The 238,139-nt window shown below is 45.1% G+C and overlaps 7 protein-coding genes across 14 annotated transcripts; 4 read left to right on the top strand and 3 right to left on the bottom strand.

The window, feature by feature from the left end:
* Positions 1-4,044: 4,044 nt before the first annotated feature.
* On the bottom strand, positions 4,045-59,964 carry LOC127585669 (GRB2-related adaptor protein 2-like). Of its 2 annotated transcripts, XM_052043321.1 has the most exons (7): positions 59,620-59,964; positions 59,323-59,441; positions 15,839-15,930; positions 14,050-14,169; positions 12,231-12,399; positions 9,028-9,546; positions 4,045-4,303 (listed from the first exon to the last, which is right to left on the bottom strand). In XM_052043321.1, exons 2-7 carry the CDS (start codon positions 59,398-59,400, stop codon positions 4,124-4,126), a joined length of 1,158 nt encoding a protein of 385 aa, XP_051899281.1. In that variant the 5' UTR covers positions 59,401-59,441; positions 59,620-59,964; the 3' UTR covers positions 4,045-4,123. The 2 variants fall into 2 exon arrangements, with proteins under 2 accessions (XP_051899281.1, XP_051899280.1); XM_052043320.1 differs by having other exon boundaries at positions 59,323-59,964.
* A 2,181-nt stretch (positions 59,965-62,145) lies between these two features.
* Positions 62,146-98,983, top strand: LOC127585668 (epsin-2-like). Of its 6 annotated transcripts, XM_052043316.1 has the most exons (12): positions 62,199-62,259; positions 69,113-69,652; positions 73,311-73,547; positions 74,235-74,347; positions 75,342-75,407; positions 83,736-83,837; positions 85,748-85,901; positions 88,026-88,175; positions 90,003-90,113; positions 92,083-92,337; positions 92,561-92,712; positions 93,938-98,983. In XM_052043316.1, the coding sequence occupies exons 2-12, from the start codon at positions 69,295-69,297 to the stop codon at positions 94,040-94,042; spliced, it is 1,803 nt and encodes a 600-aa protein (XP_051899276.1). In that variant the 5' UTR covers positions 62,199-62,259; positions 69,113-69,294; the 3' UTR covers positions 94,043-98,983. The 6 variants fall into 6 exon arrangements, with proteins under 6 accessions (XP_051899274.1, XP_051899276.1, XP_051899273.1 ...); XM_052043314.1 differs by having other exon boundaries at positions 62,146-62,219; positions 92,561-98,983; XM_052043313.1 differs by having other exon boundaries at positions 92,561-98,983.
* Positions 98,984-99,126: 143 nt separating this feature from the next.
* LOC127585667 (GTP-binding protein 1-like) lies at positions 99,127-129,505 on the bottom strand. Of its 2 annotated transcripts, XM_052043311.1 has the most exons (13): positions 128,804-129,505; positions 124,003-124,114; positions 120,228-120,408; positions 118,845-119,193; positions 116,075-116,198; positions 110,923-111,037; positions 110,140-110,284; positions 107,917-108,099; positions 105,479-105,614; positions 104,767-104,945; positions 103,205-103,384; positions 102,847-102,897; positions 99,127-102,086 (listed from the first exon to the last, which is right to left on the bottom strand). In XM_052043311.1, exons 1-13 carry the CDS (start codon positions 128,939-128,941, stop codon positions 101,997-101,999), a joined length of 1,983 nt encoding a protein of 660 aa, XP_051899271.1. In that variant the 5' UTR covers positions 128,942-129,505; the 3' UTR covers positions 99,127-101,996. The 2 variants fall into 2 exon arrangements, with proteins under 2 accessions (XP_051899271.1, XP_051899272.1); XM_052043312.1 differs by lacking the exon at positions 102,847-102,897 and having other exon boundaries at positions 128,804-129,502.
* A 3,917-nt stretch (positions 129,506-133,422) lies between these two features.
* On the top strand, positions 133,423-163,541 carry josd1 (Josephin domain containing 1). Its single transcript, XM_052043322.1, has 4 exons — positions 133,423-133,896; positions 148,553-148,681; positions 156,362-156,556; positions 158,693-163,541. The coding sequence occupies exons 1-4, from the start codon at positions 133,721-133,723 to the stop codon at positions 158,790-158,792; spliced, it is 600 nt and encodes a 199-aa protein (XP_051899282.1). The 5' UTR covers positions 133,423-133,720; the 3' UTR covers positions 158,793-163,541.
* Positions 163,542-179,575: 16,034 nt separating this feature from the next.
* LOC127585589 (chromobox protein homolog 7-like) lies at positions 179,576-198,398 on the top strand. The gene is made up of 6 exons (XM_052043176.1): positions 179,576-179,713; positions 186,782-186,825; positions 190,073-190,138; positions 193,517-193,583; positions 194,824-195,160; positions 197,185-198,398. Exons 1-6 carry the CDS (start codon positions 179,645-179,647, stop codon positions 197,352-197,354), a joined length of 753 nt encoding a protein of 250 aa, XP_051899136.1. The 5' UTR covers positions 179,576-179,644; the 3' UTR covers positions 197,355-198,398.
* Positions 198,399-205,765: 7,367 nt separating this feature from the next.
* LOC127585659 (chromobox protein homolog 6-like) lies at positions 205,766-222,626 on the top strand. The gene is made up of 5 exons (XM_052043293.1): positions 205,766-206,057; positions 206,167-206,210; positions 206,292-206,357; positions 206,507-206,573; positions 210,720-222,626. Exons 1-5 carry the CDS (start codon positions 205,989-205,991, stop codon positions 211,605-211,607), a joined length of 1,134 nt encoding a protein of 377 aa, XP_051899253.1. The 5' UTR covers positions 205,766-205,988; the 3' UTR covers positions 211,608-222,626.
* A 6,158-nt stretch (positions 222,627-228,784) lies between these two features.
* On the bottom strand, positions 228,785-231,607 carry LOC127585417 (toll-like receptor 13). Its single transcript, XM_052042841.1, is given in 4 exon segments — positions 228,785-229,220; positions 229,222-230,661; positions 230,710-231,229; positions 231,232-231,607. Coding segments are annotated over 4 exon segments (2,772 nt in total).
* Between the last annotated feature and the right edge of the window lie 6,532 nt (positions 231,608-238,139).

A 238,139-nucleotide genomic window follows, 5' to 3' on the forward strand; every position in this document is an offset into this window, starting at 1 on the left:
TTGGAAGAACAGTGTGATGATGATGTAGGTGTACGGTGGAGAGCATTCTGACTGGTTGCATCACCGCCTGGTATGGAGGCTGCAATGCACAGGATTGCAGAAGGCTGCAGAGGGTTGCAGACTCAGCCAGCTCCATCACGGGCACAACCCTCCCCGCCATTGAGGACATCTTCAAGAGGTGGTGCCCCAAGAAGGCAGCATCCATCACTAAGGACCCTCACCACCTGGGACATGCCCTCTTCTCGTTACTACCATTGGGGAGGAGGTACAGGAGCCTGAAGACCCACACTCAATGATTCAGAAACAGCTTCTTCCCCTCCGCCATCAGATTTCTGAACGGTCCACGAACCCATGAACACTACCTCGTTGTTCTTCCTTTTTGCACTATTTATTTATTTTCGTAATTTATTGTAATTTTACGTCTTTGCACTGTACTCTTGCCACAAAAAACAACAAATTTCACGTCATTGTCAGTGATAATAAATCTGATTCTGATTGAGGTGGAGGGATCCCTAGTGGAACAGGGTGGCATCATTAGTATTCACCCTCTTCATTGGGAAGAGTTTAGAATCTTTACTGTCCGGAAGGGCCAATAGGCACTCTCTTTTGTCCCGCTATATCTTCAAGGACACGCAGATCATTTCCTTCTGGAGGCTATCCATTTTGCTTTTGAATTGGTATTGGTTTATTATTGTCACTTGTACCGAGGTACAGTGAAAAACTTGTCTTGCATACCGATCGTACAGGTCAATTCATTACACGGTGCAGTTATATTGAGTTAGTACAGAATGCATTGATGTAGTACAGGTAAAAACAATAACAGTACAGAGTAAAATGTCACAGGTACAAAGAAAGTGCAGTGCTATAAGGTGCAAAGTCACAACAAGGTAGATTGTGAGGTCAGAGTCCATCTCATTGTATAAGGGAATCATTCAATAGTCTTATCACAGTGGGATAGAAGCTGTTCTTGAGCCTGGTGGTACGTGCCCTCAGGCTCCTGTATCTTCTACCCGATGGAAGAGGAGAGAATAGAGAATGATCTGGGTGAGTGGGGTCTTTGATTCTGCTGGCTGCTTCGTCAAGGCAGCGAGAGGTATAGACAAGAGTCCATGGAGGGGAGGCTGGTTTCCGTGACACGCTGGGCTGTGTCCACAACTCTCAGCAGTTTCTTGTGGTCCTGGGCAAAGCAGTTGCTGTACCAAGCCGTGAAGCGCTCAGATAGGATGCTTTCTATGGTGCATTGATAAAAGTTGGTGAGTGTCAAAGGAACAAACCGAATTTCTTCAGCCTCCTGAGGAAGTAGAGGTGCTGGTGAGCTTTTTTGGCTGTGGCATCTATGTGATTTGACCAGGACAGGCTGTTGATGATGTATGCTGGGGTAGTGGGAACACTCAAAGGCAGACATGACTATCTGCTCATTATCAATACCAGGATTCTGATCTCGATTCCCTGGGTCTGGCCGGGTTGGAATTCAAACCCCATGTCTGACTGACATGAAGGTGGGAAGTTTACCACAAGGGCCCAGCTTGGTCCCAGGCGCTACTTGCAAAGGTGACACAGTGGCACAGCTGGTAGTACCACTGCCTCACAGCTCCAGTGACCCAGGTTCAATCCTAACCTCCGGTGCTGCCTGTGTGGAGTTTGCATGTTCCACCTGCGACTGTGAGGTTTTCCCCCGGGTGCTCCAGTTTCCTCCCACATCCCAAAGATGTGCAGGTATAAAGGTTAATTGGCCATCGCAATTTGCCCAGTGTGTGTCGGTGAGTAGTAGAATCCAGGGAGGGGAGTTGATGGGAATGTGGGGAGAATGAATAAATGGGATTCATGTAGGTTTAGTGTAAATGAGTCATCGTTGATCAACATGAACCTGATGCGCCAAGTGGCCTGTTTCTGCATTGTATGACATTATACTTGAAGTGTACCTTGACCCTCTCATTGGACAGGGTTCTATAGCACTTGCCTCCTTCCTACTGGAAGCTGTTAGCTTAAGACCCCTGCTCTTTGTGATTTTTATAAATGACTTGGATGAGGATGTGGAAGGGTGGGTTACTAAGTTTGCTGATGATACAAAAGTTGGTGGTGTTGTGGATAGTGTAGAAGGTTGCTGTAGATTACAACAGGATATTGATAGAATGCAGAGCTGGGCTGAGAAGTGGCAGATGGAGTTCAACCCGGAAAAGTGTGAAGTGATACACTTCAGAAGATCGAATTTGAAGGCAGAGTACAAGGTTAATGGCAGGACTCTTAGCAGTGTGGAGGAACAGAGGGATCTTGAGGTCCACGTCCATGGATCCTTCAAGGTTGCCGCGCAGGTCTATAGGGTTGTTAAGAAGGAGTATGGTGTGTTGGCCTTCATTAGTTGGGGTACTGAGTTCAAGAGCCGCGAGGTAATGTTGCAGCTCTATAAAACCATACTTGGAGTATTGTGTTCAGTTCTGGTTGCCTCATTATAGGAAGGATGTGGAAGCTTTAGAGAGGGTGCATATACCAAGATGCTGCCTGGATTGGAGAGCATGTCTTCTGAGGATAGGTTGAGTGAGCTAGGGCTTTTCTCTTTGGAGAGAAGGAGGATGAGAGGGGACTTGATAGAGGTGTACAAGATGATAAGAGGCATAGATCGAGTGGACAGTCAGAGACTTTTTCCCAAGGTGACAACGTGAGGGGGCATCATTTTAAGGTGATTGGAGGAAAGTATAAGGGAGATGTCAGGGGTAAATTTTTTTACACAGACTGGTGGGTGCATGGAACGCACTGCCAGCAGAGGTTGTGGAGGCAGATACATTAGGGACATTTAAGAGACTTTTAGATAGCCCTCCATTTCTCAATCATTCACGTGGCTATGTGGGAGGGAAGGGTAAGATAGATCTTAGAGCAGGATAAAATGTTGGCACAACGTTGTGGGCTGAAGGGCCTGTACTGTGCTGTAGTGTTCTATGTTCTAATCTGAGTATGTGTTGGGCATGCATGTGACACTTCCCAGTGCTGGGGGAGTGACAGAGTGTTTATTTGGAGCAGCTTTCACACACAGCAAGATCCCACAACATCCACCTGAAGGCCAGATCAATGTTACAGCTCAGTAACTGCATAGTTCTCTCTATACTGGGAGTCCCAGCCTGGACTTGTTTAAAATTGTTTAGGGATTGCTATCTGTTGCTATCAAGGTCACTATTTAATACCTGATGAAAGGTCTCGATCCCTTTGCCTCCATAGGTAGTGCTTGACCGTTGAGTTCCTCCAGCAGATTACAGCATCACCATTTAATGCCTTTGGGAAAGTGGTGGTGATCCTCTCTGGAACCGTGCAGGTTAAGGTATTCTCAGTGCTCTTGAGTAGGCAGTTTCAGATTTAGACCCAGCGATGATGAAGGGAGGGTGATGTATTTCCAAGTCAAGATAAGTCATAGAGGGATCCAACTTGGAAACAGGCCTTTCAGTCCCTGCAGACCACCAACCATTCATATACACTAATCCTACAATAATCCCTGTTTTATTCTCCCCACTACCCAAATTCTACCACTCACTTGCACGCAAGGGGCAATTTACAGTGGCCAATTAATGTACCAATCCACATCATTGGGATGTGGGCAGAAACTGGAGCACCTGGAGGAAACCCATGTGGTAACAGGGAGAACATGCAAACTCCACAAAGGTAGCACCCGAGGTCAGGATTGAACCCGGGTCTCTGGCGCTGTAATGCTCTATTGTGTAGCTTTTGAGTTGAAGTCTCCAGAGTGGGTCTTGAACCCATGATGTCCCAACTCAGAGGCAATCAACTTGGTTCACCAGCAGTTGGCTCTATATTTATGGGTTGGAGATTCCCAACAGAGAACTGAGATTCCTTGCAAGGTTCCCTCACAATATCTGGCTGAATCCATCACAATCTTTTTCCAGGATTGGTAGATTAAACCCACATGTGTGGGATTGACCAGCCCTAGTTAAGGATTCCCAACTCTAAAAAAATAATTGACTTAAGTAGGGAAATTGTCAACATGAACCGGTTCTATGATTCAGAGACATCAGACACCAAAACACTGTACAAAGTCTATTAAAGCGCAAATATTTTATTGACTGCTGTCTTGATGGAGGGAAAAGGAAAGGACGATCTTCCAGGGTATGGTGGGATGTCACCGGTTGATTGACGACACATAGTTACTTGGGAACAAGCCGACCCGTCCCCATAAACTCCCCTTCCACCACGAGGGGTCTGCAGAGTCCAGGACCTCGATGATGTCACCGCATTTGAACTCCAGCTCATCATCGGCCTCGGCTGTGAAATCAAACATGGCCCGAACACGCCTGATTTTCTGCAGAGAGGAAACATAGAAACTTAGAAAACCTACAGCACAGTACAGGCCCTTTGGCCCACAAAGTTGTGCCGAACAGGTCCCTACCTTAGAAATTACCAGGCTTACCCATAGCCCTCTATTTTTCTAAGCTCCATGTACCTATCCAAAAATCTCTTAAAAGATCCTATCGTATCCGCCTCCACCACCGTTGCTGGCAGCCCATTCCATGCACTCACTACTCTCTGAGTAAAAAACTTACCCCTGACATCTCCTCTATACCTACTCCCCAGCACCTTAAACCTGTGTCCTCTTGTGGCAACCATTTCAGCCCTGGGGAAAAGCCTTTGACTATCCACACGATCAACGCCTCTTATCATCTTATATCTCCATCAGGTCACCTCTCATCCTCCATCGCTCCAAGGAGAAAAGGCCCAGTTCCCTCAACCTGTCTTCATAAGGCATGCTCCCCAATCCAGGCTACATCCTTGTAGATCTCCTCTGCACCCTTCCTATGGCTTCCACATCCTTCTTGTAGTGAGGTGACCAGAACTGAGCACAGTGCTCCAAGTGGGGTCTTGAGTGAGAAACCTTGAGTGAGAAGCTGTGTCAAGGGGCCAACATGCCGTGTCTCCTTTACCCATCCTCCCTGCACTCGTCGCCCTACAGCTGCACCCCGTTCACCAATGCCATGTATTAAAATTCTCATCCTCTCTCCATGGCCTTCCCATCTCTTGTTCCCCCTATCTCTGTCACCTTCTCCAGCCTATGACATTCCCGGATCTCCAATTCCGACCTCCTGGACTTTCTCTGTTTTAATCATTCCGCCACTGGAGGCCATGCCTTCAGCTCCCCTTTCCTTTCCTCCCCTCTCCCACTCCCCCCCCCCCCCCCGTCCCTCCTCTTTCCGGATGTTCTTTAAACTTGCACCACCATGGACTTGACTTCGATTGTATCTTTGATTTTTTTTTGCACTAAGATCTTGCTTTTGCACAGTTTTTTTTTCACTGAATGGTATAATTTTATGTATAACTTACATATAATTTATGGTCTGTGTGTTGTCTGTACCCCCGTGCCTGTGATGCTGCTGAAAGCAAGTTTTTCATTGTACCTGTACCTCACCGTACTTTTGCACATGACAATAAACTTGACTTGATATGACTTGACCTGACCTCTTGACCAACATCACCTTCACTAATGCCTCCCTCTGTGGCTCAGCATCAAATATTATCGTAAGACACTTGTGTTAAATAGCTTGAGATGTTTTATTGCATGAAAGTTGCTTGTTCTTGTAAATGAGGTTGTGTATATCATTTGTAACATGATTGGAGAATGGATCAGGAATGGCCTCTTCCTTCTCCTCTTGTTATTGAACTATTTTTAACCACCCATGAACCTCCTGGACCTTGTTGCTACCACACTGCTCGCACTTAGTCCTGAAGCTCAGATGGTTGGATTGAACTGGAGGAGGAGGCCATTTGGCTGATCATGCCTGTGCTGGCTCTTTGAAAGATCTCAGTGACTGTCCCACCGACCTGCTCTTTGCACACAGCCCTGCATATGAGTTCTTTCCATATCTCTTCAAATCTCTTTAGGAAGTTCCTACTCCTTCCCCTCTTCAGGCAGGGCACTCCACATCATGACAAGTCCCTGGGTCAGACAAAGTTTCCCCATATCACCAGTGGTTCTTAAAGCATCGAAAATATGCATTCGGACTTATTTACTGGCGAGAAGGATGTGTGTAGGCACATTGCATTGTTGACAGTATCTGTTAAATACTGGAACAGCAACAGACTTGTTTGAACATGAATGTACACTCATTGTGTCTGTTGTGGACCCACCATTAGAACCTATAATATCATGCTCCCTATTGGGGTAATGGGAGAGGCAGAGTGGAAGGATGCAGGATCTGAGGGAGCGGTTATATTGGTATTGGTGTTGCCTTATTATTGTCACACGTACCGAGATACAGTGAAAAGCTTTTGTTTGCCATCCAGACAAATCATGCCATACAAAAGTACATCGAGGTAGTAAAAAGGAAAGCAGAATGCAGAATATAGTGTTACAGTTACAGAGAAGGTGCAGAGCATGTAAACAAATAAAGTGCAAGGGCCACGATGAGGTATATTGGGAGATCAAGAGTTCATTTTTTAGTGTATGAGTGGTCCGTTCAAGAGTCTGATAACAGTGGGATAGAGGCTGTCCTTGAGTCTGGTGGTACGAGTTTTCAAGCTTTTGTACCTTCAGCCTGACGGGAGAAGGGAGAAGAGAGAATGACCAGCGTGAGAAGTGTCCTTCATTATGTTGGCTGCTTTCCCAAGGCAGTGGGAAGTGTGGACAGGGTCAATGGAGGGGAAGCTGGTTTGCGTGACGGACTGGGTTGTGTTCACATCTCTCTGTTTCCCCAGATTTGATCACTTCCCCCAGATTCGATCACTAGGGGCAATTTACAGTGGCCAATTACAACGTACATGTCTTTGGGCGGTGTTGTGAAAGGGAAAGAGATGGAGACAGATAACAAGCAGGACACACGTGCAAAATACACAGAGGAGAGAAAGATCGCAAGGGATGGAAATATGAAGCATGAATATGTGGAGGTGGTACCGAGAACATAAGAAGTGGGAGGAATCAGATACCAGGTACTTGAGCTTGCTCCACCATTTGATAAAATGATGGGAATGTGGGGAGAATAAAAATGGATTAAAGTAGGATTAGTGTAAATGGGTGCTCGACAGTCAGCATGGACTTGTTGGGCCCAGGGCCTGTTTCTATGCTGTATAAATCTGTGAAGATCACGGCTGCTCTGACTTTGACCTCAGCTTGGCCACTTGATCCTTGTAACCCTTGGCTCCCCTACAGTCCAAAACGCTGCCCATTTCAGCCTCTTAAATTTTTTCTTTTGGGGGGAGGTGTTACAAGCCAGGTTGCTATTTGGTGAATGTCCCTTTAAGGCACCTGGACAGCAGAGTAGTGGTGTGTGTGTGGTATTATCTCCAAGACAGCAAGACTATAACAACGTGCTGACTGTTTTGCACAGAGTTGAGGAGAGAGGGAGAGAGAGAGACACTGACTGACGGTCTCTCTATCAATGGATGAAGAACAATAGCTGCGTCTGTCACTACAATCCACGTATGGATTTTTGGAGCAATTAAGTGAAGTCCACTTTGTTGTTAACCTGTAGTGGGAAACAGGTATTTCTGTGGGCCGCCACATATTGAATGCCTTCGGGGTGGCAGATACTTCGGAACAAAGCAGTGGAGATCATCAGAGATTGAGGTGTCATATGGGTCCCATCGTGGAACATGTGGATTTTGCGATTTCTCTCTACATTCTCTCTAAATTTTCTCTTCAGTCAACGGTGGTTTTGCAAAAGCCTTTGCTCACGTTTCACCTTATGACTTGCTGAACTGAACTTTGAGAACTATTCCTGGACTTGGGGTTTGGGAACTTGCCACACACACACTTCGAGTTTATTAGTTTTGGGGTTAATGTTTAACATCTAACGTTTTTGCTTTTCTTATTATTACAAGTAGTTATTAATAAAGTAGTTTCTAACACATACATTGTGTTTCCATTGTTGCTGGTACATAACAATATATTTAATAAATCGGACTCTATAGCTCTTGGGGAGAGAGAATTCCAAAGATTCACAACTCTGTGAGAGGAGAAATTCCTTCCCCATAAATGGGCCACTTCCCTTTTTCCGAAACTGTACACCCCCACTCCTTCTGGAGTCGGAGACAGAAAGAGAGAGCAACAAAGAGATGGAAAGAAAAAGAGGCAGAGGGGAAAATGTAGGAAGAGAGGAAGGCAGTAGTGAGAGAATAAAGAGAGCGAGAGAGTGCGCGGAGATGAATAGGCAGGAGAGAATGGCAGGATTTTGGTTTTGGAAGGAAGGGAAAGGATTTTCCTAGACTGAGACTTGGGGTCAGACCAGGTCCTTAACTGGTATTGGGGTGTTCTGGCTGACTTTAACAGTCTGGTCTTCAACAGTTCACAGACTCTGGACATCCCACACAATTTTTCCATTTTTCTGAAGCCCTCCACCCTGATATTTAAATAGCAGTTTTGGCTCCATGGTGGCTCCTTCACCTCTGAGTAAGAAGAGCATGAGGGAGTGCTGCACTGTTGGAGGGGCAGTACTGAGGGAGTGCGGCACTGTCAGAGGGGCAGTACTGAGGGAGTGCTGCAGTGTCAGAGGGGCAGTACTGAGGGAGTGCAGCACTGTCAGTGGGGCAGTACTGAAGGAGTGCTCATGACCTTGGCTAATTCAACACTGCAGCACTGAGGGAGTGCTGGACTGGTAGAGTACAGGCTGTCTTTCATATGCAAGTTGCACCTGACCTGACAGGTGGTCATTAGTATTCCACCATTTTGAAGAGCAATAGGGTTCACACTGGTGTGCTGGACAATATTTCCCTCCTCAATGAACATTTCTGAAGCAAGTAACCTGGTCACCATTAAATTGCATTCTTCGAGAGCTTGCTGTGCTTGAGAACTAGGATCACAAGTAGGACCTTCAGCCCCTCATGCTTGCTTCTTTCATCTCTGCAGCACTTTCCTGCACTAACCTCAAAATTTGCTGCTGTGTTTCCTGCATTACACAGCGACCAATCTTCAATTAGTACTCCACTGGATCTGAAGTGCTCTGGGGTCATGTGAAAGACTGAAACAAATGCATGTCTATCTTTTTGCTCCACTAGTTCTTAATGGGGATCTGATTTGTGGCCTTGACTCTGACATACCTGCATGGGTGGGCAATCACTGGCCTTCCTGGCTACTGGTGGGCCCTCTTGGAAGGGAGGCTGTGGGCTACAGGATTGCCTGAACCGTGGTGGTCCTTCGTTGAACGATGGCTGAGGGTGGCAGCCTCTTCGAATTGAAGGCTCGTTGAAATGTGCGCCGGGGCCCAGTGAGGGTGCCAGCCGGGGCTCTGGCATTCGGGAATCCGGGATCCGGGATTCCAGCATTCGAGAATTTGACATCCGGGAATCTGGCACCCGGGTATTTGGTAATCGGCAATCTGACCGAGGATCCGGCAGTCGGGGGGCCATCATTCGTGATTCCAGCATTCGGGAATCCGGCATTCCGGAATCCATCATTCGGGAACCTAGCATTCGGGAACCTGACATTCGGGAGTCTGGGATTCGGGGTTCAGGCATTCGGGGTTCAGGCATTCGGGGTTCGGGCATTCGGGGTTCGGGCATTCGGGGTTCGGGCATTCGTGCTCCCATCATCCGTGCATCGGGATTGCCGAAACCTCCCTGTAAGATAAATAAAAATCCTGAAAATTCCATCCTGAAAATTCCGTCATCTAAATGTGTCATAGAAATGATGAAAAATCCGACGCACAGTTCCAGTCCCTCATTCTCCCCCAAGTCTCTGATTCCCTCAGTACTCACTCCCCTCCGACAGTGTGGCACTCCCTCAGTACTGCCCCTCCGACAGTGTGGCACTCACTCAGTACTGCCCCTCTGACAGTGCGGCACTGTTTTGTTCCTTGATCCTATCACACCCTGATGTTGAAAATGCCTTTGTAAGAGTTACGTACTGAGGAAGCCTGTGAAAGAGAAGTACTGGAGTGCTGCACTGCTGGGGACTCAGAACAGTGTGGGAGCACTGCACTATTGCAGCGACAGGACTTTGGAATGCTGCACTGTCAGAAGACAATGTAAAACTGTTGGAAAGTCAGTATTTCAGTGTTGGAGATGTTGCCTTTGTTAAGCCAAAGCTCTCGGTTCCCTGTTCAGGTGGATGTGAAAGATTCTCTGACTCTACTTCATATTGGAAGAACTCCCCACTCACACTTCCCCCCATCCACCAGTAGGAGGTGATGTGGAGGGAGATGACTTTCCTCTTCCAGCTCCTCACCATTAAAACTAAGCAGCTCATCAAGTGACATGGTTCGATATAAGAGCAGTTTACTGCTTTTATCCTCTGTCCAAAACAACCTACATTAGTTCCCAGTTCAACCAACCCTTATACTTTAAGGTTTTGTTCATGGTTTTGAATCCCTTCTGTTCCCTCTCTGTAGGTTCCTCTAGCTGGACAATCCTACAAGATCTTGGCAGTCCTCCAATTTTAGCCACTGGACCATCGCCCATTTCCCATTGTTCCATCATTGGCAGCCAAGCCTTCAGCGGCCTGGATCCTGAGCTCTGGAATTCCTTCCCTAAACGTCTGCCTCTCTCTCCTTTTACGATACTTCTTTAAACTTCTTTGACCATGCAGTGGGATTAGGAATCACCTGCCCAACTATCACCTTATATAGCTCAGTTTCAAGTCTTGATTGATCATAGTGTTAGGAAGCATCCAATTATGTTCAATGTTCCACATAAGTAGTGTTTATTATTATATGAGATACTCAAAAGTGTCAGTTAGGGGCTGCCTTTGTTTCACTATTATCTATAGTGGTTCAGATGACAGAGCCGCTGCCTCACAGCTCCAGAGACCAGGGTTCAATCCTGACCTCCGGTATTGTCTGTGTGGAGTTTGCACGTTCTTCTTGTGACCACATGGGTTTTCTCCAGGCACTCTGGTTTCCTCCTACCTCCCAAAGGTGCAAGTTGGTAAGTTAGTTGGCCGCTGTAAATTGCCCCGTGTGTGTGGGTGAGTGGTAGAATCTGGGGGGAGGGGGAGATGATGGGGATGTGGAGAGAATTAAATGAGTTAGGGTAGGATTAATATAACGATGGTCAATGCAGACTCAAGTGGGCCAAAGAGTGTGTGCTGTATCTCTCTATCACACCAATGTGCACCTACTCTCTATCTTGCACCAGACTCCTTCTCCCCCACAGCCTCCCCCACCCTCCACCTGCACCCAGAACCACAGGTTGGGGATTCAGTTGAAAAACACGACGATGCTGGAGGAACTCAGCAAGCCAGGCAGCATCCGCGGAGAAAAGCAGGCGGTCAGCGTTTCGGGTCAGGACCCTTCTTCAGGACTGAAGATAGGAAAAGGGGAAGCCCAATATATAGGAGGGGAAAGCAGAGCAGTGGTAGGTGGACAAAAGAGGGGAGGCGGGGTGGGCACAAGGTGGTGATAGGTAGATGCAGGTAAGAAATAGTGATAGACAGGTGTGGGGGAGGAGGGGAGAGCAGATCCACCAGGGGATGGGTCAAAGGTAAGGAGAGAGATGCTGCCTGACCTGCTGAGTTCCTCCTGCATCATTGTGTTTGTCATCCAGATTCCAGCATCCACAGTCCTTTCTTCCTCTGGGGATTCATTTCCTTGGGTCTGATCTGCAGTACTACCTGACACTAAAAGTCCATCTAGTGTCCATCTAGTCCATCTAACAGGCAAATGGGTCACAGAAATTGCTCCAAAGCCAACATTTACTTGGTACTAATTTGAATGTAACAGAGCAAGTCTCACCAGTTCCGCGGCTTCACAACTGAACTTGCATTTGCAGCTGTCCTGGCACAGACTGGATCCTTCCATGTTCACAAACTATCGTTTCCCAAATGTCTCGCTTCCCAACACTACTGACTCTTTTTGGGTACCTCTCACCGGGACGAGAAACGTCCATGAGTGACATGCATCTGCAAGATGCCTGTGTGTGTTCGGGGGACTGTGGAGGGGAGATCCTCCAATGTGAAGTAGTGTCAGGGAATCTTTTATGTTGAAGTGGGAGTGGGAACCAGGAGCCTTGGTTTAACGCCACAAAGGCAACCCTTCAAACACAGCAGCATTCACTCTCCAACAGTGCAGTGTTAGTCTCCAATAGTGCCTCACTCTATAGTCCTGCCCCTCCAACAGTGCAGCATTGCCCCTCTGACAGTGCAGCACCCCTACATACTGGCCCTCCAACAGTGCAGCAGTAGTACTGGTCAGAAATGACAGATTAAATTATCCATCCAAGTCTTTGTCTTGACATTTGAGCCCACCACCTCATGACTCCAAACCACAAGCGCTACATGTCAAAACACAAACAACTGATTTATTCACCTTTGCTTCCTTCTTGCCGTCCCTCAGGTAGATTTGTGTTGCTTTGGAGATTGAGCTGACTTTATAATATTCCACCAGCTTGTTCAGGGACTCAAATTTCTCTGACCACAGGAAATAGTGACCTTTGCCATCGCGCAGGACCTTAAAATGCTGGACGTCTTCCTGGTGCCTGAAAAAAGATCCGCTTTGTAACTGAGACGCCATCAACGATGCGATTATAATTCCGGAATTCTGGAGCCACCCAAGTTTGAGAACCTAGGTCTGCTAAAGGCATAGGACAAGGTTTGGGTCCAATCTGAGGGAAAAGATTTGGAATCACTCTTGAGTAGAACACTAGATGGTACAACCTTTCACCATGTTGCGACAACTCTCTCTCTGTTTCTTGCCATTGGGATTGGTTCCATTACTGATTCCATTAGAGTATGGCTGAGTAAAACAAGCCTAAGTTACTAAGAAATCCATAGCACTATGTGTCAAGACTGTCAAAGGACAGGAGGAGCCCATTCACCTTATTGATTCGGTACAATTATTCAACAGGGTCTTGGCTGATCTATAGTTAATTCCATTTGCCTACCTTGGTTCCATAGTGGTTCCCTAATGCTTCCTTGCATGGAACTTCTATCTCTTGACCAAGCTGCGTTAGAATATATCATTCCCAAATCCTTGCATCCTGGATATTTCTCTCAACCAAGTCATCTCTGTACTTGGTACACCTGGCAAGTCAACTTTGCTCATGTTCCAATGCTCAGATTCATATTGGGATAATCATTGCATTATGAAATCTTGCCTTTGACTTTAGAAGAATGTGTTCAGCTTTTCGAACCTGTTTAATTTCCCAAAAACAATGCAGATGGAGGACAATCAACTCTCAGGGGAACCCTCCCATTAGTCCAAATTCACTTCCTATTTCCCTGTACCCCTGGAACTTATTCTCTCTCACATCTCCACCAACTCCCCTTTCATTTTTTTGCCAGTAACCTACACCAGGGATAGTTTACAGTATCCAGTTAACCCGACCAGTACATCCTTAGAAACCAGAGCACCTCGGGAAACCCACATGGTCACGGGGAGAATACACTAATTCCATAGAGAGAGCAAGCTCGAGCCTAGGTCTCTGGAGTTGGAGGAACAGCACTATCTGCTGCATCACCATCCAATTCCAGTGTTCAAATCTCATTCCAATCTTCCTGATACTCTTGAATAACATTGCCTTCTTCACGCAAATGTATAATCCAAATGTTGCACTCCTCACTTACATTTTGGTTACTTTGCAAATATGTTTCAGATGTTGCTATGAAGTTAATGGCATTGTTGAATCTAATTGATTAAATTTATGCTTAAAATCTATTGATCCATCCACCAATCTGTCTATTTATCCATTCTTCAAGCTATTCTTCAAGCTATCATCAATCAGCTGTGATCCACTGGTGCATCAGTCAATCTTTATCTCTATTCATCAATCAAACAATCAATTACTATCCATCAATTGGTCTAACCATGCTTTGATCAGTGCGTCCTGCATACAGCACACATCAGACCCCAATTCTAATCTTAATTCAGGTCTTCGACTCTCAGTGATTCATCTGAGCTCCCAATGTCCTCACAATATTGCTGGGAGAGTTCAGAATCTTTAAGCCAACGTCACTCAGACCTGTTCATTCCAAGTTGCTCTGCCTCTGAGTGCTGAGGTGAGGCTGGGGTAAGACACACTCAGTGGGCCGAATGGCCTGTTTCTCTGCTGTATAAGCTGTCCAAGCCGAGAGCAAGTGGACAATGCCCCTCTCTAGGGGGAGTTTGTGCTTCCCACCATGTAACCTACCTGACCGAGATAGAGAACTCATTCTTGGAGCTCTGGCTGGCTCTGATAAGGAAGAATCCCACATCTTGCTCCAAAAGAATGTTCTCTGCTTCACTCCGGCCAATCCCACCGTAGAACCAGCTGTTGGAGAAAATAAATCAGTATTAAGATACATTCATGAGTTAAGGTGAAAGAAGCTCACTGCCCCAGACTGGTGTTCCTCTCAGCCTTGTCATCCAACACCACCACAAACCAGTGACTCCACCACCTCACCTGGTAGATGAGAACTCAGAGAGTGGTGAGTGTGTGGAATGGGCTGCCGGCAACGGTGGTGGATGCGGATACGATAGGGTCTTTTAAGAGGCTTTTGGATAGGTACATGGATAGGTACATGGCTCTTGAGTATTTTATAGCAAGTGACAGTGCTATATGCCTACAACATGCATCTTGACTGCCACTTGCTATAAAATACTCAAGAGCAGCTATTCCCAATATCATAGATAGTGCTGCTATCCTCTGTTATATGAACAAGAAATACTGTTCCCTGTATGTATGGAGGCCCTGCTAATTTCTGTGACGTAGACAGGAAATGCTGCTGCTTATAACACAGGAGGAGCTGCTATTTATGGTACACGCAGAAACTACCATGGTATACAGTGGAGCTGCTACACTTACAATTTATTATTGATTATTGCCTCATGTACCAAGACACAGTGAAAATCTTTGCTTTGCATGCCATCCATACAGATCATTTCATCACATCAGTACTTTGAGGTAGTACAATGGAGACATAGAACATAGAACATTACAGCACAGTACAGGCCCTTCGGCCCACGATGTTGTGCCGACATTTTATCCTGCTCTAAGATCTATCTAACCCTTCCCTCCCACGTAGCCCTCCATTTCTCTATCATTCATGCGGCTATCTAAGAGTCTCTTAAATGTCCCGAATGTATCTGCCCCCACAATCTCTGCTGGCAGTGCGTTCCACACACCCACCACTCTCTGTGTAAAAAACTTACCCCTCACATCCCCCTTATACCTTCCTCCAATCACCTTAAAATTATGTCCCCTCGTGTTAGTCATTTTCGCCCTGGGAAAAAGTCTCTGACTGTCCACTCGATCTATGCCTCTTATCATCTTGTACACCTCTATCAAGTCCCCTCTCATCCCCCTTCTCTCCAAAGAGAAAAACCCTAGCTCGCTCAACCTATCCTCATAAGACAATACAGAATGCAGAATAAAGTGTTACAGTTACAGATTAAGTGCAGTGCAGGCAGACAATAAGGTGCAAGGCTATAATGAGGTAGATTGTGAGGTCAAGAGTCCATTTTATTGTGCTAGGGGACCATTCAATAGTCTTATAACAGCGGGATAGAAGTTGTCCTTGAGCCTGGTGGTACGTGCTTTCAGGCTTTTGTATCTTCTGCCTGATGGGAGGGGGGAGAAGAGAGAATGTCCGGGGTGGGTGGGGTCTTTGATTATGTTGGCCGCTTTACCGAGGCAGCCAGAAGTGTAGACAGAGTCCATGGAGGGGAGGCTGGTTTCCATGATGTGCTGGGCTGTGTCCACAATTCTCTGCAGTTTCTTGTGGTCTCGGGCAGAGTAGTTGCTGTACCAAGCCGTGATGCATCCGGATTGGTGCATGGTGAGCGTTGAAGGGGACATACCAAATTTTTCTCATATACAGAGAGGCTGCTCTTTCCTACATGCTGCTTTAAGTCCATTTAGCAAGGAGTCGCATTGACTTAGAGCTGGGGTGTGTGACCCGCCAGGGATCAGAGTCATGTGCTGTATTGCCGACACTAACCTGGGAAAGTTAATTTCTATGTAGTTCTTCGGCACAAATCCCTCACGTCCATGAAGTTCAGCCTTGTACCAGTCTTCCTCGGTGCTCAGAACCTGGAGGACAAGATGGACAAAGTTAAGAAGGAAAGGCTCTGGGAAGGATACTGACGGTTCAACCTCCCATCTATTCCCGACTGGACAAAGACAAGGATGAATCAGGAGCAGCTCGACCCCTAGAACCAGGTCTGCCATTCATTAAGATCATAACTGCTCTGACTGTAACCTCAGCCTACCCCTCTGTAACCTCTCCCCTTCTTGCCTTAAGAATATTCAAAGGCTCTGTTTCCACCACAATGAGAGTTCCAAAGACTCGTGCCCCTCTGAGAGAGAACTGGGACAGAGGACTGTTGAGGGGGGTATCAGCATAAATGGGTTAAACCAGCAGTGTTAGAGACACAACCATACTGGTGAGAAGTTTAAGATACTTTCCCCCCCTTTGTGTTTGGGTCCTTATGAAATTCTTCTTGCAGAGGGTGCTGAACCTCTGAATTCTCTATCCCAGAGGGTTGAGGAGCCTGGATTATTATTTAAAGAGGAGGTAGATAGATTTTTGGAAGATTGGGAGATTGAGCTCCTTGGGGAACTGGCACAGAGGAGGAGATGGCGCCTAGGGCAGATCAGCCTTGATCATATTGAATGGTGGTACAGGTTTGAGGGGCCGAGTGGCCTTCTCCTGCTCCTGTTTTCTTATGTATTTATGTTCATTTGAATTACATAGAACATAGAACACTACAGCACGGTACAGGCCCTTCGGCCCACAATGTTGTGCTGACATTTTATCCTGCTCTAAGATCTATCTAACCCTTCCCTCCCACATAGCCCACTATTTTTCTATCATTCATGTGTCTATCTAAATGTCTCTCAAATGTCCCTAATGTATCTGCCCCCACAGCCTCTGCAGGCAGTGCTTTCCACACACCCACCGCTCTCTGTGTAAAAAAACTTACCCCTGACATCCCCCTTATACCTTCCTCCAATCACCTTAAAATTATGTCCCCTCGTGTTAGCCATTGTCGCCCTAGGAAAAAGTCTCTGACTGTCCACTCGATCTATGCCTCTTATTAGGAGCAGGTTCAGAGCATTCAGCCCCTCAAACCTGCCCTGCTATTCAGTAAGATCATGGACAATCTGATTGTTACCTTAATGCCACTTCCTACCCCTTTACTTATTGAGAATCGGTCTAATTTTGACCCTGCTTCCAGCACCCTCTGGGGAAGAGAGTTTCAAAGACTCTTGAACCTCTGAGAGAAAATTTTGCTTCTTAAATGGGCGATCCCGTATTTTTAAACATTGACACCCTGGTTCTAGATTATCCCACAAGAGGAAACATCTTCATACCCATGCTGTCAAGACCCCATGGAATCAGTGCCCTGACTAGCAGCAGACGATTTGTTTGCTGGTTAGACATCGATGTGGTTAAGCGTCCCAGGGTGTTTCTCAGGAGCAATTTCAGAATTGACAGGTGATATTGGTATTGATTTATTATTGTCACATGTACCGAGAAACTGAAAAGCTTTTGTTTGCATACCATCCAGACAATTCATTCCACACGTAAGTACATTGAGGTGGTAAAAATAAAAACAGAATGAAGAATATAGTGTTGCAGTTGCAAAGAAAATGCAGTGCAGGTAAACAAATAACATGCAAGGACCACAGCGAGGTAGATCAGTAGGTTAAGAGTACATCTTTAACATATGAGAGGTCTGTTCAATAGTCTTATAACAGTGGGATAGAAATTGTCCTTGAGCTTGGTGGTACATGTTCTCAAGCTTTTGTATCTTCTTCCCAGTGGGAAAGGGGAGAAGAGACAATGACTGAGGTTGGGAGAGGCAGCAGGAAGTGTAGACAGATTCAGTGGAGGGGAGGCTGGTTTGCGCGATGGATTGGGCTGTGTTCACAACTCTTGTGGTGTTGGGCAGAGCATCTGTGGACTGTGATATGTCTGGATAGGATGCCTTCTATGGTGCATCTGTAAAGATTGGTAGGAGTCATTGGGGACATGCTGAATTTCCTTAGCCTTCTGAGGAAGTAGATGCATGGGTGTGCTTTCTTGGCCGTAGCGTCAATGTGGCCGGACCAGGACAAATTGCTGGTGATATTTACACAAGTGATCCAAAACCTGGTGAAACTTTAGGGGCAAAAAATTGTGGGACCATGCAAGACAAACTGGAGAGCTCAACCAGGGGCACCATGGGCTGAATGATCTTCTGTGCCGTCCCAGAAAGATTCTATAAATTTGCCCTGTGTTTGGCTCTTGAACGTGGCACCATGAGAAAACTCTAAGATCCTTCTACTGCAGCTTCAGGCCACAGAGCAAGGCTTGGTTTCCTCACAGTGCACCTGTGTTGCCTCAAAGAGCAAGGCAGGCTTCATCTCTGCACGCCAAAGCCCTTCTACTTCTCTCTCAGCTTCCTGAAGCCATCTGATAGCAAAGCAACTGACAGAACACTCCCTCTTATCACAACTCTCATCTCTGACAAGTGGTGCACAACTGTCAGTACCTGAGTTTTAAGCATCTCACCTCTGCTGCAACAGTTATTCCTCAACTGTGATCAACACATTTCTTTTCTGTTATCCTAAGATAGAAGCAATAATGGCACAGACAGGATTTTAATAAAAATCATCTTTATGGGCAGTTAGAGATGGCCTATAAACGATGGCCTTGCGCACATCCAATAAATAAATAAGAAACGTCAGCATCGCTTGTAGTAAGGGATTGGAGTTCAGTTCTGATGAAGGATTTTCTCGTGAAGATTTGACTCTGGGTCACGGTTGCCATGACAGCATTGTCAGGAATTATTTTGCTGGGAATGGAATTTGTCATATTCATAGTGAGCAGAGCACAGGAACAAATCCTTCGGAGCACCGAGTCCGTGCCAACAACCAACCACACATTTACACCAGATGAAGGGTCTCGACCTGAAACGTCGACTGTCCGTTTCCCTCCACAGATGCTGCCTGACCTGCTGGGTTCCTCCAGCATCTTGTGTGTGTTGCTCTAGATTTCCAGAATCTGCAGTCTTTCTTGCATCTCCCTATTTTATCTTCCCCACATTCCCATCAACTCTCCCCAGGTTATTACCACACACTTACACCAGCGACCAGTTAAGCCACCAACCTACATGTCTTTGGGGTGTGGGAGGAAACTGGAGCACCCTGGGGTAACACACACACACAGTCATAGGAAGAACGTGCAAACTCCACACAGACAGCACCGGAGGCTGGGATTGAACTCGGGTCACTGTACCCGTGAGACAGCAGTGCTACTAGCTGCACCGCTGTGCCACCCTTCAGCTATTTCTCTCTCCACGGATACCGCCTGACCTGCCGAGTGTTTCTGACATTTGCTGTTTTTGTGCCTGGACTTAATGCTTGCCTCAACTCTGAATGTAAAGGAATAATTTCCACTTGCCTGAAAGAACCTCAAGAAGCTCAATACAACCCAAAATACGCCTTACGGGCACCCAATACACTCCCCTGAAGTTTCACCCTTCCACCACCAGCGCGCCATGGTGCAGTGTGTACCATTCATAAGATGTTTCTTGCTAAGGTTACTCCCACAGCCCTTCCCAAATCCATAACCTGTATCACCTAGAAGAACAAAGCGAGAGGCACATGGAAGACACCAATATCCACAATCCCTCCTCCAAAACACACAACGTCTCCATTGGAACATGAATCTCCATTCCTTCATTGCTCTTTGGTCTAAACATTTCGAATGTTGAAAGGACTGGACAGACTAGATGTGGCTAAGTTGTTTCCCTTGGTGGATGAGTCCAGGACTAGAAGGCACAGTCTTAGAATTAGAGGATACCCATTTAGACCAGAAATGAGGAGAAATTTCTTTAGCCAGAGGGTCATGGATTTATGGAATTCGTTGCCACATACAGCTGTGGAGGCCCGATCATTGGGGGTGTTTAAGGCGGAGATTGATAGGTATCTAATTAGTCGATGTATCAAGGGATATGGGGAAAAGGCCGGGAATTGGGGCTAGATGGGAGAAAAGTTTAGCTCTTGGTGAGGTAGCGGAGCAGACTTGATGGGCTGAATGGACTACTGCTGCTCCTTTGTCTTGTGGTCTTGTGATCTTGTGTTCTTGACATCCTTGCTGTGGGACCACTTTCACCCACAGACTACTGCAGTATATAGAGATGGATCAACACCAGCTTCTTGAGGGCAGTTGTGGATGGCCAACAAATACAGGCTTGTCCATGTCCCATAAGTGAAAGAAAGAAACCTTAAGCAACCCTCTTAATACGGAACTGGAGTCTGATACTGCTCGGTAAGGCTATGATCAAAGACCGACAACACTGGCAAAGACGGCTTGTTTTTATCACCAAAGATGCAGTATCACAAGTTGAAGACAGCACGGTGGCGCAGCTGGTAGAGCCGCTGCCTCACAGCGCCGGAGACCCAGGTTCAATCCTGACCTTGGGTGCAATTTGTGTGGAGTTTGCACGTTTTCCGTGACTTTGTGGGTTTCCTCTGGATGCTCCGGTTTCCTCCCACATCCCAAAGAGGTGCCAGTTAGAAGTTTAATTGGTCAATGTAAATTGCCCCTAGCGTGTGGGTGAGTGGTAGAATCTGGGGGGACGATGAGAATGTGGGGAGAATTGAAAGTGGGATTAATGTAGGATTAGTGTAAATGGGTGCTTGATGGTTAGCATGGTGGGACGAAGGGCCTACTTCCTTGCTGTATGTCTCCAGGTTTACTGGATTTCATTTCATTGATTTCCCTGGGTGGAGGATGTGGCAGATTTTAACTCATGACCAAGGAAGAGCTGAGGGATAAAAACAGAAAATGCTGGAAACACTCAGCAGGTCAGTCAGCACCTGCAGAGAAAAAGAGAGAGAAAGAGAGAGAGAGAGAGAAACAGAGCTAATGGTTCAGAACCCACCGTCAGAACTGGGAGAAAGAGAAAACAACTTAGCTTTCAGTTGCTGAGACGGTTGGGGAAGGATGCAGAGAACAAAGGAAATGCCTCTATTGTGGGACATAAGGAGAAGGTGGGAAGGGTTGGGAAGTACTGGGTACGACCTGAACTAGGAATCCAGGACAAGATTAACATGTCAATGGCCATGTGATCTCTGAACAGGAAGTTCTCAAATCTGTGGTATTCAGCTTCTGAAGGGTCACAATATTTCCCCGAGTGTCTGGGAGTTGGAGAAGGTAGAAGGCCAACAGCCTGCAGCCTGTCAGTTAAATTCTCCCGGGGTATAACCTATCAACACCCATGGCGTGACTGATATTTGGAAAACATCCCAGCCTCACCTCAGGATGTCCTGTGTCATCACACAGAAAGTTTTCTCACATTTTCACAGAAACTGCTTTTAAATGTAAAACATTCACATTTGTTCCTTGAATAGAAATGATCTAATCTGCAGAATTCTTCGTATTGCTTGATAAATTGACCAGCTACATCCCTCGTTGTCGATTCCCCGTCCAATTTACAGCCTCTGTTGCCTGTGAGTTTTCTGAATGAAATACCCTCCAAATTTAGGCTTCCTTGTTTTCGCTCCCCATCCCCACCCCGCCCTTTTGTTTTATCAAACACACCCAGAGCAGGACAGCACGAGTCAGGTGCAGAGTAAAGTTCACCCCGCACTGTGCAGCAAACACTCCCAGGACAGGGGCAGTATAGGTTAAGTAAAGAGTAAAGCTCTCACTACACTGTTCAAACAAACACTCTCAGGATAGGGACAATACAGGTTAGATACAGAGTAAAGCTCCCTCTATATTGTCCCAACCAATATTGACAGTGGCATCCCTGGCCTGATTATGTTGACTGAGCCTGAGGCTAACATATACGGCACAAGGTACATCACCTTACTTGTACCTTCTCCCACTCAGTTACCAACACAATTCTGTAGTCCGATTACCAGACAATAGTGGATGGTTCCAATATCGTTCCACTAAACCACATGAGTTTAGAACATAAGAAATAGAAATAGGAAGATAATGTCTGATCCTTTATCCCGGCAAAACTTTCCTGAACTACTATTGCTCTCTGATGACAGATTTTGATTTTAACCCATATTTGGCCCAAGGTTACTTTTAAGTTGATTCTTTTTTGTAAGAAAGCTTAAGTACCTAATAATGAAACACATAAATACTAAAATACAATGTTATTAAACATCAGTAATAATCCTGTAAGTGAATAGACTTATGGAAGTGCATATTCTACAATGTCATCAATACATGAAGCACTTCTGCACAAGGTGTAAAAAATGACAGAGAACATGTCTACCAGAAAAGATGAGAACCAAAAAACAAAGCGTTTGTAACTTCCTATAGAATAGGCACGAACTTCAAAAGGAAGATGCCACAATGATTAATTTCACCCACAATTTAAAAACAATTAAGTATAAATGCTTGACTATAAACTCCACAGAAGTTCTCCAAGTTCATGATGAACAATATCTACAGGCATCATCAGCAACAGTCATTGGGAACTGCCATCATCAACATGTCCTGTTTCAGAAGAACTTTGCACCTTTCATGCTGTTGTTTGTGAATCAGTACATATCGGACAATTGTGGGTTCAAACCCCACTCCAGAAACTTGAACACAACAATTTGGATGCCACTTCGAGGGCTGTACTGAGGGAGTGCTGGACTGTCAGAGGCACAGTCCTTCAGATGGAACGAGGCCTTTCCTTCTCTCTCAGGTGGATGTGAATGGTGCCATTTCAAAGGAAGAGCTGGGAAGTCCTCCTTGGCTTCCTGGGGAACATTTATTCCCTAGTCAATAAAACTGAGTACAGGTTAACTGACCATTATCACTTTGCAGTTCATGGGAGCTTGCTGTGTATAATTTGTTTCCTGGGTTTGCTGCATTTTAGATTAGTAGTTGATTGGGATAAAGCACTTTGGTTTGTTCAAGATGTGAAAAGCACATAGTATTTCAAACTCCTTGTCTTTTCATGTGGTCATAGTGTTATGGACCAGCATGCTCTCCACTTGACCTGACTGGGTAACCAGCTTGCTCAAGTCAGGTGGACTTGCCAAGCCAGCCAATCCAGTGTGGACCAGGGTAAGGGTAGGGAAGTGAACCCTGACTTTGGCGTTACAGTGTCCCGACCAATGAGACTTTGCAGTGCCAAGATGGGGACTAGAGGGTCTGTCAGTGTTCACCATCAGTTGCAGTGGTCTGTGGTTAAACACCATTGAAAGGAAGGGGGAGGAGCTCGCAAAAGGTGCAGTGGGAGGTTAATTTGCAAGTATGAGGTTCACAGAATCTGCAAAATTCGCTCAGCTTTGCAGTTCAGTCAGTGGCAACCACCGCCCATCCCCCTCCTTGAAACAAAACTCACTGACTACATGCAGCTGGAGTTATTGTCCAGAACGTGTGAGAGTTGGTTTTGCTCAGACCACTTCACGTTACCTCAGGAGACATCCTGTCCCACCGAATGTGAAAATGAAACAGCTGCTCATCTGAACAGGATTTTTCACACATGCTGCTGACAGATCAATTTAGTTGTGCGCAAATTGGATGTGGCAATTCCTATAACATGACTGCAACCCAAAACATCTCCATTGTCCGTAGGCACGCAGTAATCTCCTGCAAGTAAGATGAAAGGTGCTACAAAAATGCAAGACTTTCTCTGCAAATAAGAGAGAATAAAGAACAAAGGAGTGAAAGCAGAAACTGCTGAGGATACTCAGCAGGTCAGGCAGCATCTGTGGAAGCGGAAACAGAGTTAATGTATCAGTTTGAATGAAGGGTCTCTGTTTCTCTCTCCACAGATGCTGCATGACCTGCTTCTTACCCTCTGCATTTCGATTTTTATTTCAGATTTCCAGCATCTGCAGGTTTTTTAAAAAAAATTTTTTGTACAGGTCACGGTGATCGAAGGAGGCCATTCGGCCCACCATACTTTCCAGCATCTGTTGGTCTGCAGCCAAACAACATCATCTTCCCTCCACATCCTTGTATCGCCATAGATAGGAGCATTTCTATAGCGCCTTTCTCCACCTCCAAAGCACTTTACAGCCAACTGAGTATTTTTCAGAAGTATGATCTCAGTTGTAATATCAGAGAAGAAGTTCCCACAAAATGCAGTTGAGGATAATGTGCTTTAGTGATCTTGGAGTCAGAAAAGTGGCATTGCGGGCGTTCTACAGTGGGGTTTAACTGTAGGGGTGGGGTGTTAATATTTTGTCAGATGGCTGAGAACGAACCAAACCTGGTTTTTCAATATCCAACCTCAGTCAGGCTTGCTGTTATTATTCCCTGCACAGAGCAAGACTACCCACTTCAGAGAAAGGGTGTGGTGGGGAGTAACTCCCTGGAGTAACCGTATCCGAGGTTGGTTCATTTCTGGTACCACATATGAGGCGGTGAGAGGTGGTAAACTATTCTGCTGTGAAAAACATCACAACATGTGGCCACATACATGTAAACACTTGCATGTACACACACAAACACACACACACACACACACAAGCACACAACATGCACACATACACACAAGCACACACACACCACATACACAAACACATACACAAGGACATGCACGCTCGCGCGTGCACACACACACACACACACACACACACACACACACAGGCACACACACCACAAGGACATACACATAGGTACACACACCACAAGGACATACACACAGGTACGCACACTCAAGGACATACACAAACTCACAAGTACACATACAAACAAAACGCGCACGTGCGCACACACACACACACACACACACACACACACGGACATCCACACGTGCACACATAAGCAAACACACAGACAAGTACACAACACACATACACACACAGGGAGTCAGCTCACTAGAGTTAGGGTAGGATGAAGAGTAATTTCCAAATGGAATGACAAACAGATTTGCACCCGGCACTGAAGTGCAGATTGTAAATAAACCAAAAATGAGGAAGTGTTGTAGTGTCAGAGGAACAGCACAGGGAGTACCGGACTGTTGAAGGGGAGCTGTACTGAGGGAGACAGGGGGCTGCGCTGAAGGTGTGCTCTGTCGGAGGGGCAGTACTGAGGGAGTGCCGCACTGTCGGAGGGGCAGTACTGAGGGAGTGCTTCACTGTCGGAGGGGCAGTACTGAGGGAGTGCCGCACTGTCGGAGGGGCAGTACTGAGGTAGTGCTGCATTGTCCGAGCGTATTGAACAAAATGTTATATTGAACCACAGAAGAATGTTAGGAGAGGGATCAAATATGTGGCCTTAATGAGTGTTTCAAAGGATGAGGGTGTGGTGGAGAGGTTTAGGGATGTACTTCCAGAGCTTGGGATCTCAGCTGAAGATTTTGCCACCATTGGCACAAAGATTAAACTGGGAGATAATCAAGAGACCAGAATTAACAAAGCATTGAGATGTCGGAGAGTGTAGGGATGGAGGACATTACAGAGACAGGGAGGAGCAAGACGAGGGATGGAGACATGGGAGACTGCAGATGCTGGAATCTGGAGCAACACACAATCCGCTGGAGGAACTCAGCGGGTCAAGCAGCATCTGTGGGGGTGGAAGGAACAGTCCACGTTTTGGGTCAAAACCCCTCACCACTTCGCACTAAAATGTTTTTTTTTGTTCTAATTGTTTTCTTTCTTGTAAAAATTGTGTATAATTTATGTTTAATTTATGTTTTTTTGTGAATGCTGCTTATCTGATGCTATGTGCCTGTGATGCTGCTGCAAGTAAGTTTTTCATTGCAACACCCACAAAATACTGGAGGAACTCAGCAGGTCAGGCAGCATCTATGGAGGGAAATGAACAGTCGACATTTCAGCTTGAGATCCTTCATCAGGACAGTTTTTCTTTGCACCTGTGCATACATGTACTTGTGGATATGACTTTGACTTTGACTCTCAGGAGACAGGAGATTTGACAACAAAAGAACAAAAATTTTAAACTGTGACCATTGCATCTCAGCAAGCAACAAGCATTTGTAGTTAGCAAGCTCAAGGGTGGGGGGGGGGGGGGCGCGGTGAATGGAAGTTGGTGCAAGTTAGGACACAGGGCAGCAGAGTGTGGACAACTCCATCCTTATGCTGTATAAGGGAAGGTGAGCTTAAACACCCCTTACTCATACTGCCAAAGAGCTTCCCAGAGCTGTCCGTGTATCTCATTCTGAGTGTACACAGGTTCGAGTTGCCTCCACAGAGAAATGCTGTGCAGATTTCGTGCATTGCAAAGTGCATTTACTAGTAAGAAGCCTTTGCCTGTCACCTCTGCACACTTTGCAATAACTCTGCAATGCTGAAATGACCTGAAACATTAACTGTTTCTTTTTTACAGATTGGTAAATTGGTAAATCAGTTTATTATTGTCAAGTGGAGTTTATTGTCATATGCACGTACATGTGTGCACAGGTGCAATGAAAAACTTACTTGCACATAGCATCTTATAAGCAGCACTCACAAGAAAAATGTAAACTAAACATAAATTATACACAGTTTTTACAAGAAAGAACACAATTAAAACAAAAAAAACAAAGTCCATTTTAGTGCAAAGTGATTATAGTTTTGCTAAACTGTCACATGTACCAAGATACAGTGAAAAACTTTGTTTTGGATGCCATCCATACAGATCACTTCATCACGTCAGTGCATTGAGGTAGTACAAGGTAAAACAATAACAGAATGCAGAATAAAGTGTTATATTTATAGAGAAAATGCAGTGCAGGCAGACTATAAGGTGCAAAGGCCATAAAGAGGTAGATTTTGAGGTCAAGAGTCCATCTTATTGTACTAGGGCACCATTCAGTAGTCTTATAACAGTGGGATAGAAGTTGTCCTTGAGCCTGGTGATACGTGCTTTCATGCTTTTGTATCTTCTGCCCGATGGGAGGGGGCAGAAGAGAGGATGTCCGGGTGGGTGTGGTCTTTGATTATGCTGGCTGCTTTACAGAGGCAGCAAGAAGTGCAGACAGATGCTGCCTGACCTCTGAATGTTTCCAACTTTTTCCATTTCCATTTCAGATTTCCTGCAACTGCAATTTTTTTTATTTAAATTAGAGCGGCTCTCACAGGGACAGACCCATAAGCAGCCGTTGACGCAAGTGAGTGGTTTTCACCTGCGTTCCTTGAAGGAGCTGTTAAATCCAACCGTTGTGGGTCGGAGCCACAGTCAGCTTCCTTACCGCTGGACGGTTTGTGACGTATTGGGAAGGACTAGAACAAATGGGGAAAGCATTGTTCCCTCTGCTGTGGCAGCAGAGAGCCTGGGAAGCAATGGCTATTGGACAGGGCAGAAATTAGATAGACTGTTGGGCTAGGAAGAGAGGGTGAGCCACTGGAATGCTTTAGTTATGGACTGAATCAGGCTATGGGGTGAGAGCGAGACAGTGGGATTAGTTTGGGATTGAAGAGGGTGTATGGTTAGTTTAGATTTAACACACAACACAGAAGATTGCAGAGCAGTGGATCAGTATGAGATCCATAAAGGCAAATGGGAAGGTATTAGGATAATGGGATTAATTTTAGATCAACATGGGCCAATGGGGAGAGAAGGGGGAAGAGGGCATAACTTGGAAGTGGTAGAACGTGGAGTGAAGGTGAACGAATGAGTTTACACTGGGACTATTGCATAAAGTGATTACAGATGCAATGAGTAGAACAGCCTCTTGTTGTTTTGCAAAACTTGACGTTTCATTACAAGAGGTGAAACAGTGAAAGAAACACAGTTAGTTTCTACGGGAGTTTGCAGAACTTGTTAAATAGGCCAGCGTTAGCAGGTCACCGGCATAAGGCAGTGTGAATGGGAGCAATCTCATCGCTACCCCACACTGCTGTTCCTTGTAACAATATTTTAGCTGTCTGAAATACTAGTAATTTTTAATCATTAGAAGAAATTATTTTGGATCTAGATCAGTCCTGAATAATTGGATGACCTCACAAACACTGACACATGGCACAGTAAGTCTATAATTAGTATTTGTACAGTACTTTTGACACAGAGAAAGATCCCAAGGCACCTCACCCCAAAGTTATCAAACAAAGTATGTCAGAGCAACAAAAAGAGATGGAACTAAAAACAAGAACAAAGAGCAATGAACTAAACTTCAGACAAATAAGTGAATTTAGGGTGTGTTTTAGAGGAGAGAGAGGCAGGGGTTTAGGGAGGGATCTCTGAAGCTGAGGGGTAGTTGAAGGTACAGGTACCATTGGTGGGATGATTAACCTTTGGACTGCACAGGAACTGGTGATCTCTGGGATCGAAGGAGGTTACAGAAGTCAGAAGGAGCGAGACCAAAGAGGGGTATCAAAAACGCAACGCTGCTTTGATACCCCACTTTGAGGCTCAGTGTGGGTCAGTGAGGGAAGGCGCGGTGGGTGAATGGGAATTGGCTCGTTAGGAGGACACAGGCAGCAGAGGTTTGGATGACCTCCAGCTTTACACAGGGTTGAACAAGGGAGTTAGCCAGCTGTGGACAGAAGTAGTCAAGGTAACAAAAACATGGACAAGGACTCCAGTAGCAGGGGACCTGAGCCGGGGCTGGAGTTGGACAACTATGGAGGTGGAAGTAGGCTGTCTTGATGCCTGAATATTTTGTCATTCAGTTTATCAAGCTATTTCCTGAGGAATCCCATGTTCCTCAATGAGAAAGTGTGGGTGAGGAAATTGGTCCATCTGGTTTGAAGCCCATCAAAAGATGGAAGCTTGATCTCTAAGTGCAAGGCCTGCTTGGGTAATTAGTGTATATTGTGTAAGTATATCACGTCAAAAGCTGGTCATTGACTTCAGCATGGAGGTGCACACGCTCCTGTTTATGTCAATGGTGCTGAGGTCGAGATGGTTGAGAGCTTCTAGTTCCTAGGAACATCACCAATAGCCTGTCCTGGTCCAACCACGTGGACGTCATGGCCAAGAATGCACACCAGCACCTCTACTTCCTCAAGAGGCTAAAGAAATTCGGAATGTTCCCATTGACTCTCACTAATTTTTATAGATGCACCATAGAAAGCATCCTACCTGGATGCATCACGGCTTGGTGTGGCAACTGGTCTGCCCGAGACCACAAGAAACTGCAGAGAGTTGTGGACACAGCTCAGCACATCACGAAAACCAGCATCCCCTCCATGGACTCTGTCTACACTTCCCACTGACTTAGTAAAGCAGCCAGCGTAATCAAAGACCCCTCCCACCCCAGACATTCTCTCTTCTCCCCCCTCCCATCGGACAGAAGATACAAAAGCCTGAACGCACGTACCAGCAGGCTCAAGGACAGCTTCTATCCCACTGTTATAAGACTATTGAACAGTTCCCTTGTACGATAAGATGGACTCTTGATCTCACAGTCTACCTTGTCATGACCTTGCACCTTATTGTCTGCCTGCACTGCACTTTCTCTGTAACTGAAACACTTTTTTCTGAATTCTTATTGCTTTTCCCTTGTACTACCTCAGTGCACTGATGTGGTGAAATGAACTGTATAGATGACACGCAAAGCAGTTTTTCACTGTACCTCAGTTTATCATGTGGTGTGACTTTTGATACATTGTGGCACTTGACACTGCTGTTGGTTAACAGCTTACCATCTCCAATAAAGGATTCTTTGCTGATAGTTTACCCCTGCCGTTTGCAAGAGCCTACCAATGCAGCACTACCATTGAGTTTGGGATGGCACAGCTTGTAGGAGGTGTAGGTAAGTTTGGGAAGGACATAGGGAACGGGAGCAATGATAGCAGGGAGTTGGTGTGACATCTACATTAGTGAGCTTGACAAGTTCAAGCAGACTCAACTATCTGCCCTGTTTATAGAACGAGGGGAGATGTTCCTGAGCGTGAATGAGCTCATTGAAATCCCGGGAAAGGACAGAGAAACAGGACAACCTGTGACCAGATGATTTTGTCGGATCCAGAGAGGTATGAGATATCAGTGGGTCCCCTCAGACAAGGTCTACAGAACCTACAGGGACATTCTAATCTGCCACCATCAGAGGTTTCTAGGAAATGCGAACTTGAGCAGAGGAAATGATTGATGAGCAAGTGATTAGACAGAAGGCACGGGCAAAGAGATGCCATTTTCAGACCTTTTATAGATGAGGCGCTGTGGGAGCACTGAGTGTGCAGACTGCAAATGAGGGCAGTCAAGCAGAGCTATTTGATACGCTAGAATTAATGTTCGAGGGATTGTGCAGATTAACTACAGGAGTAGAGATCGCACTTTGAGATGTGAGATAATTCTTGCTAAGGGAGTGGTCACAAGAAGCAAGTCTGTGGAGAGGTTGATAATGGAGTAGCCTTGCCCCTCACAGCGTTACTAATGGGTTTAGCAGGAGTCCAGTCAATCACTCGGGTACAAAAGGCAGGGAAAGTCGTAAGTCGTGAGGATGTCACCATAGATACCCTGCCTCAGATTCCCTGTTCACCATGACCTTAGCCACATGGGGTGGGGAGTACTGCAGGGATGGTGGGGGGGCGGGGGGGGTGGGTCTCTTGTCCCTGAGGAAAGTAATTACCAGCCCAATTAGTAGTCCCTGTTTGCCTTGGATGCAGGGGCCGAGACCATGGAACTGGGATACCATACACATAGGAGAATCGGACAATGAGGGAGTGGAAACACAAGAGAGACACAAGAGACTGCAGATGCTGGAATCTGGAGCAACAAACAATCTGCTGGAGGAACTCAGCGGGTCGAGCAGCATCTGTGGGGGGCGGGGGGGTGGGGGAAGGAACTGTCGACGTTTTGGGTCGAAAGCCTGCATCAGGACTGGGAGGATACATGGCTGGAGTAACGAGTCTTGGTAGGAACATGGTCGAAGAGCAAGAGAGCAGTAGAAACCACAGAGGGGGAGCAGTAAGAGAGGGTCTCACAGAACTCCCATCGGAGAGGGGAGGAAAGCTTCTTTAAAGCTGGCATGCTTTGAAGAGGCTGCAGCGGAGTAACAAGAGATTGCAGATGCTGGAACCTGGAGCAACACATAAGCTGTTGGAGGAACTCAGTGGGACGAGCAGCATTTGTGTGTGTGTGTGTGTGTGTGTGTGTGTGTGTGTGTGTGTGTGTGTGTGTGTGTGTGTGTGTGTGTGTGTGTGGGTGGGTGGGTGGGTGGGTGGGTGGGGGGGGGAGGAGGGGAAGGAATTGTTGATATTTCAGAGTGGAGCGGAAAGATAGCCGGTATAAAGAGGAGAGAGCGTGGGGTGAGGCAGGGGCCAGCAGGTGATGGGTGGACCAAGGAGGGGTGAAGGATGACGGGCAGATGGAGCCAGGTAGGGGAGCGGGAGGAGTGGAGTTGGGAGATGGAGGCAGAGAAAAAAATGGCAGGTGGAGCCGGGAGGGGTGATGAGAGAAATAAAGTGAGAATGGGAATGTTGAAGGATCACAACCAAAGCAAAGGAGGAGAATTGTAGCTGAAAGGCTTTTTGATTGAGAAGACAACTAGAAGCATGTCCATTATTCTCAGATCTGCCATTAGCCAGAATGTGTTTCTAAATTACCACACCCACTTTCCCTTGAGACAGGGCAAGACAGTGTTGGAGACTCCGAGTTTCGAGGGGGCCAAGACATCCAGGAACAATTTATGCACTGGCCCTGCCCAAACAGGAAACTAGTCAGGAGGGATGGAGAGGTGCCAAGAAGTACGCAGCAGGTCACAAGCATTGGTAGACCAGAGGTTACTGTAGCTCCAACAACATACTTATGGAAACCGACAGCTCCATGGTTGTGGGAGAAAGTATGAGCTGAGGGGAGAGTGCAGTGAGTAATGACCCGTTCCCTTCACAAGAACGGGTGGGTAACTGGTCACGGGGAGTGTTACATCGGTACTATTGCAAGTGGAATTTGACGACAGTTGACACCTGATGAGGAATATAAAGCTTGGGCTGAAAAAAGAGTTCAACAGTTAAAGGTGAGAGCAGCAGTTTGGCCTAAGCATTCACTTGTTGGGTGATAAGGAGTGTAAGTATGATAGATCCAAGGGCTGTAGTGAAACAACAAGGGAATGTGATCGTGGGTTTGTAATGTGGGTAGGTAACGTCAACAAGAATAAACTTTCCCTGACATAGAGAGGACACCATCCGGGCCGTGCCCTCTTCTCATTGCTGCCATCAGGCAGGAGGTACAGGAGTCTGAAGACCCGCAGCTCAAGGTTCAACAACAGCTTCTTCCCCACTGCTGTCAGGTTCTTGAACCCACCTGAAAAACCCTGACACTACCTCGGACTATCTCTCTCACTCTCTCTCTCTCTCTCTCTCAACCTGTGCTAGTGCCGTTACGCTTATTTTGTTGTGTAAGTTAAATATAATTTATGTTAATTTAAGTTTACGTTAACTTATGTTTATCAGGTCTATAATGAACTGTGCTGCAAAAAGCTAATTTTAAGATATCTTTATTAGTCACATGTAAATCAAAGCACACAGTGAAATGTATCTTTTTGCGTAGAGTGTTCAGAGGCAGCCCACAAGTGTCGCCACGTTTCTGGCGCCAACATAGCATGCCCACAACTTCCTAACCCGTACATCTTTGGAATGTGGGAGGAAACCGGAGCACCCGGAGGAAACCCACGCAGACACGGGGAGAACGTACAAACTCCTTACAGACAGCAGCCAGAATTGAACGCAGTTCGCTGGCGCTACACTACCCCATGTATAGCCTGTGTGTGTATGCCTATGACAACAAACACGAACTTGAAAGGCAATCTTCGAGAGTCACGGATTTACAATGCTGACTGTTCGGGCGAATGACATTAGGTTAGGCACATGTCTATTTCATGCCAGGTCATGTATGATGATGGTACCAATTCAGTCAGTCAGGTGACAATTACAGGAGATGTGAAGGCCACACAAGGTTAACAAACAGACCTGTATGGTGAAGTAACAAGCTGGCCATTGGATTAGACCAGTATGAAGGAAAGACATTCTGAGTCATAGAGCATGGAACAGTACATCACAGGAACAGGCCCTTCAGCCCACCATGTTGTGGCGAACTAAATAAACTAGTAATTAAATGCCTAACTAAACGAATCCCTTCTGCCTACACGAGGTCCACATCCCTCCATTCTCTGCATATTCATGGGCATATCTAAGAGCCGCTTGAGCGGCTCATATCTGGCTCCACCACCACCCCTGGCAGCGCATTCCAGGCACCCACCACTCTCTGTGCAAAAACTTTCCCCACACATCGCCCTTGAACTTACACCCTCTCACCTTAAATGTATGCCCTCTGATATTAGACATTTCAACCCTGGGAAAAAGATACCAGCTGTCTACTCTATGCCACTCATAATCTGACAAACTTCTTATCAGGTCTACTCTCTGCCTCCACCACCCCAGAGAAAACAACACACAGGGTCAGAGAAGTATCATGAACAGCCCTGGTGTAAGGCATCTCACTCAGTACAATGTGACTATTCACAAACCTCAAAGTCAGGCAGTTTCAGAGAGATAGTGTCTGTAATCTGAACCTATTGAGAGAACCGGTTCACAAGAGTTTCAGAACAAGAACTCTCAAACAAGGTGAGGGACAAAAGGCTCAGCACAAGGTAACATCAGCCGAGTCTGCTGCAGAGGGTCCCGATGGAGAAGACGAGACTGGGCAAGTTCGGGGGAAGAGCCCAGTGCCTCCAAGAATTGCTGACTGCCTGAATCTGAGGTAAGGAAATTCTGAGGTGAGAAAACCAGAAATGTTGGAAGAACTCAGCCAGTCAGGCAGAATCTGCGGAAAGAGAAACCAGTTATCGTTTCAGGTCTTGATCAGAACCGAGAAACAGAAAAAGCAAGTTAGTCAAAGTAACAGAGAAGGTGGGGGAGGGAAATGGATGGAACACTGTGAGAGGGTGAAATGGGACAGCCGTTAAATGGGCTACTACACTCCTTTGTGTAACGTGTTGTGTTGCTGATGCTGTGAAGTCTGGTGATGTACAACCTGGCTGACTGAAATATGTTGAGCAGTCCAGAATATATAAAAGAAAAAAAAGGGGCAGGGGGGCAAGGACTGCCAAGCCACAAATGGTAAATTGGTAAATTGGTTTATTATTGTCGCAGGTACCGAGGTAAACTTTGTTTTCTATGCCATCCATATAGATCATTTCATTAACCACGATCCGTGACCGCGATCTGCATCTCCCCGTTGCCAGTCACTTCAACTCCCCCTCCCACACTATCACTGATCTGTCAGTCCTCGGCCTCCTCCACTGCCAGGAGAATCCCAAGAGCAAACTGGAGGAACAGCACCTCATTTTCCGTCTTGGAACCTCGCAGCCTGACGGCGTGAACATTGATTTCTCCCACTCATCACATCGAGGTAGTACAAGGGAAAAGAATGCAGAATGTAGGCCAGTCCTGATACAGAAACAAAGCACGTTTTCCAGAGTTGGAGAATTCAATATAGGGTCCTGCTCGCTGCAACGAACACTGAGGTTTTGTTCATCACGCTTACATTGCAACAGTGCAGGAAGCCACAGACCAAGAGGTCAAAATTGGTGGGATGAGGATTTAAAATTACAGGCAACTGGGAGTTCAGGGTTACTTCTGTGGACTGAATTCAGGCGGACCGCAAAGTGATCACCCACTCTGTGTTTGGCTACTCCAATGTAGGGACTACTTTATGAACACTGAGTACAATAGATTGGACAAAGTGCAAGTGAATCACTGCTTCGAAAAAACAAAGGACTGCAGATGCTGGAATCTAGATGAAAAACACGACGATGCTGGAGGAACTCAGCAGGCCAGGCAGCATCCATGGAGAAAAGCAGGCAGTCAACGTTTCGGGTCAGGACCCTTCTTCAGGACTGAAGATAGGAAAAGGGGAAGCCCAATATATAGGAGGGGAAAGCAGAGCAGTGATAGGTGGACAAAGGAGGGGAGGTGGGGTGGACACAAGGTGGTGATAGGTAGATGCAGGTAAGAGATAGTGATGGGCAGGTGCGGGAGAGGAGGGGAGATCAGATCCACCAGGGGATGGGTCAAAGGTAAGTAGAAAAAAGAGAGATAGGCTAGGAAAGGGAAGAAGAGAAGAAGCATGGTGGGGGGGGGGGGGGGGGGGGGGGTGGGGGGAATGGGTGTGGGGATTACTTAAAGTGGGAGAATTCAATATTCATGCAGTTAGGCTGCAAGGTTCCAAGACGGAAAATGAGGTGCTGTTCCTCCAGTTTGCGCTTGGAATTCTCCTGGCAGTGGAGGAGGCCGAGGACTGACCTATCAGTGATAGTGTGGGAGGGGGAATTGAAGTGACTGGCAACGGGGAGACGCAGATCGTGGTTACGGACGGAGCGCAGGTGTTCCGCGAAAGTCACCTAGTCTGCGTTTGGTCTCACCAATGTAGAGGAGGCCACACTTGGAGCACCGAATGCAGTAGCTGATATTAAGGGAGGTGCAAGTGAATCTCTGTCTCACCTGAAAGGACTGTTTGGGTCCTGGATGGAGGTGATGGAGGTGGTGTAGGGGCAGGTGTTGCACCTATGGCGGTGGCAGTGGAAAGTTTGCGGGGTGGGAGCGGGATGGGTTGAGGAGGGGGAGAGGAGTGAACTAGGGAGTGCTTCACCTAGAATTATTGTTTGGCCCCTGGATGGTGGATCTCGGATAGGAGATAAGAAGCTGGAAGTGCGGGGTTGGACACTACCAGTTGGAAGCTGTGAAGGGAAGATCTCCTGAAGAACTGTCATGGTCTGGGAAACAATGATCTGATGTTGGTTGGTGGGGTCCAGGACCGGTGGGGGGGGGGGGGGGGGGGGGGTGCGGTATGAGGCCCGAGAGCTGACGTTTGGCCTCTGCAAGATAGAGGCTGGTTCGCCTGATCTACTTGTCAATAGTTAGTTAATTGCATGGTTTCATTTACGTAAGCAGTTAACAGATTGTATAATCTTATGTACTTAAATATAGTCGATAGTTTGTATGGGTTTATTACTATATTTAAAAAGGAAAAGCAGTATAATATATTAATGTAAGTATGCCTTTAAGAAGAGTATATCGTGTGATACAACTTCTGATACATTGTTGTACAAGACATCTGCCATCAGTTGAGTTTACTGCCTTCAATAAAGGGTGTTCTGTTGATCTCTCTACCCCTCTATTTTGCCTTTGCTGCAGCAACACTACAGAGCCTAGAGACAGTACAGTGCACGGCCTATTGGCTAAGTGCATGGTCCTGCAGGTAAATGCCAAATCCAATGCATAAATACATAGGCTGATGCATAAATGCATGTTCCATGGTTAAATGCATGGGCTGATTGCTAAATGTGTGGTCCTTTGGGTAAACGCATGGCACCTCAGGTAAATGCATGGGCTGATATACAAACGCATGGCCTTCGCGGTTAACGTTGACCTCAGGCGTGAGCTGCAATTGATGTATTATAGTGGAGTTCAGAACTAATGAACGAGGAGAGGCTGGGGACGTCAGCTCTTGACCAATGACTGCTAGAATATTCTAAGTTTGCGTGTGGAAACAGAATTGGCCTCCGCTGTGATGCCTCCCATTGTCCAGTAGCTCGTAAGCAGTCATTGCATCGATCAACATGGCGGACATCTCCATGGCCAGCCACAGAATGGTAAACTCTGTTTGTTCCCCCAGTAACCTCTGACTCGGGGGTGGGGGGGGGGGTGGGCGGGGAGGAAAATTGGGGAAATCTGTGCAAGGAAGATGGTGTTAAATAAAAGCTGATCTACAACCCTCACAAAACAAAGAGTGATTATAACATAGGGCAGCATTTGTAGAGCAAAGCATAAAATCAAAACTCTGCAGATGCTGAATATCTGAAATAAAAACAGAAAATCTAGGAATAAACAGCCAGCATTGACAACCAGAAGTGTCCATTTCCTTTACTTATCCACCCCATACCCACTCTGCTGTCAGTCACCAATATTGCTCTAATAAAACTCAACATAAGAGCAAGCAACAGCACATGATAAACACTACAGCCTTCCAGACTCAACTTTCTTCAACAATTTAAAGTAGCCTTTTATTTCAGATTTCCAGCATCCACAGTGTATTCCTTCTGTAGTTTTAGATAAGAGTTCTGCTCGCCCCACTTACAGCCTTAGTGCAACTGACCTATTGTTTTAGTTCTCGTCCCACTATCCTTTTATACCATCATCTCCCCCATCACTGACTCCCACCTGCCTTCCATCTTAACGCAGACCTTTCATTCACTTGTTCCTCCCCCTTAAAACGTGGCCTGTTCTTAACTTTATCCACTTCTGCTGATCAGCCAACGGGACTCCTCTCTCCCCTGATGCTGCCTGACCCACTGAGCATTCTCTGTTCATACAGATTTCACACCAGTTATTTACTGGCATTTGGTTATATATTCTTGTTAACTTGCACCAACTAGACATTTTATTTCAAATAAAATTTTTATTCTGAAACTTTTGCTCTGGTCAATTCCTCAGTTCTAAAATTAAGCAGCTAAAGATTTCTTTCCATATGTTCAGTAACATCACAAGTCTTTCCTCTTGCAATGTGAATAACCATGCTGATTGAATAGAAACAGGCCATTCAGCCCAGCTCTCCATACTGGTCCACTCAAGCCTCCTAGTGCCATCACGCTGAGCCAGGTCTTTGTGTTTACCTGTAGCTGGGATTCTGCGGGGAACCTCCGGCTTTCTCCTGCTCACTGGTCAAGTCATGTCCAACCTCCACAACTGAATATGGGGGGGAGGTGACATGATGGTTATATGCCTGTGTATGTGACCTGTTGCACTGCCATTGTAATCGTCAGGGCAGGCACGGTAGTGTAGCGGTTAGCGTAATGCTTTACAACCCCAGCGACCTGCATTCAATTCCGGCCGCTGTCTGTAAGGAGTTTGTACGTTCTCCCCGTGTCTGCGTGGGTCTCCTCCGGGTGCTCCGGTTTCCTCCCACGTTCCAAAGACGTACGGGTTAGGAAGTCATGGGCGTGCTATGTTGGCGCCGGAAGCGTGGCGACACTTGCGGGCTGCCCCCAGAACACTCTACACAAAAGATGCATTTCATTGTGGGTTTTGATGTACACATGACTGATAAAGAAATCTTATCAAGCCCAGGGCTCCGATCACAGCTCTCAGTCCAACACCCTCCAGTCCCCAGCTCTAGTGAGCCACATGCAAGGGAAAAGAAGGGGGTGGAGTTGCAGGAGAAAGAGCACAGGAGGACCAGCAGCTCACTGGTAGCCGTGACGCGTGTGGATTATCCAACACCATCGAGGCCATCTACGGACCATACGCCCAAGGACCTGCCCGAATGAGAGCCAAGAATGGAGCTGAGGTTATCGAGGCCAGAATCCACTGGAATCAATGCTGCGAAGACCTCCTTAACCACAACTCTGTCCTCGCCCTGAGTGCCCTTGACTCCACCTCACACAGCCTGGTCAGTCCAGTCTCACTGCCGCTCCGGACCAATGAGGAATCAAGAAGGTCACATTTCAACTAAAGAAAAAACAACGCATCGGGAGCAGATGATAACCCCGCTGACGTTCGAAGGCACAGCAGTGAGCAAGTTCCGTCACAAATCCACAAACTCGTTGTCCTCATCTGGCCAGAGAGGGCCAGGTCAAGGGACACTGTAATCAGGACCGCTTTCAAGAAAGGAGACTGACCGATTGCAGTAGCTGCAGGGAAATCCATTGTCAGCTTCCCCTTTGACTGCTTCCTGCCTGTGCTGAGAGAACTACTCTCCAAACCGCAGTGTGGTTTCTGTCCCTCCAGAGTGGATGTGATCTTCACTGCACAACAACTCTAAGAGAAATTCAGGGAGCAGCAAAAATGACCTCATTCTACTTCACTAAAATCATCACTGAGATCATTGATGTCACTCCTGTGACTCTTGTCAACCAGAAGGAAAGGCGAAGCACCCTCCTCAAATGAGATTGCCCACAGAAATTTGTCCCTGTCTTACACCTGCATCATGAAGCCATGATCCTAACCAATGGTGCAGACTGGTGTCAAGCAAGGCTGAGTCATTGTCCCAACACTCCTCTACAGGCTTTCTTGCCACTGCATCAAACCTCCCTTGGGAGTGGAACCAACCTACAGGACTAATGGGAAACAGTTCGACCTACATTGCCTCTGCTCTTGAAACAAGATCACCCCAATCTCAGTCATCAAACTGCAGCGTGCAGTCAGCGGTTGCATCTGTGCATGCTCAGAAGCCAAGTTCCAAGACTGCGTTTGGAGTATTGTGTGCAGTTCTGATCGCCCCCATCACAGGAAGGATGTGGAGGCTTTGGAGAGGGTGCAGAAGAGGCTCACCAGGATGTTGCCTGGATTAGAGAGGTAGGGAGAGGTTGTACAAACTTGGATTGTTTTGTCTGGAGTGCCGGAGGCTGAGCGGAGACCTGACAGAAGTTTATAAAATTATGAGAGGCATAAAAAGGGTGGATATTCAGATTCTTTTTCCCAGGGCAGAAATGTCAAATACTACAGGAAATATTATATTTCAGGTGGGGGGGGGGGAATAAAGGAGATGTGCGGGGCAAGTTTTTTACACAGAGAGTGGTGGGTGCCTGGAACGGGCTGCCAGGGGAAATGGTGGAGGCAGATACGATAGTGGCATTTAAGAGGCATTCAGACATGAACAACAGAGAACATAGAACATAGAACAATACAGCACAGAACAGGCCCTTCAGCCCACAATGTTGTGCTGACATAGCTAATCGCTCCTACCTACAGAATGGCCATATCCCTCCATTTTCCCTCATTCACGTGCCCATCCAAGCCCCTCTTAAAAGCTCGCAAAGAATGTACCTCCACCACCCTATCAGGCAACGCATTCCAGGCATCCATCAGTCTGAGTAAAAAACATACCCCTCACGTCTGTTCTGAACCTACCCCCTCTCACCTCAAATACATGCCCTCTGGTATTTCATCGCTCACTAGTGGGAAAATGATATTGCTTGTCCAAACTAACTATGCCCCTCATAATTTTATACACTTTCGACAGATCACCCCTCAGCCTCTGCCGCTCCAGAGAAAAAAACAGGCGGGGAATGGAGGATATGGATCATGTGCAGGCAGACGTGCAGTTTAAATTGTCATCATGGTAGGCACAGATATTGTGGGCCGAAGGACCTGTTCCTGTGCTGTACTGTTCTATGTTCTGTGTTCTAACTCATTGTCAACTTATTCACTGAAGCTTATGGGAGGACACGCCTCACACACAACATTTGCAGGGCAAATATTGTCTACCAGCCTACCCCTCCAGTACAGCACCATCCTCAAACAATAAAGGTCAATGAACCACTCTCCATATCTCGGCAACAACTGCTCAACAAAGACAGACCTTCACTGTGCCAGCATTGCCTTTGGCCGACTGTGTTTGAAGATGAAGACTTCGATCTCAGCACAAAACTCATGGTCTAGTCGGCAGCGGTGATCCCTCCCCGTTTATATGCTTCTGAGAATTGGACTATGTACAGTAGATATCTCAAGGACAGCACTCTCTTCAAAATCCTCCAAATCCAGGATTCAGTGTTCTCTCCCTCTTAGGCCAACATCCACAAGACTGAGGTCCTAGTTACACTTAGCTGGCCATGTTGGGCAGGCAACTGTTTGTTTTCTGGATACCAGACTCCCACCCCTACTCCGAGAACTGTCACTGGGAGGTTACCAGGAGGGAAAGGTTCAAGGATCTGATCAAAGCCTCCTTGAAGAAATGTAGCATCTCCGCTGATTTCTGGGAATCCCTGTCCCATGACTGGTCAGAGTGAAGAAAGAGTACTTGGAATGGTGCTGAGAACTTTGAGTTCATTCATCATTCTGGGGGCAGTGCTTTAGGATTGAACACCTGAGGTCCATTCATAGTTTTGACACTGCTTATCTTATGGGGCATCTCTCAAGGATGGAGGGTCATCTCTTCTTGCCCTCCCTATCTGGAACAGATTAGTACAGTTGGAAAAACACCATATTCTGACATTCCTGTTCCCCTATGTCCATTCCTAGTACAACGTATATGTGTAACTGGAGCTTTAAGGACTGAGTTTACCATGTGGTATGACTTTGATGCGTTATTGTAATAGACACTGCTGTTTAGAGTCATAGGGTCATTCAGCATGGAATCAGGCCCTTTGGCCCAACTAGTTCACGCCAACCAAGATGTCCAACCAAGCTTGCCCCATTTTCCCACGTCCTTCTAAACTTTTCCTAACCATGTACCTGTCCAACTGTTGTTATAGGGTTTAGTTGAGAGTTACTGCCTTTAGTAAAGGATGTTTCATTGTTAGCTGTTCTGGTGGAAAATATAGAACACAATGGTAAAAGGCTGAAAGGAATTGGTGTTTCAGTGAGACCTGGATGTTCTTGTACCCAACTAATTGAACATTAACAGGTACGTCAGGGACTTAGGGAAATCTGGAATGTTTATAAGCTAGGCTGTAGCCTGGTCTCCTTATCTAAGGAAGGAAATACTTACAATTGCAGCAGTGCAGCAAAGGTTCACCGGACTGATTCCTGCAATGAAGGCATTGTTGTATGAAGAGAGATTAAACATACTGGGTCCATTGAGTCTGAAGAATGAGAGGTGATGTACAAGATTCTTGTGGGCTTGAGGGGGTAAACGCAGGGATGATGTTTCCCCCTTGGCTGGGCAGGGGTCACAGTGCAAAATAAGGGCTTGGCCATTCAGGACAGAGGTGAGAAGAGTTTTTTTTATAACCAAGAGGGTGGCAAATCTTTGGAACCCTCTACCCAAGAGGGTTAAGTTACTGGACTAGCAGCTGGAATTTTGGGTCACTGAACAAGAGACACGTTCAAATCCCCCTACAGCAACTGGGGAAGTCACTGACAAGTAATTGAAAAAATAGGGAACTAAAGCAAGTCTCATTATTGCAAACCATGACAAAAACGTGCTGAGGTCCTTCATGGGATGTCTTCCCTAGTCTAGCCCCTATGTGACTGCAGTCCTACAAACATGATTGACTCCTCACTGCCTTCTCATTTCAGGGCAAGTAGAGGTGGACAATGATGGTAGCATTGCCAGTGACATCCACAATAAATAAGTAGATAAGTATGACTAAATAAGAAAAAGAGGGCTAGGTTGGGGTAAGAATAAAGGGCAGAGGTTGGTCTGTAATAATTGACTGACATTCCATTAACATGAGTGATTTGCATCCATTAAAAATCCCAGCTGGAAAAAGTTTAAGGAAAGGGTTATGAGGTGGGCTATCAGCTGCATAAATCTGACTTTTTTCTCATTGTTGGTGTGCGAATATTAGCAAGCAATATTGTAACTTCACAACAAGACATTGGCAGAATGTTGGACAGTAAACAACACAATTCAATGGGGAACGATGAAGAAAGATTTAGACCTTACATTGTCCCAAAGCACTTTACAGCCAAGCAAGTGCTTTAGAAGCACAGTTGTAAGTTAGGAAATGTTGCAGCCATTTTGCGTACAGCAAGCTCCCACAGCTTACAATGTGAAAATGGCGAAGCCATCTGTTCTTTTTAGCAATGCGTTGGATACAGGGAGAACTTCCCGGCTTTTCTCATCCAATCAGTGGCCACGGGATATCTTACATCCGGCTGAGAAAGAGTCCCAGTCTAACTTCTCACCCTCAAGGCAGTATTTCTGGGAGCCAGATTCAGCTTGGTTCTTTGGAATGACTCTTGAACCAACAACGATCAGACTCAGAGATAATAAGGATGCCTAAAGGGACACAGCAGACATCACAGAAACATATCCTCACACCAATCTCTCCCAGATTCAGGTTGCATGGCAACCATCACCCAGGAGAATAAAGAAGGGACATTGCAAAAAGGAATATCTTAAAGACTGTTAACCCTCATTATTTAAAAAAATAAGGAGTAATATAATATAAACACATTAAATATCAGTACAGAACAGGTAGAAAACCATAGAACACTACAGCACAGAAAACAGGCCATTCGGCCCTTCTAGTCTGTGCCGAAACTTTATTCCGCTAGTCCCATTTACCTGCACCCAGTCCATAACCCTCCAGACCTCTCCCATCCATGTAGCTATCCAATTTGTTCTTAAAGCTTAAGGTATATGGGTAGGAAAGCTTCAGAGGCAATGGGCTAAATGCGGGTAAATGAGATCAATAGTGTTCAAGCATCTTGGTTGGCATGGATGAGTTGGGCCAAACTCTATAACTCTATGAGTTTAGACAGCACTAGTTAAGACATATAACAGAGTATTGCAAAAGCTGGCTCTAAGGACGAGGAAACTCAAAGAATGTTCTTCAAGTTGATCCTGAACATAGGCACACATGAGAAAATAGTTACACTGAAAGTGTAGATTGACACAGCCCTGTCTAACTTAATCTGTATCTGATTCACCTGCAAGGAAGGGAAACAGTTGAATATTCAAGGGGGTGATTGGAGCCGGAAACAGGTGCAGAAAATTCCAGTGCAGAACACAAACACTGAAGGCCCAAGAATCAGTGGACAAACCGTAGGTTGAGAGAGCCAAGGCTCTGTGGGAACACTATGCTCTTTCAGGAATTTAGGGTAATGTAGTGTCTTGGTACTTCCATTGCACAACAGGTTCAATCCTGACCTCCTGTGCTATCTGTGTGGAGTTTACTCGTTCCCCATGACTATATGGGTTTCCTCCGGGTGCTCCAGTTTCTTCCCACACCCCAAAGATGGGGCAGATTAATTGGTCACTGTAAGTTACCCCTAGTTGTAGGTAAGTGGAAGGAGTTGATGGGGATGTGAGAGAGAATGGGCTACAGGGAACAAAGTGAGGGAATGGCGCTGATGGGGATGCTCTGGGAGCTGGAATACACTCAATGGGCAGATTGGCCTATCTCAAGAGAAAATAGAAGTGTTTATTAAGTTTGTTGTTTCTCTGTTGGTGACATTTGAGTCTCTGAGGAAGACCCACTTGTCAGTCCAGTGTAATATCAAAGGCGTGTTGTAATATCAGAAGTCCAGTCCTTCACATTAGATGTTACAAATCAATATCTGAGTCAGGAACAAGAGGAGGCCATTCAGCCCCTTGAGTCTGTTCTACCATTCAATGAGATCATGGCTGATCCATAACCTAACTCTATACACTTACCATCCCACTCCATCCCATTCTCCCTCTGACAGTGACCTCCAGTACTATTACAATGAGGTCCAATGTAAACCTGAGGAACAGTACCTCATCTCCCATCCAGGCACATTGCAGCCTTCTGGACTCAGTATTGAATTCTATAACTTCAGGTAACTTGGTTTCTCTCTATCAGTCGCCATCCGGGATATCAGCCCAGCTATTTTTTCCCTCCCTTTTATTCTTCTTTTACCTCTGCGGGCATGTCTTCCTGCTCTGCATTTTGCAACTCCTACATCCTTTTGTCTATGTTCTCACTCTCTAACTGCTCCCATTCACTCGTTGACCAGATAACCTTGTTTACAGCTTACCCCCATGGTTACCCCAGTTCTACCCCATCAGAGACATAAGCACCACCCCACCCCAGGACATAAGCACCACCCCACCCCAGGACATAAGCACCACCCCACCCCATCCTTGCTAAAGTTTAACAAGCTCTTTTTGTTTCCTTCCCACTTCAGCCTTTGACCTGACCTATTAACTCTGTTTCTTTCCCCACAGATGCAGCACTTGCCTTTTTCTGATATCACTTAACACCATTGTTTAACAAAACCTTTTCATAGCACAGCACAGAGACAGAACCTTCGGACAACCCGTGTCGATCATTGCACAATCAATTTCAGATTTTAAGTTAACGACACCCCAGAATTAATTACCATTTATGGGCGAGAGACATTCACCAGCTAGTGTGTCTGGAGATATTTCCTAAATTCACTTCTGAAAGCGGTGACTCAAATTCTAAGACCATGTCTCTATTCTGAGTCTCCCGAGCTGTTCCAGTGGGGTCAAAAAGTACCAGAGTACGACGAAGGAAGTCATTTCCTGGCAGACTGAGACAGGATTCCTCAGCTGACAGCACCAAAGATCGCTTGGAAATGAAACCGAACTGCAGACGCTGGAAATCCAAAACGAAAACAGAAAATGCTGGGAAAACCCAGAAGGTCAGGCAGCTACTGTAGAGAAAGTCAAGGATTTGGGTCTGCGACCCTTTATCAGAACCGGAGAGAGTGATATAAATTAATTTTCAATTGGAGAGAAGGTGGGGGAAGAAAAGCAGATTAGCTGGTCTTCAAGCTTAGTGACAAATTTCATACTAGGATCCCAGATCCAGGGGAGTCACAAAAAGCAAATTCCAGGGCTAATTTTATCACAGTGAATGAAAATAAAGCTCTGGCTGAGTAGATTTGTTAAGTCACAGTTGCTGCCATTCCGTTGTGGTCTGACCACAGCACTTCCCGCTCCCAGCACTGAGTACACTTCAGATGATGCATACTTGCACACTAAAATAAGCTCTACATCTTGCAGGAGATTTGGTGTCATGTGAGTGCTAGATTGGAGATTAAAAATTTGATGCTAAAACAAACAAAAAAATCCTATGATACCTGAGAAAGCAGACAGGGCTTCAGTTCTATATCTCATTTGTAGGACACCAGCACAAACAGTGCAGCACTCCCTCAGTACTGCCCCTCCGACAGTGCAGCACTCCCTCAGTACTACCCCTCTGACACTGCAGCACTCCCTCAGTGCTGCCCTCTGACACTGCAGCACTCCCTCAGTGCTGCCCCTCCGACAGTGTGGCACTCCCTCAGTGCTGCCCCTCCGACAGTGTGGCACTCCCTCAGTACTGCCCCTCCGACAGTGTGGCACTCCTTCAGTACTGCCCCTCCGACAGTGTGGCACTCCCTCAGTGCTGCCCTCTGACAGTGCCGCACTCCCTCAGTACTGCCCCTCCGACCATACATCACTGCCTCCGTTCCAGCTCTCAGAACTGCCCCTCCGATGATGTAAAACTCACTTAATACTGCCCCTCAGACATTGCAGCTACTTTCCCTCTGACAGTACAACTCTGCTTCAGTTCTGCCCTTCCAGCAGCGCAGCACTTCCCCTCCAAGAACAGGCCACTTCCTCAGCACTGCCCCACCAACAGTGCAGTGCTCCCTCAATGCCATCCCTCTGACAGTGACTCAATGCCCTCAGTACTGCTGCTCTGAGAGTGAAGAGCATTCTTCGCCAACAATGGGCTATCTGTATTTTATCCCTGTTCCTTTCACTTAGCACCATGTGCTCGCTGACTTACATCAGCTCCAGATCTGGTAATGATTTGGGCGTAAAGTTCATCCTCATTTACACGTTCTTGCCCCTCCCTGCCTCAACACTCTGTGTCTGTGCCCATCTAATTCAGGTTTCTTGAGCAATTCCTTTCCTTAGGCAGCAGTGCCTTTTGTGTCCAGGGCCCAAACCTCTGGAATTCCCCTCCTACATCTCCCTGCCTCTCTCTCCTCCTTAAAGATGTTCCTTGATGTACACAATTCTCACGGAACTTGACGGGGTGAATGTGTAGTTCATGTTTTCCCTGAATGGGACATCTAGAAAAAGGCTCAAAATATGGATTATGAACCTTAAGGTTCAAAATGTGGTTTCGACCTAAAACATTGATAATTCCTTTCCCCCCAGAGATGCTGCTCGACCCGCTGAGTCCCTCCAGCAAATTGTTTGTTGCTCCAGATTCCAGCATCTGCAGTCTCCTGCATCTCAAAATATGGAGCTGGCCTTTCAAAATGGAGATGAGAGAAAGATTTCTTCATCCAGCTAGTAGTGTGTCTGCAGAATTTTTTATTGAAGATTGCTATGAAGGCTCAGTTGGTGGTGTTATTCAATATCGAGAGTGATATATTTTTCAATATTAAGGAATTTAAAGGATATGGGATTATTGTACAAAAGTTCCACATTCTCCCTCCTCACTGGGTGAAGAAGTTTCACCTGAATTCCCATTGAACATAGAATCTAGACTGATGTCCACAATCAATTCCCAGCGAGATCTGTGCTATTGGAGGGGCCAGTGCTGAGGTAAGTAATTAGCCGGGGTCTCGTTGAATGACAGTGTAGCTACAAATGGCCTACTCTTGCTTTTGTTCTTGACATTAACCTTTTGGTCACCTGCCCCACTACGTCCCTCTGCGGCTCACTGTAAACCACTGTACAATGACTGCCTGTGCAGTGCCTAATGTATACAGTGTAATTGCAATAAAGGCACAACATGATTGCAAGCTTTCATGATACCAATGAACTTTACATTCAACAAACAACATGAGAAGTGTGGAGGTGGTTACTTTGTATGTAAGGAAATGTCACAACCATTGACGTACAAAGTAAGATCCCACAAATGCCAATGAGATGGCCAGTTAGGAGGCATTGATCCAGGAAAGCGGGCTCATTAACAACATTTATAAGACAGGTACAATGATAGGAAAAGTTTAGAGGGATATGGGCCAAACACGGGCAAATGGGACCAGCTTAGATGGGCATCTTGGTCTTAGTTGGCTGAAGGGCCTGTTTCCATGCTGCATGACTCTATGAATGAAACTTCAAGAACTTCCAGAGGATCATTTACAGCGATCTCAGAAGGCAGAGGGTGCTCGGTGTACTGTTTGTAGCCTGAAATCACAGCTTTGAGATCCTGAGGGGTCTTGCCAAGAGTGGTTGTGGAGAGGATTTTTCCTCTTGTGGGAGAATCTAGCACTGTCTACAAGTAAGGGCCACCCATTTAAGTCAGGGTTGAGCTGAAATCTTTCTCTCGAGCTTCAAGAGTCTTTGGAACTCCCTTCCTCAAACAGCAGTGGAAGTAGAGTCCTTGATTACTTTTATTGAATGGTGGGGCAGGTATGAGAGGCTAAGTAGTTTATTCTGTTCCTAATTTGTATCTTCATGTTTGTAGGCCCCATAAAAAGAATGACATCATGGGTGAAAGTAACAAATTTTTTACCCGCGCGGTTATATCGCCAACATTGCCGGTTTAACCCATTGTACAGATTGTGTCAGCCACTTCCTCACCAGCATGCAATATCAGTCTACGTTCAGCCCTGTGTTGTAGGAAATTGATGGGACAGAAACAGGCCTCTCCTCTCCATGCTGGTGTTTCTCCCCCTCCCTCCTCATCTCCCCCCAGCACCACATCCCTCCATTCCTCCCTCAGGTGTTTATCCAGCTTCCCTTAAACTCAGAGCAAGTTCCACATTCTCCTCACTGGGTGAAGAAGTTTCACCTGAATTCCCATTGAACATAGAATCTAGACTGATGTCCACAATCAATTCCCTCTGAGATCTGTGCTATTGGAGGGGCCAGTCCTTCCGACGAGACATTAACCCCCACTGTCTTCTCAGCAGGCTGTAAAATATTCCATAACCACTATTTCAAAGCAGAACACAGGACTTTTCCCAAGGGTTGGACCACTCAGCTAACATTGATATACTAACAGTTGAAAATTGGTTGACAGACAGGAATGAATGGGTCTTTTCCTGATGACAAGCAGTGATCAGTGAGTTGCTGAAGGAACCAGTGTTTGGGCCCCAGCTATTCCCAATATACATCAATGCTTTGGACATGGGAATCGGTGTAATATTTTTAAGTTTGCTAATGATGTGAACCTGATTAGTATTGGGAATGTGATGAAGACGCAGAGCCTTCAGGGCAACTTACACAAGTTGAGCAAGTGGGCAAATACATGGCAGATGCAGTGTAATGTGGATAAATGTGAAGTAAAAAAACAAAAAGGTAGAGTATTATTTAAATAGATCAGGAAATGTTGATGTGCAGAGGGAACTGGGTCTCCTTGCACACCTGTAAACATACAGATGCAACCAACAGTTCACAAGGCATACGGTACGTTGGTCTTAATTGCAAGAGGTTTTGAGTACAGAAGTATTACTGCAATTATACAAGGCCTTGATGCGTTGACACCTGGAATACTATGTGCAATTTTGATATTTTTACTTAAGAAAAGATATACTTGCCACAGAGGAGTGCAACAAAGATTCACCAGACTGATTCCTGAGATGGCAGGAATGTTGTATGAGAAGAGGTTGGGTTATCAAGACCTGTATTTACAAGAGTTTAGAAGAACGAGAGGAGATCTCACTGAGATTTATAAAATTTGTATAGGGTTTGAGAAATTGGAGGCGGGGGGGATGTTTTCCCTGGCTGGGGGCACAGTCGCAGGATACAGGGTAAGGCAGTTAGGACTGAGATGAGGAGAAATGTTTTTACTCAGAGGATGGTGAACTTCTACCACAGAAGGCCGTAGAGATAAGTTGTTGGTTGTACTTTAGATAGATTTTGAGGCACAAAAGGCATCAAGGTGTGCGTGGATCAAGCAGGAATGTGGTATTGAGAAAGAGGATCAACTTTGATTGTATTGAATGACAGCCAAATGGCCTATTCCTGCTATTTTTTTGAAAGAAATTTTTTAATCACTATCCCTGTGGGATCTTGCTGTGCACAAATGGTCTGCTGCGTTCCACTACATCTGCCACTTTGTAAAGGTTTTGTTTTCTGTTTACTGTAAAGTGGTTTGAGCTGTGCTGAGGATGTGAACAGCATGGTGAAATAAGAGGCCCATGGTTCTTCATGTGGGCTAGTGCAGTGCAGTCTGGAGTCACGCTGTGACTCTTCCGTCCCGTACTTCAGACAGCCATGTTACTCAGCAAGGATATCTCAGCAACAGGCACTTCTATATCCACCGTACCACCAAGGGGGATAGAGGGGTGAAAATGTCAGTAAACTCTTATGACTAGACCTATCCAAACCACCGAGAGTTTTCAGTGCACAACTGACATCTCTAGTTTGCTCATTTTTTTTACATTACTAATGAGATCCTGTCATTTAAAAGAAAATTGCTCAAAACCAGAAAATCAGCAATATCTCTGGATGGATCTATCAGGTAGATCAGAATATTATGATGCACACCATGTCACACTCACTGGATCACTCTTCCATTGTCACACCTGACAGTACGTATGGTTCAGCGTTAACATTGCAAATTTCACATTCATTGGTTGGTGCTAGAATAATTATAACTGGATAGGCTGCCAGTTAGAAATAGGCATCCAGTAAAACTACTACTGACGAGAAGTGAAAGCAAAACATGGGCATTTACTAAGGCTAACAAAATAATGAAACTTTGGTGGGATTAAATTCCCTTTTAGCCACTTCCTCTGATTTGTACTGAGGCAGCAAACAATACTGCTCCAAACGGAACACGGAGGCAGAAATTCTCACAAACTGGGTGCCCGAGGGTTGAATATGGTGGCCAGCGATCATCCACTCATTCTGTGCCAGGCTCAGGCTGGAAGCAATGTTGGAACAGTCCTGCAACTGATGGCATTGGACTCAGATACAAAGCTATCTGGTCTTTCAACTCTGGTGGTACAAGAGCTCTGTCACAGAATGGTAATCCAGGGAACCAGACATAAACCAGACATTCAATTCTGCCAAGTCAATTCGAAGTAGAAATATAACTCTGAAATGAGATACATATTTTCGTATGGCCTGTTTGATTCACTAAAGTCCTTCAGGAAAGGAGATCTGCTACACTTACCTGGTCTTCGTCTATACATCATGTCAGAACCCCAGAAGTTTGATTGACATAACTGTCCTCTGAAATGGCCCAGCTCACCCAGTTGAAGGGCAATCAGGAAGCAGCAAGGTCAATGAACAAACTCATTAAAGGCTCATTTGGGAAACGGATTTTGGAAATATGGCATGCCCGCTGTGGTCAATCTTTTGCTTCAGGCAGTCAGGAGTCCTGTAAACCTAGTGTCCTTTAAGGGACCCGCAGCAGATGGACACTGATGTTTTATGATAGGGCCAGATATGGAGCACTGAAGGATCCCAGGCGGTGATGGGTTGTTGAAGGGGCTGAGGACAGGGATATTAAATTTAGTGCCTTTGCAAACTGGAAGCCAAGATAGATTAATGAGGACGAAGATGAAAGAAAGGCTTTCACAAATGCGGGGTGTCCCAAAGTATTTTCCAGCCAATGTAGGTCCAAGTGTGGGGTTAGAGATGTGGCAGCAAATTTGCGCACAGCAAGCTCCCACAAACAGCAATGTGATAATGACCGGATAATCTAATTTAGCAATGCTGGTTAAGAAGTAAATGCTCACTCCAGGGATCCGGGAAGACTTTCCCTGCTCGTAGTGCCTCGGTTTAGTGCCTCACCGGAAAGGCAGCTCCTGCAACAGTGCGGGCCTTCCTCATTCCTACACCAGAGGGTTCGCCTGGATTTTTGTTGGAGCGGGACTTGGACTCACTGCCTTTTGGGTCGCAGAAAAGCATGGTACTCAGCGGTGAGGACCCTCGTGGCAAGAGAGGAGCTGGGCAGCAATTAGCCCCCAGTCAGTGAAGCATTTGTAGAAGGAGAAAGACCTTGAAGATAAATTGGTCAGTTGGTGCAACTGATTAAAGACATTTTCTATTTCTCATGATATAGAAGGAGGCCATTTGGCCCAGCAGGTCTATGCTGGCTCTCAAAGCGATCCTATCAATCTCTGTCTCCTATTCTCACATTCCTATCCGATTCTGCTGCTGCCCACCCATACACACACTATGGGCAATTTACAGCAGCAAATTGACCCGCCAAACTGCATGTCTTTGGGATGGCAGAGAAAACAGGAGCACCAGGAGGAAAACCCACGTGATCACGGGGACAACATACAAACCCTGCACATGACGGTGCCGGAGGTTGGGATTGAACCCTGGTTCCTGGAGCTGTGTGGTGGCTGCACTACCAACTGTGCCACTGTTTCTTTGATGTGGAGCTTGATGGGGATATGGCAGAATGATGATTTTAGAAGCTACATGTATCAAGATAAGGGCTGTGTTACAGTTGTTCTTATTTTCAGACCCAATACTTTAAATAGTTACATTACAAAATTGTTCTACGTTGACAAGGCGTCTTTTCCGTTGAATGCAGAGGTTCAGGGCAAGATCTGACGAAGGTGCTTAAAATGAAGAAGGGTTCAATATGGAAACTTCTTACGGTTATTTGGGGAAACAAGAATAAGGTGCAGCACAATGGTGTGGCTCATAGATCTGCTGCCTCGCAGCTCCAGTGACTGGGGTTCAATCCCGGCAGATGGTGCGGACTTAATGAAATTTGCACCTTCTCGCTGTGAGAGCGTGAGTTTGCTCCGGTTTTCTCCCACATCCTAAAGGTGTGCAGGTTGGTAGGTTAATTGTAAATTGCCTGATGTGTTCAGGTGAGATGGTGGAATCCGGGGGGAGTAGCTGGGAGTGCGGGGAGAATAAAACGGGATTCATGTAAATAAGTGTTCTATGGTTGGTGTGGACTTGGTATGAAGGGCCTGCTTCTACCCTGCATGAATCTTTGACTCTATAATAAAGGGATGTTATCTTAAAATTAGAATCCACATAAAGGATAATTGGAATTCTTGTGGATACTGGGACTCTGTTGAAGTTTTCTGGACCAAGATCAATAGATTTTAATTGGGCTGTGTGTTTAAGGATACAGAACAAAGGGATCGAGGTACAGATCACTGGTGCTCTAATTGAGGGGCGGGGTAGGTTGAATGGGCTGAATGGCCTCCTCCACGATTAATTAGCCTTAATGCAATGCAAAGCATTTCTACATACTATTCTTATTTTTTACCGTTTTTTTTGGATAGGAAAGGTTTAGTGGGAGCAACAGATGATCGGCTGGAGGAACCCAGCGAGTCGAGCAGCATCTGTGCGAGGAAAGGAACTGTCGACGATCTAGGTCCATGTATAGCGCCACTGCTCTATGATTCTAACCCCCATCACTCACCCCCCACGCAAAAAAGTTTCCAAACCACATCTAGTGTACTGAAGACAACTAACTAAACCCAAACTGGGAAAGGACTCTTCTAAGGGATTTGAAATAGCCCAGCCTATGAGAATGCATCTGAATCCGTCCACTGGCTCCTGGTAGTCTCGGAGGCCAGGCTGGGTCTAGACTTTTGTATCTGGTGTTGCTGATTTTACTGGCAAGGAAAACCTTGCCCATCTATGGGGTATTATTTTGCCAAATTTGGGCACAGGAGTTGGCCGTTTGAGTCTGCTCCGCCATTCATCTGGACCTTGGCTGATCTTCTACCTCGGTGCTATGTTCCTGTACCATCTCCACCTCTCTTCATTCCCTTAATATCTAATAAACCCCTCGATCTGTGTTTTGAACAAGATCACTAACTGAGCCTCCACAGCCCTGCAGGGTAGAGAATGTCAAAGATTCACCACTGTCTGTGTGAAGAGGTTTCTTCTCATCTCAGTCTTAAAAGGCCTACCCCTTATTCTCAGAGTTATACATCACAGGTCCTTTCAGCCCACTGCTTGTGTGCCAACCATCCAACACCCGTTTACATTAATACTATTTTATTCGTCCCACGTTCCCTTCAAAGTCTACTACCCACCTATACACCAGGGGGAATTTACAGCGGCCAATTAACCTACCAACCTGCACGTCTTTGGGATGTGGGAGAAAACCCATGGGGTCACAGGGAGAAACTCCACACGGGAGATCCAGATCGAACCCAAGTCACTGGAGCTGTGAGGCAGCGGCTCCAGGAGCTGTGCCACTGTACTACCCGAGAATGTGAACTCACCACCGCTTCAAGGGAGACGTGAGAGACTGCAGATTCTGGAATCTGGAGCAACGCACAATCTGCTGGAGGAACTCAGTGGGCTGAGGACTGGTGGAGAGTTTTGACCCGAAACGTCAACAATTCTTTTCCTCCCACAGACGTTGCTCGACCCGCTGAGCTCCTCCAGCAGATTGTTTGTTACCCCTGGTTCAAGTGTCCTCAGCCAGGAGAAATGTACTTCCTGCCCTCTAAGAATTTCATGTTTCAATAAGATTACTGCTCATTCTTCTAAACTCTAGAGAATACAGCCTAGAATGCCTAATCGTTTCTCATCTTTTATCAACAACTAGAAGGAAAAACTAAGACTTGACTTCTATAGCACATTTCACATTCCTCACAGCCTCCCAGACACTTTACAACCGATGAAGTACGTTTGGAGTGTAGTTAATATTTCTGTGTTGGAAACACAACAGCCACTTGTTGCATGACAAGCTCCTACAACCCGCGCTATAATAAAGGTCAGTTAATTTGCTTTATGGGACAAATATTGGCTACAAAAGCAAGGAGAAAGCCACTATTACATTCGCCCCCAAGAGCATACAAGGCCCTGGTTTAGTGCCCTGGTGAAATCCTACAACGTAGAATTTTATCCTCAAGTTTTGGGAGTGGGTCTTCAATCCACAACCAAAGTTCTGCAGAGCCAAGAGTTCAACGCTCAGATCTCTGCCTCTTCGGCAACAGTCTGTGATGTGTCTCGAAGCGGGAAGCAGACATTGGCGCTGTGATAGAAGCCTGTCACAGATACCCACAGACTCACTGGTGACAAACCGATCAAGCTCTCAACCTGCGGCACTGACAGTGGGCTCGCAGTTTGCTCATTCCTGTGACCTTTTTCACCCGCCTTTGGCCCCTAGGCTGCCAAATAATGTGGCCCATCCATGCCTTTTGGTACATGCAATCAGTGACATTCACACCCCAGACCTCAGCCGTTTGACCATAACATCCACACGGACTTAAAAAGAACTATTCAAACCAGTATAAAATAAAAATAAAATAAAACTAAAATAAAAACAGAAAATGCTGAAAATACTTAACAGGTCAGGCAGCGTCTGAAGAGAGAGAAACAGAGTTCACATTCCAAGTGGATGACACCTCATCAGAACAAGTGTTGACTCTACTTTTCTCTCCACAGATGGTGCTGAGGGTTTCCAATGTTGTTTGTTTTCATTTCAAATTTCCAGCATCTGCAGTGTCTTCATTTCTCAGTCCCCATTCAGACTAATTCCCCCTTCCAGGCACCCAGGAAAAGAAAACCAAAACACTGCAGGTGATGAAAATCTGAAACAAAAAACAGAAAATTCTGCAAACACTCAACAGGTCAGGCAGAGTCTGCAGAAGGAGAAACAAATAACATTTCAGGTTCGGTACCCTTTGTTAGAAGGAGAGAAATGCAAGTTGACTGGGGAGGAGGTGGGGAGGGAAAGTTTTCTGTTGGCGAGAAAGTGCGGGAGAGATGTGTGACATGTATTTCTCTCCTTCCCAGTCTTGGTAAAGGGGTCCCGGACATAAAAACGTGAACTGTTTCTCCTTCCACAGCTGCTGCCTGACCTGATGAGTATTTCCAACATTTCCTGGCACCCAGGCTCTAGCTCTGCAAACTATTGCTAAAGTTGTTTGTTCCTTTCACTTCTTGACACGCTACAGCTCAGTTTTATAATTCACCGTCGCTCCTGTAACCTCTTACAGCTCTACAATCCCACAAAATCTCTGTGCTCCTCCAATTCTGGTCTCTTGGTTAACTATTTTAAGCGTTCCACCAATGGCAACCTTGTCTCGTCTCTGGAATTCACCCTTCTTCCTCTCTCTCTCTCTCTCTCTCTTTTAAAAACCTACTCCTTTGATTGAGCTTTTGATTATCTGTGCCTCTAATTTTATATTCATCCCAGTCAAAGTTAATGGACAAAGGGGGAGTCGATCCTCCAAATCTAAATCATTGCCATCTGGAAGACACAATCTTACCCAGACTGGACCAAAGTCAGGGTCAAAGTCAGCAGTCAAAGTCAAAGTCAGCAGTCAAAGTCATTAAAAGGAACATTGGATTTCTTAAATTAATTCATAGAATATTTGCTTATCTTCCTTTTGGAGTTCCCTTGAGACATTTCAAAGGGCAGCTGAGGAGCTGATCATTGCTATGGTCTGGAGTTACATAAAGGCCAGACCAGTAAGAATAGCAACTTCTGCTTCCTGGCAACAATAATTCCGGTGTTTCATGATCACCTGCTGCAGACTTTCAAATTTCCATATTTATTTAACTAAATTTAAATTGTTGGGTTTTGAACTCAAGTTGTTGGATCTCTAGTTCAAGATACTGGACCAAATGCTAGCCCTGTAAGCTGTGATACCCACAAAAAAACTCTTTATGCAAACCAATGTGTTTTTAGAAAAATCGAGTAGTTTCATGGTCACTCTTACTGAGACTAGTTTTTTTTTTAAATCCATATTAATTTTAACCCACCAGTGCTTTTGACTCTTAACTGCCTCCTCATTCAAGGATGGACTAGATGCTGGCATTGGTAATAACATCCACACTCTTTGAAGGTATAAATGTAAAAAGGAATTCTGCGAATGTTTCCGTGATGTTTTACTTGGCTGGAAGGTGCTGTGTTAGTGACACTTGTTGACGAGCTTGTCTTCAACACAACCCTCCCTGGATCTGTGGTTAGGGTTGGCCGAAATGAGCCTGTGATTCTAAACCTGTCCACACCCCAAGCACTAAGCGCAGGCAATGTTCGGTGCTTAACTCTATACGGGTCTGGAGAATGCTCTGTACAAACAGAGTGAAGGAGCCTTGAGATCCTCCTGAGGTCCCCAAATGTCCTTGTTGTCAGAGCGTAGACACTGACACTCAAATACACGGTGATCCTCAGTGTATCCCTTCCCTGGCCCAGGGTCCGCTCCTCTGAACAGACTGCAAGATGGCTCACTATTACCTGAATCTGTCACAGAGGTGCTTCACATCAACATACCCTTGCTGCAAGATGCGCTGTGATGTTGCTACGTTGATTCCCATGGTTCTGTCCAGAACCATTATCACTGCGGTATGGCAACACTGTGACCACTTTGATCACTTTGCACCAAAATGGACTTGGTTCTAATTGTGTTCTTTCTTGTAAAAATTGTGTATAATTTATGGTTATGTTTTTCTTTTATGCTCTTTGCCTGTGATGCTGCTGCAACTAAGTTTTTCATTGCGTCTGTGTATTCATGTACTTGTGCATACGACAATAAACTCGACTTGATTTTGAGTCTGTTCTGTTTGGTGACAACTCAGAGAACTGCTCACGTACCAGTCCCTTCCCAACCCCACTCTCCAATCCCTGTTCAATACTCCTGCCCCAGCAACTTGAACATATGTGTGTCATCAGAGACCAAGACAGCGGCTGGCAGTTGGATCTCCCTGGTTGAGTAGCCCACTGTCTATTGATGTGGATATTTCAGCCGAGGGAAGAAGGGGGCAGGGTAGGGAGAATGGAAAAATTGGAAAGAGACAAAAAGATAGGAGGCAAACATGACTAACGATCCTTTAAATCTGAAATATTGTTACAAGGAAGGCACACCCTTACCCAAACCAAAGCAAAACCAGGGCCCAAGAGAGCAAACAGTACAAAGTCTCACCTGTAATAAAAAAACATTAAGAAAAAAGTTGAATGTTGTTTTATTCTTTTATAGGGGAATTGCTAGCTAGCAAAAGATTTTTTTTAACCCTCCCAACTTGCCCTTGAACTGTTTGTCTCACTGAGAGTGAAGTTAAGAATCAATCAGATTATTGTGGATCTTGTGGACTCATACACGCCATACTATCGAGATGGCAGATTCCCCTCCCTGTCACAAGCCGGATGGATTTCTCTGATAGTTTCACGGTCACCGTTACTGAGACGAGCTTCATGTTTCTTGTTTACTTAATTAACATCTTAACTTTCACAGCTATGGCCAAATGATTAATTCAGTAATGTAACGTCCACACCCTAACTTACTCATCCTAAAGAGTTTCTTGTTACATTTCTTTTATGCATTGTAGACTTAGACCACAAGAGAAGTTGCCTGAGATAATCAGCAGTGATTCCATTATCCCTGTGGCTGAGGGGCACACACACACACAGGTCACAGGTAAAGGAGAGAGAAGGATGGCAGTGACCCTCGAACTGGTCTTCCACCCACCCCTCCTGGGCGTGCAACTGGGTGGGTGGCCTTTTATCCTACTGGGTACAGTCATGCTAAATTCAGGTAACGGCACAGTACAGATAATGGGTACAACTTGTATTTACGTAGCATCCTTAATATAACAAATCCTCAAAGGATTATTGTTGAACAAAATGTTGGTACTCAGCCAGATGGGGAGATACTGGGACAAGTGACCATAAGCATGGTCAAAGGGAGAGGAGCGTCTTAAAAGAGGAAAGGGGAGTGAAACATGGAGTGCATTGGGCCGTGGGCAGCTGAAGACACTGCCGCCAGTAATAGAGGGATTAAACTCGGGGGTGATCAGGAGGACAGAACTCGCAGAGCGCAGAGACCTTGAAGGATTGTAGGGCTGGAGCTAGGGTGGTGAAGGGATGTCGGTTAATGAGGGGCCAGTGATGGTCAATGAGCTCAGGGAGTGATGGGTGGGCAAGACTCAGGGCGAGCTTGGGCTCAGGCAGCAGTGTGTTGGAAAGATTTGTATATATGGAGAGTGGATGAGGGAAGCTGGCTGGTAGTGTGTTGTACTGTAAAGGGAGAGGATAACAAAGGCACGGAGGAAGGCTTCAGATACAGATGAACAAAGGTGGGGGCCATTGGGCCAACATTTTGATTCAATATAAACATTTTTAAAAAATCTGCAGATGTTGGAAACTTGAAATAAAAAAAACAAAAAGTACTGGAAAAACTCAACAAGTCAGTCAGCACCTATGAAGAGAGAAACAGTTAATGTTTTTGGACTTTGACCATCTCCGACCAGTTCTGACGAAGGGTTGCAGACCCGAATTGCTGACTTTTTCTCTTTTCACAGATACTGCCTGAGCTTTTCCAGCATTTTTGTTTCAGATTTAAGTTCTTAATGATTCAGTATTTTGCTGCTTCTACTTTTAAAAGGGAAGGCACATTAACCCTTAGTGAGAATCCCAATTATAAATTAACATGGGAAGCTACCTAGTAAGTGAACATTGGAAGCTAACTGTGCTCAAAATATTTCTGCCTCCGTTCCTCACACAGAGCACAGCAGACCTTCCTCATGCCTAGTGCTAATGAGATATTATTCATCAGTTCCAGCCCTCGTTCTAACCCCTCACCCGAGGTCCTTATAATTAGGATCTCAGTGCAAAACCTGGAGTACAAGTTCCCACAAGGTTAATTTTTGGTCTCGCTAACCCAAGGCTCTCTGGTGCAGGTGCCTAATTTCACAGCAGAAGAAAGAAGTGGAGTGAAGTGGTGCATCAAGTAATACCAAATGAGTTGTCCTCCAGTTTCGGACTCTGGTGTTCCCCCTGACTTTAATCGCCTGGGCCCCAAGCTCTAGAATTCTATCCCTCTCTCCCTCCTTAAAATCCACCACGCTGACAAAGGTTGTAAGGCCAAAAAAACATTGCAGATGTTGGACAGGCAGCATCTGTCAGTTTTAATGGAGGGCAATTGAAACATGAACTGAACTCTCTCTCCACAGATGTTGTGTGACCAGCGTTTTATCTCTGACCAAGCCTTTGATCATCTGTCCTATTATCTAGCATGATGAAAATTTTTGTTGAATTTTCTTCGGTGATAATGCCGTTTCATTGATTAAGAGTAATAGATATATTGTTCCAATTGTTCACCATTAGTCATTCAATTGGACAATCTTTTTAAATCTTTTGAGCTTCAACACAAGATAGTTGTACAGGACATTCCAACACTCTAAGAGCTAAACAGAGCCTCGTAACATCGACCAGAATTATTCACAGATCCACCAAAGCCCTTGTTCTACAATCTCCTGTTGTGTTTCTTTCTGCTTCGGGGTTGAGGTTAAGGTTTTTTCTTGAATTTCAACAAAGCACTGCAACCTTAGGCAGGAGATTGATATGTGAATAAAGACTGCCTTACCTTCAGGATGTCATCTTTCCTGAAGCTCAGCTCATCCTCTCCTGCCCCGGTGAACTCATATTTGGCGACAGCTTCCATTCAAGACACCCTCGGAGGAGCCTCTCTGATCTCGAGCAGACCTAAAGGCTCCAAACATTAAATGGAGAAGAGGATCCTTTGATAGACGAGCTCCCGAAGGGTATTAGTGATGTGTATGTGTACAGCAAGAGGGTCAGAGGGAAGTGGCGTTGGGGAAGGAGGGACAAAGAAGGGGGTAGCAGAAAGACCTATTTCAAACGTGACCAAACTTGCGTTTACCAAAGGTTCCAGATGGTTTCTTCACATATCTAAGTGTTCCCAAACCACAAGATAGCGGGTACAGATCGAAAGAGTAACACGAGACCCCGGTGTCTGCTGCAATTTGTCAAAAGACGATACAGAAAGAAAGAAAACTGGGTTCAATCTCTTCCTGTGCTTCAGGAAAACCACAATCTAAATGCTGAGTTTCAGCTCAGAGGAGTCAGTCACAGCAATGTTCCCTGGACCCACTTCTACAAAGCACTAACCTTCTAAACTCTAAAATATGATACAAGGCAAGACAGCATGGATGTAGGGCAGACTGTCCCTTGTTAATCAGCACAATTTCCGTCCGCTGTCAAAAGCATTGATGCTCAGAAATCTGCGTTTCTTCTCAAATCCGTTTTACTTTGTAGTAGAAAGCCGTGTTTTCAGTGCACATTGTTTCCTGTCACATGCAGCTGTTGCACACCACGATGTATCACTGCTTATAAGTTTGTGTGTGGGTAGACTGAAGAAGCTGGGGTCGATCTCCTTGGATCAGAGGAGGTTGCAAAGGGGATTTGATGGAGGTATTTACAATTATGAAGGGTAAAGGCAGAATGGATAAAGAGAAGCCTGGTGCCGTTGGTGGATGAGTCAAGAACCAAGCACGTAGAGATGACTGACTGGTAAAGTGGATAGGGTCTGGAATGCATTGGCAGGGGCAGTAGCAGAATATCACAGCAGCACAGCAATGGCCTCCTACCTCACAGCTCCAACAATCCAGGTTAGATACTGACCAATGGTGTGGAACTTTCTCCCAGTGACCATGTGGGGTTCCACACCCCACAGACATGCTGGTTGATAGGTTAATTGGCTGCTTTAAATTACCCCTAGTGTAGGTGAGTGGCAGAAACTGTGGGGGGAGGGGAGTTGATGGCATGTTAGAGAGAATAGGTTACAGGGAAATGTGAGGGAATGGGACTGATGGGATTGCTATGAGAGCTAGCAGAGATTCCACGGGCCAAATGGCCTCCTTCTAAACTGTAAGGAAATGTGAGAATAGGGAAGCAGATTCAACTGTAGCATTCAGAAGGGAGCTGAATAGGTATCTGAAAGGACAGAATTTTCAGGCCTGACGTGGATTGCTCTTACATGGAGCCAGTAAGGACTGAACAGGCCAAATGGCCTCCTTCCATTCTGTAACCATTTTATTTTCATAGTCATAGAAAGATGCAGATCAGAAACAGGTCCTTTACCCTACCAAGTCCATTGACCATCAAGCACCCATTTATACATTGTACACAAATCCCATTTTTTAAATTCTCCCCACATCCCCATCAACTCCCTCAGATTCTACCACTCACCTACACTAGGGGAATTTTACAGCAGCCAATTAACCTACCAACTTGCATGTCTTTAGGACATGAAAGGAAAGCAGAGCACCCCACCTCAGAGGAAACCTACACCGTCACAGAGAAAACCATCCGGACCATCCCATCTTCTTGCAGCTACCATCGGGCAGGAGGTACAGAAGCCTGAAGTCCCACACCCCCAGGTTCAAGAAGAACTACTTCCATTCAACCATTCAGTTCTTGAACCAACCTGCAAAACCACAATCACTACCTCAGTATAGCAACACTATGACCACTTTGATCACTTTACACTAAAATGGACCTTTTTTATTCTAGTGGTGCTCTTCCTTGTTAAAATTTTGTATAATATATGTTTAGTTTATGTTTTTCTATTGAATGCTGCTTATCTGATGCTATGTGCTTGCGATGTTGCTGCAAGTACGTTTTTCATTGCACCTGTGCATATATGTACAAGTGTATATGACAATAAACTGGACTTTGACTAAACTCCACACAGTGAGTACCAGAGGTCAGGATTGAACCCAGAGCTATGAAGCAGCAGCTCTGCTGGCTGTACCACTATGAAAACCTTTAAATGTTCTCCAGCCCTTCACTCTACGTCTCCTTTCAAAACAAACACACTTGGATGGGAATGCAAATATGATGTGCAGCAGCTATTGCCCAATGTATAATTTTGCCCAAATTCATTGTTGCCCCCTGGAGTTTTGGCATGATGCAAAAGTGACAACAATTAGTTTGATGGAATGTTGCTTATCTCAGTCTATGGGTATCCCCAATAATCACCCCATTCTGTAGCTAGCCAGCTATTTGTCCAACCTTCTATGCTGGAGTTCCCAAGGTCCCCGTTCAGATATCAGAAGGCATCTTCCAGCCAAATTACCCAGACTTGATTGACTGCCTGCAATGTCAATCAGTCCATTCCAGCCACTGATTGGAGAAAATAACTGTCAACTGGAAGGTTTTGCGCCTGATCTTCATCTCTATTGAACAAGTAGCACCCCGCCCACTTATCCCGAGTTCGCCCACACCACATGAACAGAACTGTCAATCGAATGAGATCACATAACAATTGGCCAATATAGATGTCAATATAACCAGGATCTGGTATTTTATTGGTTGTTGTAAATGCCACTCAAGCTTGTGTGCTTATATGGTTCTGTCATTGGGCCAGAAGGTTTTAGCTCCACCCCAACAATCTCGGGGACGGTCCAGCGGTGGGCGGGTCTTTGACTGGCCATCAGGCTGGGATCGAGCGGGAAGGTGGTGAGTGGCTAACGGTTCGTGGGCCTGAGGCTCACTGCCGGTAAATTTAAAAAGCCGGCCGGGTTGGGATCTGTCATCGTCGACTCCATTACAAATTTAAAACAGCGCCTTTCCGGCCGTAGGCCCCAACCGCCGCCTCGGCTTCCCCTGTTGATGTTGGCTGCCCGGAGGCAGAGGGAGGGCGGCGACCACCTGAAATCCAGGCCGTTGTTTCCGTCCGCTTAGTACACGGTCTCGTATTTATGTACTGCATGGGAAACCACATTTAAATTGAATTAGTGGACGATATTGAAATTCTGGGGGCATCAAGGGGTTTATTGGAGATGAAATGTGTCTAGGGGAGAGGGGGAATCAGTTAAAGCCCCTTATAAACGTGTCAGTGATCCTATTTGGAGTGAGGAGCTTCTGAGGCCCGGACTGTGCAAATGATTATATCCTTTGGATTCTGCAGCTTGGAGTAGCCCTGTATAGTAAGAAGCCACTGGTCCTGTCGTGCTTGTGCTGGTCCTGGGGTTGAGTGATGGCCAACGTGTCCCCACAGCTTGTCTCAGACAGGTTCAGGATGTGATCTGAGACCGTGAGGTGAATGGGCAGTCTGACCTGTGCACTTGAAGTGAAAGGAGTGATGAGGAATGTGGTTAGCAGTAGGGGATGTACAGTACTGTTCTTCACAGCTGACAGTGATGCTCCAAAGGCTGTGTTACTTACTGGGTACCAAGGGGAGCATCTAGGGGCTGGGGGGTAGCTGGGAGCAGGAAGGAGAGTTGTCCAGGTTGGAACGAGAGATGTGCAAGGAACTAAGAAATTCAGCTGAGGGAATATGAAGAACTGGAGAGCAAATTAACAAACAGAATCACATTGGTAATAATCTGTGCTCAAATTGGCACAGGCCCAGAGTCGAATGCATGGGGGAGAAAGGGGTTTTGTGCACGGGGAGCAGTACTGGGGAAAGAGACGCAGCAGGAGGAAATCATCTGGTTCCCTGAGTCTATTCTGCAGTTTAATATGATTACGGCTGATGTTACCTTGCACTCGACTCCACTTTTCTGCCTCATTCCTATAAAATGAGATTTACCTATAGACCAAAAATCTTAGCCGTGAATATACTCAGTATCCACTACCCATTGGGATAGCGAGTTCCAAAGATTCACGTCTCTCTGAATTTAAAAAAAAAATTCTTTTAAGAGGCTGACCCCTTATTGTTGACACTATGCCCCCTGGACTTGAAAATATATTTTATCAGCACTGATCTGTTTCACTTTTGTGAAAGGTGAGCTGCAGAAAAGGCAGGGTTGATCCTGGGTTATATATGGGCATAATGCACGAGGGATTCAGAGTTGTCAGTATAGAATCATAATGGCACAGGAGGCAACTTGACCTATCAAGTCTGGGGCTGTTCCCTTCAGAGTTTCCCCATCAAGCCTGTTTCCCCCCCCCCCCCCCCCCCCCCCATTTTTTCCCCAAATTTCCACATATTATTTTCCCGCTAGCCTGACAGATTGTTTCCACCATCTTCACTGGCACTAAGTGCCATATCATCACCATTCTGTTTAAAAATAGATCTCTCAATGCCTCATCCTGCCCATATATTTTGCCTGTCACTTTGAATCTTAGTCCTCAAACTATCTGCTATTGGGAATGGCTTCTTTTTGTTTACCATTTCTAAATATGGCATGAATTTGTATATCAAATCTTTTCTCAACTTCCTTTGCCCTAAGGAGGACACTCCCATCTTCTGCAGTCTAACTCTGTTGCTGAAATCCATAATTCCTGGTTCCACTAAATAGGGTCCTGACGCAGATTCTCGACCTGAAATGTCAACCATCCCCTTGCCTTCACAGATACTGCTTGACCCGTTGAGCTCTTCCAGCAATTTTTTTTTTGCACCATTCAAGTAGGTCTTTTTTGGACTCTCACAACCTTCACAGCCTTCCTAAAGTGTGTGGCCAGAACTGGATGCAGTACTCCACTTTCAGGACCAGAGAAATTTACAATGCAGAAAAAGGCCATCCTCCAGACCCATGCCCGTCTGAAATAGCTACCCAGCCTAATCCCATTTTACAGCACAAGATGTGTAGGTCATGACCCTTTAGGTACACAACCAAGTGCTTTTTAAATATGATAAGAGCTTCTGCCTGTCCAGTCTTTCAGGCTGTGAGTTCCAGATCCGTACTGCTCTCTGGGTGGAAAACAAAATTCTCATCTCACTTCTAATCTTACCAATTATGTTATACCTCTGCCCTCTGGTTTTTAACCCCTTTTGAGGGCAATAGGTTTTTCCTATTTATTCTGTCTGGCTTCCTCATGATTTTATACATAATTGATGACTCTCTTCAGCCACAAGTAAGGAAAACAAGTAAGCCACGGTAAGGAAAACAACCTTGGCTTATCCTCATAGCTGAAAATTTCCAGTTCTGGCACCATCGTCATAAATTTCCTCTGTACCCACCAGTGATTTACACCTTTCTTGTGGTCTAAATAGTGCTGTGTGTAGTTCTGTTATAACTTTACTCTTGTGCGCTATGTCTTAGCGAGTACTTTAACTGATAGCATTCTGAATGTCTTTTTTAGTCACCTTAAAGGATCTGTTGACGTGCACTTTGCTCCTCCAGGCCACTCAATATCTGTGTATTCCCCTGCCTTGTTGCATATCTCAAATGCATTACCTCATACTTCTCTGTATTAAATTCCAATTGCCTTTTTTTCTGCCCAACTGATCAGCCCATTTATATCTCTGTGCAGTCTAAAGCTTTCCTCTGACACTTGCTTAAGTTTACGTTTAAATCATTGCTATATGTTATGAAAGGCAAAGGACTCAGTACTGAACCCTGTGCTAACAGCTTTTGAGTCACAAAAACACCTGTCATACATAACTCTTTGCTTCTTGCGGTTGAACAAATTTAGAATCTGATTTGGCACTTGCTTGGATCTCACGGACTAATTTTTTTGACCAGTCTGTCATGTAATATCTTGTCAAGAACCTTGCTAAAATCCAATTAGCCTACATCGATAACATTGCCCTCACAAATCCTAATTATTACCTGCTCAAAACCACTCAGTCAATTTCCCTTAAGAAATCTATGTTGCCCTTGATTAATATGTGCCGTTTTAAATTCGTGGTTATACAGGCCCTGAGAATTGATTCCAATAATTTACCCATCACCACAGTTAAATTAGCTGGGCAATAATTACTCTGTTTACCCCTTCCTCCTTTTCTTAACAGTGGTACAAGACTCATAGTTCACCAATCTTCTGACACCAAGAAGGAATGAGAAACAATAATCAGAGCTTCTGCATTTTCCTCCCTTTTTTCTTTTAATAACCTAAAATGTATTTCATCTGATCCTAGTGATCTAGCTACTTTTAAACATTTGTACTATCTTATCCCATTTAATATTTCACTCCTTAATTACAGCATTGGCATTCTTCCCCTGTAATGCAGAGAATTTATTAAGAACGTTACCCATTTCCTCACCTCTACATTTAGATTACCTTCATGGTTCCCAATAGGTGCAACATTTTCTTTCATTTTCTTTTGTTACTCTGTTGTTCATTATGTATTTACAGAATACTTTTGACATTATATGGGTTGTAGTTTTGCTCCTTGATTTTTTTATTGTTCATCTCTTGTAAGGATTTTTTCTTTCCCAGCCTCGATGCTCCATGTAACGTGTGTGTCTTTTTAAGATCAAGCTTGTGCATTAGGCTGTTTTACTTTTGTGCCAAGATCTGGAGTTAGCTCACTACATCGTTGGAGTTCACAACCTGCTGCTGCATGCCAGGCAACTTTGTTGACTTCACCACTATGGCCAAAGCTGACTGACTTGGTCAACCAGCAAAGGAGAACGTGCTGGCGATACTTCTGATATGTGTGGCATTTGGTGAAGGTTTGAAAGCATCATAGTAATTGAAACAATAAATGAGTATGTAATTGAGTTTGGGTGGGCAAAAGTCAGGTGTGGGTTTCATCAGTTGGTTATAAATGGTTGATAGTGGTAAAAGGAAAGAACAGGTTGCCTCTGTACTGCTTAGTATTGGGTTAACTACTGTGCACTGCTTGTACCAATGAATTAATGATTGGACTGCTGTGGCTGCAATGCAGGAAAACTGCAGATAATTCTAGACTAGTAATATCCAGAAACAGTAGTGAGGTAGATGGTTGGATAAGTTGTCCATTTGGTGGTGGTGATTGATTGCAGAACAAATACTGAGTTTTGCTCACTCACTGTGCTAGGCAGAGGTTTATTTATATGAGAAATTATTATAGATCTATTTCATTTCAGAGTTGTGACTAGCGTTCATGGTTTCTTTTGCTGATTCCACAGTTTATCTGAAGATACTGATGATTACTGGTTATTGTTCCTATGGCAGAGGGCCCTATGAATAAAACTAATTGACATTCAACTGCAGAAGCTGAATCTTAGCATTTATTCACCCATGGGTATTTCACAGCAGAACGTAGTGGGTAGCTGCCAGCAATGTGACTCAATGCCCTGGTGAAATTAGTTTCCTTCTCCCTAAATTTATGGCATTACCGTTAGCTGAATTGTTTGATCAGGAATTTGGCCAACCTAACCTCTCTTATTTAGTTATTTAGTGCCGTCAGCAAACAAGTATTGAGTTTTATGGTTTTAATTTAGAACCTTCTGATTATGTTGCAGCTTGCGAGTTGTTTTCTGGCTTTGTGTATCCTGTTGAACAAATATCTGGTTAAGATAATGAACTTACATCAGCTAGAACCACATTGATGCCCGCATTTCATGTTACTGCTGCATAAGATTTAATTTTCCCTGCTTTTAGATGAACATTGTTCCTTTCTTTCTATCATGGTTCTCTTTTGTGCTGGTGCTTGTTTAGCACTGATTCCAGAGGAACTATACCTGTGAGCTTACACACTTACCTCTGCAATGGAGTGATAATTCTACTTTACTCCACATATACAACCTTGTGACTTGGTAAAGGAGCTGAAGCTAATAGTCTGCATGTTGGTTGCTATTATACAGAACCTAGAGTCTGATTGAAATTGTCATCAATGCAAAAATAGAATTGGCATTTGCTTTCAAAAATTACTTACTTTTTCAAAAAAAAAGTCAGCTTTGTGTGGAAGGTTTGCAAACGTATCTCCTTTCTTATACCTCTTCAATTGACTGAATTTGGCAATAAGGCTCACCATATGCATGCCATCTTGGTGCCAACATTCCATCTGTTGAAACTGAGCATTTTTGGCTCAGTGAATGAGATGGGAGTCCTGGCTGAGCCATGCTAGCTCTAAAGTTAGCTGGTTTGAGTTCTATCCCTTGCTGCTGATCTAGGTAATTGTAGTTGCTGGTTACAGGACATGCTTGTAAGTGCCCTGTAAATTTTAAACTCCAGCTTAACTTCGGTTTGGATGGTTTACATCTATATTTATAAAATGACACAGCACAGAAGTAAGTCACCTAGCACAAGGCAAATTATGCCTGAGCTATTTCTTTAAAAGAGCTTTCAAATTAGTCCCACACCCTTGCATTTTCTCCATATCCCTGCACATATTTTTTCAAGTACAGTAACAGATACACACCAGTCTTGGCAGCTAAAAATAATGTCCTATGGTGCTGCTTGTGGTAAGGCAGATGTTAAGCCGGAATGTTGCAATACATAAGATAGAATGTAGGTCATCGTGCACTTTGAGGCTAGAAGATGCAGTTCCATTCCTAAGAATAGTGGATTCATTAAGAGATCAGGCTGCAGAAGAGATTCCTAATTTTTTTTGACTGACAAAGCAATTATAAGTTCATTGACATTGTGGAACTTTCCTCTGGGACAGAGCTGAAACAGAAACCTTTGTAATAGTCTCTGCTCGACAGAAGAAAAAGGCAAGAATGTACTTGGTATAAATTGTAGGAATTGTGATTTAGATTTTAATCCATGGCCATCGCATGTTGCAGTTAGTTTAAAAAGGTAGAAGCGCAGACTGAAGTCAGCTGTGAGTAGAATAAATTCACCTGGTCCAGGCCTTCAGTTAAAAATGATAATTCAGTCATAGAATTGTAGAGAGATACAGCACAGAAACACATCCTTTAGCTCACAAAGTGCATGTTAATCATCAAAAAGTTAATTCACTAGATAAATTAATAATATTGTGAAATGTGTCATTTTTGAGCATTAGAAGTAACTTGAGAAAAATAAAAAAAATTCAGAAAATATCGAGCAGCTTTGCAAATCTGGTGGTCAGGCTCGTGCATTGTGTTGCACAACCTTACTCTGTACAAACATTGGAAAACCCCAACCTTTTAGTACTTAGTTGTAAATGAATCTTGCAACTTTGTATCAAATTTAATGTATTCCCAATAAAATAGAATATTCCCACTTTACTGTCTTTCGGCAGAGCAGAGGATTGCACTGTTCTGGAGAAAGACAGTGAATTGCTTTCCAAACTACATTCATTTATACCTTTGCCTATTATGTCACCTGACAGCTTGGGTCTTGGGAACAATACAGGAGAAAGTTTCTCAGCCCCATCCACCAAGGTCTGTAGGCAGTGTTTCAAGATACTTGAGCACATTCTTTCCTTGCGCCTTTTTGATTAAGAAACTGGGGCGAATGGCCGTGTTTCATGGCACAGGTCACAGTTAGCGTTTAAAAGTCAAATGAGAGTGAAATCAATCATTGTTTTGGGTAATACTGAGGTTGGTTTAAAATTCAGATAGATCTTGATAAGCCTGGAGGTGATGGGTTATATTTTTAAGTTTTGGGAGAATCTAAGTTCGAGGACAAGCCAGGATTTCAATGTAGTGAGGAAAGAGAGAGGAGGAAGAAGAGTTGGGGACATGCAGAGCTTTGGGGGAGAAAAGGCTGACAGGAGCATTCACAGAAGCATGATGCTGACTAAACCTCTTGTTTTCTTATTTCAGGTGTTGGATATGTGACAATGATGGAAATGTCAGCAGGGCAAAGTTGCTAAATAAACACCTGTTAGGACAACATGGAGCTTCAGTCAGGCTGAAAAGGGGAACGCATTCCTTCAGAGATTGCTAATGCTGTAAATACTCGACAGCCTGCCGTAGAGAGAGTGAAGAAAATCAAAGCAGTCACCATGACGTCCTCATCCCTGCGAAGACAGATGAAAAACATTGTAAACAATTATTCTGAAGCAGAGATAAAAGTACGGGAGGCTACATCAAATGATCCATGGGGTCCCTCCAGCTCACTGATGGCAGAAATCTCTGACCTGACCTATAATGTGGTAGCTTTCTCAGAGATTATGAGCATGATCTGGAAGCGCCTCAATGACCACGGCAAGAACTGGCGTCATGTGTACAAGGCTTTGATGTTGATGGACTACCTGATCAAGACAGGCTCTGAGCGGGTAGCACAACAGTGCAAGGAAAACATCTTTGCCATTCAGACGCTGAAGGACTTTCAGTATATTGATCGAGATGGAAGGGATCAGGGTAATTAAATATCTACTTGTGATTTCTTTGAAGTAATAAGCTTGGTTTTTGGAGTGGGAGAGTGGCTTAAAGCAACTAGTGATGAATCGATTCATGGTTTGTGTTGTTGTCATTGGCCTCTATTACTGGACTAGAGGAGGGAAGGTCATGCTTTAAATTTTGGACAGTGTGCATGTCAAGATGAGGACCATATCACCTTGGTTATAATATTCCCTGCAATGCTCCTTGTGAAGGTGACCCAGTGCCACAGACTGCTGTTGCTTGCAGTACACAAAGTTGGGAGTGGTGAGGCAGGTGGGTGTAAGCAGACAATGAAATTGGATATTACCTTATATTTCTGCCTGGCCTAGTTTAGTTCAGACTCTCAGATGAAGACATTTTCTCAAGCTTAATGGTCGCTGTTCTGCGGTGGGTGTTGCAGATAACTTTTGATAGATAAGATACAGCTGCTGCAGTTCAGAACTTTTGACCCAAATTCTGAAAAGCTCATTAAAATGTTGAAGTTACGCTGTCAAAGACTTTTATTGTGCCAAATAATTTTAAAAAATGGTCAGACTTGAATAAGTGGACTGATTAATACTGCTATTAAAAGGCTTCAGTGCATAACCTTTAAATGCCACAGATGCAGTCAGCATTGGTGGTTTGAGACTTAATAAAGCTCATCCGAATTGTGGCTCTGAGATGTCAGTGGTGGGAATCAAACCCTTGACCACAGGTATAGAAGGGACCTGTTAAAATTGCACAGACTATAGCAGCTTGGGGTTTGTGCTTGTTAAAGTAAAATAGCCTCATTCCAATATAATTTGACATAATCAGTGAAGGTGAAAAATAACCATCTTCCTTTGGTGGAAGCAAAAAGAGGGAAAGCTTTGTGCAAGTTCCATGGTATTTGTTTCTGAATCATTCAGGTTGAACAGAGGTATTGCTAGGTTAAACACCAATGTCCAACCAGATAGCCTGCTACTATCTGGAAACTGTTCATAATAGACTCCCCCCCCCAAACAACTGGTCACCGTCAGTGAATCCAGTTGGCCCAGAGGTGTGGAGAGAAAATCCTCTCTAGCTTTAGGGACTAGAGAGTCAAAATCTGCATTCCTTCCAAGCTGCCACACTTCCCATATGCCTTGGTCATATTTAGTATGGGTAAATGAAAACCTTTAAGGGAGAGATTTCTAGGTACCATGCAGCAGAAGACAGCACTAATAATAAGTGAAGGAACTGCATCAGAAAAGTAGAAGTAATGGTTAAATCCTTTCTGCCCTAGGCGCTGGTGAAAATTGTGGTTTATGACATCATGATGCATCAGACTCTGCCTTTAAAATATATTTGTATACTTGACAGCTAATCAGTTAATTAGCATGTTAGGTTATAGAGGGTGAATAATTTGACAGGCTGTGGTGGAGGATTTGTTGTCCAATATTTCAACAGTTTGCAATTTTCAGTCATCAAGCTGTACTAATCAGGCACCACATCTCCATTGCTCCTTCTGAATTCAGTTGTAAAGCATTTTTTTTCTCACTACACCTTTATCCTGTGCCTGAAGCCAGGTTTTTGGTAATATTAAATTCGTGGATTTGCAGGGACCAGGTTCAGATTTATCCTAAATCACTGCTGCTGAGATCTTGGATCCCAGATCTACATTATTAACTTTCACTCTGCTGATCTGCCTCCACAGATCAGTTTCTACAAGCTCTGGCTGTTCTTCAGTGGTATTCACAGGCGGTCTTGCTTGGCCAGGGACTTGATGTCTACTACTGCATTTTGGGTGGGGAAGGAATTAAGGGACAAATATCTTGATTCTGGCTTCCACCAAACCATTTGCTCACTTTGCAGCAGGATTCACCAGATAAGATTAACAAGTCTGAATCCTCATTGTCTTCTCTCTCCCTCTCCTTGCACCACTAAGACCAAGGACAGTGGACATTATGGGTATACCAGGTTTCCCTCTGAGTGATACACCATTCTGACTCAGAAATATATGGCCAGTTCATTATTGTTGCTGGATCTATAACCTGAGACTTCCTACCCAATATCATTGCAGGAGTACTTTCACTAGAGGAGCTATAGCAGTTCAAGGAGGCTGCTCAGCACTACCTTCTCAATTAAAGAAGGGCAATAAATGTGGGTCTTGCCAGCAGCACTCAGATCCCAAAAATGAATTTTAAGAAAAGCATGGACATTTAGGAGTACTATGGTAAAGCCATGTAGATCTACCGGTCCTAGACAGATGCTCAAAATTGTATGTGCTTTCTTTATTCCTGTTGACAAGAAAATTTTATATGTGGATTGTTGATGAGCTGTATTTGAAGAGGTTCCTGTAGCTTTTAATACCATCTTTTAGATTTTGTTAGGTTGGTAAGAAAGTTTTTTTTTCTCTTGTAGCCTGGTCTTTTAATTAACAGAAGAACATAACAAATAGGAGCAAGAGTAGGCATTCTGGCCCTTGTGCCTTCTCCATCATTAAGAACGTGACTGTTGCTTTACCTCGGAGCCATTTTCCAGCACTAATCTTGGTTTATTTAATGTCTGGAAAATTATGAAACTGTTTTGAATGAACACAATGACAAGTTTTGTGGCCCTGCAAATTCCAAAGATTCACCACCTCTGACTGAAGAATATTTTTTTCTCAGCTCAGTCCTAAATGAATCCCTTATTCTCAAACTGTGTTCCCTGGTTCTGGATTCCTCATCTGGGAAAGACACCTTCCTTGCATCCAGCTGTAAAGTCCTTTAAGAATGTTGTTCATTATGATGAGATCTCCTATTATTTTTTTTTTGAAGTCTCCTCAGTCTCTACTCATAGAGAAAACCCTCCATCCCTGGAACCAGTCTAGTGAATCTTCTCCGCACTTGTTCTTTGCAAAGTACATCCTTTCTTGGGTAAAGAGACCAAAACTGTACACAGTACTCTAGTTGCAGTCTCATTAAGGCTGCATCAAGATATCTCACTCTTGTCCTCAAATCTTCTGGTAATGAATGCCAACATGCCATTTCCCTTCCTAATCGCTTGCTATAGCTCTGTCTATTTTCAGTGATTTGTACACCAGGACACCCAAGCCCTTTTGAATATCAACAACTCTCACTATTTAAAAAATACTCTGCATTTTTGTTTTGTTCACTAAGGTGGACGACTTCACATTTTTCCAGGTTATATTGCATACGCCACACTCTTGCCCATTCACTCAGCTTGTCCAAATCCCCTTGAAGCCTCTTTACATCCCGCTCCCTACTTATAATCCCACCTAATTTAATATCTTCACCAAACTTTTGAAATGTGACGTTTGGTCTCCTCAGCCAAATCGTTGATACAGATTGTGAAAAGCTGGAGCCTAAGCACTGATCCCTGTGGTACTCCACTATTCACAGCCTGCCAACCTGAGAAGGATTCTCTCATTCCCAATCTTTGCATTCTCAATCCATATCATTATATTACCTCTAATTCCATGTGCTCAAACATTGTTGATCAACCTCCTGTGTGGGACTTTATCCAATGCCTTCCATAATCCAAATACACCACATCTACTCGTTCCCCCTCCTCTATTCTTTTAATCACAATCTCAAAGAATTCCAGCAGATTATTCAGACATGATGTCCTTTAATAAATACATGTTGACTCTACTCATTACTCATTATCTATTACAATTGATTCTCTCAACCAGGTGTCAATGTGAGGGAGAAATCAAAACAGCTCATCGCACTACTGAAGGATGACGAGAGGCTTCGAGTCGAGCGCAGTCATGCACTGAAGACAAAAGAACGGATGTCAAGTGTGACGACAGGAGTAGGCAGCAATAACCAGATTATGTTTGGCCGTGGGTCCAGCCACCCAAACCTCTCTACTAGCCAGTCAGATGAGTGTAGCAAAGTGGGTGGATCACCTGCTTCCTACCATGGCTGTAAGTATCCAAACTGTGTGTGTGCATGTTTGTGGATGTGTGAGAGATGTCAAGGGCTAATGTTTCAACCTTTTTTCTAGCCTTGCATTGATATTATTATTCCTTTCATTTTAACACATTGCAGAGCAACTGCTAGCCTGCCCCAAGTGTGGCCATGGTGACACTGTTTTAACCATAGGCACCTTGCACATACTCTTGCACACTACAGATCAATATTTAAACGCAGCACTAATGGGTAACCGAAGAAGTGAAGCACGCAGTAATTGGAAACACTTATTTTTGTCTTACTGATTTTAACAGTAAACAAGGTGAAAATTCACATTTATATTGAGTGCAGAAATCACTATTGATATACTGCTGTTGAAGGATGTAGCAGCTTGTCTTCACATCTGGATGGTGGTATATATCTGAGTTTAAAGAATTAAATGATGAGGAAAGATTGTATAAACCTGGCTTGGATTCTCTTATGATTGTGTGAGAGGGCTGATCTAATTAAAGTGTTTAAAATGATAAAGGCATTGCTCAGAAATTTGTAACCTTTCTATATGATCGAATTGATGCCATGCCCTGTAATTGTAGGTAAGAAGCAATAATAATACCTTGGGTAGTGTAACTTAATGCAGGTGTAAAAACTGGACTGTCCTCATGATGACACACCTTGTCTGTTGCTCGATTCTCTGCCCACAGCTACTTCACCAAAGATCTCCTCTGAGCTAGAGCAGACACGGCCTCAGACCAGCGGTGAAGAGGAGCTGCAGCTACAGTTAGCGTTAGCCATGAGTCGGGAAGAGGCTGAACAGGTACCCAGGCAGAGCTACTGCCAGAACAGATCCATGCTTCTTTCTTGCATCACCCCCAACTCTTTGCTATTCTGAGGCAGCAAGTGAGCTGAAGTGATAAGGCTTTCTTAGAGATCTGCCCTAGCCTGACGACTTGCAATATTTTTATGATACCTGACCTGGACCTAACATAGTCTAAAAACAAGCAGCATCTGTGGAGGAGGCAAAGGGAGAAATCGACGTTTTAGGTTGAGACACTGCATCGGGCATCTATAGTGAAGCTATACATTGAGAAATAAGAACTGCTTCCTGTGCTGTTCTTTCAGCTATTTGCAGGCAGTCAACTCTATTACATTCACAGCACTGAACCTTAGGGCATTTATTCATAGAGCCAATCTGATCCTAGCCCAAGGATGTAATTTTTTTTGATACAGAATCTGAATCTTACTTAACCCAGTAAGGTCCTTTCAGGCTCGGGTTAAAGAACCAGTCTATAGTGCTTCCTCAAAGATTACTTTGTCAAATTATGTTTTTCCAACCATGCCAGCCGAATTAAATATTCTTTATATTCTTTGTTCAATTTGGGACAATTGAACAGCAACAGTCAGAAACAGCAAAAGCAAAAATACACAGTCCATCACATGAAAGAGCAGAAGTGACTAATGTCCTTTTCAAATGTTCAATTCAGACAAATGTGCAAGCCAGAAATGATGTAATTATAAAATCATTATAACTGATGAGGCCATTCATTGTGTTGTAATTTATTATAGTTCAATAATTGTAACTATGCATGAACTGGGGTATTTTCAGACACTCAAAAGTGTTTAAGGGATTAAAAACAATTCTGATTTTTTTATGTGAGACCTTTTAGATGTCTAGTGCGTGCACTTCACCTGCAGTGAGCAACTGAGCTATTTCCTGAATTGCACGAGTTACAGCAAAGAAGCTTGCACTGTTTTAACACAGTACATAATGTTCAGCGACATTCTAAATATTTTCTTCCTTGCCCATTTAGATTTTCAAATGTGCCACAACAGCTGGCAGCCAATCAAGGAATACAGTGACGACCTTGGCTGCACAGGTAGGATCATTTAGGATAGGGCAGAATGATTAACTTCCAAGTTGAAGGCCACCTGTTTTTTTATGTGCATGTTAATCTTAAGTACATTTCGATGCTTCCGAGCTGCAACCTAAAACCAACCAGCGTATTCTGACAGCAGGGTTCCTGCCCCAAACAACCATTAACCACAGCCCTGAAGTCACTTGAGTTTAATTGTACTGTACTAGTTTAAGCTGTTGAAGGGTGAAATTGAACACAGCTGCACCACAAGGACAGAATAATGAAAAGTATGGTATCGAATTATTCATCATTCGCAATGATGGACAGTGCCTGCTCTTTCTTGTCATTAGTTTGGTGAGGTTTTACTCTGATATCAAAAGCCTGACTTCTGCTCATGTACTGTGTATATGCTGCATGTTAAAATGGGACAGCTAAGTGATATTTACACTCACCCAGGTTAAGTTGCTGACTGTAACTTTTCATTGTGTGAATGGTTGGGCTGAGGAAAACTGGCACTGGGAAGTAGTTCAGTTTTTCTATTCGTGCCCAGTGTCGGCATCACGCACTGTCAGCTATGTGATGCAAAGTAAAGTTTCCCTGCTTAACAATTCAATCAGGCCTGAACCTTGGAGATGATATAGAGTTATACAGCACAGAAATGGGCCCTTTGGCCCAACTCATCCATGCCAACCAAGTTGTCTATCTGAGCTAGTCCCATTTGCCTGCATTTGGCCCATATCCTTCTAAACCTTTTCTATCCATGTACGTGTATGAACGGGTTGTAAACATTGTAATTGTACCCACCTTTACAGCTTGTTCCATATACCCACCACTCTCTGTATGAAAACATTTCTCCTTGGGTCCCTTTCAGATCTTTCCCCTCTCTCACCTTAAATCTGAGTCCTCTAGTTTTAGACTCCCCTACTGTGGGGGGAAAAAGGCTGTGATTATCCACGCCTCTCCTGATTTTCTGTAAGGTCACCCCTCAGCCTCCTATGCTGTATGGGGAAAAAAGTCCCAGCCTTTCCAGCCTCACCTTGTAACTCAAGCCTTCCAGTCCTGGTAAATTCTTTGTGAATCTTTTCTGCACCCTTACCAGCTTAATGACATCCTTCCTGTAGCTGGGTGATTAGAACTATGCACAATACTCCAAGTGTGGTCTCACCAACGATTTGTACAGTTTCCATATGACATCCCAACTCCTGTACTCAGTGCCCTGACCGATGAAGGCAAGTGTGCTAAACATCTTCACCACCCTGTCTACTTGTGTTGCCACTCTCAAGGAACAATGCACCTGTACCCCTAGGTCTCTCTGTTCTACAATACTCTCCAGGTCCCTGTGCAAGTCCTGCCCTGGTTTAACTTGCCAAAGTGCAACACTTTGCACTTGTCCGAGTTAAATTTCATCCTTCCTTGGCCCACTTCCTAGTTCATCTAGATCCTGTTGTAATCTTGGATAACCTTCCTCACCGTTTACTACACCACCAATTGTGGTGTCATCCACAAACTTACTAAACATTTTACTGACATTGTCATCCAAATCATTAATACAGATGACAGACAGCAGCGGACCCAGCACCGATCCCTGTGGCGCACCACCCTCTAATCCAGGCAGCATCCTAGTAAACCTCTTCTGTACCCTTTCGTAAGCTTCCCACATCCTTCCTATAATGGGGCCACTGGAAGTGCACACAATATTCCAAGTGCGGCCTAACTAAAGTTTTGATTATGGGGGGGTATGAACGCTTAGGGTTGTGGATGGGGTACCAATGCAGCAGGCTGATTTGTCCTGGATGGTATCGAGCTTCTTGAGAGTTGTTGGAAAGTGGGAACTCATCAAGGGTAGGTCATTAGACTCTCTTGTTGGTGCTAGCGATTGCCTGGTGCTTTTGTAGCATGAGTATTACTTGCCATTTATCAACCTCTGCCTGAATGCTCGGTCTTGTATGTAGGCATGGCCTGTTTCATTGATAAAGATTGGATTGGAATTGAACAATTAAAAGCAATTACCCCGATTCTGACCCTTAAGATGGAAGAAAAGTCATTGACAAAGCAGCTGAAGATGGTTGGATCAGGACGTAACACCTGTAGTGATATCCCGGGGCTGGGATGATTGACTTTCAATATTCACAACATCCTCCTTTGTGCACGGAATGACTTCAGCCACTGGAGTGGAACAAGGGCAGTTGCTCTCATCTCTCTTCTGGAGTTCAGCTCTTTGACTGATGTTTGACCAAGGCTGCAATGAGGTCTGTTGCGGAGTGGTCCTGGCAAAACACAAACTTAGCGTCAATGAGTAGGTGTTGTCGGTGGTACGACGGTTTCCTTTGTCTTGCTAATGATTGACAGTAGACTGGCTGGGCCTGACTGAATCACTTTGAATCCTTGCAGCCTGAAGCTCAAGACTCCACCAGTTTGGCTGGGTGCAGTTCTGTGAAATTATTGTTATTCCATATAACAGTTTAGGATAACTACTTAAACCAAAGTAGCTGTCTCTCTTTGCCTATACGTTGGAACACAGAAAGAAAGTGTTGCCAATATAAAGTTCCTACCCCAACACTCCACCACCAGAAATAATGTAAATTTAACTATTTGGCATCTCAATGAATTGTCTCCAGATGAGAAGATGCTAGTATTTCTATGCCACAGTGCTTTTGAAGTTTGGGTTTCATTCTAATGCCTACTTATTTATGTTCAGCATTAAACACTGGCTGGGTATCAACATGGCAGAAGGAATATTATGAGGAAAATGTGCAAGAATCCACATTGATAGAAAGGACAGAAATGTCAAGTTTTTTAATAGTGAGAGAATTGGGAATGTTTGTGTTTGAGAGACCTGAGTGTCCTTGGACACAAGTCACTGCAAACCTCCACACAAGTACAGCAAACAGATTCCAGCATCTATCGTTGTACTTGTTTTCTGGTAAATTGGCCTTTATCATTAGAGGGTTTGAGTAAAACTATATAAAGGTGCCTTACTGCAATTATATTGGACCTTGGAGAGAGTGGCTGGACTACCATGTGTAATTTTGGTCTTTTTTTACCTAGAAGAGGATATATGTACTATAGAGGGTGCTGTGAAGATTTGACAGACAGGTTCCTGAGATGGCAATTTGTCATAGATGGAGAAATTTGAGTATGCCGGACCTCTATTTAGAAGAATGAAAACTAGTCTTATTGAAAGGTACACTATTCTTAAAGGGTTTAATAAGATGGATGCAGGATGGATGTTTCTCCTAGCAACAATGAGTGCTCGGTCTTGTTGACTGAAATGATGAAGAACTTATCCAATGGACAAGTGGTTAATTCTCAATCCCAGAGGGCTGTGGAGGCTCGGTCACTGATTGTGTTTAAGACCAAGTTTGATAGATTTCTGGATATTAAATGAGTCAATAGATATGGATTTAGTGAAATTAAATGGTATTTGATTTAGAAGATCAGCCATAATCCAGTTGAATGGTGAAGCAGTCTCACGGGACTAAATGACTTCCTCCTGCTTCTATTTCTTCTACATGCAGAAACTCTACGAAACAAAACATCTTCATGGGGTATAGTGGTACTGTGGACCTTTACTACTGATCTGAAATATATGAATTTGAATTCCACCCCATAGCTGGAGAATTTAAATCAAATATGAACGAAAAAGGTAGTGTAAATAATGGTGACAAAGAAATCACTGGATTGGCATTAAAACCCATCTTGTTCACTCCTGCCCTTCAGAGAAGGATATCTGCCATCCTTGCCCTTTCTGACCTGTACATAATTCCACATCCATTTGGGCAAAGCCATGTATATTATGGATGGATAATAAATGACAGCTTTGCCAGTGATTTCCATATTCCATGAAAGAATAAATAAAACCAAAATTTCCATGCCGTTAAAGGGTCACTTGCTTGGGTTAATAATTAACTACAAGTCAGTTGGTTACCACTTTAAGAACTTGGACTCCTCAATGTTATCTCCTTTTCTGAGGCAGGGCAGGAACTGACATGCTGACCAACAAATATCTACAGTTTAAACATAGAAATATGAGTAATCTATGTATCCTGCCTCAAACAAGGGACGTGGATAATGTTATTTAAATACACCCAGAAGCAATTTGATAAAAATTCTTCATAATAGAGTTAAATACTTGGAATTATAGGTAGATTATTGATCCTTCATATTCTTCAAGGGCCTTGTCTGAGATTTCAGCTTCCTAAACCTTCCATATGCTTTTTTTTACACTAAGCTTTCAATATCTCTTGTCACCCAAGGTTCCCAAACCTTGTCATCTTTGTCTTTCTTCTCAAAGGAACTTGCTGGCCCTGCAAACTCTAATTGAGAGGCCTTTAAAAAAACTCCCACAAGTCACAACAAACGGCCGCTCCCAATCTACTTTCTCAACTTCCTGCCAAATATTGTTATCATTAGCCTTCCCCCAATTTAGGACTTTCACCCGAAGAGTGGTCTTATCCATAATTGTCCTCAAACCTACAGAATTATGGTCACTTCCCAAAATGCTGTCCCACTGAAACTTTGATTATCTGGCCCCATCCTGAGTTGAACTATCCACACATTGTTTCAAGAAACCCTGCTGGATGCACCTAACAAATTCTGCCCCATCTAAGCCCCGGCACTAAGGCAGTCCCAGACAATATTGGGGAAGTTAAAATCACCCACTACAATAACCCTGTTGCTTTTACCTCTTTCCATGATCTGCCTGCATATCTGTTCCTCCAGAATCAGCTGGCTATTGGAAGGCCTGTAGTACAACCCTATCATAGTAATTGCACTTTTCTTATTCTTGAATTCTACCCATATGGCCTCAATGGATGAGCCCTCAGTGCAACCTTGACATTCTCCCTAATCAGTCACACTCTGGAATGTTGAGCTGCCAGTCCTGCTCTTCTCTCAACCAAGCTTCTGGAACGGCTACAATATCATAGTTCCATGTACTAATCCAGGCTCTAAGGTCATCGGTCTGGCCCATTATACTCCTTGCTTTAAAATTAATACACTTCAGACCATCATTCCTGCAGTGTTCATTATCCTGGCCCTGCCTGTTCTTCCTATTAGACTTACTTGACTTAACCTCTACCTTCCCAGTCACCTACTGACTTACTGCTCCATTCCCCACACCACCCTGCCACAGTTTAAACCCTCTGAAGTAGCCCTAGCAAACCTCCCTCATCTCCCTTCCTGTCCAGACATGGCTCTTGAGGAATATAAAGAAAGCAGAAAAGAATTAACCAAGAAATTAGGAGGCTAAAAGGGGCCATAAAATATCCTTGCCAAGTAGGGTAAAGGAGAATCCCAAGGCATTTTGTACGTATATTAGGAGTGAGAGGATAGCTAGGGAAACAGTAGGTCCACTCAAGGACAAAGGAAGGAATTTATGCGTGGAGCCAGAGGAAGTGAGTGAGGTCCTTCATGAGTACTTCATGTTGGTACTCACCAAGGAGAAGGCCATGGATGATGGTGAGATTAGGGAGAGATGTATTGATATTCTAGGCTTGATGATGTTAAGGAGGAGGTATTGGGTGCCTTGAGAAACATTAAGGTGGATGTCCCCAGAGCTGGATGGGATCTATCCTTTGATACTGAGGGAAGCAAGGGAGGAGATTGCTGGGGTCTTGACAGAGATCTTTCTATCCTCTTCAGTCAGAGGATAAGTTGAGGTGCCAGTAGACTGGAGAATAGCCAACGTTGTTCCTTTGTTTAAGAAGGGCAATGAGGATAAACCAGGAAATTATAGGCCAATGGGCCTTGCATCAGTGGTAGGGAGATTATAGGGGAAGATTCTTAGGGCCATGATTTAATTGCATTTGGAAAAACATGGATTTATAGTGATATTCAGCATGGCTTTGTGCAGGAGGAGTCCTGTCTCACAAATTTGATTGAGTTTTTTGAGGAAGTGTCAAAGATGATTGATGAGGGCAGGACAGTGGATGTTGTCTCCATGGGAGATCAAATGCAAGAGGAAAGTATATAATAAATCGCAGAAGCCTTAGGAGCATTGATGTACAGAGAGATCTTGGGGTGCAAGTCTGTAGCTCCCTGAAAATGGCAAAATAAGTGGATAGGGTGGTAAAGAAGGCATAAAGCATGCTTGCCTTAATTGGTTGAGGCATTGAGTATAAAAGTTGGGAAGTCATGTTGCAACTGTATAAAGCTTTGGTTAGGGCAAATATGGAGCACTGTGCAGTTCTGGTCACCACATTACAGGAAGGATGTGGAGTCTTTGGCTAGGGTGCAGAAGAGGTTTACTAGAGTGTTGTATGGATTGGAGTGTATTTAGCTATAAGGAGAGGTTGGACAAACTTGGATTATTTATTTGGAACGTCGGAGGTTGAAGGGTGACCTGATAGAAGGATATAAAATTAGGAGATAGCGTAGATAGAGTCTTTGTCAGAGGGAAATGTCAAATACAGGGCACAGGTTTAAGGTGAGAGTGGGAAAGTTTAAAGGAGATTTGCACGGCAAGTTTTCTACACAGAGAGTGGTAGGTGCCTGGAGCACACTGCCAGGTTGTGGAGGCAGATTTGATAGCAACATTTAAGAGGCATTGAGACAGATCCCTGAACAGGCAAGGAATATGGACCGTGTGCAGACAAACAAGATTAATTTTGATTGGCTTCCTGCTCGGCATAGACATAGTGAGCCGAAGTGCCTGACCTGTGCTCTGCTGTTCTATTTTCAATGATCCAGTCAGAAAATTGGTTGAACAGCAGTAAACAGAGAACAGGGTCAGTGGATAGAAACTCTGATGGGCAGGATGTGACTTAAGGAGTAATCTGTGACGGTCTCAGTTATTCACTGATAACTTGTATGAGATGGACGTGTATTGAAGTTTTGGTTTTGTGTGAAAGGTTCTCATTTTTAGCAACAAACTATGTGAGCTTACACTATCAGTTGAATTGTTGGTTACTGCTCTCTCTTGGGCTTGAGAACCAAACCCTAATGTACCCCTTGTCATCCAGCATGTTTGCAAGATTAGTAACTTGGATGACAGATAACACACTGGTTGAATCTACAGCATCAAATGAAACGGATGCTGAATGAAGTGTACTGTTAGTCTCCTCCCTCTTTCCTCCTCCCCCCACCCCACCATCCACCACTAACCGATTTGGTGTGCACTCCCAGGAAATATATCTTAACAGACACTTTGGTCTGTGGGTTTAGTACATAGAACTTGCTAGCAGGTTCTTTCTGTTGACTGTTTCAGCCATTTAACCATTTTGTCACTGCAGTAATTTCTCCACCTTCAGGTGTCACTCAACTTGAGCCCAACGGGTCTCGGCTGTGTGAGTTGGGCCACCTGTAGACTCTGAATGTCCAGGTTTATTGGGTCGTACCATGTAGTGGCTGCCTGGCTCAGTATTTTATGTCATTCAGGGTGATTTGCTTAGTATTACCGCATATGTTTTATGTTATTGACAATAGCAATGTACATGGAGCAACAGAGGTAACTTTTTTCTGCTTTTTGCTAATTCTTTTGGTGGGTGTGGCAAAGATTAGAAGTTGACTTCTGTTCAGGTTATTTTTGGATTGACGGTGATTGGGTTGAATTTGGATTGGTTTTAACTTTGCATGCCGGTTACCAGCTCAAATGGTGAAATATGGCATGGGATGTTTCCATGGCTCATTGACTGGCTTCAGGTTTAGCACCGGGAACATCTCTTGCCTTGACTACAGAATGTTTCATTTTGTTAAGCTCAGTGCGACACTACTTAGACTTGATTCTCCAGCTGCCCTGGAGGCTGTGTTTGAAATCTATCAAACTGCTTCTTGGATGGGGCTCATCAAGCTGAATGTCGATGCCTTTTTTCTCTTGGTCCCCACTGTAAAATTCTTGAAAGTCTTTATTGAGGTTCATTGCCTTCCAAATGACCTTACATATCTCTTTATTATGGGATCATCTTGTTTCATATGACTGTAGAATAGTAACAGTTTTATTCTGGGTTATGAGTTGGGTGTGCAAAGACTACATTGCATTTTCAAGTATCCTCTTTTTAATGTTCATCAATTCAGCAGGCTGCAGCTCATCCTGGACAGACCTCACTTCCCAAAACTTAAGGCAATGTCTGTTTGGCCTTCCTTCATATACACACCAAGCCAAAATGTCACCAAGTGAATGTCAGACACAAACTGCGGTCTGACCCTTTCCCTTACCAGTGCTCACACTGGGCAACGTTAGCCTGGGTGGTTTGTGGATTGTCCTGCAGCCCTGGAGTTGGAATTTGCTGCTTAGAGTGAGTGAGTGGTCACGCACCAGGGAAGACACCTGGCTCCATTGGTCAGTATGAGTTGGTAGCCCAGCCAGAGCTTTGATTAATCAAATTCCCATTTTTGGATTGGTTTGCACAGGACGAGCGGCGTCGCCGTGGAGGTGACCTCCGTCTACAGCTGGCGTTGGAAGAGAGCCGGCAGAAGCTGCAGATGCCAGGCGGGGGCCCTCACAGAAACGAGGTGTGGCTGTCGACCATCCTTAATTCTGACTGTCTATAATAATTCATTACATCTGCCCAATCTTGTCCCCTTACCTCGCCTGATAGGTGGCTGACAGCCCATTGGAATAGTTATTGCATTAATCACATTGTTACCCTACCCCTGTTATCATTAATGTGGAATCTTTAACACCGCCTGCACAAGTAAATAGAGCATCTTTGGCAGTGGTACGTTCCTCAGCATTGTGCTGGAATGTCAGAATTTGTCACATCATGAAAGATAGAACATAGAACAGTACAGCACAATACAGGCCCTTTGGCCCACAATGTTGTGCCGACCTTTAAACCTCGCCGAAGACTATCTAACCCCTTCCTCCCACATATCCCTCTATTTTAAATTCCTCCATATGCTTATCCAGTAATCTCTTGAATTTGACCAATGTACCTGCCTCCACCACCGCCCCAGGCAGCACATTCCATGCCCCAACCACTCTCTGGGTAAAAAACCTTCCTCTGATATCTCCCTTGAACTTCCCACCCATTACTTTAAAGCCATGCCCTCTTGTATTGAGCATTGGTGCCCTGGGAAAGAGGCGCTGGCTGTCCACTCTATCTGTTTCTCTTAATATTTTGTCCACCTCTATCATGTCTCCTCTCATCCTTCTTCTCTCCAAAGAGTACTGGAAATACTGGAGCTAATCTCAAATCAGCTCCCTGTCTACTCATCCTTTGTGGGTGGTGCTTTTTTTTTTATGGATTTGGATTACATTGAAGGAAGTTTAGAAGTGAAACTAAAGCTTTGTCTACACCATGTGCTACTGGTGTTCCAGTGAAATGTAATAATGGTAGCTGAAATTTTTGTTGCATGGAATTTGCAACACATATTCAGCCTAAAGAGTCGAGTCTCCATTTATGCTCCATATGTTGTAAAACCAAATGAGGTGGGCTTGGATGCTGAGGGATAATGGGACTGGGACACAGATATAATTCAACCCTAATTTTAAGCCACAAATTTTGCATTACTTCTAGATATCACATTCTTTTCAGTTAAGTTGCAGAACCTGTAGCAAATTGGGAAGCAGAGTTCAATAGGATTGAAGAATTTCTCTCCAGGTGGCATGAGAAGCTAAGAGATGAAACTACTGCAACCTTGTTACTGATTGAAAGATGTAACTGTGCTCTGACTTGCTTACATAGGCAACCTCCATTGTACATGGGAAAACAGAAATTGTAATAGTATAAATAAAATGTTTTAAAGTTTTGTAACCATATTTCTTTGATATGAGGTTTGTTGTTATAAGTACATGTAACGTGGAAAGAAATTGTATAAGTGGTGTCGAGATACAAATCAGACGTGATCTAATAAGGTAGTGGAATAGAAGCAATTGGGCACCTTATTCCAGTCATCCAAATGTGAATTTGTACCGGAAACTGAGGCAAGGCAACTATAGATTCTGCTTTTCTGAATTGCCATCAATTTTGAGCTGTGTAAGAGCAAGATGAAATGTCAGACTAGTCAGTTTATCATTAACGGTGGGAGTAGTTTATGTGAATTGAGCACATCAAAATATTGCATCTTTACACTTCCTGTAGTGAGATTGATGTTGATCCTGATATACCATTAGCTTCTTTGTTAAGCTAGTCATGCGAGACACTGACAAAAGATGCATTCATGCAACATTCTGAGTTTGGGAGAACATGTTCATTGCATTTCCCCAACAGAGATGGGAAATGTCGGTGCCTGCCCTCTCATAGGACATTTCCATTTCAAAATATTCAGACTGTAATTGCTAGGAGTGTTTTATTAGTTGGTAGATCATTTACAGCTGTCTCCACCCATCTATGCAAGGGGTGATAAGGAAAAAACACTTAAAGTTAACAATCACCAGATAAGCCAAATATTAATTTTCTTTCAAATATCTATTTTTGCAGACAGCTTTGCTTGATCTGACAGACTCCACTCCATCTCCCCTGGCACAGAAATCTGATCCCTGGGGAACGCCCTTTCCGTCAGCATCCACTGCCAAACCTGACCCATGGGCTGCTGTGTCTCGTCCAGTATCTACTGACCCTTGGAAGCAAATGGGTAAGATCTGATAGAGTTATTTTCATTCTTAGCAGTTTGGTTTTTGCATATGTTAGTGGCTGCCTAATCGGTAACCAGATACCCAGATGAGTCAGTTAATAATTATAATGGCCAGTTATGAACTGAACCACAAGGCTAAGAAGGATTTGATGGTGGGCGGAAGATTTTTATTGAATGGGTGATAGTTGGAACGTTAGACTGAGCTTCAGTGGTCCTGGGTGAGGAAAATACTCAACCTATTGCAGGTTTACATGCACCAGGCTTGCTTGTAATTCTTGGCAGTATTCCTTCCTGCAGGGATTGCTACTTGGGTACTGAGCAGAGGCTAGGGGATTGTCCCTCAACATGACATGTTGCCTTGAAAGGCGGGAGAATATTGGTATTGCAAACTAGAATACTAATACATTTAGAAAGCTTGGAACAAGACCACATGGAAGGAATTGATTCAAAATCAAACCTCTGTTGTGTGTTGGAAATTCGAGAAGGAAACAGAAAGTGCTGGCAATACTCAGCAAGTCAGGTGGTGTCTGTGGTGAGGGAAACAGAACTAACGTTTCGGGTCGATAACCTTTCGTCAGAGCTGCTTGGCCTGAATCATTAGCTTTTTTTTCTCCACAGATGCAGTTTGGCTTGCTGAATATTTCCAAGGTTTTCTGCTTTTAATTATTGTAGAAATACTGTTCTCGCTGTTCTTACTCCTGAACTCTGACCAAAACACTAATCATATGGAATATTCTACTCCTGGCTATCTAATAACCTATTTTCTAGATTGGTGGCTTTGGTTTGATAGTGGCCTACTTCTCACAGCACCATGACAGATTGCATCCTATTGACTACCTCAATCCTAATTGAACACACCTTGTCACTACTGTTGAAAGCCCAATGGGAATCTGTTGGTTTTGGAGGGAGTGTTGTCGGTAAAAAATGTGCCTGTTAATACCTAATACCCTCATGCAGTATCAGAGTATGTTATTTCATTTTTTTTCCTCCACCTTCTTGTTTCTTCATAGTTCGATCCTTGCCTCTGTGCAGTTTTATTCCTTGGTTGGAGGGAGTTCAGTGTGGGTTAGTCTTTATCTTGACTGACCTTAAATGCTCTGCTATGATCAGAGAGGTTTGTGTAGGAATCCTTAAAGACTGTTCTGAATTGGAGTGCCCCAAAGATTTCAACCATCAGTCTGATGATCCATGGGTGTGACAGAAGTTCAAACTATCTTCTGCTTAAGTACTCAAATTTTTAGCTGCACGATCAACTGCATGATGCCGTTGAACAAGCTGGAGGAACAGTGGGTCAGGCAGCATCTGTGGAGGGAAATGGACTGTTGACATTTCCCTCTGCAGATGCTGCCTGACCCACTGAGTTCCTCCAGCATCTTGTTTGTTGCTCCAGATTCCAGCATCTGCATTTTCTTATGTCTACATGATGCCAATGGTGTTACTTGGTGTTGCCTAGGACTCCAGGTTACGTCCCGAGATGTTGTGGTCAGTGTACAATCTTGTACATATTATATTTGACTGATCATGAAGCTAGTACCATTACAGAATCCATGGTTTAATGAAAACTCCCCACTTGAAGCTCCATTGTAGGCAGCTGTGACTCTGTTTGATGTCTTATCCACCACCGCAACCTTCCTTTCGTACCTTGAGATATAACCTTTGAGATATCCATGTTTTTGCCTACTCTGCCGGTGGAGGTGGGTGACAGTTGTACAGTGGTACTGTTTACATAGCTGAGAATTCCCCTAGTTTATAGGACTGAGAAACAGATTGACTGACTGATTCTTTGTTTATTTCATTGCTCTTTGCACATAATTGTTGTGTGCATAATTTCCTACTGCATAGCAGTCAGTGCATGGCAGTTCTCTGTATGTGAATAGTAAGGAGATCCATTAAAACTGCAGCTGCCTTGGTTGTCTCCAGACACTATGCTGGATTTGTCACTTCCAACAAGTTTATTTACAGAAATGGCAAATATTCAGGGCATGGGATTGAACAACTGAAAGGAAGTTGCTGAGTGTTTTGGTGTAATATGTAATGACTATTAGTGCTTGTAGCTTTAGTAGAGCAGAAATTCATTATTTTTTAGGAAGCCTGTTGAACTTAAAACCTTAATCCTTCTTGCAGCAGGTTCCAGACTGGCTGCCACTGCCTCTGATCCGTGGGGAACTTCTAGCCATCCCCCTTCAGGAGACCAGCTGTCAAGAAGCACAGATCCCTGGGGCTCGGTCGCACCAGCTTCTGACCGAGACCCCTGGGCACCAACCTCTCCCCCAGGTGAGGTGTGATAGAAGCACAGAGCAAATCCAACCACTGCAGAGAGCTACCCATTAGTTCAGCCATGTCAACAAAAATCACTTAAACCTGACTTTAGTATTTTTTTACATCTTAAATTCTACATGTAGGGATTTGGATTTAGTTAGTCACAAAGTCATATCGCACAAAACCAGTCCCTTCGGGCCACCAAGTCTGTGCTGACCATCAAGCCATCATCTACACTAATCATACACTAACCCATTTTATTTGCCTTGCATTCCCATCGTCCCCCCAGATTCTGTGACCTATTTGCACTCTAGGGGCAATCTACATGACTATTTAACCTATGAACCAGCCCACCTTTGGGATATGGGAGGAAACCGGAGCACCCACAGAAAACCCACGTGGTCAACAGGGAGAACATGTCAACTCCACACACAACACCCGAGGTCAGGATTGAACTTAACTGCTGGAGCTGTGGAGCAGCTACTTTGCTGCATCCAAAAGTGTTTTCTTTTATGAAAATAATATTTATAAAAAAGAAATGCATTTCTATCGCACATTTCACATTCCTTTCAGGAAGTCCCAAAAGATTTTACGGTCAATGATGTACTTTTGAATTGTTACTGTAATTTAGAAAACATGTAGGCAGCTAGTTTGCACACAGCATGGCTCCCACACACACAATAGTGCAATAATGATCAGGTAATCTGCTTTAGTGATGTCGACTGAAGGACTGGTATTGGCCCAGGACAAGGGGAAGAACTCTGCTCTTCAAAACAGTGTCAAGAAATCTTCTGTATCCATCTGAACAAATGTGTTTGCAGTGGGCATACTTACTACTTCTGGTTGTACAAGCACCTATTGGGGGAAGGGTGGGGCACAGTGGGATCCAGTAATCTTTCTTACTCCAATACAACATTTGCTGAATTCTTTGAAGGGTAATATCCATATCAACCATTTGAAAACCTAGTATGGTTTGTAAATGAGCAGGGCATTCTCCTGAAACCTAGCCCAGTATCAGAGAGAGACTTGCTTGCATTTCTGCAGTGCCTTTCACCATACTGGGATGTCCCAAAGTGCTTCACATTAGGGACTGAGTATTTGAGAAACCACAAGTCACAGATTAATTAGTCACTTCAGTCCTGCTTGTGAAATTTTCTACATTTGGAATTTATTGAATACGGAATGTTCCGAAGAGGTGAAGCGTTGATTTAAGTCCAAATTTCTCTCATTTGCTTTTTTTTTAATTAGAAGAAATTATAATTTCTCCCGGAAAGGCTAAACAGACTTTGAGTGATTTTTGTTTAAGGATACTGGATGAAACTTTTCAAACCTTATCATTTTATAGTTAAAATATGATCTTAGTCCACGATCTATGCTCTACAACTTAGAGCTGTAGTTCTGGTTTCACCCTCAGTACATACAGGAAGATGTGAGGTATAAACCATGGGGCAGTGTCTTTGAGCTTCAAAACCCAATCATCATGGAAATGGATTGGTGCATGATTAAGTTACTGGACTCGTAATTCACAGATTGAGTTCGTGGATGTTTTGAAAATTTATAAAGAAAAGTTGAGAACTTTTATTTAAAAAAAAAATGGGTTGACTAAAAATGTCGTATTGTTGTAAGATGGTCCTTTAGGAAAGGACACTTCCATGTCTGGGTTTGTGCGTGATTGCAGTCCCAAACTAACACTGTTCACTCGTAGCTCAACAACAGCATCCTGGTTATCTAGTGGATGTTAATAGAGGGGAGAACAGAGTTGACCATTATTGGTGCAGGAATGGCAAAAGATTTTTAAAAAAATGATGCCCAGCATGTTTATCAAATTGTTCCTTCTCGCAGGGGCTTCCCCTTTCCACTCTCTCAGCACTGCAGATGCAACTGCGACGGATGATTTCTCTGCATTCAGCCATCTCCGAGGGTCACCCAAGAAGGCAGAAGGACAGGCAACATGTGAGCTTCCCATTGTAATGAGCAGGATGTTGTGCTGAGATGACCTGAGCTTCGCTGTGTCCATCCTTGTGCATGTTTTGGTGGTTTCTCCATCGCTGAGCTCATTGTTTATATCTCCACGTTAACCCATCATCAGTTTTATTACACAAGGTCCTGTGAAATGCCTTTGGACAATATGCTACATTACAAGCATTATAAAACTAAATGTAAAAGATTCACTTATAACTTATGCTGTTAAAGACCTGTACTTCTCCAGCCCCCTTTGTGCCCCTCAGCACATCCCAACATGTTTTACAGCCCATCATATACTTCAGAGCTGTTTTTGCAGCCAATTTGCACATAGCAAGCTCCCACGAACAACAATGTGATGGTGGTCAAATAACCTGTTTTGGAGGTGTTAGTTGAGGGCACTGGGAGAGCTCCCTGCTTTTCTACCACAGGATCTTTCAGATCCACCTTTGAAAGAGCAGAATCTGGGGTTTATGTCTCATCCGAAAAGGGTTTAGGGTTGGACTCGAACTCCAAACCTGTAAAGAGGCAAGTGTGCTGGTGGCAGCCACAGCTGAGACTCGCCCTGTGTCAGCCTCAAGTATTATCCAAATAGAACGCTAGGGTTTCTCTTTTCAACATGAGATATTTTAAATTAAAATCATGAAATCTTTTAAGGAAAGAGGCTGTTTGGCCAGTCGTGTGTCCAGTCTCTCTCTCCATCCCTTTCCCCACAGCCCTGCATATTGGCAGAGTTGAAGTTGACAACACCTTGCTCCCCAGTGTAGTGCAGCATGCTGTGATCCTGAGCCAACCCCAGCCTGCACCACCCGGACAGCAGGAGGAGAGCAACCGTGGATCTCAGCAGCTCTGAATTAGTGTGGGCAGTGGCCACGTCCCACTTGCTGGAAAGTGCTTGGGCAAAGAGAGGATCAGGCAGGGCTCAAATGACCTTCCCTCTACTCGGATTTGTGTGGAACAGAAACAGGCCCTTCAGCCCACCATGTCCATGCTGACCATCAATCTACACCAATCCCATTTGCTAGTTCTTGCTCAGTAGCCTCCTTTACTTTGGCAGTTCAAGTCTCATCTCGATAAATGTTGTGAGAGTCTCTACCTCCATCACCCACTAAGGCAATGTGTTCCAGATTCCAACCACCCTCTGGGTGAAAATATTCTTCCTCAGGTCCCATCTAAATGTCTTGCCCCTTACCTTAAACCTCCAGTTTTAGATTCCTACATTATATGGAAAAATTTGCAACTATCTATGCTGCCCATAATTTTATGTACCTAATTTTGTCCTGCCCACACACAGTACTGGGTCATCAGCACGTGAAAACTTCTCTGTTAAGGTAACAGAGAGCTGCTGCTCGCGTTGAATCATATCGCAGGAAGACTCACCCGCTGCAGCATCATAAACTGTCCCTTCCTTACAATGTCTTGCACTGTTTTATAGGGATCTCTGCATGAGGTTTGAGATCTTGATCCTGACCCTGAGATTCAGTCGTTTAGTGTCAGAGTAGAAGGTCTCCACATCTTAAAAAGTGTTCTGAGAATCCTAGCACAGTGTGGGATTGAGCAGACCCTATGACCCTACCCAATCCTAACTAGTCCCTCTCCAGGTGATCTCCTCAACTGTATGGTGCTTGATTTAACCTCCCCTCCTGAAACAGTGTTTCAGAGAACACTGTACCGGTTTGATTTACTCATCTGAGTCCCTGACACGGTTCTCAGTCACAACTGCCTGTCAGGCTTGAGTGCAGACCACTTCCAGGGGCTGTAACCTTGCTGGGGTTTCAGAACAATATTTTGGAGTTGGGGGAAAATAATCAATGGTGCCGATCGTTTAAACTAACATGGAGTAACTCTGAGACCAGTCACCCTCAGTTGGATTGTAGTTGTCACGGGATAGGCATCAATGACTGACAAACATAAGCATTGGGAATGCGGGTCCTGTGTAAGCTCATTGTGACTGTTGCAGGTGCCAGATTCGAGGCGCCAGGTGACATCCCGACCACACTACCCACGTCCGGTGATGCCGGCTACCCCGACTCCTTCGATGTGTCCTGCATGTCGAGCACCGTGACCTCCAAGCTACCCACCCCCAAGCACCAGCCGGTCATGCAGAAGAACCCCGAATCCTTCCTGGGCCCCAACGCCTCACTCGTAAACCTGGACACGCTCGTCACCCACACAACGCACCCCAATGTGAACACCAACCCCTTCCTGATGCAGGGTGAGTACACGTTTGTGTCAGTTCGACCCTGCGCCCCCTCGGTCACCAGCTGGAATGCCTGAAGGATGTTGGTGCCCGTGTGAATTGGACCTTAATCTGGGTCGGCACATTCAGTAAAGCAGCGGTGTTGGGGGAGTGGGAGGGCAAGGGAGGGGTGGGGTGGAGGAGAAGACGGGACGAGATGGGAGAGTTCCTAATGTGGTCTCTCTCTCTATCCCCACAGGTGTTCCCGCCGCAACAGCGAACCCATTCCACAGTGCCGCCCCCGCTCAGGTGTCCGGCTCCATGATGGCCGTGACCCAGACCCCCTTTGGACCCGTGAACGTCAGCGGCGCCCCCTTCTCCTCGATGCCTGGTGTTGGGGTTGCTCCCATGGTAACCATGCCTGTGATGGGCATGCCTCAGGGCGCCAGCGTGCAAGGGATGGTGGGCTCGACCTACGTTACCATGCCAACACCCCCTGCCCCTGGCCCCACTCCAAGCTCCACCAACCCGTTCCTGTTATGATGGTAGTTGGAGGGGTCTCTGTTTCAGCTCATCTTAAGTAATCTGTTTTATAACTGGTTTTTCCTTCCTACCCATGCCAACTCAAGTACAAAAATATACCAAGTTCTTCCTTTTGGATGATTGTGAAGGTGACACTAAGACAAACAGGATCCTACTTGTGATAAATAACCCTTGTGTGCCCTGAACTGGAAAGCGACATGCCTGGTTTAGCAGCACCAGAAGTATTAGGAGCCTCTGTTTGTACAGTAGCCTAAAGATGCCACTCACAGCTTTCCGTGATCACCGGCTAAACCTAGAGCTCCACTAGTGGCCTCCGTTTGCATCACGTTGATGGGGTGTGGTTGGGGCCCCTCACTGACCAATCTACCTAGCAGATTACTGCCTGCTTGCTTGTGGGAAGAGATGGAGGGTGGATTTAGGTCATTCTCAAGAGATGGGGAGGAAAAAGATTTATGTTCGGCTCTGGTAACTGTTGGATGGCTGGGGCACCCTTGCGACATAGAGATGGTGGGATGCACTGTCGAGGAACCTGGTTCTTGTAGCCCCACTCTCTCAGCCACACCTGGGGATAATAACATGCACTATTGCCTGATTCAAGAGATCATCCCCAGTCCTTCAGCACTTGTATACAATTCCCAATCAGTTCTGCAGGACGCAGCCACTGGATTGAATGAGCACTCGAAGTGCAGCTGCCTCCTGTAGGATTGTCGTTGAGTGGTGGATGTCATGTCTTCTGCAAGGGAAAGGGCTTGGCTTACTCCCACGACCAGCATCCCTGTGATTTCACCACCTCCTTTTGCACTGGTCACTCAGCCAGTGGTGCTGTCACTTTATTACAGATGTGGCCTGGTACATTCACAGACCCTTGGAGCGCAGTGGGGAAGCTGGTTTGCTGGTGTGTGGTGATCTGAAGCCACCTCTGTCCATTAGTTCTTGCCAGGTGTTAACTTGTTATTAAGCGTCCCAGCCTCGTAGCCTGTACCTTTAGCCAATGCTTCTCATTGGGGTTATTTTTTTAATTACCTTTTTAAAAAGATGTTTACATTTTGTTGCAGTCATATGTTTACTAATCTGTGTTTTGTGTTGGCTCGAGTTTTGGGACCCAGGTCTGAGCGATAAAACGTCTCTGATGTGGTTCCCCTACCCTCTGGATTCATCATCTCTTGACCTCGCGTGCTGGAATGACTCATTTTATTAAACAAAAAATAGCCAACGCTCACAGTCAGGACCACGAGCTTGGAGGAGGGAGCAATTGTGGGACCGAAACTCAAGTGAATCACAGAACGCAGTCTCAAAAGAATCTTGGAATAACACATTGACCGCAGTCGGGATGACACAGTCAGCCTAGCCATAATACAAGTCAAGTAAATGAGGTGTTTAACAGCAAAGGGTGCTACAGCAAGTGAGGCAAGTGTCCCATCTCTCACTGGCCTGATAGGCTCTTGGGTACCATCAGTATAGGTGTGATTTATTCCCTGTACACTTTCAACAGTAGATATAAATATCAGCCCTTGTTTCTGTTAAATGTGCCTGGAAGGAGAGAAAGTGTCTGCTGATAGATTTGTAATGAAGATATTTTAGTTTGAAATTTGCAGGAAACACTTGTCACTCTGGCTGATGAATCAGTGTTTCCTAACCAGCCCAGAGGGTTCTGCACCTTTCCTGCTGGTTTCTTGTATTACTTGTCTCCCAGTCGATCATCAGTCAGACGTGTGCTTCTCTGGAAATCTAGAGCCTTAGGAATCGCTAAGAGCTAAGGTGAGAGATGGTTAAGATGGGTGGAACAGATTTACTCCACTATTTAGCAGAGAGAAAGTCTCTGACTATAATATGGATCCCTGCCTCTGCAGACCTCTCTACTGGTCACCACGAGCAGGGAAAAATTCTCTGCTAAGCTTTTGATTGAGAAACTGTCAAAGGTGCTAGTAAACTCTTGGAGTGATTAATCTTCTATACTGAACATAACTTTCAAATTCGGTAACTCTCCCCATACAACGTGTTTAATTGGAAACTTGCTTATTGAAGTATCCAGGTCAAACAACGTCATTAAGTTTTTGTTTTTGGTTTGAGTCTCAGTAAGTGAGAATGGTTGGACTTTCATCCGCTCACCCTTTCTCCTCTCTGGCCCACTCAGTCAACACCTTTTCCCAGATGGATGACAAACATATTTGGTGAGGTCTGGTGGAAGGTGGACTATATGGAATACTTCGGAAGTTTACAAACACAGATTACAGGACTACGACTGGGAGAACGCAAGAGCTTGGATTTTTAAACCCTGTACTACTCTGTTACATCATTTGACTATTGCTGGAGTGTCAATAATAAGATTGTAATGTTATATTTAAATATTTATTAGTTGGATGCTTTAGTGTAGGATTGATGAAATACAAATGACTATAATTTCAGTATAGAGCAAGTGGATGGAGCTTGCATTTCAGAAAGTACTCGAGCACTGCCTCAGAGGACAATGTCTTGTACAGTATTACTGTATGTATACAGTAACCCTCTGCAGTATTAATGGTAGCTGTTTACAGCAAAGTTCAGCAGTACACTGCAGAATCAATGGTCTTTGAATACACTAACCCTCCACAGTATTAGTAGTCACTGCATATAATAACCCACTGCAGTATTAATGCTTGCTATGTGCACTAACTCACTGCAATGTTAACGGGTTACTAAATACAGTGACACCCTACAGTATAAATACAACAATTCTGCATTATATTGCCCTTTTAAAGTGAAAAAGATACCTGAATCACTCAATTGGAGCATTACCAAAATATTTTTAAGCCAAGCCATTGAGATTAGGGCAGGTGACCAAAACCGTGGTGGCAACTCCTACGTACTTCCCATAGGAGTAATCCCTTTAAACTATAATCCTGCATAATATTAACCATGTAAACAGAATGCTGGGTGCCACCTTCTGATATAAACTATGGACACTTGGTGTTGCATACCACAGTGGTCAGTATTCTGAGCCATGTGACCTAGTTTTTCGTAGTTTTGTGCAGTGACTGTCATTTCCCTGACCAAGGAAGCTTCAGTACCTCCCTGCAGGAAAGACTTATCCTGACTAAAAGTGGACAATAATTATAGCACAAAATACTTTTAAGTGTAAAGATAGATATTCTGCAGTTTTTTTTAGAAATGTTTATTATTGAAGATGTATTCTTGTCTATGCTGCCCTTCTTTACAAATGCTTCTGTGACCATGTTTACAGTTTACACTCTGCTGTGGTGGTAATTTTGTTTCTGTCATCTCTCCTAGTACTGCCCTGTTCTTTGGTCTGTGATACAGTCTGCAGTTCACACCAGTTTGGAGAGTTTTTTTTGTTGAGGTTTTAATATTCTGTCCTCCTGTCCTCTCTCAAGACAAATCAAGCTTCCAACTTTGTAAAAGGCAGTTTCATATCCAACACTTCATCTATGTTTTCTGATCATGAGATTAGTGGAGCATTCCCCTATAAGTGCTTTGGGTTGGGACAGTATTATCTTTTGCCTCTGATATGACATTAACACATTCAGACAGATATGACAAGCTGGCAGGTACAGGAAAAATATCTTGCTGGTGATTAGTTGTAGGGTCAAAATTTGGTTGGTCTGGGGCAATAATCCCAGCATGTTATACTCCACGTCTAACTTGCGCTGCCCTGCCCTGGCACAGTGTAGGAGGAGCTTTACTCTGTATCCAACCTATCTTGTAGCCGCACCTGGCAAAGCGTGATAGAACAGCAAGAATTTTACTCTGTCCGGTCAAACTTCCCCCAGAGCAGGAGGGCAGCACAGTATAAAAAGTTGTTAAATCTATGCTGTTTCTGCCTTGGGAGTATTTGATGGGATAGTTTAGAGGGAACTGTATGCTGTGTCTAATCTGAGTACTAGCCATGTTCTGACAATAAATGCTAACATTTGTGTCTGAAATTATGGCTTCTCGCACAAGTGCAAAGTTCACTAAAAATTAAAGTATTGGCACAGTGGTTGCGGGTTAGGTGTCTGCATATGGTTTTAAGGGTCACATTGAAAGATGTGAAGTTGTATTGAGCTGTTGGTAATGTAGTTAGTGAAGGTGCAATTTTGGAAGATTCAAGAGTCATGGAAAAGATCAACGGTTGTGCTCTTATTCAGAACTAGAAACCTCTGCATGCTTAAGACTAAAATTGTGTGTGTCACGTGTTTTTGTAAAAAGTCCTCTCATCCCTTCAGGGTTTTCACTCAACTGCACAAACCTGGGCCAAAGCATCTCTCTTTTGAAGCATTGCTGTTTTTATACCATAATATTCAATAGGACAATTTTTCTGATTTGTTATTCCTTTGAATCTGGAAATAGCACAGCAGGATCGAGAGGCGAGTGCAGATGTGAGAAGCAGGTATTTTGCAGAGTTGGAGATGTTACTGTTTGAAATGAGGGGAGGAGATAACCGTAATTGGACAGCAGGTACAACTGTAGAAGCTTCCCAATAAAACTCCTTTCTGTGAGAGTTTCAGTTTTTGGGGTGATTTTAATGTTGATGGGAGATGGGATATGGAAGCAGCCACTGTATCCAATATCACTTTAGTTGGTGTCCGATCAAAGCTATAATTGTCTGCTTCCTCCAAGAAAAGAAAACAAAAGTCAACCAAACTGTCCACTGCAATTCTGCCTGCTGATACTAGCATTTAGCCTTCAGGCTACAATTTGGAGCTTTCAGTTCCTCATTTGCCCTGAAATAATTATTTTTATAAATGCACAACAATCTCTTAAAATGAATAGTTTCTCACACCACTTCTGCAAGGATGTCACCCGCAGTGTATTTAATTCCATGCATGACAGTGTCTGGTCAATAATACCAGAGTTTCTCAATACAGCAATATTGAGATACCCTGAATCTCTGAAAAAAAATTCTTCTCTACATTTTCTTTTTAAAAAGACTGGACTGGTGTAGGAACTGTACTTAGTTTTTTTTTATTTTTGTAAACATTGCAGGATTTAAAAAGGGACCTGGCCGCCTTTTGTCACAAGCTTTACTTTTTGAGAATTGACATTAATTTGCTTTCTTTCTGATTGCTTGCCTGTGTCAATAGTAGCTGATGGTCAAAACTGCTGCTATATGCTCTAAAGGGTTAGTGCAAACTGCATGGGCCTAAGGAACCTCTGCACCTTTCCGCATCGGCAAAACTCAGTCCATGATGCTTTCCCTGCCATCTCCACTTCTTCATCAAACAGTTTGCTATCATGAGTTAGCAGGTAAATATCAGCTAATTAACTGGCAAAGTCCCCCCCCCCCCCCCCCCCCCCCCCCCCCCCCCCCCCCCAGGAGCTGCTCCCTACGATGCTGAGAGGTGGGAATCTCAAACTCTGAGGTGAACAGGTCCCTTTCATTTTAGACATTAAGGAATTAGATGTCCAAAGAATTGATTTGTAGTGTATCTTATACATTAATTTATTTGAGTATTTAATGTACAAATATTTATCTTTATAATAACTGGGGTGCAAGAATACTAATTAAAGGGTGCAGTTCAATGTTTTCTAAGTGAGCTAGACCCACATCCATACACTATGACTGGAATGGTAAAAATCTGCTTATTCCTGGGCCCCACATCATTGTTTTGTTGGATGATACTGTCAGTATTTTTGAAGGATTGTTTGCACTCATTGCTTGTGACACTATACAGTGTAGTTAATGTTTTAGTGCTCTTGCCTCATTTGATCTGATATCTTGGCACTGTAGCAAATGCATGACTGATGCCCAGCATTGGGCAGTCTTGCTGCTTAAGCCCAGTTATCATGTGGATTAGACTTCATTTGGTAGGCAAAGAGCAGTGGATATGGAGTCACTTCATGGTTAGGTTGGGGGAATTTTATCCATATTGCCATCTGCTGCTCTTCTAGCTGTAACAACATTTATTCAGTGAGTTTGACAAAAATTGCTAGACTGTTCCAGTGACATTGTCTGGCTTAAACTCTTTGGCTTCTGCCCAGCCCATGATGTTTCACTGGTTACTTGTGCAGGAAATTCAATCTAAGAGACTGACTTAGACGCCTGAATTTTTGTTAGTCTTAATCAATCTTTTACTGTAGATATCCACTGGTTTGGTTAAATATTTAGTCATATTTGCCAGATTAACTGTACTTGCAAAATAAATGTGTGAACCCATGTTAAGTATTGTTTAAGACCATTTTATGAATTGGTAGAAATGGAAAGATTTGTTCAGGTGATTTTCCCCAGCTTAAGGTGCTATTGCTTGAGAGAGTGTACACAAACTTAAAGCAGTTGTGGCATTTACCCACAGTCAATGCAGCTCAGCAATTTAGCATGCATGCAGGCTTTTGATGGAAGTCTATTCAGATACACTGTTGAATACACAGTATTGGTCAGATTATTGCACTAACCCTCTGGAAATCATGGTCTGAACTATGATGATGTGAACAAGTGCTGATTTTCAGTGAAGGGAAGTATTAAATCATTATGAAATTCAAGAGGTGCGTTCTTATGCTTTGAGCAAACCATGGAAGTCTCTTTCTCTACAGACCCAACAATCACTGGGTTCTGGAAAGAGTCCACACTCACTCTGCTAACTTAAATTTCATAGAAAGATGCTAGCAATAATAATGACAGCAAAAAGGTGCATAAGGTATTGGTCCATCAGCAGCTGATCATTTTGTTGCATCAAACCTGCCAGATGGATCCTCTTTCAGTGTCATTGTTTCAGGAAGTATTAAACTCCTGAATGTCCAATATTTATCCTTCATAGCTGTTTGAGAGTTTGCTGCATTGATTTCTTATTTCACTAAAAGCTGCTTTAGGATCAAGGCAGTGAAAGGCACTATAGAAGTGAAGATTTTAGTACAATGGCTGTTACAGAAACTACAGAAGAAATCAACCTGCTTTGGCTGTCCCTGGTTATGTTCAGATCATGTTATTAATGAACAAACTGATTGCAGATCTAATACAATGTCCTATTAGATTTTCAACCCAAGCAATTCTCATTTCTGAACAATGAAGCTAAAACAACATGTTCAAAAGCAGTGTTGTCCAATAGAAAATCCCAACTTAACCAAATGCAAACATTAAAATACCCAATATTCAAACACGTACTTCACCTGTGAATATCTCCTACCACTCATTGATCATTGTGGCTGCTTTATAGCTTTGCTTAAAGTACTTTTTTCCTTTTATCACAAGAGGTTGACAATTACAGTACAGAGCATCAGGATCAATGAATGCTTTAGTCATTCCGATAACCTAGATTCTCAATTGGCTACTGCATTGGACAACACTGCACAAAGTGTGGATGTCAAGTTCAAACACCTCAAAGAAATTTCTCATTGGACCAAACTGAGCCAACAGCTCGATGAGATGGAACAATTTTATTTATGAATACAGCATAATGCCCTGTCCTTGAACAGAAAGGGAAGGGCTGAAGCCCTCTGGTGGTGATCATTCTCAACATGCCTCTAAGTTTGAACGTTACTGGAAGAGGTCGAGGGGGGCCATTTTCTCCGAAATGATAGAGATATGGCAGCCTGGCAGTTCCAATTGACTCTAAAGCCTCTATGACCATTGGATTGTAATACAATAAATAAGCTGCACTAGGACCTTGTATATTGAATTTGGCCCTTACTGAATTAATCCAACATCAGCACCAGGAACTACAGCTGCAGAAAACATTCCCAAAACAATTTGTATACCTTTGCTGCTTGTTTGCTGTGTGCATGACTGACCCCTAGTGCTGGTGGAATATTCTAACAGTATGAGAAAGCACAAAAACAGGATTGGAGCTTTTAGACCCTGTTCAAGACTGAGTGCACTTAACAGCCTGTGCACAAGCTACTGGTTATTAGTAAATATTTAAAGACACAGGAAAAAAAAGTGTTGGTAAAATAAAGCACTTAGATTCTGTCAGCATTCCAGGCATAAGCACCTGTCACAGTATTGGGTATATAATATGAACAGCTCCCGACATTTTACTCCCTCACCCTTTTGGATTGAGTACCAATCATACAGAGGTTTCAAAAGGGCTTCACCAACTACACAGATTTTGCTACATTCAGCTCAAGTGGGAGGCAGGCAGGGTGTCTGGTGAAGATGGTTTGCAAGATTTTGGTAGGGATAACAAACATTCCCAGCTTAATCAGCACCATCTTTCTTTGGTTCATTACAATTTGGAGATGAATCAGGTCTTGTATATGCCAGAGATGAAAGAGAATCATTCATCTCAAAGACTGGGCCTTATTGAATTGAAACCTCAGCCCACCAACCCCACCAAAGGAACAGGACAAAAGCTGATCAAATTCCCCCAAACCAGCCCAGATCCCACAAAGCAGCTTGTGTTTCTGATCAAGATCAATAGACAGCTACTCATCAGGGGGTAGCTTGTAACAAGTCCTCTCCAAAATAGTTTACTTCCCCCCCCACCCCACAAATCATATTTATTTTTAGGGAGACCTAGATACATTTTAATCCTGTTGCAGCCATAATGATGGCTACAACATCCCAAATGACAATTTTGGCATTTGGCAGAGATCTGACGATCAAGTCTATATAAACAATATAGTTTCATCCTCTCTCTAAGTAACAGGTTTTTATGACCACAATATGGGACTAATTACAGAGATCTGTAAAGGTCACTACAACCTCCTTGTAAAGTAATAGAATAAAACTGACCCAATATCTTTAATAAATAATTCAGTCACAGCAGAGATTAAATGAACTGTGAGAGTCTGATTAAAATAAAAGGTGGTCAGTACAAATTAAAATTAATACTGGAATAAAACAACCAGGATGCATTTCCCTTGCATTCTTCAAACTCACTAGAGCAAGTGTTTGATTACTTAAACATCTTTATATCAAAAAAGCAACACATGCACAAAATTCAAGAGACATTAAGTTGACACTGACATCAGCCATAGGCAAATGGTTTAAAAAAAATTTAAAATCCATTCCAAAAAAATTTTTTCTTTTTTTAAAAAAAGGTAACAATTCCCATGTCACTTAATTGGTTCTAGACTTCCATAATAATAATTCTGAGAAGGTTGAGGCTTGGTTTTGCCCTGCCCAGAGGCAGGGGAGGAAAGGAAAGGAGGGAAGGAGAATGGGGGAGGGGTTAGGGAAGCAGTGACCAAGACGGAAGGAGACACATCTCCTTGCCTTGCACAGTCACTTTCTGACCTATCTAGCAACCACTGGCTGGAGTCACAGCAGCTCCCTGGGATTTCACCTTGTGCCTTTGTCCTCCTCGCCTTCTGCCTCCACTGGTCTTGGGCTAGGAAGAAAATCATACAGGAGAAACAAAAATTAGAAATTCTTTGATCGCAAGTGACAAGTATCCTAGTACCCTGCCTGCCAGTGTTTAATCGACTGCTGGGTCTGGCCAACATTTCCCATAATGTGGCGCTGGTCATACAATACCAAAAGGGACACTTGCACTGGTCATACATCCATGGGAGGGCATGTGCATTGTTACTACAATCAAGTGCCAGGTTCTTGATGCACAGCAGGTTATGGCAGCCACTGCCCACAGCAAACCAGACAACTCCCCCCTGCCACCCCCCAAGAGGTAATAATCAAGTCTATTCAACTCTAGCTTTCTAAAGACATTGTCCTTACTGCAAAGTATCCAGTTGCTAGCACAGATAACATGACCCCAATGGTTTTCTGTGGGATTTGGTTTTATAACTTGCCCTCAGATGCTTTGCCAGAACGTGTGAAGCCTTGGCTAAACCTTGTACTGCCCTGGTCAGCTACCTGGGTACCAGAAAAGCAAGAGGGAATCTTGGATGATTTAAGCTCTCTCGTGGGTGTATTGGACTGTTTTAGGAAGGGAGTTGCAAATCTCACTCAAATCACTGGATTTCAGCACAAACTGGGAATTGATCACCTTCCCCTTCAGTGGAGATTTGGATAGATCAACTTTTAACATGATAGCACCAATCTGTAGATACAGATTGCTTTGGAGGGCAACATGCTCCACATGATCAAACCACAGTCCCAATAAAGCAGAACAAGTGAATCCATACTGCTACCTTGTTTTCCTTATTAACATCCCAGTTATGTTTATCCTCCTCTGAAGGCATCTGAAAATCGTGCAGCAAGAGAAAGCAAAGAGACGGACAAAGTGAACGAGACAAAACAGCCCCTGCTGAAACACCCAGCACCACCCCACAGACCCAGACCCTCAAAACCATCAGGTACAACCAGGAACATGTCCAATAAGAGAATGAGCTGGGATTGGGTACTTGATAGCATGGATTGAGGGGGCTGAAGGGCCTGTTTCCATGCTGTACAGCTATGGTCAAGTTTCCTCTAGTGACACTACAGATCATGTACAATGGGGCAAACATTCACCCAAGTAAACCAGTTGTAACCCAGACACTGCCCTACCTGAGGTTGGTTCAGTGTGTGCAGGGCTGCTGCCTGTCCCGAGGACAGACCCTCCTCAAGGGTCAAGCCTGCTGCTGCCGGCACCTCCTCCTTCTTCACTGTGGTGCCTTTCTTTGTCGACTGCATCTTCAGCTGGAGCGGTTTGGTGTTGGAGGGCGACGTGTTCGTTGTCTGGATTAGCTGATTTGCAAAGGAAGCTCGTCAGTTCTTACCACAGGTACACTGGGCTGATTAGAACATTTCTCAAAAGCTGTAAGAATGCAACTCCCCTTCTCAATGGTTTGTGTTGCTCTACAAGATTCATAATCATGTTTAGAACCACACATCAATCCCACCACCTCCTGCAATCCACAACCACCCTGTATTAGCTCGGATATTTGAACAGATTCTCTGTCACCCCATGATCAGGTCACTGTGTTAGTGACTGAACAATATAGATGCCAAGTTATTGAAACAACAAAATACTGACAAAAGCAAAATCAAAGGCTGTGACAGTTGAAGGGTCTCATACAGTCTCAGATCTGAAGGGGGTCCTATAACTCTGCACAAGGGTGCAACAACATGTGGCTTCAGCCTTTCTGTGCAGTGACTGACAATTGCCCACATGGTGCCCCACAGGGCAGAGGGTTCAACTATAAGGAAGGTTTACACAGACTAGGTTTATTCTCCTCCAAATGTACAAGGGTTAAAATATTAACTGGGATTTTATACAGTAAATACAGGAGGAATTACTTCATCTGATGAAGTATGGAATAAGGCTGTTACTTAAAATTACAGCTGGGCTATTCAGGAGTAAAACCAGGAAGCACCTTCACACAGAAAATTAAAATTTGGGTTGGAGATTAATAAATTTATACAGGTCCTCCCCAACTTACAAATGCCTGTACATTTGAATGAGCTTTTGAGAGACTGGTGATATGGAATTGTTGGCTGCTGCAGGCATCTTCTGCCGTGTGGGAACTCTGCTTGTGCCCGCAATTCCGATGCGAGGTGTTTGGGTTACGAACAGTTCACAGGAATGGAACCCTGCTGTAACCTGGGGAGAACCTGTACTGGGTAAACACATCTGGAGGAGAGAGGCAAAAATCAACCAGGATCTGATTGACAGTGGAACCAGCTAGAGGGCCGAATACCTCGTTTCTTTCAGGAAAACACTGAGGAGAGGGTGGGAGTAAAAATCAAAGTGAAAAATCAGATCTCTGAAGATGCTGGAAATCAGAAATAAAGACAGAAAATGCTGAACACACTCAGAGGCATTGACCTTCAGTGTTAACTCTTTCTAGAGATAGTGCTTGACCTGTTGATTAATTGCCACAAAAAGTGCTGGAAACAGTACTCCATTTAAGATGGGCAGAGATACTAAGGCAACAGAAAGTTTGCAAAACATCCATTCCGTATACATCTGTCTACCTCACCAACAGATGAATCACAAAATAAAAAAGTTTGCTTGTGTGTGTTAATGAGAGTTTCATTCCAACCACAGGTGTGTTCAGGTTTATATATAAACAGCAGATTCCACCCTGGAGCAGAAAGCCGACTGCCATCCAGCAAAGTAACTCTACCTTAGTTATAGTCCCCACAGCTTTGGTCCGGCCCTCTCGGAAAACGAGGCGTTGATCGGCGTGCAGATACTCGGGAGTTTTAATGAAGCGGAAGTGAACAGTGGCTTTGTCCCCTGTGCGCAGACAGTCTTTGCTCATGGATAGAATGGTGGCCGTCTGCCGGATGCTGCCACAGTGCACTATCAGAAGGAGTTAAATGAACCAGGCACAAACACAGACACATTAGAGGTTTATTAATAGAAAGTTAGTTTATATAAGAGTGACATTTAACAACCTCAGCATAACCCAACATTCTTCATTGTTAAAGCATTTCTAGTCACCGTCACACCACCCAATTTGAACACAAGCTCCCCCAAAACAACACTGACTACGTCATCCAATTCTACTTCCAAATGCCAGTAGAAAGAACGTCAGCCCAGGATCCAGTCAGAACTCTCCTGCTCTTCAAATCTGCTCAGAGATCATTTCCAATGGGCAAATATCAACAAGTTAATGGCTCACTTCAAAAGAGCATCCCAACAGTGCAGTACTGGGAGTTTCAACCTGGATTACGTTCCAGTACTTGGTGTGGAGTCTGCTCCTAGGTTCTACCTTGACTAACTTCACCTCTCCCCAGCCCTTTGAAACTTGCAAGTGTCTGACATGAACAAATCATTCCCAACACTGGGGGTAATGAGAATTCTGCAAAGCAAGCTCCATCCAGTTTGCTTACCCATGGCCTGGTAGCGGGGACTGATGGTTGTCGGATGGTGTAGCACCAGGATTTCTCCCTCGAACTCCCAGGAAGCCTGAGGATTCAGTTTCGGAGATACCATCACCATGCCCTTTCGGATGGACGATCGCTTAATCTGAGTAGAAAACAAAACGTTAGGGTAAAGAACAGTGGTGGAGCTCTGTTGAACAATTTCCTTAATACTTGAAACAAAATATAAACCCTGGGTCAGCAGGTGTTCAACTGTGGTTTATGGGATACAGAACGGTCAAGAACTCATCATCAGCCATAAACTGAAGCACAAGTGGAGGCAATCTCCTCTTCCCCAACACTCCCTCTCCATGCCATCTTACCAACTACTTTCATCCTCTTGTATTTGAGATTCTGGCTCATTAACCAATGGGGAAAGTACGATCTAATAATTGGAAATATTTCAAACTTCTGTTTGTTGTGGAAGTGCAGGTTGCAAGATATTTCACCCAGGGGCAACCTAAATTTTATGACTTTCTCCTCTTCTTTCTACTCTTATTCTTTTCCCTGGATTTGTTCTTCCCAAAGGGCCCAGGTTTTCCCAAGAAATGCCGGCAATTCCAATTTCCACCACATCCCGTAAGTGAAGTCCTGAGCTTCCAGTCAGGCATCCATTGGGGACAAGAGATCCTACAGATGCTGCAATCTGGAGCAACACACACACAAAATGCTGGAGGAACTCAGGTCCGGCAGCAATTATGGAGGGAAATAAATAGTTGACATTTCAGGTCGAGACCCTCCATCAGGGCTGGAAAGGAAGAGGAGAGAAGGCAGAATAAAAAGGAAGGGGAGGGGGGAGGTGGTGAGAGGCAGAAGTTAGGTGGGTGACGAGGAGGGGGGATGAGAGGGAATAATGCGCGAAGCTAGAGGTGATAGGTGGAAGAGGGAAAGGGCTAGAGAAGGAATCCGATAGGAGGACAGTAGACCATGGAATGAAGAGGGAAGGAGGTGGGCAACTAGAGGGAGGTGATGGATAGGTCATGAGGGCAGGGGAGGGGAAAGAGAAGGAGTGAGGGGGCCACAGGAATGGAGGGAAAACAAAGTGGGGGGGCGGGGGGTTAGAAAAAGGGAGGTGTTACCAGAAGTTAGAGAAATCAATGTTCATGCCATCATTAACCATCATGGTGACTTCCCGACTGCACTCTGACACACAGCAGCAAACTTTCTACACTTATCCGTGCTCCAGAGTCACAGAAAGGTTACAGCATTGTTGGAGGCCATTTTGCCCGTCAAATGTAGAATAACTGCAAAAACACTTCAGCTCCCCCATGCTCTCCCTGTGGCCCTAAAAATTTCTTCCTTTCAAACATTTATTAAAGTTCTATTGAACACCACAAATTGTATTAGTCCCACAAACAGGTGGTGGTACCAAGGACAGTCCCCATCCTGTCAGCCTGTACTTGGTCTATTGATAACTGGCTAAACCAGTTGTCAGCAGACTAATCAGTCAAAGTATTTTTTCTGCAATTCTGTGGGCAGGGCTTATTCTCTCCCCACTGCACAAATGGCACTTGTGTCTGGGAGACCTGGTAAAGCTGATGTGGTTTGGGACAGCTTCTCCAGAAGAAACACCTGCCACAAAAATCACAATATGAATTGCAGGCTTAGCAGTTAGGCGAGAGGCAAATACAGGCAACCCCTGCATTATGGGTGGGATGGGGAATTGCACTCCTAGAAAGTGGGCCGTTCCAATTTTCCATAATGCAAAGCCACATCATCTACATGTCAAGAAATGAGCGCTGAAAAAAAAGTGTTCATTTACTTTCCTCCCTCCCCCACCCACCACCAATTCCATGAGTGAAATTTATTCTGTATCTTAAATTTTTGGGTAGTGATTTGTGAATTCTGTAAGAGCAAATTTCCATAACCTGAATGGCTGTAATGCAGGGGTCGCCTGCATGGGGAGCTAGCTGCTCCTGCAACATTCTAAGCAAAGTTGGTCAGTAAGAAATTTCACAAGGAATTCAACACTTTCTTTAATCAGAATGGATACCCGACAGATTAGGCAAGGTTAACAGCACAAATGAATTTACAAGGAAGTTAGATAAGCACACAATGTGGCAGAGAATCTGGCCGTTGCAGCCAAACAGTTCACATTTGGCATGTGTGCTCCATACAAATCTTTTCCTGGTGCATTTCAAAGCAACCACATCCTAGGGAGTAAAAGGAGCTTACCGATGGTCACACTGATGTGTTTAGAGGATGTTTGTACACAGAAGCTCGTGGACCAGCACACCAGTTGGGCCAAATGTACTACATGCGTTACAAATTTTAGTTTTATGAAATTGAAGGAACTATTTATACATTCAGTCAGACTGTGCATCAGGTTGTACACAATGGAGGAAATAGGCCTTGGCATGCTATGCATTGTAGGAGTAATTGGTAACTGTGAAGCAAGCATCAAATACCTTCTTCAGAGCAAAGGAAGCAGTTTGGCCACCTCGCACTTCACGGACCGGCATTCGTTTCCTGTGGATGGACTTCACTGCGATGGGTATGAAGTTTCCCAGGGGGTCAGGTCCTAGCAGCAAAATGTCATTCAACCGAATCAGACCTCGTAGTGTTGTTCCAGATACCACTGTTCCAACACCCTAGAAACACAATCAAATGGGAGTATTGCAGGGATTGCAATTTAATGCCAAGCATCAAGGAACCCTGGTCGGTGAAGATGTACTTTCCCAAAAGATGAGCAGTATTTCTCCACATTTTCATGACACATTAGACCTGCTTGGTTAAGAATTTGCCTGCAAATATTTAGCACTTACCACACTCTTGAGGCAGCCCGAAGAGACAAGTGAAGGTGTACACGACTGTTGCAAGGTCAGAAATGTTCAGTGTACAATATAGGGTTCAATAGTTTCAGCTAATCAGCCTGTGTGTGTGTGTGTGTGTGTGTGTGTGTGTGTGTGTGTGTGTGTGTGTGTGTGTGTGTGTGTGTGTGTGTGTGTGTGTGTGTGTGTGTACACACACACACACACACGAAGTGTATACATCTGGAATGTACTGCCAGGGGTGGTGGTGGAGGCAGATTTAATTGTGGTGTTTAAGAGGCTCGTAGATTGGCACATGATTATGCAGAGAATAGAGGGACATGAACATTGTAAAGGCAGAAGGGGTTAGTTTAGTTAGGCATTTGATTATGTCTAATTAGTTTGGCAGATCATGGGCCAAAGGGCTTGTTCCTGTGCTGTACTGTTCTATTTTCTAGAGCCTCTCTCAGGAGTATTGCCTTCAGCAAGCCAAGCCAAGACTTACTGCAGTTGTTTAGCCCTCTGATGGCTGGATTCCCAAGTTCTGGAATCCTCTTTCCTAAAAGTACTGTGCCTCATTCCTTTCATGCTTCTTACAATTTCCCATTATTCAAGTTTTTAGTCATCTATCCAAATATTTCCTCCCGTGGCTTGAGGTCAAATTTTATCTGATGATTTTTTTTTTTTAAAAACACAAGTTGGATATGGGGATAACTGTGAAAGCCAGCATTTATTGTCCATCTGCTCTGGGAAACATATTGTCGAGTTATCTTCTCGAACCACTCTAGTCCTCTAGTGAAATCATTCCCACACTGCTACCAAGTACAGATTTCCTGGATTTAGGCAGGGTGACAAAGAAATTGCCTTTTATTATATCAAGATTATTTGAGACAAGGAGAACCTGCAGGTGGTGGTCACCATGCACCTGTTGCTCCTTTAGCGTTTACAGGTTTGGGAGGTGTTGTCACGGCAGCCTTTGCAAGTTGCAGCAATCTATTTTACAGATATTTGCTGGATCATCCATACCCAGATGATGGATTGTGTGCCCAATAAGCTGGCTACTTTGTAGGCAGTGTAGAGCTTGGAGTGCTGTTGGAACTGCACTCATCTAGCCAAGTGGGGAGTATTTCATCACACTCCTGATTTGTGCTGCGCAGATAGTGCAACAGCTTTAGGGCATCAGGAGACATGTCACTCACCACAGGATACCTGGTTTCTGACCTGTTCTCGCAAGCACAGAGCTTGTGCTGCTGGCCCAGTTAAATTTCTGGTCAACAGTGGGGGAAAAAAATTACCTCCAGGATGTTGATAGTTAGTATCTGCACAATTGCAATGCAAACAGAATTTGAGGGGATGTGATTAGATGTTCTTTGGAGATGGACACTGCCTATGACACTTGGCTCAAATGTTATTTGCCACATACAACCCATGCTTTATAGTCGATGCACAAAGGCATGGATTGCTTTACTACCCCAGGAGTTGGAAATGAAGTAGTGCAATTATCAGTAAACATTGTTACTTCTGACCTTGAGGCAAAGGCCATTGATGAAGCAACTAAAGATGATTCAACTGAGGAACTCCTGCACCAAAATCCAAGGGCTCAGATAATAGACTTTCAAGAAACAGCCATATTCCATTGTGCAAGCAGTGGGCTGTTTTTCCTTCAACTTCCCAAGATCTTTGAAATATACTTCTTTTGGGTCGCCTACCCTAACATTTTTTCTAGGGGTTAATTATTGACTAATAAAAAAATTAACAAGTTGGGGCATTTTACTGTGTTAAAGATGGCATAAACACAATTTTATATGTGGGAGATCTAGTAGGGAATTATGGATGATTTCTGGTAACCCCCACCTTCTACCCAACAATAAAGAGTCTCACCGGAACAGAGTAGGTGTCATCTATTTGAAACTCTGCTGGTTCATCCTCTTTGAAGCTTGTCCGTGGCGATAACAGATTCAAGAACATCTTCAAGAGGTCCAGGTTCTCTCCAGTCACATTGGAGATCTGGAAAATCGGGCACATTCTGAGGAAGAGGAAAAGGAACAGGCTTGGTTACAAGAGAAAGAACAGGTGGGAAAGAAAAGGAGTTTTAGCATCATGAGCCAGGCATAAAGAACGAAGACCAAAGACCCAGGTGAAGTAGTTACTTGTGAAGCTCAGTCAGCGACTACCTCTGACCACAATTATGTTACACACTTCCTTTTGTGGTAACAAGGTAAGTGTTAAACACTAAGTGTGTTCGGACTAATCAAATTCTTAAAGCTTATTAAAGCACCAAGCCACTTAAAGCAGCTTTTCTTATTTAAGTGAAAATACTCCCAGGCAGAGTCAATGTGGATTAGACATCCAGGATCACAGGGAATTAGCAAAAACAAAACATTAAGACATTGGCATGGCAGGCCAAATAACCTCGTGGTGTAACAAGCCCATGACTGGAGAAAGGCTAACCCAACCCCACCAAAGCTCATATGTGATGGCTCACTGGACAAGGCTCGTGCTTGCCCACAATGCTCAGTCTGATGGAGCAACCCAATGATGTTCACGGGCCATGGCAGGGAGTCATTGGACCATTTACCAGCAAGAGTTACCAGCTTTAGAGGAAATTAAATGGGTTAATAGTTTGTTAAAACATAGCCCCATCAGTCGAACCAGTACAGTTACCTCTCAGAGCTGAAGTTTGATGCCGTTACAATCACATCGTCCTTATTTTGAACCAGGACTGGGATCTTCCTGCACCCTGGGGACTTCAGCAGCCTCTGCAGCAACTTTAGCGTTTCTGGTTAACAATAAAGGGACAGAACTAAACCTGTCAGCCTTTTTACATTCCACTAGAAGTACACAGTACTACAACTACTGGCACAGGACACTTCACCCTCAACCCTCACCACCACCATGCCACCAGTGTCCTACCCCATGGATTTCTCCACTGTATTCACCCCACCTTTACCATCATTAAAAGGCCTCCTTATTGTGTCTCTGGGTTTCTTTGATGATGCAAATCCTATTACCCCGACCAGACGTGGCTATTAGAGTATTTATACAAGCCCAACTTTCTCAAAATTAAACAGCAATGCATCATGGCCATGCCATTCTTAAAAGATATTAAGCATTCTGCACTGCTTCCCATTTAAAAATGTAATGAGCCCACATGAACAATCAACTATCGATGCATTAAAGTTACATAACTAGTTGTTTAATTTCCTCTATAATAGACACAAATTCACCCAAACAAATTTACTCAGATTTAATCTGTCTATAAAACTCCATAACAGCTCTATATCCTTGCACTAATACAACTATCTCCATAAACTTGAATTTGCTGCATGCAGTAGTTTATAAACCTCAATGAAAAACCCTTACCATGGGTGCCACAGAAGACACCCAGCCTAAAAACATCTATACAAGCTGCCACAAGATAAGGATTCCTTGGACAAGATGCAAGTACTTCCAGAAATGAGGCACCAGTAAAGGTAGTCCTCAAATGCCTTAGAAGCAGGGAGGCAAGACTATGGCACAGACCAGAAGGCAGAGTCTGAAGTGGAATACTCAAATGGTATTTACTGCATATCTAAACAGTACGACAACATATGCAAGGTTGTCATATCAACTGAGGGAGCATCTATAAATATAGATGGAGATACCACAGAGTTGTTCTGCGATGGGGCAAGATGCATGCTACTTTTGCTGAGCTGGACCAAGACTGAGACAGAGTCAAGGGCATGATGAATTGCTGGGTATCCATCAGGAATGGTTGGGTCATAGAACAGTACAGCACAGCAATAGGCCCTTCAGCCCACTTTGTCTGCACCAACCACAAAGTCAATCTGACTAATCCCATCTGTCCACATGGTCTCTATCCCCCCATTCCCTGCCTGTTCATGTGTCTATCGAAATGTCTCTTAAACATTACTATTGCATCTGTTTCTACCACCTCCCCTGGCAGCATGTTCGAGGCACCTACCACTCTTCAGGAAAATAAAAAACTTGCTTCACAAATCTCCTTTAAACTTTCTCCCTCTCACTTTAAACCTATGCCCTCTCGTATTTGAGATAAAGACCTGGGAGAAAAATACTCGGAACATGCCTCTCAGAATTTTATACATTTCTATCAGGTCTCCCCTCAGCCTCCAGCACTCCAGAGAAAACAATCCAAGTTTGTCCAACCTCTCCTTATAGGTAATACTCGCCAATCCAGGCAACATCCTGGTGAAACAAAAAAAGACTCCAAAATGGGAAAGGCTCCCCAGATGCTGCCTGACCCGAGTTCCTCCAGCAGTTTGTTTATTGCTCCAGATTCCAGCATCTGCGGTCTTGTGTCAACATCCTGGTGAACCTCTTCTCCACCTCTACAACATCTCCACATCCTTGCCGTAGTGTGGCAAAGAGAACTGAGCACAATAGTCCAAATCTGGCCTAACAAGTTTCATACAGCTGCAACATGAATTCCCAACTTTTATACTCGGTGCCCCAACCAATGACAGCAAGACTGCTGTATGACTTCTTTACCACCCTATCCACTTGCGTTGCAACTTCTGGTTATCAATCATAGTTACACGTTACAAATCAGCACCAGCAATCGCAGGAATGGATCAACTCACTCCAAATGAGGGACTGATTTACCAAAAGGATCATAGCCTGTGGCAACAAAGATACCCAGAAACCATTCACATTCTGGTTGTATGGCTTCACCCATGTAGACCACCTATCAGGTGGGCTTGAATGGTACCTAGGCATTACATTCAGCAGACATGATTACAGGCTGCAGCACCAATGAACTAATTATAGAAACAATGAGAGTTTTCAATAGTTAAAGTGAAGCAAAGTGAAGTCATTGAGAATGAGCAACCACCATATCAATAAGTGGAAGATTGATTTCAAAAATTACAAGAAATGTGGTTAACAAATTAATGTCCTTGGAAAAAGTCTTCACTCAGTAATGAGCCCAAGCAAACTAACATCAGGTCAAGCTGGAAGATCCAAATCTTCAGGTGATGCTGAACCAGTTATTGGGTAAAAGGTTTCAGTAAGAGAAATATGGAGTTGGAAGAGGCAGTGTTGGAGAAGGAATAGTTTCAAGCTGCACCACTTACCTGCTTGAAAGGTGCACAACAGATGGCAACTCAGGCAACGAATGCAGAACATTGCTTGTGAACAAGAAAAAGTGGGAGCAAGCCATTCAATCCATCACGCTTGCTCCACCGTTCTTAAAGATCATGACTGATCTCCTACCCCAGTGCCACACTTCCTTGTATGAACCAACCTTCTTAATATGCAGTGATCTGTCTTTGAGTATACACAGTAACTGTATCTCCACTTTACTCTTTGGTATGCTGTGGGTAAAGAAATTTCTTCTGTCCTGAACTCATTTTTAGACTTCAATACCTGGTTCTAGATAGCTCATCCAGGGGGAAACATTGATTTTACACCCATCCTGTTCAGCTCTGAAGAATTTTGTTTCAATGAAATCACCTCTTGTTCTTCTAAACTCAAGAGCATAGGCCCTGCATGCTTAATCTCACCATGTATGACAAACATGCCATCCTAGGAATTATCTGGTGAAACTCTGCTGTACTCTATCACAAGTATATTCTTTCTTCAGGTGGGATGACTAGACCCATACACAATATTGCAGATGCTGTTTCACCAAGGCTCTATAGTGCCCACATTTCTATTCAAATCCTCTTGCGATAAATGCCAAAATATTTTTTGCATTACAAATTACTTGCTGTACCCGCAAGGTAATGTTCAGTAATTCACGTACAAGGACACCCAGATCCCTCTGAATACTAACACCTTTCAATCCATCATGTAAAAAAAATCCATGAATCCATTAGCACTACCTCATTATTCCTCTTTTGCACTTTTTTGTAACTTATAGTAATTTTTAATGTCTTGCACTGTACTTCTGTCGCAAAACAACAAATTTCACAACACACGTCAGTGATAATAAACCAGATTCTGATCTCTACCTTTATTTCTACCAGGGTGGATGCCAGCCCTTGCCCTATTCACTTCATCCGCTTATATCCCCTGGAATTTTCCCTACATCCTCCTTACAGCCCATTCTGCTTATCAGCATGACTTCCACACAAAATTGTACGGCTGACCTCCACAAAACCTTTCTAGGATGCCACAGATATTAGAATCAATTTTCAAATTGGCCTAGAAGCTTAGTATGGCAGTTACTGAATTGATAATGAAGTGAAGATTTTATTTTCACCTCAGTTACTAAATGGCTTGAGATAGATACAAACTGCATGTTAAAAATAGCATAGAAGAAATAAAATACGCCCAGTCATTTGGTCTTTGATCATGCAACTCAATTAGATGCATGTTTCCTGCAAACTTTACCATTCCCTTCCAATGAAGGAGCTATGGGTAGGGGGAGTTAGAGAATTTCACACCCTTTGTTAGTTCACCAAAGCATACGAGTCTGCAGTACATTGCCTGGACTGCTTTCCCTAAAGGTTTTCTACATGATTAATGCTGGCAGCTGGAAAGTGCCTTCTTAAACTCAGCTGGGATGGGTCAATGATGCCTGTTTACAGTAGCTCCATATCCACTTTCACACAAAATACTCAGTCAGCCACCACCTGTCAGATGTTAATGTAAGTCTGGGAATACTTATAATGAATCAATGTCACTCACGCAATTGCCTGACCCATGATTCAGATGCATGGATATGCCTGTAAACGTGACTAAACATTTCCAAATACAGATAGTTCTGTACAACGTGCATATTCCTAAAATGAATTGGATATAAATACGATTGACCAATTATGGAACATTTGTATTACGCGGGCTGAATAGGTTATAAACACTATTTCAAATGTTATACTAGAGAACCACAATATCTGGTTATACTAGAGAATCCTTTAAGAGTTACTTTGGAAATTGACAAACAGAAAAAACAGGCTGTTTTTTGGGGGGGGGGGGGGTGGGGGGGGGGGGGGCAGGCGGGGGTGGAGCTGGTGGGGGAGGGAAGACCAGGACAAAAAAAGCCTTGGGATAAACTGTTTACATGCAACCTCCCTGCATTGAACAAACACCATTGTCTTTTACAAACACAGGCTGCTAGTTTCACTGACAAGCAATTACTTCTATTAACACGTGTACGATACTTTATTAAACAATACAGCCTTTAATATTCTTAACATTTAATATATGTAATATACGGACTTTAAAAATTTTTTAAGCTTGCGGTAACAAAATAAATATTAAAATCATGTTTATTTTTGAAAATCCTGCAGTAAAAATAACTTTGTTATTGAGAGTCTGAATCTCTAGTCCATAACCTTGTTTCCCATAGACACAACTGTTTTTATAATGCAATTTTCTATAATGCGATGTTTCTTAGGAACACAACTGTCATATTATAGCAGAATTACCTACATGATGGAAAGTGTATCCTGGCAGTGATTCTGACTGTAACAACACACTGGGAAGCAGTTTCATGCAACTCAGAGTCAAGTTTACTGGTGGAGGCATTTCCTAAAGAATTGGAAAGTCATTTACAAACTTTAATACCAATCCAATATCAAGGTCTTCCCCCCACATCGACCACTGTTGCACAAGTCACATGGGGAAAGTGGTGCCCACAAGGTACACTCTCCCACTGCAAGCACAGCCCTTGTGAAGACTCTCGGGAGGGCTGTTGGATGGAAGAGCCTGTCTCCAACAATAAATAGTGACGGCATACATATTTACTGCCAACAGAGGCCTCATTTAGGTACACCAGCCACAGATAGATGCAAATAGGATACCCATGCATTTACAAATGGATCAAATAGAGCACAATGATCTCCCTCCTTACCCTGCAAGATATTGGATGGACACATGTCGATCTTAGTCACCACGACAAAGACAGGAACATTGAGTGCCAGTGCCAGTCCCAGATGCTCTTTTGTCATTCCCACAATTCCAGCATTGCTGCCAACCTTCAAGAAATAAAATTCATCCAGTCAGAATGGAACAACCTGGACAAACATCAAAATTTCAGTAGCGAAGCCCCAGCTCCCCTTTGCACACAACATCAACCACAACATTACGACAGCGACAACACTACAAAACCTACCTTCATTAGCTGTGAGACACATGTCCAGAGGTCATGACTGGCATAAGATAACTGGAAGTTCCTTCCCTAACATTCAAGCTCCTGCAGTTGTTCTCCACAGTCCTAGAGTTGGGGCTTGAGCACCAGTATGTTTCATATTTTATGCTTTCATTGACTACATTCTGGGTCAGTTTGCTAAGTTAACTCTGCCAGTTAAGGAATAGTTAATTTACCCTCTTTGACTTTTCCTTCAAAGGCTACCATCCTTCAGTCCACCGAAAGCAATTAACATTTTCTGAAGAGGGTAGTAGTTAGTTCTTTCCGAAAGTGGACATTTTTGTTTTTAAATTCTCCAGTACTTCAGGAGAACATGGGCATTGCTGCAAAGGCCAGCATTTATTGCTCCTTCCTAATTGCTGAGTCATTTCAAAGGATGTCCAGCAACATTGTTGAGGTTCTGCTGTCACACAGGCCAAGCCAATTAGGGCAGTAGATTTCAGGGAATCAGAAATACCACATGGAAATGGGCCTGTCAGCCCATGCCAACCATCAAACACCTATTTTTTTCCAAACTAGTCCTACCCTAACCCATTTTATCCTCCCTACATTCCCATCAACCTCACCCTCCAGATTTTACCACTCACCCAAGGGGCAAATTACAGTGGCCAATTAACCTACAAACTCACACGATTACAGGACACGGAAGGAAACTGGAGCACCTGGCAGAAACCCTCATGGTCACTGGGAAAACATGCAAACGCCGGGACAGAATCCAGGTCACTGGAACTGTGGCAGCAGCTGATAGCTGCCTCACCCTTTCCTTCTCCAAAGTGGAGATTTGTGAACCTATGAGTTTTTACAAAATTCCAACAGCTGCAAGAAAAAAATCACTAATATTTTTTATTGCAGAATTTACTTAATTAACCAAATTTAAATTCCCAGCTGCCATTGAGGGAATTGAACCCATTCGGCTGGGCACTGGACCTTGTGCTTTCATTCCTACTAATTTGACCAGGGTCTGGCACTTCAAGAAGGTCTCAACACTAGACATGCCTTACATGTTGCATCACATTATGTTACACTAAGAATTTATTTGCATTTGACAAAAAGGGGGAGCAGTTGTTATCTGTGGTTATAATCTGAGTTTTGCCTATCAGGTACTACAGGTTCAAAATACTCACCTGGCATTTGCTTCATGCACAAGTTGGTATAAAGGCACATCGAAAACTCATTGGCTTATTTTATCTGGTGTGACTGAGTGCACTCTTCAATGGTTCATAGGGTGCTAGGCTCAACACTGGAATCTGGAGTAAAAGTCACCTTGAATCTTATATTGCCACTGAGACTCCCCAACAACGTGAAGTCCATGTTTACACAGTACAGTTCTCTAACAGCACACCTGCCTGCAAAGCCCCTCCCTCAGTACAATGTTTGCCTAGAAGTTGTTACTAGCCACAACAGGAGATCATAAAACTCTTGAAAAATAAACAAAAAGAGCATTTGCTCTGTGGCTGTGCAAAAGAAATACCCATCCTTATACCACCTTCCAGCAATGAGTCTGTAGCCTTACAGGTCAAATACAATCCAAGTACTGAATGTAATGAGGGATTCTGCCTTTAGCATCCACTCAAACACCTAAATTCAAGAACCCTACTACGACCTGGTGAAAAAAAACTTTTACTTCATTTTTCCTGTAATCCTACTAATCTATTTTGAGGAAAGGGTTCTGTCTGCAGGTATGCAGTTAAAGGATTATTGTATATACATGGAAGTCATGGATTATCAGGGAGTTTCAGCAACAAAAACAGGCCCCTTAATTTTGTACATCTTCAAGTCCCCTCAGTTTCTTTTGTTCCAAAGAAAAGCATACAATCTTTCCTCATGGCTAAAATTTTCCAGTCCCTGGTAACATCTTCACAGATGTCTTCTGCATCACCTGTTGGAATGCGCTGAACAGAATTGTACCCAATACTAATCAATGTTTTACACATTTCTAACATCACCTCCTGGCTCTTATATTCCATGCCTCAGTTAAAGTAAAACATCTCACATACCTTTTTTTAAAAAAAATTAAACCCGTCTTGCTACCTTCGAGGAAACTGTGGACATACACTCTGCTCTTCTTCGCATCATCTCATTTATTGCAAGGGCCCGTAACTACAATTTGTTGAGTAGCACTATAGTCTTAAAGGCTTTAACCCCTTTCAACATCTGAATACACAATCAACATTGATGTACCTAGTGCAATACTGGGGATCTTTAGGATGTGTCACTTAACATCTACCTTCCCTTGGGTAGATGTGAAACAGGTCATTATTTTGAAGAGAGACAAGTTCTCCCATGGTCTAAACAATTTTTATCCTTTAACCAATATCACTAAAACAGTCTTTGGAACCTGGCTGTGCACAAATGGCCTCCAGTCTTTCCTATATAACAATGACTACATTTCGTAGATCGTATTGTTGGTTGTGAAACTGGTTGGGACATCCCGAGGCACTGCATGAATACTAGTCTGGTTCCAAACTCTTACCATCAGCATGCAAAAGTCTGGTAAGTGCCCTGTCATTCCAAACACAGTCGTCTTCAGGTATTTTTCGTGTCCTGCTAGATCAATGAAGGTGATGACTTTGGTGGATTTCTCACAGATTTTTGTCCAATCCAGCCCTCCACCATGGCTGTCTGGCTTGTTCACCACATCGCCAGTGCTGTCAAAGCCCAGAATGTCGTTGCCGACACTGCTTGTCCGCCCAGATTCAACCTCATGCTTGTGCCGGAAAAGTTTCTGCCGTGCAAATCCTCGTCCGTTGTCGAGTTCGCCATGCGTTAAGACACCCAACAATGTGCTCTTACCGGCATCTACATTCCCAACTACTGCCACCCTAGGAAAAGAAAGGAAAAAATTCTAATAACTGCAGGCAACAAGACGAGTTGAAATCAAGAATAAATGGAGAAAGCTTAGTGCTAAAATTACAATTCACAAGTCTGAAAAAAAAGATTAAGAATCCAAAATGTTATTTCTGTTTCTCTCTCCACAAATGCTACTTGTTCTGCTGTACTTACAATTTTGTCTTTTTTTCACCCCTCCGAATTTCCAGCAACAGCAGGATTTACTTTTCTTCCTAGTTTGTCAACTGCTCTAACATTTTGGTTTGGCCATCAATAGTGGATAGCACTGGACTTAATTTGTCGTGGGGACATTCATTCCAGAAATGGGAGTGCTACATACACTGGGGCTACAGGGAGTACTATGCCAGAGGTACTGCCCTTTGATGTGTTAAATTGTTCTCCCACGTGGACACAAGATTTTGTAAAGCAGTGGGGGCATTCTCTTTGGTGTAGTAGCAGATATTTATCCTTCAACCAACATCACACAAATAAAAATGACTGTCTCATCATTTTCTGGAAGACTGCCATATTTCCCACAATAGTGATTGCACTTCAAAAGTACTTCTCTGCCCATAAAGTGCTTTTGGATGTCCAGAAAAGTGCTATAGAAATGCACGAGTATCTTTCTTACTATCTGCAATAAAGAATTTCTCAGTTTTACTACTAAGGGAAACTTTAAAACTTAATTGGTTTTAACTTTCAGCGAATACCCAGAATGTTCCCACATGGTGCATAGCAAGGCATGAAGCTGGTCAGGTTTGGACTCCATTATTCCCTTTTGATTCACCTCTGACTGATACTCAACATCTAGGCTAACACACAAAAACTAGTTAATCTTACAAGCATCCAGAATTTAGCAGCAACAAATGAACTGCACCACAGAAGCAATCCAATGCTTTCAGGAAAGTAGGAGTGAGAAAGAAACAGTGATTTGTCCCAACATACTAAATAACACAGTTTGACCCGAGTATTTCCAGCTTCTTAATTTTGTTAAGAAAAATTAATTTTACTATCTTCAGTTTCTTACCTGACCTCCAAAAAGTCATTCTCCCCAACTCGTTTGCGCACCAAGTAGTCAGCCACTTTCCCACCCGCCTCCTGACGTTCACGGAGAAGAATTAGATCAGAGTAGATCTGCTCAGACAGACTCTTGACGGTCGCCACAGATGCTTCTATGTCATCATCATTCAGTCCATATTTCTTGCCATCTGGAATAAGAACCCAGGGATTAAATGGAGCATGCCGCAGTTACCTTACTGCCCTATTCACTAATTTTCCTTCTATAATTGTATGGTCTTGTTTCCAGAAGGAACTAAAAAAAATTTGACCCAGTCACACTATTCACTGTGATGTACTTCCAGCCAGAAAAAATTGCAAAGTTGGGAAAATAGAAAGAGTAGAACTTAGTTTACCCACGTGGCAGATCAGCCATATGACATTAATTGAAGATGGATGCTTGTAGCAGATCCTTCAGTATTTTCTGGCCAAGAATTTTAAACCAAGAGTTGAATCAGAAGACAAATACAAAATATAACTGTCAGAGTCGGTCATACAACAGGGTAACAGGCCATTTGGCCCACCACATCCATGCTGGCCAGAGGGCACTCATCTATATTAATCCCATCTTCCAGCACTTGGCCTGTAGCTTTCAATGCCCAAGTCAAGAGCTCTCTAGACACTTCTTAAATGCCTTCAGCAACTCTGCTTCCACCATTCTCTCCAGCAGTGCATTTCAGGTACTCACCACTCTGCATAGAAAAGGACCCTTCAGATCCCCTGTAAATATCTTGCCCCTAACCCAAATCTATGTCCTTTAGTTTTATTCATCTCTGATAAAGGGGAAAAGATTCTTACAGTCTGTCCTATCTATACCTTCAATTTTATATACTCAATCACATCCTCTCTTTACCTCCTCCGCTCCTGGGAGGAGGGAACTAGCCTCTCCAGTCTCTCCTTACAAACAGAATGGTCCATCCCAGTCAACATCCTGATGAATCTCCCCTGCACCCACTCTCGTGTGGTCACACCTTCCCGATAATGTGATGGTCAGAACCACATGCAGTAGTCAAGATGAAGCATGACCAATGTTTTATGCATGTTTTGAGCACAACCTCCCTCTTGTTGTATTCAATGCCCTGATTAATGAAAGCCAGCATCCCATATGCCTTCTTAACATTATCTATCCAAGCTGCTACATTCAAGGATCCTAGAACTTGCATACCAAGGTCCCACTGTTCCTCCCTAGGATCTTGCCATTTAAGATACATCTTGGCCTCATTCACACTCTGGAAATGCATCACCTCACATTTTTCAATATCAAACTCCATCTGCCATTTCTCATCCCATTTCACCAAAGCATCGATATCACCCTGTAGTCCAAGACTACCCTCCACACTGTCAACAACTTCACCAATCTTGGTGTCATCTGAAAACTTACTGATCATGCCACCTAAATTTACGTCCAAATCATTCATGTACATTACAAATAGCAAAGGTTCCAGCACTGATCCCTGTGCAACACCACTAGTCACAAGCATCCATTCACAAAAACAACCCTCTACAATCACCCTGTTTCCTATTGCCAAGCCAATTTTGGATCTGGTTTGCCAACTTGCCCTGAATCCCATGGGCTCTACCCTTTCAGACCAGTCTCCCATGTGGGATCTTGTCAAAGTCCTTATTGAAGTCCATGTAAACTACATCTATTGCACTGCCCCCATCAATACACTTACTTCCTCAAAAAAAAATTCAAATTGGTCAGACAAGATTTGCCCTTAACAAAGCCATGTTGGCTTTCTCCAGTTAGTCTCTGCCTTTTCAAATAATCATGAACCCTGTCTCTCAATAATTTCCCCAATACTGATTTTAGGCTCACAGGTCTATAGTTACAAGGATTTTCTCAGCTGCCCTTTTTGAAAAGGGAAGGAGGGTGGGTGGGGTGGGGGGTGGATTAAAAGGGGAGAGAGAAGAGCACATTTGGCATCCTCCAGTCATCTGGTACAGAGCCCCAACAATCTTTCCTTGTCTCTCAAAGTAACCACAGTTTCATTTGTGAATATTGATGAAAAGTATTCATTTAGGACCTCACCTATATATTCTGACTCCACATACAGATTATCCATTGTCCCTAATGGACCCTACTCTTCCCTGGTTATTCTTTATCCTTAATATATACTTATAAAACACCTTCAGGTTTACCTTAATCCTGTCTGCCAATGATATTTTGTGACCCCTTTCCCAATTTTCTTTTTAAGCATCTCGTTGTACATTTTACACTCTTGATGGGCATCCCTGTCTTTCGTTCTCTATACCTGCCACACACACTTCTTTCCTTTATCCAACCCTTGATATTCAAGGTTCCCTGTACTAGTTACCCTTGGTTTTCACCCTTACAGGAACATGATGACCCTGAATATTATTTCTCCTTTGAACATTTCCCACTGTGCAGATGTAAACTTACCTCCTAGTAGATGCTCCCAGTTACTTTTGCCAGTCTTGTCTTAGTTTAATGAAATTGGCCTCTGCCCACTAAGATATTTATTCCTGGTCTATCCTCATCTTTTTCCATAACCACTTTGAAATTATTGGAGTTATGGTCACTATCTCCAAAAAATGATACCCCACTGAGTCTCCCTCCATGTGACTGGCTCCATTCCCCAAGACAAGGTCCAGTACTGCTCCTTCCCTCAGTGGTCTACTACATATTGTGTAAAAAGCTCTGAGCCTTTTACACTAAGACAACCCCAAATAATATCTGAGAAATTGAAATCTCCTAGTACTACAACTTTATTTTTAATCATCTCTCTTTGCTATTTTCCTGCACATTTATTCCTCTACCTCCTGCTGACTGTTCCGTGGTCTGTGATACACCCTCAGCAAACTGACCACACCCTGTTTGCTCCTTATCTCTATCCAAATGACCTCATTTGATGAACCTTCTAGGACATTCTCTCAGTACTGAAGCAATACATTCCTTGACTAACAGTGCAATGCCAGCTCATCTTTTACATCACCCTGTCTTGCCTGAAAGTTCTTACTATGGGATACTGAGGTACCAATCCTGCCCATCTTTCAACCATGTCTCAGTGATGGTAATGATATTGTAGTCCCAGGTGTTAATTAAGGCTTTGAATTCATCTACCTAACTAGTTGGATTCCTAGCATCAAAATAGATGCAATTTAGCTTTGCATTTCCTCATGTGCATTTATCCTTCTGCATTGCCTGCTGCACTACTAACCTTTACTCTTCTGAATGACTATACCTCCCCTTCTGAGCATCTTCTCTGATCCCCTTTCCTCTGCCAATTCAGTTTAGACCTTCCACAAAAGCACTAGCAAACCTTCCCACTGAGATGTTGGCCCCATTCCAATTCATGTGCAAACTATCCTTTCTATATAGGTCCCACCATCCCCAGAAATGGTTCCAATGATCGGGGAACATTATGCACCATCACCCCGTAACCCCAGCACAATCTTTTCAGCCACACATTCATCCTATCTAACCTTTTATCCCTATACTGTACCTACTAGCTCCAAGTCCAGAATGGTAACTAAAGGAAATGGAACTGCATACACATCAATTGTCACCACTGCTGAGAAAAGCCATATGTGGTGTCCAACATAGGAAAGAAGATAAAAAAAAATCATCATCTGACAAGCACCAACAGTGGTGTTCTATCATGAAAGCTGTGTATGCCATTTGAGAGATGCAAGGGAGTTGAATGAATAAATTGAAGTTGAAGGTATAAATAAATGCAAGGGAACCGTACAAATTATCAGTAAAGAAAAACTTTAAACTTTACCAGAGCCTTGGCCGATCACATAGATGGTTTCCCCACACCCCTCATCCACTCGCTCTCTCAGCTGCTTCAGCAAGCAGTCATACTGCTCCGCACTTGGGCTCACCAACACAAACTAGACAAGAAGAGAAAATAACTGCAGGATTTCCCATATAAATTGATTGTCAGTCAAAAGTGAAGCCTTCTTGCTAAATATAAAGATGCAATGCTTCAGTTTCAACCATGTTTAGCTCTGAACAGTATCATTACAGATTTTTACAGCGTCCTCTTACACAAATCAAGCAGCACTTGACAGTTACTCAAGGGCCACACTTTGATGGTACATGGAATGTTAAATACAACTAAAATCTGAATTAAAAGTGAACCCACTAACAGCAGGAAGAACTTCAAATCTGCAAGTGCTGGAAATAGGCAAAAGTGGAAAGCCCTAGAAATACACAAGTCAGTTGACATTTCAAATAAGGGATTAAACCCAAACTGTTAACCTGTCATTTTTTTTAGAAAGAGATTAGGGCACATAGATCTGGGATTCTTGTTCAATCAATGGTAGGATATCAGGTTTGTGCATACTACAATGACTGCACAAAACATTGCTGTTGTGAAACAACAATGACAAAAGCACAATATTTAAACGCCAAGATTTTCCTATAGCTTCAGTCAGATGTTATCAGTTTCAATCTCACGTTCCACATCAGATCACACTTTTTAATTATGTTCAGTCTCAGTTTACCTTTCCTTTATTTCATCACTCTACATTCTGCCTATAATTATTGCATCTGTTTGACTAATTTTCCTATGTTACTGGTACTCAGCATGGACACTTTCAGTTTTCATTCCACTTACTATCTTTCACATACAATTAAACAGATCTCTCATTTTTAATATTACTTTGCAGTTAATCCAACTCACTCTACAGTTGTCTTGCCAGAACTATAGAAATCTTTGATTTCACTGGATTACTGCACATAGTTTTGGACTCCTTATCTAAAGGAAGAGTATACTTGCAGTGCAGAAAATGAATGGGTTGTCTTATGAGGAAAGACCAAGTTGATTGGGCATACACTTGTTAGAAAAAAAAAGGTAACCTTATTGCCACATGAGTTGGAGAGGATTTTATATAATGGACAATGGAATTGATTGGATTGTTGCTCTGAAAATGGACTCAATATGCCAAACAGTCTCCTTCTAAGAGAAACACAAGAATAAAAGGACAGCCAGCTCTGAGAACTGGAGAGGTGTCACCCGTGTTGCTGCTGCAAAATCTTCCAGGTCAAGTGAACCAACATCAATGTCCTCTCCCCAGCCAACATCAAGGCTTTAATTTACACTCAGCTGGCTCTGGTGGCTTCTTTGGTTGCATACCCAACATCAGACTTCTAATAGAAGTGTGTTACTCCCAAGTTCCATCACAGCAAGATAATTACTAGGAATTACAAGGGTAGAAATAAAAAATTACAAGAATGTTCCAACATAGTCCTTGAAAAATTAACACATTCATCAACTAGTAAGCCTATGACCACTCAAAATGGAGAAAAAATTCAGAACTTCCATTCTCTTAAATCTGGATCATGCAGAAGCCAAGTAAAGCAGTAAAAGGACCATATCACAACCCATACTAACCACCCACCTAGTCAAGTACCCCCCACCTCATCAGTAGTAGAAATCTGCAGATACTATATAGGCCTCATCAGTCACCTTGGAACTACCGTGGAGCCCACAGGGTTGCCCAAGAGAAGAAGTCTTGTGAAACAAGGTAATGAAAACTCTGCTGCCCATATCCTCACTCTCACTGCCCCAATCACCTTTTCAGTAGCTGACCTATCTTGGTCCTGTAGAGAAGCAACACTTTGCTTTCAATTCTACGTCCACACTCTTCCTCATCTCTGCTTTCCCTCAGCATTACAAGATCAGTCCACTGATATCAGCATTTGTGTCACTCCTAAATTTACTGTTCTACTGTTGACACCTCTGCCTTCAACTGCCAGGGCCCCAAGCTCTAGATTTCCCTCCCTAAATTTCCCTACCTCACTCCTCCACAAAGACATTCCCCAACATTACCATTGGTAGCATCTACAAGAGGCTCTGCCTCAACAAGGCAACATCCAAAGATCCCTACCATCCAGGCCATGCCATCTTTTCGCAGTTAAAATAAGGCAGTAGGTACAGAAGCCTGAAGTCCCACACCACCAGGTTCAAGAACAACTATTTGCCTTCAACCATTTGGTTCTTGAACCAACTGGTAAAACCCTAATCACTACAGTTTAGCAACATTATGACCACTTTGACTGCCTTGCACTAAAATGAACTGTTTTTTTTTGTTCTAATTGTGTTCTTTCTTGTAAGAATTGTGTACAATTTGTTTGTTTTTCTTGTGAAGGCTGCTTATATGATGCTGTGTGCCTGTGATGCTGCTGCAAGTAAGTTTTTCATTCCACCTCTGCATATGACAAACTCGACTTTGACTAGACCTATCTTCCTAAGATTTTGATCACTTGCCCCAATATCTCATGTGATGAACTATTTATGGTTGATAACATTCCTGTAAAGTACCTTAGAATTTCTTGTTATTTTAAGTAGTGCTAAAAGTTGGCTGTATAAACACTTTGGGGATATCCAGAGATACTGAAAAGTTGCATGTAAAGGTTGCAACTTGGGATGCTTTGCTGTATTAAAGATGGGATACAAATAGAATTTCTGGTCTATATTGCATGCACTGGGTCAATTAGACATGTGAAATGGAGCAAGAGTGAAATCTTTCTCTCACTGACCCAGCATCAGGCGGGGACATCACTCCAGATTCAGCCTGTCATTCACTACAAACTAAAGCACACAGTCAGCAACTAGCAATGTAATCCCAGGGAGTGGGTAGCAAATCAAGTTACTGTGGAACTTAGCAACAGGAGCCCATTCAGCCCCAGGGACAGCACAGTGGCACAGCCAGTCGTTGCTGCCTCACAGCTCCAGTCACCCAGGTTCAATCAGGATCTCTGGTGATGTTTGCGTGGAGTTACCATATTCTCTCAGTGACTGTGTGGGTTTCCCCCACGTGCACCAGTTTCTTCCCATGTCCAAAGGTATGAAGGTTGACTTGCCACTATAAATTGTATAGGTCAATGGCAAAATCTGGGTGGAGTTGACAGGAATGGGGAAATAGAGTGAACTTGAGTTCAAAAGCCACGAGCTAACGTTGCAGCTCTATAAAACGCTGGTTAGACCACACTTAAGAGTATTGTGTTCTGTTCTTGGTGTCTCATTATAGAAAGATTTGGAAGCTTTAGAGAGGGTGCAGAGGAGATTTACCAAGATACTGCCTGAATTAGAGAACAGCGAGCTGAAAAAGCGAGCTAGGGCTTTTCTCTTTAGTGGCAGTGGATGAGAGGCGACTTGATAGAGGTGTACAAGGTTATGAGAGGCATAGATAGAATGGACAGCCAACCCTTTCCCCCCACAAGGCAGCAATAGCCAGTACCAGAGGATATCTGTTTAAAGTGAGAGGAGGAGAGTTTAGGAGAGATGTAGATTTTTCCTCCCACACAGAGTGTGGTGGGTGCCTGGAACACATTGCTGGGGTGGAGGTAGAGGCTGATACAATAGAGACATTTATAAGACTTAGATAGGCACGTGGATGCAAGAATAATGGAGGGTTATGGGCTATGTAGAACAGAAGAGTTAGATTGATCATTAAGTATACATAGGTCAGTAATAACATCGTGTGCCGAAGGACCTGTACTGTTCTGTACTATGTTCTAATAGGATACAGTTAAAATTAGTGAGCTGGCAGAGGTGGTGGCCTTTTCAACCTGTCAAATTTATGCTGTAAGAATGTGGAAGGATTTACCACTGATACGTAATGCAACTACAAATATTCCTCTATCACTCATCATTTTTATTTAACAAAAACAATTAAAATTAACAATTGGCCCACAGTCATTGCAATAAATATGTCAAATTTCTGTCACTTTTTTGCATATACAAGTATTTCTTAATTTCACCGCTTAAAAACAAGAGCCAGATATTTCAAGAGACTATCCTTTTGTCCCAAACTCTAACAAGTGGAAATAATTTCTCCTTATCTGACCTCAGTACCCCTTAAGTTTGAAAATTCACCTATTATGAATTCTAGAGAATAAAACCTAGTCCGTGTAATTAAACAGTATAACAATACTTAGATTAGATTGTAGTAAATCTATCCTCCCATGCTCAATCTCCCCCTCAAGTCCCACTTTTATGCTGTGCTGTGGCATCCAGAACTCCTCACAGTGCTTCAGAACCATGCAACAAACAAGATGTTGGAGGAATTCGACCGGTTAAAGCAGCATCTGTGGAGGGAAATGGACAGTCAACATTTCGGATGAGACCTAAAACATCGACTGTCCATTTCCCCTTCCACAGATGCTGCCCGACCCGTTGACTTCACCCAACATCTTCCTGCTCCAGATCCCTGCACCTGCAGCCATTTGCGTCTCAGGAACCGTGCAGTCCGACGACGAACAGCTCCAAGGACAGGAGTACAAGGAGGGGGAAGTGGTCCAGGTACCTAAATGATCAACAAGTCTGCTGGCTTTTATAGCAGAAGGGCAGCGTCCCAGCAGACGCTGACACTGCCCGGACGTGCCTCTGACAATGTATGGTGGTCTTGAATCAGTGGACCCAAGGGGGAGAGGGGGGTGTTGTCGTGACCCCCCTCTCCCCCCCAGCCCAGCTCGGCGCCCACCGTTGCTCGCTGCGAGGCCTGCAACGTTGCACGGACGCTCGGCGGTGATGATGTCGGTGTCGCCCGTCCCCCGCCGCCCACCGCCTTTACCTTGGACGCCAAGTCGGGCTCCAGCTCACCATTGACATCCTCGTCCAGCTCGCCGTCCTGCTCGGGGGCGAAGATGCTGGGCAGCTCCCCGGCGCCGGACCCGGACCCGGCCTCGGCCGCCACAGCCGGCGCCGCCATTGATCCGGGGCCTCTCAGGAGGAGGCGGGACCGCCGGGCGCTCTTTAAGGTTTCTTTAAAGGTGAATAAAAATCCGCCGGTACAAAAAAGCCTGGCGCCTTCAGCCGGCTGTTTCGAGGGCCCCCTCCCTCCTCTCCTCAGGCAACTGTTTCAAGTCCCTCCCAGCCAGGTCTCTCCTGTCGGCCGTTTCAAGGCTCCCCCTCCCCACCACCACACGCCGGCTCTTCGGGCGGCTGTTTCAAGGCACCCCGAACACTGTTTGCAAACAGCGGCCCTCTGAAGCGTCGCGTCGCACCGCTCCGCCGATTTAAATCGCGCTGCTCTCCTGGCCTCAAACGCAGATTTCCTTCTCATTGTCCCACACGACAGGATTTTAACGGAATGTTCATTGCGGACAAACTTGTTAGACGCGCAGGTGAAAAGGCGGGACATGTATTTAGCAATGGCTGTTCAAGGTGGAGGAGATGGGCGCGTCCGGGAGGCGGGCTGGTTGAGTCAAGTTTGGTTGAGCTGCGGGAACGCCCAGAGCGTGATTGACATGTACATCTACCTATAGGCGACGGATTTGCCAGGCCAATCAAGGCACTGTCCAATCGGTGGTAGATAAATGTGGGACATGGCTCCTGTCAATCACTTTTCCATTTGTTCTTGATGCAACTCTGCTGCGATGAAATGCAATTACACCGCAACAAACGGCACAGTAAACAATGGGATTGTTTCTTCTACTGGGGATTTTTGCTTTCTGATGCAACACTTGACACTCATGGCAATAACCATAACTAGTATTTATGCAGCTTATATAACCTGTAGGTGAAGTGTTATCAAACAATGTAATACTGAGTCACACGAAATTCTGCGGATGCTGGAATCTGGAGCAATACACAGAAAGTGCTGGGGGAACTCAGCAGGTCAGGCAGCATTTGTGCAGGGAAATAAACAGTCGACGTTTCGGGCTGAGTCCTGATGAAGGGTCTTGCCCCGAAACGTCGACTGTTTATTTCCCTCCACGGATGCTGCCCGACCTGCCGAGTCCCTCCAGCACTTTTTGTGTAACACCAAGCCTCATGTTTGATCAAAGAGCTAGTTGTTTAGGAACATTTTAAAAAAGGAAAGAGAAGCAGAGAAGTTTGAGGGAAATTCCAGATTATAAATCCTTAGTAGCCAATGGCATGGCCTCACGAATTGGAATGAAGGAGTATCTGGGATATTAGGGGGAACAGAGATTGGGAAGAATGACTTAAATAGATTTTTAAAAAATCTATCCCTATGACTGCACCTTCAAGTTTCTTCCATTTGAAGAAATAGTTTTCCTATATATAGGAAATAATTGCAAACATACATTTAATTGTATTAAAGTTGGTGCCATATCTCAAAAGTGGAAATCCATTGAATTAAGGTGATAAATTATTTAAATCTTGAAAATTGTCACAAATATAGTGCAAGATTATTCAAATCGTATTCAAAGCTTCAATGCCATTCTCAGAGGCTTGTACAGTTGAGTAAACTGATGAAAGATAAATAAGACATACAATTGTACATTTTCCTTAAAGAGGTAAAGTGCACTTGAATTGTAGTCAATTGTTATAATGTAAGAAATGTGGTAGCCAATTGGTACCTACAACAAACAACAATGCAAATATGGCCAAATAACCTATTTTCAGTGATGATTGAAGAATAGATATTGGCCTCAAGACACTGGAGCACCCCTGACCTCCTTTGAAATGCGTCAGGGATCTTTTACATCCGTGAGAGAACAGAAAGGGATGATTCATTTGAAGGATACCATTTTCGAACCTAGAGTACAAAAGGAATTGACGAGATTTCCCAAAGCTGTTACACAACAAATGAAACATTAGTTACGTCATGTCCCATTTGTATATAGGAAAGGTGGTAGCTGATTTGGGCGTAGCAAGATCACACAAACTGCATTATGATAATGACCAGTATTAATCATGGCTTGATGAGTAACACACTTGTTGTTAAGTCAGTAGCTTATGGGTTCAAGACCCATTCCAGAGACTCGAACACAACTGTCTCAGTTAACTTTCCATTCCTTGAGGGAATGCTGCATGAAGGAGATATTAACTGAGGTCCCCTCTGTTCTCTTAGGTGGACATAGAGGCTCCATGGTCCCATTTTGAACACCATGTAGCTACTATTTATCCCTCATCCAACATCATAAAAAACAGATAGTTTTGCCATTATCTTGTTATTGTTTGTGGGTGCTTGCTGTGCACAACTTTATTTCTGAATACAGTAGTAAATATTCTTCCAAAATACTCTTTTTTCTGTAAAACAGTTAAGATGTCCTGAGGAAAAACATGATGATGCTGGAGGAACTCAGCAGGCCAGGCAGCATCTGTGGAGAAAAGCAGGCGGTCAATGTTTCGGGTCAGGACCCTTCTTCAGACTTCTTATTCAGACCCTGTGTTACAGGGTCGTTTGTTCTGGCAAAAACAATGACCCCCAAACCAATTGACCTGAAAAGCAGTTGGAGCAGTTGAGACACATAATGTTGCCAACTCTAGTCCCTAAACGTTTCATTATATTTCTCTTGCCTTCAACTGCCCTACCCCCACACTACAGCCTTCGGTCCCGCATCATGTACGTCCCAAAAATATTCCACCTTTCCATTTCAACTGGGAAATTCAATAACCAATTCAATGTTTTTTTTCTCTGTCTCTCTAGATTGAGGCCATTCAGTCTGTTGTCTCTGTTTTCCTTCCTTAGACCACTGTCTGTTCCTATCCCATGTACATTCACCTCCATACCTATCCAGTTCTTTCATCAGCTTATCTGCTGCTGAAATCCTCACCTCTGTTTTTATTTTATCCTCTGGACTCTGTCATTCTGTTTTCAGTAAAACTGAGGTAACCAGAGACATCGCTACCCGTGCCGTAACTTGTAGCCCTCTGCTTGCTGACCTGTATTGGCTACCGATAGATGGTGCCTGACCCACTGAGTACTTCCAGCGGATTGTTTGTTGCTCCAGCATCTGCAGTCCCTTGTGGTTCAATTTTTATATTCTCATTCCTGGGTTTTAAGTCCTTCCACGGTCGTAAAACCTTTGCACCTTCCTCCAGTCCTACAACCCAACCCTCTGGGATCTCCTGTGCAACGTCTTGGGATGCATCATTATTTAGAGTTGCTATACAAGAGAAAAGATTGCTGTTAGTAAATCACCCACTGCAGCCCAACTCCTGTATTTTTATAAGCCATTGACAGCTGTTCAAATAACAGTTAAGATGTTTATTATCTTTCTGCTGGGTTTTGCACACAGTTGGCCGAAACTTTGACCAACTCATGAAGGGAGATAGCAATCCCAAGGAGAACCAGAAGGGGGCGGGACGTTGGGGGAGTTGGCGTGATGACGTCACTGCGCGATTGGGGCCGCGATGTTTTCCCCCCACACGACTGACGTCACGGCGGTTGTGTGTGGGGGTGACGTAGTGCGCAGGCGGCGGCGGCGCGGTGAGCGGAGCCTGGTGTCTTGGGCTGTCGGTGTGTGTTCGGCGCGGACGGTTGCGGGCTCGGTTCTTTCCTTCTGCGACGAAGGCTTGGAGTGTGGGTCCGTTTGGCTGGCGGCCTGGAGTCGGCTGTGCGAGGCGCGAAGGAGGCTGGAGTCTGTTTGCTGCCATAGACCGGAGAGAGGGACAACGCACAGGAGGATCCCAGGGCACAGAGCGACTCCGGGACACTGGTGGATCCTGAAGCACGGGGGGTAATCCCAGGGCAAAGCAGGAATCCCAGTGTGGTTCCCAAGGTAGAGGAGGGTCCCAGTGTGGTTGTACACCGAGCAAAGCAGGATCCCTTTGTGGTTCCCAGGGTGCCCCAAGAGTAAATCCCAGGGGAGAGTGTGGTCTCTCCCCACCCCCCCCGAGTAAATCCCAGGGGAGAGTGTGGTCTCTCCCCCCCCCCCCGAGTGAATCCCAGGGGAGAGTGGGGTCCCCCCCGCGTGAATCCCAGGGGAGAGTGTGGTCCCCCCGAGTGAGTCCCAGGGGAGAGTCGGGTCTGCCCCCTAGTGAGTCCCGGGGAGAGTGGGGGTCCCCCGAGTGAGTCCCACGGGAGGGGAGGGGGGTTCCAGTGTGGTTTCTGATGTGGAGGGGGATCCCAGGAGTGATTGCCAGGGCAGTGGGCGATCTCAGTGCATTTTCCAGAGTGGGTTGATCCCAGTTTGGATCCCAAGGCAGAGGGGGAATTTAGCGTGGTTCTTGAAGTGCAGGGGGAGTCCTGGGGTGAGTTGAGGCTATCAAGAGGATCTTGTTGAAATTCCAGGACATGTCGACCGCAGGAACAAGCACAGAAGCAACGAGGGAGGCCTTTGGAATGGCCTGGAGGCCATGCTAAAGATCTGAGAAGAATGCAACCAGAGAGACAGATCCCTCTGCAACTAAGAATATTCTCACAGCAAAAGTTGAAGCTTATTGAGAAATTATAGATACCGCATTGGAATGGCTGATCCGCAGGGAACAAAACATTGACTTTTGTCTTAAAAGTTTTCTATTTGTAGGAGGGAAGTGTCCTTAAGAGATTCTGCAATTTCTGACCTTTCTTCGTTGGAGTTGTACAATATATTTTTAAGAACCAGGAAGTAACCATGACAAAATTTTGAATGTCACAGCTTTTGTTTGAATATTACAGAATTGTGAAGATACTCAATGCTACTGCTCAGAAGTCTTAACATGACTATAAGGGTCCTGGAATGTGAACTGAGGTCGGGGTGTACTTTTTCCTGAGGTTTGACTTCATTTCAGACAGTTCGTTTTGCTGAACTGAAAGATGAGCTGCGTCCCCTGGAAAGGAGATAAGTTAAAACTGGACTCCGATGTGCAGCCACCCACTTTGATTTACCATGAGAAGCAGAGAAGAGAGCTGTGTGCACTTCATGCTCTCAACAATGTCTTCCAGGACGGGAGGGCATTCACCAGAGACACACTGCAGGAGATTTTTCAGAGGTACTTGAAACAGGAGGAAGGGATGTTACTGAATCCTATTGTAGTGTGGATTAAATTGTGGAGTTGCTGGGCAATGATTATGCTCGGCTAATGTTGACCAAGGCTCGGTGGAAAGTTGAGGTAGAGGATAGTGGGTTCAAATCCTACTCCAGAGACAAGCCAATGATGTAGGCTTACAGGCTACTGCTATAATTTGGAAGGATTGCACTGAAAGGTGCTGTCTTTTTTGGATAAGATTTTAAACGCAGATTCTATCTGCTTTCTAGGGTGGATGTTAAAGAGCCCATAGCTCCTAATCAAAGACAAGCATGCAGTTCTCATGTGGATTCAATAGTCCTCATTGAGTGTAAAGTTTTTTGATTTGTCTTGAAAGCACTTGAAAGATGTTTTAAAAATGCGAGACCTTTTTTTTCCCTCTATCATTGGACACATTGACATTTCAATGATGTTACAAAGACAAATCAAATTACAGCACACAAGGAATTGAAAGCAAAATACTGCCGAAGCTGGAAATTGGAACTATAAGTGGAAAGTGTTGGAAGTACTCAGTCAGGTGGCATAGATATAGTGAAAAATAGTTTTTGTCTGATTAATCTTTCATCAGAATTTGAAATAGAAAGCTAAAAGCTTTTTAGTTTGCAGAGAAAGGGGGAAGGACAGGGAGAATGAAAGGGATGATCTTTGATAGTGTGACCAGGAGATACTGAATGACGTAAGTGGTGGTGGTCCAGCTAGAAGGTGGTGGCAAAGGTTAGTAAATGACAAAAGGTATGAATGGGGGGTGGTGGATACGCACAGTGAAATCTGAAATTAGCAGGAGAGGACATAGGAAAAAAAACTGAGCTCTGGAAACGTAAGATACGAGACTGGAGTGGGTGATTACCTCGAGTAGTTGAATTCATCGTTGAGTCCAGAAGGCTGGAATGTGCCTAGTGAATAGATGAGATGTTGTTCTCATATATAAAAAAAGGAACCAGGAAATGTTGGAAATATTCAGCATGTTGGGCACCATCTGTAAAGGGAGAAGTAGAGTCAGTGTTCCATGTCACAACATTAAATTTTCCGATAAAATTTTCCTTTTATTGGAAAATTTAATGTCATGAAATGTTGCTTCTGTTTCCTCTCCACCAACGCCATTTGACCTCTCAAGTATTTCCAGCATTTCCTATTTTTTATTTCAGATTACCAGTATCCAAGTTCTTTGCTACTTTTCTAATGTTCCCTTTTATTCTGCTTGTGACCATGTTTTGCTAGTACCTCCTCTTAGGCAGTTCACAAACTGCAACACACACTGCGCCTGTAACAGAGAGCAATGACCCAAGGCATCTCAGAGAGCATTCCATAGAACAAGAATTCTTCAAAGAAGGCAATATATTTATGCTCCCCTCCCCCTCGCTTGGTTTTTCCTTCTCCATGCTCGGTCTCTCTTGCTCCCCACCTCCCGCCCCCTGCCTTCCCCACACGCAATGCTGAGGTTTTCTGGAAGGTGCAAACTAGGAGCAAAATCACTTCGATCTTAAATCATAGGAACATGCAGCACAGAAGAGAGCCATTCAATCCCTTGTGTCCTTTCTGCCCAATAGTGACCCATATAATTAAGATTTCTTTATTAGTCACATGTACGTCAAAACACACAGTGAAATACATCTTCTGCGTAGTGTGCTCTGGGGGCAGCCCGCAAGTGTTGCCATGCTTCCAGCACCAACGTAGCATGCCCACAACTTCCTAACCGGTCCGTCTTAGGAATGTGGGAGGAAACCGGAGCACCCGGAGGAAACCCACACAGACACAGAGAGAACGTACAAACTCCTTTCAGACAGCGGTCGGATCGCTGGTGCTGTATAGCATTATGCTAACCGCTACACTATCACACTACTCGACTCTTGGCTCATTGCCTTGTAGATTATGGCTTTTCAAGTGCTCAACAACTACTTTTTAAACGTGGCAAGCGTTTTTGCACCTCAAACTTTTAAGACTTTGAGTTCACATCTCCACTGGAAAAGCTTCTCTTCAGTTCCCCACCAGTCCAGTCCCCACCAGCTAATCAATCAGCAATCCCTAGCTTTCCCCTCTGCCGAGAGCAAAAAGGCCTTTTATAATTTCACACATTACAACATAGATGGAGATCACTGAACCCATCGGATCAGTGCCAGCACAGCAGTCCCTCTCCCCTTCCCTTTTCCCCTGAAACTATTCTCTTTGATGTGCCCATCAACTCCCCTTTAGTTCTTTTGCCATTTTCCTACACTAGGGGTAATTTACAATGAATTTACCACCATGTGGAAGGAAACAGAAGCACCCATGTGAAAACCCATGCAGTCACAGAGAGAATGGGCAAACTCCACACAGACAGCACCCAGGGCCAGGATCGTGGTTCCTGAAGCTGTGTTACGGAAACATTAACTACTGCACTGCCGTGCCTCCCTTCATTTGAATCTCCCCTTTGTTTCAAAGAAAACATAGCTACCATAGCCAGCCTCTCCTCATAGCTATAACCCTCAAATCTTGGCAATGTTCTCATAAATCTCCTCACATCCCCTCCAGTTGTACTGTGTCCTTCCAGTGGCGTGGTGGGGCAAGCTTTTTTAAACTATCCTTCTCGGAAGCCACATTTACAGTAGTTAAAGCACTTTAATTTTTATCCCTGCTGGTGAGGAAGAAAGAGCAAACTTGCACCTATCCAGCATCTAGCATGGCTTCAGAATATTCAATAGCATTTTTCAACTCAGGAATTGTAATGGTAAAGATTGGCTGTCCCTTTCACTGTGATGCACAAACCCAGGGAGTGCTCCCAAAGATTTCTTATTCAGCTGTAAAATGTTGAATATTATCAGCCCAGAGGTGAAGCCTCCGGTATTAGCTGTTGGATTGTTATGGGAAATGGAAGTGTGTTCAAACTACACTGAAAGCGATCACTCCAGTAATGTCAGTTTCATCTGACAATCGCACACGTTGATGGATTGCTGTGTTTTCTTTCATCCTTTGGGCAGGTAGTGCAGATGTCTCACAGCCCGAGAGACTCAGGTTCGATCCTGACCTCCGGGTGGAGTTTACACATTCTCCCTGTGACCATGTGGTTACCGTGCCCCCACCTCCCCCCCCCCCCTCCGTTATCCTCCCACATCTCCTATATCCTCCCATATCAAAGCCATTCTGATTGTTTAGTTGATTGGTTGATGTAAATTACCCCAGGTTTAGGTAGCTGGTGGGAGAATCAGGAGTATTAATGGGTATTTGTGAGAGAATAGATTAAAGGGAAATGTGGGGGAACATAGCAAGCATTTTAAATTATCTTTCTTGGAAGCCACATTTAAAGTAGTTAAAGCACTTTTCTTGTTGTCCCTTGCTGTTGAGGAAGAAAGAGTAAACTTGCACTTATCCAGCAGCTAGCATGCCTTCAGAATATTCAAATGTATTTTTCAACTCAAGAATTGTAATAGCAAAGATTGGCTGTCCCTTTCACTGTGATGCATGTACCCAGGGAACTGTTCTGAGAGCATGCATTGACTCAATGGGCCAAATGGCCTATAGAGGAACATTTGAAATAAATAAGGAAGTATGAAATATTTCTTGGAATATGCACTTCTCCAGTTGGGGGTGGGAGGCAGGCTTATATTGGCCGTCTTTGAGGAGATGATGGTGCATTGCCTTCTTAAGTCCTGTGGACCCACATTAGTGAAGGTATTCCCTTAGTACTATTATTCCAGAAATTAGATCCAGCAACAACAAAGGAACGGTGGTATATTTCCAAGTCAGAGTGGTGTGTGACGTGAAGGGGGATTTGTCGGTGTGGTCATCCCTGTGCCCCTTGTCCTTCTAAATGTGGTATACTGAGGAAATAACCACAGAAGCAGTTTGTCTGGGCTAGCCAGCCAGTGTTGGCGTTCATCTTGCACATGAGCTGTGGTCCTTATTGCTTGTGCATCACGAAGTCTGCCACCTTTCATCAGCACAGCATCATTCCATCTCCATCCAGCCTCAATCCATCTGTTGTTGAAGGTCATGTTCTACACTCAGCTATATTGATACAATCTTGAATGGTTTCCCAACCTACAGCCTTCATAAACTCAACAGAAACACATATCGTATACATTCAGTGTCCTAGACGCACATCTACCCTGTATTCTCTGAACAGCACTGCTTTCCAGCGTCCAAACCCATGAGGTTTAGTATCCTCATTCTTTCAGGCTTCACCCTGCCCCATATGTAACTTACCATACTCTCTGTAGGACCTTCTGGGAGCTCCACAGTCCTCTAAGTCTGACCACTGGATATACACGCCTCCTTTCACCCATTTGTGGGCAGCTTGCTTTCATTTGCCGTAAGCTCTAGAACTTGCTTATATCTCCACTTCCTTTTCTAAGACCTTAAAGCCCAACAGCTGAACCAAGCATTTATTAACTCCTGCTGCTGCTTTTTTGGACAGTGTCATTTTATTTTGATTAAGCTTCTTTGAAGACCTTGTTTTTTTCCATATTCAGGGCTACCTAACCCTGCTGTGCCCACACAGTTCTCATGTATATTTTGTTCACTTTTGCTTTAGCCACTTATCTCTAGAAAGTAAACCAAATATTGATGCAAGCTCTTGACTGTTTCTGAAGCTGTGGCATGCACTACCACAATCAACATTTTCAAACTTATTCCCTTTGCTCCCTGCCCTAAATCTTACATTTACTCCTGTAGTATTGTAGTAGTGTTTCACTCTCACTCTGAATCTCTGAGCTTCAACAGAAGCTGTTGGATTCAAGTCCCACTGCATAGATAAGTGTATAAAAGCTTTGGCTGTTGTTGGAGCTGCTACCTTGTAAGTTCGGTGTTAAATCATGACCCTGTCTACACACACAGCTAGATGTAAAAAAAAATGCTCTCGGCAAAACTTTGAAGAATATTTTGAATATTTTTGAAATAAGTTAGGGGTGATCTCCCAATCATGACAACAGCCAAAACAAAAGTCAGTGACATTTGTGGGAGCTTGCTGCATGTAAATTTGATGCTTCTCTACTTCACAACTAACTGCAATATTAATCAGAAGGGATCAGCCTGACTAATTGGTGAATGCAAGATAAGTGGAAGTCCACCTATTTTCATCTGTGCTTCAGTTTCAGTGTACTTGAGGACATGCAACCCACCAAGAAAACATTCTGGAGGTGGAGGGAAAATGACCAGAGCCCATTGTCCATATCAGGACCACTTCCATAGGCAGAAAAAAGGATTAAGATCCAGCAGGAAAATTTTGAGCAATAGGAAAGAAATGGGACCTCAAAGGTAGTAATTTCCAGACTACTCTATGTGCTTTGCGTCCGCAAAAATAGGAGGATAGCACAGTTAAATGTGTGGCGGGAGAGGTAGTCCATGGAGGCCAGTTCTGCGTCTGATGGAACCTATATAGGCCGGACAGATTAGTCCGGCTCTTTGAAATGTCCTTGCAGGGTGATTCATTAGTGCCCTTGGGAGAGGTTTAAAATTGCAGGGGCACACGTATAGGAAGGCAGGATTGGAAGAGAGGAAGCAACAGAACAAAAATCAAAGCATGTAGGCAGAACTCGACTGAGAAAGTACAAGAAGGTCTAAGATCCATTTACAGTGCAGGTACGTAATTGTAAGAACTGTATTAAACAAGGTTGGGGAGTTGCAGACACAGTTTACCATACAAGGTTACAATATTGTCGCAATAACGAAGAACTGGCTTTTAAAAAAAAATCATGGGTTCTAAATATTTTTGGATACAAGTTGTTCAGCAAAGATGGGGAAGGGAAGGAAGAAGTGGGCGTAGCGGTATTGCTTGAGAATATTGCAGTGCTGCAGAGAGGATGTCCTGGAATGATCAAGGATAAAATCTGTGTGTTTAGAATTGAGAAACAATAGGGGAGCAACTATACTAAGACAATTCTGTTCTATATTTGTAATGACACGAATCTTGGAGCCATAGTCAATTGTAAGGAGAATAATAATAGACTGAAAGGAAACAAAGGCTGGTGAAATTTCCAATTAGTGAGAATGATATTGATGATCAAGTTTGCAGGGAAATTGCAGAGATGTGCAAAAGTTGGATTATTAATTTCAACTATCCAATACAGACTGATAGCAATAACATAAAGTGCAAAGTGGGGTAGAATTTCTGAAGTGTTCAAGAGAACTTTCTTGATGGATGTGTTTTTTGGTCCAACAAGGAAGGCACCAGTCCAAAACAGTTTGAGGAAATGAACCAGGCCAAGTAGATCAGTGGGGAACATCTAGGAAACAGCAATCATGATATCCTTAGCCCAGAATAACTATGGAAAAGAGTATGGGTCACTCAGGTAAATAGAGTCAATTGGAAAGAGGTCCACTTTAACGGGCTTTGGCCTAGGTAAATTGGAATCAAACCTCAACAAGGAAAACTCTAATTGAACAATTTAGAGGCTTTTAAAGTGGAGATGTTTTAGCTACAGTGCCATTTGGGAGAAAAATAGAAACACTAAAACCAGAATTCTCTGGATGATCAAAAAGATAGAGTAAAATACAGCAGGTAGAAGAAGAAATGACAGATGCCATGTTGTTAAAGCTTATGAGAACCAGGCTGATGACAGAACACTCAGAGGGGTGGTTAAAAAGAGGAAACAAGAGGTAAAGAGAGTATAAAGAAAGGTTGGCTGCAAACATAATAGGGATCTGAAAAATATTCTATGGTCATGTGAACAAAATAACGTTGTAAGAGGAGAGGTGGGACTGATCAGAGACCAGAAATAAATCTACTTATAGAGGCAGATGACAGAGGTACTGAATGAATAATTTACGCTGGTCTTCAATAAGGAAAATGTTGTGAGAGTGTCAACAATGGAAGATGTAATTGAGATTTTCGATTGGCTAAAAAATAGTAAAGGGGAAGAACTAGAAAGGTTAACTGCACTTAAAGTTGATAATCACCTGGTCCAGATGGGATACATCTTGGGCTTCTAAGGGAAGCAAGGGAGGAAATTCCAGAGGCCCTGACCATAAACTTCCAAACATTTCGGAGATACAGATTCGGAGGTGGTTCTTGAGGACTGGAAACTTGCAAAGTTTACACCTTCGTTCAAAAAAAAAGATTTCTAGGTAAAGCCATTAACTACAGGGCAGTCAGTTTAGCCTTGATGTTGGGAGAAAAGGTTAGCAGGCTTAGAATTAAAATTACTTGGACATGTGAATTGATTAGAGAAAGCCATCATGGATTTATTAGTCAAGTCATGTCTACTTAACTGGAAAAGGTTTTTTGATGAAGTAACAGAGGGTCGATAAGATTTGATATATATACAGACTTCCAAAGGCTATTCGGTTAAGTACTACATAATAGAAAACTAATTCGGTGACAGGAAACAATAGTAGTGAAAGGGTATACTTGGTATAGAATGAGTGGAGTTCCCCAAGGGTTGGTATTAGAGCAATTACTGTATATTACTGACTATGACTTGGCTGTACAGATTTTCAAACTGCGTGGTGACACAAAACTTGGAACTATAGAGAATCGTGACAGGGATAGTAATAGAATTCAGGGAAACGTAGGCTTGTAGAATGGGTGGGTTGAATTTAATTATATGAAATACAAATTGTTGAATTTTGATAGGAAGAACAAAATGGGCATATTTTTAAAAGGGATGCATGGACCAAGAATTCTGCAGGTATTTATGCATATTTCAATGACTGTTTCAGGGTAGATCAAGAAAGTGGTTTAAAAAAAAAGCATATGGATTCCTGAGATTTATAAATAGAGATTTAGAGTACAAAGCAAGGAAGTCACAATGAACCTTTATAAAATACTAGTTTGGCCCCATTTGGGTTATTGTGTCCATGGAAGGATGCAAAAGCTTTTGGGAGGGTGCAGAAAAGATTTACTAGAATGATTCCAGGGATTTTAGATGTGATGGACTAGAGAAATTGGGATTATTCTTCTTTATACAGATGACTTTCCAAGGGGATCTGATAAACATGCTTCAAATCACAAAGGGTATAGCTAGTGGATAAAAACTATTCCTATTGGTGGTGGAGTCGAGAATGAAGGTGACTGAGGAATTTTTTAATGCACTGAGTGGTTGGGGTCTGGAATGCACTGTCTGGGTAATATTGGGGGCAGAGTTAATTCAATTTTAGCTTTAAAAAGGGAGCAGGATAAGCACTTGAAAAGATAACATTTTCAGGTCTGTGGGTAGAAGATGTGACAATGTGGAATGTTGTTGCACAGAATGAATGTATTAGCCCACTGTAAGCTCTGCAAGCTTTCTGCGACTCACACATTGTTTATTCCGCCATCCTATCTCTAACTCCTCCTACTTTGAACCTTTGAATTACTTACTCTGCTTTTTTTAACTGTCTGCATCTGTTCCCTATATTCATATTTTTAATTGTTGGTCTGAACAGCAACCATCACAGAATAGAAACTCATAGGACAACGCTACCAATTTCTTTGAGAAACTGTCCCTCCCTCCTCCTTTGTTTCCTCACTTCTAACCTTATATTTTTGGCATTTTTCTTATTTTAGAGGCCTTGCCCTTCTCTATTTGTAACCCATGTAATTCCTCATCAAAGGCCACCTTTAAGTCCACGTACACGGTATCCATTACGTTTCTCCCAACCGTCACTTCTCAAAAGACTTGTGCTTCATCAAACGTGACTTTCTTTCTGAAATCCAAATTGGCTGTGTCCAATTATGTTTCACATTGATGTTCAGTGTTTCTTTTAGTAATGCTGGGTTTTTCATACTGGACATCAAACTTGTTGAGCTTTCAACACCTGGGTCAGCTTCCTCTGCCTCCCTCCCTTCCCACAACCAGTCTGAATATAATTTCTCAGAATTCTTCCGAGTTTAGCTCTTCTGCCTTGGGGACAAATGGAAGGCATTTGTCTCTCTCATCCTTGATCCATTTGGGGAGCTTACTTGATGCAGGCACAAAGCATTTCATCTCCAAGAATCTTCATCAGGTTGAACACAGCCATGCAGTGCTCCAGGAAAACTATAGCAAACAATTGTACTGCTAAAAGCACTTGAGCTGTTGCTATGGTGACAATAGTGTAATGCAGAGTAAAGCAGAAGCAGAAGGCGCTTATCAGTGTTTGTATAATTCAATTCAAGGATCTGAAAAGTATCCAGTGCTGGTTATCAAAGGAATCTTTCAGACTGGGGTTGGCAGCCATTGCTAAATAAAACTTTGCCTTTGGTTGCAACACGCTACTGTATGTTCGGAATTTATGGCATATACAGCGCAGTGCAATAGCTTGTAAGCAGCAGAGATTGACGAGGCTTGTGACAATTTACTTGAAAGGTTGTAAACAATCTCTGCTTTCTGATTGTGTTCTAGTAAAGTGGGATTTCAATGAGGCTTCATCCATTATTTGTGTATCTGGGTAAAAGATAGCTTTAAAAGCATGCCAAATGTATGTCAGATCCACGATAACATGTGCCTTTGTGTCTGGAGCTCGCATCCTGAAAGAGTGGTTGGGGCAGAAACTCTTCTTGTTTAAAAGGGACTTATGCCCAAGAGGTGGGAAGTGGAATAAGACTGGAGAGCACACTTTCAGTTGCCATGGGTGCAGTGGCCCCCTTCTGCATTGTAAACATCTATGGTTGTTTTTCATGGAAATGTAAGCTAAATAGATTTGCATTGTTACAGAACCTAGTTACATATCTCAGAGATTCTGAAATTTGCATGCAGTGAATTGCTATGGTATTAGAATCAGGTTTATTATCACTGACATATGTCATGGAATTTGTTGATTTGTGGTAGCAGTCCAGTGCAAAGACATAAGAGACATAAAAATTACTGTAAGGTACAAAAATAAATAAATAGTGCAAAAGAGGAATAACAAGGTAGTGTTCATGGACCGTTCAGAAATCTGGTGGCGGAGGGGAAGAAGCTGTTCCTGTACGTTGACAGTGGGTCTTCAGGCTCCTGTGCCTCCTACCCAATGGTAATAAGATGAAGAGAGCATATCCCAGGTGGTGAGGGTCCTTAATGATGGATGCTGCCTTCTTGAGGCACCGCCTCTTAAAGATGTCCTCAATGGCGGGTGGGGTTGTGCCCATAATGGAGCTGGCTGAGTCTACAACCCTCTGCAGCCTCTTTCGACCCTGAACATTGGAGCCTCCATACCAGGCGGTGATGCAACTAGTCAGAATGCTATCCACTGTACATCTATAGAAACTTGCAAGAGTTTTTGGTGACATACCAAATCTCCTCAAATCCTAATGAAGTAGAGCCGCTGGCGTGCCTTCTTCGTGATTGCATCTATGTGTTGTGCCCAAGATAGATCCTCTGAGATGTTATGCCCTATCTGTGTTGTTAGAGGAGACCATGATTGCCCTGAACGCATCTGGAGGGACCTGGATTTGATCCTCGCCTTGTATGCTGTCTCTGTGGAGTTTGCATGTCCACTCTGTGACCATTTGGATTTCACCTGGGTGCTCCACATTCTCCCACATTCCAAAAATCTGCTAATAGGTTAATTGGCTACAATAAATTACACCCAGTGTAGGTAGATGGTAAAAACAATCAAAAGGAGATCTGATGTGCATGTGTCAGAGAGAACAAGTCACTGGGCTGCAGGGAAATAAGGGAGAGGGAATTGGACTGCTGGGATTGCCATGCCGGGAGCCAGCATGAATCTAAGGGCTGAATGGCAGCCTCCTGTGCTGCAGCAAGTAATTGCCGTTGTGTCTGTGGCAAAATCCCACAAGCTGCAGGGAGGCAAAAGGACAGATAATCTGTTTTTGGTGCTACCTGGGCAGAATATCAGCCAAGAGATTGGCCTAGAATGGTGGTACGGAACCTTCTGATATCCACTTGAAATCACCAAAGCAGCAAGCAGTGCCTCATTTCTTATCTTGTTTGAAAACTGACAGAATCAGTCTGGCAGATTCCCGTGTGTGATTTGAACCACAGGTGTCTGATTCAGCTCTCAAAATTATCTTCAGGAAAGGGAGATCAAAAGTAATGTAGGTCTATCTCTCTGCAGTGATCTTAAGTGAAGAGGGTCTGTTTGCTTTGGGCACCAGTACTGGTCCAGAGGAAGTCGTAGTGCCAGGGTTTGGTTGGCTCAGGATGAGTGAGAAGGGAAGCTTCAGAAAGACCCTGAACGTTTAATATCAATGAGAAAATGTGCCACAAGGTAGAGAAGAAAGACAATGTGGTTAGGAAGGCCAATGGGATACTGGCCTTCATTAGTTAGGGCATTGAATACAGAAGGAGGGAGGTTATTCTAACTTTATAAAACCTTGGTCAGACCTCAGCATGCAGTTCTGGTCACCAAAGTATAGGAAGGATGTGACAGCAGTGATGAGAGTGCAGAGGAGACTCACCAAGATATTGCCTGAGATGGAGCAGTTCAGTTATGAGGAGAGAGTGGAGAAGCTGGGTCTTTTCTCCCTGGAGCGGAGGAGATTAAGAAAGGACATGACTGAGCTGTATAAAATTGTGAGAGGTATAGATAGGGTAGACTGCAGGAAACATTTCCCCATATCAGAGGAGATAAAGCTAGAGGACATAGGTTTAGGGTACGAGGGAAGGGATTCAGAGGCGATTTGAGGGGGACCTTCTTCACCCAGAGTGGTAAGTACCTGGAATGCACTGGAAAGGTGTTTGAATCTAGGACACTGACAGCATTTAAGAAGTGTCCAGATGAGCATTTGAATTGCTTAGGCATAGAGGGCTATGGACCAAGCACTGGGCAATGGGATTAATACAAAAAGGTACCCACTGGTCAGTGTAGATGAGTTGGGCTAAATGGCCTGTTCCCATGCTGTGTGATTCTATGAGAAGGTGAGGTTCCCCTACAGCTAAAATGTTGAAAACTACAAAACTCAAGGAAAGGCTTCATGCTAGCATGAACATTGTTGTTAACCCATTGTATATGTTTTAAAAAATTGCCATTTTACTTTTGTTTTAAAATGCAAAGTGCTTCTTGCAAATTAACCACCTTTCAAAACCTCCAAGGAGAGATATGACACCTACACCCAGGTCAGTTGTAACGAAATCCATGAGTCACTTTGTTGTGGCCTGTTTGTAAGGTATTTACATATGATTGTGACAAATGCATTTCAAAAACCCCATCCAAGCCACTGGGCTGTCAGAATTTATTTTAAACTATTTCTATGATAGAACAATCCCAAGCTGCACGTACCGATTGTAATGGCTGGAGGGTCTCAGTTGGCCAGTCTCTTGCACAGATATGGCGATTCCTTTAATGAAGATAGGGATTGAAGGTTGTGTCCAGCAGAACTGTAGCAGGGTTTCTCAGCCTGCATTCTGATGGTCTTCCTTTTTGACATTTATTTACATACAGGGCTTAAAAACATGGTTTCCTGGAATTTAAGAACCGTTTTCAAAATTTGTTTAATCTTTTTATGCCACAATGCAACTATATTCAAATTGTGCCTGTGATTGCATCCAGATGCTGTGAGTATCCCATTATAATTAAAATCACAGAACCATACCAGAAGCAGGCTATTCTGCCAATTATGCACATGCCAGCTCTTTCAAAGAACTCTTCAAGTGGCTCCAAATCCCTGTAACTTTCCCCCTTCATATAACGATTCTCTTATAAAATTAATTGTTGAATGAAGTCAATGAATTCTAGTTCAAACTTGCTGTGTTTAAACAAAACTCTCCTCTCTCCTTTAGTTCTAATGCCAATTATTTTACATTCTTCTGATTATTGATTCTCTTCTTCTGGAAACAGTTTCTCCCAACTTAATCAGCTAAGATTCCTGTTATGTGTTTCTGAGGCCACTATGTATCCATGAAACTAATTTTCAGTAAGCAATGGTTATAAATTTTGATGGACTGGAATGATCTGTAGGTGAGCACCATAATTTCCAGAAAAGAACGAACATGTATTGATACAGCACCTTGCATTTCCTCAGCAGATCTCACATAACTTTAGGTCTTAATGAAGGACAGGAAATGGTAATCTTTCACATGGAGCCAGGAGTATGATGCATTGACCGATGTAACTCTATAAACTGAGGCTATATCGATGCTTTTGGACTGATGTTAAAAACAAAAGTCCCCACAAGCCCTGTTTTAGAAAAGCAAAGAAGTTCTCCCAAGTGACTTGGTCAATATTTATTCCTTAATCAACAGCACTAAATTACAGATAGAGGAGTTATTTTCACATTGTTGTCTGCAGATAGTCTGCCTTTTCATTCATTCCAATTGTGACTACGCTTCTAAAAGGATTTCATTTGCTGTCCAATGCTTTGGGTGTCCTGAGGTTGCAGAAGTTGCCACAGAAATAAAAGCAATTTTATACTTGTTTGCTTCATTGAATGTTAGTGTTGTTCACCATCAAACTGGTTTTCTTTTGAACTTATCTGAGATCTTTGGGGGGGGGAGTGGAGGGGTTTCTCCTCCCTGATTTGTTTTTCTTTAAACAATATAAAATGTGAAAATGCCCAGGATATGGAATAAGACATTTAAGACTGAGATAAAGAGAAATTTCTTCAGTCAGAGGGTGGTGAACTTTTGCAATTATCTCATAGAAGACAGTGGAGGCCAAATTGCTGAATGTGTTTAAGGAGCTAGATACAAAAGATAATTGAAAGGTATGCTCTCTGGATTATCTGTCCTGTAAAATAACCACAGTGCTGCAGTGCTTCTTTAGATTATTGTGATACACACATAGCTGATGCAATATTGTCACTTGAGAAAGTACAAGTATAGACTAGTTAAATTTTAATATTATTGCCACTTGAATTGCCAACAGAAAAATAGAAAATAAAAATGATGCTGTTTTTTCCACAACTGAACAGTCAACATCTAATGGAGGAAAGTTAATGTTCTGGAAGGGATCTTTGGCCTTGAATGCTATTATTCTTTATACATGAAGTTTTAAAATGTACCCTTAGACATTGACTTGTATCTACAGGGGCATTTTGATTCGTACAAGGCTTTGGGTGAAATACTTTGGTTATTTTTCTCTCAACTTTGAATACACTCAGTGATTAAACAGCCAAGGCTCTTTGGGTAGAAAATTTCAAAGATTCGCAACACCCTAAGTGAAGAAATCTCTCCTTAGTGGAGTCTTAACTGGTTAACTCCATAGTCTGACACTGTGCACCTTGGTTCTAGGTTCTCCAGCCAGCCTCTCGGATCTACTCTGTCAAGCCTTCTAAAGTATTTGTGTTTCAATGAGATCACCACTCTTCTGAAGTCCAGAGCCTGTAATATTGGTCAACACAATTAATGATGGGGATATTTTGCTACCTTATCCAGTTCCAGAGACTTGAGCATGAAATTCCAGGCTAACATTTCAGTGCAGTACAGGGGGAGTGCTGCACTGTTGGAGGTGCCAGCTTTCAGAAGAGACATTGATCCGAGCCCCTACCTGTTCTTTCTGGTGGACTTAAGAAGGATCGTGTGGCACTGTTTCACAGTGGAGTCCACACTGCTCTCGTGGGGCCAATATTCATACCCTCTTTCAACATTACTGGAAACATTGTCCAGTTATTATCACATTGCCGTTTGTGAAAGCTTGTTGTGCACAAATTGGCTGGTTTGATTTGTATGATACGGTGGTGACTACACTTAAAGTACATAATGGCCTGCAAAACCCTTTGGGGACTTCTGAGCGGACGTTGAAGACACTATACAAATGCAAGTCTTTCTCTTTGTGCTTCTTCAAGGTTAACTCTGGTTTTGTCTGGCAGGTTGTCTCCAAATACCATGGTAACGCCACACAAGAAGAGCATGCTGGGAACAGGAAACTACGATGTTAATGTGATCATGGCTGCTCTTCAAACTAAAGGTTACGAAGCTGTTTGGTGGGACAAACGAAGGTAGGGATGATTGGAAGATCTTGCGTCTGGGCTTCACTCTGCGGTTTGAGCATGTAATCCCAGCTCGCACCTCAGGGCAGTCCTCGATCAGAGGTGCAGTCTCCTGGATGAACCAACCCTACCTTGGTTAAGGAGAAATTTCTTTGCTGAGCATTGTGAATCGTAGGAAAGTTATACCCTGAAAGGCTTTTGAATTTTAATAGAATATATTTTGCTCTGATAATTTTCTTGTGTACAAATTGAGGGATCTGGACAAGGAAATGGAGCTAAAGTAGCAGATTAGTCATGATCTTTTTGAATATAGCTGTAAAGCCTACTCCCAGTCCTGTTCTTCATGTTCTTACAACCATCAAGCAAGTTGATGGTCATTTCTTCTGACGTGATTAACTCCCACTGATGTCATTAAGATTGCTTTGCTGGCTATTTCTCTCATTGCTTTTTGTGGGACTGTGCTGTGTGTAAATTATTACAGCAATGGATAATTTTCATAAGTAATTCATTGGTTGTAAAGTGCTTTAAGACATCCCAAAGATGTGAAAAATATCATGCATTCATATTTTATTATTTCTCAAAATGGGAAGCAATTTTAATCTCCAAGCCATCAGTGTGGTATCATTCCTCATTATTAAAATACTTTTTGTATATATAGTAAAAGGGCACATTCTTTTGAGAATCATTTTTTAACAGAGCTAAATATTGCCTCCACTGTGTGATCTACTAAGTTGGAGTCAGAGGAGGACTGAGAGCAAACAAAATCTATCTAAGTAGTGTCCATAAAATATAGATGCCTGAACTTGTGCTCAAAACTTTAGCAAAGTTTTCGATGGATTTAAGGAGTGATTGGGAAGAGAAGGTCACACTAATGCATCTAGATGAGGAAAAACAGGAGGAGATTAGAATGAAGCAGAAAAGCCAGGTGGGTGAATAGTCTGATTCTCTGCCAGCATCTGTGGTTAACTAAAAAAAAGTTAAAAATGATATCAAATTAAGATGGGGGCAAGTAAGAAGATTGGACAGAATACAAAAATCAGCCAAGAATAATTGAAGAATTAATAAGGAAGTAAAGAGTACAAGACAAAGCTAGCCAAAAATGTAAAAAGAGTTATTAAAAGTTTCTATAAATATTTAAAAAAATAGTTAACAAAGTGAGTATTTATCCTATAGAAAGTGAGTTTGGTGAAATAAGTAGATGGCAGATGAATTAAAGAGGAATTTCACATCAATCTTTGCTCTTATATGATACAAGTAGAATCCCAAGAATAGCTACAAATTGGGAAATGGAAGGGAGGAAGGAGCTCAGGAAAACTGCAATCCTGAGGGAAATGGTACTGAGCAACTTGTTAGAGCTGCAGGCTGATGTGTCCCAGGTCCTGAAGTGGTTAATGAAATAGGACATAAAACAGTGCAGGACTGGAACAGGCCCTACGGCCCACCACGTCAGTGCTGGCCGTGATGCCAAATTGAACTAAACCTATCTGCAGGTGATCCATTCCCCTCTATTCCCTGCTTGTTTGTGTGCTGGTCTAAATGCTTCTTGAGTGCCACTATCAATTCTGCTTCCACCACCACCTCTGGCATAGTTGAAAATCGTTCTTGTGTTGGTCTTAATTTTCAAAAAATCCCTCAATTTGAGAAAGATTTGTAAGACTGAAAAATAACAAATGCAGCTCTTTTATTCAAAATTGGAGAAAGATGGAAATTGGGGAACTACAGCCAGTTAGCTTAACAGGGCACAGAAAAATTCAAAATAATTGGACAAATTCAGCATGGTTTTGTGAAAATAATGTTCAATGTATTGGAGTTTTTTTTGAAGAATTAACATGTTTTGATAGTAAAAGGGACTAGGTGGATCTACTAAGATTTCCAGAAGGTATTTGATAAGGTGCCACTTCACACATTATTGTGGGAAGTAAAAGCTTATAGTGTAAGAGGTAACATTTTGTTGTGGATCAAAGATCAGTTGGTAAACAGGAAGCAGTGTAAACATAAATGGGTCTTTTTCTGATATAGCGAGTGGTGCTACGGGGATTTATTAGGGCCTCAATCTAAATATCTTGGATGAAAGAGTCAAGGGTATGGCTACTAAATTTGTCATTATACAAAGGTAGGAAAGTAAATGCTGAAAAGCACATATGGAGGCTTCAAAGAGATTCATATATGTTAAGTGAATGGTTGAAGATCTAGCAAATAGTGTGGGAAAATGTGAACATTTGGCAGAAAATATGAAGAATAATATTATCTGAAATGTAAGAGATTGCAGAGTTCTGAGATGCAGAGGGTTTTGCAAGTCCTAGAGTATGATTTGCAAAAGACTGGTACACAGGTACAGCTAATAATTAGAGATCTTAATGTAATGTGATCATTTATTGTGAAGGGAATTGAATGTAAAGTAGGGAGGTTATGCTTAAGTTATGGAGAGCGTTGGGGAGAACACACTTGGAGTATGCTGTTGATCCCCAATCTAAGGAAGGATGTGAATGCATTGGAAGCGGTTCAGAGAAGGTTTACTAGACTAATATGCGGAATAGGAAGGATGTCTTATGAGGAAAGGACACAAAGGGTAGGCTTGTATCAACTGTAGTTTAGAAAGGGGTGAGGGGACTTGTTTGAAGCATATAAGATCTTAAGAGGTCTTGACCGAATGGATCTGGGGAGGATGTTTCCTCTTGTGAGAGAATCCAAAACCGGGGTCTACTATTTAAAATTAAGGGGTTGCCTCCTCAAGACAGATGAGGTGCATTCTTTTTTCTCAGAGGTTTGTGAATCTTTGGAATGCTCTTCCTCCGAGGGAGCAGGGCCTTTGAATAATTTGAAGATGAAGGTAGATGTCTTCGTGATGAGCAAAGGGGTGAATGGTTATGGGGGTCGACAGGAATGCAGAACTGAGATTACAATCAGATCAACCATGGGGTAATTGAATGACTGGGCACCCAGAGGAGCTGGTGGCCTACTGCTTCTAACTGGAATATTCATATACAGGTAGTTCTGCTACAATGCAATAGTTATGTTCCTAAGAAACCTCGTGTTACAGAAAGTCGCAGAATATAGCAGAACAGGCTGTAGTTGCCTTCAAAGCATAGATTTAAACAGGTTTTCCTGATCACGCTATAATCAATGCAGCCCACAAAATAGAGTGTTCCCCAATCCATCAATTGCATTATGGAAACATGCATTACAGTAGAACTACCTATATATCCCTAAATTTCCCCCAATATAATCTGTATTTCTCCAACAAGCTGCAGAGTAGTGTGTGGTTGTGTAGGGTAAAGTATGACTGCTTTCCTGTCAATCACTGTTTCCATCAGTGATTGATGGGGAATTCCTAGCCAATTTCTGTTCTGACTTGGACAAACTAGTAATTTAAGCACTTGTAACTTCTCTGATCCTGAGGGTGCAGTGTATAGATAGAACAGGTGCATGAAACAAATAGTGAATACAAGAAACAAATATCATCGCACAACATGGATCTAATTGCTTTCACTAGTCTTACAGGAACATACAACAGATCACCTTTTGATGATGCATTTTTAAATTGAAAATAATGACACAATGAATTAATACTGAACTGGTCCAGCTGATTTGAAGTAATTTCTTTAACTTTGTGGTATCATGCTCTCAATATTATAGCAATGTAAAATTTCCCTGCACAAAAAACCAGGACGGCATTTGCTTGCGAAAACAATTAGTCACTGTGTGTTGAATTGCACAGTGAAAATGCTGCAATGTTGGGTATTCATGTGTTTGTGCTCATGAAAATGAGGATGAACTCTCTGCTTCTTTGTTTTTTTCTCTGCAGAATGAGTTTATGCCTGACAAAATATAATCGTTTATAAGTTCCAGCTCTGGTCCAGACCAATAGCTGATGTAATTCATTTTACTTAAGGCTCCTTGCACCATGGTTAGGATAAAAGTCAGCGGCAGCATCACTGTCACAGTGGGGCTCATCTGGAAATGATGCAAGCGTATGTAATGTGCTCAGCATGTTAACTCTGCGTCAGAACTCCGTGAACCTACATGTGAGCTTTGAAAGTTGGTTTACACTGATTTAATGATGATTCATAAAGACAGGTAGCCTCCAGTTTCCAAATGGCCATTGGTATTATAGTTGGAGGCTGGATAGTGAAACTGTTTTCTTATCTATAATCCTGAAGCCATTGAGTCACTGCTGGTGTATCTTCCCAGTGGCTGTTCAATCGTCGTCGTGGCTATCCCCTGAGGTCGAGGATGATGGTCTTCGTTCCGTTGATCTATTAATGGGCTCTCAAGTGGGTAGCCCACAGAGCGAAGAAGCCTGTGCATGTATTTGTTTAACGTGTACTTGATGTTGCACTACAAAAAGCACGCGAAACATCACAAATCAACCAACTGATTCCAATGGCATGGAAACCACAACGATTGGAGCTGATGGATTTGTTGCAGCCTTCATCCGCCTTCACAGCCGTTGAGTTCGAAGTAACTTCGTCCACCTGTTCCACCATTGAGGTCTTGGATTGTTCTTTGTCAGGGACCTCACCATCGACCTTACTGCCATGGGTGACCCTACCAGGAGCATAGCTCCAGACGGCATCACCCTCGGGATCTCAGGACCACACAAGCTTCTCCACCACAACAAGGTGACAATCCACAGAGAAGCTGTTCAATAGAACATGTGAGCATAAGAAATGAGAAGAGGAACAGGCCATACTTTCCTGAAACTTGCTCTGCCAATTCTGTAACTCAAGTCTACTTTCCCATCCATTCTCCATATCTACCATTCCTTTTGTGTCCAAAACTATATCAGTCTCAGCCTTGAATATAATGAATGAACACCCTCTGAGCTAGACAATTCTAAAGATCTGTGTGAAGAAATTTCTCCTCATCTTGGTCCTATATGGCCAATCCATTATCTTGAGATGACAATGTCTGTAGTTCCATTCAGATAATAGCTAGTCTGACGCTACCTCTGTAGGCTAGAGGTCTGCTCTGGTATAAAATAAAAACTCAGCCATGGCTGAACTGAACTGGATCTGAGCCTGAGGACTTGTAATTGAAAAGCAAAAAACTTGGAAGTCTGAAATAAAGACAAAATGCTGGAGATGCTGTTAATGTTTCTGCTTAATGACCCTTCATCAGAAATTGAAAATGAGAAAAATAAGTCTGTTTTAAGTTGCAGAGACAGCGAGGCACAGAGGAGATGTCTATGATTGGGTGGAGACCAAGGTTGTTCGGGTGACACAATGGATTCATCTGGTTAGTAGATGTATGAGGGCAGTTAGCATAGAAGACAAGACAGACAAACCTGCTGGAACAATGAATTGCAAAACATAACAGCTGCTGAAATTCTGAAACAAAATAGAATGCTGGAAAAAAACAGTTCAGGCCGTATCTGTAGAAAAAGAACAACAGTTAATGTTACAGGTGGATGACCTTGCACCAGAACTTGCCAATTATGACACCAGTAGGGGAGGTTGGTATCTGAATTTGATTTTGAATCCCAAAAGTTTCGTTGTGAAAGATGATGTGTTGTTCCTTGGGCTTTTGGAGCCGTGTAGGAGGTCAGAGTAGGAATGGGATAGAGAATTAAAGGGATTGACAGCTGGAAGCTAAGGGTCACACTTGTGGATTAAACCGAGGTGCTCTCCAAAGAGGTCACCCAGGCTGTCGACTTCCGCCAGCTTTGACAGGATTCCACCAGGAGACACAAATTCCTCTGTCCTCCCCTTTTCACATTTTGAAGGGATCGCTCCTGTGCACCTCCCTGGTGTACTTTTCCGTCCCCATCAACCACTCACTGTCAACCTCAGGAGATGCGACACCCGCTCTTTCACCTCTTACCTTCCACCATCCAGGCACCAGAACAGTCTTCCCAGGTGATGCAGCAATTCACTTGCATTCTTCCAATCTAGAATACCGCATTCGATGTTCACAATGTGGGCTGCTCTACATTGGAGAAACCAAACACAGACTAGGTGATCGTTTTGAGGAGCACCTGTGTTCAGTCCACATGAACAACCCTGAATTTTGATTGCCTGCCACTTGAATTCCCCATTTTGGTCCCACTGTGATGCATCTACCTGTAACTGCCTCCACTGTTAAAATGACACCCGGCACAAGCTTGAAGAACAGCACTTCACCTTCCACCTGGGCACGTTGCAACCTTCCAGACTGGATAGCAAATTCTCCAACTTTGGGTAACTCGCTGTTTCTCTCTGTCCGTACCAGAACTGACCATTTCTGCCAGTCTTCATTTTTGCTCAGTTTTTCTCCTTCGATTAGTATAGTCTGGCCTGCTGGGCAGGTTCCACATGACACTGACAAAGTAGCATAGTAGGCTTGTAGCTGCCTCATTAACCCATTTAGGCTCGCTCTTATCAGAGGGTTTCACTTTGTTCTACCCATCCCTCCCCACCTTTACAACTGAAAACAAACTTGTTCTTTCCCAGTCCTGATGAAGGGTCTCAGTTTTGAAATGTTAACACGGTCTCTCTTTCCACAGATGCTGACTGACCTGCTGGTTGTGCCCAGCCCTTCGGTTTTATTTCACCCAGTCTGTGTTTGGCCTTTCCGACGCGGATAGGACCACGACATCCAATGCAATACGTTAGATTGGTAGAATTGCAAGTGAATTGCTGCTTCATCCGGAAGGATTGCTTGGGTCCCTAGATGGTGGGAAGGGGAGAGGTAAAAGGGCATGTGTTGAATCTCCAACAGTTGTGCGGGTAAATATCGTGAGATGGGGAGTGGATGTTGGAAGTGGAAGAGCAAACCAGGGACTCGTGAAGGAAACAGCCCCTTTGGAATGCTGACAGGGGATGGGTTATCTCTGGTCTGTTTGATTCCTGATCAGGTCCTACTGGCTTGGGTCAAGTAGTCAGGCTCCAGAGCGAATGGCTGCTGTTCTGGCTCAGGGTTATGCCAGTTCAGCAGCTGTTAGTATGCTTTACAGTGGCATTGCCCTCAGGGTCTCTACCTAAGTGCCTGGCTCAGGACTGCCTCTCAGCGTCAGTTCCTTTGTGTTCCCTCCTGGCCTCCTAAGTGCATGGAGTCTCCTTCTGTTCGCAACAGCACCCAACAATGAAGTCAAATGCTGTTAATTTTACTCATTCACCAAAGAGCTGGTCAGATCTGACTCGAGCCCAAGGGCTTACAACTTCTGTCAAGGCCAGCTTGACCCAAACCTGACGCGCATCATTAATCCCTACTCTGGACACCCACATGATCACTTTTCAGATGAAGTTCTGACATATGGAACTAACTCGGTTCCTCTCCCACCCATTTTAGGTCGGTCATTAAGTCCTGACTATCCCACTAGTTAATATCTGCAAACTCTACACAGGTGGGAACTGAACCTTCTGCCAGTTTGTACTTTAGCACATTGACCCATCAGTGCTTGTTATAAATGTATGTTCCTTATAATATGTACAGCTCTCTATTAGTGAACGTTTCTGTTACCTGCAGATCCTTTTCAAAATTCTTCAGTGGCTCTCTTTCAGCGCCACATTTCCTGTTACTTTTTTTTGCTAATTTTCAACACAAGTTACATGAAGCCACCCACTGTGTGAAAATGTCACAGGCAAAATATTAGTTGAAGAAACTATCTTCAGATGTGGTCAAGCATCCCAAGGTGCTTGGTGTTTTTAGAGCACTTCTTAATTGTACTTCTCTGCTTCCTGACATTTTGTCTTTTTTATTGTTCCCCAGAGATGTTAATACTATCGCCCTTTCAAATGTGATGGGCTTTATCATGAACATCCCCTCCAGTTTGTGTTGGGGTCCCGTGAAACTTCCCCTCAAACGCCAGCACTGGATCGGCGTCCGCGAGGTCGCAGGAATCTACTACAACCTCGACTCCAAGCTGAAATTGCCGGATCAGATCGGCAACGCGGACGAGCTCAGGTGAGTGATCACGTGCAATGCGGTGAATGATGGGTTAAGGCAGGGAATGGAGGTGCGTCAAACATAAAATGATATTCCTCATGGAGATTGGGTGTGGGCTAGGCTATGACCCAATCAACCGGCCTAGCCTTAAGGCTGACATATACATAATGTAAGACTGGCTTGGCCAAGTGAACACTGCCATCACCACAATGGCACAGCTAACAGAGCCGCTGCCTCATAGCGCCAGAGACGTGTTCAATCCTGACTTTGCTTACTGTCCATGTGGAGTTTGTACATTCTCCCTGTGACCCCACGAACTTCCCGTGGGTATTCTTGTGTCCTCCCAGCTCCCAAAGTTAGTAGGTCAATTGACCACTGCAAATTGTCCCTATGTGTGGGTGAGTAATAGAATCTGGGGAAGAGTTGCTGAGAATGTGGGGAGAATAAAATGGGAATAGTCTAAATAGGTGGTTAATGGTTGGCATGGACTTGCTGAGCCTGAGAGCCAGTTGCGGTGCTGTATTCCTCTATGACCTGTAAAAGAGGGATAAAAATAAAAAGCTTGTCTCTTCTGAAAGTGCCATCTCTTTCTGGGGTAGAGTTACCTGCTGGGTGGGAGGAGTGAGAACATTGTAGGCCAATCTGCCCTTGCCTGGCACTCAGAAGCATTTCCAACAGGAGGCACCAGCCTTCGGTCAAGCGTAGCCTTTCAGGGTCTAAATCCATGTATGCCATCCTTCTGGGATGTGGGCATCACTGGCAAAGTCACTGTTTATTGGTCATCCCTAATCTTTGAGGGGCTTCCATCTTGAACCCTTGCAGTTACTTGTGTCACTTGGTACAAAATGGGTTAATTGGGAAACTCCTTGTAACTGAAGCACTCAGAATGGCTGTAACATCCCCCACCAGTGCCTTAACAGGTATATTTATAGGATTCAGTACAGAGGCAGCATTTTCATAATCTTTGGGTTGCAAGATATTAAAACATCAGAATTGTCTCAAATTATATTCTTTCATTGGAACACCTTTAACAAGTCAGTTAGCACACTCCAGCTTACTGGTGTATCACAACCATTTACATTATACAAGGTCAGGAATTCTCAATATTTCATTTTCTGGAGTGTTCTAACCTTTCATTCCCAGTTTAAGAAATCATTGAAGGAGGAAGGGGTATCTACCCTGAGCTAGATCAGGAACCCTGGAGTTTCTGCTTCTCAACCCAGGGACACTAACGATGGCTGTACCATCCTCTGTGGCTACCTCAGCAGAAGCCGCAAGCACACTGTCTTCCGTCACCGCTCCAAGGTCTGAAACAGTGGCGGAGCCAGTGCAATAGCTGCATTGATCATGAATGGTGGGAAGATTACTGGCCAGCCATCCCAATCTCACTCCCCTAATATACCATCACTGTGCCTTGTGCAATGAGTTACTGCGCAAGCATGTCCGCCTTCCTTGAATGGGCATTTATGGATACTAGATGAGCGTTCAGTCCCTCGTCTCTGATCTCCTCCACAGACAACATGCTGGTTCCAAGGCTCTAAGTGTAATGGCCAACTGGATATGCTGTCCAGCACCCTTGTGACCATTAGCCATCCACCCATTGGAGCTCTAGCATCACAGGGTGGTCATCATCAGCTGTCCCTCAGTACAACGATGATGACTGCTGCTGGACTGGCAGAGATTATCGGGATCTGAGATAGATGAGGAGCAGAATTCATGCTTCACACATACAACAGAGTGCCTTGGGATGGGGGGTGTGGTGTGGGGAAGCACACTTTTGGCCAGAGTTGTACACTTGTCTTGCTCCACTGCAGTCTCTCAACTGCTGGAGAAAGGCGGCTCTATTAGTTGTGCTTTGATGTGTTTTCTAATGTAATACCAGTTGGCTCTCCCAATTCATGTGGTCAATACCTCTCCGTGGGCTAATGCAGCAACAGCAGATCCATGTGGCCCACCAGGCCTGGAAGACTGGAGGTGAGAAACACATGGGAGGGAACAAATGTGAGGTTTCTCGTTAGGGTATCGCACTATAGAAGTGTAACGAATGAGATTTACAGAAGTTGTAATAATTCTGGTGTGATACAGCCTCTTGTATCATTCTTTGAGAACTTTCTTCCACGAATGCCCAATTCTGCATTTTTAATCCTTCCACAGAAAGTTCCTGAAACACCAGCTGAGGGGAAAGAACTGCGAGCTTCTCTTAGTTGTAAGCGAAGAGGTGGAAGTTCATCAGAGCTGGAGGATAGATGGTTGACATGAGGAATCCCAATCAGACCAATCTTTGTAGCCACTACAGCTCTGCGTTCAATGGACAGAACCAAAAACTCCAACCACAATGCATATGGAAGATTTTATCAGAGGAAAAGTACATTTTATTTCAGGTCTGCATATCTTAAAATGACTCGGTGGCCTAAGTATCCTACACAAGAGTTGGTGCTTTTTTTAAACAAAATATATTATATAAACTACTCGATGTGTAGAAAACTTGATGAGGGACAATAAGTGTTTTGTTTTTGTCTTGTTGCTTTAGGAAAAGAAAGTGTATTATATATAAATATCACAAAATGAGGTAAAAAGATTACGGCGGGCCAGGTAACGACCTCTGGGTCCAAGGCTAAATTAAAGCAAAATTTCAATTGAGCAGCATGCTCCCCTTCACATTAATGTCTCACTAAATTCCTTGCTCTAGAGAGTTTTCTAAGAAACACAGAAGATGCTGCAAACACTCAGTTTTTCGGGCAGCATCTCCCGAAAAAGAGAGAGCGAGAGAGAAAAACAGCTAATGTGATAATACTTCAAGGAGTGGATGCATGATTTCATATTTCTGCCCCAGCACAGATACATCGATAGCTTGTTAATGTTTTCTAACTGAGAATTAAAAAAGATTAGATTTCTAAACATTTGCTTAAACATTAGGAAACCAAAAAGAGATCGTTGCCAGTTGTGTTGCTAATATAAAGATGACTGGGAGAGTGCTTGTGTTGGCCAAGATGGTCTACTTTTTTTTGTCCATTCGGCCTTTGCACTCAGACTTAAAGTGACAAATCAAGTTTTAAATTGTTTTTGGCTCCTTGTTTGTTAAAATGGACACTAAACTTGGTGGCTGCATTGACAATCTGGTCAAGAGTAGAGGGCACATTTGGGATCCTGTTGGAATTGGGTTTCTAATTGCTTTGTAGCTTGATAAAAATACGTGCAACATGTTACTGCTGGTGATAATTTTTCTGTGCAAATTGAATGCCCCATTACTTGAAGTACTTCACACTAATGATATCCAGGGAGATACTGGATGTCATTAGTGACATCCATCTCCTGGGATGGGTAGATCACCTGCTTTATACCCACTTGGATTAGACTCCTGTCACATCAAGTATAAAGTCAGCCAATCCTGTCTTGGAGGGCTAGATCAGAACTCACCCGCCCCCAAACCCAAACCGCATCAGAGGACAGTCAACAAAACTCCAAAATCAGAACTTTGAACTCGGTCTAACATCAACCAAAATGATCTGGGATGATGAGATAATATGTCGTACAGAACAATTAGGCACTCTTATGGCACCTTAAATTGTTTTGACAATCCATTTAAAAAGTTTCTAAATTCACAGATGTTGAAGATTTTATCTAAGTAAATTTATATATGACATTTTACAGCTGAATCACTGTAGCTGTAGACACTGCAGACTGAACAGACTTGTTCTGGAGGTTGAGGGTGTATACTTGCACTAGGGTTTGCCAATAGGTCAGACACCTAATATGCTCTTGTGTGTCCATCCTCCACATTCTGTATGGGGTCAAGTTCAGCTGAAGGATCATCCTTGCTCCTTGCTTTGCCTTGTCCTGTGGACAGTATGACACAATGAAGAAGTATTGTGGAACATGGGTGACGCTCATCATTGAAGCCATGTTTGACCACAAACATTGTTCAGCTGGGTACATAGTTACTCTGGGGCAGGCTTCCCTGGAATTGGTTCTGTCATTATTGACATGTCGCTATCACCATGTCAGTAACTTGTCACAATGTGCTTCAAAAATGACTGCAAATTAAAATCCTCCCAGTAATATCCAGATAGACGGCAGAATTATTTGGGTTCCCAGCAATGAACAGAGGAAAATGAAAAGGACGATCCCTCTGTCCTTCAGTATCTGATCTTTCAGCTGGACTTGACCCCATACAGAAGGCGATAAGAATAGAGCAATGCATCAAGGTGCACACACAGTGCATCATGACTGTCGTGTGACTCAAAAATGACTGCTTATCTAGCTAAGTAAAATCCTCCCATTAATATCTAAGTAGAGGGCATGAAAGACACATGTACATTTCTATAGCACCTTTCCTAACCTCAGGTTGTCCTAAAGTGTTTCACCGTCAATACATTCTTTTGAAGTATAGAAGGAGTGAAATTAAAGAACCCAGTGACTTCTCTCATCCACACTTTGTGAACTTGCCTCTGTTTATTGCAAGCTAAAGATTAGTTTAAGTACATGTGAATGAGGTGACCTGTGGGTTAACTTCATTTGTTTAGATAATGAATGTATGAATTTTGCAGAAAATCCACAGAGAAGGGAGTTCCCTTGGTTTGCTTCTCTGACCCAGTTTCTGATGAGCAAGTTCAACAATAATGGGAAATGTTTGCATGCCCTTGAGCTTAGGCTCTAGAAAGCAATAGTTTTGTCAGTTTATCCCTTCACCAGGAAGGTTATTATTGAAGCACTGGTGTGTAGGTTCAGTTCCAGAGTAAGGCTGCTGATTAGACCTAAGTACCATTCTCCCAAGTTCCTGTGTGGGCCTTCAGTGGTTCAGGATGCAGTATAACTAGACCCAGGTCATTAGTTTGGTTCTCATGAAGTTTTTAAGGTTTGGCTTTATTGTCACTTGAGGTTGAGGAATAACCAAGCAGCCAGCTGTGGAAGAGTTCTTACTGAAACGTGTGTGGGGAAGCAGTGAGAGAGGAATGCAGAGCAATCAGGTTAAGTGTGCTATTGACACTTCAATAAAGAGTTGACCTCTGGACAGAAGTAATGAATTCAAATCTGAAAACCTCTTGGGACTCCAGAGCCCAAGGGGAAGTGGATGTTAGTCATCTGCTGGTGCAATCCAATTTTAGTTAGGGAAAACATATTGGCCGGGAACCATCATTACCACATCAATGTTTTCTCCTTTCAACAACAGGATTTATATTGACGAATCTAACCTTTCAAAAACAGAAACCTTCTGAATGTCAGATCTTGTTATAGTTGGGAAGGATCGTTTATTTAATCCATAAATCAACCATCCTTCTGTCCCTGAGGGGTATTTTTTCTAACTGGCCAAAGTTGAATAGGGAAGTGCAACTGGCTACTTTCTCAATGCCTATGCTCTGTCATTACTGTCACGCAAATGGGAAGGTTCCTTGTGCTTGATCAGACTAACGCCGTCAGTCACTGGAAGGATATGGAGTGAATCAGCTTTTGCACACGTCAGTGTGTGTAGGCAGTGAAATGTTGACTTCGCAGGCTGAGTCACCACTTAATTGCCCTTGAAAAGGTGGTGGTGACCTGCCGCCTTAAACCACTGCAGTCCTTGAGGTGTGGGTACACCCACAGTGCTGTTAGGGTGAGAGTTCAAGGATTTGACCCATCGATGGTGAAGGAGCAGCGATGTATTATCAAGTCGGTGTGTGGCTTGGAGGGCAACTTTCAGATGGTGGTGTCCCCATGCTTTTGCTGCCCTTGTCCTTCTAGCTTGTAGAGGTTGTGAGTTTGAAAGGTGCTGTGTAAGGAGTCTTGTTTCTAAGTTGGGGATCTGAAGGTGATATTTATTAGATTAAACGGGCAGCCTTTGGAATCAGCATGTGTAGGTTGCATGTAGTGGGATGAGGTGGGAATGGAAGCTGTTCTGCACATTAAATGGTGTCTGGAAGTTGGTCTCTGTAGATTGAAGGGATTGTAGAGATGGTGTTTTTAGATTGTGTTCAGGAGATAATATCTGTAGATTGGAAGTGGTATCAATATGGGATGGGTTGGTATTGTAGATTGTGTTGCGGTGAGTGTCTGTAGTTTGTGTAAGATTTGGAGGCTCTGTCTTTTGGGGAATTTGTTGTAAGAAGATTATGTGTGGACAAAAGATCTGTTAATGAAGTATTTTTTATTACACGCCTGAAGAGCAGTGCCTATAAATCTCTGGAGACCTTTGTTGCAGAAACCCAGTACTGCAGCATTTCTGGATGTGACCAAAGTGTAAATGCCTTTATCTTTTATATTGGCACAAGACCACAACACTGAACTGGAAGGAAATCCACTCAGGCATTCAGTCTCCCATTTAGGTGGTGGGTTACTTTTGATCCTCTCATTTTCGGAGGGGGTAGTCGTTGAGTTGATGTGTTCAGAGAGGTGCGCAAAGACCGTTGTATTGGCAGTTCCCAGACCACCATCACTACACTGTCTCCCATCAACTGGAGTCAACAGAAACCAAGAGTCCCTGAGCAATCACCCATCCTTGAGCAGATGTCCAACAGGGGCTCCAAACGTGCACATCTCTACTGCCTCTGCACTTTAGAAATCAAAATAACTTTAATGCATAGCTAACACAGAACCTGGCATGATTGCAGGTGGGAATTAAATCAGTATGTATTTCTGTGTTATTACCACCCTGTCACTGTTTCTTATCCCTTGTATTTGAGAGGGAGAAAAATAGCTAAGCTATATAATAAACACTATATGTTTTGGGTAATTGTGAGGATTCTTTTGTTTCAAAATCCTCAGGCCACAGAAATAAATTATAAGTTTCTACTTGACAGATTATCATCATCTACTTTATGTTGTGGTACTTAAAAGAAAATAATGCATATTGTTTTGGAGCAGGTTTCAGGAGACACATGGCCTACTCCTGCTTCCAATTTCTCTGTTTCAATAACATTTTCCATCAATTTGTTTAAATACGAAACTGCTAATGGTTTTTGTGGCCTTGATATGTAAGATAAAAATGTTTGAGAAAAGTTGCTATTAAACTTTTCTTGGCAATCAACTTCTGTTTGAATAACTTTCTTCCAACTTTTGTTCTATCTGTGGAGAATCTGCCTTTCAGTATTTCAGTATACATTGGGTACGGTTAAGGTTTGATTGAAGGATCACGGTTATGATTGCTGATGTCAAATAGGCAGATTTGTTTATATAATTTATGCAATATTAATAAAATTGACTTAAATAACTCAGCATCTTGAATGCACAGCAATCCAACATTAATCTCACCGGGTATTTGTAAGTTTGCAAGGCATTGTTTGAGTGATTGCATATCTTGCAATATAATTTGAATGCCTGCTGGTGCTATGTTCCTGTTAAGAACCTGCAAAATATGAGGAACAGACTGTGCAGCCCTTGGTTGCTCATTCCTGAACTGAATTTTCACCATTTTCTGCCTGATCCCCGTAACCCCTGATTTAAACGTTAGGGATGCAAATCCTCACTTGGCACCTACTTGTGAGCTATAAAAACTTTGTTTCTGTAGTATCTTTCAGAATAACTTTCAGAGCTACCTTGCAGCTAATGGAGCTGGTTTTTTTTGCAGTGTAGCCTGTTGTAAAGTAGGAAACACTCCAGAAAATGTTGTGTATAGCAAGATCCCACATGCAGCAAATATGATGTTTTTCCAGATAATGTGATTTTGTTTTAGTTCAGAGATAAAATTGGCCCCCAGCTCACTGGGAGCAGGGGGGAGGGAGGCTTTTTTTTCTTTGAAATCATGGTTCTGGGAGCTTTCACGTACACGAGGGTAGATGAGAGTTCTGTTTAACATGTTATCTGAAAGGTGGTGCTTCTGACAATGCTGGTCTCTCAGTACTGCCCCTTCAGAGAGTGTAGTCCTTCCTGAACACAGCGTCTATGACAATACAGGTCTCCCTTAGCACTGTCCCTCTGACAGTGCAGTGTTCTCTTTGTAGTGCCTCTTAAAGTGTGCTGTGCTCCCTCTGCACTGGCCCTGCAACAATGCGGGTGTTTGATACTGTGACTCTGACAGTGCAGTGTTCCATCAGTACTGCTCAACAATGTACATGACTCCCTCAACACTGCCCCCGTCATCCTGGCACTACCACCACACTGCTCCTCTGGCGCAGGCATCCCTCAGCATGACTCTTTCCAACAATACAATAAATTGGAACTTTGGTCATGTGCATACACGTGTGTTGTCTCCAGATTAGCAAACCCTTTCTTCTGGAATTCCCTTTCTAATCCTCTCCACCCCTGCTATAGGAAAGATGCTATTAAGCTGGAAAGAGTGCAGAGAAGATTTGAGGATGTTGCTGGGACTGGAGGGAGTGAGTTATGGAGAGAGGTTGAGCAGGTTGGGACTTTGTTCACTGGAGCATCTAGAAGGAGGAGTGATCTTATGGAAGTGTATAAAATCATGAGGGGCATAGATAGGGTAAATGTGCACAGTCCCAGTATTGGGGTATCAAGAACTAGAGGGCATAGGTTTAAGGTGAGAGTGGAGAGGTTTAATAGGAACTTGAGGGGCAACTTTTTCACCTAGAGGGTGGTCCATATATGGAACGAGCTGCCAGAGGCAGTGTTTGAGGCAGGTATATTGACAACATTGAAAAGGCACTTGGTCTGGTACATGGATAGGAAAGGTTTAGAGGAGTATGGGTCAAATGCAGGCAAATGAGACCAGCTTAGGTGGGAATCTTGGTCGGCATGGACGAGTTGGGCCGAAGGGCCTGTTTCCGTGCTGCATGACTCTATGACCTGTCCATCCTCTTCTCGTTTAAGATGCTCTCAAAGTCTACCTGAGGTATTGGTCACCTGTCCTCTGGGGTTCAATGTCAAATGTTTGTCAAAGCTCTTGTGACATTTTATAATGTTTGAAGGTGCTTATAATGTTTTGAAGTGTTGTCAAAATCTGTCCAGGGGCTCTGCTGGCACTGCAGAGTTCCAATCAGTTCACTAACCCTTCATTCTGTGTATAAACAAGTTCCAGGTACAGAGCATTAAAAATGGATGAGGTCCTTCAGGAGTATAGAATGCATATGGAGATAGTTAAAGAAATTAAGAGGACACAATGTCCACCAAATATCACTGGCAGATAAAGTTAAGGAAGATCCCAAGGCATTTTGTAAGTCTGTTGAGGGTGACCAGGGGAAGAGGAGGAACCAGACATGTCATCTACATGTGAGGCTGGAGAATGTGGGTAAGGTCTTAAATTGAATATCTTCATCCTTGTAGTCATTGAGCATGAAGATATGCTCCTGGCAGATTTAAGGGAAGGGGACAGGGATATTTTAAGACACGTTACCATTTAAAAAGTAGGATATATTAGAAGTCTTAGCAGGCATAAAGGTGGATAAATCCCCAAGGCCTGATGAGATGTTTCCCAGACGTCTATGGGAGGCAAGGGAGGATATTGTGGGGCCACAGGTGAGGTACAAAATGACTAGAGGACAGCAACTGTGGTACCTTCATACAAAAAGAGCACTGTGGATAAGCTAGATAGTTACAGGCCAGTGGGTCTAATGTCAGAGGTAGGAAAGTTATTGGGGGAGAAAGAACTGCACATGGAAATCTACCTATGGAAAGGCAAAGATTGATCAAGAATAGTCAAGCATAGCTTAGTTGGTGGGACATCCTGTGTGACTAATTTGACAGAGTCTTTTGATGAGGGCACTGCAGTTGATGTAGTCCACATGGAGTTCAGAAAGGCCTTTGAGGTCTCACAAGGAAGGAGGGTCCAGAAGGTTAGAGTCCATGGGACCCATGACAAGTTGGATCCAAAGCTGGCTTGGTAATAGGATACAGAGGGTGATGGTGGAGGGTTGCCTTTGTGATTAGAAGGCCATAACCAGTGGTGTACCACAGGGATCAGGGCTGAGACTCTTATTGGATCTGAATGATGAGTTAATTGGCAGATGATGTAAAAATTGGTGGTGGTGTTGATGGGAGGATAGTCCTAGATAACAGAATGACACTGATCAGCTGGTAAATTGGGCAGAACAATGGCAGATGGAATTTAATCCCGATAAGTGTGAGGTGATATACAAGGATAGGACATACACCATGCATGGTAGAGCTATTGGGAGTATTGAGGAACAGAGGAATCTTGGTGTACAAGTCCATAGATTCCTAAAGGTGGCAGCATAGGTCGATAAGGCAGTGACGAAGACATCCAAGATGCTGGACATATAAAAGCATGGAGGTCATGGTACAACTTTACAAAAGTTGGTTAGGCCACATCTGGAGTATTGTGAGTGGTTCTGGTCACCATGCTAAGAAGGACGTGATTGCTATGGAGAGGGTGCAGAGGAGATTTACCAGGATATTGCCTGGAATGAAACGTTTCAATAATGACAAGACTGGTGAGGCTGGGTTTGTTTCCCTTGGAGTGGAAGAGGCTGATGGGGGGGAATCCGATGGAGGTATTCAAAACTGAGGGGCATAGATAGGGTGGATCGTCATAAACCTTTCCCCTTAACAGAGACATCCAAGACTGGAAGGCATAGGTTTAAGGCGGGGAGTTAGAGGTGATCTGAGGGAAAAACTCAAGCGCGGTTGCAATCTAGAACACTGCCTACGAAGGTGGTAGTGGAGGCTCATCCTCTCACAACACTTAAGTAGTACCTGGACGAGCGCTTGAATTGCCAACGTATACAGGGCTATGAACCAAGTGCTGGTAATTGGGATTAGTATAGATGAGTACATGATGGTTAGCCTGGATGTGCCGGGCCAAAGGGCCTGCTCTATGTTCTGTGATCCTATGACTTGGTTCTTTCTAGGTTTATACACACAAAAAAATTAATTTTACTTAATATTTTCATACAGAATTTGATGAGGGAAGAAATCGCCCACATGGAAATAAGGCAGAGCAGTATTATAACGCAAAAATTACTTTAAAATGACGTGATAGTAAGTTTGGCCTTGACGATGCTGCACTTGGCTTGTGCTGAGTCACCTGTTACAAATTATACAGTGACAGTAGCTACGTAGTCAGTGTCATGGCATTCCATGGTAACTCCATGGAGATATGCAAATTACAATTCCTTATGTAAAGCAAGAAGCATTTCGGGAGCAAGAACAACACAATGCAGCTTTGTAAGGAGCTTATCGAGTGTTTCATGTGACATGCTGTAAATCACAAGTTCAGCACTCAAGCTGTTTGTGAACTTCAGCTGAACCCAGGGTGATGTAATACCTGGCTCATATGGGCTTTTGGAACTGAACAGCACAGGCAGAGGCCATTCGGCTCATCAGGTCTGTGCTGGCTCTTTGAAACCCGATTAGTCATATTCCTCCCCCACCCCTGGCTTTTTTACCCCACATAGCTTTCTTTCATTGCATTCCAAGCACTTATCTAATCCGCTTCTGAAAGTTCCTGTTGTAGCTGCGTCCTGGCAGTACGGTCCACATCACAACTCTAGGCTGCATTTAAATAGAAGTCCATCTTGGGTTCTTTACCCACTCCCACTGATCTCTCTGTGCCCTCTTACCCCTGGAAACAGCTTCTTCCTATTTTAACAAAACCCACGTGATTTTGAACACCCAAGTTAAATTTCCCCATTAACCTCTCTGCTTTCGGGCAAACAACTGCAGCTTCGCAGTCCTGTTGACCTACACATGTTGCCTCCACCTCTCACCTCCCGGCCTGTGCACTCTTCACGCACTCCCCTCCTCCATCTGCCTATCGCCCCTCCTCGCCTAGATCCTCCTATCACCTGCCAGCTCTCGCTCCTCCCCTTTCCCTCACCTCTTTATACTGCCTACCTCCCCTGTATCTTTCAGTCCAGTTGAAGGTCTCAACCCGAAACATCGACTGTCCATTTCCTTCCACAGTTGCTGCCTGACCCAATGAGTTCCTCCAGCAGCTTGTTTTATGTTATTAATCCTTTTGATGAAGCTGCTGTTACTGGCAAACGAACATCAGCCTTGTTAAGGCTTGAATACTAAATCTCTGACCCTTCCTCATACCTGCCCCTGCACTATGTCACTACTGAACATAAAATCATCGTTTTTTAGTGTTTCGTTTCCTTTGCTGCTTCCAACAATCCCTCCATCCAACCATGCCCCTCCTTCCCCAGAGCTGACCTCACGGATTCATTAATTCACCAGTGTATTCATGGTAGTGCAGCGGTTAGCTTAACGCTTTACAGCGCCAGCGACCCAGGTTCAGATCCGGCCACTGTCTGTGAGGAGTTTGTACGTTCTCCCCGTGTCTGCGTGGGTTTCCTCCGAGTGCTCTGGTTTCCTCCCACATTCCAAAGACGTACGGGTTAGGAAGCTGTGGGCATGCTATGTTGGCGCTGGAAGCGTGGTGACACTTGTGGGCTGCCCCCAGAACACTCTATGCAAAAAGATGTATCACTGTGTGTTTCGATGTACATGTGACTAATAAAGATATCTTAGGGCCCTTCTGCCTTGAATGGAGGCTTATAGTCCCTCTTCACCACCTTTCCTTTATACCACTTAAGGGGAGATGTTCCTTTGGGTCCCAGCTTTGATTCCCTCCTTGTGGAAAAGGCTCTGATTCAGTTCCTTCATCTCCTTTCTGATAACCTAATGCTTCCCACTCGCACCCTGAATTAGAAAATGTCTTCACTTTTGTTTCTGTGTTCCACCCTGAATCTTTCTCAATTAACTTCTCTCTCACCATTTCAGGGCAGGTTCGTGATCAGTATTCACTACAAATTCAGGGATTCCCACAGCTGCTTTGATTTCACCCAACCTTCATCCCCTAAGAACTCTGCTCTATTCTCCTGGACTCCACTACATCTGTTCTGACAATGCCACCTTCCATACAAGGGTTTCTGATACGTCTTCCTTTCAACTTAGCATAAGACTCTCCACAATAACTGAGAAAGGTCTTGATCTCTCCATTTCCAACACTTCTCACCTCTTCCCCTTGGTCCCAGAACCATGATATGACTCCTTTTGTCCTCGCTGATCATCCCCACCAACTCCCAAATGTAATGGATCTTAAATTTCTGACACCTTCCAAATGATGGCACCACCAAACACATCTTTCCCTCTCCTCGCCTGTAAGCATTCAGAAGGGGCCAGTGTCCCTGAAGGACCATTTGATCCCTTCCTCACCTCCAGATTCACAGCACCTCCCATCACAGAGATACAACACCTCTCCTCCACCATAACTGACAGAGAACTTCACTGTATCCATTCCGTTTCCTGCACAGAAGTCATGAGATACAGCATGGAAGTAGGCTGACCATTGACCACCCATTTGTACCACCCCTACACTAATCCCATTTTTAATTCTCCCCACATTCCCATCAACTCCGAGCATATTCTAGAGGCAATTTACAGTGGTCCATTAACCTACCGACCTGCATATTTTGTTTTGAAACGTGGGAGGAAACCAGAGCACCCAGAGGAAGCAGAAACGTCAGGTCAGGATTGAACTGGAACCATGAGGCGGCAGCTCCACAAACCTCCCCACTGTTCTGCCTGGTTCTCACCCCTTCCCCTCTCCTGCCCATCTTCCAGGCCCCAAGTACTCCTTCCAGGTTGTCCAGTGATTTATTTGTATATTCAATCTCGTATGAGTGTAGCGGTTGGCGTAACGCTTTACAGCGCCAGTGACCCAGGTTCAATTCCCGCCACTGTCTAGAGTTTGTACGTTCTCCCCGTGTCTGCATGGGTTTCCTCCGGGTGCTCCGGTTTCCTCCCACATTCCAAAGACATACGAGTTGGGAAGTTGTGGGCATGCTATTGTTGGCACCGGAAGCGTGGCGACACTTGCGGGCTGCCCCCAGAACACTCCATGTAAAAGATGTATTTCACTGTGTGTTTCGATGTACATGTGACTAATAGCGATATCTTATAATTCGCTGTTTACAATGCGAAGAGAACAAATGCAAGTTTGTCAATTGCTTTGTGGAACATCTCAAATTTGCAAGCATGACCCTGAGCTGTTTTATTCCCCTGAGCTGTTTTATTCCTCTGACCTGCACCCACTCGTTGTCCTCTACCTCTTAACCTGTTCCCATGAAGAACAGAACCTCACGTTTCAATCGTTACAGCCTGCTGAACTCCAGGAATGTCCGGCTTACTGTCCGGTCACTGTCAAGTTGATGGGATCTTGCTTTGCGCAGGTTGATTGCTGCCAATAGTGACTCCATTTCAAACACATGTGAAATACTTTGGCATGTCCCACAGGGGTGAGAGGAGCTCTATGAGTGTAAATTATTACAGAGAGGCAATTGCTAAAGCGTTATTCTCGGGATGGCAAGGCCAAATTTTGTTATCATCCTCTTTTGCGTGGAAGAAGTGGTGAGCTGCCTCCTCGATCCTCTGTCTCTGCATGGGAGTAGTAGTGCTATAGAAGGTGCTGTCACTTACCACAGCCACTTGCATTTCTTGCCTGAGGGAAGATATTAATTAGAAGCACAGACATTGAAAGTTCGGAGGTGACAAGCCTGGTGTTGCAACTTCAGAACTCTTATCAGGCAGCCAGATCCTGAATCGGAGGTTGTTGTTGGGAGAGACACCCCCCACCCCCCGTGTGCTTTTGGAAAGGTGTGACGGGGAGATCAGGGAGTATCAGCCTTGGTTATCGCTGTGACTTTTTATAATTAAGGTCTGGGTATTGCAGAAATCTGCAGCTCTTCGTGACCGAATACAGAGGCCTGACCCCCCCCCCCCCCCCACTGTGATCTTGGACTCCACACTGAATAAGGAATGTCTCTGTAAATGAAGATTGCTCTTTGTAAATGCAAGCACAAACCTCACTTACTAAAGGAGGCACAAGACTGCAGATGTTGCAATCTGAAGCAACAATCTGCTGGAGGTGCCCAGTGGGGGAGCGGAATGGGGGGGGGGGGGCGCGGCGAAAGGAATTGTTGACTTTTCGGGTCGAGACCCTGCATCAGAACATTATGTCATGTCCTGATGCAGGGTTTCGACATCGACAGTTCCTCCCTCCCTCCCTCCCTCCCAGATGCTGCTCAGTCCGCTGAGTTCCTCTTGTGGATTGTTTGTTGTTCCTCATTTAAAATCCCTGGGTTTCTTGCTCACTCTCTGCACTCTGCAGTTGGGTCTACATCCCGTCTGGTTACATCCTCCCCCAGGCCCAGCGGTCCATTGTGAATCTCTGAGAATCTAGACACCTTATTCCCCTGGGGCTCAACCGCTTAACCCTGGGCCTCGTCACCTCCTCACCACTTCCCCGAACCAGGACTGCAGATCCGAATACCTCCCCGAGTGTTGTCGTCCATCTCTCCTTGTGAAGTCCTTCTATGCATTTTATTATAGGTGCTCAGTCAGTGCCTGGTTAATTATTTTACTTCATAGTTTAGAACAGACGGTATGCTTTGCAAACACTGATAGGAAGGAGCAATTGCACTGGTCACGAGTGCTTTCATAGTGATTAAGTCTGCCAACATTATATCTCAGATATACTGACTGTTTTCTTAGCAACCCCTCCCTAGACCTGGCCCTGATTATTCCATAGCAATCAGAAACTATTGATCCCAATGATTTCCTAACAGTGTGCTGTGGTACACGGCCACTAATTATATTGTTTCCAAATATTATTTCTGCAATTAGTTCAGTAAATTATGATACCTGTCCTGCATTACTGTGTAATTTTACAAACAAATTTTTATCATTGGAAACCAATAGACTATGAAAATGTCCTTGCACCATGATAATATTTTGATCTGTTGAATGTTCTGTGTGAATGAACGATATCCCTTACAATATAGGACTGTTGGCAACCCATCACTAATGGTAAGGAGGGACTGCACGGGTAATGTGATACATCATTTAGGAGAGTGATTGCATATTGAGGTAGTAAAATTTGCAGAAACAAGCTGTTACGTACCAGCAACAATAGAAACACACCGAGTCATGTACAAGTGTTAAAAACTATTTTATTAATAACTACTTGTAATAATAAGAAAAGTAAAAAGTTAGATATCAAACATAATCCCCAAAACTAAACTCGAAGTGTGTGTGTGGCAAGTTCCCAAACCCCAAGTCCAGGAATAGTTCTCAAAGTTCAGTTCAGCAAGTCATAAGGTGAAATGTGAGCAAAGGCTTTTGCAAATCCACCGTTGACTGAAGGCAATATGTAGAGAGAATGTAGAGAGAAATTATGAAATCCACATGTTCCACGACAGAACCCATATGACACCTCAATTTCTGATCTCCACTGCTTTGTTCCGAAGTATCTGCCACCCCAAAGGCATTCGATACGTGGCCGCCCACAGAAATACCTGTTTCCTACTACAGGTTAACGACAAAGTGGACTCCACTTGTTTGCTCCAAAAATCCATACATGGATTGTAGTGACAGACACAGTTATTGTTCTTCATCCATTGATACAGAGACCGTCAGTCTCTCTCTCTCTCTCTCTCTCTCTCTCTCTCTCTCTCTCTCAACTCACTTCGATTCACTGAGCAAAACGGTCAGCACGTTGTTATAATCTTGCTGTCTTGATGACACCACACACACACTGTTCAGGTGCCTTAAAGGGACTTTCACCAAATGGCAACCTGGCTTGTAACAAAGCTTACAGTGTATAGCCCAACCCTGGGTAACAAATGGGTTCTGCTTTTATTGACATTGATTTTGTCCAAAAGTTGGAAAACCTACAAAAATCACTCAATTATGGTAACCACACTGCCACAGTATTGTAATGAATGGCATCCAAAGCACATAAGACTGATAGGGAAGAACAATTACTAAAAGTGAAGAGAGGAAACCAGTCCTGCCTTTCGTAGGAACAAATGTGTAGATGTACGTCGGACTTTTGAATGTAATAATGTCCTGGGAGCTCATTCATATTTGGGGTGTTCATAAGCTGGCTTTCGTAACACGAGGACAGCCTGTATGTTGTATTTTAAAACATATAAAGTAGAAATATTGCAAAAATGGTCACAGGATTCTTGCAGGACGCTGAGAAGGTGGTGGTGATAAAACCCCCAGTGCCTCTATTGGTAGCTCCAGGATCGTGACCCTGGGACAATGGTCCGTGAATTGGAGCGGAGCCTGGAGACAGCTGGACCAGTCCCAAGACTGGCCTCGTCCAAGGTTATAGTTGTCTTTTTTAGTGGTTAAGAGGAGCTTGAGATGACGAAGCTGCCCTCTTCCTCAATGATCTGGTGGGGGGGAGGGGGGGTGTGGTCATTGAAGTAAACTTGGCAATTTGTTGCAACAGATCATATAGACAGGATAATAAAATATGGTCAAGGAGCTCTGGAAGTGGACGTTGAATTCAGTGGCAAGGCCATCGATCAATAGAACTGCTCCATTGTCAGTAGGAGCAGGAATCAACCATTGAGCCATGGAAGTGTATTTGTTTATTATTGTCACTTGTACCAAGGTACAGTGAAAAGCTTGTCTTGCATACCGATCGTACAGGTCAATTCATTACACAGTGCAGTTACATTGAGTTAGTACAGAGTGTATTGAGGTAGTACAGGTAAAAACAATAACAGTACAGAGTAAAGTGTCACAGCTACAGAGAAAGTGCAGTGCAATAAGGTGCAAGGTCACAACAAGGTAGATCGTGTGGTCATAGTCCATCTCATTGTATAAGGGAACCGTTCAATAGTCTTATCACAGTGGGGTAGAAGCTGTCCTTAAGTCTGGTGGTACGTGCCCTCAGGCTCCTGTATCTTCTACCGGATGGAAGAGGAGAGAAAAGAGGATGACGCGGGTGGGTGGGGTCTTTGATTATGCTGGCTGCTTCACCAAGACAGCGAGAGGTAAAGTCCAAGGAGGGGAGACTGGCGTCCGTGATGTGCTCCACCATTCAACGTTCCTGGCTGATCCTGCACCTCAACTCCATTTTCCTGCTCTCTCGCCACATCCTCTGATTCTTCCAGTGCCCCCAAAACCAATTGAACATGACCAGGGATCCACTGGGTACCCTGATGGTCATAGGGTCGTGGAGACGTACAGCACAGAAACAGGCCCTCTGGCCCACCCTGTCTCTGCTGAACATCGAGTACTGTCAAGGACAACTCCTGCTTCTGTGTCTTTTGTTCTTGTAAATTTTGGCCAAAAAACTCATGGCCACTTGAATTCTCCATCCCACATAGAACATGGAAGAGTACAGCACAGGAACAGGCCCTTCAGCCCACCATGTCTGTGCTGAGCATGATGCCAATTTAAACTGCACACCTGCCTGCACATGGTCTATATCCCTCCATTCCCTGCCTCTCCATGTGCCTGTCTAAATGCCTCTTAAACGTTGCTATCATATCTTCTTCCACTACTTCCCTGGGCAGCATGTTCCAGGCACTTACCACTCTCTGTGTAAAAAAAACCTGCTTTATAAATCTCTTTTAAACTTTCCCCTTTTCACCTTATATCTCTGCTCTCCAGTATTTGACATTTCCGCCTGGGAAAAGACTCGGACGATCTACCCTATCTGTGCCTCTGATAATTGTATATATTAGTCACCTCAGCCTCCAGAGGAAACAATGCAAGTTTGTTCAACCTCTCCTTATAGCTAACACTCTCGAATCCAGGCAGCATCCTGGTGAACCCCTTCTGCACCGTCTCCAAAGTCTCCACATTCTTCCTGTAACGTGGTGACCAGAACTGCACACAGTACTTCAAATATGACCCAACCAAAGTTTTATAACGTTGCAATATGACTTCTCAACTTTTTTACTCAGTAGCCTGACTGGTGAAGGCAAGCATGCCTCATGCTGCCTTTACCACCCTATTTACTTGTGTTGCTGCTTTCAGGGAGCTATGGACTTGGACCCCTAGATCCTTCCGTACAGCAATGCTCCTGAGGGTCCTGCCATCTACTGTACACTTTCATCTTACATTTGACCTACCAAAGTGCAACACCTCACACTTGTTTGGATTAAACTCCATCTGCCTTTTCTCTGCCCACATTTCCAACTGGTCTCAATCCTGCTGAATCTTCCAACAACCTTCCTCACCATCCACAACTCTGCCAAGTTTTGTGTTATCTGCAAACTTGACCTCTCTGTGGCCTCCTGTGCTGATACAATGAGGCCTAACACAGGCTTGGCATCTCACCTGAGCACGTTACTTCCAGATTTGATAGTGAATTCTCCAACTTTGGGTAACTCGCTCTTTCTTTCGCTCTCTATCAGAACTGGCCATTTTTTTGCCCATCATCTGTCTTAATTTTGGCTGTTTTTCTCTCTCTATTAGTACAGCCTACTCTGCTGGACAGGTCCCTCAGCCCTTCCACTTAGAAACACATGACTAATGCAGATGGCACTGAAATAGGTGGTGCCATTGACAGTGAAGATGTTTATCAGGATTTACAGGGGGATCTTGATCAGCTGGGTAAGTGGGCCGAAGAATAGCAAATGGAGTTTAATTTGGATAAGTGAGGGGCGTTGCATTTTGGCGAGACAAATCAGGGTAAGACTTTTATGGGAAAGGTAGGACCCTGGGGAGTGTTGTCGAACAGAAGGACCTTGGAGTACAAGTACATGGTTCCCTGAAAGTGGCGTCACAAGTAGAAGAAGACTTTTGGCATGTTGGCCTTCGTCAATCAGGGCACTGAGTACAGAAGTTGAGATGTTAGGTTGCAGTTGTAAGAGACATTGGTGAGGCTGCATTTGGAGTATTGTGTTCAGTTTTGGTCGCCCTGCTATAGGAAAGATGCCATTAAGCTGGAAAGAGTGCAGAAGAGATTTACGAGGATGTTGCTGGGACTGGAGGGACTGAGTTATGGAGAGAGGTTGAGCAGGTTGGGACTTCTTTCACTGGAGTGTAGGAGAATGAGGGGTGATCTTATAAAATTATGAGGAGCATAGATGCACACAGTCTTTTTCCCAGGATTAGGGTATCAAGAACTAGAGGTCATAGGTTTAAGGTGAGAGGGGAGAGGTTTAATAGGAACCTGAGGGGCAACTTTTTCACCCAGAGAGTGGTCCATAAATGGAGTGAGCTGCCAGAGGAAGTTGTTGAGGCAGTGTATTGTGGAGGGCCGTGGCTGTCACATGTCAGCACTGCCCATTACCTGGTCGAAAGACACACCACTGTCAATCAAGGTTTGGCTCCATCCCACCCATCAATGTGCACCTGACCATTGGCCCCTTTAAGCACCTTTGTACTTGGCCTTGGGTCATTGGCCTTTTGTGATCGATTAGCCCCTGCTGGCACCGGGCCATTGGCCTTTTTGAACTACTTGGGCTGGACCCCCCAGTCCTCCAGCACTATAAAGAGTGCCACATATACCTGGTTCATTCTCTTTGACTGCTCCGAGGAACCGTGGAATGGCGCTGGAGAGGCCATTAGTGAGGTGTGCACTTCAACAGGGTTAGGAGTGTTCTAATTTAGTATCCCCGGTAGTGTAGAGCCATGCCTGCACTGAGTCAAGGGATGGCGGGTATCGTATTGCTTTTCCTTGATTGTATGTACCCAGTTCATTTTGTGTGTGTGCGCGCGCGCATGTGTGTATTTTACCCTTGTGATTTTCCCACACTTGCTATCACCTGTGCATGTGTGTGTGTGTTACCCCATTACCTTTTCCCCACGCCTGTCTTTATAAATAAATCATTTATCTCTAAGACTGTGTTCAGAGTCCTTGTCCTTCGAGACCTCGAATCTGTTTCATAACAGACAGGTACATTGACAACATTTAAAAGGTACTTGGACAGGTACATGGATAGGAAAGGTTTAGCGGGAAGTGGGCCAAATGCAGGCAAATGGGACTAGCTGAGGTGGGAACTTTGGTCAGCATGGACCAGTTGGGCTGAAGGGCCTGATTCCATGCTGTATAACTCTATGACATGACACGGACAAAAAAGCATAATCTGCCTCTAATTGCCACATTAACCCATTTGGTCTCACTCTATCAGAGATATTCCTCCTGTCCTATCCATTCTTCCCCTATAGTAATTCAGTAACTGAAACTAACTTGTTTTCTCACTTTCCCAGTTCTGCTGACAGCTCCCGAACCTGAAACGTTAACTCAGTTTCTCTCTCCACAGATGCTGCCTGACCTGCTGAGTGTTTTCAGTGTTGTTCTGTTTTTATCTCAGATTTCCAGCATCTGCAGTTTTATCCTTTGATTTTCAACTAGTGAGAACCTCTCTGTCCTTCATCAAAATAGAGGGAGGGATCTGTGATGTTCATCTGAGGAAGCAAATGAGGCCACAGATTCAATCGTCATTCAGTGGCGCAGTTTATTGAGTTGCTGCCTCACAGCTCCAGAGACCCGGGTTTGATCCTGACCTCCAGTGCTGTCCGTGTGGAGTTTGCAAGTTCTCCCTGTGACTGCGTGGGTTTCCACCGGGTGCTCTGGTTTCCTCCCACATCCCAATGACATGGGGGTTGGTGGGTTAATTGGCCGCTGTAAATTGTCCTTAGGGGTAGAATCTGGGGAGAATAAAAAATGGAATTAATGTAGGATTGGTGTAATTGGTCGTTTTTTCCCCAGTTAATTATCACTGACTTTGCAGCAGCAGTACAGTGCAAAGACATAAAATTACCATAAATTACAAAATAAATAAATAGTGCAAAACAAAGGAATAACGAGGTCGTGTTCATGGGTTAATGGACCGTTCAGAAATACGGCGGAGGGGAAGAAGCTGTTCCTGAATCATTGAGTGTGGGTCTTCAGGCTCCTGTACCTCCTCCCTGATGGTAGTAATGAGAAGAGGGCATGTCCCGGGTGGTGAGGGTGCTTAGTGATGGATGTCACCCTCTTGATGCACTGCCTCTTGAAGAAGTCCTTGAGGTAATGTTGCAGCTCTATAAAACTCTGGTTAGACCACACGGAGTATTGTGTTCCGTTCTGGTCGCCTCATTATAGGAAGGATGTGGAAGCTTTGGAGAGGATGCAGAGGAGATTTACCAGGATGCTGCCTGGATTGGAGAGCATGTCTTATGAGGATAGGTTGAGTGAGCTAGGGCTTTTCTCTTTGGAGAGGAGGAGGATGAGAGGTGACTTGATAGAGGTGTACAAGATGATAAGAGACTTTTTCCCAGGGCGAAAATGCCTAAGACGAGGGGGCACAATTTTAAGGTGATTGGAGGAAGGTATAGGGAGGATGTCAAAGGTAAGTTTTTTTTACACAGAGAGTGGTGGGTGCATGGAATGCACTGCCTGCAGAGGTTGTAGGGGCAGATATATTAGAGGCTCTTGGATAGCTACATGAATGATTGAAAAATGGAGGGCTATGTGGGAGGGGAGGGTTAGATAGATCTTAGAGCAGGATAAAATGTTGGTACAACATTGTGGGCTGAAGGGCTTGTACAGTGCTGTAGTGTTCTATGTTCTATGTTGGGGAGGGTTGTGCCCGTGATGGAGCTGGCTGAGTCTACAACCCTCTGCAGCCGCTAGCGATCCTGTGCATTGGAGGCTTAGTGAATGCAACCAGTCAGAATGCTCTCCACCGCACATCTATAGAAATTTGCAGATCTGGTGGGCTGAAGGACCCATTTCTCTCGATGATGTTGAGACGTAAGGCAGACTTCTCCCTCTGACAGTGTAATACCTCAGTGCTGCCCTCCAGTGGTTGGTACTCCCTCAGGAGGCTCTCCCCAGAAGTGCTGCACCTTCTCTGCACTCCGTCTTGGACCTGCAGCACTCCCCGCCCCCCAACACTGCCAGCTCATCCACTGAGGGGTGTCAGCCTGGATTTTTTTTTCCCTGCTCCACACTCTGCTGCGAGGCTTCCTGCTGATTTAAAGGCAACGGGGGGCTTCCATTGCAGAATCACCAGCAGATTTGCAAATAAGGTTTGCAGTCTGAAACAGCAGGGAATTCCGGAAATGCCCAGCAGGTCGAGCAGCTTCTGGTTAGAGAAAGCCAACAAGTATTATAGCTTACTTCATACTGCAATGCACCATGTGCAACTTGCGGCAGTTGCTTTTATTTAATTTTACCATTGCAAATACGGTCCCATTTTATTGACGTGTAACACTGCGTTGCCCCACAGTAACGGGAGTGCGTGGCCGCGGACTGGCCTCTTTTAACTCGCCCGCCCTCTTCCTCTGCTCACGGTTACGAGCCGGGATCTTCGGGGGGTGGGGGGTGCTTTGCGCGTGCACGCTGTGCAGGGAGCGTGCGCGTACACGGTGAAGGGGGAGAGAGAGGGAGGGAGAGAGAGAGAGAGAGAGAAGGCTCGGGGGCGCGCGTCTGAAAATGTTGCGCAGGAAGAAAGCTGCGAGCCGGGCTATATGGAGCTGTCTGCAATAGGGGAGCAAGTGTTCGCGGTGGAGGACATCAGAAAGAAGCGTATCAGGAAGGTAATCCATCAAAAAATGCAAATCACACCAGGGTGCAAGAGTTTTAATGCACTGCAGTCAATTAAAAGAAATAAAATGAAATAAGTCTGCATTGAAACCCGTGCCAGAAGCTGTCTCAGAGGCTCCGGAAGGGGCGAGAGGAGAGGGGAAGGTTGTATTGCCATCAGATATATAAACCATATAACAATTAATGCGAGGGGAAATCAATAATGCAAAATAAAACTGAGGTGCAGTTAACTGCAATGGGTTTGTATCAGCAACATTGCAATGGTGCATAGTATTTTAAATTGAAGGAATGAGGGCAAAAATGTTGTAGAGTTTAAAAATACTCAATGTGGGAGGGGAGATTACAACTTGCAAATTTTATTTACTTGCCACCGGCAGTGGCCAAATCTTGTCGGGAGTTCAATTGTTTAATAAATTAACAGATTAATTAATCCATAAATTATTACGTGCATTAAAAAAAATCTAAGGAGCTACTAGCAAAGCAGCATATTCTTCGAACCTCAATATAATTAGCTATAGGTTAATTACTGAGTGATTAAAATCATAACAAGCGCACGGCCTGGGTTAGTTGGGGTTCAAACAGAGGACTGGTTGAGCGAATGCAATATACAGGTCAGGGTGAGTATTATTACTCATTGTTGTTATCGAGGAACATGGACTGTTTATTTCAGCTTGTTGAAATCAGATAATTATTAGTATAATCCCAACAGTTTCAGCGCCGGGAGAGGCCGTTCAGTCCACTGGATTGGAACATCCTGCTAGCCCCTCGAATCCCATTTCCCTGCCTTTTGTTTTTACACGTTAAGTGTCTTGATAGAAAGAGGCGTCAAATGAAAACCGTGCACCAATCGGACAGGACAGGGTCTGAAATAAGCATTATGCTGCCTCTCACAGTCAAATAGCCTGATGGTTTTCCTGTTCGAGGGGTGAAAATGTGTCAAAAACCCAGTGTGCTTGGGGGGGGGGGGGACTGTGTTTTATGAGGGCACTATCTTGAAATAGAGGCATTGAGAAAAGTTAGTTAATGTTCTGGAAAATCAAAACCGCAGATTCTGGAAACCTAAAACAAAAACAAGTAAAAAAAACTCAACAGGTCAGGTAACGCCTCTGGACAGAGACTGTAACTATTGATGGGAGACGTCAGATGCTGGAATGTAGAGCAACAAACAAGATGCTGTGGGGGAAAATGCATGAAGGGTCTCCACCTGAAACGTGGACTGTCCATTTCCCTCCACAGATGCTGCCTGACCTGCTGAGTTTCTGCAGCACCTTGTTTATTGCTACAGTAAATAGTGACTTACTTCCCACAGATGCAGCCTGAGCTTTTCCAGCAGTTTCTGTTTCGGTGATTGATATTCTGCTCCCTACAGATACATGACAATTGTCGGAGAAACCCAGAATAATTTTGCAGGCATTTAATCAGCATACCCTGTGGGACAGTTCACCTTGTTGCCATCGATATCTTGGGCACAAACAAGTACTCCCTCAAGCCCGGGACAGAGGAACTGAGCAGTGAGAGGGCAGGACATGAACTGCTAGCTCACACGGCCCTTCTCCTGCTTGGCTTCCATGGGCGAATAGCCCGGTGAAGCTCGGGGGGAAGGGCAATAGCCCACACCTGGAGACAACAGCAGTAGCTCTACCTGTATCGGTGGAACAGAGAGGTATTCTCGCTGGCTTCCCGCCTCTCCCCCAGTGTCCCAGGTACCTTGCTCCCCTCCCAACGCACTGTTGATTGGATGTGGTCCTGTGAATAATCGGCAGGGTGGAAGGGCAGTGTGCAGTGTTGCGGGAAGCTGATAGCGCTGTTGAGACTTGAGCTGACGGTGAGGGTTTAAAAGTAACTCAGGATGTAAGGGTTAATGTTATTCAGCTGCTGTGGCCTAACCATGGCGTGACTATAGTTGAGATGTGTGATGTGCAGGTGCTTATGTAAATCAGAGAAGTAGTTAGTTAAAGAGTATCCTGTCTTTGCTAGCTGTTTGCGATAAGCGGTTATCCTTGGAGCCTGGAGCTGTCTGTAACTTCAAATTGTAGCTTGATGAACTGTTGCTGAGTTACAGAGTGCTCAAGGATAGGAAGGTAATGGTTAATAAAGCAAAAAGTAAATCGTTCTAGATGGCTTGGTATGTGAAACTTAGCACGTAGGCTTCTTTGTTTTAAGTATAAAAGGAGGGACCCTGGCATGTGAATCTTGGAGTGGGGATCAGTACAGAGCTCGGGTTACACTGTTTACTCTTTCTCTGTATCCCTCACTCCCGCCAGCAAAAGAGAAATAGAGCACTTGTTGTAGACTCCTTGGTTCTGTTTGTGTTTGCTTTATTACAGCACGGATCGACTTTCACAAGGGGTTGCTGGGGGGAGTTCCTGCGATGTTTATTCCCCTGCCTGCCCCTCCCCCCCCGGGGGCAGAGAGCTGGGACCCATGAACACAGTGTGAACGGGTCCCTGGTGTGTAGACTGACCAAGCAGGGTAGCTTTTTGCAGGAGGCTCTGTGGTTCACTTGCACAGGCCCGTCAAATTACAGGGACCAATTTTAGGCTGCGGCGGGACTGTCCCTCTTTGGGTGGGGGGGAGGTAGGGAGCGATGACTGTGATGGGTGAAAGTAAGAAAACTGCAGATGCTGGAAATCTGAAATAAAACCTGAAATTGCTGAAAACACTCAGCAGGTCAGACAGCGTCTGTGGAGAGAGGAGGAGAATTATTGGTATTGGTTTATTATTGTCACGTACCAAGGTACATTGGTCTTAAATACCAATCATACAGGTCAATTCATTACACATTGCAGTTACATTGGGTTAGTACAGAGTGCATTGAGGTAGTACAGGTAAAAACAATAACAGTACAGAGTAAATTGTCACAGCTACAGAGAAAGTGCAGTGCAATAAGGTGCAAGGTCACAACAAGGTAGATTGTGAGGTCATAGTCCATCTCATCGCATAAGGGAACTGTTCAATGGTCTTATCACAGTGGGGTAGAAGCTGTCCTTAAGTCTGGTGGTACATGCCCTCAGGCTCCTGTATCTTCTACCTGATGGGAGAGGAGAGAAGAGAGAATGACCCGGGTGGGTGGGGTCTTTGATTATGTTGGCAGCTTCACCAAGGCAGCGAGAGGTAAAGACAGAGTCCAAGGAGGGGAGCATGGTGTCCGTGATGCGCTGGGCTGTGTCCGCAACTCTCTAGTTTCTTGCGGTCCTGGGCAGAGCAGTTGCCGTACCAAGCCGTGATACATCCAGATAGGATGCTTTCTATGGTGCATCGATAAAAGTTGGTGAGTGTCAAACAGGACAAACTGAATTTCTTCAGCCTCCTGAGGAAGTAGAGGCGCTGGTGAGCTTCCTTGGCCGTGGCATCCACGTGCTTTGACCAGGACAGGCATCAGAAGAACTGAGAAAGAGAGAAATCAATTTAGTCTCATAGAGAAGGCTGGGGAGAGCAGTGGGTGCAATGAAGGAAATTTCTGTGATGGGGTGAAATAATGTGCCCATTAAAGGGAAGTTAAGCTTAATTAGGGGGTGACAATGGATGGGGGTAGGAGATGGAACAGTCATCGACAATGTACGTGGTATGTGGATAGAAAATGTTTAGAGGGATGTGGGCCAAATGCTTCTATCCGGCTGTTATAAGACTATTTAATGTACTACTTGAATGATATGGACTCTCAACCTCACAATCTACCTTGTCATGGCCCTTACACCTTATCGTCTGCCTGCACTGCATTTTCTCTGCAACTGTAACACTATATTCTGCATTCTGTTATTGCTTCTCCCTTGTGCTACCTCGATGCACCGATGTGATGAAGTGATCTGTATGGATGGCATGCAAAACAAAGTTTTTCACTCTGCCTCGGTACGTGTGACGATAATAAACCAATTACTGATTCCCAAATGCAGGCAAGTGGGATGAGCTCGGACAGACATCATGAGTTGGGCTGAAGGGCCTGTTTCTGTGCTGTGTACCTCTATGACTCCATACAGAACATTTCATTCAGCAGTCAATGTATAATGTGGAAAAAGAACAGGTTTTTACAATGACGGGGATGCAATATGTTTGCTGCTAAACTGGTGCAGGTCCCTTTAAGACTATTTAAATATGAATGTTGTAATGAGTGAGATAGCTGGGGTAGATCATAAGAATCTTCCTCCTATGGTGGGGGTGTCTAACACAAGGGGGGCATAGGTGTAAAGTGAGAGTTAGGAGTTGGAGAGGGGTTCTGAAGGGGAACGTGGTTGGAATCTGGAACGCGCTGCCTGAGGAGGTGGTCCCAGAGACCCTCACAACACGTAAGAAGTCTCCAGACAAGCACTTGCATCGCCAAGGCATGGACATGGGGAAACAGAGCCAGCAGAGAAAAGTACAAGGGTCAGCATGGACGTGGTGGGCTGAAGGGCCTGTTTCTATGACTCTAACATTGATGCCAGTTACGGGTATCAGGAGTGGGTGTCCCATTGTCTGGCCCCGGGGGAAGGTTGGGATTGGGACATCTCCCTCAATAGTATGGAGATCATCAATGATGCCAAATGGTTTGGGGATGGGGATGTGTTCATTGCCTCTTGCCCTACACATTCCAAGTGTTGCCTCTTCTGCTGGGCTCAGGGGAGAACTTGTTTTGCCCAATACGTTGATGGCAACAAGGTGAACCTTGTTTGGACACCAACAATGTGTGCAAGAGGACAGGTACGTGGATAGGAAAGGTTTAGAGGGATATGGGGCAAATGCAGGCAAATGGGACTAGCTTAGATGGGCATCTTGGCCGGCATGGACTTGTTGGGCCGATTGGCCTGCTTCCATGCTGTATGACTCTATAACCATCCCGCAGCATGTCCTGATTGAGGTGTGTCAGAGTTTACCATAGGAAGTGGGTGGGAAGATTCCCATGATTGAGGCCCCACACACAATGGGTGCAGATTCAGTGGTTGGGTAGATGGAAGCGTGGAATCATTAGAGCGAGAAAGGAGGCCATTTGGCCCATTGCACCTCCTAGCTCTCTGTAAGAGCAATCAGGTTCAGCCCCGTTTCCTCACTGTTTCCTGCAAATCTCTCTCCCTCCAAGCTGCTGGCTTCCACGAGGGGGAGTGTATGTCCCGTTAGCTCACAGGTAGCTGTAGCCTACACGTTGCCGAAAGTTCCGGTTCGGGGTTTATTCAGGAACGTGGACGTGGTGCTGCAGACGTCCCTCTCCCACCCGCCAAACAGGATGCTCCGTCAGGATTTACAGTGACCTCCAGTCCTTGTTGGAGGGGTGTGGATGGGAGGGAGAGGGGGTGTGGTTGTGGGGAAGGTGAGTTTTGGTAGTTGTGGGGTTTGGGATGGGTGGCGATTGTGTGTGGGGAGGGGTGTGGCTCAGTGTTTAGGAAGAGTGTGGGGTGGGGTGTGGCTCAGTGTTTGGGAGGGGTGGGGGAGGGGTGTGGCTCTGGGTGGGGAGAGGTGTGGCTCAGTGTTTGGCAGGGGTGTGGCTCAGTGGTGGGGAGGGGAGTGCCTCAGTATTTGGGAGGGGGGGTGTGGGGGTTGTTGCTCAGATTATGAGGCTATTGCCCCTTGCCGTGCTCTGTTATCATGGAAATAACTGACCTGCAGGGGCCACTCGGGATTAACCACTCCCGTCCCACCCCCACCCCGTGAGACTGCACGATGTGGGTGCAGCCTAAGTGCCGTCACGAGGTGTGCTTGCATCATGATTGGTCGCGTCTCCGTGTTTGCCCGTGAACCACGTTCCGACTCTGTCTGACTGTAGGCCAGTTCACTTTAGGTGAAGTCTTCCATGGCAGGACCCTGATCCTCTAACTGTTCACTGCCTCGGAAAGGCGAAAAGTAATGGCAGGTGCTGGGAACCCGAAATAAAAGCAGGAAGTGCCGGGAATACTCAGCAGGTCAGGCAGCACCTGTGGAAGTGAAAAACAAGAGGTTAATGTTTTAGGTCAACGATTTTTCATCAGCCCTGGTGCTTCAGTCTGCTGAGTGATTGTCAATGTTTTGCTCCCTCAGATTAATGCAGTTAATTATACCTGATGCAGGGTTTCATCTCGAAATCGAATGGTGGAGCGGACTCAATGGGCCACTGTGTTCCTCCAGCAGATTGTCTTTTAATGCAGTGACACTCTGATAACCTGCATGCTCAGGACCTTGGGACTGTACTGGCAGATTTTCCAAACTTTTGGATGTTATATTAATACTGCACATTTTTAATCAGTTTTTAAAGATATACGATATTATAATAAATTATTTAGTGAATCTGGTAAGTTTAAGGAGATTGTGGGAACCGGGATGCCAGTGAGCATTTGGGAGAGGGGGACTGTGACTCATAAGACATAGGAGCAGAATTAGGCCATTCTGCCCATCAAGTCTGCTCTGCCATTCAATCATGGATGATTATTTTCCACCCCCATTCTCCCGTCTTTTCCCCATTACCCTTAACCCCCTTACCAATCAAGAACCTATGAACCTCTGCCTTAAATACACCCCAATGACTTGGCCTCCACAGCCCTCTGTGGCAACAAATTCCACAGATTCACCACCCTCTTGCTGAAGAAATTCCTCATCTCTGTTTTAAAGGGAAGTCCCTATATTCTAAGGCTGTGCCCTCGGATCCTAGACTCTCCTGCTGATGGAAACATCCTCTCCACGTCCACGCTATCCAGGCCTTTCAGTATCCCGTAAGTTTCAATGAGATCTCCCCTCATCCTTCTGAATCGAGTACAGGCCCAGAGACATCAAACGCTCCTCATAGGTTAAGCCTTTCACTCCCGGGATCATTCTTGTGAACCTCCTCTGGACCCTCTCCAGGGCCAGCATGTCCTCCCTCAGATACGGGGCATCACTGTTTTTGGGGAGTGCAGAAAATATCACCCGGTAAACTGGATGCCGAACCATTGGGATTTTTGGATAGCGGATTATTGGATGTTTACTGTAGTGTGTTTGAGGTTGTGACGCTTACAGCAGTGGGTGGGATGGGAGTGGAGTCGAGTGTGGGGGCTCGGGTTGGCTGTGTCGGGTCAAGTTTTATACCGGAGTGGCTCTTCAACTGCACACTTGTAAATGATCTCTTCTGTTCTTGTTTACAGGGCAGAGTGGAATACCTAGTGAAGTGGAAAGGATGGCCCCCAAAGTAAGTAGGCTCTCTTGGTTCCTTGACTCTCCCCACCCCCTTCCCCTCACAATGTTCTGTCCCTGAATCAGCTGCAATCCCATAACACTGACGATTCAGTCTCAGCTGGGAGGCAGGTGGGATCGACCTCTCAGCCCAGATCCCGGCGGATTGAGGCCAGAATCTGCTGGTGCCTGGTTCCTGCAGTGGGGAGGTGTCCTGCTGGTGACACTGTCCTGCTGGGATTGCAAAAGAGTCTCCAGCAACAGATTCCCGTGGATACTGGTGCCAAATATACCCAGGAGGAACAGTGTGGGAGCATCACACAAAATAGTCTTTGCCTCTTTCGAATATATCTGTATGATGCTGAGGTGATATTCTACCGACAGGCAATGTCAATCTGGTCGGCTGCCTGGTCCGTTCCCTTTACCGATTGGTTCCAGGTATGAAATCGTGTGATGGACCCTTGCGCCCAATCAGAGTTGGCAACCTACCTCTCGGCTGACCCCCGGTGGGCCACTTCTGAGGAGAACTTGAAGAGCGGCTGCTTGGTTTGCCAGGATGATTGAAAGCAAACCAATGTATGCGGGCGGGGTAGTGGTGGGGTGGGAGATGGTAGCACAGTTGGGGTGTAGCCGCGATTGGTTGACGGAGAGTTGGGGACTGGGGGCAACGTAGTTGCAAGCACAGAAAGTCTATTGCATTTTACTTGGGGCTCTGATTGAGGGATTTCAATGGCTGGAGGATCAGGAACTGGAGGACTGAGATTAAAAGGCAAAAAAGAACCAGTGGGGAGTTAGCAAATGCAGTTGCTCCAATTTGGAAAACTTTGCCCAAAAGGAAATGGATTCAACAGGAACTTTCGAAAGGGAATTGCACAGGTATGTGAAAAGGAAACATTTGCAGGGCTCTGAGGAACGAGTAAGTGAGAAGGACCAACACACAAAACACTGGACGAACTCAGCGGGTCAGGCAGCATCTGGTAGGCCTGATGAAGGGTCTGGACTCAACGTCGACTGTCCATTTCCCTCCACGAATGCTGCCTGACCCGCTGAGTTCCTCCAGTACTTTGTGTGTTCCTCCACATTCCAGCATCCACAGTCTCTTATGTGTCCAAGTGAGAAGGACCGATTGAATCGCTCCACTGTAGACCCATTACTTGCTTGATGGAGCAAATGACCTCTCCAGTGTGTGAGATTTGATGGGTCCCCTGATTTAGAGGGGTGGTGCTCTGTAGGCTTGGCTGAATGCCAAATGTTTGGGAGGGGTCAGTGATGGAACTGCCACTCCTGACGGATGGATCTTCAGTAGAACCTCTGAAACGTGTGATATATCCATCTATCAGCAACATGGCCACTGATATACAGCATCAGCCAAGCACCTTCCATTATCCAGTGGTGGCATGGTGGTTAAGTTACTGGACCCATGTCTCAGAGGCATGGACTTGTAACCTAGAAACGTGGGTTCGAAACCACCCCCCCCCCCCATGCCAGCTGGGGAATTTGCATTTAATTCATCTAACCCCAGTGATGGTGGCTGTGAAACTACTTGGTTCCTCCAATTGTGCCACTGTGTTGCCTGGGCTCTGCTGCTATCTACAGCAACAAACAATCTCAAAGTCAAAAAGTCTAGTGTATTGTCACAGGCACAATTACGTGTATGCTCAGGTCCAGTGAAAAACTTACTTGCACCAGCATCACAGGCGCAGAGCATCAGATACACAACATTCACAAGGAAAACACAAATTATACAAGAACACAATTAGAGCAAAGAAAAAGTTCGTTGTAATGCTGGAGGGACTCAGCGGGTCGAGCAGTATCTGTGGGAGGGGGAGGAATCGTCGACGTTTCAGGTCGGAAACCCTGCATCGGGACCTGAAACGTCGACGATTCCTTTCCCCCCTCCACAGATGCTGCTCGACCCGCTGAGTCCCTCCAGCAGATTGATTATTACTCCAGATCCCAGCATCTGCAGTCTCTGGTGTCTGCTCCACCCAATTACAGCAGCTCGTGTTCCGGGGCTGATGCCCTTTGACTCCCTCCCCCCGCCACCTCCTTGCTTAGAAGCAACATGCGGCGTCCTGAAATTATTGGTGGGGGTGTGGTAGCCCCTCCCTCCTGTTCTGCATTGACTGGCCCCACTGATGGGACTTCGGCTGCTCCTGGAGGGAAATTTCGTGGATATCCTGTTTCCTTTGCTGCTTCCCTGTTAATGACTGTTAACCAGTGGACTCCAATGATGACCTCAGTCCACTACCCGGCTGCTTGGGATCCAAAACTCGACCGCTAGAGAGGCAGGAATCCCGAGGGTTCACTTTGGGATGGGTGTAAAAGACATCGTGGCACTATTTTGCAGGGGAGCCCCTGTCCAATAGTTGTCCCTCACGAACAGACTATGCCCCTGACTGCCCGCATTGCTTTTGTATTGCTGTCAGTTTTTCTCCGAGTGTTGAAGCATTCACTTTAACATTTACTGTTACCTCACTGGTGTTGGCACCATCCACCTGGTCTTGTTGTGCCAGCCTGTTGGTACATTTGTACTTGGGTCTGAAGGTTGTGGGTTCAATTCCCACCCCCGACACCCAAGCTCAGAAATCTCAGCTGACCATCCACTGCGGTGCTGGGGGTGAGTGCTGCATTGTCAGCGATACCGCTGACACCTTAGACCTGCTCTCTCAGATGGATGTCGAAGGATTGGGGAAGTTTATCCTGGATCTCGTGGCCAATATTTTTAGCAACATCATAAAAGACTGCCTGCTCTCCACCTCTCTCTCTCTCCTCTCCTCACCTGCCTCTCTGTCCCAACTACACCCCTCCACCTCCTCTACCTGGTCCCGTCTGCCCGTCAGCTCCTTCACTCCTCCTTGGTCCACCAATCACCTACCAGCCCCTGTCTCACCTTTCCCCTCCTCTTCGTACCGGCTGTCTTCCCTCTCCACACCCAGTGCTGAGGCAGGGATTTGACCCGAAACGTGGACGGTTCCTCTCTCCCCCCACAGATGCTGCTTGACCCACTGAGTTCCTTCAGCAGATTGTTTGTTGCTCCAGATTCCAGCATCTGCAGTCTCTTGTGTCTGCAGTTCCTATGCTGCAACGTTGGAACAATACTTCATTTGGTGTAAAATGCTTTGGGATGTCCGGAAGTAGTGAAGCTCCATGGTGGTTGCTCCGTCAACCAAGGTTCTCAAAGAGGTGGGGGAGGATGATTGAATTGAATCGAGGAACTACTGACTATGTGAGCCACCTAAACTCTCCACTTGACCCCACAGGTACAGTACGTGGGAGCCCGAAGATCACATTTTGGATCCACGACTGGTCATGGCCTATGAGGAAAAGTAAGAAGAGTTTTTAAACTTTAACCCATTGGTTGGGTGTGTCAGAGCCCCAGCGAGTAAATCTGAGAGAGAGAGTGTGTGTGTTAATGCACATTGTGCTGTGTGTTTGTGTCTGTGTTTTAATCAGGTTAGTAAGTGTGTTTCACATACATTTGCAACAATCCTTTACAGAAGGAACCTAGTTTATGCTTGGGTTTGCTGGGCTTGGGGCTTGAGTCCTTGCTGTTACCTTGCATTTCAATCTTTCTCTGTTAGATTCTATAACTGGAATTCTAAAAATCTGATAACTTGGCTGGCATTGGATATTATTGTGTTTTAAATCGATCTGATGGATGTTATGGGGGATTCTAGAACGAAGGGGCAGGGAGCCAATAATTAGATATTATGGGGAATGAGAATGCAGCATGCTGTTGTGCAGAGGGACTTTGGGAGTGCTTGTGCATGAATTGCAAAAGGTTGGTTTGCAGGAGCAACAGGTTATCAAGAAGGCAAATGGAGTGTTGGCCTTCATTGCTATAGGGATTGAATTTAAGAGCAGGGAGGTTATGCTGCAACTCTACAGGGTACTGGTGAGGCTGCACCTGGAGTACTGTGTGCAGTTCTGGTCTCCTTACTTGAGGAAAGATATTCTGGCTTTGGCGGCAGTGCAGAGGAGGTTCACCAGGTTGATTCTGGAGATGAGGGGTTAGCCTATGAGGAGAGGTTGAATTGCCTGGGACTATAATAGCTGGAATTCAGAAGAATGAGAGGGAATCTTATAGAAACACATAAAATTATGAAAGGGATAGATAAGATAGAGGCAGGAAGGTTGTTTCCACTGGTAGGTGAGACTAGAACTTGGGGACAAAGCCTCAAGATTTGGGGGAGTAGATTTAGAACAGAGATGAGGAGAAACAGCTTTTCCCACAGAGTAGTGAATCTGTGGAACTCTCTGCCCAGGGAAGCAGTAGAGGCTACCTCATTAAATATATTTAAGACAGTTAGATAGATTTTTGTACAGTAGGGGAATTAAGGGTTATGGGGATAGGTGGATCTGAGTACACAGACAGATCAGCCATGATCTTATTGAATGGCAGAGCAGGCTCGACGGGCCAGATGGCCTCCTCCTGCTCCTATTTCTTTTGAGGGATATGGTGTTAATTCATGAAATGGACACTGAGGGAAAACATCAACAATGGGGGAGCAGGCATGGAGGGTTGAATAGCCTCCCGTTTCTTTTACTTATGTGGGACTTAATTCTCTTAGTGACCATTGTGGTATGATGTACTCTGTCTTAATCAAAAATGTCTAACTTTCTGTTCAGCTCCAGCTACAATGTTCATTCACAATGTTTGAGTTACCTTCCATGAGCTGAAATCAGCTGTTGTATAAGTGGTTGTGGTTTACCTGTATAAGTGAAGAGGAATTCTGGAGCACTCGGAAACATTTATCTCATTGTAAGGCTTGGCTGTCTTTAGCTAGTGGCCCTTATAGGACAAAATATTTGGTCGTCTTCAACAAAGTTGCTAATTTAAAGTGCTGAAGAGGAATTTCTTCTCTTAGATTAGGAGTCTTTGGAGTTCTCTACTCCAGAGAGTTGTGGAGCTGGAGTCACCTAACATGTCAAAGGCTGAGGATGACAGGTTTTCTTTGGTCTGGGGGAATTGAGGCTTATGGGGAATGGGCAGGGAAGTGGAGACGAAGGTCAGATGGGCCATGATCTCATTGAGTGGGGGAGCAGATTCAGGAACAGCGTGTCTCGTAACAGAAACCAGCCTCCCCTCCTTGGACTCTGTCTATACTTCTCGCTGCCTTGGCGAAACAGCCAGCATAGTCAAAGACCCCACCCACTTGCGTCATTCTCTCTTCTCTCCTCTTCCATCAGGTAGAAGGTACAGGAGCCTGAGGGCACGTACCACCAGGCTCAAGGACAGCTTCTACCCCACTGATAAGACTATTGAATGGTTCCCTTATATGATGAGATGGACTCTGACCTCACAATCTACCTCGTTGTGACTTTGCACCTTCTTGCACTGCACTTTCTCTGTAGCTGTGACACTTTACTCTGTACTGTTACTGTTTTTACCTGTACTTCCTCAATACACTCTGTACTAACCCAATGTAACTGCACTGTGTAATGAATTGACCTGTATGATCAGTATGCAAGACAAGTTTTTCACTGTACCTCGGTACAAGTGACAATAATACCAATACTGTAAAGTAATCACGCAAAATTGGGGCAAAAATCCAGTGTGGTCCTTTGGGGAAAGGGAAACTGTTTTCGACCACTAGTCCAGTCCTGTGTGTGCGCAAGCCCAGCACTCTGCCAGTCCGGTCGTACACAGGCCCAGCGGCCAGCCAGTCCAGTCCGTGTGTGCGCGGGCCAGTGCCACTCTGCTCCAGTGCTGCATATATGCGGGCCCAGTGCTTAGCCTTTGACTCTCCCTGAAGTGGCATACTTGTACGCACGGTCCACCACCTCTCGGTACGGAAATGCCAACTCTACCCTCAATGCCACCTTTCTGAGTGTTAATCCTGAAATATACAAGTATGTTGGTTGCCTTGGGAAATTAACATTTGAGGACATAACTATAGGAGCCAGGCTTGTAATTGGTTTATTATTGTCACAAGTACCGAGGTACAGTGAAAAACTTTGTTTTGCATGCCATCCATACAGATCATTTCACCACATCAGTGCACTGAGGTAGTACAAGGAAAAAGCAAGAACAGAATGCAGAATATAGTGTTACAGTTACAGAGAAAGTGCAGTGCAGGCAGACTATAAGGTGCAAGGCCATGACAAGGGTGATTGTGAGGTCAAGAGTCCATCTTATCGTAGGAGGGGACGGTTCAATAGTCTTATAACAGCAGGATAGAAGCTGTCCTTGAGCCTGGTGGTACGTGCTTTCAGGCTTTTGTGTCTTCTGCCCGGTGGGAGAGGGGAGAAGAGAGAATGTCCGGGTGGGTGGGGTCTTTGATTACGTTGGCTGCTTTACCGAGGCAGCGAAGTGTAGACAGAGTCTGTGGAGGGGAGACTGGTTTCTGTGATGTGCTGAACTGTGTCCACAACTCAATTTCTTGTGGTCCTGGCAGAGCAGTTGCCGTACCAAGCCGTGATGCATCTATGGTGCACTTCTATTGTAGGAGAGACACAGGTGTTGGAATCTGGAGCAACACTCAAGATGCTGAAGGAACTCAGTGGGTCAGGCAGCATCTGTGGAGGGAAATGGACAGTTGATGTTTTGGGTCAAGACCCCTCATCCGCTGAGTTCCTCCAGCATCTCGTGTGTTGGTGTAGGAGAGGGCTGATGCTTGGGACACCTGTAACTTGCACTGAGATCTTTTCTCTCCTCCTCCCTTGTTCCCTCTGTTAAATTTGACGCCTGGCGTGTCCATCAGGGAGCAGAGAGACCGTGCGCTCGGATACAGGAAACGAGGCCCAAAACCAAAACGATTCCTACTGCAGGTGAGAGACGGAGTTCTGAGGGGAGTGCGGTTGCTGGGTAACAGGTGGCCAATTCAGCAAAACACGGGCAGCTGTCCCCCTGGTGTCAGACGCTGAGGACAGCTACTCAGCAGCTGAGTCGTCGAATACATTCGAGATCAGCAGGTCGTGGGTTTGAGTCCCACTCCAGGGACCTGCACTTCCTGGCCCTACAGGGTTGTGGAGGGTGGGGCAGGAAGGTGGAGCTGAGGCCACGATTAGGTGAGCCCTGCTCCTGTTGAAAGGTGGAGCAGTTTCGAAGGGCTGAGTGGCCTGCTCCTGCTTCTAATTCTTCTGCTGTTAATGCTAGGACAGACCATAGGGCTGAATGGCCTCCTGTCCCTGCCTTTAGTTGTATCAAACCACTGACCAAGAAGGCCTGTGGTAATAGTCACACAGCAGAAACGCCCTTCGGCCCACTGAGTCTGTGCCTGCCATCAAGTACCCGATGACAGATGATCCCATTTTGTTCCCCTCACCTTCCTATCAACTCCCCCCAGATTCCACCTCTCGCCAACACACTGGGGGCACTTTACAGTGACCAGTGAAACCACAACCCTTTGAGACGTGGGAGGAAACCGGAGCACCCGTAGGAAACCCCCGGAGGGAACCCATGTGGTCTTGGGGAAGAACATGCAAACTCCACACAGACAGCACCCGAGGTCAGTATTGAACCCGGGTCGCTGGAGCAGTGAGGCAGCTGCTCTACTAGCTGTGCCGCTGTGCCATTGTGCCACCAAGGGGACCACCCCACTGTCTCCCAGCCAGGGAACTCCAGTCTGGTCCCTCTTCCTAATCGCTTTCTCCACAATCTCTTCCTCCCAAGAACCCTTCTAGACCTTATCAAGGTCCACGTACCCCAGGCACACCACTGACCAGCCCTCCCCTGCCAGAGAAGCTCCAGCTGGCTACGTGGAATCACCCATTCCCACACGGATGTCAGCACTGGGAGTGGGAATGAAGAGGCCCTGGGAGAGTCGGTAGAACCTCACTGGGAGCTTGCTACATGCCAGTTGGTCGCTGCATTTCCTACATTACAACAGGGACCAGAATTCCAAGAAAGCACTTGATTGTTGGGAAGATACTTTGGGAGGTCCTGGGATGAGCTTTTGGGGACAGGGATTGAATAACTCACCACCGCCTCGATGTATGGTTAGGGAGGGGGAGAGAGGCGATATCTACATCCTGTGCCCTTGTTTCACCCACGTTGTGTCCCCGCCAGCGGATCTATGGCATGGACTTGCGGAGCGCCAACAAGCTCAAGGAGAAAGGGAAGGTTCGCCTCTCGTTGTCCAGGCGGTTCGACGGCACCTCGGTGTCCGGCCCGGCCCAGCGGGAGCTCGGCGAGAACGGGAAACGGATCCAGTTTCCACTGGCTCGGAAGCACAAGTTCTTCAAGGTGGCCAAGTCTAAGTGCACGACGCGGGCGGTCAGCCTGGCCAAGAACCACGGAGCCAGCGAGTGCTCGGAGGAGGACGCCGGCCAGGACGTCGGGAGCAAGTTCCCGGACTCTGAGTTTGAGGATGAGGAAGTCCGAAGCATTCCGGAGAGAACGGAAGGTGGGAGACGGACCGTGAGACTATTCCCCACCTCCCACCCATTCTGCCTATCCAGTTCCTTCTAGCTGACGGGATGTCTGTCCCAGAGGAAGATGTCTGTGTTATAACTGAGCTTTCCTCAGCCTCTTCCACGGAATGGGATAAATTATCCCAAAGCTCCCTGCAAATCCCCACAATCACCTCCATCTCATCCTTGGGATCTTCTTGTCCCTTCAATTGGGTGGCACAGATTCTCATGGGCTCGTGTTTGCCCCTACTCCTGTAATTTAATGACCTCCACAAACCCTTCTCCACCCCCCAATAGCCTCCCCCATGCCATTGAGTCCTGTCACAAGTAAATGAGGGGTGCGCCACTCGGCCCCTCAAACCTGCCCCGCCGTTGATCATAGCCGATCTATGCTGGCCTCAACTCCTCTTCTGTGTCTCAATTCCTCAGTCTTTCAAATATTTATCTATCTCCACATTAAATATATCTAATGATCTGACATCCCCCTCCCTCGGGCAGAGAACTCCAGAGATTCACCAGCCTCTGAAAGAAATGTTGAGGCTGTTTTAAATGACCGGCCCCTTATTTTGTCACCATGTCCCCTTGTTTGTGACTCCCCCCACCCGTGGAAACATCTCAACATCCAGCCTGTCTAAGCCTCCTTATGATCTAGTACATTTGAATAGGATCACCCCTCATTCTTCTACACTCCTAGGAGTGTAGACCCAAACTGTCTAGTCTCTCTTGATAGGACAACCCTCTCAGAAGACCATAAGATGTAGAATTAGGCCATTCGGCCCATCGAGTCTGCTCTGCCATTCAATCAACGCTGAATGTTTTTTCTCAACCCCATTCTCCCGCCTTCTCCCTGTAACCCTTAACCCCCTCACCGATCAAGCACCTCTCAACCTCTCCCTTAAATACACCCAATGACTTGACCTCCACAGCCATCTGTGGCAACGAATTCCACAGATTCACCACCCTCTGGCTGAAGAAATTCCTCATCTCAGTTCTGAAGGGACGTCCCTTTATTCTCAGGCTGTGCCTTCAGATCCTAGACTCTCCTACTGACGGAAACATCCTCTCCACATCCACTCTATCCAGGCCTTTCAGTATCCCATGTTTCAATTTATGGGCCTGTATTCAACTCCATTTGAATACAGGCCCATAAGTGCACCTCATATGTTAAGCCTTTTGTTCCTGGGATCATTCTCTCATCCCAGGAATTAACCCACCATTGACCCACCCCTCAACTTCCTCTGCCCCTGACTCCCAAATGAAGTTCTACTGTTGGCCCAATCAACATTCTCTTTGGTATTTGTCTATGCTGCGTATTTCCCCCCCCCCCTCCCCCCTTCCCTTCAACCACCCCTCCTTGCAGCTTTTCCCCTTTCCCACTCCCAGCGCTGTCATCAGAGAACGGATGGTTCCAAGATAGCACGTAGATGGGTGGGAAGCTGCCTGAAGATAAGCAGCGGGTAGAGCTGCTGCCTTGTAGCACCAGAGACCCAGGTTCAATCCTGACCTCGGGCGCTGTCTGTGTGGAGTTTGCACGTTTTCACTGCGACTGTGTAGGTTTCCTTCCACATCCTGAAGATGTATTATTTATAGGTTAATTGATCACTGTAAATTGCCCCTGGTGGGGAGATGTGGTAGAATTTGGGGGGGGGATAGGGGCAGAGCTGATGGAAATGTGGGGGGAATAACATGGAATTAAAATAGGATCAATGCAAATAGGTGATTCATGGTCGGCATGGACTCAATGGGCTGAAGGGCCTGTCCCCATGCTGTATCTCTCTACGATTGTGGAATCTAGGGCAGGGGTCAGTGGTGTGTCCTGGGTGGGTGAGAGTTCAGTGTGATCCAGGAGGGAGGGTGGAGGGGAAGGAGTGATTGGGAGAGGAGGATGACCTTTGGTAACTGGTAGGGACAGTGGAGGTAGTGGGGGTGGTCCCCGGGAAGACCTCCCGACGGCGAGGCATCTTGCTACCCGGCGGACGGGGTGACCCACTCTTCCTCTCTTTCGTTTCGTCTGCAGGGGCAGCCTCTCCCGTCAGAAGCACCGCAGCCATTCCCGCCGGCTGGCATCCTTCCATCCCTCTGGGTGATGTCACCGTGACGGACGTCACAGCCAATTCCCTGACAGTGACCTTCCGGGAAGCGTTGGTGGCAGAAGGATTTTTCAGGGATCGCAGCTTAAGTTGCTAACCTCAAAGGAAAAAACCCCACCCAACACGAGATTCTTGTCCGTCCTGTGAAACACTTCATCCGTTTTCCTTAAAGTGAAGGTTCCATTTGTATGAACTCGTGGTTGTAATGTGTGTGGCATTCGAATGGTCAACGTCTACCAGGGGCGAATCCCAAGTTGCTCCCCCTCCTTCTCCCCCCCCCCCCCACCTTGCTTCCAATCACGGCTCTCCGACCTCATTGGCTGGTGATTCTGCCGGGCGGCAGCCAATGGCCAGGCGTCTCAGTCTTGGGGGAGGTCCAAGGGATTGAGCATCGAGCGAGGAGAATTCTGAGCTTGCACGGAGCGGACGGTGTACGTTTAGTGCGTGGTGGTTTGGGAGACACAGCAAGATCCCAGGGTGTGAGTGTGCGCCGCCACCCCCCCCACCTCTCTAGGTCAGGCTCCCGGAGAGCGCAGAGGTCAGGAGGTCCATGTCGGCTGTGAAGCTCTGTGATTGTCCTTTCTGGTGGAGGGGCGTGAGCTCCTGGTCAGTGCACCCCATCTATGGACCCCCTATCCTGCAGGCTGCTGGGGATTGTGGCTGTCCCCTGCTGCTCGAGGGTGGCTTGTGGTTCAGTGACTGGTACCAGGCCCGGCTGTTCGACACTCGAGCCTTCGCCACTGTCTTCCAGAGAGACTCGTCCGTGTGTGTGGGAAGGGGAAGGTGTGGGCTCTGCCTAGTGCAGAGTCCGTGAATTGGAGTCTTCAGTCAGCCCTTCACTGCCAGCCTTTTGTTCCTGTCCTTGGTGTCACGGCAACCGGCGGGGGGGGGGGGTGGTCATGTCCCAGCTCCCGATGGAGACCGCCCGGGATGTTGATTACGGAGGGATCGCAGAGTAAATTGTTAGTCATTGATTCCCAAAATGTTTCTGGTCTTAACATCTGCAGTTGTCTGTCAGGGAGGTGTAAGGTGGGGAGAGGTAGTTAGCGTTAAAGTAGGGGAGCATGGGGTCAGGGGTTAAAGTGGGGGAGGTTCGGAGTTAAGGAGGTGGTCGGAGGTTAAAGTGGGGATGGTCGGGGGATAAAGTAGGTCAGGGGTTAATGTGGGGGTCAGAGGTTAAAGTGGGAATGGTCGGGTTAAAGTGGGGGTGGTCGGGGGTTAAAGGGGCTGTTTGGGGTTGAAGTGGGGGAGCTTGGGGATAGTAGTTTGAGGTGAAGGGGAGAGTGGGGCTCGGGGTTAATAAAAGGGTTAAGGGTGAAGTGGGAGAGAGGGGTTGGGGGGTTTGTGCAGAGGCCGGGGTTAGGGTGGCGGGACTGCAGAAGCAGGGTTTAAGGCCAGGTCTCCCGGCGAACGGGGAGGGTCGGGTTACGGGGAGGGAGCACTCCTGAGATGTCTGCTACGCTTTGGACGAGATCACACCTCTCGCACTTGAGTTTTTAAAAAAAAACAATTTTGGAAAGAGTGGAGGCACTGTCCGTCGGTGAGGAGCGGGGATGGTGGGAAGCTGCTCTGGGTGCTGGGGACTGACGGAGGCCTGGAGAGCCTGAGCCCCTCAGTATGTCCCTACACCTGACGGAGGTAGCGTGTTCAGGGCAAGCCAGTGCTTGTTGCGTTGCCCTTTGCTGTGGAGCTTAAAGGCCATTCAGCAGTCATTTTATGACCTTGGGTTGCCACCACACCCTTCCACCAGTTACACACTCCCCAGGACTAGAGTCCTGTCACTGATTTGGCATTAACACTCAAACCTCTGCCTCTGCCCCTTGCTTCCCCCCCCACCCCTCCCTGCCCGTTGCTCTTCCACCCCCCTTCCCTCAAGGCTTCCTGCTTCATTTTCCTCCAGTCTGAAGACTATTTGCACTTGAGATTGGAACTTTGCACAGAGTTATATGAAGATGCTGAATGTGGTTCGGTTTGGATTTCGGACCACGGATGGTATATTTTTGTAGTGCTGCAGTGTATAGGCTGTAAATACTTTGTAAATAAAAGGTGAATGTCTGGCTGTTGCCTGGCACGGAGCTGTGTGTCCGGCTGGTGACCTGTATGCAAGCTGTCAGAGCTTTGAAGTTCCACTTACTCCAGAGGGACTTTGCACAGTGGGAAGGGTCTTCACCTCCTGCCGTTAGCTGCCGCAAGTGTGTGTGTGTAAGGTCACAAAAGCCCGGATGCCACTTAATCACTTGTCATCCATCGGACTTTGCATTTCGCTCTCGATGCTCCCTCAACTTCAAAACCCACCTGCTGCTTCTCGCCATCCCGTAATCAGGACTTCCTCCCCCCTTACCGACCGCTCCTCAAACTCTTGCTGTATCGGCACACTGCCCAACCCCATCCTTGTGCGTCTTGGTTGCCTGTGGGTCCCCTGTCATAGAACATTATAGCACAGTACAGTACAGGCCCTCTGGCCCACAATGTTGTGCCGACATTTTATCCTGCTTTAAGATCTATCTAACCCTTCCCTCCCACATAGCCCCCTATTTTTCTATCATTCAGGTGTCTATCTAAGTCTCTTAAATGTCCCTAATATGTCTGTGCCCACAACCTCTGCTGGCAGTGTGTTCCATGCACCCACCACTCTCTGTGTAAAACAAAAACTTACCCTGACATCCCCCTTATACCTTCCTCCAGTCACCTTAAAATTATGTCCCCTCGTGTTAGCCATTGTCGCCCTGGGAAAAAAAAGTCTCTGATTTATGGGAATCAGATGGAGATTTTGAACTATTAGAGCCATGCTGAAACAGGGTTCCCAGACCCAGATGTACGAGTTCAAATCCCATCACAGAAGTTGGGGAATTTAAATTTAATTAATTATATAATCCTGGAATTAAAAAGCTAGTTTAGTAGTGGTGACCATAAAACTACCCAGTAGTCCTAAAAACCCCCCTGGTTCTTCAATGTCCTTCAGGGAAGCCTGCTGTCCTTGCCCCTTGTCTCCAGATTCACAGTAACTGGCAAGAACCAGGCAAGTACGGATGGAGAAGAAGTACAGCGTCTGCCTGTATCCTGCAAAAGGTTTAATAGCAAATGTGCTTGCAGTAAGTGACATTATTCCTGCTTGGCGCAGTTGACCCTTCTCAGGAGATGTGGCGCCTCCGAGAGTTGGCTGTCTCTTCTGACAAACCCAGATGAAGCGGCTGGGGCCCAGGGAAGGGGGAACTGAGGGACTGCCAGAGAGCTGATGCATTAAACCAGGATAGAACGATTCCAAGTTTGGGGAAAATGTGCAACACTCCAAAATTAGATCTTAAAGCACAGGAAGGCCATTCAGCCTACTTGGCACGTGCTAGTCCCACTGGAAAAATCCTCTCTGGGAATTGCCATTGTATCGACTTCCACTCCCCTCTCACACAGCGGCTTCCTGACCACAGAAAGCTGCAGTGTAAGCGAGACTCTTCCCCAGTTATCTTTACCTCTTCAATCTGCATTCCCACTGAAAACATTGTGTCCCTTTCACTCCCTCATCTCCTCCCTGTTATTCAACAGCACAAACCGGCCTTGCCTTCACCTGCCCTACTCATCTCCTCCACCAGTCCCTGCCCGTGAGCAGGAATTCAAACCCGCCGGCTGTTGGAGTGGCCTTGTTCCGGGATGAATGCGTGCGCCCATAACCTTGCCTTAACGCATCCCTTTTTTTTGTACCTGATTATCGACAGAGGCTGTGCTCGTCTCCCCTCACACCTCATGCATCTCTGGATATAACTCGTCTGCCATCCCTGGCGCTATAACTAAACCACTCCCTCCCTTCCACACCCTTGTCAAGGCCAGGACATCATGCAGGCCACGGTACTCCAACTAAGGGTTAACAAGTGGTTCATGAAGAGTTAACATTATTGTATCCCATGTCTGGTATTAGTAAATTTCTCAACTTGTGCTACCACCTGAACCTTTATTTCTGGGTTGGTTGTATCTCTCCTGATTTAAGTGAATCGCATGGTTAAGTTTGAACTTGCAGAAGTGGCTCCTGTAGGGAGTCAAACCAGTAGCACAGTGCAGGACAATTCTTGTCGCACAAAACTCCCTTTTCCCTCATTCCCCAGACATCTCCCCTCCAGAGAAACCTGTTAACCAACTCAACGAGGCCACTCGAAGAGCCAGACGGGAATTGGAGGGCATATTGAGGGAAAAGTGCTTGGTTAATTTTCCCTCTCTTTCAGATGTTGCTGAGGATGTCCCAGTCCAGGGTGGGTTCATCATGAGTGTTGGGACTGCCTTTGGGTCTGAGCTTGCTGACCTTGCGTGCACGCGCAGTGGCTTTAGTGTCAGTCACTGGCCTCAATCACGAGGGAATCAGAAGAGCTCCTGAACTATTTAGGTCACCAGCCTCCCTCAATGGGCTACAGAAATTGGAGCCAAGCATTTGATCGGAATTTTTGCACAGTTTCAGTGTGGTGGGATGTGTCTTTTGTTTCCAAGATGGACTTGCTGCTCGCTTTGATTGACGCCTTGACAGCTAAGAGTGTCATGTATTTGCGGCTGATTAAAATGCACTTTTTTGTTTCATATTTGCCTGGAACCTCCTCCCTAATAGTGAAGAGACGCCCCCTAACCCCACACCAACCTGGTTTGTTGCACTCCTCGCCCAGTTCCCCTAGGGGGCAGTGGTGAGGGGGTGCTGTAGTGTCAGGTGAGGTCCTTTCGTCCTGTGGGATGGAAGAATTCCACAATCCCAGTTGAAGATAAGTTGCGTCCACCACCTGTGTCCTGGGTTGACATCTATCCTTCAGATGATTTGGGCATTACTGCACTTTGTGGGATCTAGCTCTACACAATCTGGCTGCCATATTTCCTCCATTACAACAGTGGTATACATGTCTCAGATAGGGTGTGGAGAGCTTTATAATTCACCATCTTTGTTATGGTAGCCTTGTCTTAGTTATACGAGGCATTTTTTTTAAGCAAATGAAGCAGGTATTCAATGTGCAGCCTACTGTGTATAGTGTAACGTAAAGTTGTCTTTGAGTGTGTGGGTGCGGGAGGGGAATTGGTGGGGGAGGGAAGTTGGGCGGGACAGTGTACAACAAGTCACTGGCCTGCATCTTCACGGGGACCTCATGATACCTCTGACCCCCATCAATGCAGCCCACTGCAACTGGGACCTGCTCACGTTAACAGTGCGCACAGTGGCACAGTTAGTAGAGATGCTGTCTCGCAGCTCCAGCGTCCCTGGCTCGCTCCTGACCTTGGGTGCTGCCTGTGTGGAGTCTGCACGTTCTCCCTGTGACCGCTTGGGTTTCTTCCCACACCCCAAAGACGTGCGGGTTGGTAGGTTAATTGGCTGCTGTAAATTGTTCCTAGACCGCAGGTGAGTGGTAGAATCTGGCCGGAACTGATGGGAATGAGGGGAGAATAAAAATGCGATCAGTAAATGGGTATTGAATGGTTGGTGCAGACTCAATAGCCTAAAGGACCTGTTTCTGCACTGGATGACTAGAGAGTGAGAATGGGAAGGAGTCTGTTTACTATCGTGGCCTGGGCTTCCTATAGGTCTATAACATGCTGATACTGGTCACCTGGGTTTATGTGGGGAGTGCAAAGTCCCTTCAACATTTCCAGCCCCTATTCACAAGCACACATCCCAGATTTTTACGGTTTCAGTGTCTGTTGGTAATCCGAACAAGAGCCAGTGCTTCCTCAGTGTGTAATGTATCGCGTCTGTCAAACCGTGTGTGAGAGCGGGCTCGGAGCTCGTCGTCCTCAACAGATTATGCTTCAATGTTTTTTTTCGGATATATAAATAAATATATCGATTATACAATTGCTAGTTACATTGACTTTCATTGCATGGCGGATGTGTGTAGATTGTAGCACAAGAGAGTTTGCTTGTTCTAAGCCTTGTCGGTGATCTTTGGATTCTGAGTTTGTCGGGAGTTTTTCCTTCTCCTTCAGTGACTGGACATAGTCGTACAGCAGGGTAACAGGCACTTTGGCCCAACTAGTCCATGCTGACCAAGATGCCCTATCCAAGCTAGTCCCATTTGCCAGCGTTTGGCCCACAACCTTCTAAACCTTTCCTATCCATGTACCTGTCCAATTGTCTTTTGAAAGTTGTTATTGTACCTACCCCAATCACTTCCTCTGGTAGTTCATTCCACATACCACCCTTTGTGTGTGTAAAAAAAAAAGTTGCCCCACTTAAATCTTACCCCTCTCACCTTAAACCTATGCCCTCTAGTTCTTGATACCCCAACTCTGGGGTGGGGGGAGAGAAAGACTGAGTACATTCACCCTATATATGTCCCTCATGATTTTATACACCTCTATATGATCAACCTTCAGTCTCCGACGCTCTAAGGAATAGAGACCCAGCCGGTTCAACCTCTCCCTATACTCAGGCCCTCAAGTCCTGGCAGCATCTTTGTACAGACATGCACACATTTCTTTGTTGACTGTGTAGCATTTTGGGATACACTCTGGTCTTGGAGGGAATTATCTAAATGCACATTCCTCTGATCATTTTGATTTTATTTTTGTATTCATGGTAGGACACGTCAGGCACACCAGTGAGGGAGCACAAGGAATGTGAGTAATTACTTACTCGATCAGAGATTGTTATGGTAAAACTGGGTTGATACAACTTCCTGGTTCCTTGAATTTCTCACAGAAAATCCCTAAACTCTGGTCTATAGTTCATTCCATATTCTCCTCCACAGCAAGGACCATGTATTTTCCAGAATGCTCTTCATGTCTCCTGTTGATTGGCATCAACGTGTGATTTGCAAACAGTGGGTTCTGATTGGTTTCCATCCACGTCCCAGTGAGTGAGAGAACGTTTCACATTGGGGCAGGAGTAGGCTTCCTGGCCCCTCGAGCCTGCCCCGCCATTCAACATGATTTATCCCAGGCGTTAATCCTCCTTCAGCTCCCCATACCCCTCAATCCCCTAATCTTTCTAAAATGTATCTATCTCCACTTTAAATACCCATTATGAGCTTGCCTCCACAATTCTCTGAAGCGGAGAATTCCAGGGCATGTCCACATTCTGTGAGAAGAAGTTTCAATGCACCTCAATTCTAAATGACTGTCTCTTTGGTTTTGGGAAGTTACACCAGGGCAGGATGTACACAGTGAATGGCAGGACCCTGGGGAACCTAGTTGAATAGAGAGACCTCTGGGTACGTATATACTCCCTTGAAAGTGAAAATGTAGGCAGAGTGCTGGTGCCTTCATTGACCTAGGCACTGAGTACAAGAGTTGGGATGTCACAATTGTACAAAATGTTGGGCACTTGGAGTATTGTGTGCACTACACTACAGGAAGGATGTGATTAAGTTAGGGTATAGAAAAAGATTCTCAGGGATGTTGTCTGGACTGGAGGGCTTGAGATATGAGAGACTGGTCAGGCTGGGACTGTTTTCCCTGGAGTGAGGGAGGCAGAGAGGTGACATGATAGAAGTATACAAAATTATGAGAGGCATAGATAGCCAAAGTCTGTTTCCTGTGTTAGAGGTGTCTAAAATTTGAGGGCATGACTTTAAGGTGAGAGGTTTAAAGGGGATCTGCAGGGAAAATGTTTCACACAAGGAATAGCTGGTGTCTGGAATGAGCTGCCAGAGGAGGTGGTGAGGGCAGGAACAGTGACAATATTTTAGAGGCATCTGGACAGATGCTTGAATGAGCAAGGCATAGAGGGAGATGGAAGTAATGCAGGGAGGTGGGGTTCGGACAGATAGGCAGGAAGGTTGGCAGTTTTCCTGTATGATTCTAAATGACCAGCCCCTTATCTTGAAACTATGACCCCCTTACTTGAGATGCACCCAGAGGAAACACTGACCCAGTGGTGACCCCTTAAAAGTTTCCAAAAAAAAATCACCCCTCATTCCTCTGAACTCCAAATAGACTCAACCTGTTTAGCCTCTTTTAATGGGGAGAGTTGGATTGGAATGGATGACATTCTAAGAGTGGGGGGGGGGGGAGAAGGGGCGAGGGGAGAGTAGGATTATATTGGGTGAGGGGGAATGTGATTAGAATGAGTAGGCTATTAGAGGGTACGGTGGTTAGGAAGAGTGATATATTAGGTGGTATATTGAAGGCAGCGGGGACTGATGTGGAGGGTGAGTGGAACATCAGAAGGTGCGGGGCAGTGCGTCTGATAATAGTCTATGCGGAGGGTCAGACAATGCTAGGGTAAAGACAGAGGGATTAGACAGCGTTTAAAGTTAGGGGCCGCGAATACTTGTGTACGAGGTTCACGTAATGTATTGTCCCCGAGAGACCTGGTCTTGTTAACGTCCTTTCTTGTGCATTCTTAATCCTCAACTAATCGCGAAGACTCTTATGCAGTTATTTTGCATTAAAAGTTATTTTGCATTAAAAGTCGACGCTAAATTTGCCACTCCCTATGACATTCCACGGTCCAATAATCAGGAGCGTATTTACAGTGATTGGATAGCTATTTCATCTGCGGAGGAGATGTTGATCCTATTGCAACCGAGACCACTGGACACCCTCCCGTCAACCCCCAAGGAATTGCCCCCCTTGTGCTCCTGCACAGCGGCTCCGCGCAGGTCCCGTTGCACCCGCCAGCTGTCAATCATCCGCCCTCCCGAGGCGACCACCGCCGGAGGCGGAGGCTGGGTCCCTGGCAACCGCCGCCGGGGGAAGGGCCAGGTCCCTGGCAACGGTGCGGTCACGTGCGCGGACCTCGGCGGCTGCGCGCGCCAGGGCTGGAGCCAAGATGGAGCTTTCGGCGGTGGGCGAGCGAGTGTTCGCGGCGGAATCGATCATCAAGCGGCGGGTGCGGAAGGTAGGAGGTGGCGCTGGCGGCAGGGATGCGCCGTCACCAATGCAGAAAATCACCGCCGTTGCACGGAGCCTCCGCCTCGGGTAATCTTTCTCTTTTGCATTTCTGACAGGGCCGCATCGAGTATCTGGTGAAATGGAAAGGATGGGCTATCAAGTAAGTGTCGGTCCAAAACGAAATGCGAAATTACAATTAAATATGCATTTTTGCATATGTTCAACTGCTTTCTCATTTTAGGTACAGTACTTGGGAGCCAGAGGAGAATATCTTGGATGCCCGTTTAATCGCGGCGTTCGAGCAAAGGTACATAGAGAAGCGGAAGAATATGTTTCTTCTCTAAATCGGGTCCATTTTGGATTTATTTATTTTTATATATATTTAAAAAATATGATCCTGCTGCCGTACGTACTGCAAAATGAGCATTTGTTCTTTTGTTTTTGCATGTCTCGCAGGGAGAGGGAGCGGGAATTGTACGGACCGAAGAAACGAGGCCCCAAGCCCAAAACCTTCTTGTTGAAAGTGAGTCTATTATGTTTTTTTTTAAAAAACAACAAAATGCAAACAGAATATATCAGAACAAGGTGACGTAAGAAAGCAGCCCTTTAATATTCAAATAATATAGCTTGCAGGATTTCTTTAACTATGTCCCATTAATACTTACGAAAACCTACATTAAATATCTTGATATTTCTTCTGGGCAACAGCTTTGCATTAGTTGTTAGTAAAAAGGATTCTCGTCATTTTGCAGAATTGACCCTAGCTGTGAGTGCAGAAATTGTGCAGTCATATTTTGCATCCCATTTTTGTTAATTTTATTGCTTTTGCGATTCCCTTTCAGTCTTCTGAGAGCTGGAGGAATTGGGAAGTGGACGGAGAGGGGGGGAGTGGGGGGTGGAAGAAGGAAGTCTTTTAGAAGCCTCCGGAAGTGAGCTGATGCTGGTGTGAGGCTTGGCCCAGTAGGTTGAATCCCAACTCTTGAGTCAGTAGGGTGTGGATCCTAGACATCCGAGCACAAAACCATACACCTGGCTCAGCAACGTAGTACTGAGGGAGTGCAACACTGGGGTGTAATTGCTGGGGCAGTGAGCTGGTGCCAGTATTTATCCCACAGCCGAGACCAACAAGGTACTATCAACTCTTTATCACGTGCAGCTTTGTAGTGTGCACATTGTCTGTGAAGACTTCAGGTACATCCTGAAAAGCGCGTTCTGTAGAGGAAATGGGCAGTGAGCTCTGGGGCTGGTGTCTGCATTCATGTAAAGATTGGCGATTGGTCACTGCGCTGGAAGAACTCTGCTTAAGGCGGGCGTGACACCTGCTTAATGTTTCATCTGAAAGATGGTACCTCAGGGCTGTGAGCTCGCAGTACGGTCAGTCTGACAACAACGCACTTCCTGGGTTAAGCCACCCTTGTCTCTGTGAAAGTGTATCGCTCCCCTTGGTGTGGATCTAGGATGCGTCCTTGGCCTTGCCTTCCTCATCCTCCTCTGTCCCACCCATGGACTCAGTCCCTGGGATGTGACCTCAGCCTCAGCAACCCCCCCCACCCTGGCTAGATCCCAGTGCGCTCTTGGTACGATGCTGGTATGTCAGCCTGGAGTTTGTACTGGTCTCAGAAGTGCAGCCTTGAACCCACGACCCTCAAATATAATCCAGCGAGCAGCGTCTGAGAATGTAAACAGAAACCACCACGCCTGCGTTTGCATTAAGAGATAGGTGCAGTGATAGCACCACAGGAGAAATCTTGGAATGCTAAGCTAGTAAGGTCTCACTTGTGGTTTCCTAATCAGTATGGTGTCCCAGGTTTACAAAGCTGGAGATGGGGACTTGTGCAACTAGAAAACAGGGCAGCATAGTTCGTAGAGCTGCTGCCTCTCAGCTCCAGTGGCCCAGGGTCGATCTTGACCTCCAGTGCTGACTGTGCGGAGATTGCATGTTTTCCCTGTGACCGTGTGGGTTTCCTCCCACATCCCAAAGAGGCGCAGGCTGGTAGGTTAATGGGCCACTGTAAATTGCCCGTAGCGAGTGGTGGAATCTGTGGGGAGTTGATGGGAATGTGGGGAGAATAAGTTACAGAAAAAATTAATGGGGAGTGGGGTTGCTCTCTGAGTGGGTTTCAATGGCTCTTGTTATGGAATTAGGGAACAGATGTTTTAATTCAAGTGGGGGTGTGACAAAAAAAAATTCGGGACTTCGGAAGTACACAGTTGATATCATGTAACAGCAGCTTGCATTTATATAGCACCCCTACAGTGCTTCACAAGACAGACAAAATGATGATGAGCCACAGAGGGCTAGGCTAAAGGTTTCGGTCAAAGAAGCAGGCTTCAAAGAGGTCGTGGAGGATGGTCGGGAAGAAATTTTGGAGCTTATGCCCCAGCTATTTAATTCATGGAGAAACTTGGAGGGCCACACAGATCATGAAGGGAGTCATAGGGATGGCGGAGAGGGCAAGACCAAGGAGGAGTAACACGGCTGGAATGGAAGCCAGTGTGAGCATGAGAGATGGATGAAGAGTTCAAGTAAGGACAAGGGCAGTAGAGGTTTGGATGACCTCAAGTGTTGGGCATTTCCTCTTGGTGAGGTGTTACCCGGAGACTGCTCTGCATGCTGGCACATTCATAATTCTGGCTAGCTAAGTTATACTTGAGGCATTCTGGCTAACACCCTCATTACCGCTGGTTTAAAGTAGAAAGCTCCCGAGTGTGCTCATAGTGCTGCTGTGACTCATTGTTGACATAGAGCCACAATGTAGGGAAGCTCCCAGTTAGAGTCATCGAGTCATACAGAGCAGAAACGGCCCTTTGGCCCAGCTCATCCATGCCGACCATGTTGCCTACCTGAGTCCATTTGGCCCATGTCCCTCTAAACCTGTCCTATCCATGTACCTGTTTAAATGTCTTTTAACCATTGTAATTGTACCTGCCTTTAGTACCTCCTCTGACAGCTCATTCCACATACTCACCACCCTCCGTGTGGGAAGTACTTGCCCCTCGTGTCACCTCTAATCTCGGAAATTTCCCTCCCCCTCTAATGACTAATCTTCACCCACCCTCGCTCAACCAAAACTATTCTGGATGCACTACACATTGCGAAAGCTGGAATTGTGGCTGCATAATGTTTGTTCTTGTTGTTTTGGGGGCTTCGTTGCTTTTTATAGGGAATTATTGACAGTGCTTGACTTTTTTTGGCTGGTGGGAAGGGAAGGTGTTGTTTACTGATGATGGAGCTCTGTGATAAAGTAATCATAATTCAGCCACCCACTCTTTCGCTGGCTCGTTTACTTCCAGCTGACACACTCCCCTTTTAGGAAACATTAAAAAATTCCATGATTAGAAATCGTGCAAAGAGATCGAGATTTTTAAAAACAAAAATTCTGTTATCGGGTTGGGACATTGTAATGTTTACCGTTGTGCCTGAGGCGGGCGTCTTGTTAGGAAAGTGATGAGATGATCAGATCCGTAAGGCTGGAGTCGCATACTGGCTACACAGGGTAGGAGGTTTCTTTCCTGCAGAATATCTGTGAATCAGTGTTTCATCCGTCATTGTGTTATTTAATGAGGCTAGGGTACCTTTTTAATTAGACGTTAAATGAATTTAAACTTCTGGCCATTATTGAGTCATACAGCACAGAAACTTCGGCCCAATTCACCCATGCCGACCAAGGTGCCTATCTGAGCTACTACCATTTGCCTGCATTTAGCCCATCCCATCCCATCCCTCGAAACCTTCCCTCTCCATATACCAGTCCTGATGCAGGGTTTCGACCCAAAATGTCGACAATTTCTCCCCCTCCCTCCCCCCCACGGATGCTGGCCACCTGCTGAGCTCCTCCAGCCACTTGTTTGTTGCTCCTACCTGTGTACTTGTCCAGACGTCTGTCAAACCTTGTAAGTGTACCCCCCTCTATCAGTTCCTCTGACAGTTCATTCCACATACCCACCACCCGCTGCCTCTCGGGACCTCTTCAAATCTTTCCCCCTCTCCTTAAACAGATACCCTCTAGTTTTAGACTCCCCTGCCCTGTGTAAAAGCACCGACCATCCCCCTTAAGTAGGCCGCTCACGATTTTATAAGATGTTTATTTATTAGTCACAGGTACATCGAAACATACAGTGAAATGTCTTTTTTGCGTTACTGAGAATGCGCTGGGGGCAGCCCGCAAGTGTTGCCATGCTTCTGGCGCCAGCATAGCATGCCCGCAACCCTAGGTATCCTAACCTGTATATCTTCAGAGTGTGGGAGCAAACCGGAGCACCCGGGGGAAACCCACACAGATGCGGGGAGAGCGTACAAACTCCTGACAGACAGCGGCGGGAATTGAACCTGGGTCGCTGGAGAAGGTCACCCCTCATGCCTCCTTCACCCCAGGGTAAACAGTCCCAGCCTAGCCAATCTCTCCTTTATAATTTAAGTCCTGTTGGGATTTGATTTCTTGCTTCCACGTCTTTACCCCAGGCCTTTGAATGTTAGAACAGGACTTGAAGTTGATACCCCCAAGGGAATGAATGGTGCCTGTGTTTGTGCCTTGGTGTGGGGCAATTGGGTGGTGGTGGGGAAGAGCAGTAGGGAGTGGCAGGGAGGGGTGGGTTGTATTGGTAGACGATGAGGGAGGAGAGGGAGCCAGCCAGGGCTGTCTGTAACCACTCTCCCTCCCTACCCCAGGCCCGCGCACAAGCTGAAGCCTTGCGGATTGGGGAGATGCACTTTTCCATGAAGCCGGGTCCCGGCGGATCAGCCAAGATTCCCGGCAGCCTGGCAGCCTACAAGCTGAAGAAGAACATCCGCCGCTGCTACCGGACGTCCAAGCGGGGCCTGGCTCGGGCCGAGCCTCAGCCGGGACTGAGCGGGCAGGCCCGGCCCCCGCTCCCGCTGCCCGAGAGCGTGCGGATCATCAACCGGAAGGCCGAGCCGCGCAAACGGAAGCGGAGCCGCATCATCCTCAACCTTAAGGTCATCGACAAGGGCAGCAAGGCGCTGGGCAAGGCCAAGATCCCCTCGCGCAACCGGGTCATCGGCAAGAGCAAGAAGTTCAGCGAGAGCATCCTCCGCACCCAGATCCGCCACCTCAAGTTCAACAACTTCTCCGTCTACGACAAGTCCTTCCACACGCTGCCCGGTGACGGGCGGAGGGCCGAGGGCGACCCCGGCACCTCCCGCTCCGAGCCGCCGCCCCCCTCTGCCCCCCGTTACCCTGGCGACCTGGCCCCCCAGGCGGGCAGTGAGTGGCCGGGCCCGGGAGGTGAGAGGGGCGGCGGGGCCAAGCCACCCGGCGAGTCCCCCAGCCCGGCCGTGCCCGACTGGAGGGAGGCCGAGGCCCTGGACCTCTCGCTGCCCCCTGAGTCAGCTGCCGCTGCCCGCCGCCCTCCCCCCGGCGCCCAGGCTCAGGCCCCCGGCTCCGACACCGAGCCTGAGTTGTCGGACTGGCGGCCCGAGATGTCGCCCTGCTCCAACGTGGTGGTGACGGACGTGACCACCAACCTGCTCACCGTCACCATCAAGGAGTTCTGCAATGCCGACAACTTCGTCAAAGCTCCTGCTGTAAATAAGTAAACCTTCCCCACCCCCACACCCACCCAGCTCTGCCACCATCCCGGGAATCCCCGGCGCTGCCCCCGACAGCCCAGTGCTCCTGCCTCCTACCGTCCTTCCAAATCTCTGGGCAACAGGTCTTCTTCCCCGGAAACATGGACCTATTTCATTCCTTCACTTCTTGTACTTGTCCCTTTGCTCTCATTTTCTGTCTCTGCCTCTCTCTTTCCCGTCCTTCCTATTCTATTCCACTCCTCTCTCTCTGTCTCTCTCTGTCTCTCTCTCCTTTCATCCTTTTCTCCCTCCCTCTTTTTCCCATCCTCCATCCCCCTGTCACCAGTCCACCTTTCCCTCCCATCCGTCCATAACTTGGGACCCCACCCTCTGTCCCTCGCGCCTCCCATTTGTCTTTTACGTCTCCCCCCGCCCCCACTACCTATTTCTCGACTCCTTTTGTGTGTCTTGTGACCTCCCCAGTTGCCCCTCTGTGCCCCATCTCCTTTTCCCTCCCCTTCCATTCCCCCCTCGTGTCTCTGTCCATCCTCACTGCCCCCTTTTTCCGACTTCACCAGCAGGCAGCAGTGCTGGAGATTGGCCCGTTCCCTCGACGCTCTCTCCTATGAGTTCCCACCTGCACTCACACCACTGGTTCTTTCCACACCTCTTAATGTTAGGAGTCTGGACTCTGCCATTGCTGAAACTGGGAAGCAGTGACGGGAATTCCCGGGAACGCTGAACTGCCATTTCAGCCTTGCCTGTTTTGACAACTTTGTGAGGCCTCTTTCATTTTTGCCACCGTTTATTAGTAATATTAAGCGTACAACAGCCACTTTAAGAGATGGGACAAACCCACATTCCATCTCTGTGCACCAGTACCATGAGCTGGCTAAACATCTTTCCAAAGCCTATTTTTAAAAAAAAATGGCCATGGTTTTTAAAAACAAAATTATTTGGTGCAAATACTTTTATCGTAAGGAAAAGCAGAAGGCACTAGTTAGAACTCCTTTAGCACAGGGGGTTACAATTGATTCTGACAGGGCTTGGAAAGAGATCAGTGTGGAATTGTGGATTGGGAAGGAGTTTTGGGAAGGAGGAAGACTGGAGAGAGAGAGAGAGTGTGTGTGTGTACATCATTGGTGTGGGCTGGCAGGGCTTTGGGGCAGTTGCTGGATTAAGAGTGGGGGGTGGGTGATGGTGTCATCGCCTCCCTCTCCTCTCCCCCCACCCTGCCAAGGTGATTGATGCATCACCAGCTGTTGTCACCAGCGCTTCTTTGTGGGAGATTATCTACTGTGGGGATCTGGGGTTTGAAACAGTGAAATGCCTTTTAAACTTTCCTGTCTTTTCACAAACTTTCCTGGAATTTGGAAGCTTGAGGAGAAACCTGGTGGTGTGAAGCTGCGCGACGCCTTCGTGTATTTGAACCTCACTCCATCCTGCAGGGGCCCAGGGGTGGTGGTCGACATTGTCACAGGGTTCCTGAAGGTTCTGTTGTCTCGGGACTGCTGTGGCATCTGGTTTGCAGTGTCTCCGGGCACCCACTCCGTGATTGGGCGTTTATAGTTACTGTGGCTGGGTGTTTGGGGCCCGTGCTGTGGAAGTCAGGCCCGGGGAGCGAGGCTGTCTGCCAGCCGCTGCTTAATTTCTGGGTGCCAGTTAAAGGCAGAAGCAAGATGGAGGTTGGTAGTGGGGCTCAAGAGGGAGGCACATCCTGTGTAATGTTATGGAATTACGATGTAAAAGGAATCCGTGGCCCATTGAGCCTGTTCCAGTAAAGCAAACCCATTAGGACCATTTGCCCCTTTTCCCAGAACTTCAACATTTCCTTTCTGGCACTGATTTTGTTTCCTCATTGAATTCCAGATCAAAACTACATAATGTTCGTTAAGCAGAAGCCCCCATTGTTCCCCTTTGATGTCTGGAATTGTTGTTCCTCTCGGTCTCATAAGCATCTGTGAATGTCCTCCCACCCCAGGGCAGTCATTGCAGCTTCTCCAGTCTGAAATTCTACCTGGGAAGGAGGCACCAAGTGAAGTGATGCCCAGTTTCCTGCACTTGTTCATTCCTTTATCAAACTGGTCCAGCAACTTGTTGGACAGGACTATTGAAGTGATGATCCTTGCTCTGGCTCTGCTTGTGGAATGGTTGGCGTGCTGAGCAGCGATCTGTCTCCTGTGGATGCTTTGAGGGGTGGTTGTTGTACAGCGGGGTTTTATCGGTGGGTTTGTATGCTGCTGAGTGTGGTGTGCTAGTGAGGCATTCTTCCTCCAGGGATATTTATACGGCTCAAGGAAACCTGCTGGCTGCTTCTGGAGATGTATTGGATGTATCTGGAGCAAAAACAAAATTACTAGAGGAGCTCATCAGGTCGAGTAGCATCTGTGGAGGGGAAAAGAATTGTTGACGTTTCGGCTCAAGTGTCTTGACCTTAAACGTCAATGATTCATTTATTCATCCCCCCCCCCCCCACAGATGCCGCTTGACCTGCTGAGTTCCTCCAGCAGTTAGTTTTTTGCTCAACTTGCCCACAAGACCATGAAGAAGGTGGTCTGGGAGTGGAATTGTCTCTCGTATCCCTGGGAGCAGACTGCCAAGGGTTGTGGGACCTGTTGGTGGTGTCAAAGTTGGACTCAGTGTTGCTCTTTTTATTTGGAGGGCACTAAAGTCATTGACAGACTTCAAGATGTATTGGAGAATGTATTTAACTGGCTGGCACAGATGTAGGGGGTGATTGCCTGCTCCGTGCTCTGTGATTCAGTAGTTGGCTGGGGGTATTACTGACAACAATGCAAATAGAGTAGAAGAACCTGACCTGAGTTGAGCGAAGGAATTATTGGGATGCCCAGCTCCCTGTTCTCCTGTGCAGAGTTCGATTGCTTGGGATGTGAATGGGAAACCCAGCTTTTTGTAATCAAGATTGAATTGATTTCCAGTACACTAAATGGGTCTTCCGTTTGTAAATGGGGGTGGGAGACTAGCTGGATTATTCCATCTTGCCCACACCTGGGGTGCCTGATTTGACTGGACTCTTTGTACCCTGTGCAAACCTTCAACTTCCCTGGGATTGGTGGAGTGTTACGTTGAGCTCTGGCTCACTCCCCTAAGGAGGGGAAGCTTTCTTCTGATTGGTTGGCCTGAGAGAGATGTGATAGTGTTCTTTTTGGTGATTGGCGGCCAATGGTTTGCTGAGATTCTAAATCATCTTGTCTAATGTGACCTTCGAATATCCACTATGAATGAGTGAGAGAGTGTGTGTGTGTGTTTACATGACTGGGTCTAATCCAGCTCCCAGTGAGGCTGAAGCAATGATACACAGATGTCCGTACATTGGAATTGAGCCAAGAAGAGGTTGAAAAGGGCATGAGAAATGCTGTGATGCTGTGGATACTCAGCAGGTCAGGCAGCATCTGTGGAGTGGGAAGCAGCAACATTTCAGAACTGAACCATTAGCTCTTGTTTTCTCTCTGCATGGATGCTGCTTGTCCTGCTGTGTGTCGTCACCACTTTCTGCTTTTAATAGTTTTTATTATTACTGTGAGGAATTCTGTGTTGCACGAGTCGTATGGATCAGTGGAATCTAACTGTTGCCCCGTCCGTCTCCATGAAGTGCACTCCTTCTCCAAGGACTCCAGTTACCTGGTTGAGCCCAAATACAGCAACAATCGTGCTGCTGTTGTTGCTGCGATTTTGGAAATTTTGACATTCCCCTTCCTTTCCCACCCTGTAAATCTATTGGTGTAAAAATTGCCAAATTTGACAGGTTGACCAGGTTTTTTTAGTCTGTGAGTATGAAAAGATGCAGTTGGGTAGGGCAGCATTTTTTAGTAAGTTGTTGGTGTGAATAGTTCATTTTTGCAACAGATATATAAAAAATATATATATATATATATATCGTGGCATGTTTGGTGAGAGAGAGTTAATAGGTTTTGTTTCTGGCTTGTGTGTCTAAGGCGGTTTTGGACGCCGAGAATCTTTTTATTGAACTGTTGGGAAAGTGGAGTGTTGCCTGTGGTGTTTTGCTTCAGTTCCCTGTCTCCAGGAGTGTTGTTGAGTTTAGTGAGAGCGTCGACACCACTGCTGGATGCAGCCACATCCTGAACCCCTTGCAGCAGCCTGTCAAAATGAAATTTATGACCTGCTGCCCGTGCGTGTGTCGCTAACTGGATTCGACATCTTGAAGCAGCGGGTTGTCTGAAATTGGAATTCCGTATGTAACAAAACTCTGTATGTAAACACTAATTAAACATACCATCAGGCAGTATCCACAATAATAATTATATAAAGAGCGTCAGAGACTTACTGTCTAATAGCTGGTTATAAATACCATCAGGTGGTATCTATAATCATCTGTTCAAAGCACATTGGCCCTATTTATGACTGTAACATTTGCTGATTATAAAAGTTCCATTGGGCAGTATCTTGTCCACAATAATCACATGTTGTAAAGATGTGATTATGTAACAGAACTGTCTCTGTGCCAGTGTACATCAGACCCGTCTTTGAGATGGAGGTGTGTGCTTACTTGTAATTGTCAAGGGAAGTGCCTATGGCCCACCTTGAGAGAGTAGGGAGGTACTGCTGTTTTTTCTGGTGAAGGAATTCTTATGGTGCAGTTGGCAGGGAGTTACAGTAATGGTGGAAGAACAGTGATGTATTTCCAAATTGGGAGGGTGCATAGCTTGGAGGGAAGCCTGAAGGCGGTGGTGTGTGCCTTGGCAAGCTATCCTTGTACCCCATGGTAGGGCATTTTGCAGAAGGTACACATGGCAAAGATTCTGGTGGTGGTAGGGAATGTTTAATGGAGTGCATGGGGTGCCGGTCAAGCAGGCTGCTTTGTCCTGGGTGGTGTTGAGTTCCCTTGAAAGTTGGAGCTGCATTTGCCCAGGCAACTGGGGAGTGTTCCGTGACAGTACTGATGTACGTTGCAGGTGGTGGAAGGGTTTGAGTCGACAGGAGGTGAGTCAGCCGGCCTCTGACCTGTTTTCATAGCCACAGGCTGGTGGAGTTGAGCCTCTGGTCACTGGTGGCTCTCGGGGGTGGGGGGGATAAACTCAGCGACGGTAATCCCGTTGAAAGTCAAGGGTGGAATGGTTAGACTCTCGTCAGAGCTGGTCATCGCCTGGCACATTAATGGCACGAACATTACGCACGACTCATCAACACTAGACTTGAATGTTGTCCAGGTCTCGCTGCATGCTGACATGGGCTGCTTCATTTGCTGAGGAGTTGTGAATGGCATTGAACACTGTGATCATCAATGGCCATCCCCACTTGTAATGGAAGGAAGGTCATTGATGAAGCAGCTGAAGCTGGTTGGGTCTAGGATCCTGTCCCAAGGAACTCCTTGCATTAATGTCCTTTGTGACTCCAGCCAGTGGAGTATTTTCCCCTTCAGAGTCCAGGGTTTACCAGGGTTCCTTTGAGGCCACATGCAGTCCAATGCTGAGGCAGTCATTTGTCTCTGGAACTTAGCAGTTTGTCCATGTTCGGACCGAGACTGTGATGATGTTTGATGTTGAGTGGTCTAGGCACAACCCATACTGGGTATTAGTAAGCAGGTGAATAAGTGCTAATGGAGTGTATTCCTGTCCCATCACTTCTTACCATTTCCCACCTTGGAAAGGTGGAAACTGTGTGAATTTTCCTTATTGACTGCAGTTGAATTTGAGCTGCAGTAGATCTCAGACTTGCCTCAGTGTTGGGATCTTGAGCTGAAGATTGCGGCTCCAAGCTTCAATCTGCCTAATCTAGTTGGACACTGCGGTGCAGTACTGACAGGACTGCACCGTGAAAGGTGCCCTCTTTCTGGAGGGACCATAAATTTAGGCTCTTTCCTCTCAGGTGGGTGTAAAAGAAAAATCCCATGGTGCTATTTTGAAGAAGAGATAATCAAAAAAAATATCATTTGTTCATTATCACCTTGCTGTTTGTGGGATCTTCCTGTGTGCAACTTGGCTGCCACATTCCCTACAGTTAGAATCGTGTCTACAATGCGAAAGCACTTCAGTGGCTGTAAAGACCCTGGAATATCGTGATAGGGATGAATTTTGAAGGGCTGTACCTTTATGAGAAGGGGCCATCATTGGTTAGGTCACCATTTATTGCCTGTCCCTAATTGCCCTTGAGAAGGTTGTGATGAGTGGCTGCGGTCTGCATGGTGAGGATAATCCCAAAGATCTCGAGCACAGGAAGCTCCAGAACTTGGTCTCTGTGATGATGAAGGAACAGTGATTTATTTCCAAGGCGGGATGGTGTGCAACTCAAAGGGGAGCCTGTGGTTGATGCTCCCAGGAATATGAGTGAGAGAAGTCCATTCAGCCTCTGAAACCGATGTCATCGTTGGTAGTGTTCTGACTGATTCAGTGAAGTTGTATGGTAATGCTTGGACAAGGAGGCGATGGATTAGATGGAAGCCACCACTGGTGGTCCCATCTTGTTAGATGAACAAGTGGGGCAGTGCACTGAGCTGCTGGCCATTTTCTGGATGGATCTGGTGGTATTAGGCCATTTGTATTTGTGTGTGTGTCTATGTGAAGTGGTTTAGCCTAGTCCTAATGTTACCCTTCCTGGGTAGAGAACAGGTCGCTGTATCTTGGGGTTTCTTGGAACTAGATTTTTGGGTTTAAGGCATCATTGAGGGCTGAGTGTACAAAGGTTTAGCTACAGCTGCGTGTTTCTTTCGAAAACCTGTCACTGAAAAGTTAGGAAATAAATGAGCTTTTTGGTTTCCAATGCAGGTGTCTGTGACCCTCGCTGATGGTTGCAGTAATTCTTCCCATTGACTTGGTTTAAGAGTGGTTTGTACTTCAGAAGGACTGCCACTCTTTCCACTGGGGTTAGAAGGTTGTAGGTTCAAGCCCCACTCAGAATTTTGATTGTAACCAGTTGGTGAATCCCAAGGGGGTTACCATTGAGACTTTTAAATTGAGGTCACAACAGAGGTGGACAAAAAATTCCTGTGGTTATTATAGGAAGAATAGCAGTTTATCCCATTGGCTGGACTCAACAGTTTTTAAAAACTCATTTTGTTTGTGATACCTTTGTGATGCACAAGCTGGCTATAACACTAATCCAAGTAACTAGTGGAGGTATCAGCTGCTATTGATGGAGAGGTTGTGTTTGTGTGTTGCTCTGGTCACTGTCCTTGTAGGCACTAAGTGTTGCTGTGATTGTTAATTGATTTTAAGCACTTATGCATTAACCTGGTAGGAGTGTGTGGCTGTAGTTTAATTGGTGGAAAGCTGAGCTTGAGTAGCCGTAGGAGAGAAGGGGAGTCATCTTGGTCCCTGCTTCCTCAGCTATTCCATGCAAGGGCTCTCTACTTGAAGCGGAATTGAGATGTCCAGGTGACTGTGTTAGTTATTGGGTGAGCTCTGGTGTTGAACACTGCTCTGTGCCTAGTGACTAATCCTGGGTTTACAGGGCCTGTAGTTAGGGAGTGAAGGTGGTGACAGTTCTCACTGATCGCTCTTGTGTTTAATGTAAGACCGTAAGATATAGGAGTGGAATTAGGCCATTTGGCCCATTGAATCTGCTGCGCCATTCAATCATGGCTGATTTTTTTTTCGATCCCATTCTCCTGCATAACCCCCTTGCCAATCAAGAACCTATCAATCTCTGCCTTAAATACACCCAACGTCCTGGCCTCCACAGCCCTCCGTGGCAATGAATTCCACAGATTCCCTACCCTGTAGGGTTGACCGTGGCCCGGGAGCTTTCCGCATCCGGGGAGTCGTGTGACAGCCCCAGGGTCGGGGGTTGATGACCAATTGGGTAATGCCCCAAGGCGTGGGGTTGAACATCATTGACGCCTCAACCCTTCCCCCTCCAAGGTGGGGTAGAGGTGGTGTTAGCACTCTGACTGAACCCTGAGTTGTGGCGCAGTACAGGCCTGGAAGTTCACTATCCCGGGGCTGGGAATTTAATAGTCCAGATAAGAAATGTCTTCACTTGCAAGGGTGGTGAAATCTCTCGCATTACCTGCATCAGGGGGGGATGTGGAGGCTCAGTCCTTACATTCAGAACAGTGATGGATAGACTTCTGGATATGAAAGGAATCGAGGGATGTGGGACATTGCGGGGAAAGTGACGCTGAGGCAGGCCATGACTCGAGGTGAAGGCACCAACTGACCCAGGCAGTTCTTCTCAGGGACCGCTGGAGTCGCCGAGCATTGCAAACCCGTCCCCCGCTCTCCGCGTTCCCCTTTCACTGTCCAGGACCTCAGCCGGGTGCTCCTCTCTGCCCTCTACTGACTGGACGAGGTGCCAACAGCCAGGCTTGTTCTGGAGGCTCTGTTGTAAATTGAAGCACTTTGATTAAATTGTTAAAAGTAGCCTGCACTATATTTTCAGGTGATTTCATATATTATGGTCTCTCCCAATACCTGGAAAGGCTTTGTGCTTTAAGCAGTTTTTGTAGATTTTTATGTTACACACCTTTTTAAAAGATTAGTTATCTATTTAAATTGCTGCTTTTGTTGAAATGACGCTAACTTTTTTGTTTTTTTTTCCGCGAGTGGCCCGCGTCTCTCGATCGGTCCTGGCGCGGTGGGTGACTCTCTTGCCGCTGAGTCAACGAGGTGTGGGTTCGAGTCCCGCTCCAGAGGCTTGAGCACGGAATTATAGACTGACATTCTGTTGTGCCGTGGGAGTGCTGCGCTGTCGGAGGCGCCGTCTTTGGTGGTTGGGGGTGGGGGGTGGGGGGGGAGACGTTAAACTGAGGCCCCGTCTGCCCTTTTGGGCCGACGTTAAAAATCCATTGCATTATTCCGAAAATCACCAGGGGTTCCCGGTGCCCTGGTCCAACATTATCCCAAGACCAATATCACTAAAAGCAGTGGATCTGAGCATTGCTCCTGGGAATTTCTGCAATTGAACTGCAGGACAGTCTACATTAAAATAGTGGCTGCAACTCGGAAGTTTTCTTTTGGAGCCTTTCTGATGTTGAATGTTAAAATTTCTCCAGAGGAGGGCGTCCATCCTGTGTGGGCAGGTGCAGTGTGGAATTGGGCGATGTCTGGTTTTTGTCTCACCGGGATACGATCTGTGTCCTGGCCCTGGCGAACGGAGTGTGTAACCCTTGCTCCAAGTCACTGCTAGAACATAGAAGTCCCAGAAGCTGCGGGAAAAGGGCTTCCAAAACAGAACCTGCAGATGCTGGACATTTAAAAGAAAATATCTGGAGCACTCCACAGGTCAGACAGCATCTGTGGCGAGAGAGAGAGTTAATGTTTCAGGACCTGAAACATTAAGTCCGCTTCTCTCTCCACCGATGCTGCCTGACCTGCCGAGTGTTTACCAACATGTTCTCTCTGCAGCTCCCATGAGTTGATGGACCAGGTGAGCGTGAAACCAGTTCGCTGGCGTGGTTATTGATTTAAAATAGCAAACACTTGGTATTTGCTCCCGGTCTGGGGTTCAACAGCTGTCTCTTCATCTGCTGGCAATAGAACCAACTGGGGCGGATCTAGACGTGGCCGGGGGATTCCGGGGAGCCCTCTGTTAATTTTGCCATAGAACTGCCCCCCAGCTGGGGTCTGGGACGGATGAGTATTCAGTGAAACCAGCTGGGTGGCCCTCCCATTGGGATAGATTCGGTGAGATTGGTGAGGGGGAAGATGAGACTGTTGGTGTTGTGAATGGCTGGGGTGACCTCTTCATTGGGATTGGGACGATGGCGGGGGGTGGGGAGCGAGGGTTACGCGGTCAAAATGCAGTGTGATGTCACCACGGGACTGACCAAATGCATCGGCTTGACTCCAGAGGTTCAAGTATGGTGAGCTTGATGCTGAGAATTGGGGCTTTGCTTAGAGTTGGGATTCCCCTGCTATTGTGCAGGGAGTGTTGGGGAAAGTCCTGGAGGGGAGATGTACTGGAGGAGCCAGGGTTGGGAGAACTGGGACAAACACTTCGTTTTGTATTAACCTTTAATGTCTTCCCCGTTGACCTGACCTTGCGCAGTAATGACTATTCCTGTGGGAGTTGCAGGCCGCCACCACCGCTGCCTCTCTGCCCCCAGGATGTTTTTTTTTCCCTCCAATCCCTCACTTTCAGTTGGTTCCTTCCTCCACACTCAAGGGGGAAAGGAGCTGGCTTGCATCCTCTGGTTGGGGAAATGTCTGGTGGGGGAGGAACGTAATGTAAAAATGGGGCAAATTAAGTGTGTGTGGTGGGGTGTTGATGACAATCCCACCCCTCCCCTCTCATTATCGTCCAGCTGGAGGAAGTCTCAGTGGTGATCTCGATGTACCCGGTGGTAGGTCCAAGCACCCGCGCTTCTGCAGCGTGGGAACGAAATTGGGGCGAGGGGTGTGACGCTAGTGAGTGTGTTGTCTGAACGACGAGGCGTAACCTTCGTTGTTTGGAACGCCAGCACCGCTTGTGGATATAATCGATCAATTGATTTTTTTGTTATTCCCAGGGAGAGAGGAATTTGGATTTTCTGAGGATGGTAGCAGTGTCGCTGCGTGTGTGTGTGCTGGCTCCCTTGCGTACGTTGAGGCGAGGTTGCCACAAGGGATTGAAAGGGGAGGGGGCGGTGCATATTGGAAGGACACTGCGCTTGATTGTGTTATTGGCGCGGGGGGTACACGGTATCTGGGGTCCCCTCTCCACAATATCTGGGGATATTGGGGATGGGTTGCAATGGGTTCCATGTTGGACTGGCCCAGACTCTAGAAATTACCCTATTGAGGGTGTCTCCTGTAAAATGACCATTACCAGGAGAACTGTGGAGGGAATAAGGTTAGTCTGTGAGAGTGTTAGACGAAAATAAACTCACGTCCGACCCACTTCTGAATCCCATCCGCCCAAGGAAAAATCACCTCTGAACGGATGATTTTCCCCTCCCCTCATTCCCTGATTTTTTTGTTTTGTAATGACTTGTTTTTGTAAGGACGATTAACAATCGGGAAATGTCTGTTGATTATATTTGCTGTTCTTGCGGTTTTTTAAAAAAAAATCTTTGCATTAACATAGGCAGCACTCGGCACTTGTGTCGCGCTTTGGAAATTCGGAATAAATAAATGTCACGTTCCTAAAGTAAGACTGAAAGGTTCTTGTGTGTAAAGACTCGGAGGTTTGAAGTCAAATGCTGCAAATTGAAATTGAAAGCAGTGTGGGAAACGAATGTGCTGAGGTCTGGAGAAACTTGAGACGTGACCAGAAGCAGCAGCCAACTTTGTTGGACTTTTGGGGATACAGTTTAGGGATCGACGGAGATTTCACTGACGTGACTCTGGGCTCATTGCTCCAAGAGAAGGGATATTGCAGGTGCAAAGGGGGAGCTGGTGAATTCACAAAACCAGTCAACTGTTTAATACATTTGAGGCTGTAAGTTGAAAAGCCAAGAACAGTAATTAGAGTCTTTATTGAACTGGACGGCACAACAGTGGAGTTTACGGTCATCATGCATAAGTACAGCTGCGACGGAAAACTCACTTGCAGCAGCATCACAGGCACGTAGCACCAGAGACACAACTTTCACAAGCTAAACATAAATTATACACAACTTTAAGAATAACACAATTAGAACAAAATAAACTCCACTGTGGCGCAAAATGGTCTTAGTGTTGGATACTGAGGTAGTGGTTAGGGTTGTGTCGGGTGGTTCAAGAACAGAATGGTTGAAGGGAAGTAGCTGTTCTTGAACCTGGTGGTGTGGGACTTCAGGCTTCTGTGCCTCCTGCCCGATGGTAGCTGCGAGAAGATGGCACGGCCCGGATGGTGGGGATCTTTGGTGATGGATGTTGCCTTCTTGAGGCAGCGCCTCCTGTAGATACTACTGATGGTGGGAGGGATGTGCCTGTGATGTATTGGGCTGAGTTCACTACTCTCTGCGCGGCTTAAGTTCTTGCGTATTTGAATTGCCGTACCAGACCATGATGTAACAGCTCACGATGTTTGGGCCGACCACCATGCCAATCCAAAATATCCCCCTCTGCCTGCACACGGTCTATATCCCTCCATTCCCCGCCAGTTCATGTGTCTGTCAAAATGCCTTCTAAATATTGCTATCGTATCTGCTTCCACTACTTACCCCGGCAGCGCGTCCCAGACACCTACCGCTTTTTAAAAAATTTCCTTTAAACTTGCCTTTTTTTAAAAAAGGCTTGAATCCCGCAAGCTTTGGGAGAAAATTTGTGACAAAGGTTTGAAATTCCAGATAAGTGGTTTCGAGGATCGTGCTATCCTGTATCAGGAATGAATTCAAGTTTCGAGACAAATATTTGGAGATTTATTAAAGGTTTAAAGGAACCGATGAGAAGATTTGCTATGGCAACAGGAGGCCATTTAGCCCCTCAAGGTTTTTCCAATTTCATCTTCAGCCGTGTTGTGAATGCTGCCTGCTCCTTAAGTGCTCTAATCGGTCTCGAACCATTAAAGCTCCAGCTGAGCCCAGGATGAAGTAAGTTCAGTAGTGGGAATCTGGAGCCCCCTCCATACAAGGCCATGGATTAAGGAATGAGTCCGGATGTTACTCCCGACAGTCCTGATTGTTTTAAAGCTGGAATAAAAATGAATGGGTCAATCCAAACTGGCATTAGATCTAAGGGTCAATAAGTGTTTAGGGACATGCGGTTGGTTTCCGCGCCATGAGGTTGCACTGACTCCGACACCCAGGAGGTGGCAGTGTCGCACTGGGTTCCTCGGATGGGACCGGCCATCAAGACTGCTCCATGATGGGGCATCCACTTACCACGCCAAACCCCAAATAAACAAGACGGAGAGGTGAATGGGTGAAATAGGATTGGGTGGGTGGGTGGGGGGGGGGGGGGGGGGAGGAGGAGGAGGAGACTCGGATCGGTTGGACCGAATGGCCTGTTATTTTGCATTGACGATGTAATTGTAGACACAAGAAACTGCAGACGCTGGAGCAACACACAAGATGCTGGGGGATCTCAGCGGGTCAAGCAGCGTCTGTGGAAGGAAATGGACAGTCGACGTTTCGGGTCGAGAGCCTTCCTCCAGAATGAAAGTTAGAGGGGAGGTGGCCAGTATAAAGAGGGGAGGGGAAGGGGAGGAGCAAGAGCTGGCAGGTGATGGGTGGATCCAGGTGAGGAGGGGAGAGTGGAGACAGTGACAGAGGCCGGGAGGTGAGAGGTGGAGGTGACAAAGGGCCGCAGATGGTGGAATCTGATGGGAGAGGAAGGTGGAGCCTGGAACTGAATCAGAGAGGTGGGGAGGGCAGGTGGGAACAGTGGGGGGGGGGGAGGGGACCCAGTGGGGGGGGGGTGTGTGGGAGATGGGCAGATGGGGTGTGTGGAGGGGAAAGGAACAGGGTGATTGGGGGGGGGGGCTGGGGGTGGGTGCAGGAGGAACTGGTCGATCAGGAGGAGAGAGCAAAGGGACAGAGGGAGAGCAGGTTACCTGAAGTTGGAGAATTCAGTGGTCAGGCCGTCGGGTTGTGGACTCCCCAGGCGGAATTTTTTTGTCCTAATTGTGTTCTTTCTTGTAAAACTTGCGCATAATTTATGCTTAATTTATGTTTTTTCTTGTGAATGCTGCTTATCTGATGCTCTGCGCCTGTGATGCTGCTGCAGGTAAGTTTTTCGCTGCACCTGTGCACGCATGGACTTGTGCATCTGACAATAAACTCGACTTTGACTTTGATGTGAGGTGCTGACCTCTGGTCTGATATAATTGTACGCAGTGAAATAGTCTTTCTTTTTCAACTTTTTTATTAGTTTTCAAATTAATACAGATTGATATATAACATAAATGTTTGTACATATAATACAAAGAGATCAGGATAACGACCATGGCATAGATAATCGTAACAATAAAAGATAAAAAAAATCTGTAGATCCAACGATCTCTTAGTAAATGAATGTAATATAAAAGGAAAGAAAAATAGTTATTATATAAATTTTAAAAAAGAAAGAAAAAACACCAAATTAATAAGAAAAATAGTGAAATAGTCTACACTCGCACCAAACTGGGGAAACTCGTGATGAAGCCACAGTCTCGGGCTGCTGATGGATCTGAGGCTCTGGGGCACTAGTTCCACCGTCCAGAGGATCAGTAGCACTGAGCACTGGGGTTCCGGTCATACGGGACATGCATCAACACAAAGCCTTTCATCGCTTCAGAGGATTGGTGTAGATGGGTGGGTGATGGCCATTATGGATTGAATGGGCCTGTTTTCATGCTGCAGGACTCAATAGAACAGAGAACAGTACAGCACAGGAACAGGCCTTTTGGCCCATGATGTTGTCCCGAACTAATTGCACTGGTAATTAAACGCCTAACTAATCCCTTCTGCCTACCTCCATTCTCTGCGCATTTATGTGCCTATATTTTAAACGCCTCGATCGTTTTTGCCTCCACTTCCGACCCTGGCAGCGCATTCCAGGCACCCACCACTCTCTGTGTAAAAAAAAAACACTGCAATGGCTCAATAAACTCCTAAAACACCTCACAGTCAATGATTATATAGTCACAGCCAATTTGCTCTGGGAAGTCTCCAGACTAGATATACACTGTGCATTCAAGATTCCCGAAATGGATTACAAATTTCCGAAGGTCGTCACTCAGTCTTCCAGCACTACTTTGTAGATAAATATTGTTTTAAATGTTTTATATAGAGTATATGTTAAGTACTGTATTATATACAAATAATAGTTATATATTATGTCAGATATGTAGAAGTACCACAGTTAAAACAGTAGGTTCCCAGAGGCAAATATCTGGTCAAAACTCCCCAATCATTTGCGACAGTGGGATCATTTTGGTCTGCCTGCAGAATATGAGATAAAGTCTAGGGTTTGAGTTGTTTTGGAAGGTCGCAGACCCAATGGGCGAGTCACTCAGTTCCACGCTGCTGATCAACGGAGAGGTTATCAACCACCAACAGAACGGGGCCATCAGCTCACAGGGGTCTGACGATGCTTCAGAAGCCACTCCGGGACATGATGGAAGTGCGGGGAAGTTATAGGAATGAAATTAGGAAGAGTGGGATCAAGTGGAGAGGCGTTTGATTTAAAAGTGAACCATAAATGGGAAGGAAGCCAGATTTTTTTTATTTGAGTAAGCAATGATTATAGATGGATTAACAAATGCGTATGATAATATCTCAGCCAGTAACAGACAAAATATAGGGTGTTTGTGTGATAAGAAGGCTGTTAAAATCGTAGAGCAGAATCATAGAAGTGAGATGACACAAGATATTCTTCCAGTCCAATGCGTTCCAACTCCTTGCAGACAATCCGCTTCCAATTCATTCTGTTTTTCGCCCAATAGCCCTGCAAATTAATTCCCCTCAAGTGTCCATTCAATTCCCTTCTGAACATCGATCTTGACCGACTCTGTTCCCAGCACCCTTACAGCGAGCGAGCTCCCAATCGTAACTACTTAAAATGGACATTATACAGTGGAAAGCCTCCACACTGAATGTCCACCGTCTGAACGTCCGTGCGTTCAGGATTCCCGGAATGGATCACCAATTGCTGGGGTTCAGTCTTTCCTGCACTATTTTTTAAATAAATGTTGCCTTAAATGTTTTATATATTGTATATTATTTCAGGTGTGCAAAAACACCACAGTTAAAAACTGATATAGAACTTTATTCTGAATAGATTCTTTAAAATTGTTTTCTCCCAAGGGATTTGTTCTGAAGAATTTCAACTGCAAATTAAAACGTCAGAAGGCTTAATTCATCTTTATGAGTTCCTCTGTCCACATTCAAAGCTGTAATGGGAACTGCCCATGTAAACATCTCAGGGGTGATCACACACTCCTGTCACTGGGAGTGCGGTGGTCAGCAGGGGATCACACACTCCCACCACTGGGAGTGCGGTGGTCAGCAGGGGATCACACACTACTGCCACTGGCAGTGCAGTGGTCAGCAGGGGATCACACACTACTGCCACTGGGAGTGCAGTGGTCAGCAGGGGATCACACACTACTGCCACTGGGAGTGCTGTGGTCAGCAGGGGATCACACACTCCCACCGCAGGTAGGTGTTCACTGAGCAAGGATGATTGTTATTTTAACAAGCCAGCTGCACTGAAAAAGAGCAAAAAAATCCTACCGGGCTTTCATCTCAAGTTGAATGGAATGCTAATGTGAGAAAGCTGGAGTGAGCCTTGGGGTAATAGTGTGCAGGACAGGTTGGTTTTTGAAGTGCGTGCGGATAAAGCAAAATACTACTGGGGTTTAAAGAGTTGATTTGTGGGCAAGGGCTGCATGAGCCTCATTTCCATTTCTTTAGGACTAATTATTTAAAGGGGTAATGTGAGGCAATGTTTAAATTGCAATAGCATTTGATAGGTTTGGTGGGGGAGGTTTCTAAATCAGGAGGGAATTATGAGTAGCAAAAGAGCGGCAGAGGTCTGGAGGTCCACCCCCCAGAAAGTGGGTGTTGTGGATTTTCCAAGACTGAAGTGTGTTGGTTGAGGGTATTAAGGAACCAAGGCCATAATGATCTTAAGGCCATAAGACACTGGAGCAGAATTAGGCCATTTGGCCCATCGAGTCTGCACCACCATTCGATTCATTTCTCCCTCTCAAGCCGAAACTCCCGCCTTCTCCCTGTAACCTTTGACACCCTTACTAATCAAGAACCTATCAACCTCCGCTTTAAATATACCCAATGACTTGGCCTCCACAGCCGTCTGTGGCAATGAATTCTGTCTCAAGAAATTCCTCCTCATCTCTGTTCTAAAGGGACGTCCTTTTATTCTGAGGCTGTGCCCTCTGGTCCTAGACTCTCCCACTACTGGAAACATCCTCTCCCACTCTATCCAGGCCTTTCAATATTCTGTAGGTTTCAATGAGATCCCCCTGTTCATCCTTCTAAACTCCAGCGAGGAGAGGCCCAGGGCCATCAAACGCTCCTCATACATTAACCCTTTTACCCCTGGGATCATTCTCATAAGCCTCCTCTGGACCCTCTCCAATGCCAGCACATCCTTCCTTAGATATGGGGCCCAAAATTGCTCACAAATGTGGTCTGACCAATGCCTTATAAAGCCTCAGCATTACATCCTTGTTTTTATATTCTAGTCCTCTCCAAATGAATGCTAATATTGCATTTGCCTTCCCTACTACCGACTCAACCTGCAAGTTAACCTTCAGGGAATCCTGCACCACCTTAATAAATGGTGGGGCACGCTCTTGGTCTCTTCCCATCCCTGAAAGGCCGAGGACTTGTCTCTGGGCTTATGTCCGGGTCAGTGTGATGTACCTGTGCAAAGGATTTAGTACAGTAAGCTTGCGTGCTTAATAAGTGGATGGGCTTGTTCTCCGTACGATGGGCAGTCTCCCTTGAGAGCATCCCTTAACTTGGTCCAAAATAGTTTCTGACCTGCATCATCTGAGGGCCACTTGATATAGGTCTTCGTCCTCAGCAGCTTCCGGACGTGGTGGTAAGAGGACAACACATAGCTCGGGATCTCACCCAGAAAGACCAGGATGAGGACATCACTGCGTTCATCGAAGAGCCTGTACAAAGCCACCTGCATTTCCATTGAGCACCACTCGCTTTGAAGATAATTCTTGGAGATGACGCAGAGAGTCTTTTTGCTGTTGTATATGGCGTCAACGATGCTTTCCACAATGGGTTTTCCGACTGCGAAATCCCTGTGGTGCAAGCAAAGGCGGTGAAACGGGGGTCCCTCGGTTTCCGAGTGTTTGCATCAGTTGGTCAAGCACCCACTCTTCATCCTTGGAGTTGTACGACACGAAAGCATCGTACTGGTGGCCTCGAGTGTGCGACTTCTGGAGCTGCTTCTCGCGAATCCACGCACGGAGCAGATAGTAACCGTAATAGATGCCCCACTTCCCTCTGTGGTACCCCAGAGCAGTCAACACAAAGGCGAAGATTACAGGCGCGGTGACGCAGATCGCCACAAAGCCATTGTCACAAACCAATCTGTCAAACTGGGCCAACAGTTTGGTCGTCTCTGCTTGGCCCACGCATGGGTACTTATAAAAAAGAGGAACTTCTACCTTACTCTTCACTGCCCACTGCTGAAACCACAGGTTGGCGCACACACAAGAGAACGGGTTTTCGCGCAGGTCCAGGTAGCTGAGGTTGCCCAGTTGCGGGATGTCGTCCTTCCCGATAACGTGGATCATGTTCCCCTTCAGCATTAGGGTGGCGAGGCTGGTCAAGTTTTCAAAGAGAACCCCCCTGATGGATTCCAAGCCGACGTTCTCCAGCCTCAGTAGCCGGAGGATGACCAAGTTGGCAAAGGTCTTGTTGTGCATGGTTTGGAACCCGTGGTAAATGTCGTTCATCCGCAAGACCTCCAACTCATTGAGCTGGTGAAAGGGCAGAGTGTCGAGAGTCGTGAACTTGTTGTCGGAGATGTCCAGGTTCTTGAGTTGTTGAAGGCCATCGAACAGGTTGTGAGGTAGCGTCATAAGACCAGAAGATTCCTGTGATGGCAGCTTCAGCATGCGGAGTTTGCGGAGCGCAACGAACGGAGAAAACTGGACGAGCTCTGTCCTAAAGGAGAGCTTGTTGTTGGCCAGATCTAACACTTGCAAGGACTGCAAATCCTTAAACATCTCCGCAGAGATGGTCGACAACCAGTTTCTATCCAAGTAGAGGTTTACCAACGATGGGAGTCCCTTGAAACCTTCCTTTTCACACTTTTCAATGTGATTCCCACCCAGATCCAGCGTGATTAGGTTGGGAAGTCTGGAGTAAGTGCCGTTGTAGACAATTGGAATCCTGTTATTCCGTAGCTTCAAGTGCTCCAGGTTCTTGAGGTGGTTGAATGTCTTGGAAAAGACCTCTCCGATAGCATTGTTAGTGAGGGATAGAAACTTAAGTCTAGTTAGACCCTCAAAGGCGGTGATGTTGATGAAGTTGACCTCGTTCAAAGCTAACGAGAGGCTCTCCAGGTTGGGAACGTGTTGGAATGCATGAGACCTGATGGCAGAGATGTGGTTGTATCTGAAGGAGAGGTGACGGAGTTGCCCCAGACAATAGGCGCTCCGGTTGTGTTGTCCTCCGTTTTGGCCCAAATCACACAGAGAGACATCTCTAATGATATTATGATCCAGGATTAAGGTTCGTAGATTGTTGGGGCGCACCTCCACAGATAAACATGTCCGGTTTCTTAATCTAATCCAAAAATAAAACAGAATCACACTCGTTGAAGGCCCCACTCACATCCTGAAAACTATTGCCCTCCAGGCTAACTGACTGAATTCTTCTCCTCTGCAAGGTCCCGCACAGTCGTTGCAACGTTTCTTTCGCAGTTTCAGGTTGCTCAGGGTGATATTTCTCAGTGGAGCCTTTAGCTTCTGCACAGCTTCGATAACATCGGTCCGGTTCATGGGGTTGTGCTTGAAGTTCAGGGAGTGAAGGCGGGTGAAGTTTATTGAGGTCAAGATCTCGGCTCGCGAGAAGCTGCAGTTGGACAAGTCCAGGTATTTAATGTTGGCGAAAAAACCGGCGGGAGCCCGGAATCCAGAGATTGGATTGTTGGCGAGAAGTAAATGACTCAATTGCGGGGGAAAACGCGTTGAAATGTCCAAATATCTTATATTGGAACTCTGAAAATTCAGTATTCTCAAAGCAGGAACACGTTCTAGCGCTGCAAACACAGCAGAGACATTTCTGAAATTATTGAAGGAGATATCCAGAGCTCGGAGTCTCTTCAAGGGCAGGACAGTGTTTCCGGAGATGTCCTCAACCTGTTGTACTGCAGGATTAAGCTGGTGAGGTTGGACAATGATCTGAAGGCGCCTTGCTGCAGGGACTCCAGATAGTTGTGGGACAGATTGAGTTCTCGGAGGGAATGGAGTCTCCAAAAGGCTCCTGGCTCGATTCTGCTCAGATGGTTATGGTCAAGTCTTAGATATTCCAAAGACATCAGGTTTTCCAGTCCTGTCGCGGGTAAAACCCTGATCATGTTGAAGGACATGTTCAGAACCCTGGTGTTTGAGGGAATGTCCGAAACAGCGAGGGCCAGGTTTGAGATGCGCTGATTTGCACAGCTGAGGGAGTCTCTCTGAAGATAAAGCCCTATGCAGTGTCTGAAAGCCAGGCTTGTCACCGCTGGCATCTCCCTCAAAACAAAAAAAACAGAAAGCTTCCGACCAGCCGTCCCCCCTAGATACGGCAGCATGCTGACCCGTCCAAGGCAGCACCCGTTACTCCAGATCCTCGCAGACAATCTGACCATTCAGCCGGCACTCTGATCTCCAGGTTCTGAATCAACACAGACTTGGAAATGTTCTGTTTCCCATCACTTGCGTTTCTTGTACAACCTTTGAGACTTCCTAGCACGACCGGCTGAGAGTTTTGCTTGCAGCCGCTCGCGTTTATAATATGGTGTCTCGCCACTGGTAGAACAGCCTGCAAAACCACTAGTTTAATTTTGATGTGTCATTTGGAGATATCTATTATTAAAGGAAGGTGAAACATTAATATTATGGTGCTTCGATATAGAAATCTCCCCTTCATTCAGTGGTTTCCTGGGGAGGTCCCCACTGTATGATTAATTACTCTGGAGATATATTGACTTTCTTGCCAATGCATAGAGCAAGACAGCAGATGCACAAGTGATCAACTTAATATTTATTTCTCGAAGTGAACAATGAGATATTTTTCCAAATGGTACCAAACCGTATTTGGAGGCCTCGTGAACAATTCCGATCTCCGAGTGGCGAGGAAGCTGGAGAAAAATGGGTGACACCAAAATGCAAAGTTATGTCAGGAGAAGATGAAGAGACCTGTTCTCTGAGCCCAGGAAAGAACTGAGTGACCTACCAGAGGTCGTTAACACCTTGAAAGGATCTTATGGAGTTGACTATCTTTCCGCTTGTGGGGAGAGTAAAACAAGAAGCCATCAATTCAGGAGGACTTCAAAACAGGCAATTCGAAATCCCAGTTTTAGAAACATCTTTCCATGGAGAAGAACTGGAACGTGGAAGTGATTCCCACGGGGAGCAATAGCAGGACAGAGCAGAGATGCACTTACGGTTAAAATGGTTGAACACATGAGGGAGAAAGGCAAAGATTGTAAGAACATAAGATTAGTAGCAGGACTTGGTCATTCAGCCCTTCGCTCCTGGTCTGTATTCATCTAGATCATGGTTGATCTTCCACCTCGGCTCCCTTTTCCTGCACTATTCCCATATCCCCTGATTCCCCAAGAACCCAGGAACCTATCCCATTTCTGTTTTGAATGAACACCATGCTTGAGCTTCCACAGCCCTCTGGAATGCCACAGGTTCACCACCGTCTGAGTGAAGAAATTTCCCCTCACCAGAAGCCTGAAGTCCCCACACCACCAGGTTCGAGAGCAGCTACTTCCCTTCAACCGTTCGGTTCTTGAACCAACCGGCACAACCCTAATCACTACAGTTTTAGCAACACTATGACCACTTTGATCACTTGCACTAAAATGGACTTTGTGTTTTTTGTTCTAAATGTGTTCTTTCTTGTAATAATTGCGTATAACATGTTCAATTTATGTTTTTCTTGTGAATGCTGCTTATCTGATGTGCCTGTGATGCTGCTGCAAGTAAGTTTTTCATTGCACCTGTGCACACAAGTACTTGTGCAGCTGACAATAAAGTTGACTTTGACTTTTGCTCCCTGCAGCTAACATTGAGCCTGTTAAAAGTACTTTAACTTTCAATGATGTCCCCTCCCATTCTTCTAAAGAATACAGTCCCCGTCTATTCAATGTCTCCTCATACACAACCTGCCATCCCTGGGACCAGTCTGGTGAATCTCTGCTGCTCGCTCTTGATGGCAAGTGCACATCTTTTCTTTGGTGAGGATGTCAAAACTGTAGACAGTACTCCAGGCGTGGTCTTGCCAAGAGCCAATTCGATTGCATAAGACTACCTCATTCCTGTAATCAAACCCCATAGTAAAGGCTAACATAGCATTAGTCTTCCTAATTTCTTGCTGTTTTTGTGTATTGGCCTTCAATGATTTTGTGTTATAGGAAACACCCTGGATCCTTTTGAGCATCAAAGCTACCCAATTTCTCATCATGTAGAAAATACCTGCTTTCTGTTACGTGCACCAAAGTAGTTGACCATGCATTTTTCTGACTGTATTTGATCTGCCATGCTGAGATTGTAAGGATAGGACCCTTGAGTGTGGCACATTTAGTAGGATGTTCTGATTCACCACATTGGGAAGTGTTCAGGCCTCAGATTAGTATCTCAGGAAGATGGGCACATCTGACAGTTACAGCACCGGCAGTGGCAGACATACCACCCTGATGTGGTCAGGTATCACCATGTCTCGGGCAAATCCTGGAAATCCCCGCACCATCGAGTTGTAGGAGGACCATTGCCAAGTGGACTCCAGTGATTCATGAAAACAGCTCATCACCACCTTCTAAAAGAGGGCTAGTGGTGGGTAATCAACGCTGGATTCACCAGCGACACCCACAACTGACTGACTAATAAAAATCACAAGCACTCTGAGTAAATCAAACTTGCTGATGCCTGAAAGTTGCAAACTGTTTCACTTCATGACACAAAGTGATCTATTTGTAACGCTTCATCTTTTGGGTCAAGTTGGATATGCACAAGGTCCAGCTTCCTCTTTCTCTTCTCTTTGGAAACTAGTGTTCACGAAAGTGGTACCGGAGCATCCAGGCCGGAACTACTAGACTGTACAACAGTCTTTTCCCCCAGGCTGTCAGGCTCCTGAATACCCTGGAGGCAGTTTCAGACAAATGCCGCATCAAAAGCTCTGGATTGCACAATGGCGCATAAGAACTTTGGCTACTGAACACACATAAGAACACACTGTTCTGTATTTTCTTTGTCCGGCTCGGTTTTGCACTAACCCTGCACTAATTTGTATTCTGTATATACCATTTTTTTTTGCACTATTTGTACTTGCACAGTTTTTTTTTGTCTGCGTTTATTGTATGTCCTCTGTTCTATGTATGTTCTCTGTGGTGTGAGTCTGGGGAAATGACATTTCGTTCCTCCATGTGTTTTTATAGCATATGGGTGAATGACAAAGTTACTTGAACCTTGAGCAGTGATCAACTGAAACTATTTTCACTCTATTTCTCCCTTGCATACACATTCCTCACTTTTTACAAACTCCACTTCCCCTGAAACCCCAGGATTTCCCTGGGAAGTTCTGCTGAATTCACAGTAATTATCACCTTATTAACACAGGCCAGTCAATGGCCAATTTTGGTTTTACCAGGACTTGATCGCAGCCTTGGCCCAAGCATGGTTGGATTGCAGAGGAGAGGTGAGGTGACTGTTCCTAACATCAAGGCAGCGTTCCAGAGAGTGTGGCATCCAGCCCTGATAAAACTGAACGCAATGGGGCATCGAGCAGTGATTAGAGTCATATCCAACATGGTTGTAGTTGCTGGATGTCAGTCACCCTAGCCCAAGAATACTGCTGCAGGAGTTCCTCAGGTCAGTGTCCTCAACCCAATTAATCATCAGCTGCTTCATTGATGACATTTCTTCTATCATAAGGTCAGAAGTGTGGGTGATTGCGCAATGTTCAGCCCCATTTGCAACTCCTTAGGTGCCTATGCCTACAAGCAACAAGACCTAGTGAACATTCAGGACTAAGCCAATAAGTGGGAGGTAACATTTTTGTCATGACTCCAAGAGAGAGTCTATCGACCTACTCCGGAGGTTCAATGGCATCACGTTTGCTGAGATCCCAGCACCAATATCCTGGGGATCACAATGACCTGAAACTCAGCCATCCCAGCTTCGTCAGTACTTTAGCGACAAGAGGAGGTTGGGAACTGGGTGTCTTGTGGCTGGTGACTCACCTCCTGACATCCCAAAGCCTTTCCTCTATCTATAAGGTGTGAATGTGATAGAATGCAGTCCAATTGCCTGTTGGAGCACACTCTCAAGAAACTCAACGCCATTCACCATTCAGATAAGTACAATAAGAGGGATGAAGAGCCTGTTTCTGTGCTGTATGACTCTATGACTCTCTATGACTCTATGACAATGCAATCCACTAGGTTCATACTCCATCCACCCTTAGCGTGATCGTCTCTACCCCTGGTCCACCTTGGCCCTAGTGTACATCATCTACAAAAAGGATTGTTGGTGCTGGTCTAAGCTACTCCAAAAATATGTCCCAACCAGCGACCTTGACATCAAGAAGGACATTGGAACACCATTAACTCATGCATTTGGAATATAACACAATTCCTTCATTGTCACCATGTCCAATCCTTATGCTTCCTCTCCAGTAGCATTGTGCATGTATCATGACCTGAGGGCTGCTGTGATTGAGGAAACTCACTGTCACCTTCACAGGAGCTGTTAAGAATGGGCAATAAATGCTGGCATTACCGGTGACACCCATAGTGACGCCTGGGAAACGAAGGACCAACTTTTATTGTCCATTGCTAGCCACCCTTGCGATAAATCTTTGTTTAATTTTTGAACTTCTGCAGTGAAGAGACTCCCAGATAATATGGAATATTGCTGCTCGAATATGGACCCCACAATGGAGATGATGGTGCTTGTCTTTCTGAATGGAACCATCCAGCTCCACATTAAAGTGGTAGCCATGGCAATGTAAGGTAGGGGAATTTGGTACTGATGATTCAACTGCAAATCACTTATTGCAAAAAGATCAAACCCTACCATAAGATTAGGATAGGACCATGCCCATTGTATTATCTGCAGCGATGGTAATTCCTAATCAAGACCAAAAGTAATGAAGGAATGGTAATACATTCCCGGGTTGGTAGGGTGTGTGACTTGGAGGGGAGCCTGCAGTTGATGATGTCCGCTTTGCCTATGTTTTCTTAGCCCTCCTGGTGGTAGAGGCAGTGGGTTTGAGAGCATTGTTGGAGTAGCCTGGATGAATTGCTAGTCGATGTTGCAGATGAAAAACACTACACCATCGTGGAAGGATTGAAGGCAAGTTTAACAACTTAGGTGAGGAAGGTCTTGTATTTTGTTTTCTTATGACATAGAGTGAGGCCATTTGGCCCACTGACTCTATGCTGGTTTTCAGACAATCCCATCAATCTCATTCGCCAACTATTTCCACACAACCCTGATTCTCCTACCACGCACCTACACTGCAGGTAAGTTACAGTAGCCCGTTACCCTCCCAATCAGCACATCTCTGGATGTGGGGAGAAATCCAAGCTCCCCGGGGAAACCAGGTCCTATTAGCATGATAGGAAACATAGCTTGGTTAGTGAGTTTGCTGCCTCTATATGACGGTGGGAGGTCCTTGAGGTGGGAGAAAGGTGGAGAGGGATCTCATACTGGGATTAGTCAAAGTCCAAGTGGTGCTTACTGTCATATGCACGTACATGTGTGCACAGGTGCAAAGCAAAATTTACCTGCAGCAGCATCACAGGCACAGAGCATCTTATAAGCAGCATTCACAAGAAAAGCATAAATTATACACAATTTTTACAAGAACACCATTAAAACAAAGAAAAAACAAAGTCCATTTTAATGCAAAGTGATCGAAGTGATGCTAAAGTAGTTACCATGAATACCTCTGCTCTGGTAAGGTCACACAAAGTAAAATCAAGAACTGAAATCTTTATATCCTGAAACAGGATATTGAGACATCAGTGGAGAATGACTTTTTGTTGCACTTTGCATCGGACTGTTGGTTTCAATGGAGCCAAATTTTGCAAATGACATTGATGCAAAGCTGCTTCTGTATTATGAGTTTAACATGAGACAGGATGTGTTTCTACTGAAAGATGTACAAGGATGATAATGGACGTGAAAAGTTAACCCACCATGAAGGCCCAAATGAGTCAGTGATCTATTCTCTACCATGTAGAAGGGCGAGGGGTGGCCTGACAAAAGGGTTTGATACATAGAGGTGGTACGGGGGAGGGCTTGGAATGGGGAGTGGGCTTGTCCATGTAGCATCATGGATATAAGACAGTCACTCATAAATCCGAACGGCAATTCAGTAGGAATTTTTCACTGGACAATGGGAGAATATGGACCTCTCCATGGATGCTGCCTGACCTGCCGAGAACTCCAGCTCCTTTCATTTCGGTTTCCTAGCTCCTGCAGTTTTCTTCTGATCCTCCCGCCACATGTCTGAGGCAGACAGAATGGATGCCTTTGTTGGAAAGTGGGATATGCACACAAGGGGGAAAGGAATGAAAAGATATGGCGATGGGGGCAGATAGACAGGGGTGAGAGGGGGTTGGTATGGAGATAAAACACCAGTGTGAAGACATTGGGCTGAATGAGTTTTTCTGTTTTGGAAATTCACTGCCATCAAGAGTGGTAGAAGCTTCTCACTCACTCTATAAGTGAGATGTGTTGGGCCGGTTTTTTACAGGGAGACTGGTGGGTGCCAGGAATGGGCTCCAGGGATAGCAGTGGAAGCAGATACAATAGTGGCATTTAAGAGGCTGGAGAAACAAAGGACTACAGATGCTGGAATCTAGATGCTGGAGGAACTCAGCAGGCCAGGCAGCATCCGCGGAGAAAAGCAGGCGGTCAACGTTTCGGGTCAGGACCCTTCTTCAAGATTTAAGAGGCTGTTAGATAGACATGAATATGCAGGGAATGGAAGGATATGGATCATGGGCAGGTAGAAGGGATTTAGTTTAATTTAGCATCGTGTTT

Source organism: Pristis pectinata, chromosome 33 (assembly GCF_009764475.1).
Source record: "Pristis pectinata isolate sPriPec2 chromosome 33, sPriPec2.1.pri, whole genome shotgun sequence".
NCBI classification, from domain to species: Eukaryota; Metazoa; Chordata; class Chondrichthyes; order Rhinopristiformes; family Pristidae; genus Pristis; species Pristis pectinata.

What these genes read in the sequence shown, in the direction of transcription:
- josd1 (XM_052043322.1), top strand. Translation starts at nt 133,721, where the DNA reads ATGAGCTGCGTCCCCTGGAAAGGAGATAAGTTAAAACTGGACTCCGAT. An exon ending in CTGCAGGAGATTTTTCAGAG is followed by an intron (nt 133,897 to 148,552) that starts GTACTTGAAACA and finishes TTTGTCTGGCAG; the next exon opens with GTTGTCTCCAAATACCATGG. An exon ending in GTTTGGTGGGACAAACGAAG is followed by an intron (nt 148,682 to 156,361) that starts GTAGGGATGATT and finishes ATTGTTCCCCAG; the next exon opens with AGATGTTAATACTATCGCCC.
- LOC127585668 (XM_052043314.1), top strand. Translation starts at nt 69,295, where the DNA reads ATGACGTCCTCATCCCTGCGAAGACAGATGAAAAACATTGTAAACAAT. An exon ending in TGACGACCTTGGCTGCACAG is followed by an intron (nt 75,408 to 83,735) that starts GTAGGATCATTT and finishes TGGTTTGCACAG; the next exon opens with GACGAGCGGCGTCGCCGTGG. An exon ending in GGCAGAAGGACAGGCAACAT is followed by an intron (nt 90,114 to 92,082) that starts GTGAGCTTCCCA and finishes TGACTGTTGCAG; the next exon opens with GTGCCAGATTCGAGGCGCCA.
- LOC127585669 (XM_052043321.1), bottom strand. Translation starts at nt 59,400, where the DNA reads ATGGAAGCTGTCGCCAAATATGAGTTCACCGGGGCAGGAGAGGATGAG. An exon ending in GGAAAGATGACATCCTGAAG is followed by an intron (nt 15,931 to 59,322) that starts GTAAGGCAGTCT and finishes CTTGTCCTCCAG; the next exon opens with GTTCTGAGCACCGAGGAAGA. An exon ending in GTGATTGCCCACCCATGCAG is followed by an intron (nt 4,304 to 9,027) that starts GTATGTCAGAGT and finishes TCCTCTCTGCAG; the next exon opens with AAAATCAGGCGTGTTCGGGC.
- LOC127585589 (XM_052043176.1), top strand. Translation starts at nt 179,645, where the DNA reads ATGGAGCTGTCTGCAATAGGGGAGCAAGTGTTCGCGGTGGAGGACATC. An exon ending in TGGAAAGGATGGCCCCCAAA is followed by an intron (nt 186,826 to 190,072) that starts GTAAGTAGGCTC and finishes TTGACCCCACAG; the next exon opens with GTACAGTACGTGGGAGCCCG. An exon ending in GTCATGGCCTATGAGGAAAA is followed by an intron (nt 190,139 to 193,516) that starts GTAAGAAGAGTT and finishes CGTGTCCATCAG; the next exon opens with GGAGCAGAGAGACCGTGCGC.
- LOC127585659 (XM_052043293.1), top strand. Translation starts at nt 205,989, where the DNA reads ATGGAGCTTTCGGCGGTGGGCGAGCGAGTGTTCGCGGCGGAATCGATC. An exon ending in TCAAGCGGCGGGTGCGGAAG is followed by an intron (nt 206,058 to 206,166) that starts GTAGGAGGTGGC and finishes CATTTCTGACAG; the next exon opens with GGCCGCATCGAGTATCTGGT. An exon ending in CCAAAACCTTCTTGTTGAAA is followed by an intron (nt 206,574 to 210,719) that starts GTGAGTCTATTA and finishes TCCCTACCCCAG; the next exon opens with GCCCGCGCACAAGCTGAAGC.
- LOC127585667 (XM_052043311.1), bottom strand. Translation starts at nt 128,941, where the DNA reads ATGGCGGCGCCGGCTGTGGCGGCCGAGGCCGGGTCCGGGTCCGGCGCC. An exon ending in CAGACTTTTGCATGCTGATG is followed by an intron (nt 116,199 to 118,844) that starts GTAAGAGTTTGG and finishes TATTTCTTGAAG; the next exon opens with GTTGGCAGCAATGCTGGAAT. An exon ending in ATGACACCTACTCTGTTCCG is followed by an intron (nt 108,100 to 110,139) that starts GTGAGACTCTTT and finishes TTGTGTTTCTAG; the next exon opens with GGTGTTGGAACAGTGGTATC.